Below are 281,813 nucleotides of genomic sequence, written 5' to 3' on the forward strand. Positions count from 1 at the left end.
ATGGTGAGCATGAGTATGTGAATTATTTTTATTTAGTTTTTGTTTGTGCCATATATAGAGGGGGGGGGCTTATCTTGACCAAAAACAAAATGGCGCCCAAGGCCATTATTTCCCTCCCTTTCGCAACTTTCCCTCACGGACCACGTCGCCTTCAATCCCCGCCCCCCGCCCGCCTGTTCCTTCTCTCCCGGGAGCGCGCGGGGGGACTCTTTTCCCTCTTCCTCTGATTTCCCCTCCGCCCGCTTCTCAATGCCGGCGGAGGGAGACAAGAAGACTTGCGCCTGCGCGATACGTCCTATAAGAGCGGCTGCACCGCGCGGAGGCTTCGGCAGTCGTAGCCGGACGCCGGCGGGGCAGGGAGGACTATCGGCGGCGGAAGACGCGAGTGGGGCGGCGGGCAGCGGCCTGAGGAGAAGACAGGATTTCTCTCTTCCCCGTCCCTTTATCCCTTTCACCCCCACCCGGAAATATCTGTGGCCCAGGACTAGAAAGAGCCCGACCCCTTTATTTCGACCCGTTTTAGGGTCTATTGCCTTGACTTTTATTTTTGTGGGGGTGGGAAAGAGGTTTAGGAAGACCTTCAGGCCGGTAACGAGGTGTGGGGGCACAATGTAAGAAGGCCGTGATGAGGGACCCCTGAGGGGGGGCCTAAGCCCTCTCCCCCCAATTCCCCATTCCCAGTTTACAGGCCTTCAGTATTTATCTCTATCCGCCGCCCCCCATTAAAAAGGGTTGGTATGCTTTCCACCATCCCCCCTTAAAAGGTTTATATATATATATATATAAAACCAAAACAACCAACAGCAGCAGAATTCACCTTTCTCCCGATCACCACTCAGGGATAGGCCTCTCCCCCTTCCCCTTTTTTAATTAGGGAAAGAAATAGGTATCTTAATTGCTCACCCATTTTTAAGGGGGGTCTCTGTATTCTATATAATTTACCCCAGGATACAATTCATTCTTCCCACCCTCATTTAGATTGTGACTGCCCTTTTAAAATTCCTTTATTATGTGGAACCCCATTTGGGCATGTTTTTAAATTGTGGTCCCCTTTCTTTTCAAGGGTCTTTGATTTTGTTTCTCCCTCCACCTTTTTAGGCTTTATTTCTCCCCTCCCCCCAAAAAAACCTTAGATAAGCCCTCTTCTCTTCATATTTAAACAAACCATTAAAGGTGCTAACACCCCCTTTTGTTTCTGAAGCCTTAAAACTCACCTGTGCCACCTTTACCCAGCGACCTGTGCTTGCACGTCTCTGGCCTTTATTATTACATTAGTAATTAGTAATAATAATTTATATAGGGCCCAAAGGAACCTAAATGCTTACTCTTCCCTTCTGTGGTCCCTCTTGCCTCTTCTCCCCTTCAGAGGAGGAGGATTGATCTCCCCGTCCTCCTTTCCTTCCTTTTCCCCATGCCAGAAAACGCTCATCGCCTTTGGGACGCCGGAGCAGCCAGCCAGTATCCCCCGACCCCCTTCGTCTGGGGACCCCCGGCCTGTGCCTCCCCAAGCAACATGCCCACAGCTGCCTCCCGTCCTTGGGGGCGGACAGGAGGAAGGGAGACGGACAGACCCACCCTAGTCAACCTGCTTGGTGCCTCATCTTTTTCTTGCTCCCCTCCACAGCCTGGGTTGCTGATGTGAGCTTAATATTTTTAAAAAGCCTTTGCTGTGGTGGCCCCTTCTCCCCAGCTGGTCTCTATCCTCCCTGCCCGTTGGGCTTCATGCCCCCTTGAAGGAGGATGGAGGTGGTGGGAGACTTTGAATATAGCAAGAAGGACCTCATAGGACATGGAGCGTTCGCTGTGGTCTTTAAAGGTCGCCACCGCAAGGTAAATCAAGCAGGGTAGGGTGGCGGACTCCCCCCCCTCCCTTTTCCTCTTATCCCATCTCTTGGCTGGTTATACAACCATCTCCTTCCCTTCCTCTCTCTCTGTGTATCTGTTTTTGTTTGTCTGCATGACTTGTTTGAGGAGGAGGTGATATTTGGAATAAGTCAAGGGCTCAGTCCGCAAGCAGCTCTGCTTCAGCATCTCCCTTTTTCTCTACCTTTTGATCTGTTTTGTTTCTCCTATGGCCATCCTCCTTGTTGACATCAGCTAGCCTGTTCTGGAGAGTCAGCTGAGGTCAGGTGTTTTCTAAAGCAGTGCTTTTTCGGGGTGGGGGTGGGGGGCGTGGAATGTGGATGTGGCTCCTCCGCCTTTTTATTCTAAAGTTCACCGCCTGTTTGTTTTTATTTCAAAGCAGAGCAGAGATGGTGGTTGTGGTGATGTCAGCCTGTTATTATGGGTTCCTTCTCGTTTCTCGCTTGTTTAGTTGCAATTGCATAGAAAGGTTTCAGCAAGGTAAACTGTTTAAAAATTCAGGGTGGAATGCCTCTTTCCTTTCTCTGCCCGCCCCCCTTTTCTCATACTTGTAAATCTCTCAGAGTGCAGGGGCAGCAGAGACCAGTCTTACTCCCTCCCCCCTCCCCCCATTCAGTAACTGCAGAGCTAATGGGAAACTGTCTCTCTTCAGATTGGTAAAGATTTCTTAAATGTCACCACTCACAGCCTCGCTGCCCTTTATAATGGGAAGCTTTGCTGGCCATCAGCCCCCCCCTTTACTTTATTCTCTTTACTTTATTTAATTCTGCTCGCACTGTGCCATGTCTAGTTGTGACCTCAGGACCTCAATAACCCCTTTACGTAACCCCAGTAACTTGACCTAAAGCTTATAATTCCCCCCCCCTTTGCTACAAGCTTATCTAGCTTTGGACCTTTGGCAAGTTGATGTTTCCCTTGCTTCAGTTCTGTAAAAAGAGCACATGGATTACCTACCTTGTCCTAACAAAAAGAGGGACATTTTCAGCAGGGGCATCTCAACTATGGAATATACTGTAGTGTCTGTCCAGAGGGGTTCATCTGCTACCTTCTCTGTGATTTTTCAGAGCCATGTGGAGGCATTATAATTCACCCAAGCTTTTCAGTTGTGTTCTAAATCTGGACTTTTTTTGGTGTCTCTTCTGGAAAAAATTTGTTTCTTCTATAACTTTTGTTTTTGTTGATTTAATTCAGATACAGTGTATGTTCAGTATTGTCTTAATTAGGAATTTTTATTAATATTAAAGGTAAAGGGACCCCTGACTGTCGTGACCAACTCTGGGGTTGCGGCGCTCATCTCACATTATTGGCCAAGGGAGCCGGCGTACAGCTTCCAGGTCACGTGGCCAGCATGACAAAGCTGCTTCTGGGGAACCAAAGCAGCTAACGGAAACTCCGTTTACCTTCCCGTTGTAGCGGTACCTATTTATCTACTTGCACTTTGACGTGCTTTTGAACTGCTAGGTTGGCGGGAGCTGGGACCGAGCAATGTGAATTCGAACCGCCGACCTTCTGATTGGCAAGCCCTAGGCCCTGTCATTTAACCCACAGTGCCACCCATGTCCCACATTTATTAATAGGTGGCTGCATAATTCAAGAAAAAAACACTAACAAATGAGAGCAAGAGGGTTCCTTGTTGCCCATCCTTCCCCACCTTTTGTCAAATTTCTCCCATTGAAAAGGAGATGGTGGTAAGCTCCTTAGGTCAGGAGTTCACTTATGTTTTGCAAAGCATTATGTAGATAAAAACAACAACAAAGCAACCATTTTCCAGGGCAAAAATGTCTTCTAGGCAGTTGTCAATAATTTGAGGGTACTGTACTTTTAAATTAACTTTACTCAAACTTGACACCTCCCCACAGAGCATGCATTATCTTTCTTGCCTTCTTAAGTGGTCTGTTTTTCCTATTTGGCACCTCCCAGAACAGTTTGTGACTCAAAAGATGACAGCATTGACTGACTGAAACACAACAAAAAGCTGTTGCATAACTGAAATGCAAAGTTTATAAGGGGGTGGGGAGATTTGAAAATTGAGTCAGGCACTTGTGTTGTGAGATGATCAGTTTACATTTGGGATTACCCTCAATCTTTTCAATATCTTTAGTCCATTGGAAACAGATTTCCACTTCTCTGTACTAAAGTATATGAAGAGCCTTGAAATTTATAGTCATTTGTGATTCAGAATATTCAATTTGCTTATGTAGTGACTGCTTTTGCACATGACTCTAAGCTGTGTCTAGCCTAGAGGTGGTTTCTTCAGACTGGTGAAACCACCCTGGCATGTTTCAACTATGGCTTGGCATTATGTCCACATTCAACAGTCTTGCTTAACCAGGGTTTATTAGGCCACCCCAGATGCTTGTCAAGCTTACAGAGGCACAATGCAAGAGCAGCTGAAAAAAAACCCCAAGGTTTGGAGAAACAAACCACTGCTTGTTTGCTTGTCTCTGAGAGGGCTTGTGGTTTGTTGGAAAACAACAGCAAGCAAGATAGGGCACAGCAGTTAAATGCAAATGCAACCATTGGAGGTGGAAACTGACAAAAGGGAATGGGAATCATTGAATTAGTGGAATTATAGGCACCCACAGGCCCTGTTTTAATCCAGAGTATGGTAGGAACTACTGTCAAGGGGAAGTTCTCATTGCCCACTACTTCCACTCTTGGAGGCAGAATGCTTGTGAATAGCAGTTGCTGTGAAACAAAGGGGTGAGTGCTGTTGTTAATTCCTGCTTGTGGACTTCACATATGTGTCTGTTTAGTCACTGTGAGAACAAGATGCTGGACGGGCCACTGGCTTGGTCCAGCAGGCTTTTATGTTCCTATGACTGGAAAATATTGATGCCCCAAATCTCGGGGTGGGGGTTGGGAAGTAGGCAGGACCAGGACCCCAGGTGTCCTCCTCATCCCAAGCAGTTTCCAGCCACCTTTGCCATGTCTCTGAGATGGCAACTGGGGGTTCAAGTTGGTGTTCCAAAGGGGACTGGATTTGTCCCTGGAGCCTCCAGTTGCTGGCCTGCTACTTGGAGTAAATAAGAGCTCATTGGCAAGGGCCAAGGTGCCAACTTCCTATTGCCCCATCATTCTCTTTAAACTACTTATGTTGACCACTCTTAAAGACAGGAAACCCCAACATAGCCATTGACAGGCTAGGGCTGATGGGAGTTAGTAATCCGAAACCTCTGGAGGGCATCAGGTTGAGGATGACTGGTCTAGAGAATTTTTTTTTTTAAAGAAGCACATCTTAGGGTCATTGGGCTGCTTAACACAAAAAAATCAGGATACTTGTTTGGATTTAAAACACTTTTTTTTGTTCTTTTCAGAAAACTGACTGGGAAGTGGCCATCAAAAGCATCAACAAGAAGAACTTGTCGAAATCTCAGCTCCTCCTCGGGAAAGAAATAAAAATTTTAAAGGTATGGTTTGTGATACTCTTCCAAACTTCAGCCTTCCTGCAAGGTTTCCTCAGAGGACAGGTGAGAAACTTAATCCACATATCTAGATAGTCATAGTTCCAGCATTTTATGTCTTCCTGCAAAGGCCGAGATTTGGAGGGTTTTCAAATAATGCATTGGGATTCTCCGTCTGTAGAAATTGACAAATCCACTAATAATAATAATAATTTATTATTTCTACCCCGCCCATCTGGCTGGGTTTCCCCAGCCACTCTGGGCGGCTTCCAACCGAATATTAAAACAGTACAGCATTAAACATTAAAACCTTCCCTAAACAGGGCCGCCTTCAGTTGTCTTCTAAAAGTAAAATAGTTACTTATTGCCTTGACATCTGCTGGGAGGGCGCTCCACAGGACGGGTGCCACTACCGAGAAGGCCCTCTGTCTGGTTCCCTGTAACCTCACTTCTCGCAATGAGGGAACCGCCAGAAGGCTCTCGGTGCTGGATCTCAGTGTCTGGGCTGAATGGTGGTGACTGGTGTGAAGTGCTTGAATATTGCCATGCCTCAGCTCTTTGATTTTTCTTTCTGTGTAAGAAAGATGCGGGGCTTGCCGATCGTAAGGTCGGCAGTTCGAATCCCTGCAACGGGGTGAGCTCCCGTTGCTCGGTCCCAGCTCCTGCCAACCTAGCAGTTCGAAAGCACATCAAAGTGCAAGTAGATAAATAGGTACCGCTTTGGCGGGAAGGTAAACGGTGTTTCAGTGTCCTGCTCTGGTTCGCCAGAAGCGGCTTTGTCATGCTGGCCACATGACCTGGAAGCTGTACGCCGGCTCCCTCGGCCAATAGAGCGAGATGACCACCGCAACCCTAGAGCTGGTCATGACTGGACCTAATGGTCAGGGGTCCCTTTACAGTAAAAGCACAAATTTCAGCATCTGTGTTTATGAATTACTAAAAAGAATGAAAATTTGTAGAGATAGGTGTTGCTTTTTTAGTACACAGGCAATGACATCAGCTTCCTAATAATTGTTTGTTTTATTAATATCTGCTAGTTCCTAGTCTTTCATAGTTTGCAAGGATACACTCAGAAGTTTGTCTGGGTGAATGGTACTTGATGCTGAAATCTCAGAAGCCCAAATGTTATCTGAGGATGCAGGCTCTAATGCTTTATTATTCTGCCATATCCCATGACAAACATAAGTATAATTATGCCAAATAAGCAAATATATACAAACTACCCTTGTTGTTGTTGTTATTATTTAAGAGAATTCAGGGTTTCTTGGTGCAGAATTCAAGTTTACTTGGGGCAGAAGACTTAGAGTTTCTCTACCAGGGGGCATTGTTTTAATTGTACTGATTTTTCTAAAGCTCCTCCCACAGTGGACTTGGAATGCTGTGGGTGGCAGCTTCTGGAGGGGTGTGTAATTTTCACACTTGCTTCTGCCATTTGGCTGACCTGGCCCTTTTTAGGGTAACTGATTCAAAAGGAACAATGTGTGATCTGTCTCATGGGGATTGCGAAATAGAGATGTTAGAGAGAGAGGTTATTCAGCAGCACAGAGGCCCCAACTTCTTACTTACTGGGGTACTTTTATTTGATTCCCAAATCAGAACTTGGAACATGGAAGGTTGCTTAATAGCGGATCAGACCGTTGTTCCATTTAGCTCTGTATTGTCTGCTGTCCAGGGCCTTGCCCATCATCACCTTCACCTGAACTCTTTTAACTTGTGATTTCAGGATTAAAACTGGAATCTCCTGTCTGCAGAGCAGGTGCTCTACCAGTTAACAGTAGCCCCTCAGCAGAGGTTATGCTCCCTCCACCCTTAAGGTCTTGTGCTGTTGCTTCCCCTCTTAACTTGATACCCCCTCCCCAAAGTCACACAATTTCCAGTGCAGTGAAATTTGGCACTGTTGTCTTTGCTGGTGCCAGACAGCACCTGCAGGATTTTTTTTCTTGTACCTAGCACTCTCCTGTTTTTTAACACACTTGTGTCTATTATCACCCACACAGGTTTTTCTGTTCACATTCAGCAATACTGCGACCTCTTGGAAATCTTTTCAGTGAAAAACTCATCCTTCCCCCAGCACGATGCTCTTCCAGATGTTTTAGACTACACTTCCTGTCAGCCCCAATTGGAGTTGTAGTCCCAAACATCTGGAGGGTTTGGTGTTGGAGGAAGACTGACCTAGCTAATTAGATCATTCCACATATGTCACCTTGTGTGCTCTCTTGATACCTCTTTTTGACACTACCAGGAATTCAAACATTTCAGCTATTCTGAGCATGTTGTCAAGCAACTCAGCTTCATTACCCCTTCTTTGGTAAACATGAGCAGTGCCTGGGCTATGGAGGACAGCACCTTTTTCATGAAGTGCAGCAGGGTTCTCCTACCACAAATATTTTAAATAATAAATGTGTTTCTTGTTTTACAATAAATTTGAGAAGTGTTTTCCTCCAAAATGTCCCCACATGGTTAGGAATCATTTTCCCTCGACCCCAAAAACAGCTGGAGACCCAAGTATGGGAAGCACTATTCTACAACAACTAGCAGCGACTCTCCAAGGTTTCAGGTGGGGAACATTCCCAGCCTACCTGGAGATGTTGGCAGTTGACCCTGAGATTCTTTGCATGTGAATTAGGTGATTATTGGCACTTCCCCGAAAAAACCCGCAGGATTCCAGTCCTTGTGGTTTAAAATTAAGAACTGGTTTTAGAAGGAACATAGGAATTAGACTTATGCTGAGTCAGACTCTTGGCCCACATAGCTCAGGATTGTTGATTGTGATAGGAAGCAGCTCTCCAGGATCTCAGACTGGAAGTCTTTCCTAGTCTTGCCTGGAGATGCTGAGTTATGGACTAGGCCCCCAATTGCACTCCAGAATAGGTGGGACTATCGTTTACAAGCCAGCCCATGTGCTCTGACCCATCATGCAATGCAGGTGCTCCAGAGCCGAGCTGCAGCCCTTCCCCACTGCAGAGGTAGCAGTGGCAGGCAGAACCTCCCCTGCCAAGTTGCCGAGGTTAGTGTTAACCATAACAGGAAAACAAAATCGCAGGTTAAGTAGACACATATCAGTAATTAGAATAAAAAGAAAACATTTAAAATGATCCCACCTCGTTCACCTTGAACCATAACTGCAGCTGCCTAATCTTAGAACCAACTAAACAGCACTTTAAAAAGGGGGGGAGGAAATCACTGAGAGGCAACAGCAGCTGAAAAAACAGTAGATAAAAAGTGCCTGGTAAAAAAAGGTGGTGATTATGAGAGCCAACCTTGGCGCCAGAATGGAGAGATGCTATCCGCTCACTAGGCAGGAGGAGCAAAAGTGCACATGGGACAGTAAACCATTAACTGTGACTTCCCAGGAGAAGCAAACACAGCCAGTCTGTTTGTCTTTCCCCTGTTACAGATTCAATACACAACAAATGTAAATGTACAACATAAGCTAACAGGGAGGCAGGTTACATTTCTTCCCCCCCTGTCACAGCTTGGCAGGAGAGGTCACATATCTTTTATAGTTTACAGGGAGGGGTTTGCTTGTACATTTCTTCCACATCACGATGCTATATTACTGACCTTCACATCACTTGTGATGCTGCCCTAACTGAACTGGGATGATCTCTTCAAGTGCCTCTCTTCTTTTTTCTAGGAACTTCAGCACGAGAACATTGTAGCTCTCTATGATGTCCAGGTGAGTTTGTTCTCCAGCCTGTTGGACCTGGCTGTATTTTTTTATGATAATAATTGTGCATGTAACAGCTTCCCAAGGAGTTGCTGTGTTTGGCTTCCTGAAGGAAACACAACACAACAGGGGGTCTTTTTGGTACCTTCTAATGACTGAATAACCTAGAAGCTGTCTGTGGACAAACACTGGCTCCCTCAGCCTATAGAGCGAGATGAGCGCCACAACCCCAGAGTCATCCAGGGGTACCTTTACCTAAAGACTGATAGGCTTATTATGGCAAAGGTGAGGAGTCTCAGTCCCCTTTCTCTGATTTTCGAGACTCTCTTCAGACCCCACTCCTCAGTGGCCCTGTCCTTGACTCTCCTTGATTGCCTTTTCCTGTAATGTGTCCTTGAGTTGTGAAAATGTCTCTTTAGAAGGCTCTGGACTTTATGGGGCTGAAATGCAGGCTACAGTATGTAAGTAACAGTCACATCTGTCCACTTCTGCCTCTGGCCCTGCCCACAACTTGCTTGCGGCCCCATGAAGGTTCCCTTGTGTGCGAATGCGGCCCTCAGGATGAAAAAGGTTCCCTTCCCCTGCATTACAGCATCGACTTCATTTGGACAAGAAACCTGACTGATGTGGAAGAAAATGTCCTGCCAGTTACAGGAAAAATCCCAGCATTATTTGGTTCTGCGCGGGAAGACTATCTTAGAGATGAGCACCTTCTAAAGTGCGTCTGATCCCACGGGCTGCAGCATTCTGGGAACAGGAGTGGGCTGTTTCCGATGGGGGTCACTAGGGAGCAGGAAGAGCTTCACTTTGTTCTCGCTGGTGTCTGGACTAGGTGTTGAGCTCATTGTGCCAGCAGCTCTCCTTTTTGTTTATAAATAAGGCTTCTGATGGATGGGTAGGATAGATGATTTAATTTTGGTTGCATCCTTTTTTCAGTGCACTCTTAGAGGCATGGATTTCACTAGGGTCTCCTGCCCTTCCTAAGGGGCAGCTGGAGTGAATGAACATGGCTATTAAATAGTGTCTTAGCTCATTTCTTCCCTCCTGTATGGCTTGCATGCCCAGAGTCTCTGTGTCTGCTTGTCAGAGTGAAAAGGTCATTAGTGCAAAGTACCCTGGACACTGCATGTGTGTCTGCCTCATGTTCCCTTAAGAGGAAATGTGTGCTGCCTCCTGAGGCTTGTGATGGTCAGATGCAACTATTGTTAAGACCTGTGGTTCCCAACAAGTGGTCCGCGGACCCCCAGGGGTCCGCGAGCTATGCCAGAGGGGTCCGCAAGATCACCTCCCCATGGCGGCGGGCACGCTGGCGCGGAGCTCCTAAAGTCAACCAACGTGCCAGCGCCGCCAAATCAGCCCGACTGAACTCTCGCTTGGCCGACTGAACTCTCGCGATGGGGGCTGAGATCTCAGCCCCCTCGCGAGGGGGGAGTTCCCGCCTCCGTCATAACCAGGCTGACCAATCGGGTCAGCCGGGAAGCGGGGCTTCCCCTCTTTTAAACTAGCTGGGAGGCGGAGGGTGTGCGCGTGCGGGCCAAGGCATCGGCGAAGGAGGCGGTTTAGGGCTCGAGGTTGCTGCAGCGCAGCAGATTGCACTCGCCCCAGTTCGTTACTTGGCTTGCCTGCTTTCTTTCCCTACAGGTCGGTGCTCCCGGGAGCAGTCTCAAGCTGCCGGGCGCCTTGCCGTGTTTCGCCTCTACATCGCGCGCGCCCCACTTCTTCCGGCAGGGAGTTCGGGCTGCAGCGGTAGCCCGAAGGACCCTACAGAAGGAGTCTATCAGGGTTCCTGGGGCGTCTGCAGCGTTGCCATCGTCTGCAGGACCGGGGCTTTGGGAGCCCGCATAGGTTGCAGGATCGAGGCGGCTGCCTCTCCCCAACGTACTACTGCCTCTCGATCCCAGTCCACGCTGGGGGCCAGCTGAGCCTGGAAACAGAAGAGTGGTTGGCCAGGACCATTCCCCAGTATACCGCGCTCCGCCGGGGATCTCCCTGGCTTCCACGTGAGTTTTGCCGTGGTTGCGAGCATCTGCCTCTCCCCCTTCCATCAGCTGAGAACGGTGTGGGGGTTTGTGTGTCCCTTGTTCTATCTGCCGGTGGCCCTGTGTTTTATCTACAAGCTAGGGTCTAATTGCTTGGTTGCCGGGAAAACGTGGGGGCCGCCATTTTAAATCTGCCCACGTGCTTGGCGCCGATTTGTGCGTGGCTTCGGCACAAAAAAGTTGTGTATAAGATGCTATAATGATCATTAGGCAAAAAGTGATCTGTTTTCCTTATCTGTACTTTAAAAGAAACTATGGCATTAATTACCGTATTTACTCGAGTCTAACACACCATCAAATCTAATGTGCACCTCAATTTTCAGAACCTTGAAACCCAAAAAAGTATTTGTGGTGAATGTAAATGTGCGATCAAATCTAACACTAACCTTAATTTTCGCAATGTAATTTGGCTGAAATGGTGAGCATTAGATTCGAGTAAACACAGTACATATTTTTGTCATATTTTCCTTCAGAAAATGCATTTCTAAATGTATTTTATATCAGAAGTGACATATATTTTCCTTCCATTTGCAACCACATATCGGTGTGAGCAAGCATTTTCTTCCATGTGTTTCATGAAAAACAAGTATAGGAATCGGCTCGACATGCAGTCAGATTTCAGAGTGAAAGTTTCAAGTTTGGAACCTAATATTTAAGAAATAATGGACTCAAAGGACAGATTTAACTCATCTCATTAAGAACTGAAAATTAAAACTAACTGTATACTGATTGAGTACTCTGTTGTAACTATAAAAAAACGTATTAAAAAGACTCTTAATTTGGCTCTCACTTTTAATTTTAGGATTAGGAATTAATGGGGGTCCTTGTCACAATAGCGGCTCGATGAGGGGTCCTCGAGAAAATTTTGTTGGGAACCCCTGGTTAAGACGATAAGTGTTTACTCAGAGGTTGATAGCTTCTGGTTCCTTGTGTGCTTCCTGGGCACTGTCTTGTTGGTACAGAAATGCAGAAATGATGTTCCTGTTCAAGAGGCAGGTGGAGGGAGCTTGTCCTGGAAACAGCAACATGTTCTAGGGCTCCCCTCTCCTGCAACATGCCAGCTGTGGCCTTTGTGTAAAACTGAGGTGTACCTGGTTTGCTAAGCCTTTTCAGCTTCACAAAAGGAAGCGGAATGAAGCTTCTAGCTGGGCTGGTCACCCAGCTCTGCCTCAGCATCTTTACTTCACATAGGACTTTGCCATTTGCTGGTGTGCTTTTCCCATCAGCCTCAGCTGGCATGGCCATATCATGCTGGGGCTGATGGGAGCATGAGCATGCTGGCTGGGGCTGCCAGCAGTTGTAGTCCAAAACATCTGAATAGCACCAGGCGAATGAAGGCTGCCTTAATTTTTATTTTTCCATGAATATAAGCAGGAGAAGATAACTCTGGGCTGCTTATATTGCCTGTTGTGTATGGGGTTAGCACCTGCTCCTGAAACCAAATGTAAAGAGATTGACTGAAGCTGCATGGCAGCAGAAAAAGACACTCAAGCTGGACTATCCCATTTTCTCTCCCCTCCTCCAAAAAAACCACTACAGGATCAGCTAGGGTCACATCTATCCCATACATTTAAAGCACATGGCTTCCCCCAGAGAATCCTGGGAACTGTAGTTTACCTTTCACAGAGCTATAATTCCCAGCACCCTTAACAAAACTTCCCAGGATTCTTTGAGAGAAGCCATGTGCTTTAAATGTATGGGGTAGATGTGATCTTACACCAATTGCCCTGTGGGGAGGATCCCGTCAGTAGTTATATTTCGATATTCCCCTGTTGCGATTTTTTTCATTATTATTACTGCATATTTTGACATTGGTTGTAAGCTGCCTGAAAATCTATCCTTAAAGGTTGGGTATAAATAATGATTTAAAAGGTTCTTTTTAATTGGTTAATAAAGCTCAACTCCAGGCTTGCTTTATCCCACAAGCTGCTTAATAAGTGCCTACTCTTGCTGCAAAGAATGCTGGCCTCAGCGTCTGCAAGCCTGCCCCACATCCCAGCCTTTACAGGTTCTATTCCATGCCTGACAAGTTCCTAAAGGGTCATAAACCCAAGTGGCAACCCAACTTAGCTTGATCATGTTTTCAGATCTCGTAGTTTAAATTTTGATTATTTATTTTTGAAATCTCATGTTCCGGATGAACAGGTGTGTTTTTCTGGAACATTGCAAGGTTGACTGTATCACCACCTTTCCTGGTCATGAACTGTTGGCTGGAAGAAACCCCTGGCACTGTGGAGACACGTCATACTTCCCAGCATGCCGGGAATTGTTTCCTGAAAATGAAATGTCACACAAGGCGGACAACTGAACAACTCATAACGGCTCTGCTTGGGGTGGGGTGAGGAGCATTGCTAATGGAAACAGACTTACCCTTTCACGAGGTGGCCAGTCAGCCATGGAAAAGCCAGTCCACATGTAATAGGTGGCAGTAGCAAACTTGCATATATATTTTTTAGCTTGGTTTCACTTGCCTCCCCAACTATCTGCCTTCTCTCACTCTCTCATACACACGTACAGTATCCTATTTCGTTTAAGGTTTCTTTAGCAGCTGCATCAGCTTAAAGCCAAAGCAGAAAACAAGAGTGTAATATGTAGCACGTAAGTGAAATGCTTCAGTGTCTTGGTTTAGGGTGCATTGAATTATGACAGCTGGCATTCGTCTCTTTGCCTGTTCAAATTTACATTTTGTCAGGAAAGAGGTTCTGCTGCCCTAGGAGCTAGGATCAGACTACCGTAGCCAGGTATTGTCTTCTCTGACTGGCTGCAGCTCTGCAAGGTCTTGGGTAGAGAAGGGTCTTTCCTAGCAGCCTCCTGCTTGGAGGCCCTTCAAAGTGGACATTCAAGGGATTGAACCTGTTATCTTCTGTGTGCCAAACAGGTGCTCTGCTCTTGTTCTGCGGTTCCTCCCACATGCACCACAGTGATTCTGTACACATACACATACATCTCCCTGCATGTAGAAAATTAGATAGGAAACTATTCTTCTCAGCATCTAATCTTCAGCTAGCATGAGTCCCAACAAGGAATCCCCCCACTTATGAATGAGCATCGTCTCAACTACTGTAATATATGGCTCAGAGTGTTCCTCCTCATCTCTTGCTTGTGGCAATTACGCCTTGGTGCAGCAGCCTACCAGAGCCTGGTGCCTTCTAGATGCTTTTAACAGCAGTTGCCAGTGAGAGCCCTGGGGCTGGTGAGCCACAAACCTTTGGCAGATGGCTGAAGAAGGCTGTTTCAGAAGGGAGCCTCGCATTTCTGGGAGCAGCTTCTCACATGGTGGAATTTAGCAGGTGTCATTTTTTTTTAAGATTTCCTCGCTATTCTGTGCTCCAGCTGTCGGTTCGACATAGGAGTGTGATAGCTGCTGATCCAATCAAGCATTTGCTGTTTAACAAAAGTGGTCCCTTCTGATCTCGCTTGTCCTCCTTGCATGGCCAGTTCTGCCCTTTCTGACTAATTCTTTGCACTTCAGTTTGAAAAATACAGCGAAGATCTGTTTCCATCTTCCGCTTGTAACAACTCTGCTTTTTCTTACATAAAGGTTGTTTGGGAGGCACCATCTTTTTTCCTGGGCTGAGCTGAACAGCTGCTAGCTTAGTAAAGTTTGCTCATGGTACCCATGAGTCTTAATGACAGGGCTGGACAAGGGAGGTGAGTGGGAAAGTAGTGTTTTCCTTCTAGCCTTGGACTTGATTTTGAAAAACTCCAGTTTGCTGGAGGAAAGGATATGTGAATGTCATACCTTTTTTAATATATTTCATGCACAGTTTTGTAAGGAAATGTAATACTTGGCAGGATGCTGCAGCTTGGCAGAGGAAATTGGTCTCTGTGAAATTTATGTGTGAGAAGAGCATTGCAGTCAACAAAAACAAGGCTTTGTGGTGCCAGACTTAAATGAAACAGCGCTTGTCACCAGCAGTAAGAAGTTTTTACAGCCTGCAAAGAATGATTATGACTCCATAGCTGGGCTTTGATTAGCTTTGTCATTATTCCCCCCCAGATCGTGCGCTTCCTGCATCCCCTTTGAGCAGCCTTTCAGGGGGAAAGCCAGGGCTAAGTGGAGAACCTCTGCTGTAGCTCCGCCCATGTTTCTCATTGTGAACCTGGGTGTGGTGGATGGAGATTCCCATGGTGCTCCTCCCCTCTTATTACCATAGGGCTCTGCCCACACTGCATTGATTCAGGTCACTTCACCACACAGTTTGGTAGAGTAAACCATACCACGTGGCTGCTTGTACCGTGTTTCTCCGAAAATAAGACACCGTCTTATATTTATTTTTCCTAAAATAAAAAAAAAAACACTATGGCTTATTTTCAGGGGATGTCTTATTATTTTCCTCCTCCTGCCGTGGACGACATTGCTGCTGCGCCTATCACTATGTCTTATTTTTGGGGTATGGCTTATATTCCTTGAATGCTTAAAAATCCTGCTGCGACTTATTTTATGGTTACGTCTTATTTTCGGAGAAACGGGGTAGATCTGCCCACCTTTTATTCTGGAAACAGGCAATTGCTAGGTCCTCCTTTGCTAAGTCCCCAATGATAGCCTGGAAATAATTCCTTTTCAACAAAATGCCTGTTCTTGTTAGAGTGATCAACTTCCACTGTCCCACACAGAATTACAGACAATGAAACAGTGATGTGTTCCGCACAGAAGAGGCAAATAGCCCCCTGCCTGGTTGCCTTGTTAAGGAAGTTTTGTATACAGGAAGAGCCCCCATATAACCCTCAATTAACAGATTGGTTTATTCTAAAATATAATAGGAGTGGCTGATACTAGTTGACCTAGGTACATCTGGTCAGGCTAGCTCAGGCATCCCCAAACTGCGGCCCTCCAGATGTTTTGGCCTACAACTCCCATGATCCCTAGCTAACAGGACCAGTGGTCGGGGAAGATGGGAATTGTAGTCCAAAACATCTGGAGGGCCGAAGTTTGGAGATGCCTGGGCTAGCTTATAACATTGGACTTAACTTCCCCTACATGGTCTAGAATCAAAGAGTGCAATGTAGAAAATAAGTATTGTCATCAGAGCTGATGTAATCAGTTGTTTGGAATAATGTAGCTTTCAGGATGCCACAGAGCAATCGCCTTCCGTTTTTGAGGACATGTCATTCATTTGTATTAACTTCAGGCAATCTAACAAAAACATGCTTCTGTTCTATAAATGTGTTCTTTTGACAGATCAGTTAACTTTGTGTTTGAAAGACTGTCCCTCTTGCAAAAGCTTCAGGTGGAAAAACTGATAACCAGATAAAACTGGAGGAGGGGAGTTGAATGTTGGCCAACACCCCCCCCCCGCACTTAATTCTCTCCCCCTCCCCACTTAATTCTCCCTTTCCCTTCAGTGCTGAAGCTGTTTTTCAATTGACTTCCCATAGGATAGATCCCACCCACGCCATTCTATTCAAACAGCCAGCATTCATGTTTTGGGCAACTTCAAATATAAAGTGCTTTGTAGAATGAATCATACAGCCGATCTGCCTGTAGGAAACCATTCAGTTGAGGGTCTTTTTCATTTTCATTTTTATTTTAATGAATGGACCGTACCACTTATCAAGTCCTTACTGGAAAAACTCCTTAGTGCATGCAGGATAAAACCAGAATCCCTGGTTTCCATTATTTCTAAACTTCAGCCTGTGGCTTGTTGCTCCTTAGCAAACCACAATCACTAGCCAGCCTGAAGCCATTGTTTGTTGTTGGCTTGCTGATTGTGGGTTGCTAGGGAGCAACCATTAGCAGTCTTTGGCCTGAATGCAATGGGAAGCTGAGGCTTCCTGGCTTGTGCCAGGAAGGAGAACAAAGCAGATAAACCACAATAAGACCAAGCCTAGCTTAGTGTTATTTGTGAACACTGTAATTGTCAAGCAACTGATGACCTCCAAGCCAGAACAAGCCTGCAGCATGCCCCTTAGTCCACTGACTGTCTCTTCCCCAGTCCCAGCTCTTTTTTTACCTCTTTCTAGAAAGATGGGAAGAGAAGAACAAATGCACAGCCTTGTTGCCTCGAAAATATTTGCTTAATTAGGCGACTCATGAATTAAATACAAATAAATACATAAACCTTTCCTATAATACCTGTTTTGTAAAATAATAATAATTTAGAGAGTGTCACTTGTTTGATGAGCATATGTTCCCCAGTTCTTACCTTCTGGATTCCACTTGTGGAGACAGATCCTGCTTACTGGCTTCCCATTGGGGCATCTAGTTAGCTACTTTGCCAGCAGAATGCTGGGCTTGGATGTACTTTTGGTCTGATCCAGCTGCCAAGCTCTTTTGATGAGAACATCAGAAGCAATTGGAAGGTCAAGTGTAGAGGTGAACCACAAGAACATAAGAGTCTGCTGTCCGCATCTAGTCTAGCATCCTGTTCTTGTAGTGGCAAACCAGATGTCACCAGTGGGAAACACTCACGTGGGACCTGAGTGAAATAGCACTCTCCCTTCCTGTAAGTGGTATTCAGTAGCATACAGCCTCTGATCTTGGAGGCAAGAGCATAGCCATCCACGACCAGTAAAAAACACAAGTTTGTTGTGCACAGTGCGTTGGAAGATGCGCTGAGAGATTTTACCTGCTGCTCAGTTTGGTGCCCTAGCATATTAAGCTGCTGACTGGTGTCCTCACTGATTGATAGTAATAAACATAGTCCCCTCCCTAAACTCCCAGAAGTTTTAAATGCTTGGAACAAAAAAGAAAGCCTGCTCCAGGTTGATCACATTCTCATTAAATGAGCTTGTATACTTCCCTTGCAATTTTTTGTTTCACGGGCCTTGATTTGTATTAGCTGAGCTGTCTGAGCCCACAGACACCTAGAAACCTGATATTTCGCTTTCAACCAAACTCAAGAGGGGTTGATTCATCCCTTAGCCTGGCTCAAGCCAGCACTGGTGGGGGGTGGAGGAGAAAATGCAAACAGTGTTCATTCATCTGGAAATGCACCCCGGTGAATTGGTGAGCCATTAATGTCTGTGCATCGCTTGACAGTTGGAGAGCATTGCACAAAAGCAGGGCTGATAATTGCTGTTGATTTTCATGTGGTCACTCTCTGCATCTTGAGCAGCTGGAGGCTGCAGTTAATTGCATTTTGCAAGGAGCGCCTGTCCCTGTCTCAGGAGTGCAAGCAACTGAAGAAAACCCAAGGCAGACTGGGGGATGGAAAGGTGGTGGAATTATTATTATTATTATTAAGGCTATATATCAGTTGAATAAAGCATAATTGCTATAGCCATAGGTGGTCACAATATAAATACAGTAAATATATATATGTAGAGAGAGAAAGAAACCGAAAAGCAATACTCCCCTCCCCCATTTAAATCACACCCCTTCACGCATTGTAAGCTATGCAGCTGTTAAAAAATGACGGGACAAACTTCTCCCCAGTGGTGCAGTGAGCCAGAAGGTTGGGGGTTTGAGCCCACCCAGGGTTGGCTGTGGGCAGGATTGGTTGGTCTAGATCAGTGTTTCTCGACCAGTGTGCCTCCAGATGTTTTGGGACTACAACTCCCATCATCCCTAGCTAGCAAGACCAGTGGTCAGGAATGATGGGAGTTGTAGTCCCAAAACATCTGGAGGCACACTGGTTGAGAAACACTGGTCTAGATGACTCTTGAGGTCCCTTACAACTCTACAGTTCTATGATTATATACCCACTGTACTAAGTTTTTTTGGAGCACGACTTGTATTTTCTTAATTTCAAGAGCAAATTTTGAATTTTGAATACATCTCTGCCCTACAAGCAGTGTACATCTTTGGTCCAGGAAGGGGCAGGGGGATCTGTTTGGCAGGGAGTGAAGGAGACAAGTAAGGAATGTTGTGCCTGAGTTGCTAATATAAGTGGCAACTTGGCAAGATAAAGATAATAGGAGACTTTCTTAGCCTCACCAGACTCACAGATAACCTCTTCATGAAACAATAAACCCTTCTTGGCATATGATCACCCAACAGGGATCAGACCTTATTGAACCCACTGGGATAGGGAGTTCCATAAACTGAGTGCCACAACCAGGAATGCCCCGTCCTGCATTCCATATAGCCATAGTATGGCCAGTGGTGGTGGTGGGACAGAAGGCAAGGCTTTTTCTGTGGGAGACCTGAGCGAGTCCATCCAACCCCAGCACTGTCTGATTCTTCAAAGAGAGACTCAAGCGAATGCCTTTGCCCACCTCAAACATCTTTGTAAATAGAGAGGTGCTCAGATCTTCTTCCTGCAGAGTGTGTGCTCAAGCTCTGAGCCAGGCTCCCTTGGAATCATTAGCAGGAAGGGGTCTGCAGAATGAAGATACAACCAGTGTATACTCCTCAGGCAGGTTTATAATTTTAACAAATATCTCAAGAATATTCTCCCTTGGGCAAAATGTGTCTAAATATAAATATTGGGTGGGAGGAATGAAATCTTTCCTAGTTGCAGTCTTTTTCTGATTTCTTGTTTAAATCGTTAGTGTACTCAGATTTCCCAAACCTAGTAAAACAGCCCTTGTTTACAGTGGATTATGAGGCGTGTCCTAAAACTTGTACTCATTTACTTTAAGACAACCAACCAACCAACCAGGCCAACTTAAATCTCCTCACCCAGCATAATGAACGATGTGTGCCCTAAATTCACCTCACATCCCCTTGTAATGTACAGGGTAGATTCTAGGGAAGCTGTCTATATACTGTAATATTGGAAGGCCCCAAGATTTAGACATAGACCGGAAACCTGCAGTCCCTTATCTTTGCCACTCGATAAACAGCTCCATCTGTCCTTAAGTACATAGGTAGTCTTAGGCGGTAAGCTTTGCCACCTGTAGATGTCTGCAGGCTCGGCAGATATCCCATGGAAATCATCTTCTTCGGTGATCACTCGTAGCCGAGTAAGAATGTATTCCATAAACACGGTTTTAACAGTGGGTCTGTAAGTGGCTGTGGAGGCCAATTCTGTTTCCACACGTCCTTCCACAGTGGGGACATTGATTTCCAGGCGGGAGTTGATCACAGTGTGGATTTGCCACGCATGCCTTCCACTTAGCACGTTTCTCCCTTGCGTCCTGAGATCGAGTTTCTTCAAAGCCCATGACACCTTTGGTAAAGGCTGTTCTCCAACTGGAGTGCTCGCAGGCCAGTGTTTCCCAGTTGTCAGTGTTTATACTACATTTTTTTAATGCTTGTGAAGCATGGACCACTTATAAACGCCATCTCCAACTCCTCGAAAGATTCCATCAATGGTGTCTCTGAAAATTTTTACACACCACTTGGGTAGTCAGGCGAACTAATATCAGTGTACTGGAAGAAGCAAAGATCAGTGTTGAAGCAATGATTCTTCAACATCAACTTTGTTGGACTGGTCATGTTGTGCGGATGCCTGATGATCGTCTTCCAAAGCAACTACTTTATTCCAAACTTTACAATGGAAAGTGTAATGCTGGTGGTCAACAAAAGAGGTTTAAAGACTGTCTCAAGGCAAATCCCATGGAAGTATTCATTATTTGACTGGCTCATTGTCTATGTTTTGCAGGGGATTGGACTAGATGACCCTTGGGATCCCATCCATCACTATAATTCTGTCTCCTCACATTGGGAATTGCCATATGCTAGGTTAGACTATTCATCCATCCCCAGTACTGTCTACTCTGACTGTCAGCAGCTCTGTGTATATGTGTGTTTTTCTAGCAGAGAGGGATTCTTCCCCATTGCTTGATCCCTCGCGCTCTTTCTAACTGGAGGCTGACTGGCAGCTTCTACATGCAATGCCATGTGTTCTACCCGCTGAGCTGCGATCGCATTCAATCCCAGTTGAATGTGCAGCCTCCGCTGTCCCCCTGTGAGCCCATATTCTGTGCAGGGATATGCCATGGCAACACATGTTTTGAGGGAGCGTTCCCATAACTGGCATGAATTTATGCCTTGGTACTGCATGTCAATCATCTTGGCACGTCAGCTGGAGCAGCCACAGCCGCAGTCGTTTTTTGGCGGGCAGTTAGGAGTCTTGAAACTGTCTGTGGCTGGCAGCCAGCTTGGTAGGAAAAACTGACGATGTGGATCGCTTTTTATCCCTGGTGAAGTGGACCAGAAGTGCCTGAGATGTTTCTCCTTTTGAGTACAGTGTGGTTTATGCCTTTTTTTTGTCAAGGCGGAGCATCCTGTTGGATGTGGAGGGGTTTTTTGTGTGTGTGAACAGTGCTGTATAAATAATGGTAAACAAAGAAGGCGCTGCACCCTTAGGAGTTCATAGAAATGCCACCCGTGAGGAACAGAAAGAGGGAAGGAACCAATACTGTCAGCTCAGCTTATGTATACTGGGACGGTCCTTTTGTTTAGATCACCCCTGTAGTTAAATTCAACAACTGTGTGCATCATTTTTCCTCATTGTAACAACACACTTTTTGTTTTGCAAGACGTACCCTAGGTTTGCCATGTGGGGCAAGCCGCCTTCTACCTGGTGCCCTCCAGATGTTTGGGGCTATAACCTTTTTTCAAATTATGCATAGCATGGAGAAAGTGGCTAGAGAAATGTTTTTGCTCCCTCTCTCATACTAGAACAATTGGGCATCCAGTGAAGTTCAGTGCTGGACAATTCAGGACAGATAAAAGAAAGTACTACTTCATGCAGAGCATAGTTAGACTATGTGGAACTTGCTTCCACAGCAGGGCCACCACTTTGGATGACTTTAAGAGGATTGAACAAATCCATAGAGGATAAGGCTATCGATGACTAGAGCTGGGCAATACCTGGTTTTCGACATTGTGATATATCACCAGCCAAACATACAGTATTACAATGTCTGAAATAAGGATGGAGATATGTAGAGCAGGCATTGGAAATCGCTTCTGCACCTGGACATGCACAGAAGTGATTTCTGGCGTCTGGGCATGCCCAGACACTGTTTTTGCTGAAGCATATCATTTGAGAACCAATTATGGGCCTTGCTTGTGTTCAGTCCTGGTGAGAACCCAGGCACATGGCTTTTACGCGAAGAGAATACTGCAACTTCTCTGTTGCAGGGAAGAACCATTGTTCGGTGGAGGAGCACATGCTGTGCATGCAGAAGATCCAGCACGTCCAGATAGGGCTGGGAATTCCACCTTGTTTGTTGCCAATCCATGCAGTCCTGACACAGAAGGGAGCATCTTCCTGTACTGGCAAAGCACACCTGCAGCCTTGCCCATTGTGTTTTGGTGAAGCTGCGTGCAATTCAACATTCTGATCTGGGTAATACTGAACAACTCTCCTGAAAACTGTTTCCAAGGCAGCTGTGAATGAGTTTAGTCAGAAAGAAGAAAAGAGGCTAAGAGAGTGTGCTGTTAAAAAGAAAAGTGAACCCCTTGTCCTAAATATTAGTTACTGGTATGAGTGAATGCATCTTCCTCTCAGATTTAATGGATTGGTCTCCTGATAAAAGTCCCATAAGTTTACTGCTGGGAAGATGTTTGGGCCAAGGGCAGTTTGGACAGGATGCATCTACTCCAAGCAAGCAAGCAGAGTAACTAGGAGGAATCCTTTCATTCAATCATCTACTGATTTCCGCCTCTATCCATATTCGTATGAGCCAGCCTTCCAATCCCCGAGGATATCTGCTTTCCTAGAAATTTCCCTTTCTTCGCAGGAAGTCTTGCGAAGTAAACAGCTTGAATCCTGGAACAACACTCTTCCATCGCTTCAGAGAGGTTGTTTGAAGGACTTGCCCAGCCCCTCTTCTGTCCAGCCAGTTCTTGCATGGCTCCTCTTTTCTTTCCAGGAAAACAGAATAATGTAAACTGGGTGCGGCACTACCCGAGGATGGGCGTGCGGCGACAGGGAATCTGTTGCTCCTTGGAGGCCATGCGAGGACAGAGAAAATTTGGCTCCCTCTCTGGTGCCTTCGGGCCTCTACCACCAGTGCTATTCAGTGAAAGCTTTGACTGGTTCAGCTGTGATAGCCAGCAGACAGGCTCCTCTCCCCTGATCTGATACTTCCCTTGGCTGTCTTCCCATGGAGAGGAGTGGTAGCTTGCCATTGTTCACACAGTCACAGCACCCTGGAGTAACAGCAAAAGTGTGTGCATTTGAGGGGGGGAGACACCCTCTGTGGTAACCGCTGGTGGCATAAGTGAATCAGACTGGCTGTATTGAGGAGGCACAGAGCTGCAATCCCAAAATTTGCCAGGAAAATAACCAACTGATACTGGCAGTTGACCCAAATGAACTGCGGGACAGGAAAAAGAATGGCACCTGGGTAAGATGCAAGGCATCCTGGGATGTAGTTTGAGTAAGACCATTCTATACATGTGGCTATTATTAGTCCCAAGTGCCACTCGCCCTGCTTGGCTAAATCCTGGCACAGTCTCAGGGATGTCTTTTCCCAGCCCTGTCTCCTTGCAGTCTGTGCCAGGGGTCACAGCTGGGACCACTTTCTGTGAAGCCTGTGTTTTCCATTTGAGCTGGGAATTCTTCCTAGCCATCAGAAGGAAGGGGAGAGTGTGGTCAGGCCTGGTCTAGGCCCTTGGGAGACCATAGCAGTCCCATTACATTGCTTTACCTCTTCTCAACCCTCTTGCTGTTCCAGCAGTATCCCCCCCTTTTTTTTTGTTGGGCCCCTCTAAGCTTTTTTAGCACCGTCTGAAATCTGTCCTCTCTTTTTAGCACGCTTGTTGCCATAATTATAACGTCCAGGTTCATAGATTTGATGGGTTTGGGGCTTTGATAGAATTGTAGGGTTGGAAAGGGAACCCACTGTTTATCTACTCCACCCCCCTGCAATGCGCAGTTCCTTGAAATATAGTGTCTTGCCGGTGAAAAGTTGCTAGTAAACAAAGAATGTTGCTGGGTCAGCCAGGCTGCCAGAAAAGTAGACTTTTAAGAACACAGGAAGGGCCCGGCTGCTGGATCAGGCCAAGGGCCCATCTAGTCCAACATCCTGTTTTTGCAACGGCTTATCAGAAGCCCCTGTGAATCCGACAAGAAGGACAAGAACGCAGTAGCCCTCTTCTTTGCCAAAGCTGCTGCATTTCCACATCCCACAGGTGAGCGCTCAAGTGAGTCTGCAACCATAGTCTCCCAACTATAGTCTTCCTTAGCCAAATGGTTCACTCCCCACAGTGCTTGCTGCTGCCTTCCCCCCCCCCCCACTGCAATACAGAAATGTCACATGCAGTGTTATAAGCTCACTCTGTGTAGAAGAACCAGTACCACTTCTGGTGGCAGTGGCAACTTTGTCGCTGTCCGCATGACCCTCCTAACTGCTGGGCTGTGGCATTACCACATAGTTTGGTTTGAAGAGCTGCTACTCCTTTTCCTAATTTATTTCCCTAAGTTGATCTGGCTGTGTTTGGACTGCCCAGGGTGGGAGATGGGGCTGGTGTTCATAGTGTTAGGCCTGGCTTGCTGACCTCCTAACTGCTGGGCTGTAGCTTTAGCTGGGTTGGGGTGGAGGGGAAGACATGGACTCTGTACATGCATGTTCATTGTGTGTGGGGGGGGGTTCTGTATGTCTGTCTGAGGAGACAATTGAGTGCGCCTTTGGTGGTGAAGTCAAATCTCTGCCTTAGCAGCACCGCAAGCCTAGGCAGTGTGTATCGAAGTCCTGGACTGCCCAGATGACAAGACCTGCCTCTTGGCCTCGCTGATGTGGTCCAAAGGAAAGTAGAGCAATATGTTGGATACCTGCTTGGCTGCCAGAGTTTCCAGAAGAAGGCGTACATGGCATCTTAGGGACTCCACCCCTGATTTGTCTAGGGTTTACCTGCTTAGCCTTGCCTTCTCCCAAAGATATCCCACAAGGCAGAGGAGGTTTAGGATCAGAGTTTTCCTTCTCGTACATGGACTACCTTACCCGGTTGACAAGCCTGGGGTAGAGAGTATGGAATGGGTTAAGTGACGCCATTGCAGTCATTGCTGCATATTGGTTGGTGTGTTCCATGCACTGTTAGCACCAAGTGTTGGTGGACACAATTGCGATTGGTGGACAACTGTCAATTCCAGGTGCCCCTTGATGAGTGGATGTTGCTTCCCCACACCCAATGTTACGTACCTGATGTTGCTGTCAGTGGGGCATAGGATGCCCACCATGTTAGACTGACAGAGGTGGTATTGTAGCAGTGGCCAACTTCACTACACCATTGGGTGTGTGCTGCCTGCTTTGAGGCATCTGCAGAAATGCATCTGCCTTTAATAAAGGAGCCAGGGAGCGCATTAGAAATAGACTCCAGGGTTTTGCATTCACTTACAGGCTCAGCTGTAACTAGAATTATCCAGATCACTTATGTAAGCTGTTTCTCCTCTTTATTTTAAAGCCTTGTCATTTAGATCAGGCACCCCCAAACTGCGGCCCTCCAGATGTTTTGGCCTACAACTCCCATGATCCCTAGCTAACAGGACCAATGGTTGGGGAACATGGGAATTGTAGTCCAAAACATCTGGAGGGCCGAAGTTTGGGGATGCCTAATTTAGATTATGCACAGTTATCAGGGCCTTTGTGCTTTTATTTCTATTCTTGAGAATAAATGGCTTATTTTCAGTTAATAATAATATGTCTACTGCGCCTACAAATGTGTGTATATTGTATATGTACTTACTTATACTGTGTATGGGCCATTCTTATCCCCCCTTCCGACTAAAAGAGCTATAGCAGCAAAATAAGCGAGATTCCTGCCCTGATGGAGGCAGAACGTTGAATAAAAAATGACAATCCCAGCTACTGTGGAGTGGTCCCGGGGTAGTTGTTGGGAAACCTTGCATAAGAACCCAAGTTCAATCCTTGGCATCTTGATGAAAGGATCAGGTAGTGGTGCTGCCAGAGTGGGCTGGGGTCACCAATCTTTATTATTTAGGTCCATGGGCGCATTTGGATTTTTGAGTGAGTGCCCTCTTTGGGCCCTCCGCTTCCCCAGATAAGCTCCTTCCTCTTCCTCTTCGTCTTCCCCACTCCACCCCTCCAAAAAAAAGAGAGAGAAAGATTGTGTGTGTGTGTGTGTGTGTGTGTAAGCAACACTTTGCTTTTCCAAGGAATTTTGGTAAAAGTCAGATCCAGTAGAATGAGTCTGAGTCTCTAAAAGCACATAGAGGTGAAAGAGGAATTGGGAAAGAGTGTCTATGTAATTTTCAAGGAACAAAAAAGCAGCCAACCTCACTAGTTCATGAGCAAGGGAGCAGTGGGTGGGTGGACTCAAGAGATGTCAGGGGCACCAGGGACCGAGAAGCAGATTGGCAACCCCTGAACTAGGCTGAGAGCTAGCTTAGCAATTTCCCTGGGGCTGCTGAAGTTGTGGCTGCTGCTCTTTCCTTTCTAATGAGAAGCTTGAGTTTGACAGAAGTAGTGCCAGCCCTGCGAACGTCACTCTGCCAGTTCATGACTGTGACAGGATCTGAGCCCTGGATTTGAATCCACTGCTGTACATGCTGGGTGTCCACAGAAGCTCTTGTTTGCAGCCCTATGTGGGTCCCAGCTGCCAAATGTGGTTTTTGCTGTTTGTTTGGGACCGAGAGAAAGGTTGATGCTGGTCCCCAGGAGGTTGTGAGCCAAATTTACAGTTGGGTTTTTTGTCCTTGGAGCAGTCCACTCCCACAGTCTGGATTCCAGATGAGTCAGGAGAGGTCAAGCCAGTAGGGAGGTATCTCAGCTCTGTTGCTGTATCAGATTTCTCCTGGGCCACAAGTGTGTTCTGTGCCCAGAGCTTGCTTCAGCAGCCAGCTTCCCAGAGCATGTGGGGAGCTTGAATTGAATGTTTGGGCAGTGCAACTTGCAACTCCTGAGTTTATTCCAGGCCTTGGCAGCCTCAACAGAAGGTGCCTTTGCTAACCTTGAGCTTTCTAAGGGGTGGGATCTGTTGTGGCTTCCTTCGCTGGAGGAAGCAAGCAGCCTTCCTCAAAAAGACCTGAAAGGTGACTATGTCTTCTGGTTCTGAACTCCCAGGTTTCCAAAGCTCCAGGCCTAACATCTGAAAACAGAATTGTGTTTTTTGTATGGTTCATTCCAGTCTCTCAGCTTCACTTTGCTCATCACAGTCAGGCTCTCTGGAAGTATTTCAAATAATTATCCTTTATGCTAGTGGTAAGAGAGAGAAAAAGCATTCCTAGAAAAAACACAAAGGAAATTGATTGATTCCTAGAGAGAGGGGCTAACGTTTCCTTCATTAACAACAAGATAAGCTGTCATGCATAAGCGGTTGGCAAATTTTATGGTATTTTTTTCTGTTCATGTGTAAAGTACCAGGCTGTTAGCCTGTAAAAAATAAAAATAAAGCTGCCTTGGGTTTGCAGATTAGTGGGGCAGCTCTCACCTTGTGCCACTTAGTATGTGAATTAAGCATCAGGAAAACATGGGCAGGGTCCCGCTGCCTCCATGTTGTGTCTCCTGCCCACATATGGCAGCTTCTACTCCACGATGGAACCTCTCTCTTTCTGGATAGCTCTCCATCTCTCACTCTGTTTCCACACACAAACACTCATACTCTTGCATTATACACCACCTTTAAAAGAGACGCCTCATATCATAGTCATAAAAATGTGAGAGCAACAGCCATGAAAACTAGGAAGGATTTCCCCAGCAGTTAAGGAAGAAGATCTTAATAGGCCTTCCCCTTACCCTCTGGACTTTCTGTACTACAACTCCCATCAACCCCAACCAAAATGGACAGTGGTCATGGATGATGGGAGTCGTATTCCAAAACATCTGGTTTGGCAGTTCATATGTTGTGCCAAAGTTTAAGCCTAAGCTTTCCTAACTATGGTTTGAGGCGAAGTCTTGAGTTGAGCACTTATGTGTGTATGACCTTGCTAGTGCTTCTTGAGACATCAGGTTAGAATTTGTTTAGAATAATGTAGAATAATGTCATCGTCTGCTTCCTTTGCGGAAGGGCCACAGCTAAGTGGCAGAGCAGTTGCTTTGCATGTGGAAGGACCTAAATCCAAAACCCAGAATCTTCAGGTAGGGACTCCCAGCCTGAAACCCTGGAGAGCCCACTGCCAGTTAGTATAGACCAGGGATGTCCAACTCCCAAGAGATTGCAATCTACTCCCGGGGGGGGGGGGGGACTGGCAGTGATCTACCCATGCCGGGGGGGGGGAGTTCAGAGTTGTTGAGCTTTTATTAGGGGGGGGGGCAGGTTGAAGTTGTTGACCGGTTGGACACCCCTGGTATAGACAATACTGAAGTAAATGGGCGAATGGTCTGACTCTTTAGTCCTTTGTTCCTATTATTAAATAAGAAATTTCTCTGCTTCTCTTTCAGGAGATGCCCAATTCTGTCTTTCTGGTAATGGAGGTGTGTATTGAATTTTCTAATTTCTCCTTTGCTGGATTTTAGTAGATTTTTTCTTTTTATATTGAAATGCCATACAAACAAACAAACTGCAGCCTGCCTTGTTTAGCTGTAAAATCAAACAAGAGAATGTGTGCTACTTTTCCATCCCAGCCACCCAAAGTGTGCAGTTAGAAAGACCTATGTTTATATTGCACATAGTCAAGTACTTTATTACCGTCATAGACCAGCATAAGCAAAACATCTACATAAATAGCATAACAGTATGAATGTAAGAGAATAATTATTAAATAAATAGGAGCAAGAACCAAACGTAGATTTAAACATATACATAGAATACTTAATTAAGCATAGATAATGGATGAGTAAAAATTTAGAGATCGGTTAACACAGTTATATGGGGTGGGCTTCAGAAGTGTGGATCTAACAATATGGGCCTTCAGTTTAGGATTGAATTGTAGCATAGACCATTCTTCGTCAAATATCTATCATGGCAGTCATGGGCGTAGGCTGCCCCCCCCCAGAAGCAAAAAAATTAATGTATTTTACAGACCATAACCAGCACTTTTCCCCTCCAAAAACTGAAGTCGAAAGGGCTTTGCTTTAGCGAGAGCAGCTCGGTCTCCGCTTGCTGGGGGCGGGGGCAGCGGGAACACAGCTGTAACAAAAACACCAAATAAATAAAGCGAAGTGGCTACCGGTAGTTAAGCAGTTAAGACAGGGTTCCCCAGACTACGGCCCGCGGGCCGGATGCGGCCCAATTGGCCTCCCAATCCGGCCCGCGAAAGGTCTGGGGATCGGCATGGCCATTCTGCACTTTACAATTTTTTTTTTACAGCGAGAGCCGTTCCCCCCCCCCCCTGCGTCGCCATTTCCTCCCTCACCGTGGCGGCGCCTCCTCCCTCCCTCCTCCTTGTACTAGCAAAGGCCAGTAGCAGCCAATCACAAAGTGTTTCAGGCCCCAGCCAATGGGCGGGCAGCACCTGCACGTGCATGCGTGACCACAGGAGGAAGGGGGCTGTGCTAAGCTGGCTGATCGCTATTTTCAGCAGCCGCTTCTTGCCAGAGCCAGCCCAAGAAACTTTTTTCCTGCCACTCCACCCTCCGCCGCCAGCAGCCCCTGCTGCAAGACACAGGTACCGTGTTTCCCACATTTTAAGACACCATTTTTTTTAATTACAGTACTTTTATTTTAGTACGGTACCTCCTTAGTGAGAAGATCAGTCTACATCCCAATTCCAAAGAAGGGCAGTGCCAAAGAATGCTCCAACTACCGCACAATTGCGCTCATTTCACACGCTAGCAAAGTTATGCTTAAAATTCTACAAGGCAGGCTTAGGCAGTATGTGGACCGAGAACTCCCAGAAGTGCAAGCTGGATTTCGAAGGGGCAGAGGAACCAGAGACCAAATAGCAAACGTGCAGGATTATGGAGAAAGCTAGAGAGTTCCAGAAAAACGTCTACTTCTGCTTCATTGACTATGCAAAAGCCTTTGACTGTGCCGACCACAGCAAACTATGGCAAGTTCTTAAAGAAATGGGAGTGCCTGATCACCTCATCTGTCTCCTGAGAAATCTATGTGGGACAAGAAACTACAGTTAGAACTGGATACGGAACAACTGATTGGTTCAAAATTGGGAAAGGAGTACGACAAGGTTGTATATTGTCTCCCTGCTTATTTAACTTATATGCAGAATTCATCATGCAAAAGGCTGGACTAGATGAATCCCAAGCCGGAATTAAGATTGCCGGAAGAAATATCAACAACCTCAGATATGCAGATGACACAACCTTGATGGCAGAAAGCGAGGAGGAATTAAAGAACCTTTTAATGAGGGTGAAAGAGGAGAGCGCAAAATATGGTCTGAAGCTCAACATCAAAAAAACCAAGATCATGGCCACTGATCCCATCACCTCCTGGCAAATAGAACGGGAAGAAATGGAGGCAGTGAGAGATTTTACTTTCTTGGGCTCCTTGATCACTGCAGATGGTGACAGCAGTCACGAAATTAAAAGACGCCTGCTTCTTGGGAGAAAAGCAATGACAAACCTAGACAGCATCTTAAAAAGCAGAGACATCACCTTGCCGACAAAGGTCCGTATAGTTAAAGCTATGGTTTTCCCAGTAGTGATGTATGGAAGTGAGAGCTGGACCATAAGGAAGGCTGATCGCCTAAGAATTGATGCTTTTGAATTATGGTGCTGGAGGAGACTCTTGAGAGTCCCATGGACTGCAAGAAGATCAAACCTATCCATTCTTAAGGAAATCAGCCCTGAGTGCTCCCTGGAAGGACAGATCGTGAAGCTGAGGCTCCAATACTTTGGCCACCTCATGAGAAGAGAAGACTCCCTGGAAAAGACCCTGATGTTGGGAAAGATTGAGGGCACTAGGAGAAGGGGACGACAGAGGACGAGATGGTTGGACAGTGTTCTCGAAGCTACGAACATGAGTTTGACCAAACTGTGGGAGGCAGTGCAAGACAGGAGTGCCTGGCGTGCTATGGTCCATGGGGTCACGAAGAGTCGGACACGACTAAACAACAATTACAAGGGCTGGAAACTCTGGTGGTGTGGCCTAGCCATGGTTTAGTGAAAATTGCCAGTCCAAATGTAGCTGCCCCATGGTTAGCTCAGGTATATCTATGTGCAGGAAGGGAATGGAAAGGATCACCCAAGCCTGGGGGAAGCTCCTGATACAGTTGATTGTGCCATGGTATGTTAGGTCTATTGAGGGCCTTGTGCGTAAGCAGGCTGAGAAGTGCAGACACCCGCAAATCTGATACTAACCCATTTCCTTTCTCTCTTTGGCAGTATTGCAACGGCGGAGACCTGGCAGATTACTTACAAGGTAATGGATTGCTTGTGGTTCTAAATTCATGGCTCAGAAGTCTCGGAGTGCTGTGATACTTCCCCATGGCTGTCCCTTTTCCTGCAGAGTATGACTGGCTGGAGGGAGTTCGTTTTCTGGCTGTGTATTTTAATACCCTTTTGTTTTCAAAGCTGCCAGTAAACTAGTACAAGCTAAAATTGGCACCCGCTTCCTGTCAGTCATGCATTCTCCATATACATTTTAAAAAAGGAATTGCACTGGGGAGGGTCAACATGCTGCAAGACATTGTGCTCTGTTGTAGAATTGAGTCTGCAAGATAGCAGGCCTTTGTTTAGATATCCTGCGATCTTGGGCCAACCATTTCCTGAAATATTTGGAGGAAGATGATAAGGCTTTGTGGGAAGAGGTGCTGGAAGCCAGGGGAAGATATTCCTCTTCCATTGAATATAAGTTGGAGGAGAGATGCTTCATTTACATCTGACCAGCATAATAAGCTGACAGACTGCATGGTGATTCAGAAATTTTGGGAATTGATCCCTGCCTCACAGCTGTTGCAGGGAAAACGCAGTGCTTTTCTTTCTCCAAAGACCAATGTGTTTTTCTTCCCTGTGTTCTCTCTCTCTTGGCCCTGTCTTAGCATATTTTTCTGTTGGTCACACTCAAGTGTGATGGAAAGTTGGGAGCTGCCTTTTGTATACAGGTGGTACATAGGAACCAAACAAAGCATGAGTGTCCTTTTTATCCTGTTGATTCCACTGGGGAGAGGTTTAAGCATGCTCTTAAAAGTATCACATTGAAAGAAAGTAACAGGACCCTTAAGTGTGCCCAACACTGACTACATCCATCTCTCAGTGTATTTTGTATCTGCTGGAGCAAAGCATTTTTAAAGCCCTCTTTGGATTCAGTGGGCCAGCTTCGGCACATGCTTAGTGCTTCCCAAAGATCTCTGTTCACGCTAGAAAGTTTCCAGGACTCTAAAAAAGTACTTTCCTTCCCTCAGCAAAAGGAACGCTCAGCGAAGACACCATCCGTATATTCCTGCAGCAGATTGCTGCTGCCATGCGTATCCTCCACAGCAAAGGGATAATTCACAGGGATCTCAAGCCACAAAACATCCTGCTGTCGTACGCCAACCGCAGGAAATCGAACATCAGCGGCATACGCATCAAGATAGGTAAGTCGGCCCTGGTGCGCTGCCTCAGCAGGGTGAGAAACCACCGTGAGAGATTACTGCTCATTTGCATGCCTTCTACATTTGCACAGAAGGGTAGAAGAGCATGGTGAGTGCTCAACTGGACCACTGTGCCCCCCTCTCCCCACCACCCAAGTCTTGATTGTTCTGGGTGGTCCCCCAGCAACATAAAAGACCAACCTATGCATTTGTTACTGAGGTGCTCATTGGAGAGCTGTGATTGGCTGTAGCACCCTCTTGAGTGCTTGTTTCCTGACCAGTCTGGCTTCACCCCTTAGTCTAATGCATCCCTGCTAGCTAGGGATTATGGGAGTTGTAGCCCCAAAACAGCTGGAGACTCAAGTTTGAGAAACCCTGGCTCTAATGTATGGGCCACCCCCACATTCCACAGGTGTGTTTCTTTTTACATTGATGACTTGGAACAAAGCAGACTGGGTGTGCTTTCGTTCATTGCTCTTGGATCCGTCATTTATGTATACAGCTGCTTACTGAGAACTGTTTCTGCTGACCCCAAAGCCGCTTGCGTTGTGACTGGGGGCGGAGATGGCAAAAGGGGCCCTTGCTTTGGAAGCCTTCATATTTGTGGTATTATGTAACATAAAAGGGCAGCGAGTTGGTCTATGATAAAACCTACCTCCCCCCCCCCCAAAAAAAAAACCCCACCAAAGGGTAGCTAAAGAGATGTATGCTTTCCTTTAAACAGCTGACTTTGGGTTTGCTCGTTATCTCCAGAGCAACATGATGGCTGCAACCCTCTGTGGTTCCCCTATGTATATGGTGAGTAACAGCACATTGAGTTTTCACTGCTGTCATCACACTTTGGACCCATCCACACTATATATTCAAAGCAGTATCATGCCATTTTAAACAGTCATGCCCCCCTCAAAAGAAACCTGGGAACTGCAGTTAAAAAAAAGGGGGGGGTGATGAGAGTTGTTAGGAAACCCCTGTTCTACTCCCAGAGCTACAATCCCCATGTTTCCCTGGGAAGGGGCATTAACTTTTAAACCTTTCTGGGAGTTGGCAGCTTTGTGAAAGGAAAAGGGGTCTCCTAACAACTCCCAGTGCCCTTAACTATCTACTGTTCCCAGGATTCTTTAAATATTTGGTAAAGGTGGGGCCTTAAACTGAGAATTTTCAGTAATACTACTCAAATTTATGTATTATTGTCTTTATTTAATTTGTTCATCCACTGTTTCTTGTCTGCAAGTGACCTAAAAAGCGGTTTACATTTTTTAAAAGTCAGTAAATCAAATCATTGCAAATCACAGTGCACCATTAAAATCAAGGGTAGAATAGCAAGAATAGAATATCAATAATCTAGCTTTCTGACCAGCCTCCAAAGCATTCTTTCTTATCAGTAAAAGCATTATCAGTAAATTTTCTCTTGTAAGTCAGTGCTGTTATCCTCATACTGCACACAAGGAACTGAGACTGTGGCTTGTCTAATGTCCCCTTAGTGCTGCATCTTTCAACCTTCATGGTTGGCTAAACTGGCTGAGGATGAGAAGAGCTGGAGTCACAACATCTGGGGTCCTTCAGGAGGAAGGAAAGGAAAAGAATACACCTCCCTAATCATCTCGGGGGGGGGGGAAACCCCCCCCCCAATATATTTTGGGACTGACATCCCTCTGACACTACATAGCATAGCAGGAGAAAGACTTTGGGCAAAGGGGATTAATTTGCTTCCCTCCTCCAAGTAAAAATTGGACTTGAAAATTGGTGTGTTTGGAGCAGGAAATAACACTTACCAGGAGATTGCAAAGGCAGCAGTAGATCAGCCATGATAGTGAAAATCTGTTCCAGGGAGGATGCTGGCACTCTCCCAGTCCGCAGATTTGATGTTTGGCACAGTGTCTGTTATCTCAGGGGAACTTGGTCTTGAAAGAGGAATGTGCTCCCCCACCCTGGTTTAGCCGGCCCAGAAGAGGAACTCTTATCAGAGGCCCCACTCAGGTTCTAATGCAAACAAAGCCAACTGTGATCCTGCAAAAAGAAGCTGGTGTGAAGGCAGCCCTTAGACACCTCTCTCATGGTGCCTCGCCCTTTGTGAAACTCCCAATCACTTCCTTTGCTTGGGGTACCTCTGGGGGGCCTGTTGATACAACCACATGCCTGCCTCGTGTTGAACACACACGTACACACATGCCTGACATTCAGGATGAGTAGATTGTCTGAGCAGCTTGACCACAATTCACAGCCTGCCGCTCAGACATAATTTTGCAGGTCTATGGTTGTGTGCACAGTGGTGGGTTGAAGAATGATTGTAAGTGGTTCATTTGTCCTGGGAACAATTCTGTTTAGGAGCAGGGCAAAGAAAGCAGGGAGAGGCTGTGTGAATTACCTCTCCAGAGTGTATCCTCTGTTGTAAAACATGGCAACTTCAAATACCTCTGCTGTGGGATTAAACTGAAATTGGATTAAAGGGATGCAGGTCATACCCCAAGCTCCTGTGTGGTCACCCACTCATTCCACTTGTCCCACAAGAAGTTATCAGCAATGTCATTAGGGCAACCCTTTCCCCAGGCTCTCCATAAACAATAATAATAATAATACTTTTATTATTTATACCCCACCCATCTCGCTGGGTTTCCCCAGCCACTGGGCAGCTCACAGCTGCCCTGGACACAAAATTGACCTGCGCCTCTATGGACAGCTGTGAGTTCAAAGTGACTCCCAGGCACCGCATCTGGTCCTTCAGGGGCACAGTTACCCCATTCAGGACCAGGGAGACCCTCACACCTGCCTGTCACCTGTCCCCCCAAAACAGTACTTCTGTATTGTCAGGATTCAACCTCAATTTGTTAACCGCCATCCATCCTCCAACCGCCTCCTGACATTCACACAGGTCCTTCACTGCCTTCACTGGTTCAGATTTGAAGGAGAGATAGAACTGGGTATCATCCGCATACTGGTGAACACCCAGCCCGAACCCCCCGATGATCTCTCCCAGCAGCTTCATATAGATGTTAAAAAGCATGGGGGAGAGGACAGAACCCTGAGGCACCACACAAATGAGAGCCCGGGGGTCTGAACACTCATCCCCCAACACCACTTTCTGGACACAGCCCAGGAGGAAGGAGCAGGACCACTGTATAACAGTGCCCCCAGCTTCCAACTCCTCTAGACGGTCCAGAAGAGATGTCATGGCTGATGGTATCAAAGGCCACTGAGAGATCCAGCAGGATCAGGAAACAGCTCTCACCTTTGTCCCTAGCCCACCGGAGATCGACCAAGGCCGTTTCAGTCCCATGTTGAGGCCTGAGGCATGCCTGGAGTTGTTCAGTGACCACCTGCTCAAATCACCTTGCCCAAGAATGGAAGATTTGAGACTGGGCGATAGTTGGCTGATTTGGCTGGGTCCAAAGATGTTATTCCCCTGCAAGGGGGAAGGGTCGCGGAGAAGTCCAGTTGCATCAGGAAGTGAGCTGACCATGGCACTTCTTTTGTTTCACTTTTACTTAGCGTCAGATCACCCATGTCCATAGAAGTGAACACCAGGTCTAAGGCATGTCTGCAACTATGAGTTGGGCCAAACTTATTCAGGGACAGCATGGATGTTAAAATCCCCTAGCACAACCAAACTAGGTGTCTCCAGGAGAACATCCGCCACAACCCGAAGCAGCTTGGGCAGGGAATCCTTGGTGCAGCAGGGAGGTCGGTACACTAAAAGGAATCCAGTACAGCCCCTATTGCCCAACTTCCAAAACATGCACTCAGAAAACTGGGTCTTCCCAATAGGACACCTGGTGCAGGCTAATGACTTCCTAAAGATCACTGCAACCCGCTCTCCCCACCCAAATGACCTGGGCTGCTGTGCATAAGAGAAACCTGCATCGAGAACAGGCCCATCTGCCTTGTCCAACCAAGTCTCTGTCACACGTGACTGGTCAATTCCTCCATCCACGATCACGTCATGGCTGGCAGTGGTCTTCTGGATCATTGCCCTGGCACTGCACAGCAGCACATTAAGGTCATGTGGTTCCACCCTTGATTTCTGGTCAGGACCAGTCCCGGAGGTAGGGATAGTCTTCAAACAAGGACTAAACCTACCTCCTCAGTAATGGCATGGTCTGGTGCTAGCATAACTCCTCCTACCCATGATCACACTCTTTGCATCTTTCAGGCTCCTGAAGTGATCATGTCGCAGCACTATGATGCGAAGGCCGACCTCTGGAGTATCGGAACAGTGATCTATCAGTGTCTGGTTGGAAAGCCGCCTTTTCAGGTATGGGCAGCTTAAACTGTGCCTGCCGGTCCACAATGGGCAGAGAATGGAACAGTTTGAGGGATGCTATCCTCCCCTCCATATCATGTCCTAAGGGTTGAGAGTGGGGCTCCCTGCTTGTGAAACGCTCTCCAAGAAGGCTCACCTGACCCCTTAGTTACATATCTTTAGTCGCCAGGTGAAAACATGTCTCTTTTCCCAGGTCTTTGACTAATTATATAATCTGTGGCCTTTTAACTGTGTGTGGCAGGGTATTGTTTTTTGTTTGTTACTAGGTTATGTATTTTTGTATTTCTGTTTTGTAACCAATATTTTAAATAAATGATGTCTAGCAAGTGTCAGCTGGGCCTGGCCAGTAAAAAAACAGCTGGGCCAGCCAAATTAGCCAGCCTAGCAGACTTCATTGAACCCATAGGTTGAGGTTCCTCACCCATGCTCTCCCAGTAGGTATCTGCTCTTCATTTTTAAATATACAGTACACATTTTCCCGTATATGTTCTGTGCTTGCGAGGGCATCAGTTGGGCCACTGTGAGAACAGAATTCTGGGCTTTGTAGGCCTTTGGCCTGATCCAGCAGCAGCCAGGCTCCCTTGGTGTCCTTTGTTCTCATACAGGTGTATGTTAAAGACATTAGGGGTTTGGGGTAAATACAACTTGGCAAATCACACTTATTCTCCCTTTCACAGGCTAACAGTCCTCAAGACCTAAGAATGTTTTATGAAAAGAACAGGAATCTGATCCCTAGGTATGTATGTCTACTCTTCTGGAGGGTTTTGATATCTGCTAGAATCTTAAGAATCTGAATACCTTTACCTCTGTTGCGGGTGGCGCTGTGGGTTAAACCACTGAGCCTAGGGCAGGGGTCCCCAAACTTTTTCAGCCGGGGGCCGGTCCACCGCCCCTCAGACCCTGTGCTGGGCCGGACTATTTTTTATTTTTTGGGGTGGCACAAGGACGCCTGCCGTGCCCCACCCCACCCCATGTTTCTCTCTGGGTGCGCAGCAGAGATAGAGAGTCCGGAGGGACAGAGACTCCATTTTCCATTTTCCAGAGTTGTTGAGAGGCGGCTCAGCCCCCCACGGGTGCACCTCTCCCTCGGGTGTGGGGTCATGGAGGGAAGACTGGGGGTGTTGGTTCAAGGAGGGAGATGCTGCCTTCATGGAGGGAAGACTGGGGGTGTGGGTTCAAGGAGGGAGATGCTGCCTTCAAGGAGGGAAGACTGGGGGTGTGGGTTCAAGGAGGGAGATGCTGCCTTCAAGGAGGGAAGACTGGGGGTGTGGGTTCAAGGAGGGAGATGCTGCCTTCAAGGAGGGAAGACTGGGGGTGTGGGTTCAAGGAGGGAGATGCTGCCTTCAAGGAGGGAAGACTGGGGGTGTGGGTTCAAGGAGGGAGATGCTGCCTTCAAGGAGGGAAGACTGGGGGTGTGGGTTCAAGGAGGGAGATGCTGCCTTCATGGAGGGAAGACTGGGGGTGTGGGTTCAAGGAGGGAGATGCTGCCTTCAAGGAGGGAAGACTGGGGGTGTGGGTTCAAGGAGGGAGATGCTGCCTTCATGGAGGGAAGACTGGGGGTGTGGGTTCAAGGAGGGAGATGCTGCCTTCAAGGTGGGAAGACTGGGGGTGTGGGTTCAAGGAGGGAGATGCTGCCTTCAAGGAGGGAAGACTGGGGGTGTGGGTTCAAGGAGGGAGATGCTGCCTTCAAGGGGGGAAGACTGGGGGTGTGGGTTCAAGGAGGGAGATGCTGCCTTCATGGAGGGAAGACTGGGGGTGTGGGTTCAAGGAGGGAGATGCTGCCTTCAAGGAGGGAAGACTGGGGGTGTGGGTTCAAGGAGGGAGATGCTGCCTTCACGGAGGGAAGACTGGGGGTGTGGGTTCAAGGAGGGAGATGCTGCCTTCAAGGAGGGAAGACTGGGGGTGTGGGTTCAAGGAGGGAGATGCTGCCTTCAAGGGGGGAAGACTGGGGGTGTGGGTTCAAGGAGGGAGATGCTGCCTTCACGGAGGGAAGACTGGGGGTGTGGGTTCAAGGAGGGAGATGCTGCCTTCAAGGAGGGAAGACTGGGGGTGTGGGTTCAAGGAGGGAGATGCTGCCTTCAAGGAGGGAAGACTGGGGGTGTGGGTTCAAGGAGGGAGATGCTGCCTTCAAGGAGGGAAGACTGGGGGTGTGGGTTCAAGGAGGGAGATGCTGCCTTCAAGGAGGGAAGACTGGGGGTGTGGGTTCAAGGAGGGAGATGCTGCCTTCACGGAGGGAAGACTGGGGGTGTGGGTTCAAGGAGGGAGATGCTGCCTTCAAGGAGGGAAGACTGGGGGTGTGGGTTCAAGGAGGGAGATGCTGCCTTCAAGGAGGGAAGACTGGGGGTGTGGGTTCAAGGAGGGAGATGCTGCCTTCAAGGGGGGAAGACTGGGGGTGTGGGTTCAAGGAGGGAGATGCTGCCTTCACGGAGGGAAGACTGGGGGTGTGGGTTCAAGGAGGGAGATGCTGCCACATTCATTCAAGGCAGTCCAAAGTGACACCATTAATTCTTTATAATACAGTATTGCTCTAAAAACAGATGGCAAAAAACTATAACTGTACAGTACTGGTCTTTGGCGTCTGGAGAGGGGAAGGGGGAACTTTGTATCTGAAAGTTTAAAACTGAATTTGATCATCATAAAAAACATTGGAAGAGACAAATGGCTTTAGCCATGTTTCATGGGGAGCCCTACCTGATTCCCGTTGAACTTACTGCAAAGTAAGTGAGCTCTTAGCCTGGCACTGAGAGAGTGGGGGAGACCCAGCTGCCTTAAGAGATGAATGAGGTAAACACCAGGATGAACACACACGCACACACACACACACACACACACACACACACACACACACACAGCGGGAGATTGATATTTTGGGGTCCTAGGGCAGATTAGGCAGGTCTCCTTTGTTGCTGCCCAGGGCTGTGGAGCCAGGAGGAGAAAAGTCAGCGGAGCTGCCTTTTGGACTGGGCTCTGGGCTCTGGGGCTGAGGAGCCGAGGCAGCTGAAGCAGCCCAGCGGAAGAAGCTGAGTGGAGGCAGGCGGGGCGAGCCAGGAGCTCCGTTCAGAGTCCCTTAAAGGCGCAGCGCTGCTTTTTCCCACCGCCTTCCTGGGCACTCCCTGGGCTCCTCTGCCTGCTCTTGAAAGCTCGAAAAGGCTCCTGTCCCGCTGCTGGCTCTCACAAGTGCAGGCACAGGAGCCGCAGTTGGGGGAGGCAGCAAAGGGGCGGGGAGGAACGAGCAGCCCGGCTCCTGCCCAGCTTCGCTGCTTTAAAGCGAGCTGTGGAGGAGGGAAGGTTTCTCCTCCGGGCTGAGAGGCTGCGCTGCGTCTCTCTTCTTCTTCGAGGACTCAGCGCTGCGCCTCCTCCTTTCCCCAGCCCTGGGTTCCGCTCAGTCAAGCTTCGCCACCAGCGCACGCACCGCAGGACCAGCAAGAGCTGTGCATGCACTGGTGGGTGAAGCTCGACTGAGCGGAACCCAGCGCAGGGGAAAGGAGAAGGAGGTGCGGCGCTGAGTCCTCGGAGGAGGAGAGAGACGTGATGCCACTAGCCTAGATGGGCCTGCGTGGAGGAGCAGCGTGAGGAGGAGCGGCCACAGGCGGCGCCCAGGAGGAGCCTGTGCCATGCTTCCCTTCCGTGGCGCTGCTGCTGCGCTCAGGACAAGCGCAGGCTCCTGGCGGCGAGGAAGAGGTGACGCAGGGGGGTAAAATGGCTCTCACTGGGATTTTTTTTTAAAAAGTGCATAATGGCCATGCCGATCCCCAGACCTTTCGCGGGCCGGATTGGGAGGCCAATTGGGCCGCATCCGGCCCCCGGGCCGTAGTTTGGGGACCGCTGGCCTAGGGCTTGCCGATCAGAAGGTCAGCGGTTCAAATCCCCGCAACGAGGTGAGCTCCCGTTGCTCGGTCCCTGCTCCTGCCCACCTAGCAGTTTGAAAGCACGTCAAAATGCAAGTAGATAAATAGGGACCGCTCCAGGCGGGAAGGTAAACAGTGTTTTTGTGTGCTGCTCTGGTTCGCCAGAAGCGGCTTTGTCATGCTGGCCACATGACCTGGAAGCTGTACGCCGGCTCCCTCGGCCAATAACGCGAGATGAGTGCCGCAACCCCAGAGTCGGTCACGACTGGATCTACTGGACAGGGGTCCCTTTACCTTTTTTTACCTCTGTTGAAGGGTGACAGATCGTCAATGTGTTTTGTTCAGTAGGACTCTATGATTTATATATTGAATACAAATCTCCCACTTAGTTCTCTTCTGTATTCAGTGTTCCCAGGGAAACATCTGCTTCCTTGGCTGACCTGCTGTTGGGTTTGCTTCAGAGAAACCAGAAAGATAGAATGGACTTCGGTGAGTAAACATTTTATGACTCCTTGCCTCCCCTGCCCAAGTAATTATTTTGCTTTCTTGTGTGAAACTGTGTGCATGAAAATTATCAGTTTGGTGGTTTTAATAGGCTTGAGGTGCAGTCTTGGTTTGGTGTTTGTCCATCGTAGAAAGTTAAGCGATGCCTTTTACAGAACTTGTTCAACGCACTGGATATGCTTGCTTTTGAATTACACAGAACACTTCTTCAGATGTTCAAAGTCTTAGTTAAGTTCATTTATTTTATTTCATAAAATTTATACACTGCATGATTGTAAAAAAAAGCAACACACCTCAAAGCTGTTTGAAGCAATAACATTATCAATATGAAGCATTAACAACAATAAACCTTTCAATAAATTTAAATCAACAATAAACTAAAAATAGATTAAAACTCTTACCAACTTTCTAAATACAGGCTTGTCTAAAGAAAAATATTTTTAGAAGGCACCAAAAAGAGCACAGTGGAAGTGCCTACTGCCCGATAGCAGTAAACAGGGTTCCAAAGTGTAGCTGTTGCCTCCATAAAATATTGAATGCTTACAAATGCAGAACAAGTACAATGTGGCACCTGCAACAGTCATTTGTTAAATGAGAAGTGGTAGTAAAATTGGGAGATTGGGGTGAGTCACCTCTATTAAGAAAATGGAAGAGAAGGCAGGAGAATGAGTGGGGAAGAGCAAGACATTGGCGCTACTTTGTGAGATCAGATGGTCAGGGCAACCCAAACCCTCCTTAATTGTGGGATTGCAAAGGGGTGGTTTGGATAGTGTGAGCAGACCACTTTTAGGTTCAGGGTACTGGATTAGCATCTTGGCCATTAGAATGAGACATGCTTGGCCCTTTAACCTTATTTTTGCACTGGCTTGTGAGTTTGAAGCTAGGCAACTTGGCTCTGTGTTGCAATAAAACAAGAGAGTTAACAGAATGAATGGGCTGAAAACATTCCATGAAACTCCACCCATTCAGCCCTCAAGTGATATTTCCTCTTGCCCAAAGCAGAACCCACCTATCGTGCAATCATGGTGTGGGTTGGGGCATACCTGTGCTGAAGGAATCCATGCCTTTCAGGGAACCAGGAACCAGCATGCAAACACTGTGTCTCTGAGGCAGGATTGTCATCTCGACCCCAATCCTGAAAGGGGAGTTTTAACAGATTGGTGTTGGTGGAAACCACTCCTGAAAGGAAACTGATTGGTACAGAGTAAGCCCTACCTACCCCCACTTCTAGAAAAGTGGAGAAAGCCCTTCCCCTTACAGGTTCTCTTATATGAGAGAATACCCTTAGAAAGGGGCAAACCTTGGCCACAGAGACACACTTTCTCTCGGCTGGACTCTTCACATGCCATCCTCTTTGCAAGGATCATCTGGTCAGAAAGCTTCAAGGTAAGGAATTGTGTTGCCCAGCTGCAAACCTAACTCAGAGCAGCTGCAGGTCAGAGTCCTACAGTTCTGGAAATCACACCCAAATTCTAAGGCAGGGGTTCCCAAACTACGGCCCCCGGGCCGGATGCGGCCCAATTGGCCTCCCAATCCGGCCCGCGACGACCCCCGCTGCCACCGCCTGCTCTTGCGGCGCGGCGGCGATCTTCAAAATTGGCAAAAAAACGCAGAAAATCCTTTGTGCGCATGCGTATGGGCCTCTCCCGACCCAGAAGAGGTCATTTCCAATGCACTTCCGGGTCGGGGGAGGCCCATACGCATGCGCACAGGCGATTTCCGGCGATTTTTTTCCGACCGTGTGCGCATGCGCACGGGCGCGCACCCCCCCTGCCCTCCGGCCCGCTGCGCGCACACTCCCCTGCCCTCCGGCCCGCCGCGCGGTGGGCACCGGCCCGAAGCCCGGTAAGTCTGGGGACCCCTGTTCTAAGGCATAGAGTTCCTGACCCAGCCTCCTTTTTGCAGCAGTAAAAGCTCCTCTGAGCACTGGATAGGTGAAATTTTCACCCCCTTTCTGTCTTCCAGAGTCCTGTGCCAAAATTGGCATGCTCCATGGTCTCACCTCTTTTCCTCCACCCTTTTTAGCATAGCTCTCCCTCTCCCGCTCTCCATCTCTCTGGTTGTGAATTCAGGGATTTGTGTCCTTAACTGTACCGTATATACAGTACCATATTGTTCAATGTGTCAATGAATTTTCCTTTGCCACTCCACTTCAGTAGATCTGGTGCTTCAGCATTCAATTCAGCTTTGTGAATTCCCAGGTCCTGAACATAATCCCAGGGTGGGGTGTATTAGACCCATGTAAAAGATGCTTCTCCTTTCACAAGCTTGTTCTAGGGTCATGTGTGCATTGCACTTACATGCAGGTTCCCAGAGGCACGTGTTGACAGTTGAGCAGAGACTGGTGGCTGAGTTGGCCTCTCCAGCTGACCACCAAATTCGGTCAATGGACGCTCCAAAAACCAGACAGCAGAAAGCCCTGAAAACAAGGTGTTCTGCGGGAGGAGAGGGGTTGAGCCAGCCCAGGATCCCTGGCTGGCCTCACTGCCATCATTGAGCCGACACAGGGATCAAGCCCAACCATCCTCCCACCTTCTGTGTAACCGACTCTACATGGTGGTTGCACAAGGATAAGGGTGTGTTGATTGAGAGTGTAAAGGGAGCCAGCATGCTCTGTTGGTTAGAGTGTTTGACTAAGACCTGGGAGATTGGGGTTCTAGTCCCCACTTTGCCATGGAGCTCACTCAGCTTCACCTACCTCACTGGGTCGTTGTAAGGAGAAAATGGGGAAAAGGGGTAATCATGTATGCCAGCTTGAGCTCCTTGGTGGAAAACAAGGTGGGGTATGAATGCAATTATAAACAAGTAAATCACCTAGTAAGATGGATACTTAATTTCTGGGATCGTTGGGTTCTTAAATCCATTTATTTAAATGCAGGTCGACTCTAGATAGGCTTTTCATTTTTACTTCATCTGTTTTGAATATGCAGCAATGTGATGAGAAGGGGCAGGTGATGGGAAGCGAGATACTGCAGAGTGGGCAGTTCTCCTCCTCCTCCTCCTCTTTGCTTTTTGCTCAGCTGTTCCTGTGGCACTTCCGGTTAGGGATGTTAGGTGGTAAATAAGAATGATCTGCTTACATAATCCTGGGTTTCTTGGAGGTATGAGGATTACGCCGATAGCACAAAAATTAAAAACCAAGCTTTAAAAGCATGAGCAAGTTTTCATACAACCTGTAAACGGCAATCAGTGTGTTAAAAGAAAAGAATGAACAGCCATAGAGGAATGACTCTGAAAATAGCTTGCTGGACTATTTATAGTGTTCTGCGTTGACTTGGCCTTCGTGATTGTTGTCTGGAAGGTTTCTGACGAAATCCTCTTTCTGCCAGCTCAGGCTTTGAACAGTCGCTGACCAGCTGATGCTTGGCAGCTGTTTGTGGTGTGGGAGGTGGGGAGAGGAAAATGCAATGTTTTGTGTTCCCTTTTCTACCTGTTGGGGACATAACTTTGCTTTCCTCTTGCTTTTGGGACTTAGTGTCTAAGAAGATGGCACCAGGTCAGAGAAGGCTGAACTGCAGCGTGCCAAACAATTAACCTTTTAAAAAAATAAAAATACCAGTGAAGGAGAGCCCACCTCATTCAAGGAGCTCACTGCTGCTGCTGCTGCTACTACTACTACTGTAACCCTTTTTATCTTCACAACAGACTTGCCAGGTAGGCTAGGTCAGGGGGTTGCCAGCGGAGAGGAAGTCCCTGGTGCTTGCAGGGTCATTTCCCTCCGTTGAAATGAGGCTTGAAAGAAGCACGCCATTGTAGCCAATATTCCTGCTTTTAAATTTATTCATTAATATGAGCAGGTCCAACATAGGTGTCCAAATGAAATTGAGATTAGTGAGATTTCCCAACCACTGGGTAATAGATGGTGCGTGTTTTTCCTTGCCGCATGAGTTTCTTGGCCACCACAAGGGCTCTCAGAACCCGCTTCCATTGCTCGTCTGTTAGTCCCCACACCACAGGGAAGTCCAATTTAGGAAATCAGTAACCTGGGAGGCGGTTGGAGCCCCCCTCAAGCAGCTGCCCCACAGTCTTTTGCAGGACAGCATGTGCCAACTCCAGGACAGCAAAGCCGCTTATCCCGGGTGTCTGGACTCTCCCTCCTGAGCTGCAGAACGCCCTGTTCTGACTCAGGATGTGAAAGCCTGTTGGACCTGCAGTGCTAGACCTGTTCCCCCTCCGCTTAATGGCGGAGGGAGGTGGCTGAGTTTGATAACGTGTTCTCCTGGGTTCACTGCTGTTTGCTCTGAGCCTTGAACAGGGACACTTGGGTCCAAGCTCTGTTAATCATCCCTACCACTGCTCTGAGCGATGTTTGGCTGAGTACAAAAACAAAGCTGCTGTTGTAAGCTCACCGGTTTTGGCCTGAGGGTGCAGTTACTTTTGCTTTGCAACAAGGGAGTTGTACACCAAATGAGCAATCTGTGTAGTGTAGCTGTTAGAGTGTTGGACCAGGGTTCAAATCCCCACTCCGCCATGAAGCTCACTGGGTGACTTTAGGGGTCAGTGCCTGCCTCTCAGCCTTACCTACCTCCCATTATTGTTGTGGGGATTAAATGAGGAGGGAGGGGAAACCATGTTACTCCACCTTGAGCTCCTTGGAAGGATAGATATAAATGCAATAAATAAATGACTGGGGAGGGGAAAATTTTGCACCCCCATCAGGGCACACTGGGCTCTACCAATTACAGTACATGTTATTAAAAATGAACATTTTTCATTTCCCCCACTTTTTGCTGCCACTGCCAAATATTGAAACCCAGCTCCACCTCTTCTCCCTGATCTGTAAAGGGTGTGTTTCAATTAATACAAGCAACGCTTCAGAAACTGAAAGTCAAGCCTGTGTCTGTGAGGAAATGAGCTCTTAAGTACCTGCCTTCGATCCCTCTGGCGAGCTGCATCTTTAAAGTGATGGACTGTCTTTCTTTTCGAAGTGTAATAGCACATACGCTGGGAAAGCTTTTAATATTTCATGAGCTCTGTTTGAGCCCTGAATGGAGAATGTGTGTGTGTGTGTGTGTGTGTGTGGAGGGAGACTCTTGGGTGTGTTGTGATCTCTCACCCTACAGCTCTGCAGCCCCCTTCTGAATTAGAGGCTAATGTGTCATGCAGCCAACTTTTTCCCTTTCTTGCAGAAGCCTTCTTCAGCCACCCTTTCCTTGACCAGGTTTCAACGGTCAGAAAGTGTAAGTCAGAATTCCCTTCTGCCTTATCTTTGCTCAACCCCCACCCCCATACTTATAGAATCACTAGCTGGCCCGGCCACGTGCTGCTGTGGCTCAGTCTGTGAAATGGACCCTCAGAGTCCCCCTTCAGACTCCCCTCACCTTCAGAGTCCCCCTTCATTTTTTTGAAATGTTTTACGCGTGTTCTGTTTGCACAGGCTCATCACTGTGACTCCCCCCACCCTGTACCGACCCATGACCTATCCCGCTCCCCCCATCCCCCACCCAGGTGATCCCTCACCTCCACTCGACCCAGTCTGCAAAGCCAAGCCGAGATGCTGTGGAGAGGGAAGCCGTCACTAGAGGGCGCTGTTTTGCAACCTCTCCTGTGCTCCCAGCATCCCCAGCTGTTTGAGTTTTGTGTTCAGGAACAGTGGGTTTTACCTGCTTTGCCTGCCATAGGTGTGACGGTCCAATCTAAGTGCATGCAAACACTCACGTATTCCCATGTGACGTTGTGGCCAAATTTGAATGTCATCGGGCAAGCAGTTTTGGAGAAAAGTGGGCTTTAACAAACAACAACAAGAACAACAATAATAAAAATTAATATCTATACAGTATATATAAAAATGTAGAAGGTGCATGTTTGTTATTCCACACCTTTCTCCACAACCGCTTGCCCAATCGCCCTCAAATTTGGCCACAGCATCAGTCACATGTGGGAGTGTAACCATCCATTTACATTGGCCAGATGACACACCCAGCACAGGTAAAAACCTGGATTTATGTAAAAAAAAAAAATTGCACCCTCCAGTGGACATCCAACAAACTAAGGACAAACATACTCCCACAATCCCTCACGCCCCAGAGACCATGCCTCCAGCAGGGTTTACATACTAGCTCTACTTTACAGCCTACAGACTAGGCCTCGGCTCTACTTTACAGACTATCCCGAGTGGAGCCCTGGGTGGGGGGAGGAGGGGCCCGAATAGGTCATGGGCTGACCCAGGGAGGGGGGGAGTCACAGCGATGACCCAGGGTGGGGGGAGGGGGGACAGGATACCTCATGGGTCACTACAGGATGGGAGTAATCACACGGATGAGACATAGCAACGGGGTGGTGGTGGGGAAAACACATAGTCCGGGGTGGTGGTGGAGGACACATCCTCCCCCTTTCCTGGGAAACAAGGACCCTGAGTCAGGCACAGCAACATGTGCCCGGGCCAGCTAGTATAATAATATATAAGTGGGCTTTAACAAACATGGACCTTCTACAATAGAATAGAATAGAATAGAATAGAATAGAATAGAATAGAATAATAGAATTGTAGAGCTGGAAGGGTCACTGCGGGTCATCTAGTCCAATCCCCTGCAATGCAGGAATCTCAACTACCCTTTTAAATGTGTTTGTGGGGATGGGGGTATTCCTTTTGAATAGTTTATACCCCTCATCCCAATAGGTTTCAGTAATGCCTATTAGGTCATATTTGCCATCCTGTATTAAGAGCTCAAATTTGTATTGCTTGTTTTCCATGCTCTGCATTAGTATAGAGACAACTGACAGGAGTCATTCCCTCCAGCTGCTTCCTTGTAGTTTCCTACCCTTTAACAGATTTATGGAGCACCACCACAGGTTCTTGTGTATCAATGATACTATTATCCCCAGTACTTTTTGTAGTAGTAGTAATAATAATAATAATAATAATAATAATAATAATAATAATAATAATTTATTTATATCCCGCCCATCTGGCTGGGTTTCCCCAGCCACTCTGGGTGGCTTCCAACAAAATATTAAAATACAATAGTCCTTCAGATATTAAAAGCTTCCCTAAACAGGGCTGCTTTCAGATGTCTCCTAAAAGTCTGATAGTTTTTTCCTTTGACATCTGGTGGGAGGGTGTTCCACAGGGCGGGTGCCACTACCGAGAAGGCCCTCTGCCTGGTTCCCTGTAACTTCGCTTCTTGCAGAGTGGGAACCGCCAGAAGGCCCTTGGCACTGGACCTCAGTGTCCGGGCAGAACGATGGGGGTGAAGACGCTCCTTCAGGTATACTGGACCGAGGCCATTTAGGGCTTTAAAGGTCAGCAGCAACACTTTGAACTGTGCTCGGAAACGTACTGGGAGCCAATATAGGTCTTTCAAGACCAGTGTTATGTGGTATCGGAGGCCACCCCCAGTCACCGGTCTAGCTCCCACATTCTGGGTTAATTGTAGTTTCCGGGTCACCTTCAAAGGTAGCTCCACATAGAGCGCATTGCAGTAGTCCAAGCAAGAGATAACTAGAGCATGCACCGCTCTGGCGAGACAGTCTGCAGGCAGGTAGGGTCTCAGCCTGCATAACAGATGGAGCTGATAAACAGCTGCCCTGGACAAAGAATTTACCTGCGCCTCCATGGACAGCTGCGAGTCCAAAATGACTCCCAGGCTGCGCACCTGGTCCTTCATGTTCCTATCTCATGCATCATACTCTGTTCCTTTGCAAGGTTCCTGCTTCTTTAGACTTTCTACCCCATCCAAGTCTGCGAGACTTGGGCTTTTCGATTGCAGTGTAGTGGAGGGGGATCCTCTTTCTATGTATTAGTGGCTTAAAATGTTGCCGAAAGCTTTTGTCTGCAGCACAGCAATTTTCATGCCGGGAGGGGGCTACTAAGGGAGATCTAGGTAGTTTCTCTTCATATCCTTCACCCCAAAGAAACACTGAAACTCCTCAGAACCTGCACTTTCCTTACGTTGTTCTCCTTTCCACAGCTTGCCCTGTGCCAGTGCCGACGTACACGGGCTCCGTCTCTGGCAGCTCCTGCGGCAGTTCCCCCTCCTGCCGGTTTGCTTCTCCCCCAGTAAGTTCTGTTCTCATTTGGGAGGCAACAGTCTTTGTGACTGGGGAGTCTCAGCTTTTGCCTTTAAAAAGCCAGGAAGGAAGGGGAAAGAAAGAAGAGTTTATAGCCCTTGTTAGATGCTGTACTGCCTGCAGCCATCAGGAGCAGCATCATGATGGGGCAGGAGAGAAGCGCAGCCAAGGGTCTAGGCAGCCTCAGGTTGCCCAGAGTCGCCCTCAGGTTGCCTGCTGAAGAGTAAGGATGTGCACAAAACTGGCCAGGGGGAAGACAGAGAGACCCTTTGTCATTGTTGAGAAACTATCTCCAAGCATTAAAAGGTGTCCCACTAATGTTTCTAGCCCCTGCTGAGATGAAACTTGAAAGTATGCAAGGAAGTAGTTATCGAATCTCTTGGTCAGTCAGTGGTGGGCGTGGCCTAGGGCTGGCAGAATCAACAAGGCCGTTAACTTAATCAAGCTGTTTCCAGACAGAAACTGGTGCATTATGGGCTCTTGTTACATTTCCCCTTCCGCCATCAAGTGCAGCAGCTCCCTAAATGTTGCTTGACTTCTTAAACATACAGAGAGTTAATTTTTAATTCTCAGTCTGGGCTGCGGTTCCACTTGAAGGGCCTTCCTCAATGACTCCTCTCTTCCGCTCTAGTGACCCTTATTATTTCTGCTTTTCCCTGGTCTCCGTTGACCCAGCAGCCATCTTCTCTAGGGCGAGCGAGGTGTTTCCTTGCAACACAGTTAGCAGACATTCAGGAGCACATTTTCTGCAGGCTCTTTCCTTCCACAACCATGTATTTTCTGCTGTTTTGGTGGATTTTGTTGTGTTTGCTTGGGGGACTTCTGTGCAAAATAGAGAACAGTGGCATCTTCTGTACTGGGCCAACTTTTGGGTGGTGCTGAGAGAAATTTATTTTAGAGCAGAGGTTTGGAAGCTTTTATCAGCCACATTCCCCTCTGGACAACCTTCTGAGGACCACATGCCAGTAGTGGGTGGAGCTAGAGCAGAGATAGAAAGGCCTGGGGAAAAATTGGGGGGAAACCAGTTTCCCCCCTGTTTTTCCCCAAAGCTGATTATTTTCAAACCTGGTTTCCCCTCCAATTTTTCTGGTTTTTTTGGAGGCCTTCTCATCTCTAGGCCAGAGTCAAAAGTGGGCGGAGCAAAGGATGAAACAGTAGGCGTTGTATAGTAGGCTAGTTTCTATACCCACATTTATACCGCTTTTGAGATTTTTCTTAAAAATATAAAGCGGTATAGAAATGAAATAAATAATAATATTAATAATATACAGTCCTCCCTCTATTCTCCATCCAAACAAGCAAGAGGCATTCAAGGACACATCCCAGCTAGGCAAAAAGCATTCAAAGAAGGTGTGAAAGAGGGCTGGGGAGCAGATATAGAATGGGGAGAGTCCTGAGGGCCACATTCGATCCCCTACCTGTTTTATTACCTGTTAAACATTTATTTCAACAACTTGGAAAGCACTTAATCACATCAGTCTCCAGGCAGTGTATGGGAGACCCAACACAATAAGACTAAAAATGAATTAAAAACAGAATTCAGGTAAAAAACCTGCTGGAATAATAATTCTTCAGAAAGCGCCAGAAGTTTGGAGATAACAGCCTATCTGACATCATCTGGAAGGGGATTCCACAAAATTGGCCCCACTATATTCCTGGTGGATGCAAGCTGTGTATCTGAGACATGGGGGCAGGGGGACTACTCACAGTGACCCCCCCCCCCAAATACCTCAAGGATCTAAAGCAGGCATGTTTTGGAACTACAATTCCCATGATTCCTGTTAGCTAGGGATCATGGGAGTTGTAGTTCCAGAACATCTGGAAAGCCAAGGTTGCCTATGCCTGATCTAAAAAGTTTCTATGCCTCTTTTGATTGAACAATTCTGAAGGTAGCTCACAGCAGGTGGTAGTCGTGCCCTCGCATGTGTACCTATACACTCCAACGGCCTTTTTTCCTCCAATCAATGCAAGTTATTGCATTTTATATAAATAAAACAAGATGGGCCTACGTGGGGCAGCAGAAGGATAACAGCTCATGCACAGCCCTCCTTGTGCAAGCCTCTTCCCCAGTGGAGGCCCTGCAAGGGATCCTGACGTCTCCTCTTTCCTCCCTTCAGTCCCTCCCAGACATGCAGCATATCCAGGAAGACAACCTCTCTTCTCCTCCCTTGGGGCCTCCGAATTACCTTCAGGTGTCTAAAGACTCCACCAGCACCAGTAGCAAGAACTCCTCTTGTGACACGGACGACTTTGTGCTGGTCCCACACAACATTTCCGACCAGTCATGTAAGGCTCTGGATTTGTTGTTGGCCCTTGGTCGTTTGTCGCTGCTATTTTTAATACTTAAAGAGAAAAGTGTGCTGCTAATTTTTTTTACTCCGGTGTCATCGTTGAGTAAGTTTCCTGTTTCGTTTTCTCCCCATCCCCATTCAGAGAGCTCTCCTTAACTCCTGCAGGCCTTCCTTCCAGTGTCTTGCAAATGAGCAAGGGCTTCATGAGACTGGAGTATTCCCAGGGCAAATTTGGGGCAGGAGCAAAAAAAAAAAATGTAAAAAGTTTTGAAAAGCTATACATTGTGTTCCCCCCACCATCTTGATCCCTTTCAATCTCATGATTGCATAGGTTAATGAAATCAAAACTTGAGAGGAATAAAAGCATGAAATAATTCCACGTTGAATTCCTTTCCTCGCTAGCAGGGTCCCAATGCAGGATCTACTTGCTGTCTCATAACTTGGCAGGTCTACCCACCAGAATGGTGGCTCATGGGGGTTGGAATATGCTCAGGACAGGGGTCCCTGTCCCTTCACTTTCCCTGCTGGAAATGAAAAATCAATTCCACCTTACTCAGGAAGCGTTGCTATTGTGTATAAGCAACTGCACATTTATGCACTTTCTGTTTGCACACAACACACACTGTGCCTGGTACCCGGGAATGGGAAGCACCTGGTCAACTGAAGCCCACTGTCCCTCTGGCTCCCACAAGCCAGAGAGAGTGTGGGGCTTGGTTGAGTAGAGTGTTCCCCATTTGATGCGATTTCACATAGGTGTGCAGGGGCTTGGAACAGAACCCCTATGTAAACGGGGAGTCGCCTGTACGTAACAGCCTTGGTGGCATTCCAGCCACTGTTTCATCTGTTCCCTGCCAGCTGTAACCTACTTTGCTGCTAAACTGCAACTTTTATGGAGGCCATATTGACGCATTGCCCTTGTGATTCAGCTTCTATGCTGAAGCAGGTTGCACCTCACTTCTGCCACACGCTGAGGAAACACCTCTTTCCCCTGGCCTCTTGAGGCCAGAGATTTGCCTTTTCAGGGACCACCCTGTTCCTGTGATTGTAATTTTTTTTAACTGTTTGCAGTGTTGAATTTTAAATTACTGTAACCCACCTTGGGACATGATGGTGCAGAGCAGATAATAGATTGAAATAATAATAATAATAATAGCCAGCTTCCCATCAGGGGCTATTCAGGAATGTGGTGTGTGTGTGAATATGCTGTGTTGTGCTCAACAGAGCCGCATTGTCTCCCTGCGCAGTGTCGCTTAGCGCAGCTTCAAATTAAAATATTGCCGAGTTTCTCTTTTTCTTTCGCTGTATCTCTGCCACTCCCTGGGCCCTAATGCCTGTTTCCTGGTGTCTTCTTTTCACTGTACAGATGACATGCCTCTGGCAGCAGTCGGCCGTCGGGCCTCAAGTGAATTCCTGATGTGCGGAGGGTAGGTGGTGACGGTCGTTCAGCTCTGTTGCTTTGACATTCATTGCCAGAGTGTAGGAGGAATGAAAAGTCGCTAGATCGGCTTCCTCCTACCTGATGCCCTCTGCATGTTTTGGACTACAATTCCCATCAGCCCCAGCCAGCAAAACTGTATGCCAACAAAACTGTATGCCCACTTAATAATTGGCTCTTTATTGGTTGAGGTCAATGCTGTGGTTGCACATGCACACTCTTAGGTTTGTCAATGACCCAGCGGTGGATCCCCACATGGCAGTTGTAGACCAATTCACAAGCCCCAGTGCTGTTTAAACAAGAACCAGTAATATCCCTACCCTGAACAAACCTGTTGCCTTCGCTGTGTCGCAAGATGTGCTACAAAAGTGGCCTGTAGTCTTGTAAACTTGAAATATAAGAACATAAGAAGAGCTTTGCTGGATCAGGCCAGTGGCCCATCTAGTCCAGCATCCTGTTCTCACATTGGTCAAGCAGATGCTTCTGTGGGAAGCCCACAAGCAGGATTCAAGCACAACGGCACTCTTTCCCCCTCCTGTGGTTTCCAGCAACTGGTATTTAGAAACATTGCTGCCTTTGTACCCCAGCAAATTAATCCTTCAGTTGGGAGCAAAGCTTTGCCAATGCAAGAAAGGAATCAAAGCCAGTGCTTGTGGCTCTCTTCTTGCTTTCTTTCTTCTTCCCTCTTGTGCCACAGGAGACTGTGTAGAGTCGGTTGTGCAATTGGCCGCTACGTTTAGGCATCAACCCCAAAGCCACTCTTTGATTCACTTTCACAGGCGCTTTCTTCATACAAGGCATAGCATTCGTACAATCAGTACAGCAGCAGCAAATCCCCGAAAATCTCCCCCAAACAAACCATTTTAAAGTCCTTTTTTTTAAAAAAAGCACTGTCTCTGCCAGAAAAGTGCTGATGTTGTGCTCAATGCAGCTTCTGAATTTGCACAGTGCAGAGTCACCCCGGCCAGACTTTTATCTAGATTCAGACAAAAGATGCTTATCTGTGCTGCAGGGGAAGCCCTGAGAGGACTTTGGCTGCTTTCTGATTGGTAAGATTTTTTTAAAATTCTGATTATTGGTGAAACTGAGCAGATTTCATTTTTTTCTGAAGCGTTTTTACCCTGTTCTTCATCAACTAAAAAACGATCCATCAATAATGAGACAGTCCCCTGCTCTCAGGCTTGTACTCTAAAAGACATGGCACAAAAAGGAGGCGAGATTGGAAGAGGAAAATGTCAAACCCAGGCACTAGATCTTAAGTTACTGAGTTTTTATGACTGCCAGCTGGAATGAGCTGGTTTCTCAGCAGAACTGTTAAGGTGGCTCTCACTTTCTCCTCTTATACTCATTTAAATTTAAGGTCTATTTGCAAAGGTGAGTGGGGGGTTCCACAACTGAAACTTCACATGCTTCCCCTCTTCCTAAAAAAAACCTGCTGGATTATGGGGGAGATTTGGATTGGGGAAAACTGTGGCCAAATGCTTTCAAGTTGCTGTGGGCTGCAGGGGGACAAGATTAACAGGCTACACACACACCCCTCCAAAAAAAGGTCCTGAATGTTTTCTTACTCTGGTTAACAGCAGTTTTGGAGGATCAGAGCTCGAGTGGGGGGGGGTGTTAGAGCCTTTATGCCAGGGATAGCCAACGTGGTGCCCTCCAGATTTTTTTGGACTATGACTTCCATCAGTCTGTGTAAACATGGCCAGTGATGGCGGAAGTTGAAGTCCAGTAGCATCTGGGTGGTGCCACGTCAGCTACATCATGGGCCTTAATTCAAATCTCTCGCCCTGTCAGCAGCTCCTTTTTTAACGGGGTAGGGGTGGGTTGGCAGGAGAGTTCAAACTCTGCCGCTTGCAAATTACATTGCATTTTGACTGTTTATGGAGTGAGGTAGTATTGTGCCCATTTTACAGATGGGAGAGCTGCAGTTGTGGGAAAACTCCTTGTCCTGCAGGCAAGTTCAGTTGAGAGTTGCCTTCACGGCTGGGTGACGCTGTGCCTGATGGGGTTTGCCATCTGCTCTATCTAATGTTTGGGGTGACAGTATTTCAACCTTCTCTTTTTGGGGTTGCTGAGAGAGTCCTGGAGCGATTTGTCTCACGTGTGTTTGTGTGTCAGTCACTGCTTGCTCCTGTGCATCCTTCTGTGTGCTAGAGCCCCTGCGGCAGTCTCCGGAGGGGCCAAGCCCAGCTTCCATTGGCCCAGACGCTGCAGAGCCTCCTTGTGGGGAAACCTCATTAGCAGCTTTGTTCTCTCTTTGAGCAGCATCAAGCTGCAGTGATTTCAGCCCTTTCCATTTCGGCAAGGTGTGAGGCAGGAGCTAGGCTCCATAGAGATGGGGAATTATATTGTCATGGCAACAAGGATGAAGCTGAAGTGGGCTCTCCAGGGCTTGGTGGTGGTGGTGGCGCTTAAACAGCTGAGCAAAACTTTTCCGCAGCCTGCCATCCAGTTTCCAGCTTCCTACAGGAGCAACCTTTTGTTTCACTGGGGAAGCCGTTGTGTGTTGAGGAAGGAGCAAAGTTTGTCGCTCCTCCCTGGATTGGATAAATCAGCCTCCATTGGTTGATTTATAAAAACGTTTGTGTCATTAAAAATCAAAGATGTTTCTAGCAATAAAAACCTAAAGCCGTGAAAAAGTTAAGATGGGGCCCCTGCGGATTTTGCTGCATCTGGATCCATCCATTGCCCTTTCATAAGCATCTAACAAGCATTGTGATGGTGCAAACTCACCTGTGTAGCTTGGAAAAGACTACGGAAATAAAAAAATGTTGTATGAGGAGGCAAGCCCCCCCCCCCCGGATTCTTGAGGGGGCAGAGACGAAAAGCAGCCAAATCTTTTGCAAAGTTCTCAAGTTGAAGCTGAGGGGCTTAGCTGAAATCTGCTTGAATGCCTGCTGTCCCTTTGGAGGAGGAGAGTTTGGGGACACATTTAGTATGGACTCTGCTCTTGGTGTCAAGCTCACGTTAGGGAAAAGATTGGAAATGAAGCTGCCAACATCCTAAAGACTCCCTGCAAATCTCTGGTGATGCCACACTTCAAATACTGTGTACAGCTTCTGGTTCCCCCACCACATTCCCCTGGCATGTGGCTGCTGTCACATGCTGACAACTTCCGGGAGCCGCAGGTGAGAGGTGTGTGCAGTGTGGGGACTAAAGATGCACAGACGACCCCAGAAGGAGGAGGATGTGTCCCTCACCTGCGGTACTACCCTTCCTCTAACAACCCATACACTACCACAGTTATAAGGCTAATAAAATTAACATAAGAAAAATGTTATGAGATAACATGCAAAAATGTAGGAGACTGCAAATGATGCATTATTCACTGAACATTTCGAGACTATGGACTCTCCCTCACAGAAAACAGATTTAGTTAACTGAACAGGTCTGAACAGATAGTTTGGGTTAACTGTCTCCCATAGTTTGAAGAACTAAGGCTGCAAGGGCAGACTAAATGGAGGATTTCTTCAAACAGTGCATAATTAAACTACTGTATGGTGTTTGCTCTCACAAAAGGTTGTGATGGCTATCAACTTGGAGGGCTTTAAAAGGAGGAGAAGACTACCAATGGCTAGTAATCACAATTGCTATGTTCTTCATCCATTATGCCTCTGAATACCAGTTCCTAGGAATCACAAGTGTGGAGATAGTGAACTGTTTCACTCAGGTCCTGTTTGTGGGCTGTTGACTGGGGGCTTCTGTTTGGCCACTGTGAGAACAGAGAGCTGGACTCGATGGGCCCCCTTTGGCCTGATCCAGTAACCAGGCTCTCTTCTGATATGCAGTTCGCCCCAGCGTGGGCTGCACAGTTTGGACCTGTAGGCCTTCCCCCACATATACCTTTCCCCAAAACGTTTTGGCACAAATCTAAGCTACTGAACTTCAGGCATCCACTTCAGAGCGTGGGCAGCGGCTGCCACTGTGTGGTTCATTCCCAAGCAAATCTTGGACTGTGTTTAGCTGAGCTGTTCTCAAGAGGCCAGCATCAACTCTGGCTGAGAAGTTTGCAGCAGGAGCGCATGAACCACGCATGAACCCACACAACAACATGCTTAGGTGATAATCTTTGGCTGGTTTATTGACTAGTTACATAAGCTGTTTTCTTGCTCCAAACCGTTCACCGTATCGCCTGCCTTTTTGAGCCTTGAACAAACACAACGCAACACAGGCCAGCCATCCTTGCTCCTGAACTTCCTGTTCTCTCCCCACAGTGGATTTTCCTAGAATGACTTTGTTTTGAAACATTAGAAGTGGGTGGGGAGAGAGCGTCCTCCAGCCTCTCTGCTCGCATGCCTGCCTGCGGGAAGGAGGGGAGGGGCCCAGTGTGCAGCTGACCTGCTTTCCTCCGAGTTAAATGATTGATTTTTCCAGTCAAGTCTCCAGTCCCTGCTGGTTTGCACTCCAGCTCATTAGCAGAGACTTGTTTGCCGCTGTCCACAAACCGCAACTATTTGGTGCACATGTAGACCCTGCCGGGAAACCCGGGCCCTTGTTCATTTGCCTCTCCCCCGAAGACCCACGTTAACTCTGGACAATGGTGCAGATTGAAAAGCGGCTCGTCTGCCACCCCTCATTCCCCCTCTCCTTCCCTCCCACCTTCAGGCAGTGCCAGCCGTCTGTCTCCCCTCGCAGTGAGACGGCACCCATCCCAGTTCCCACTCAGCTACGCAATTACCAGCGCATCGAGCAGAACCTGACCTCGGCTGCCAGCCCCGTGTCAAATCCCCATGGGTCGCCAAGGTAAGAGAACTTTATATTTTTTTCATATTTGCTTTGCCCACCCTCACCAAAGGAAGATGTCTTGCAGGTAATTTTTTAAAAAAATATACATTGTTTATTTATGTGATTTGGGTTACATGACTATAAGGCCATTGTAGCATACACAATGACACACAACCCTGCCCCCAACCCCGGGTGCTGGAGGTTGTCAGTCTGTGAGGGATACACTACAGTTATCAGTGGATTACATGTGCTCTAAATATGCTTTAAACATACGGTATGTTTACCTAACTTGATGGGCACATTGGAACTCTACAAGACCCAGCAGGATATTTGGTGGGAGCATCCTAACTGTTGATATGAAACGTATCTAAATAGTCAAATATCTTTGAAGTTGTTTAATGTTTGAAGAAGGGCTGGGGAGCCACTGTTGCCATTGTTCAAACAAAAGCTGAACATTCTGGGGTCGGGTTGGGAATGTATCTCGGTTAAAGATTGTTAGTGACAGGCTGGCTGCTGCTGCTGCTGCTGCTGCTGCTGCTGCTGCTGCTGCTGCTGCTGCTGCTGCTGCTGCTTTGATTTCTTGCCCGCTCATCACCAGGTTGGCAAAGGTTGCCTTAGGGCAGGCATGTCAAACCTGCGGCCCTCCAGATGTTTTGGACTACAATTCCCAACTTCCCCAACCACTGGTCCTGCTAGCTAGGGATCATGGGAGTTGTAGGCCAAAACATCTGGAGGGCCGCAGGTTTGACATGCCTGCCTTAGGGTGTCAAAAGACCCAGAGTAAAGAGGTGTACATATTGCAAACATATCTCCCTGAAACTGGACACAAGTCTCCTTTTGGGTTTTGTTTCCAGATCCGCTGTGGTGAGGCGGTCAAACACCAGCCCCATGGGCTTCCTGAAGACTGGCTCGTGTTCCCCAGTGCCAGCCGATTCTGCGCAGGGCGTTGGGCGCAGGCTGTCCACGGGATCTTCCCGTCCGTACTCCCCTTCACCGCTTGGTAAGCACATCAGCAGAGACTCTTGAAAGGTGCAGTTTAGCACAAAAAGAGGTGGTTGCTTAAATACATTCTGCCTTTAGGACTCTCAGAGACTGCTTTTGTCTGCACTTGATAGCCAGATCTTGTGCTCAGCAAATAGCTCACTACTGCTCAAGGGGGGAAGGGTCTGATCTCTGTAATAATCGGGGGCAAGCTTGAAATGCTTCAGGCCCCCACAGGCGCTATGCCAGGGATGAAACCCCATCTCCACACTGGGGTACAGGATGCAGCTAGTTTTGCACAGCACAAATTGATTTGTTGGTTGGAGGTCTTACCTGGCCTTCCCTGTAAACTCCATGGGCAGGTTACAAGGATATAACTATCTGGTTATAAGAGAAATAAGACCAGTTGTAATTACGAAATGAGTGTGTGTGAAAACAAAAGACAGTTCCATCTATAAAACAATTAGTTTCCTATATTAAAAACTGGGTTGTTGAAGTTTTGCTACAAGTAAACTTAATGTAACAGCATTAATGAATTTCAGTGGGTCCAGGTGCATACCCAGGATCAAAACGTAGGGGCAAGGGGCGGGGGGGCCACAAAGTGGGAACGTGGGCAGGGCTACGTGGGTCGTGCCTTTCGGCTGTTCAGAAGAGGCGGGCCCAGGAGCAGGAAGCTCCGGAGGCGCACAGGGAGCGTGAGCCTGTGGCTGCCTCCTCCGCGCCTCCCAGCGCATCCATCCATCCCGCTTTGATTTCTATTCTGATCCTTCCTTCCCAATCTATACCTCCCACCCCTGAGCGCCTCTAGCCACCCAACCCTCTTCAGCCACCCATCCCTGGATGTCTTCTGCTCCTCCATCTCTTCCCCGCACCCAGACACGCACACCTGGGCTCCCCGCTTCCTTCACCTGACTTCCCCATCCCTCCATCACCCTGCCCACTTTCCCTGCTCTCCACCAGCACCCTGTCCTTCCTTTCCTGTCTCTCTCCCTCTCTCCTCTCCACCATCCCAAATAGTTTCCATATCCCCTGTCCTCCACCCCTCTCTTCTCCATCGCCTCCCCTGCCTGTCTCCATCACCCCCTTCTTTTCCCACACCTCCTCCTGTGGCCCCCCTTCCCCTCTCCTTCCTCCACCACCTCCTCTGCCTCTACCTCCCTTGCCTAGCTGCTTGCCCTCGTCCCCATCCCCACTCCTTTGTGCCGGGACGTGGCGCCACGGTGGGTTCTCATTGCAACACCCCTCCCCAGCCCTGGACTAATGCCGGCTCCGCGCTGACATCAGCTCCCTCCCCCTCCCCTCCCCGCTCTCCCTCCTCCTCCCGTCCCCCCGCCTCAGCTGGCTCGCTCGCTCACTGCAGCACCGACGCCGGGCAGCGCCATGGATGAGCCAGCTCTGGTGCCCTCGCCGCCGCTGCCCCTGACCTCATGCCAGCCGCACACCATGGCCTGCCCAGCCCGTGCCCTGCCGGGGGCGCCCAGGCGGCCTTGTTGGTGCTCACGGGCTGGCTCTTGCTCTCTCCCCTGCTGGGTGCAGGCAAGAAGAGGCTGTACATCAGCGCGCTCTTCCCCATGACCGGCGGATGGCCCGGGGGCCAAGCCTGCCTGCCCTCAGCCCAGATGGCCCTCAACAATGTCAACAGCCGCAGTAACATCCTGCCCGACTACGAGCTGCGCCTCGACCACCGCACCTCCGGAGCTTCGCGCAGGGAGCGGGAGTCTGGGCCCACCTCCTCTGCGCCTCCCAGCTGTTCAGAGGAGGAGGCAGCCCCAGGCTCCCGCTCCCCACGCGGAGCTCCGGAGGAGCGCGGGGAGCGCGAGCCTGGGGCCGCCGCGCTGCGCCTCTCAGCTGTTTTTTTGCTTCGGGGGCAGCTGCCCCCCTCTGCCCCGCGCTGGGTACGCCCATGAGTGGGTCTGCTCTGAGTAGGAGTAACGGTGAGTACAGCCCAATGCAAACATTTAAAAATAATTCCATACATATACACAGTTAAATAGTTCTGATGCAGATGCAAGCCAGGGTAAAGACATTTGAAGTCTCCTGTGACTGCATTGACAACCTCCTCCTCCTCAGCACCCTTTCATTTTAGCTCTGAGCTGGGGAGTGTGAAACAGAGCAATGAGATTGTAGTGAAAACAATCACAGAGACTCCAACTAATAAAAATAAGTTTGCCGTCAGCTTTCATGGACCCGAGACTCAATGCGCGAAGCATCATCTTGGAAGTTGCAGCTCATGTGATTTTTGGGGTGGGGGGGAGGCAGTGGGGACCGTAAGCATTGGGGTCAGAGGGAAGGGGAACACAGAAAAGTCGAGACGGAAGCTACTGTCCAGAAAGCTGTGCCTCAGAGATCTTGTTTATAAATCACAATGAGGTGTTTTTAAAGGAGCAGCTGCTGATCAAGGGCACCTGTGGTGTATTTGTTTGATCAAATGCTGCCTTGTTTTATTTTTCTGGAAAATATTAATGGTACGTGCCCTTCCCTTCTCCAATAGTTGGCACCATCCCTGAGCAACTTGGGCACTGCTGTTGTGGGCAGCTGCAAGGGCACGACTCCCGGAGCCGGAACTCCTCAGGTGAGCAGCATCTCATCCCTGGTTCACTTGCTTATTTTATGTCATTTATATACACTGCTTCATATTTCAGAGAACAATCTCCCTAGCGCTTTACAGCAGCCTAAGAGCATCACAAAGCGCCGGAACGCAACCCCAGTCTTAAGGCACAGCCTTGCCTGCCGCCCGGACATGCACATCCTGGGCAACTGTTAGCCCCGTTCCAAGAACCCTACGTTGCAAAGGTTTCTGGGTAGCTTACCAAAGAAGCTCTTGGGCGCAAAGCAGTTGGTTGAAAGACTGGCGGAGATGAGCTCTCCTCTATAGATTTGGGAGCACTGTGTTCTGGTTATACAAACATCACAGATGAAGGAGTCTCTGTGCATGAGCCTGATGGTGCAGTTTAATAGGATTTCCCTTGTAAGGTGTTTTTTGCTTCTCTTCCTAGTAGCCCCATTTAGCTGGTCTCTCACGTTCCCATTTTACAGATGGGAGACGAGGTTGAGTCTCTCCACCAAGGCCTCTTGGGGACTGAAGCAGCTCTTGGTGATGCTTCCCTGGACTGTACCATTTGATGCTGCCATAGGGGGGCGCTCACATCTGCATGCTCTCTCACATGGGTTATTTATTTTATTTAAAACAAAATAAAAAATCCTTCCAATAGCACCTTAGAGACCAACTAAGTTTGTCATAGGTATGAGCTTTCGTGTGCATGCACACTTCTTCAGATGCACACGAAAGCTCATACCTATGACAAACTTAGTTGGTCTCTAAGGTACTACTGGAAGGATTTTTTTGTTTTGTTTTGACTGCAGCAGACCAACACGGCTACCTACCTGTAACTTATTTTATTTAATTAGGGGTCAGAGCGGCCAGGTAGGGGGTTCCTCCTCACTTGCCTTCTGAAGCTGAACAGTAGAAGAAGCAAAAACATCATGTGTATATGTGTGAATCAGACCCCGGTCTTGGTTAAAGCAAGACTAGCCCAGCCCTCCGAGAAGCAAGCCCCAACACCCTCTGGGGCTCACCTGATGCAGCAGGAAAACTCTGCCCTGGAGCTTTATGTTGAAAGTTCTGCTGCAGAGCCAACAAACTGAAGTTTAACCTATTAAGAACAGCAGGGTTGGTTTTAATCCTCTCCCAATTTAGCTTTGTGGATGGTCCTACACACAGGTCTTTGTTGGGTCAGCTTCCGTGGCTCTCTTTGTTCGGACGGGTGGGCACAATTGCACACGCGCAGAGCGATTGCCTGCCAAGCACTTGCCTTTTGTGTGGGGTGTGTGTGTGTGTGTAGCACTGTTCAAGTACAGCTCCCTCCCAAGATGGAGGACAAGCAGCCAGCCTGTGACCCCAGCCGACCTTCCCTGCGTCCTCAGTCGTCCTCCCCCCCCCCCAGCTTTGATGTTCTACTGTAGGCTCTGCTCCCTCTCTCTCCCCCCCTCTCTCTAGTGGATTATGAAAGCGCTGAATTGTAAGCTTCCTACTCCCCACCCCCTTTCCCAGGCTTTCAGTCCTTTGTGACTTCTGATGACAAAGGAAAAGCTTTCCATCCACTCAACCCAAGTGGATCTGCCCTGCTCTCCGCATGCGCAAAAGGCCTTCGGGTTGACAGACAGTGGTGAATCTTTGGTTGGGAGCCATGACTTTTTAAATAAATTTTGGACTCTGGGTACAACAAATAATGTGGTATCTGTCATTGTGAAAGGCCATAAAGAAGAAAGCAAAGGGTGGCATTCAACTAATTTCTGCTCAGTGTCGACCCCTTGAAATCAGTGGGTGTAGCTTAGTCATGTTCATTAATTTCAGTGGGTAGTTGAATACCACCCAAAGTGACATCTGCTCCATTCGTTGGAAGCACGTGGCTTCTCCCAAAAGATCTTGGAAGCTGTAGTTTGTTAAAGGTGCTGGCAATTGTACGCTTTGTGAGGAGGGAACCCATAGCAGTTAAAGTGGTGTAAATGTGCTTTAAATCGGAGGCAGTGGGCTCAACTTTACCTCTTTAGAATAGTGGTGACAGCCTGCCTCGTGGGAGTGTTCTGAGGGCGAACAATTTTCAGGGGTACAATATACTGGCACAGTGTTTTACTCAAAGTAGACCTGTTGAAGTTAATGGACCTAACTCAGTCCTGTTCATTAATTTCAGTGGGTCTATTCTGAGTAATGCCCAGTTGAACTCCATGCAAAATCACATTCAAACCATACATGTAGAACACACAGTTCCCAGGATCCTTTCAGGGAAGTACATTTTTTAAGGGTGCTGGGAATTGTAGCTATGTGGGTGGCAAACCTGGTTGACCCCTTAGTCTGGGGCTTTCTGTGTGCAAGGCAGATGTGCTCTTTGACTGAGCTATGCCCCCCCCCCAAAAATTGGTTACCTTTGTCTGAATGTCAGTTGCTGAGGATCACAAGTGGGGAGAAACTTTCTGCCTTGCTTATGGGCTTCCCACTGGGGCATCTGCTTTGCTGCCGTTAGAACAGGATGCTGGTGTAGATGGGCCCCTGGCTTGATCATGCATCCAGGGCTGGGTGAAGAAGTATTTCCTCTTGCCTTCATCTCTTCAGAGGGAGGACTCTGCTGGGAACTTTGAATCCCATCCAGATGGCCTTTTCCCACTTCCTCCTCTTCCCCCAGGCTCCCCGGCACCACAGTCCCAGTCTCCGCAGTCCCTCCTGATGGCAGGTGCCCGTCTTCAGAGCAGCCCAGCAACCCTGACGGACATTTACCAGAACAAGCAGAAGCTCCGGAAGCAGCACTCTGACCCTGTCTGCCCATCCTACGCGGGGTACAGCTACAGCCACTCTCCACAGCCAGCCCGGCCGGTCAGCCTGGGGACGTCACCCACGAAGCACGCAGGATCGTCACCCCGGAGCTCAGACTGGCTCTTCAAAACTCCCCTGCCGACAATCATTGGCTCTCCCACAAAGGTGGGCATTGGGACCTCTTCCACAGGGACAAGATTCATAGGCTCTGGACCAGTGTAGAAATCCTGGCTCCCTCAGAGAAATTGGGAGCAGGTTAAGGATCATGTGTTGTCTCCAAGGAATTTATCTCCCCCACCCCACCCAGGCATCTGCTTGCATGAGATTCCCTGGCACCATTGCTTAACTGTGCTTAAATTGACATCTGTTGTTGACTCATCAGTTTTTTAAGTCATAGCCAAACTCATTGTTGGACTCCCAAGGGCTGTATGCAATGCAGCTCTCCTCGCACAAGGGGCTTCGATTTGAACAATGGAACCTCCTCTCCAGGCACCTCAAAACCAGCTCCAGGGTTCTGGGGGACCCTCCAGAGCAGATTTGGGGGGAATGGTGGGAGTTGAGGAAACGGAAGTCCCGCTGCTATCAGCTAGCTGTCGTCATCACTGGCAGTTGGAATTAACGCCTGATGGGCCGCCATTTCCCCATCCCTGACTTGAAACCAGAGACTTGAATGGCATGTGGGGGTGGGGTGTGTGACTCCAGGAAGAGAGGGAGGCTGCTCCTGGTCTTCTTAAGCCTCAGCTGCCTCAAAATGATGAAGCCAGATGGGAACAAAACCCTGTGAGACTCACTTCTATTTTGTTTTATTTGCTCTTCTAGACAACTGCTCCTTTCAAGATCCCCAAAACTCAAGCCTCCTCCAACTTGGTGGGCCTGGTCAGCCGCCAGGGACCATTGGACACCCCACTACTGCAGCAGGCAAAGGATGTGGGCGAGGCGAGAACGTTCCCCCACTTCCATTCGACGCAGGGAAGCGACAGGCAGGCAGCTGAACAGCACCAGCAGCATCGTGGCAAGACTCTGTTTGGCAGGTAGCAGCTGCAGCCTCCACCCTCCCTCCCCAAACACTGTGCCCTAAACAATGTGGCCCCAGAGTGCCTTAACCTCTGTCCCCCACCCCCTTATGCTGCACCTCAGTCACTGAGGTGTTCTGAGGGGCCACTTTTGGTGGTCCCACTTGCCCCAAACTTTTGGCTGGCCTTTTCCACAGGTCGACCGTTCACTGTGGCAGGCCCTGAAATACTTGCTAATAGAAGAGGGTTGCCAGGAGCTGTCCCTGCTCCATTTTAGATGGGTAAAAAACAACATCCCTGCCTTATCCAGGCAGGCCTTTTCAAACTGGAGATTATTTGCCCAACCAACTTTTACTTAAGCCTTTGAGATTTTAAAATTGTTTCTATTGAAATGACTGTGGGTTTTTTTAATCCCATATACCTCCTTGTGCTATTTTTATACAACAGTGTGGGTTTCCAAGTAAATTAGGTTAATTTTAAAAATCCATTGCCTGCAGGAAAAAAGGTGGGGTGGCACTCTTCAAGTCCCTTCATGCCCCAAAACCCATGCCAAGGATCACTGTAGAGGCAGAGCTATGGAGCAGAAGAAAAAACCACCCATTTCACACCTTACCTTTACCAAGGAACGCAGCAGGCCCCTTTTACCTGTTCTTGCTCTCCTCTTGCCTGTTTGTGGCATATACAAATGATGCAGACTGGGTCCTATTTCCTTGGCTGACAAAACAGCTCTGGTTCTGCTGATGCTATAAGAGAGGCCTTAGCAAAGCACTGAATTTATGCCACCCCAGAGCACTAGGGTTAAGTTTTCAGTGCAGCTCTCTTCCTCCTTCAGAAGCCACTGTGGAAATGGAACGGAAGCACCTGGTTGTTTCATTGGGCTTGCCCAGGAAAAGGTCCCAGCGGAACACGATCTCTGCAGTGTGTGGTTTAGACCACAGCATGTGGATCTGGTTTGTCAGTGTGTGTAAATATAAGCCTCATTTCCTGGTGCGGCTTCTCCCTCTCCAGCACTCAAAAGTTGCCCCTTGTTTTGCATTTTGGACTTGCAAATCCATGTTTGTTTCTCCCTGCCTGCAAACACCTACTAGATGAAGATGGGTGTAAATTACAAACGACCCCAAGCCTCATTTTGATTTGTTGTACAGTTGGTTTTCTTTCTTTCCCCCTAGTTCTACTAGGTCTTCCCCGCCCCCTGAAGTGGATCTTTAAACAGCTCTTTTGAGAGCACTTTCCCCTGCTGTGCTCTGCTTGCCCCCTCCCAACCCCCCAGGCTGGATGTACACACTATCTGACTTAACCACAGCACTGCATTGTGGGGAATGGCTTCCTGAAACCAGCACACCCCACCCTCTGTTTTAGTTTACATCAGACCGGCACAAAGTGAAAGCGATCTGCAATGGGCTCCTCCCTATTATGGCCACAATGGGGCCAGGACTGGGCATTTGGCATGGTGGATCACAGCTCATGCAGGCCTGGCACACATTGAGGAAACTTGAACTCGCGCCACAGTCTTGAGGCCAGCCGCACACTAAAGCCAGGAGAAGCAAGTCACACACCTCCTTCCCCAGCCCAGGCATTGCCACTTCTCCCCTGCCCCACTGGATGTTGCCATTTCCCAAGCGCATTGTGTTCTCTTTCTGCTTAGGTCCGTGAGCACCGGCAAGCTGTCGGATCAGCAAGCAAAAGCAGCTCTCGGAGGCCAGCTCTGTCAGGGCAGCACAGACAGCCTTAACACTGAGCGGCCAATGGATACAGGTAAGGCAGCTGGTGGCTGGAGCTCTTGGTAGGTTGGAAGGCGGGGGAGAAATGGGGGAAGAATGCTGCATGCGTGAGAGAGAAAGAATAAGAAGCCTGTGAGGGTACATATTGAGTGTATGCATACATGCACTCCCTCCTGGAATGCAAGAGGCCCCCACCTGTGCTGGCATTCTGCTGGCTTCTGAAGGCACACCTGTTTACCTGGTCATTCCCTTGATCACTCTCCCCATGACTCCCGTTTTAATGGGGCTGTTTTCATTGTGTGTTTTTTTTATTATAGGTGCTCACATTTTAACATTTGTGTGATCGTTTTTCATATGTACATATGATATGTGTATTTACACACACACACACACACACACCCCTGCCAGATGAAGAGAGTGCCACAAATTCACCAGCCCACAAAAGCTTCATATTCAAATTGCCCCCAAACTTTATGGCCACTGCGTGACTGATAGCCAGGCAGAATCGAAAACATAAATAACATGAAGGCATGGATTATCCGTTGGCCTTTGTGCTTGCAAATGTTTTCCCTTTTCCCCCAAGAGTGAAAATCAAATTTTCATCAAATTTTAGTAGGGCTGCCCAGATCCAGATTAAAGTTGTTCCTCTCCCCGCCTCCTGACCAGATGGTCATTGGCCTTGCCTGGGTTAAGCCAAAAACCTCATAGGAAAAAGTGGGTTTTGAGGAGGGATCTGTAATGGGAGATAACCAGGGAGGTGGCAGGGAACTCAGGGATGCTTCTAGCCCCCGCCCTTCCAGTGGCCGTGTTTGGCTCCAGCTGTACTTGTACATGGTGCATGAGGCATGTCCTCATGAGGACTAACGTGCCGTCTCTTCCTCCCCCCAGCTCCACCGGGGGCCTGTGGTATCACAGCAGTTCCTCCCTCCATGGGAGCTGGCATGAGCTCGAGAGCCGTGATGTTTACCGTGGGGTCCCCTCCGAACAGCGCCACCCCTCCAACCTGCACCCACATGGTCCTCAGAGCTCGGACAACATCTGGTGAGTGGCATAGACGTTGCCTGTTGCTGGGGCCAGATTGTGCAGCAAGACAGGGAGGTGGGAGGTGAGGAGAAGTTGGTTGGGGATCTCGTGACTGTTACCCCAAAATAAGGTCGCCATATTTCAAAAGGTGAAAATCCGGACAAAAAAGTGGTTGTTGTTGTTTTGCCAAAGTTGTTGAGCTTTTTCTGGCAACCCTACCCCCTCACTTCTGCCCCAAACCCTCCCAAAAGATAGGGGAGCCTTCTTTCTGTCTGCAGAAGTGCTTCAGCCCTTTCAATACTCCTCCCTTGACTGAATCACAGGAAGACCCTCAAGCATCCTTACTTACACACTGATTTGCTCCAGGGCTTCTGAGAAAAAGTACACTCGTGGTTGGGTGGAGAGCGAAAATCGTTGCCACCACATGTCTGTTCCCTGAATAATGCTGAGCTTTGGCAGGGACCACAGCACCTCCTACTTTATTTGCAGCTGATTTTCACCTGGGGCAGGGAGCTTGGAACTCAGCCAAAGTCGTTGGGCTGAAACAAGTGTGTGTGTGTTTCTTTCTCCCCTCCCCACCTTTCCAGTCGGCTCCAACAGCTCTGGAGGGTCTCTGTGTTCTACCAGCGGCCGGGTCCTCATGGGCTCCCCTCCTGGTGTTTACATGGGATCCTCTCCCCCCGGAGCAGAGGCGGCTCCGTGCCTGAAGTACATGCCTTATGGCACTTCACCTCCCAGCTTAGAGGGGTTTATCACCTTTGAGGCGCCAGAACTGCCGGAAGAGACTTTGATGGAGGTAAGGAACAGCGGCAACTTAAGAATGAGTATATGTTACTATGTATTGGGGCTGGGGTTTCTCCAGGTGTTGCAGGGTCAACTGTCAGGGATGACTGGAGATGGGCTGCAGCTACAGCTGGAAGACCACAGGTGTCCCATCCCTGTTAAATAAATTAAACGTACGTTGTTAAAGCAGTTTAGGTTTTATAATATTGACAGATAAAATTCATTTATGCTTTTGAAGGAGGTTGTAACAGTGAGGATCCCTAAAGGCAAGGGCAGGGGGAGCCTGTGGCCCTCTAGACTTTGTTGGACTACATCTCCCATCAGCCCCAGCCAGCATGACCAGTGGCCAGGGATGAAGGACTGTAGATTCCCCATGCCTGGTGTGTGTGTGTGTGTGTGTGTGTGTGTGTGTGTGTGTGTGTGTGTGTTGTAACACTTCTCCCCAATACTTAACTATTGTCAGACAAGATCCAAAGCTTACAACCCTTGCCATTAAATGCCTTCTAAGATTTTTATTTTTACTTTTTTGCGGGGGGGGGGGCAGGAAGGTTTTCAGCACCCACCTTAAAACTTTGTAAAGAGAGAGGGACCTTGGCACTCCAGTGGGTGGCACTCTAGGGAAGGGGCTGTTTGGCGGTGGTGGCCTGCTAACTCTTGATGCTAAGCAGGGCTCTCTCTGCTTCTTCCCTCCTGGCAGAGGGAGCACACAGACACCCTGCGCCACCTAAACTTGATGCTGGCCTTCACGGAGTGTGTCCTGGACCTGACCGCTGTCCGAAGCGGGAACCCCGAGCTCTGCTCCTCGGCGGTGTCTGTCTATCAGATCCAGGAGAGTGTGGTAGTGGATCAGATCAGCCAGCTGAGCAAAGACTGGGGGTAAGTACCCACCCATCAGACCCCGGGAGGCTGGTCTTTGTTGAGCTGCCCAGCGCCAGTGTGCCCAAGTCTTTCCATGTTGCCAATGAGCAATGAAGGTTTTTTTGGGGGGGGGGTAGTCCTTCTGAGGGTGAGCTCACCTTCTGAGGGTGAGCTGCGCAAGGATGTCTCTTCACGCTCCACATGCAATGGGCCAGTGCCCAAGCTGCTTTTCTCTCTCTTCCTTGCTTTTTAATGCTTGCAAAGGGTATTGGGGAAGTGGCAGCTCCTCTCCTAACAAAATGCACCCATTTCTCTTTTCTCCAGGCAAGTTGAGCAGCTGGTCCTGTACATGAAAGCTGCCCAGTTGCTGGCATCCTCCTTGCACCTAGCCAAAGCGCAGATCAAGTCGGCGAAGCTGAACCTCTCCACCGCAGTGAAGCAAGGTGTGTGGGGCTGCCCCCAGGGCACGGAGCCCCAGACCCTTGATCCGTCTAGCTCAGTGGGGTTTGCAATCAACCAGCAGCAGGCACTCCAGGATCCCAGGTGGCAGGACATTCCCAGCCCTGCCAAGAGATGCTGCAAGGGACAGGACCTGAGACTTTTCACAGGTCGAGTATCTGCTGCCTTTCATGCAGAAAGTCCCAGGTTCCGTCCCCAGTGGCATCTCCAGGTACGGCTAGGAACGCATCCTTGCCTGAAACTCGGGAGAGCTGGTGCCAGTCAGAGCGGGCAGTTCTGAGCTCAATGGACCAGTGGTCTGGCTCGGTAGAAGGCAATCTGCTAGGACCCAGAAGTGGCGGTGGAAGCTTCCCAGACCCCATGAACAGGCCCAGGAGCTTGTCAAGGTCTGTAGGGCATCAGCCGCAAGAGGCTTTGAATGGCTGACAGCATATGCCCTTCCTGCTATTCCGGATGTGGCAGGAGCAGGCCAGTGCCCCCCTCCCTATTTCACAGCTGCTTTCTTCCCTGCAGTGGTAAAAAACCTGAACGAGAGGTACAAGTTCTGCATCGCCATGTGCAAGAAGCTGACGGGAAAGCTGAACCGGTTCTTTTCGGACAAGCAGAGGTTCGCCGACGAAATCAACAGCGTCACGGCCGAGAAGCTCATCTACAGCTGTGCTGTGGAAATGGTAAAGGGGGTGGGTGGGGAGAAGGCTATATAGAAGTGGTGGGCGGAGCCAGAGGCAAATGTGGGTGGAGCAGTGAACACATGTCACCTTTGTCCAGGAGGCTGGTTTCTGCATTTGCTGTCTCTCACACCCTTCTAGCCTCCACCCAGGCCAGTGAGAGGCATGATCAGACACTTTGCAGCCTTGCAAAAGCACTGAAGGAGGATGCAAAGCAGGGCTGGGACAAAAGGGCAGGTCCAGATAAAGAGTGTCTTGGAGGGCTGCATTTGGCTCCTGTATCTGATCCCCTTGTGGGTAAAAGATAAGGAGGACTTTCAGGAGGTTTTTTTGGGGGGGGGGGTTCCTGTCTGTCTCTGCCCCTCAGAGCTCCAGGGCTCAGCCTCCTTATTCACAAGCAAATCTCTCAGTGGATGTGGGATATAGAGAGAGGTCACCAACTATCATGGGAAACGGGATTCTGAATAAGTGAGCTTCTGGCACTCACTGAGAATCTTGCCACAGTCATGTTCAAAAGCCACATGTGGGCTCCCTCCTTGCCTTTGCCTTTCTGGGGAACATAAAAGCAGTGAGGGGCATTTCCATTGAAAGAGGCACGCAAACAAATTAGGTGGCACTCTCGGGATTAATTAAATTGGGCTTTCTTTTTTCCATTCGTTAATGCCTTCTTTGTATGTCTCAGAAGTTAACAGAAGGTGCCATTTCTGCATGTTGTCTGGCTAATATTTCGTCAGACTTAAACAGTCATTAGTTTTAATTCTCTGGGGTGTCGCACACAATACCAGTTGTGGGAGAGGGAAGCTTTTCTAGTAATGGTACCCTGGGTAACATGGTTGGAGGCTCAGGGAGAGACTCCCTGGTGGTCTTGGGCAAAATAGAAAGGTTCCGAGGTTTCCAAAAGATGCAGGAGCTTCAAACAAAGCGGAGGAGCGTTCACTCATTGCAAAATAAAAATTCACACAAGCTTTCCCAGTGTTCCAGTTCTTCCATTAAAAAAGAGCTCTCTCCCCTCACCCAGTTTTTTTTTCTTGCGGGCCAACATTTCTAATGTTCTTACTTTCTACCAATGATGTCAAGTGTGTGCTCTCCCCCCCCCCCCCCGGGCACAATTGTATCATCTCAGCAGCTACTGTGAGGAGAGAGGCTAAGCCGAGAGATTGAGAAAGGGGCACAAAGTTGCCCTTGACAGGAGTGGGATTAGAACCCAGGTCCTCAGTCATGTCCTTTACCACTCGACAGATGGCTTTCATTAAACAGCCATGAAGTAGGAATGAAACCAGGCTCTTTCCTGCAGTCCCTGCGGTGGGTGGAGGTTGCCTTCCGTGCAGGTCACTGCTTTGAGTGCCCCCTTTTTCTTAGCCCCTGGGCTTGATCAGTCTCTTCAACCCGTCTCAGGTACAGGCAGCTGCCCTGGACGAGATGTTTCAGCAGACAGAAGACATTGCATACCGATACCACAAAGCGGCTCTGTTGCTGGAAGGCCTGGCAAAGATAATACAAGACCCAGTTGATATAGAAAACATTAACAAATGTAAGTCGGTTTGGCGGTGTGGGGCGTCCCCCTCGCGATGTGGCTCCTTTCCGATAATCTGGAGCAAGCCATGTTGCTCTGAGCCTCAGCATCCCAAAGAATCCCCTGTTAAGGTTTCAATACAAGCGCTTCTTGCAGGTTCACCTGTGTCAACCTCTTTTTAACACGTTCTCCTTTGCTTTCAGATAAAGCGAGTATTGAACGCAGGCTCTCGGCCCTTTGCTGCAGCGCAGTGGCTGTTTACGAACAGTAGGCAAGTCGCCCGGGACCACTTGGCAGATGTTCCACTACAGCCAAATTACCACCTTTGCCCCTGTTGCAACAGGAGGACAGGTTTTTACATTTCTGTGGGTTTTCTACCAAAGAGAAAAGAGAAACATGGTTGATTCGCAGAGGGGAAGAAACCCTGAACTATCTCGGAGGAGACTTGCCTTATGACTTAAATCTTGCGCACCCCTCTCCATCTTTCACTGAGCAGCCAGGTTCAAAAGGCTCGTCTTTCCATTTCCAGCAGAACCTTTCCACAAAGCCTCGGTCGGGGACGGCGAATTGGCGTAATTATTATGATTTCTTATGAAAGGATGGAGCAAAGAATGGAACTTCCCGTCTTTGGGCAAGGTCCAAAATCGCAGGCTCTTCCTGCTCAGGGAGCAACAGGGCTGGAAGAGTTTTCTTTTTGGAACAAGACTCTGGGAGGAAGCTGAGAACAGTGTTAACTGCAAGCCTGTGTCTTGTGGAGCTTTTGAGGCTGATGCTAGATTTGGACCTGAGCTCATGTCTTGTAAATAGCACTTCTTCAAGCCCATCAGGCATAAGAAGAAACAGCACCTTTTGGAAAAAGACGAGGAGAAATGATGGACCTGGGCGAGGGGGGGGGGTCTTCTTTTTTATTTTACTTTGAGGGAGATCCATTTGGAATCCCTGAAACCAGTTTGAGAAGTTATCGTGGATATAAAAGCTTGGTGGTTTTGTCTTCTTCCTGAATATCCTGGCCCAAAATACTTTATATTGCACTAATTTACTCAAAACAAAACTATACTCTTCTTTTTGGGGGGGACGGGGACTTTTTTTTTTAAGCAGAAAAGGCACAACAACTAACTTTTGCTGGAGCAGGTTAGAGGAAACCATTCGATTTCACTGTATGCTTTTTGAGGGGGGGGGGAACCACCGCCCTTCCTGAAATCATCCAGAAAAGAAAAAACGCTTTCCAAAATTTCAAATGTAGCGTCTTAGGAAACTTTCAGGCAAAGTTGTACATACCTGTCTTCAGGAGGACTTTTTCCCTTTTTTTATATACCCGTTTGTCTAATACTTGAGTAACTTGGCCACAACTCCAGAGCATTTCGGTGGCGTTGCAAAGCCCCCGCTGGCTTGCTGTTCTTCCCCACTTCCCCCCATTTATACAAGTTTGGTTGCTTAGTTCTGTTGTAGCATGTGGAACTTGTGTGTTTACTGCCTGTATTTATCAGTAGGTATCCCCTTAATCCTGTCTCTCCTCCCCCCCCTTAATATCAGAAGAGACGTGCTGCAGTTTCAGTCTGCTCCTTTAAAACTGCATAAAGGGTTCTCTGACACACGCAGTGTTGGGACTCTGCGTGGTGTTGTGGTGTAGACTTTCCTCCCCTTACAGTAGCAGAAGAGCATTAAAAAAATCAGGGTGGTTTCTGAGTGACTTTTGAGGACACTTCGACACTTCCTACAGCTGCTCCCCCCCCCCCTTCAGACATGCCTTCAGGTGGCTTTTGTGAATTCATTATCTAGGCAACTTAGTTTCTCTGGAAATGACCCCTCTTCATTTTGAGAGTTGGCTTGTTGTTGTTTTAAAAAAATATGTAGATTATCATCACTTGGACACTTGAATACACCCCATTCTTCAAAACAAAATCATTTGGAACCTTAATTTTGTACTGGCCAGGCCTTCTTGGCAGGGAGGTCGTTGACATTCAGACACCATCTGTTTCCATGAACTGATGACCGCGTATGTGTGTGTATGGGTGGGTCTCCTTTCCCCCCACCCTTGTTTTTATTTTCTTTGGTTTGACAATGTAATGTACTGTTTACCTTATTTATCTGTATGAGAAATTCCAGCAGTTAATTTGAAAGTTTTTTTTTCTTTTTAATTTATACAACATTTGTATTTTTAGGTCTTTAATACTGTGTTTCTACTACCTCTTCTTTGTAACTGCATGCATTTATTCTTGACTCCCCGTAGCGTAATAACTGAAACAAAAACAAAATCCTGTTGCATAATTTTTATTATGGCCTGTATAAATGTATATTAAGGTTAAAAAAAACAAAAAATAAACTGATACTCAGAAGTGTTTTTATGGTACAGCTTGACACTTTTAAGACTTTGCAGTCACTAACATAATGAACCCAGTGCAGTGCTGTCAAGAACATAGGGTGCTGGTCAGGTTTTACTCAAGAGTAGACCCACTGGAATTAAGAAACTTAAAATATGTGCCGTTTAGCCAGGCCCATTTGATGGCTGAAGTTCTGTCCCTGGCAACCCTGAAATTAGTAGTTTGAGAACAAATTATTGTTATTTAGAAGGTTGTTTTCTTAGAAGTTATTACCGTTATTATTTATTGAATTTACATTCTCCCTTCCCAGGGAGGTGAACAGAGAAACAATTTAAAAGCAAAGTGAAAACAATTAAAACATTCTAAAAGCGATGACCGTTAAAACCATTATTCCGTCCAGTTAACATGTATTGCAGTATCAGACCATCTAGCTCGATATTGCTTACACTGGCTGGCAGCAGCGCTCCAGGGTTTCAGGGAGTGCATCTCTCCCAGGGATTGAACCTGGGACCTTCTGCATGCAAAGTAATTCGCCTTGCCACTACGCCACAGCTCTTTCCTGTCAGAGGAGGGAGCAAAGGTGCTGGAGTGAACTCCAGTTCCAGGAATACGCCTTCAGATTTGAATCCCATTGTGGACGGGTGAGTGGTCAGTCAGAACTATTGCTTATGGAGCGGAGAGGTGCTCGGTTGCAGATGATGATTTACTGACCCTTCGCCCTAAGGTCCCAGAGCCGGTTGCAACATCAAAACACACTATTAAAAACTTTAAAACACAGAATTAAGGTGGGGGTCCCGAGAATGTACATCTCTGCTGTCGGAAGCCAGCGTTTACACCATGCAGGACACGCCACAAGGAGCACCCTCTCCCAGGGCACACACACACAAACACACCCTGGGTCAATGTTAACACCCAGAAGGGTCCATGTAGGGAAGGAGGCAGTCTTTCGGGTATTTGGGGCCTGGGTCTTTTAATGCTTTAAGAACTGGCAAACAACGTCGCTTTTTAAAAATGAATTACTTGAGATCTGAAGGGAACTCCAGCAAGGAGACTGGCTGCTGCAAGTTGGCAGAGCTTGGGAGTACAGTGGCCAGGCCATCTACTGTTGACTCCTGGAACCACCCCCAAGCTGCAATTTTGCTCCTACTAGGGGAGTGCAATCCTGCCCAGGGCAGGTTGATTCCCCACCTCCCAGATTTTGAGTTGAGGCAGGGTGGTAAAAAAAAATTGGGGTGTGCGTGGCTCAGTTATAGAACAATTGCTTTAATTGCAGAGGGGTCCCAGGTTCATTTCTTGACTTCTCCAGTTTTAAAAGGATTGGGGAGAAAATATATCCCCTGCATCTCCCTTGTGATATGAATGAACTCTGACATCCTGCAAAGGGCGCCGTGCAGCTGCGTGCATGGAAGCATGCAGAGTTGCACCAGCACACCTCTCCAGCGAGGTGGACCCCTTGCAATATGCCTCTTGTTTTTCGGTGCACTGAGTGTTAATGGAAATTGGCCCTCTGGCGCTCCACAAGGTGGCGCCAGCAAGCCGCCTTCCTTTTGCTCCCTTGTTCCCTCCTATAGCTGGGCAAGCAAAATTGATGCCTGCCATCTCGAGGGTTGGTGGCGCATGTGCAGAGATGCGGAGCAGCCTTTATGTGCCAATGCCGCCTCTTGAGGCAGTAGAGCACGAGAATTTCCCTGCTGAATCAGGGGAGTGGTCCATTTAGCTTGAGCGCAGCAGATTCCAGCATTGTGCAGAGGCATACTTTCTCTGACGCGGCAGTGAGGCTGTGGCAGCACGGCTCACGGCTGGGACTGTTGCTGCGCATGCAGAAGGTGCCAGATTTGATCCCAGCTGCATCTCCAGGCAGGGCTTCTTGCCTGACCCCTGGAGAGCCACTGCTGGTCAGTGCAGCTGACACTGTGCTACACGGAACAATGTGTGTTTCTAACTAAATCACCCCTTCATTCCCAACCATGAGGACTAGAAGCTTGTATTTTTAGAGGACGAGCTGTAGGTTTGTGATAAAGGGCAGCTCCCAATGATTGTTGGTTTCAGGGAACCATGATCTATAATCTTGTCCCTGGAAGATTGCCCATTTAGGAGATCTGACCTTTGAGCTTGAGAAAGGATCTCTACTCCTAATGTAGAGTATTAAGAGCACTATCTTAATACCCAGCACAGTTGGCAATCCTGCCTGTGGGATTATTTGGCTGGAAACTATAAACGGTGGCAACTCGAGCTGGTTTTGAAATCACACCTTTGTGGGAAACGATTCTGGCAGTAGATGAATCCCAAAGCCTTAAAGGCACCTCCTGCCCAAAGGTGGGGGAGCATTTCTCAATGTTTGCTGGACCTGACTGGGAGAGTTGGTTTGCCTTACCGAAATCCCTCTGTACCTTAAGCCGGATCCAATATAGGTGGCAAAGGAATTTCATTGTGGCAGAGTCCTTTTAAGTGCTCGCCCTCCTTTGATCTGGTGAGAGCAGAAGAGTGTTAGGTGCCTTTGCTGCCCCTAGGAATTCTTGGCTCCAAAGTGCAGAGATAAGTTGCAGCTCAAGTTTGGCCAGAGGCAGCGCCCACAGTACAATGACTCCTTTTTGCCAGGCAAAAGCCCCACTGGTAAGGCTGATGTGGGGCAGGGCTTAACAGCAGGCTAGGGAAAAAACCGAGGGCCAGGCAAAGGAGTCTGAAGGGCCACATGAGAATTAAGGTGGCTTCCAGTCCCTTATTCAACACTTGTTCTTACAGTAACAAGCAATATGAAACAGCTTTGTCAGAATGGAGGGGGCAGATTCACAGCCATGAGTACGAATAATATGGAGTACCCAAAAACCTTATTTCGAGGTGCCAGGCGCTTGTGGATTTGAGTTCCTTTTACTCTGACTGAGCAAGCAACACTCACTTTAAGGAATCGGGCAAAGTCTGCTTTGGGCGGCTTCCAACAGAAAAATAAAACACAATAATCTATTAAACATTAAAAGCCTCCCTGAACAGGGCTGCCTTCAGATGTCTTCTAAATGTCTGGTAGTTATTTTCCTGTTTGACAGCTGTTGGGAGGGCGTTCCACAGGGCAGGCGCCACCACCGAGAAGGCCCTCTGCCTAGTTCGCTGCAACTTGGCTTCTCGCACCGAGGGAACTGCCAGAAGGCCCTCGGTGCTGGACCTCAGTGTCTGGGCAGAATGATGGAGGTGGAGACGCTCCTTCAGGTATACTGGACCAAGGCCATTTAGGGCTTTAAAGGTCAGCACCAACACTTTGAATTGTGCTCGGAAACAACTAGTACTGTATTCAAAAGCATCGCTGTGTCTGTTTCTGGAGGAAGAACATGACTAGTATCCATTGAAAGATAGGTCTTTATCCTCCACCAATCAGTCTAATTCTCTCTTAAAGCCATCTGGGGCTAGTGGCCATCGCTGCACCTTGTGGCAGTGAGTTCCGCAGTTTAACCGTGTGGAGAATGACTTTCTTTTCTCTGCCCTGAAATTCCGAACATGTTCTAGCGTTACGAGAGAGGAAGAAGAAACTTAATCCACTTCCTCCAAGGCTGGACATAATTTTATAAACACCTATCATGTCACTTCTCTTGAGGTGTGGGGATTTGCCTGCCCCCTTAACTTTAGGAGGAACATGGCAGAAACCTCCCTTCCTCACCTAACATACAAACCACTTGTACCCATTTCCCCCGTCAAACAGTGGAGGAGGCTCAAACCCTTTGGCACTGTGGGGAGAAAACAAGTTGCCCTCATTCTGTTTTTCTTTTTTCCCATGCATGCTGTTTTAATGAGAATACGGTACAGATGTCAGTCCTGGGCTCCCATCCAAATTTCCTGCAGTGGGCGGGCTAAGGTTTTTCTTCCAAGGCTGGTGTCAGGGGTGGAGAAATCTAGGTCTGTTTTCTACGGAGCTGAGCCCTTAAAAGTAGCTGCTGCGTGACAGGTAACCATCTCTCTCTGCAAACGTTAAATTAAGAGGTGTTTTTTTATGAAGCCTGGAAAAAGCAGGAAAAGTGTTTGTGTTTGTGTGGTTTGTGGGTAGTTTTGCAAGGGCGAGGAAGTGTGATTTAAGGGGGAATCGTCAGATTTATCTTTCTTGCAGCGGTTGCCTGGGTGGAAAATTCTTTCCACTTAGCAAAGCTGGGTTTTGGGTTTGTTTTTTGAAGAAGAAAAAAATCAAAATATAAAGGGAGGGCGGATTCGAGAGAGGAACCTTGGGTCGGAAGAGATTTCTGTTGACTTTGTTTTTGTTTAGAAGGCCAAAGCTCAGAGCCAAGAAAGAGAGAGAGAGATCTGCTATGTGAAGAAACAAGGATGTTTCTTATGCCAAGGTTGGGCCTTCCAGAAATGGCTGGGTCACAACTCCCATTGTCCCTTCCTATTGGGCATGCTGGCTGGTTCTGATGGGAGGTGTGAGTTGGGCAACATTGGAGAATGGGTCACAGCTCAGCAGAGCACCTGCTTTGCATGCAAAAGGCCCCGGGTTCAATTGGGTCAAGCTCGGCATGTGTCCCTGCCTGAAACCCTGGGCAGCTGCTGCCAGCCAGTGTGGGCAGTATGGAGCTAGATGGACCAATGATCCGACTCAGTTTAAGGCAGCTTCCTGTGTTCCTGTTTAATTCACCCATGAGGACTGGAATCTTGTTTTATTTGTAGAGGAAGGGCTGTAACGCAGTGGTTGAGCATCTGCCCTGGCCAGTTTCAATCCCTGGCATCTCCAGCTCGGACTGGAATGCTGGAAGAGCTGCTACCAGTCAGCGCAGGCAGTACTGAGCTGGAATTGTCTCAGTGGATGCCCAGTCTATTCTTTCTCGGAAGCAAGCACCCCACTGCCTTCGCTGGAAATGTGCTCCTGCACTTATTTGGCATTGAGCCCTATTGTACCCACTGACAGTTACTCTTGAGTAAACAGGCCCAGGAGTGTGCTAGTAAGTGGGCCTTTGGGGGGGGGAGAAGGCTGCATAGCCAAGGGGTGGGCAGGGGGCAGCTGCCCCCCTCTAAAGAAATATAAATAAAAATACATAGCAAATGGGGGTTCTGCTCCCCCAACAAAAATCCTGGCTAGGCCCATGGTAAGCCCCACAGAACTCCTCGAGATTTACTTGTGAGTAGGCTTGCTGTAACGCAAGGGACCCAGGTGGCGCTGTGGGTTAAACCACTGAGCCTAGGGCTTGTTGACCGGAAGGTTGGCGGTTCAAATCCCTGTGACGGGGTGAGCTCCCGTTGCTTGGTCCCAGCTCCTGCCAACCTAGCAGTTCGAAAGCACGTCAAAATGCAAGTAGATAAATAGGAACCGCTACAGCGGGAAGGTAAACGGCGTTTCCATGTGCTGCTCTGGTTTGCCAGAAGCGGCTTTGTCATGCTGGCCACATGACCTGGAAGCTATACGCCGGCTCCCTCGGCCAATAATGCGAGATGAGCGCCGCAACCCCAGAGTCGGTCACGACTGGACCTAATGGTCAGGGGTCCCTTTACCTTTAGGCTTGCAAAGATCGGCTGCTACACTTAGTTTTGCTGCATCCTCAGGATCTGAACTGGTTCTGTTTCTGGAGCAGAGGGTTTACACCCCAGATCTCGCCAGGCCCACCATCCCCAATTTGGGGGGGGGCGCTGGGTGGAAGCTGGATTCTAACAGCATCTGGAGGGCCACAGGCTCTTCCCATTGCTCTACTTCCAGCCAGCAGCAAAATGGCTAGCAACTTTGTCGAAGAACAGAGGTTTGCCTTCCTCCTGTGTGGCTTGGCTCACTTACGTGAGATGCTCGTATATCCCTGCAGCCTTTTGAGCATAGTATTTTGGTTGCTTTCTGTGGACCAGTGTAGTGGGTGGGTGACGTTTTATACAGTATTGTGCTGTTTCTTCCCTGCAGCTTTCGGTTTTACCTGTGAAGCTACATGGATAGTTTGCATTTCTTAAAATGGCTTTAAAAATAAATTTTCAGAATATTGTCCTGGGGTACTGAAAATTGCCACAAGTTCCGAAGCACTTGAAAGAGTAAAAGTGTGCGTCCTTCAGGGTGCTCCCCCCCCCTCCCCGCAATAAAGTGAATGATTTGTGAAGGATCAGGGCCCACACGGCTTCCCCAGACAGGCTGGTCTCCGGCAGAAGGCTGGCGCCAACCCCAGAAGGAAGGCAACAATGGATACATGGAGCCACAATGCTTCATAGAAGGCCCTTTGAGCGCTTCCATTAATACGAGAAATTCAAAGTGTTCAAGATAGGGAATATATAAATTGCAAAGTTTGGTAGAAAGAAGCAGCTAAACATATGTAGCTGTGATGATCCGGTGTGTGTTTTTTTCCTTGCTGCATACCAAAATTGGCACGTGCCAATCATGCGAGGAAAGGTTAGCGAGTCTAATCAGACAACCGATAATCATCTTGGCGTTCCCGATCTGCCAACCACCACTTTATCTGGCTGTTTGTTACCTTTGACCATGGATATTTACCACATTGGTCACCCATTAGTTGGGGGTGATTATATTTTTAATTTGGTGGGTGTGGGGCATAAAGTATTGATGCCTATACAGAGGTCACTTGCTTTTACACGTGAAGAGATGTACAAAAAGGGCGTTCAAACGGTATTGTCAGGAGAACCTGCTTACTCTGATTATGATCCGCCGATTCAGATGATTATTCTGCTTTCAGAATGCTTTAACTGTTTATTTCAACATCTAGCCCTGACAACACAGACCTGCGATTCCCCCTATGAGAACGTGACTTAATTTTTAACGCAATTGGTAAAGCAAAAGGGAGGGGGTGCTTCTAAGCCTGCGTAAATTACAGGCCTGTGAAGCCAACTTTTGTTTGTGCGGGTAAAAACTGCCCTGAACACCCACAACACAGGCCGCAGTTCAACAGGTGTGGCTTCTCCCCACAGCACCATTTCTGCAGGAGGAAAACCAACCCTGGTGGATTTTGCCCAGTCGGTGCACCGTCGTAAAGATATGCATTTGAACCCTAGACATTTTCCTGTTGGTTATATTCTCTCTCTTTTTGGGGGGGTGTTTAGGGTTCCCTCTGGGCTGTCCCCTCTTACAACTGACACCTTCTATTCCAATCTCTGCTCACCTACTTTTCACAGCCCTCAAAATTGGGTAAAACTTTGCCTGACATGGAATAGTGGGAAAGCTTAACCTGGTGGATATCTACCTGTCTGGTTGCTGTTGGAGCCCCAGGAGCAAAGTGGGAGAATAGAAGGTGGCAACTTTTACCTTTCATTTACCCAGGGAAGGTATATTTGACAATCGTAATCCCACTTACCTGGGATCTATCAACCCCTCCCCTGTTTAATTCAAGAGGATTTACACCCCGAGTAGACATAGCTAGGTTTACGCTGGCTTTTTTGCGGCGTGGGTGTGATTTGCCTCCTGAGCCTGAGGAGAGGTATGCAGTTCAACCCGATCCTAGGTCGCTTTACTGGGAAGTAAATCCCCCTCTGTCCAATGGGGCTTACTCCCAAGTAAATACGTTTTTAGGATTCATCTTGTACACGCTTATTTGGGCGTAAACTCCATTGAACACGGGCGAGATTTACTTCTGAGCAGACGTGACTACATTTGGGTTGCACGTAACTTCACCGTGCCTTTAATAAACTGTAGCTTTCTTAATAATAAGTGTATCTGAATAATGAGTGTATCTGAAGAAGTGTGCATGCACACGAAAGCTCATACATATTGTTGTAAATTTTAAGGTTATATACCAGGTGGCGCTGTGGGTTAATCCACAGAGTCTAGGGCTTGCTGATCAGAAGGTCGGCGGTTCGAATCCCTGCAACGGGGTGAGCTCCCGTTGCCCGGTCCCAGCTCCTGCCAACCTAGCAGTTCGAAAGCATGTCAAAGTGCAAGTAGATAAATAGGGACCGCTCCGGCGGGAAGGTAAACGGCGTTTCTGTGTGCTGCTCTGGTTCGCCAGAAGCAGTTTGTCATGCTGGCCACATGACCCGGAAGCTGTCTGCGGACAAACGCCGGCTCCCTCGGCCTATAGAGCGAGATGAGCGCCGCAACCCCAGAGTCGGACACGACTGGACCTGATGGTCAGGGGCCCCTTTACCTTTTACCTTTATATATATATATATATATATATATATAATTGTTCATAAACATGCACATGAATGTACAGGCACATGTCTGAAGCAGCACAGGAAGACAGGCCTGACTGACACCATTTTGACTCTCTCTGACCAGAATCACACACACATTTCCACATGACTTATCAACTTGGGAGCCATAATCCTGTAAACCGGAGGCTCTGCCTACTGGACATTTCCCCATAAATGGTGCCAGACTACTAGCCATCTCATTCACAATGGAAGACTCCTCCGAACAAAAGATAGTGATCAACTTTTAGGAAACTGTTAATTTCTCTTTGTGTTTAGGAATTCACACCTGGGAGGGGTAAGAGGAGGACTAGGAGAGGTGTCAAAGGTGCTCAGATTTCTACCTTGAACCCTCCCTTTTTGTGAGGTATTGATTATGTAGCTGTGATGTAGGAATGATGTATTTTGGGGGTGTTTCTTGGTGATGGGAAAACTGATAAAAGTGGAGGTTCTCTTTTGTTCTGGGTTCCTTCCTTGTTCTCCTGCGTGAGGGGAAGGACCCTCTTGCAACAGCAAAAGTAAAGGCTTTGCTTCTCAAACCTTTCTGGTTGGCCTCTTTTATATATTCTCCGACCGATGGAGAACCCCACAAGGGCAGATTTTTGCTTATTGTTGTTGTTTAGTCGTTTAGTCGTGTCCGACTCTTCGTGACCCCATGGACCATAGCACGCCAGGCACTCCTGTCTTGCACTGCCTCCCGCAGTTTGGTCAAACTCATGTTCGTAGCTTCGAGAACACTGTCCACCCATCTTGTCCTCTGACGTCCCCTTCTCCTAGTGCCCTCAATCTTTCCCAACATCAGGGTCTTTTCCAAGGATTCTTCTCTTCTCATGAGGTGGCCAAAGTATTGGAGCCTCAGCTTCACGATCTGTCCTTCCAGGGAGCACTCAGGGCTGATTTCCTTAAGAATGGATAGGTTTGATCTTCTTGCAGTCCATGGGACTCTCAAGAGTCTCCTCACAAACTTAGTTGGTCTCTAAGGTGCTGCTGGAAGGAATTTTTTTATTTTGTTAATAATAAGAATACTGTAATAATAATTCGACATTACTAATTAGTAAATACTAATTGATAAATGACTGTTGATTAAGCTTTTGTGGATTTTGAAATTATTTTGAATGCACTGTATGAGCTGCGGGGGCGGGGGCTGTTTCCGTGAGGTTTGTTTTTGTTTTGCGGAGGGGTGGAAATTCAACCCTGAGAATCAACACTCGCACGTGCTGGGGGAGGGGCTTGTCCCGGACCGGAAGTGGCTGGAGGTCGGCCTCAGGACCGGAAGGCGGAAGTCCGTGCCTCGTAGGGTTGGGAAAGATGTCACTGGGGAGCCGCGTCCAGACGGACACGGGAGGGGGGTAAGGGAGATGCGTGTTTTTTTGTGGGGGGGGCGGGGCTTGCAGTGGATGTGCGTTTAAACAGCTGCAGGAGAGGCAGGAATTCTCCAGGGACAGCTTCCCCTAGTTTACAGCACATTAAAGCACCCAGTCAAACAATGCCGGAATAAAACAAATTCAAGCTTCAAGGGGAATATTTCAGATCCTCCTCCAAGTGGCCGTTTGGTTTCCCCCCCCATATTTGTTTGCCTACTTAATTTATAGAGCTGCACCATAGGAGGAGGAGGAGGACTCCAGGAAGGCAGTGTGGTGCAGTGGTTGGAGTGCCGGACTAGGACCTGGGAGCAGGGTTCGAATCCTCCACTCCGTCAGGAAGCTCATCTGGGGGACCTTGAAGTCAGTCGCATCCTCTTCACCTGCCTCACAGGGTCGTCGTGGGGATTAACTGAGGAGGGGGGGGCGTGAATCACCAACTCCTGGGAGAGAAAGATGGGAGATAAGTGTAATGAATAAGCCCTCTTGCTGACCTGCGCCTGGTGAAATGTTTCAGATTCCTCCTGACATTCTAAACCCACAGGTTTGCTGGGAAACCAGTCTGGGCCAGCAGGTGACTGGAGGGGGAGGGTGTGCCACGTGCATTCAATTTATTAAGGAGTGGGTGTGAGCAGAAACCATGTGTGCCTCGTAAACCCAGGAGCAGGGCTTGGCTCTGGAGGGGGTCATGGGGCCAATGGAGAGCCCGCCCTTTTCACTTTTGCTTTCTGGTTAGGCTATCCAAAGTGTGTGTCAAGTTGGAACGGTCGGCAGATCCAAACCTTTCTTGTCTCCCCTGCAGGTGCCTCACAGGAGCCATGGAGAAAATCAAGCTAGCCGTGGAGCGGGCCAGGGCAGCTTTCAACACAGGGAAGACGCGGCCCTTGGAATTCAGGATCCAGCAGCTGTTGGCCCTCAAGAAGATGATAAAGGAGAAGGAGAAGGACATTGCGGCAGCCCTCATGGCAGACCTCCACAAGGTCTGTTGCACACTGGCCATGTCTTCCTATAGCGCCCGTTGGGGATTCTGTAGCTGTGGTTCCTGCATTGCAGGGGGTTGGGCTGGATGGCCTCTGGGGGTCCCTTCCAATTCTACCGTTCTATGAATTGTATGTGGGGGTGGGGGGAAATCTGAGGCCAGGGCTCTCTGGCAACAGGGCCCTGGGGGAAAATGTTTAGGGGACACCCCCCCTATTTTTTATGCTTGTACTTTTTAATCGTAAGTTTTGAAACTGTTCTGTGTTCCAATGTGTTGCTAACCTGCCCTAGCACCTTAAATTAAAATAATGATCATAATTTTGGACCAGTTGATGTTTCCAAGTTCTCTTTGAGGGCAGCCTTGCATGGGATTCATTGCAGCAATCCAGCCTGGAGGTTGTTGTGAAGGGTGAAGGCCACCCTGGAATGGTGAAGAGGGCAGGTAATAAATTATAACAAGAACAACCTCCAGATCGGGCTGCTGCATGGCTCTCCACGTGGGGCTGCCCTTGAAGACAAACTGGAAACTTTAACTGTTCCAAAATTACTATAATATTTGGGGATGCAGGGAGATGAGTATCATATCTCCTCCCAGTCTCCTCTTTTTCAGGCTTAACATCCCCAACTCCCTCATAAGGCTTAGTTTCCAGACCCTCAGTTTCCTTAGTCACCCTCCTCTGCACACCTTCCAGCTTGTCAACATCCTTCTTAAATTATGGCGCCCAGAACTGGACACAGTATTCCAGGTGTGGTCTAACCAAGGCAGAAGAGAGCGGAACCATTCCTTCCCTTGGTCTGGACAGTAGACTTCAGTTGATGCAGTCAGGAATAGCATTAGCCTTTTTTGCTGCTGCATCACACAGTGGACTCAGGTTCAGCTTGTGGTCCACTAAAACCCCTAGACCCTTTTCACATGCACTGCTCTGAAGCCAGGTGTCCCCCATCCCATGTTACTATTCTTATAATTATTATGAATACGGTGAAATCAAGTCAAGTCAATGTTTATTACGGCAAACAGCCAGCATATTAAACCAGAAATTCTGCATAATTCCCTACATGAACAATAAAAGCAACTGATATGGGGTTTTAACAGTCAATATACAATACTTAAAATACAGGTCCAGCGGAATAAAACACCATAAAAGAATAAAAAATTTAACCAAGAACTGTAGCCGCAATATCGTAATCAGAGGGCAGGACAAATTGTTATAATACGTTATTCAATAAAAGAGATTTACGTTTTTTAATAGCTAAGGTGCAGAATTTGGCCACAGCGTAGGATACTGAGCTCAAAGAGTCTTCCAGAAGGAATTTGCGTAACGTTTCGGGGGGGAAAATTCCAGATATTCCAGATATTCGGGGGGGGGGGGAATTGCAAGGGTGTGAATTTTGATAATAGGGGTAAAATGAGTCGCGATCGTTCTTCATTATAGAATTCACAGAATAGAAGAATGTGAATAATAGATTCCACCTTGTTAGACGTGCATGAATACGGTGAAATTTACGAGATTATTTTGGTCGCCGATCGTTCTTAATACATGCCACCTCCTCTTGGCTCCCGGACAGAACGAGCTCAACTCTTTTAGCTACGAGATTATGGGCGCTCTGGGGGAGATTGCTCTAATGGTGGACAAACTCCCCGAATGGGCTGCCCCTCAGTACGTGGAGAAGACCATTATGACGATAAGTGACGAGACCTACATCCACCGTGAGCCGCTGGGTGTGGTCCTGGTCATCGGGGCATGGAATTACCCTTTCATCCTCATCATGCAGCCGCTCATTGGGGCCATCGCCGCAGGTAAGTGGCCAATTTTTCCGTCGGTGCGTCGCAGGGGGGTAGAGAACCTTTTAAATCCCAGGCACGGGAGTAGGGGGAATGTTTCTAGTCCTCATGAGGACAGAGAGCTGTTGGGGGGCATGGGAACCACAGCGCTGGGGAAAGCTCAGTCCGAACGGGAGGCGAGAGAAGCCTTTGCAGGGATAAAGACTCGCTCAGTTCCATGGGGCCGACCCATGGGTAAGTGAGTTTACGACTGTGGCTGTCATTCTCTCTCCCGACTCCTGCGGTTCTGCTTGAGCTGTGGTCGTGCAAGCCTGCGTTGTTTGCAGCCCACAAAACTGCTTGTCCTGAAAACCCGGGTGGGGGCCCCCTTTTCTCAAGAGCCTGGCCACTGGATCACGCCAAAGGATCACCTTGTCCTGGCCCCCTTGCTTAGGGAGGGACGTAGGGCAGCGGCAGAGATCTTGTCTGGCATGCAGAAGGTCCCAGGTTCAATCTCTGGCATCACCAGTTGCAGCTGGGAATTGTCCTGTGTCTGGGAGCTGCTGCCGGCCAGTGTCGACAATACTGGGCTAGATAGGCCAGTGGTATGGCTCGGTATGAGGCAGCTTCCCATCCTGAGCTCAGCAGGCCCCCCCCAGGGGCCTCTGATCTTTGGGGTATAACACAGCCATCGCGACTAGCAGCCAACCGTTCCCCGTTTTCCTCTTCCTACACTTTTCAACAAATATCCCCTTCCTTGAATCTTCCAGGGAACGCTGTTGTGCTTAAGCCATCCGAGGTCAGCGAACACACGGCCAAGCTCTTCGAAGAAATCCTCCCTCAGTACCTGGACAAGGTAGGCCCAATCGCCTGGCTTGGCATCAGATTTGTGATCCAGAAGCGCTTAATTTCTCTACAGGTGGAACGGTGCGTGTTCTGTGCTTTGTTTCGTTAAGGCCTTAAATTCTCCATGTTGACCGTTGCAAATTCTTTGCCAGGGGAAAAGTGACGACGCCATAATGCTTCACATCTTCCAGATATTTTTCCATACTACAACTCCCAGCTGCCATTGCAGCCGTGCCTGATGGGAGTTGTAGTTCAGCAATATTTGGAGGGCGCCAGGTCGACAAAGGCTGCCACAGTCGGCGTCGGGAAACATTTCCACCTCTTCTCCAGCACAGTTTAAATTGGCTCCATCAGAGAGCCCTGAAGTCCATCAAATAGTATAATAATATTAGTTATTGCATATGTAATTATTACATTCTCTTCACCCTAAGGTCCCCCAAAAGCATACTTCTGTTTTATTTACTTATTGTTATTATTTTATTAACTTAAATGTCCTGCCTCCCCCCCCCCCGGAAAAAGGAACTCAGTGCGTTGACCCCAAAACGCAACATTGTGCAATGTTGTTGTTGTTGTTGTTGTTGTTTAGTCGTTTAGTCGTGTCCGACTCTTCGTGACCCCAACATTGTGCAATATATTTATTAAACTAATTTCCCCGTTCTTCCTCCCAAAGGCGGCAAACATGCCAATAGCAGAATCCCGTTAAAACCTCTGAAAAACTATTTTGGAAACAACCTTTTTTTATTAAAAAAAGAAGAGTAAGATAAGGTGGTGGGGGGGGGGGGGAGAGTTAAAAACTTCTAAAAGAAGCCTCTCCACGCCTGCTGTCGCGTGTAAAACCATCTGCTCCGTCTGATAGCAAAACGGTACATAAGATAGCAGCCTGTAGCAGCATTAGCAACATAAAACCAGGAAGAAACAATTAAATAGTGAAACGGCAGTTTCGATAACAACCGTAGAGGGAATAGCGTCAGGCTTAATGAGCCCCCAAACGCTCTGCTTGACAGCCTTTGTAAACAACCATTGTTTTAAACCAGGGGTGGGGGAGCCTAGGACTCAGGGGCCAAATCTGGCCCACGGGCCTCTCTGCCTGGCCCCCGGGATTTTCCCGAAGTCATGCTTGGCCCCCTCGTTCTGGCCCTGGCTGGGACGTGCCCCTGGGCTGCGAGAAAGCCTCTTGCTGTGTAGAAACCTCTGACCTTTTGCACAGTTGCAACACAGCCCCCTGAAGCAAAGAGGAGGATCGCTGCTGTTTCTCTTATTTCCCCTCTTTCTCCTGCCCACCTCTTTTGGCATGCGGCCCCTGGATTGTTGCCTGGGAGGGAAGGAGACCCTTCGGCTGAGAAGCAGTTTCCCAGCCCTGTCTTTAAATGGGTACTTAGGACTGTGAAGCCGAAGGCAGGTGCACTTTGGCGTCGGCTGCTAAAAAGCTGCAACCGGTTTGACTAGCCGATCTGGAAGCGTCTTACGCTGAGGTCAGGCTTCAAAATCCAACAGTCTCGTATTTAATTTTGTCTTTTGTTTGTGTCAACTGTACGGAGCTCCAAAAGCAGTTTCCAACATGCTGGAGTGTCAAAATACACAGCACTCTGCTTACCGCTGCTCTTGCTACAACAGTGTGAAATGGAAATTAATTACCAATTAGCATATTTAGTGCTGGTAGATGGATATTAACGAAGCACATTCAGTTCTCCACAAGTTTGTGCACGAAGATTCGTTAGCAATTTGACTCTATATTCTTCCCCCTGTGCACATTTATGGTATGCAATTTTTCCTGATACCCACGTTTTTGCAAAGCAGCTTTCCCAAATCTGATCCAAGTGTTTTGCATGTTATTCATACGCATGTTTCTGCATTCTTTGCCCCGGGACGTGGATTTCCAGGGACAATGCTCATTGCAAAATCTGGCGTCTTGCGCTTCTGTTTCTGGAAGTGCAAATCGTGTATGCCCTTTCAGCGCAAACGAAATCAAAAAACCCCACCCACCCACTCTGGCATTGTCCCTAAATTCCAGTTAAAAGCGACGTGAACTTTATTTCCCCACCCGCTCCCCTCGCTCTTAACGGGAGACGAGCTGGTTCTAAGCCACGCTTCTGCTCTGCGTTCCCCGCCAGGAGCTGTTCCCGGTCGTCAACGGAGGGGTTCCGGAGACCACAGAGCTTCTGAAGCAGCGCTTCGACCACATCCTCTACACAGGCAACAGCGCAGTGGGGAAAATCGTCATGGAGGCTGCCGCCAAGCACCTGACGCCTGTCACCCTCGAGCTGGGAGGGAAGAGCCCTTGTTACATCGACAAAAACTGCGACATCGACATGGCGTGCAGGTGAGCTCTGCAACGGGTCGCTCTGTGCTCGAGCCAGTGCTGCCATGGCTCTGCTGCTCAGGGTCCATTCGCAGCCCACCTGCATTATTATACTTTATTATTTCTAATGCTGTCGGCACCTGTCTGTCTCGAGAGACAATGGAGTGTGCCTCCGGGGTTGAGTTCAAATCACTGCATTAGTCTTCTTTGGTGATCACTGGTAGCCGAATAAGATTGTCTTCCATAAACACAGTTTTAACATAGAATCATAGAGTTGGAAGAGACCACAAGGGCCATCCAGTCCAACCCCCTGCCAAGCAGGAAACACCATCAAAGCATTCCTGACATATGCCTGTCAAGCCTTCGCTTAAAGACCTCCAAAGGAGGACTCTACCACACTTCTTGGCAGCAAATTCCACTGTCGAACAGCTCTTACTGTCAGGAAGTTCTTCCTAATGTTTAGGTGGAATCTTCTTTCTTGAAGCTGGAATCCATTGCTCCGTATCCGCTTCTCTGGAGCAGCAGAAAACAACCTTTCTCCCTCCTCCGTATGACATCCTTTCATATATTTGAACATGGCTATCATATCACCCCTTAACCTTCTCTTCTCCAGGCTAAACATACCCAGCTCCCTAATGAGTCCCTAAGTGACTGTGGAGGCCAGTTCTGGATCCGCACGTCCTTCCACAGTGGGGACATGGGTTCCCGGGCGGGAGTTGATCCCGGTGTGGATTTGCCAAGCGTGCCTTCCTCTTAGCACATTTCTCCCTTGCGTCCTGAGTTCGAGTGTCTTCAAAGCCCATGACACCTTTGGTAAAGGCTGTTCTCCAACTGGAGCATTTGCAGGCAAGCCATGAAGTGACCTCTCTGGCAGTGTGTATGGACACAAGGCATTAGTCTTTTTTTTTTTTAATGAAAAAAACACACACTATGTAAAACAGCTTGCAACCATAAGATATAAGGTGGGTCCTAAAATCAGGCACCTCAGGCGTCAAAAACCAGATTAAAGAGGAGTGTCTTCAGCATTTTCTGAAAGCTGTGTAATAAAGGTGTCGGGTATACCTCTGTGAAGAGGGGGGGTTCCACAGCTTAGGGGCCACTGCAAATAAGTCCCTGTCATGCTGAGCCACCACCCGTCAAGCCTCTGTGGGTGGAGGAGCTACCAAGATCTAGGGGTCTTAGTGGACCACAAGCTGAACATGAATCCACTGTGTGATGCAGCAGCAGCAGCAAAAAAAAAGGCTAATGCTATTCTAGGCTGCATCAACAGAAGAAGTCTAGTATCCAGATCAAGGGAAGTAAATGTTATCGCTCTCTTCTGCCTTGGTCATACCTGTGTTCAAATCTAGGCACCATGATTTAAGAAGGATATTGACAAGGTGGAACATGTGCAGAGGAGGGCAACCAAGGTGATCAAGGGAAACCACGCCTTGCTGTGTTTAGCCTGGAGAAGATGAAAGGAGATAGGATAGCCATCTTCCAATATCTAAAGCAGAGCTTTCCAAACTTCATGCTTTGACACACTTTATAGACACACATCATTTCGCCACACAGTAATTCAGTTTTACTAGCGAACCAGATATTAATCTCATCCCTCTCCAGCCCCGGGTAGAGCATTGGTTTCTAAGGTGCTGCTGGAAGGAATTTTTTTATTTTGTTTCGACTACGTCAGACCAACACGCCTACCTACCTGTAACTAGTGTTTGGAAAGCTTTGATCTCAAGGGTTGTCACATAGAAGGTGGCTCAAGCTTGTTTTGTCCTGCTGATGTCATTAAAAAAAAAATTCTTATAACTATCAATAATCAGCTAACATTCCATTCCGTCTCTTGTACGAGAGGATGGCTGTTAGGAATTTAGCAACCTGTAGAGTGATATAAGGGTCCACATCTTGAAGAACCCAGGCTAGCTGAAGGTCAACTGGATTATCAGCCATAGGCTGGATTATGGAGTTTAATATACTAGCACGAGCCGAACTGTACCTAGGGCAGATAAACATAACATGGTGTAAAGATTCAGTTGATTTCATTTCGCAAGCACACATTGAAGAGACTTGGCCCTTAGTAAATCTATGTCTCAGCACATTAGTTGGAAAAACATTGAACCTAGCTTTAAGGAAGGCATATCGTTGAGACGCGGCTGTAAGCGTTGTTAAGTAGGATGGAGTACGGTAAATAGGGGTTATGCCGATATTTAACGGTGAGCAGACTCCCCCGCCAGCTAGACAATTTTGGTATAGCTCCGCATCATCCAACCTTTGGTTTATACACCTTTTTGCTGCATTTAAATCCAGTTTGAGCAATTCAGAGGGAGAGATCTCATAGGACAACAATTTGGCATGGATTTTTCCGGTCCACAAATTTGTGAAGTCATCCCGCCACATGCATTGAATAAGATAGTGGTTCGGGAGTTTATGCCATAGGGATATCCAGTAAATCAAAACTCGCCTCCATAAGACTAACTCAACTGAAGGGATCTTCATTTCTAAACGAATAGCAGCATTACTTACGCATGTTGGTAATTTTAAGAGTCGACGTAAGAATTGGCTTTGAAGCGACTCTAAAGGTGAGAGATTTGCAAAAGCAGCCCATAAAGGGGCAGCATAGGCCATTGTAGCCAACACTTTAATGCTATACACTTTCAAGGCCGCAGGGATGAATAGGGCCCCCTCAGAAAAGAAAAAACGGAGGAGGGAGTGCGATAGGGCTTTTGTCTTGTTTTGAAGGTATTCAACATGCGCTTTCCACCCTAAATTATACTGAAAATAAATTCCTAAATATTTAAATTTATGTACTTGTTCGATTTTCGTACCCTCCAGTTTCCATGAATAAAGTTTACGACTCCTTGAAAATATCAGTACTTTGGACTTGGTGTGGTTGATAGACAGATGATTAAGAGAGCAATAAGTTGCAAAAATCTTTAGTGCCCTCCTTAAACCCACTCTGGAGTAAGAGAGTAGCACCGCATCATCTGCATAGAGAAGTAATGGACAACGATAATCAGCTATTCGAGGGGCATGGATAAATTTTTGTGAGTCGGCTAATGGGTTCCTCATATCACTGATAAATAAGTTAAAAAGAAGTGGCGCTAAGATACAGCCCTGGCGTACTCCCTTATTTACTGGCACTGGGTTTGTTAGGTCGCCAGCAGGGGTTAATCTCACCCTGGCCACAGACCCAGCATGAAGTTGGGAGATAAGCCACAGAAGTCTTCTATCTATACCCCAACGGGCAAGTTTATCCCATAGTAATTTCCTCGGGATACTATCAAACGCAGCTTTCAAATCTATGAAAGCTGCGCAAAGTTGGCCCCGTCGAAGTGACGAGTATTTCCGGGCTAAGTGATGAAGAATAATTGCCTGATCTGTTGTGGAACGGTTTAATCTAAATCCAGCTTGCTCGTGCTTAATCAGGTCAGCCTCAACTGACCACTTCATCAACCTTGCGAGCAAAAAACGGGCATATATTTTCCCAATGGATGATAGCAGACTAATATTCCGGTAGTTCCCTGGGTCACCGGGGGGGCCTTTTTTATAGATAGGAATTATAATGGCCTCCTTCCATGTTTCTGGTATTGAGCCCGTGGCATTTATGGCGTCGAAGGTTTTAGCTAAAATCCCTGCCCACCATGCAGAGTGTAGCTTTATAGCCTCAACAGGGACCAAATCCGACCCGGGAGCCTTACCAGTTTTCAGCTCAGCTATCAATTCTAAGATTTCAGCAGGGTCGGTGTTGGGCCAGACAGGAAGGGGATTAGAGGAAGGTCTCCAGTGAGTGGTCGGAGCTTCTGCCACTGAGCAATATTTTCTCAGGAACTGCTCCCACGTAGGGGCCGGGATCACCGTTAGGGGATAATTCCTCGTTCTTCCCTTTATTAAAGACCAAAATTTCCGGGAGTTATGAGATTTTGAGGCAGTAATTATAGTCTGCCAACGATTTAGTTGCCATTCCCTTTTGGCCGATTTCTGGGCCTGTTTGTATGCTTTTTTAGCCAGGGGATAAGATGGAGGTAAGGCAGGAGCACCGGAGAGTTTATAGTCATTATATATCGTGTGTAGATGGAGTCTGGCTTGTTTGCAAGAGGAGTTGAACCAAGGGGCGCCAAATTTAAAATAATGTTTTTTAACTCCATAGGCTGGAGAAGTAAAAAAGCGAGTTAAAACTACTATCAGGCAAGAAAAAAACCTCATACACTTAATTGGATCATGCGGGGCTATTCCTACGTCCGGCTGGTCGCCAGGAAACTTTTCTCGGATAAAATCCCTATATCTATGGGCAAGGGCAGGGGACCATTTAATCCCCTTTATTTTAGTAGTCGACTCCTCAATCACCGGGATTGGGTGGGAACGGTCGAGCAACTGCCAGTCAACACATAACTTGGTTGACAGGGGAAGATGGTCACTAAATTGAGCATTGTCAATTTTAAAAGAGGTGACATTCAAAAATAGATCCTGGGAGACCAATACATAGTCAAGGACACTGTTTGATTTTAACCCTAGATGGGTAAATTCTCCTGGAATATCTGGAGGACATCTACCATTTAATATAATTAAATTTAGGCGTAAAGTCATCTGATAAAGCATCACTCCCGCCTTATTGACTTTTACATCCTTTGATATTCTAGTGGGGATATATACTGGATCGTATGTTTGAGTGCCGGGGTCGACCCACCATTTAGACTTTATAAGAGCCTCCCGATTTGAAGCTATCCGAGCGTTAAAATCGCCTCCAATAAGGGAAGGGACATTTGGAAACTTAAGATAGCAGGAAAGTAAAAAATCCTCTAGGGATTCCCATCTAGAAGTCAGATCAGCTGCTAACCCTCCCGGGGGGAAATATACATTTGTAACCAATAAGGAGAAGTTTTCACCAGAGATCAGTCCGGTAATAGCATAAGGCGGTAATGCATGCACTAATGAAAGTTTAGCCCGAAGTTTAAGAGAGATACCAATTGTAAGGCCACCTTTAGGGCGGCCACCACTCGCTGACGGGCTAGCAGGCAGACATATAGACTCAAAGCCATTTATCTCAATTTCCTCCTCCACCCAGGTTTCTTGTAATAATATGATAAGAAAGGAATTAATATATCTGTCATGCATGATTTAGTTGAGATCCCTGCATTGCAGGGGGTTGGACTAGATGACCCTGGGGCGTCCCTTCCAACTCTGCAACTCTTATTATTCTAGAGAGCTTTCTCTGCTCATCTCTGCACCCAAGAGGGCCTGTAGGGAATGAGCTGGCCTTTTAGATATTTGGGGCCTGAGTTGATTTTAGCCAGAAGCATCCAAAGCAAGGGAATGATGGGAGAGATCCCCACTGGAGACTGGCCCACCTATCACAGCCTGCCCTCTGTTGGCTTCCCTTCCTGCCTGCCTGCCTCCTTGCTTCCAACCAGCCCCTTGGGGGCCCATGCCTATCATCTCCTCCCTCCTCCTCCGTCTCAGTGTTGCCCCTTGTAGACCTGAGCAGCGAGGAGGCGACAAAACTAGAATCAGTTGGCTCTGCTCTGTTGTGGGCTCTGGCGCCACCTGCTGTTGGGCTCCTGGCCTTTTACCCTATGAGTGGGGAAACGGCCCTCTTCTGTTTCCTCGCGGGGGTCTGAGAAATTGCCCTTCGTTCTAAGCCTTGAATCCGGGTCAGTAGAAAATTCCAAGTGTGGTTACACCACAATGATGGGTGTTAACAGTGTCATGACCTAGGCTGCCTCTTTCCCTGAACGTTTGTTTACTTCTAACCCACGTGGATGTTTTATTGCATCACGGGCTTGCGTAATTAAGCAATCGAGAGCAGGGGAACCAAAGTTCAAATTCTCCCTCCTCCTCCTCCTCCACCCCTTTTCAAATAAAATAACAGCTGATGCGTTCTGGAAATCGGAGTCCACTTTCGGGCTGGGGAAGGTTTTGTGGCCCCCGACATGCCAAAAGTGGGCAGTGCAGGAGGGAGAATTTGTACCTATGTGCATTTGGTTACAACACTTTCTCTCTGCATCGAAGGGAGCAGAAGGCGTGATCCAAATTCGAGGTTACACTCCAGCCAGGCAGAAACACTCCTGGAGGTTCCAGCAAGGGATGCTTGGCCCCGGGAGAGTTAGGAGGAATGGACAGGGGAGTCCTGAGGCCCACAATTGGCCTCTCAACCGGGGGTTCCCCGTCCCTGATATAAGAGCATGTTGGTTTTGCAGTTGTGCATCAGACCTGGCTGGCGTGCCGTTGTGGGTGGGTGAGGCCCTGGGGAACCCCAAAGGATGCAGTCTTCCAAACAGCAATTATTAGATGTCTTAGAAAGGCTGCACGTTGCCAATTTATTCTCTTTCAATACTGCAATGTCTTGGTACTGTAGCCCAGACCGGATTTAGTGGCGCAATCCTCTCCCCGCCGCCCTTTGAAAAGGTTTACCTCTCCCAAGACACTAGTCCATGGCGTTAGATCTCAGGTCTTTCTTTTCCTCCTTTTTCCCGGCAGGCGGATCACATGGGGGAAATACATGAATTGCGGCCAGACCTGCATCGCCCCCGACTACATTCTGTGCGACCCGTCCATCGAAAACCAAATAGTGGAGACTATTAAGAAGACGCTGAAGGTGAGGTGTTAGAATTGGGCAGATCGTGTTCACAGGCACCTCGTTCCATCGAGGAAACATGGCTTTACCTTGGAAGTTGAACGGAATCCGTTCCGGAAGTCCGTTTGACTTCCAAAACGTTCGGAAACCAAAGCACGGCTTCTGATTCGCTACAGGAAGCTCCTGCAGCCAATCGGAAGCCCCGTCGGATGTTCGGGTTCCAAAGAACATTCACAAACCGGAACACTCACTTCCAGGTTTGTGGCATTTGAGAGCCAAAACATCCGAGTACCAAGGCATTCGGGAGCCAAGGTCCGACTATTGTTCCATCACATTTCTAAGCCAATGACCTGGAACGGTAATCCCAGGGTGTTGGGAACCTCAAGGATGTGACGCTTTGCAGTTTAAAGTTTTTTTAAAAAAATAAAAAAATAATTTTTATTGATTTTTCCATTAGCATATATATGCAAAAAACATCAACAAATCTTAAAACAAAAATATCAAAAAAGAAAAAAAGAAAAAGACAAAAAAAAGGAAAAAAGGGAAAGAAAAAGAAAAACATCTTATTTATATCATTTATCATAACAATATAATTATGGACTTCCCCGACTCCCCCCACTCTGGGTCCCTTATATATACCCATTTAAGCAATGTTCACATTAATATATTAAACCTTATTAATACTTACACTTAACTTTTCTATTCTACTTTACACATAACAATTTTATCATTTTTAATAATCCACTTTCCAAATCTAATCATTTCCACTTTCCCATTATTTTATCTTATTTTTCTTCCCTTAGCTTGACATTTTTTTTACCAGAAATGTATTATAATTCAATTCTTAAATTTTCTATTCCCCTTTCTTCTATATTAGTATTTAAAAGCATCCCCCCCTTCTGCCGGAGCCAAATTTCCCAGACATTTCAGCGAGTTCCTTATGTCATAACAGTTTCAGACCGTTTAAATCCATCCATTATAATATCCCATAATTAATCACCCCATTCCCTCCCTTTCCCAACATAACCACCAAATTTGTTTCCACATCTTCTGCCGCCTCTTAAATACTGCGCCTGCTGCCCAACCCACTTCCACTATCTTTGCACTGTTTTTTTTTCTGTGGATCGAAACCATTCCTTTACATTGTCAAATTCCAGTCCAATCTCATTTCCCCCCCTTTTTCTGTCCAGTTCACAGTGCCTACCCTGGGCTCCCTCTCTCACTTGGAGTCCAGCAGTATACACTGTTTCTTTTTTTGAGGACTCCTTGTATCCAGCCTGAGTCCTGTTCCACATCTCTCACTTGTGGAACATTGTATCCTTCATCTTTTTCCTCTTCTTCCAATATTTGTGTTTGATCATCTTGCATTTCTTCTTTGTCCATTGGGGTCAATTCTTTCTCAAGTCCATTTTCTACACCATGACAGTCGCTCCTTTCTCTCCACAGTTTATTAGTCTCTCTCAGCTGCTTGTTATTCTCATCCAATTCCTGTTTAATTTCCAAGAGCACCGAGAAAATCTTTGGCCAAACCAAGTCTTGTGATGATATTGTTGTGGCTACAGCCATCTTGGGTGTCTCAAATTTTATACGAGTCCAGCAGATTGTACGGCCGGAAATGGCAGGGATCAAGTTCCAACTCCTCAATCGCCATTTTTAAGTACAAACTGGATATATTCTTCCTTTAAGAACATTTCCCCCTGCATAACTCCTAGACTAGAGTCTTAAATCAAAGTCTTTTCAGTACTTTTAAAGCAAATTCTTTGTTGTTACAGTATTCTCAAAACCATTCACTGACCCGTCCGGGGACCTGGGTCCGGCTTCCAGAGGAACTTGCTTTTAATACCATAGTTTTTGCAGGAACTTCCACTTAAATCAGACCTCTCCCCTGTGTCTGCTACAGAGGAGAGTTTTTAAGTCCACTTCCTAGTAAATTAAAAACTTCCCACTTTATCAGCTTAGGGTTAGCTCATTGCATCGCAGTCTCTCAAAGGGGGGTAATCAACTTCCTTTTTAAATCACCCACTGTGGCCAATTCTTTAATTTCCCAAAAAAAACGTTTTGCTGACAGGTTCCAATTTATAATCCTTACTTGAATGAATCCACTGCTCTCTGCTGTCAGCACGCAGCTTCACTTTGCGAGGGTAACGATTCCGCACAAAATGGCCCCCACAACTGCCACTCAACTCTCTCCGGGGCTCATAGGCTTACCGGGGAGTTGAGGAGTCGTGAAAACGGGGCGCTGCCGAGCACTTCGTCCCCAGAACGCACAATCTGGGGCTCTTTTGGGGTGGTGCGTCGCTATCGCGCCTCTCCCCCCCCCCTCGCGGAGCCGGGTTGCCTCGGAGTTCGAGGCAAACCCCGACGAACGGCGCTGGCAGTAGACTGGAAGTCCGCAGTTTAAAGTTTTTTAGTCTCTTATTTTTCTTGCGTCCACCCTTTTCTGTTTGTTTGCTTGCTTGTTAACAAGTCAATAAAATGAAAACAAATTTTTAAAAACCAGGAGGCTAGCCCTCCCAGCCACCCTGAGCCAACATGCCCTCGTTGACCCTCCCCTGGCAGGACTTTTATGGTGAGGATGTGAAGAAATCCCCGGACTACGAGAGGATTGTGAACAAACGGCATTTCAAGAGACTCATGGGCCTCCTGGAAGGGCAGAAGATTGCTTATGGCGGGGAAACGGATGAATCCACGTGCTTTATAGGTAAGGCCGGGAGGGATCTGAGTTTTGTTCTGAATCTCAGGCGGTGTTTTTGGGACACACGGAAAGAAGCAATCTGCTTCTGTGCGGAGGAGGAGGAAGAGTGAAGAATTAATCAGGTGGGTGGGAGGATAAAGAGCTTGTTTTGTCTGTGGAACATGTGATTAAGAACAGGGTGTTTACAGGAATGCTGCAGAAGGGGAAGCACCGAAGCTCTGCTTTTGCCTGCAGAAGGCTGTGGGTTCAATCCCCTGCTGTGACTCCGTAAAAGGCAGCTTCCTACATTCCTCTTTAAATCAGGCCATGAGGACTAGAATCTTGCTTTGTTTTCAAGAGCTGTGGCCGAGTGGTAAGAGTGTCTGCTTTTGCATGCAGAAGGTTCAACCCCCTGGCATCTCCAGCTGGAGCTGGGAATGCCCCCCCCCAAGTGTCTGGAACCCTGGAGAGCTGCTGCCAGTCAGTGTAGGCAGTACGGAGCTAGATAGAGCAACAGTCTGACCGTGTATATAAGGCAACATCCTTATATATCCTTATATATCCTCGTATTTAATGGATCAGTCATTCCTTTTAGCCAACTTTAAAAGTGCATATTATTTTAAACAACCTAATACAGGGACCTAGGTGGCGCTGTGGGTTAAACCACAGAGTCTAGGGCTTGCCGAGAAGAAGGTCAGCGGTTCGAATCCCCGCAACGGGGTGAGCTCCCGTTGCTCGGTCCCTGCTCCTGCCCACCTAGCAGTTCGAAAGCATGTCAAAGTGCAAGTAGATAAATAGGAACCGCTCCGGCGGGAAGGTAAAAGGCGTTTCCGTGCGCTGCTCTGGTTCACCAGAAGCAGCTTTGTCATGCTGGCCACATGACCCGGAAGCTGTCTGCGGACAAACGCCGGCTCCCTCGGCCTATAGAGCGAGATGAGCGCCGCAACCCCAGAGTCGGACACGACTGGACCTGATGGTCAAGGGCCCCTTTACCTTTACTAATTTTTAATACAAAGATGTGCAACAATTGCAAACAGCAAACAGCTCCCCCCCCCAAAAAAAATCATTTCTCACACTGGAAGGAAGCCCCCTTCCCCTTTTTTAAGACATAGGTGTTGTCTGAGTCGGCAGAGCATGAGACTCTTAATCTCAGGGCCGTGGTTTTGAGCCCCGCGTTGGGCAAAAGATTCCTGCCTTGCAGTGGGTTGAACTAGATAACCCTCGTGGTCCCGTCCAACTCTGCAATTTTGTGAAGTCTAAAAGCAAAGCAGGTGTGCTGTTCCGAACCTCGGCATCAGAAGGTGGGGGGGGGGACACTTGAGCAACAAATAGGCAGCAAGGTGGCGCCCCCACCTGGCCGGAGTTGGTACTGAAGAGGCTCCCTTAGAAGACACCTGTGGCATCAGGCTCACTCAGCCACTTGGGTACAACGCCCTTGCCATGTACGATCCTCAGGCTGAGTATTGCCAGGCGGAAACGTCGGGGTGATACTATTATTCTTATTATCATGATCACCTTTCAGCTCTTCCCCCAAATCACAGGTGAATTGCAGGGGGGGGGATGGTTGCGGGGAGAGGTGGAGAGTTTTCAGAACTGAGGGCTAGCAGCTTGAGAAGTTCATATGGAAGCTAGTGTGGAATTTGGAGCCCAATCCTTTTGCAGCTCTACTCAGAAGCAAACTCCCTTTTGGTGCCTCTTGAAATGTAGAAGTTGACAGGCCTCTTAATCCCCTTTTAATTAGGGGATTAATTAATCCCCTTTTAAATAGGGAGCGGCTCCTATTTATCTACTTGCACTTTGACATGCTTTCGAGCTGCTAGGTGGGCAGGAGCTGGGACCGAGCAACGGGAGCTCACCCCTTCGTGGGGATTCGAACCACCAACCTTCTGATCGGCAAGCCCTAGGCTCAGTGGTTTAACCCACAGCGCCACCCGCATCCCAGTGCACAACATAATACAATATAAAATGAGAAGCAGAGACTGGAGGGTGGGTCAAGGCAGGTGGAAAGAGGCCTTGCCTGATGGAGTCTCTCCCGTCACCATTCTTCCTCCAGGCAAGGCAGGTGGTAGTGTGGATTGCATCACTTCATTTAATCCCCACAACAACCCTGCGAGGTAGGTTAGGCTCAGAAGTAATGGCTGACCCAAGGTCACCAGGTGAGCTTCCTGGCCAAGTAGGGATTCGAACTCTAGCCTCCCAGGTCTAGATCCAACTCTCCAACCACTACACCACACTGTCTCTTTCCTCCGACATGCACATATGAGCAGGTTACCCTGCCCTTTCCCCTCCCACCCTGGATTCACCTCTTTTCTCCCAGCACCAACGATTCTCACGGACGTCAACCGGGAGTCCAAGGTCATGCAGGAGGAGATCTTCGGCCCCATCCTGCCCATCGTCACCGTGAAGGGCCTGGACGACGCCATCCAGTTCATCAACCAGCGGGAGAAGCCCCTGGCCCTTTACGTCTTCGCCGACAACAAGAAGGTAAGAGTTAAGAGGTCGGGTTTCGCACTCGGGTGACGGAGCTTGGCGGGTCAAGTCTCTCGGGACACAAACCCCAGTCTGTCTCTGCATTGGACTTGAAGCTTTTCACATATGGAATTGTTTGTGTATCTGTATAGGATCGTTTCATGGTGACGTCGCATTGAGATGGTTTATGGGAAGCAGTTCACAAACAGCATCAAATCCACAATTTCTTACACTTTATTTTGTCCATGAATCGCTTCCTAGGACGCCTCTGCAAGCGATTGTAACAATGCAGTGGAAGCATTTATAAGAACGGTTTTAAAACACACACACACACAAAAATACAAATATAACCACAGTTCGAGCAATTGCATTTGTATACCACACACAAAACTTCAAATCTAGTGCAGATGCCCTATAAAGATGTCAATTAGAAGACTGTTGGATGACGAAAAGTCTTCAGCAGGGACCAAGAAGGTGATAGAAAAGGCTGCTTTCTGATTTTTAACGGGAGGGAGTTCCAGAAGACAGGAGCTATAGGCCGAATTCTAACCTTGTTTGGAACAGACTTCCTGGTAAGATCATATCTGTAAAAGGCTGTCTCCTGCAGAGTGGTTTTGAGCTGTGTAGGACTCTGCACACCAGGAACTTGGCCCCAAATCCGTTTCAGGGTCTCGTTCGTTGACCCATTCCGGTAACACAGCGGAACCGAACCTGCCTCCCATAAATATTGAGATGTTATTTATTCCATTGCGCCAGTTAATCAGCCCAAGAGCGAGTTGATGGACCTGCTGGTTGAGCTGGTTATAGCTTGCGGTCTCATTTTCCCACTTTTTTTCCCCCTCCCTCCCAGATAATCAAAAGGATGATTGCAGAGACTTCCAGCGGTGGAGTGACAGCCAACGATGTTTTGATGCACTTCACTCTTCCGTGCTTCCCGTTTGGAGGCGTTGGTGAGTCAGTCGCCCCTCAGGGACATGGGCGGGGGTGTGGGGGGTGTGCCAAGATGGCAGGGGAGGACATGGGATTGGATGGGCTCTTCCTTGGCAGACTTTCCTAACCAGGAGGAGTTTTGCCTTCTGCCTCATCCCTTGGGGCGAGCTGCTCTGCCTCAGCCCCCTCTCTGTCCTGAGGTTACCTATGGCAGCCTACCTTACAGGGCTGTTGTGAACTCGGAGTGCCCTCCCTAAAGCCTGGCACCCGCTTGATCCTGGTTTGCCCAGGCGTTTTAGATTCACATGCTTTCCCTCGGTATGCTTTGTGATTTTTATCTGTAGTCCTTCCTCTGGTTGGCCAACATCAGGATTTTACCGCATTGTACAGTACCCACATTGCGCACTGCCCTGAAATCCATTCAACAAATAAACGAATGAACAGATCAACACACTTTGAACACACAGTGCTATATTAATTATGTTTGTTTATAATTTATTATACACTTAGCTTAATATAACCAAATGTTGTTTTTATTTATGCTAATTGAGCACAACATTATTTATACCAGTTTAGGTTTAATAACAGTTTATCATAACCATAATTATTACTAAATAATGATGGGTTGTATCTGGCTATGTCTTACTCAGAGTAGGCTCATTGAAATGAAGGAATATACTTTAAGTCTCAGTCTGACTTAGTTGGATTATTTTCTTGCAGAGCTATATATTGTTTGATGGTTTGGGGTTTCCCCCTTTTTTTGGCAGCTTGAGGACTAGTGACTTTTCTGACAGAACTATTGCTTGAGGACTTGAGACTTTTTTGGCATCGCTATACATCATTGGTTGAGGATTTGGTTACCTTTTTGGACAGATCTGTAGGCTAATTGCTTTGAGGGCTAGTGACTTGTGGGTTTTTGGCAGATCGATTTACCCAGCTTCCTCCTCCCACTTGATAGGTTTTTGTGGACCAGCTCTTTCCCCCATGCTTAGCCCTGGCTTGCCATTGTTCCCCCCACCCTCCAGGTAACAGCGGGATAGGGGCCTACCACGGCCGGTACAGCTTTGAGAACTTCTCCCACCAACGCCCCTGCCTTGTCCGGGCCCTCAAGATGGAAGCGGTCAACAGCCTCCGCTACCCGCCCAACAGTCGCAAGAAGGTAGACTGGGCCAAGTTCTTTGTCCTGACGAAGTTCAACAAACGCAAGATTGGGCTCGCCATCCTCGCAGTCTTGGGCATCCTGGCGGCCGTCGTGGTCAAGGTGAGCCATTGGCATGGGCTGGCTGGACTTATTATTATTATTATTATTAATACCCCGCCCATCTGGCTGGGTTTCCCCACCCACTCTGGGCGGCTCCCAACAGAATATTAAAATCACAACAAAACATCAAACCTTAAAAACTTCCCTATACAGGGCTGCCTTCAGACGTCTTCTACAAGTCGTTGTTTATTTCCTTGACATCTGACGGGAGGGCGTTCCACAGGGTGGGTGCCATCACTGAGAAGGCCCTCTGCCTGGTTCCCTGTAACCTCACATCTCACAGAGAGGGAACCGTCAGAAGGCCCTCCTTGGAGCTGGACCTCAGTGTCCGGGCTGAACAATGGGGGTGGAGACGCTCCTTCATGTATACTGGACTGAGGCCATTTAGGGCTTTAATGGTCAGCACCAACACTTTTGAGTTGTGCTCAGAAACGTACTGGGAGCCAATGTAGGTCTTTCAAGACTGGTGTTATGTGGTCTCGGCGGCCGCTCCCAGTCACCACTCTAGCTGCCGCATTCTGAATTAGTTGTAGTTTCTGGGTCACCTTCAAAGGTAGCCCCACATAGAGCGCATTGCAGTAGTCCAAGCGGGAGATAACCAGAGCATGCACCACTCTGGCGAGACAGTCTGCAGGCAGGTAGGGTCTCAGCCTGCATACCAGAGGGAGCTGGTACATAGCAGAAGAATGGTGGGAGGCACCAGCAGAGAAACCCCCAAAGGAAGAAGGCTTAGAGCCTGGGGAGTGGAGGGACGACGAGATGTCAGAGGGAAAAGAGGGAACAGACTGGGAAGAGAAGTCGGAAGCTTGAAGAGCTAACTGGGCTTAGTGAGAAGGAAGAGGTGGTCACAGAGAGCAGTCCAGAATCCAGAGTCCAGTCCAGAGGCGGAAGCTGGAGCAGAAGAGGAGTGAAGAGGGGAACAGGGGTCTCCCCTTTCTGCTGCAAGAAGCTGCTCTTCCCCTCCCAGAACCAGGAGAGGCATGAAAGGAGCGGAGAAGAAATCAGCGTCAACGCAGGCGTAGTCTCAGATTGTGTAGGAAAAACCCTGGAGAGGAGGGGACTCAGGCAGCTGTGAGAAGGCAGGGGTTTTCAGTCTCCGCAACAGCTTCATGGGGCAAGGCCTCCCAGAGATGAGTTGCTGCGCTCATTAGGCCTGACGCTCCTGTGCAAATCGTGGGTTTTTCGTGTGATTTACTGCTCGCTCCTGTCAGCCTATATAAATTATCTAAATAATTATGCGAGGGGCAGAGAAGGAGTGAGTGGTGGGCTGGCCCCAGAAAGAGATGGAGTGGGAACGGTTTCTAAGGCCCATGGCTGTTTGGGGCGGTCGACTGCCCTGTTCTCTTTACCTAGGAATTTGGTTAAATTGGGGGAAATGTTAATTGTTGTCCTCGCTACACTTTTGCTGTGCTTGCTTTAGGACGGTGCAGTTTATTTCTTCGTTATCTTTACAGATTCTGTCATTTACTTCTGTACATTTTTTAAATCATTATTTCATCCCCATTGCTCACCACTTTGGGATTGGAAATATTCGGTGAAGAGCAGGTTATAGACACACAGAAATAAAAAATGAAAATGGATAGGCACGGGAAGGCCCCACCCGATTCTCTAAATTCTGCTCTTCCAGCCCCCATTGTTGCCTTCAACCGGATTCTCTTCTCTGACATCATTGCCTGCCCAGAGGGAAACCTTTGGCTCTCCAGACATTGCTGGACTCCAACTCCCATAATTCCACTGGCCGGTGGCCCTGCAGCCTGCTGGGAGTTGAAGTCCAACAACAGCTGCAGCCTCTATACAGGTTCCCCAAGGCCTGGCACTCCTCTGTATGGGCGTGTTCCTGCCCAACAAGAACTCGGCCCACGAGCCCAACGCATGTTAAGTCTGACAAAAGCAGGGCTTGCCGCCCCGCCCCCCCAATATATTTCTCATTTTCTTCTGGTTCTCCCCAGAACGGCCGGGTTAGGCTAGGGATTAAGACCTTGCTCGCTGCAGTGGCCACACAGAGAATGTGGAGCCTCGGTAGGAACTGATGAAACCCATATTCAAGGCCGGCGCAGTTCAGGGGAGGTAGGACCCTCCTTTCTTGCTATTCCGTGGCCGTCTCCTGTGTGGCCCCTGCATGTGGCTTGCACAGATGTGGGGGGGGGGCATGATTTTTAAATGGCATGCACTCGGTTGTGGCTTTCTGTAACTGAGCAGCATCGGGGAAAGAGTTTTGTCGGTCTTCCAGGCACGGTGGGTGTACAAAACTCATCATTCCAGCTAAATTATCAAGGGCATTAAAATGACTCCTCTACTGGGAAAAAGTGGCAGCCTTTGGGGCTTTTCATTTCGGAGAAAAGGCAAGCCAGAGTTGAGAGGATAGACTTTTATACAATTATGCGTGGCACAGAGGAATCAGACAGAAGTTTTTTCCCTCATAACACGAGAACTCGTGGGCATCTTCAGAGGTTGGAAGATTCAGGACAGAGGGAAGGAATTGTTTCTTCACGCAGCGCATAGTTGAGCTGTGGAACTCCCTCCCACAAGAGTGGGGTTGGCCACCCACCCAGGCGGCTTTAAAAGGGGCTTCAAATGCTATCATGCCCTGTTCAGGGAGGCTTTTAATGTTTAATAGATTATTGTTTTTTATTTTTCTGTTGGAAGCCGCCCAGAGTGGCTGGGGAAACCCAGCCAGATGGGCGGGGTATAAATATTATTATTATTATTATATCAGTGGCTCTGCTCTGCCTCCACAGTTGGAACATAATAATAAAAAAATTCCTTCCAGCAGCACCTTAGAGACCAACTAAGTTTGTCATTGGTGTGAGCTTTCGTGTGCATGCACAGGTGGCGCTGTGGTTAAACCACTGAGCCTAGGGCTTGCCGATCAGAAGGTCGGCGGTTCGAATCCCTGTGACGGGGTGAGCTCCCGTTGCTCGGTCCCAGCTCCTGCCAACCTAGCAGTTCGAAAGCACGTCAAAATGCAAGTAGATAAATAGGAACCGCTACAGCGGGAAGGTAAATGGTGTTTCCATGTGCTGCTCTGGTTCGCCACATGACCTGGAAGCTGTACGCTGGCTCCCTCGGCCAATAATGAGAGATGAGCGCGCAACCCCAGAGTCTGTCACGACTGGACCTAATGGTCAGGGGTCCCTTTACCTTTAAGGTGCTGCTGGAAGGAATTTTTTTTATTTTGTTTCGACTACATCAGACCAACACTGCTACCTACCTGTAACTAGATCCACAGTTGGGAGTGTGATGCTTCTGATTACCGGTTGTTGGGAACCGCAGAAGGGGATGGCGCTCTTGTGCTCAGATCCTGCTTGCAGGTTCCCTGTGACGGGCAACTGGTTGGCCCTGGGAGAACTGGACTGGATGGGCCATTGGCCTGAACCTGCAGGCTCTTCTCATGTAACACGTGGCCATGCTCCTTGCTGAGGGCGTTGGGAGTCCAGCAACACGGAATCATAGACTTGTAAAGTTGGCATCTAGTCCAGCCCCCTGCAATGCAGGAATCTCAATACATGACAGATGGCTAGCCAATCTTTTCTTAAAAACCTCCAACGAAGGAAGGAGAGCCCGCCACCTCTTGTGGGAGTCTCTGTTCCGCTGTCAAATGGCCTTTATTGGGAGAAAGGTCTTCCTCGGGCTCCCCATTCCTGATCTAGCAGCGCCTCGGACGCAAGACCTCTCCTAGTTTTTGTGGCTAACTCTTCTGGTATGTATCCTGGGGTTAATGAGATGCTTGTGTTTGTGTGTGGCTTGCAATGGTCTGCTGACGAGTTTAGAATCATAGAGTTGGAAGGGACCCGAAGAGTCATCTAGTCCAACCCCTTGCAACGCTTGCTCCATTTGCGGTGGCCGCTCGCTATATCTGACATGTGTCCATCACGATCGCCCCCGCAAAGTTGCCGCTGATCAGATTCTAAGAGCAGATGAGCAAATGGCCTGCCTCAATTTAAGGCAGCATTGGACATTCTTCTATGCATAGCTTCAAATTTCTATATTTATTTCCTTTAAAAAAAAACACACAGAGAGAGATAGTAGAATCAAAGAGCTAATAGCATTCAATTCTCTCTTTCTTCCAGGTCGCGTTTTTCTGAGTCCAGGGTTCACCGACACCATTGACGGAACAAGTCGTGTTATACAAGCTGTTCTCACCAGGTTAAGGGGGCTGGTTGCTAAAGCACACTTCTGTAAGGAATTTTGCCATTTCTTTTTAATCATTAAACACACTAAAAAGTCACGTGACCCTTCCTCGAGAGGAGGATCTGAGCGACAGTCTGCGCCCACAGCCTCCCGCTGTAAACGAGGGGTTTCAGGCAGCGAAACCGAAAAGCGCTGTCAATATTCTTGCTGCTGTTCCTGAAGGGTTCTTAACACCCAAAAAATGTGAGGGTTTTTAAAAAGAAAGAAAGAAGTGGCCTTGCTCTGTGCCAGATGGGCCGATACATCAGCCCCCATCTCGCCTCTGGCTTAGGTTATCTTTGAAATAATAATCAATCATTAGAAACGAGGAATGTGAAATGCTCCAAAAGGAGGCTGAAATCAGAATGGGGTTGTGGTTTTTTGGGGGGAGTGCAATTGTACAGGAAATAAACAAATGGAAGCCTTCGATAGATGGAGTGCTGGTCCCAAATTAAATAATTAAACAAATTAAATAATAAAGGGATACGGGGTGTATATTCCAAAAGGCCTACTTGCCCATATAATGATGTTAGTCCTCATCCACCTTCACTCCCCTCCAGAAAGGGAAATTTTCTCGTGAAAATTTGGACCCTTAAACCGCTTCTGTACCAGAGTTGTCCATGCAGAAACAAGTCACAAATTTCTGCTCCTGCTTAGGATTACAGAGAGGGTTAGGGTATCGCCTGCCAGAAGCTGATTGGCAGTCGTGGTGTAGTGGTTAAGAGCCAGTGTGGTGTAGTGGTTAAGAGCGGTAGACTCGTAATCTGGGGAGCCGGGTTCGCGTCTCCGCTCCTCCACATGCAGCTGCTGGGTGACCTTGGGCTAGTCACACTTCTTTGAAGTCTCTCAGCCTCACTCACCTCACAGAGTGTTTGTTGTGGAGGAGGAAGCGAAAGGAGAATGTTAGCCGCTTTGAGGCTCCTTCTGGTAGTGATAAAGCGGGATATCAAATCCAAACTCTTCTTCTTCATTGCAAAATGAAAGGGCGCTGTGCAAGACAGCAGGCTGGTTTCTCACCTGACTCTGTGCCAAATACCTTATTTTATATGGTGGCGGTGGAGAACCTCTGGGCGATGCAGGACTCCCCAACTTCCAGCATCCCTGACCAGACTGCCTGGGGCTGATCTGGAGCTGGGGGGGGGGGGTCCTGCAAAATCCAGACGGGCTGCAGGCCAGCTGCCCAGTCTGATTTGGCTTGCAAAGTGTCACGAGCCCAGCGAAGCGGCCTTAGGGTGTGACTGATTTCAGGCCGCAGTCATCGACATCCAGAGGTGGGGGACCTGTGGCCTTTCAGATGTCAACCCCGCCCGCGCCTCACATTTAAAGCACTATGATGCCATTTTCAAGTCATGGCTTCACCCCCACCCCAAAAAATTATGGCAGCTGTAGTTGGATAAAGGTGCTGGGACTTGTTAGGAGATTCCAAGTTCCCCTCCCAGAGCTACAGTTCCCAGAGTTCACTGCAAAGAGGCAGAAGAGAAAGTGTTTCGTTTTTTAAGAGAGAGGTTTCCGAGATGGGCGTTTTAATACAACCTCCCCTGGCACCTTCCAATATGTTTTTGGACTACAAAATCCATCAGGTTGGCTGAGGCCGATGGGACTTGTAGTCCCGACCCTCTGGAAGGCACCAGTGGAGGCCGGTCTGATTCACTGCAACTGACTCATCCCATTTCTATGCTAGCAGGTGGATTAAATTCAACTAGAGCGACCTATAGATTTGTTTCCAACTGACCTTTTCTTTTCCAAGCACTTGTCTTACTTTCGTTCTCTCCCCTTCAAAACAAACCCTTCTTACATAAAGTATTTTAGATGCAGAGAATGAAAGAACTGACATGAGTTTAGAATTATCATCAAAATATTTTTTATGGGAAGATGGATATATATATATATCTCTGTATGTAAGAAATGTGGGTGTATCCTTGTAACTTACGCAAGCTGCAAATATAACATGATTAAAACTCAAGAGTGGGTTGAAGCTTTTTAATGATTGCGCGAATCTAAAGAGTTTTTCCTGATTTGACTTTGGGCCTTGAGCGCTTTATAGACGTTATCGTTCCGTGCTTGCGTCCTACTCAGAGTAGACCCATTGGCATTAATGGGCACAGCTGACGGAGGCCCATTCATTTCAGTTTCGGTCAACTCCTGAGCAGAACATAGCAAGAGGCAGCCCTTCCCTCTCCGCCGCATGGTTTCTGCCCTGCCAGAGGTTGGCAGCACTGTGGACTCCAACTCCCATCAGCCCCAGCCAACATGGCCCCCAACTGCAAGGGATGATGGGAGTGTTAGCACAGTGACACCTGGCAGGCAGCAGCGTGGCTATCCCTCTCTGAACCGGAGCTGGGTCTCTTGCGCCACCAAGTCCTGGGTTCAAGTCCGGCCCGCACTCACTGATGACATCAAAACACAGCCCTACGCCCAGCTATTCTGGGGTCCAGTTTCTTGCGTCTAAGTCAAACAGGACCCCCCCGTCCCCGTCTCCTTCCTGGACCAACCAAAATGGTGTGTGTGTGTGTGAATATATCCCTAATCTTTAACGGTGAAGAACCGAATCATGACGCCGATGGCCAGGATGATGACGGCAGCTGCAACGGCCAGTCCCCTGTGGATAATCAGCTGCCTTGTAGTCAGGACTTTGCCCACAGTGGAGAATCCTGTCACCGTCTCATCCTGCACCTGGAGCTGGAAGGTTGGCCCGTTGGTCTTGGTGAAGCTAAGGAGGACAGCTCCGTTCTGAGCGTCTGTCTGGCCTGCAGCAGGCGGAGAGGGAGAAGGAGACCGTCAGCTTGGCTGTGGTGCTTTCCTAGATAGGCCTCTGGCATCCATTTCCCGCACTCTGCCCTCTCTCCCCCTTGGACTTCTTCGCTCGCTGTCAAGGAGGGCCAGCATGCGGTCAAATATCCTACCTTTTCTTCATGGCGGCATACAAGGTTCCAGCCACAATTTACTTTAAGAAACCATTTCTGTGTATGGTTTCTGAAGCATTGCGCCTCAGTGGCTATAGAATATGAGACTCTTCAATCTCAGGGTTCGAGCCCCACGTTGGATGAAACAACCAAACACTGGATTTACGTATAAACTAAACAAGCTATAGCTTAGGGCCCCACTCTCTTGGGGCACCCAACAAAAATTAAAGGGGGAAAAACCTGGATGTACATTTCCAAAATATAAGATCAAAAACAAATAAAATAGAACCTAAATACAGCAACAGTGTTTTGTGTTGTGTAGGCTCCTAATGGGCCCCGCCTGCTAGCCTTTTGTTAAGTGCAAATGGCTTTAGATACCTATTAGGTCTATAAATTACCATATAGCACAAAAAACAGCAATTTGTTGATGACAAAGGACAGCTGGACATATAAAGGGCCCCATTACCTTCAGTAGCTTCAAGGTAAAGGTAAAGGGGCCCCTGACCATCAGGTCCAGTCGTGTCCGACTCTGGGGTTGCGGCGCTCATCTCGCTCTATAGGCCGAGGGAGCCAGCATTTGTCCGCAGACAGCTTCCGGGTCATGTGGCCAACATGACAAAGCTGCTTCTGGCAAACCAGAGCAGCGCACGGAAACGCCGTTTACCTTCCCGCTGTAGCGGTTCCTATTTATCTACTTGCACTTTGATGTGCTTTCGAACTGCTAGGTGGGCAGGAGCAGGGACCGAGCAACGGGAGCTCACCCCATTGCAGGGATTCGAACCACCGACCTTCTGATCAGCAAGCCCTAGACTCTGTGGTTTAACCCACAGCGCCACCTGGGTCCTCATCAATTCTAAATCTGGCCCTGGCACTGACCCCTTTGTGCTATAGAGCAGCAGGTGGCTAAAACAAGTTTGTGGGGGCAGGTGGACATGACTTTCCCCATTCTGTTTTTTAAAATCAACTAAGCAGTCCCAACAGCATAGACCCCTCCCTTTGCACATGTAGGGTTGGTGTTAATGGCCATTTCGATGCTACCCTTGGGCTTTGAAGGAGGGCCGCCGGTGGTTCCCCTGTTCCTAAGCCTTGCAGTCGAAAAGCAGCCACGCTTCTGATGGTGACAGACACCGGACCTCCTTTGAGGATCAAACAAGCAAAAAACAAACCCGTGTTCCATACCGGAAGACGGAGCAATCTTGGTTGGGACGGGAGCCGAGTTCCAACCCTCCGGGGGCAGCCTCTGGGTCAATCCTGCACGGTGCTGAGCCTAGAGGGCAGATCCAGACAGGGTGTTGATGAGGCACTTTGTGCAGCCAGGGTTTTGGGTGGTTTTTTAAAAAAAGGTTTCTAGGACCCTTGCGCAGGGAGAAGGGCTGCTGCTCAGTGACCGGAGCCCCTGCTTGGCATGCAGAATGTCCCAGGTTCAGTCCCCAGCAGCATCTCCAGGAAGGGCTGGTGTGTGTGTGTGGGAGACCCCCTGCCCCAAACTCTGGAGAGCGGCTGCCAGCCAGTGTCCATAATGCTGAGCTGGATGGACCAATTAAGGTAAGGTAAGGCAGCTTCTATGTTTGGCGCTTGCAATAATTTTCCAGTTTCACACTGGAGTGACTCACAAGATAAAAACAGGGAAAAGAAACAATAGAAAACCAAACTCTCCTTGGCCATCTTATTGTTCCCTACTCCAACATAGCTCCTGCTGTCCAGGTGGGCCTCATGTGGCCCCCAACATTGTATGTGGCCCTCCCAAAGCTGGCCCTTTCTTCCTTCGCCTTTGTTCCTTTTTCACCTGGGCACACCTGTTGGTTCTGATCTGAGCGGCTTCAAAAGAGAATTTGACAAATTCACAGAGGTGTCCATCGGCAGCTATGAGCCAAGGTGGCCATGTTCTCCACCAGGGAATCGGAAGAATTGTAGAGTTGGGAGGGGTCCCGAGGGTCATCTAGTCCAACCCCCTGCAGTGCAGGAAACTTTCACCCAACATGGGGTCGTGAGTGGGGAGAGCTTCGCTGCTGTGCTTGGGCCCTGCTTGTGGGCTTCTGACTGGGCTAGATGGGCTCCCTTTGCCCCGATCCAGCTGGGAAATTATTACATGGAAAATGGAAGCAGAGTGGTCTTCCCTCCAGATCAGTTAATCCGGGACACTTTTGCCTATGGCTCCGCTTGCTGCCAACACACGGCCCCCGACACTGGGAATGCGGCCCCCAAAGAAAAGGAAAAAGCCCCACCCTTTAAGCAAATCTCCCTACCTCCTCAGCCGCCTGCTTCCAGTTCATCCGGCCGATGTAGGTTATAGAGCATATGCAAGGGATAAGGGCGCATATCAACATGCCCAGCCAGAGGCCTGAGGGAGAAGATGGAGAGAGACCACACAGAAGGGTCAACGGGCTATAGGTCAGGGGCAGAGCGTCTGGCCTGCATGCGGAAGGTCCCAGGTTCGATCCCCGCAGGCATCTCCAGGTAGAAGAATAGGAACTCCTTCCTGAAGCGCCAGAAAGCCACAGCCAATCAGTGTGGGCAATACTGAGCTAGACAGACCAATGAGCGAACTTGGTATTAAGGCGGTACCTATGAGTCCCATTTTGGCCACGAAAACCAGCACGATGGCCACCGGCAATCCCACGGCGTAGTACCCGACGGCGTTGAAGATGGCGCCAAGCTTCTGCTTCCCGGTGCCACGCAGGACCCCACTGGTGGTACACTGTGAAGAGGGGAAGAAGGGGTTACAATACGATTGCATCTTACACAGGGGTTAGCTTCTGGGGGTGGCCGGTATGATATATCCAGCCTCATAGAACTACAGTACTCTAAATGCATGGAGAGGGGTTAAGACCATAGAGTAAGCTGTCCTGTCAGGCTTAGCTAGGTTACACACCCTCCGCTTGGGAGGAAGGGTTACCAAACTCTTTGGTCTTTCTCTTCTACCTGACCAGTAAGGAGGTCTAAGCTGGCTGCTCCAAGCTTAGGCCGCATGGCTTTAGCAAGCCATCTTTGTGTTTCCATACAAATAGTTTAGGAACAGTGTAACATTTTGAAACTATACCGCCTGTGTTTTCTTGCTGCTGTATGGAAAAGCACATTAATCTGACTTTGGAAAAGTTTGTAAAGCATTTTAACTTACCGACCATGTGGTCTCTTTCTATGCAAAGGCAAGTGGGGAACGTTGGAAGCCTATATTTCCACACTTTGCTGCATGCTTTGTGGTTTTAAATCTATGCTGGGGGTTTTCTCACCAAAGAGTACTTGCCCCAAACCCGGATCTAGGCATCTGGGGAATTCTTGTTTTATTCTACCATCTACTGTATATCCATTGTTCCCTTTAACCAAATACAAAATACAACAAAAAGTGTATAACAAAAACTGTCCCCATGAGCACACCTGTATCCTTCTGGAGCCAGTGTGCCAAGAAGGCCTTGCCCCCCCAAAAGCAAGGCAGAGAGCTTTAAGGCTCTTTTCTCCTGCTCTCTTACTATTAGTGACTTTCCAGTGTCAAGCCCGGATTCATTTTAAAAAAAAATTACTGTCATTTTAACATTTAAAAACTTGACTTCCTTCCCCCTCTTTCCGCAGTTCCTTAAATTTATTTTAAATATTTTCTGCAAATCCAAATTAATTTGTTCATTTATTCATCTACTTTAAATATATGCTCTTATGAAACTACTGTACAGGCTATTACAATAATCCTGCCAATGTTCTTATCTGTTTATAATTTGTTTGTAAATATTCAACAAACCATTTCCATTCGTTTATAAAAAGTTTGTTATCTTGATGTCTTATTTTTCTGGTAAGTTTTGCCATTTCTGCATATTCCATAAGTTTTAGCATCCATTCTTCTTTTGTTGGGACTGGATTAAACAAGATGAGAGACCACCCCCACCCTATTTCCCTTAGAAGTGGATATACTCACGCAAAGGGCTTCAAAGAGGTGGAAAGCAACGTAGACGGGAATGACCTTTGCCACGAGTTCAACTACCTCCCTATTTGCAGAGAGACAGAAAACAAAAAGGGATACCTCAGTGAGTAGAACATGAGACTCTTAATCTCAGGGTTGTGGGTTCGAGTCCCACACTGCACAAAAGCCTTGCACGGGGCTGGACTAAATGACCCTTGGGATCTCTTCCAACTCTACAATCCTATGATTCTATGAAAGGTTGCCATTTAATTCCAATGAACAACCTGCCTTTCTAGGAGGCTGTTCTGGCCACATCAATGTGCCCGAAATACCAGACTAGAACTGCCCTTCTGCCCCCTAAATGCCTCTGACTCTGCATTCTGCCCCAACTGAGCTCCCAGAAACATTTGCCTTGCTTTATTTTTGTCCATAAGCCAATTTGTCAACTCAAATAAATTCCTCCATTTAATAATAATGATTATAATAATGGTGCAGCTTGTTGCCAATTGTGCATGACAAGAAATTACAGAATTTCATGACTCTCTGCACACACAAATCCTGCATTTTGCCCGTGAAGTTCTCCTTTTACGGCTAATAGTATGAGCAGGGGGATGGGGGATCTCAGACTTAATGGAGTCCCAGTTTCCCACTCCTGAACCCCTCAGCTTATCCCAGACAAGCACACACTCCCTCTGCAGGATGAGGTAAACAACAGCGGCCTTCTTCACAGGGTCGTCGGGATGTCCGGGGTAAAGGAACCTCTTCCACCTCGAGGGCCGCATCCCCTTCCAAGGGCCGCATACCCTCGGTCTTTTATCTCTTTGTTTCATGGGTTCCTAACCTTTCTTGAGCCAGGAACACCTTTGGAAATCTCACAGAACTGTTGCAGTCACCGCAAATATACCCATTTCACAGAAGAAAAATGGGCATCGCTCAGAACACGCCTCCGCCACCAAACCAGGCGAGATGCGTACGCATACCAAAACTGTTGAAGGTGGCGTGAAACTGCTTTAAATATATATTGCGGATGAGGCCTTGATTTTGGACAGTAGTCTGAGAGTTGTTAGGAGACCCCCCTATTCCCCTCATAGGGCTATAATCCCCAGAGTGGCTTAGCATTCAACCCCTCTTCCCAGAGAACCTGGGGAATTGTAGTTCCGTGAGCGGAATAAGGGGTCACCTAACCACCCTCAACAAACTACACTTCCCAGGATTCTTTGGGGGAAGCCATGACTGTTTACAGTGATGTCGTAGCAGTTTTAAAAGCAAAGTGTGGACTTAGCCCCATATTGATGCTAAGTATTACCGGTATTGTCAGCCTAAAAAACATGGTTTGTGACTTACTCATCACTGGTAAATATATAAGCTAGGACGTCCTTCGTGGATGCTGTCAGGGTGCCCATCAGCAGGAAAAAAAACACTGAGGAAGATAAAAGAGAGTTTAGAAGTTTAAGTTTTTCCCACTGAAATTAACAGACCCCGAAGTTAGTCATACCCACTATTTTGAATGGGTCTGCTCTAAGTAGGACTAGCATCAGACACGACCCAGAGAGTGCAAATAGAAGTGGAGATCACTGTAACTGTTGCTTTCAAAAAGGGTTAATATTTAACCCCCATGGTTGGCGCCCAGCTGTCCTGCAATGCCCTGAGGGGAGAAGTTATGGCTTTTGCCTTCTTTGTCCCAAGATGGGTTAAAACAGGGGTTGGCAACCGTTTGGGGGGCCGTTTTGAATGTCGAGAAAGCGATGTGGGAGCCAGTCACAAAATGGCTGCAAAGGGGAACATGGGATACGATGAAATAACTGCGGTCCATTGCGGGGGGTTGGACTAGATGACAGCTCCCTTCCAACTCTGCAATTCTATTTCTGCAAAATTCCACGTACCTGTGCACAAAATGGAGACCACGAAGGATTTGCGGGCTTCCTCGAAGTTCCCAGCCCCTAAGGCGTTCCCCACCAGGACGCTAACTGATGCACTGATCCCAAATGGAATCTGGAAAGGACAGCGTTGCTTTTGACACCTTAACTAAAGCTTTTGGGATCATAGATTGTGTGTGTGTGTGTTCACAGATGCGGCCCTTGAGAAACCGCCGCCGCCCCGAAAAATACCGCGCTGGCATTCTTCAAAACATACCCATCTATCTTAAATAATATCATGGGTTACTTATGCAATGGGCAGTTTCTGCAACTTTCGCCCCACCCATCTATAAAAGATATATGATATATAGCAGGCATGTCCAACAGGTAGATCGTGATCTACCGGTAGATCACTGGACGTCTGTGGTAGATCACCGGTAGATCAGTGGCTCCCCCACAGAAGCTAAAAAACTTTGGCTTCCCTAAAAAAAGCTCAACATCTTTGCCCTGCACCCCTAAAATGACCTGAACCACCCAAAACAGGGCTTTCCTTCCTAAAAAAAGAGCTCAATGTCGCTTTCCTCTTCCCTAAAGGTTCAACAACTTTTACGTGAACCCCCCAAAACAAGGCTTTCCTTCCTAAAAAAACTCAACAACTTTGACCTGAACCCCCAAAAAGGGGGTAGATCACTGCCAGTTTTTAACTCTGTGAGTAGATCGTAGTCTCTTGGAAGTTGGCCACCCCTGATATATAGCACAACCCTGATCTCCGAGCAGCGAGAGATTGTAAGGTCTCTAAGTTTCGGTTTCCTTGGAATGAAGGTCGCTGGAGACTTCATGGTATATGGTTTTATTTACACATCTAGACAACCTGGGCATCGAATGCATAGCTCACAGCACCAACACATAATGTTATAGCTCTGGGTCCAGCACAGAGCAAGACAAGCTCCTGTCTCTCCTCTTTCTACCGTCATTATTCTAATTATATATCTATTTATACCCCCACGGGGACTCAAGCCAGCTTACAGATACAAACAAGAACCACTAAAAACAAAGAGAGGGGTCATTAAAAAGCAATTAAACACCGATAGGATTTAAACTATATACATATATGGAAACTATTAAAACAATACAAAGTAATTGCAATAAAACGACATCCATCCTTCCCCAAAGTTTGTTGGAACAAAAAAGTATTCACCTGCAACTGAACCTATTGTTCTCCCTCCTAGGATGACTCGGTGTCTAATGATAATAAATAAATACATATTTATACCCCGCCCTTCCCGGTTTAAAAACCTGGCTCAGGGCGGCTAACAGCAAATATAAAACATTGATTAAAATGTGACTTTAAAACAGCGTAAAATACAACATAAAATGCAGCATCAATACCAATAAAATTCTAAAATTCAGGGGACATTTTTTTGGGGGGTCAATAGAAATCAAATGATCACCAGGGCTAACTGGCCAAGTTGGTCCTACTAGGGCCAGCAAGGAGACCAGGGAAGAATTTAAATGTGGGGTCCCATAAAGGATTTCTTCATAGAAAAGGAAAGGGGAAAGGGAATAGAGCAGAGGTCAGCACACTTTTTCAGCAGGGGGCCAGTCCACTGTCCCTCAGACCTTGTGGGGGGCCGGTCTATATTTTGGAAAAAAAAAATCGAACAAATTCCTATGCCCCACAAATAACCCGGAGATGCATTTTAAATAAAAGGACACATTCTACTCATGTAAAAACATGCTGATTTCCGGACCATCCGCGGGCCGGATCGAGAAGATGATTGGGCCGCATCCGGCCCCCGGGCCTTAGTTTGGTGACCCCTGGAATAGAGGATCAGGCTAATCCAAATTGAAGGTCAGGCGGAATAGCTCTGTCTTACAGGCCCTGCATAAGGAAATCAAGTCCTGCAGGGCCCTAGTCTCTAGCCATGTGAGATGGGGAAAGGCTCCCCCATGTTGTCTCTATGGCAACACAGCCCACTCTTTTGAGATGCTGATGAGGGCACTTTGTTGGCCATTACCTTGCAAAGAAACTCTTCTCAACAGTTCAGCATCCTCTTCTGCTCAGACCTAACCTGCACTGAGGTACAGGATCACAGCGACTCAAGGGTATCGTCCGACGAGCCCCACCCTCCCACCCCAAAATGTAACACTGTAATAATTTGTACATGATGCAGCACAGGAAAAGGTCTCACCATGTAGGCGATTGTGGCCACTTCGTAAATGATGGATTGGCACGACAGCTCTAGGACACCGAGGAGACCTAGGTTGGGGGAGATTGAGGGAGGAGAGAAGGCAGGACGTGGGAATCATTGACGGATAACTGTGCTGGGCTTTACACATTCAAAGATTCAAAACATTGCGGCCCTTAAGGCATCCAGCTCTCAGGAGTCTCCCCAAGAATGTGAGCTGCTGCTGAGACAAACTCCTTTATAACCAGGTAGCAGGAAGTTTAAAAAGTAAAAAGTATTAGCCGTAACTTTATTTTCTTGCTCTCCTGTTGTTTGGAAATAGTTGAATGCTGTATACAGGCTGTTAGATATGTGAGGTGATATTTATTTGTCAAACTAATAGTTCCATAACTTCAAATGTTTGTTATGGTTAGTGTCATTTTTTTATTTTTCAGAATCTGTACTGGTACAGTGGAACCTCCTCGGTTGTCAAACGCAATCCATTCTAGAAGACCATTCGACTTCCAAAACGTTCGGCTTCTGAGGCGCTTTCAAAAACGGAAGCAAATTACTTCCATTTTTTTGGCGTTTGAAAACCCAAACGTTTGGCTTCCAAGACGCTTGAGAACCGAGGTTCCACTGTATGTATTACTTTTTCTGTTTGGAGGTGTTGTGTATTATTAACTACATGCATGGTAAAATTCATTATAATTTTGTTTTTTTAAGTCAAAATGGATATATAAAATGTTAGCCAAATTTTACGTTTCACATTTTGAGCTGCAGATTATATGACTAAATACAGTGTGTTTGTGCTATATATATGAATAAAAAGTTCATAAAAAGTTCATAAAAAGTTCACCTCAGATCCTGAGCTGCAATTGGCGCCTGTGCAATAATGTCACCAGCCTAGCCGTGCAGATAGTTGGATCTGGGCATAGTATTGTAATTGCCATGCTCCAATGCGATTGGCTTGGTCATCTGGCCCCACCCACTGCCCATGACACCTCCCCTCCCACTGACCTATCATAAAACTTCCGATTTCGAAGGTCCACCATTCAATGCAGGTCATGAGCATGCTGGGAACAGCTAAGGCCATAAACACGTCCCATTCCTGGAGGCATTCGGTGGACCATCCTAGGATTTGGAGAGAGCGGGGAACAAAGGGAGAAAGAAAACAGGGCAGATTTCCGTTCTATTTTCTGATGAGGCAACATTTGTTACGTACGTAAAGCTGGCAAAGTCACTTAAATAACAGAGTCCCAAGAAAAAAGTCCTGATAATGCTTCACTGAGGGAACTGGACAAAAGCAGCATATAAATTTGAAGAGAACCGAACAGAGAGGTTTTGTCTTTTTAAAGCAGGTCTTGTATACAGCAGAGAGACTTTCAACCAAACAGAGGGGAGAAAATGTCCTCAAAGCTACACCTCCAATCAGGGAGGATCATGCCCTTCCGCGTGGTTGCTAAGCAACACCTCCCCCCTCCTCCCTCTGGGGCTAGCTGCCTTTAACAGAACTAACCCTTGAGTTACAAACTGAATGATCCCTGCGGTCGCACTTCCAACATGTAACTGGGAAAGGAAACTCAGAAGAGACGGGGGCGTTGGAAAACAAGCAGGTTACCTCCCCAAGTTTCAACATGAAGCTTTTTCCATTTGATGTACAGGAAGAGGGCAATGGCTTGCGAATACTGTGCGATGGTGTTGGCCCAGGCAGAGCCCCTGGAATGAGGAAACAGGGGGGGGGGTAACAAATAAGCAAGGGTCAGGTTGGAAACGTTACATGGTAAAGGTAAAGGGACCCCTGACCATTAGGTCCAGTCGTGACCGACTCTGGGGTTGCGCGCTCATCTCGCATTATTGGCCGAGGGAGCCGGCGTACAGCTTCCAGGTCATGTGGCCAGCATGACAAAGCCGCTTCTGGTGAACCAGAGCAGCTCACGGAAACGCCGTTTACCTTCCCGCTGTAGCGGTCCCTATTTATCTACTTGCACTTTGACGTGCTTTTGAACTGCTAGGTTGGCAGGAGCTGGGACCGAACAACAGGAGCTCACCCCGTCGCAGGGATTCGAACCGCCGACCTTCTGATCAGCAAGCCCATGGCTCTGTGGTTTAACCCACAGCGCCACCTGTGTAGAGCTTTGTAAAACGGTTGGCAATGAAGTAGGGGGCTAGAGACCGATTTTTCTCCCATGATACTAGAACAGGGGTCCTTCCCTGGCACCCACAAGTCCTCTGAGCCCACCCACCCACCCACTCCTCCCTTGGCCATGAAGTAGGGAAGGTGGGGTTACTTCCCCCCACCCTCACTTGAAAAATGAGTAGCGCCGAGGGAGGAAGTTGAGAGAGTGATGCTCTTTCCCTCTTTCTGCTCTGTGGTGCTTTTCAAGTCTCAGGTGAATTTGGCTGGATTTGAGTTAGACCCAAATCCTCTCTTTCGGTGATGTGTGTGTGTGTGTGTGTGTGTTGATCTAGGGAAGGAGGGAAGAGAAGTAATAGAGAATGCCTTCCATAGCATTCACACAGACATCCAAATAAATGTCCCCACATGCCTACAAAGGTTGGCAAACCCCATAATTAGGCCTTAAAGGGGTCACCCTCACTTTCTTTGTTTGGCAGGAAGTGCCAACCCCATTGCATCGTTCGAGTCCATTCCCGAAGATCGCAATAATCGTCTGTGTGAGTGCCTGGAGGCGGTTGGAGGATGGATGGCGGCTAACAGATTGAGATTGAATCCTGACAAGACAGAAGTACTGTTCGTGGGGGACAGGAGGCGGGCAGGTGTGGAGGATTCCCTGGTTCTGAATGGGGTAACTGTGCCCCTGAAGGACCAGGTACGCAGCCTGGGAGTCATTTTGGACTCACAGCTGTCCATGGAGGTGCAGGTTAATTCTATATCCAGGGCAGCTGTCTATCAGCTCCATCTGGTACGCAGGCTGAGACCCTACCTGCCCGCAGACTGTCTAGCCAGAGTGGTGCATGCTCTAGTTATCTCCCACTTGGACTACTCCAATGTGCTCTATGTGGGGCTACCTTTGAAGGTGACTCGGAAACTACAACTAATCCAGAATGCGGCAGCCAGACTGGTGACTGGGAGTGGCCACTGAGACTACATAACACCGGTCTTGAAAGATCTACATTGGCTCCCAGTACGTTTCCGAGCACAATTCAAAGTGTTGGTGCTGACCTTGAAAGCCCTAAATGGCCTCGGTCCAGTATACCTGAAGGAGCGTCTCCACCTCCATCATTCTGCCCAGACACTGAGGTCCAGCACCGAGGGCCTTCTGGCGGTTCCCTCATTGCGAGAAGCCAAGTTACAGGGAACCAGGCAGAGGGCCTTCTCGGTAGTGGCACCCACCCTGTGGAACGCCCTCCCAACAGATGTCAAAAAGGAAAACAACTACCAGACTTTTAGAAGACATCTGAAGGCAGCCCTGTTCAGGGAGGCTTTTAATGTTTAGTAGATTATTGTGCTTTATTCTTCTGTTGGAAGCCGCCCAGAGTGGCTGGGGAGACCCGGCCAGATGGGCGGGGTATAAATAATAAATTAATAATAATAATAATAATAATAATAATAATAATAATAATAATAATAACTGAGGGAATGAACAAAAGCAGCACACACTTCGTTAAAGGACCAAAGATCACAATGGATGTATTGGAAGTGATATAATTACCATATTTCTCTGTGCATTAGACGCCCCCATGTATAAGGCAATGCCTCTTTATTATTATTATTATTATTATTAACCCAAACTTAAGAAAGCAATATTTTAAACATCAAATTGAACAACTTTGTTGAGCTTTTTTTGGAGTAGATTGCCGAAAATTATTGTGGTGCAGCTTTCAACGCTACTGGTGAGTCGTGTTTCTTTTCACCACCCGGGTATAAGACAATCCACATTTTTTTTACTGATTATTTTTTAAAGCAAAAAAACCATCGTCTTATACATGGAAATATACGGTATATCTCCTTCAATTTTTTTTAAAGCTAACCAGGAAAATTGAAGGGGACATGCATTTTAAAATGTGGTTAAACATAGGAAACAGGGACAAGGAGGAATAGTTGTTACTTCCACAGACATGATGGAGGCAGATAAGGAGCAAGTAAGACTGTCGTCGTCCCCCACCCCCCAAAAAAACTGTCTTTCAAAGAGAGGCTCGTTCTGGTTGTAGATCTGGGCTTGCTGTTCAAACAACAGCCCTGCAGAGATCTTGATCGTCCAAGAATGTTCCCACCCAAAACCCTTGACTTGATATATACAAACAAAGGATTTTGCAACACATTCCTAGCGTTCCACCGACGAAAGAGAGAAAAAGGTGGGCAGGCGCTGCGCTCAAAATGCAGGCTGGTCCTGCCACGCGTTGCTCATTTACCTAACCCCCATGTGAAGCTGGTAGAGGAAGACATAATTTGCGATCAGGTTGACGATGTTCCCAGCAATGCCGCACAGAACCTCAGGCCAGATGATCCTCTGAAACAAGATATTATTTCAGCAACGAGATGGACCAGGTGTGCTACCACTGAGCTACCAACCCCTTTCCCTAAAATTAAAGCAAGATTCCGAGTCCTCACGGTTCGGAATGGTTGCTGATATTGTTGGCAACAGAGTGCGGCTACAGGGGTGAAGTCAAACCAGCATCGAAGCAGCCTCCCTGGCAAGCAAGACTGGGCAGTGTGTCTGGGGGTGCTGGGCTGCCCAGATGACAAGACCCCCCCCTCAGCCTGGCTGATATGGTCCAAAGGAAAGCAGAGCAAGAGGTTTGGCACCAGCTTAGCTGCAGGAGTTGCCAGAAGGAGGCATGCAAGATGCCATCCTACTATCTCAGGGACCAACATTTCTCTGATGGAAATAGGGATGTCCTAAGGAAAAGCAGGACAGCCTGAGATCAAATCAGAAACCATTATTGCTTCTGTAAATCCAGGACTACCTACCTACCTACCTACCTACTCCTTAGCCTTTTCTTCTCCTGAAGATATCCTGCAAGGCAGCGGAGGTTTAGGACCAGAGTTTTCCTTCTCCTTGATGGGCTCCCTTCCCAGGCGGACGAGCCCCACCTGGCCCTCACTTCCCTCCACAGCAGGGGCAGAAACCGCCACCTTGACCATTGGAACCACTCGGCGCCCTCCACGGATGGTTCTGAATTAAGGGCTGGTTTTAAGAGCTGCCTTAAACTGAGTCCAGCCCATCTTGCTCCAGTATTGTCTGCACTGACTGGCAGCAGTGGCTCCTCAAGGGCTTCCGTCGGGGCGGAGATATTCCCAGACCTCCCTGGAGATGCTAGGGATTGAAACTGGGACCTTCTGCATGCTCAGCTGCCTTTCTTGCCTTTGTCTCCCCAACAAGAGAAAGAGCATCTTACCTGATTCTGCAGGTACCTCATCTGGATCTGGTAAATAAACGTCGCCTGTGGAGCAAGGAGGCATGAATACAATCTGTGATCCAAAGCACATTAATGCTCTTCCCCCAGCGACACATCTATCTTCTTTAAACCTCCTTTTCTCAGAGTTGCCCCGTTTTGGAAAACAAATGGGGCTTTCGACAGGTGGCAGTCCAACCAGTGTAGCACCTGCGCTGCCTCGTAGAAGCAGGGGCAGCGGAAAGTTTGACCAGTTGGGTCACAGCCTGCTTTGCGGCTATCTAGAGCAGGCACCCCCAAACTTCGGCCCTCCAGATGTTTTGGACTACAATCCCCATCTTCCCCGACCACTGGTCCTGTTAGCTAGGGATCATGGGAGTTGTAGGCCAAAACATCTGGAGGGCTGCAGTTTGGGGATGCCTGATCTAGAGGGACAAGAGGCCGGGAAGTGACCCTCTAGGGTTTCAGGCAGGGGCCACTTCCAAACCTACCTGGAGAGAGGACTGAACCTGGGACCTTCTGCAAGCAAAGCAGGTATTCCCAGCACTGAACTGCCGCCCGTTCCACTTAAAGACCCCACTGAGAAAACGAAAGAAAGCAGGATGCAACAGGAGACTTACGGGAAGCGCTGGGATGAAGATCATGACGTAAACCTGTGTGAGCCTGGAGCAAGGAAAACAAACGAGCAAACAAACGAAACCCCCAAATTAGCAGTTTATCCTGCAGCTGGTATTTGTTCCCCAAGTTCTATTACCATCCCTGGGAGGGCATCCCATCGTAACAGCGAAGAAGCTTCCCCACCCCGTGCCCTAGTATAACTCAGCAGAGAGCAAGGTGGTGGCAAAGCAAGAATTAGTTGGCTCTACCTTTCATTGAAAGGGACGTGGGTGGCGCTGTGGGTTAAACCACTGAGCCAAGGGCTTGCCGATCAGAAGGTCGGCGGTTTGAATCCCCGCAACGGGGTGAGCTCCCGTTGCTCGGTCTCAGCTCCTGCCAACCTAGCAGTTTGAAAGCATGTCAAAGTGCAAGTAGATAAATAGGTACTGCTACAGCAGAAAGGTAAACGGCGTTTCCGTGCGCTGCTCTGGTTCGTTAGAAGCGGCTTTGTCATGCTGACCACATGACCTGGAAGCTGTACGCCGGCTCCCTCGGCCAATAAAGCGAGATGAGCGCCGCAACCCCAGAGTCGGTCACAACTGGACCTAATGGTCAGGGGTCCCTTTACCTTTACCTTTCATTGACTCTGTCTCTTCCTATCATTGGTTTTGGCGCCACCTGCTGTTCGGCTCCCTGTCTTCCACCCAACCAGCCCCAGTGGGCACCAGCCACCTCTGGAAATATGGGATGGCATTTTGATGAGGGCAATATTGTGTGTGGACATGGGAATGGGGGGGGCAGGGACTCGCATGCACGGCGATCAGCCTCAAGTCCAATAAACTGCTGGGTGGAGACGCGCTTCCGGGGGATTTCCCTTTTCTTTCTCCCCACCTGGAGACATCTGGGTCCTGTCGGATGAGTAAGAGGAGCTGCTCTGTGTTGACGAAGACGGCCCAGCAGGGGAAGCAGCAGAGGAGCAGAATGAGGATCCCCCGTTGCAAGATGGTGCCCACTCTCTTCATATTCTTGCCTCCATACGTCTGGGGGGTGGAGGTGGGCATGGGGGTGGGCGTGGGGGTGAAGGTACCAAAAAAAAAAAACATCATTGAAACTCTCCAGCCTTTGGACACAAAGGTAACTCACAACAGGAGTTTTATTCACAATATTTCACTGCTCTGGAATAGAAAGAGAAGTCATTGTTTCTCTAGGCAAGGAGAGGAGGGGAGCCTGTGGCCCTCCAGATATTACTAGATTCTGACTCGCATCAGTGTTGGTGCACTGGGGGGGAAATAGATATAAGAGGATAATTCCCTGGATGCCAGGATCCAGGTTTGGGGCAAGTACTCTTTGGTGAGAAGAAGAGTTTGGATTTGATATCCCGCTTTATCACTACCCGAAGGAGTCTCAAAGCGGCTAACAATCTCCTTTCCCTTCCTCCCCCACAACAAACACTCGGGGAGGTGAGTGAGGCTGAGAGACTTCAGAGAAGTGTGACTAGCCCCAGGTCACCCAGCAGCTGCATGTGGAGGAGCAGGGAAGCGAACCCGGTTCACCAGATTACAAGTCTACCGCTCTTAACCACTACACCATATTGGCTCTCTGTTGTGCTGAGAGAACCACAGCACAACATCACAAAACATGCAGCAAATTAAAGCATTGAAATATAGGCTGTTTGGCCTTTAAAATATGCCCTTGTGATTTCCAAAATTTCCCCTAGCGTAGAAAAAGACTGGTAACTTTAAAATGTTTTACTTATAAACTCTCCAAAGGTCAAATTCATGTGCTTTTCAGGGGGGGGGGGAATGCACAGGCAGTAAAACTTTGTTACAGTGCTTTGTTACAGTGCTGAAAGTTCCTAAATTATTGGTATAGAAACTCAAGAATGGCTTGTGAGAGCTCTGCAGCTAAGCTGTTGCTCCAGCTTAGCCTCTTCACATGCTGAGCTTCTGAGCTAGACTGGGGAAGGAACAAAGACTTGATTACCTAGTTATTCCCAAGGTGAAGGGGAGTGACCTAGTTAAGCCTAGCAGGACAGCTTACTCTATGGTCTTAACCCCTTCACGCATTGATTAGATTTAAGCATACAGGTCTTGGCTGGTGAGGGCAGGATACAAATAAAAGATTTGTTGTTGTTGTCGTTGTTGTCGTTGTTGTTGCTGCTGCTGCTGCTGCTGCTGCTGTTGCTGCTGCTGCTAGAGGCTGGTTATCAGCCCTAGTCAGCCCTAGCTGGGGAATTATGGGAGTTGTAGTCTAGCAACATCTGAAGGGCCACAGGTTCTTATAGCATTTTGCAAGGTTACAAATCATCTACAGAGACTGGATTATAAGGAACAAACTTTACTTAGCCATTTGCAGCTACCAAACTATACACAAAATTAAAACTAGTCCCATCTTCAGAGCTTCCTTTCCCCGCTGGTCTTACCCAGCACTGATTCCCTCCCATCAACCAGATATTCAAGCAAGACATGCCTTGTCTCAGACTAAGTTTCATACACCAGAATTCGAACACACAGCCCCAGCCAGCCATTTACTCACCTGTGATATTAATGTGTCACAAGCTGAAGACAACCCAAATCCAACAGAGATGCCTGTTACATTTATAACCTAGGGACCATCAGAGAGGGAGAAATTAACAAAGAAAAATCAAGGGGATATAATGTTGAATGCTGGAAAGAATCTTATGGTCTGAACCAGGGGTCAGCAAACATTTTCAGCAGGGGGCTGGTCCACCGTCCCTCAGACCTTGTGGGGGGCCGGACTATATTGGGGGGGGGGGAGAACGAATTCCTATGCCCCACAAATAACCCAGAGATGCATTTTAAATAAAAGGACACATTCTACTCATGTAAAAACACACTGATTCCCGGACTGTCCGCGGGCCGGATTTAGAAGGCGATTGGGCCAGATCTGGCCCCCGGCCCTTAGTTTGCCTACCCATGGTCTGGAGTCCAGGAGGTTGTCTGCCTTATAGCAGGATAAATTATTTGTTCATCAAGCCCACTATTAGAACATAAGGAGAGCCTGCTGGATCAGGCCAATGGCCCATCTAGTCCAGCATCCTGTTCTCACAGGGGCCAACAAGATGCCTGTGGGAAACCAGCAAGCAGGATCCGAGCACAAGAGCAACTCTCTCCTCCTGTGGTTCCCAAGCACTGGAATTCAGAAGCATCACAGCCTCCAATGGTGGTGGCAGGACACAGCCATCCTGGCTAGTAGCCATCATTAGCCCTCTCTTCCTCCATTAATTTGTCTAATCCTCGTTTCAAGCCATTCAAGTGGTTGGCCATCCCATAGTTTCACTACACACTGTGTGAAGAAGGGCTTTCTTTTATCTACTTACAGGTAGGTAGCCGTGTTGGTCTGAGTCGAAACAAAATAAAAAAATTCCTTCAGTAGCACCTTAAAGACCAACTAAGTTTTTATTTTGGTATGAGCTTTCGTGTGCATGCAACTATCTGATGAAGTGTGCATGCACACGAAAGCTCATACCAAAATAAAAACTTAGTTGGTCTTTAAGGTGCTACTGAAGGAATTTTTTTATTTTGTTTCTTTTATCTGTTCTAGCGTTATGAGAGAGGGAGAAAAACGTTTCTCTATGCCGTGAATACTTCTACAAACTTCTCCTCTCACTCGCCTTTTCTCTAAACTGGTAAGTCCTTTCCTCACAGGGAAGACACTCCACCCCTTAAACTTTCCAGCTGCCATGCTTTTTTCAGGCTTTCTCATGCTTCTTACAGCTGAGCCACCTGTTTTCTAAACCAAAAAACTCCAGATAAAATAGGAACATGGGAAGCTTGCCCTATGTTGAATCAGACCATTGGCCTGGTTTGGTTGTCTACACTGACCGGCAGCAGCTCTGCAGGGCTTCAGGCAGGGGGCATTTCCCAGACCCACCTGGGCTCTGAATTTGGGACCTTCTGCACTCAAACCAGACATGCTACCGCTGAGCTAGAACCCATCCCATAAGAATAAGACCGAATCCCAGTCCTCGTAGTTCTAAAGCAAACCGATGGATGATTTAAACAGGAGCATAGGAAACTCCCTTAAACTGAGTCAGACCATTGATTAATGCCCATCGAGCTCAATATTGTCAACACTGACTCACAGCAGATCTCCAGGAGATGCTGGAGATTGAACCCGGGTCCTTCTGCATGCAGAGCAGGTGCTCTACTTTTGAGCTACAGCCCTTTCCCAAATTCAAGGCATGCTTTACTAATCCAGCCAAAGTGTGTGAAAGGCCAACAAAGACCCTCTCTGGAAGGAGTCTTCTGCTCCATTGTCTGGCTCTGAATGAGTCACCGTTCTGGGCACACATCCTGATTGGACGTTGACTCATTCAGAGATGCAACAAGGAAACTCTGCAGAGGTCCAGGGACATTTTAAAACACATATGCGCACACGCGCGCACACACACATTTAAAAACACTCACCGCAATGGCGAGAGTGACAGAAGCCAGCTCAACCTTGCCAAGGTGGCCACAGAATATTGTGCTGACGACATGGATCATAAATACGAGTAGCTGGATGAGTGTCTGTTGGGGGAAAACAATTAAAGGAAATTTGAAGACATATAATCCTAGAAACTGTCATATTGTGCTGGGAAGTATTTATGGTGTGGATTGTGGAAAATGGAATGACATAGTTGTAAATTAATTTAGCGGTGATTAAAATCCCGCTGCCCACCCTTTAATATGGGCACCTCCAGCTTGGCAGCCAAACAGGCCTACATTTGGAAAACCAGAGCAGCTAGATAGCTCAGGTCTAAGGTATTGAAATCAGACTTTAGATGGGAGCTATGCAGCAGAGTTCGTCTCCATCAACGTAGCTCTCAGTCAATTTGACCGTGAGCAGCAAGGTCTATAGAATCATAGAACTGTAAAGTTGGAAGGGACCGTGAATGGCTCGAACCCACAACCCCTCAGTGTACTGACTGAGCTATCCCAGGCTGAACAGAGCGGAGACAAAAGCTGGCAGATATCAGCTTTAAGAGTGGGAAAGGTAGTCTTCTTGCCAGCACTGAGAACCGGCGTATTAACCACAGGTTTGGGGGGTCTTACCAGCGGCCCTGCCAACACCAAGATTTTCTTTGCTTCTTGCCAGAAGTTGGAAGGAGTAAGTTGGCATAATTCCCTGCAGCAACTTGGGGCGGAAGCCTGTGGCTCAGAGGCTGAATCCTCAAGAGATGTCTTCTTAGGGATGGACGATGCTCCGAGATCCATAAGCAGAAAGGGACCCTCTTCTCCCGGGTGGGTTCCTTACAAAAACAACAACAGACCGTGATTATGCCTGATTTGTCTGATCCAAGAGGGCACACTTGTCTAACAGTTGCAGAACGGACTTCACTCAGAAGTCGGATACTCGGACCTCCTTGTCCTCATGCCCCTACGATTTTGGGCTAAAGGGTGATGATTAAAGTCTCTCTGGAGCCAATAAAAGATGAAGGAGGGGCAGGCTGTTTGGGCCGGTCTGCCGTGAACAGAGATCTGCAGGAGGCTGGCTCCGAGGACCTGGGACATGTCCAAAGTAACCGTCACAAGACCAGGACATTTGAGAAGCTTTCCTCCACGCAAGGGAGAGCCAGCGAAACAGGATACATATATATCTAAGACTTTAATGCCAAGTCAGGCCCCACCGTCCGTCAAGAATAATAGCGCTCCCTGGTGGCATTGCCCTAGAGTGCTGGAACTCAGAGCCTAATTCGGAGCAAGTGGCTAGCCCTCATGGTTGGGAAAAATCGGGACAAGGCTCAGTGAAATGTCAGAAGCAGGGCAGGTGGGGAGGAGGGAGCGTGTCCAGAGGAGGGCAACCAAAATGGTCAAAGGCCTGGAAACAATGCCTTATGAGGAACGGCTTAGGGAGCTGGGTATGTTTAGCCTGGAGAAGAGAAGGTTAAGGGGTGATATGATAGCCATGTTCAAAAAATAAAAGGATGTCATATAGAGGAGGGAGAAAGGTTGTTTTCTGCTGCTCCAGAGAAGCGGACACGGAGCAATGGATTCAAACTACAAGAAAGAAGTTTCCACCTAAACATTAGGAAGAACTTCCTGACAGTAAGAGCTGTTCGGCAGTGGAATTTGCTGCCAAGAAGTGTGGGGGAGTCTCCTTCTTTGGAGGTCTTTAAGCAGAGGCTTGACAGCCATATGTCAAGAATGCTTTGATGGTGTTTCCTGCTTGGCAGGGGGTTGGACTGGATGGCCCTTGTGGTCTCTTCCAACTCTACGATTCTATGATTCTAGGGAGGGAGGGAGGACCTCCAGCCAAGAGGAGATGAGGACCCTGAGCCCCTCTCGGTACTTAACGAGGCTGAAAGCAAATATATAGATATTTGCCTTTTTTTATAGATAGCAAGCAGACCTTAGACGGGAGCTGTCAAGCAGAGTTCGATTGCAGCTGCTTAGCTCTCGGGAACAAGGTTTGCAGGAGCCCAGAACAAAGATTAAAAAGCGAAGAGTAGGTGCAGCTGGAAATAATGGGCGCGACTAACTTGGTTCCATTTATTTCAGTGGGTCTACGCCCAAGGAAAACATGGTTGGATATAATCCACTGTGTGCATGTGTGTAGGCAGACTGTGTGTGTGTGTTTGTGTGTGTGAGAGAGACTCATACAGAGGGTCAGCAACAAAAATTTGCAGCTTCTGTTCAGTGGGCCAGCCAGCCAGCCAGCCAGCCAGCCATGCCCTCTCTTCGGATGCGCCATTCCATTTAGCCTCCCCACACAAAACTGGATTCTGTGACCACAGAGGATGCTCAGTTTCTTCGCCTGCCTGCTCTCCGGTTCTTCCCCTCTTAGGGTCCTCCAACACCCCTGACACCCATTTGTCTCCTACTCCTGGGTACCTTGTGGTACCCAGCACCCTTCTACGTAGGTGACCAGGCCCAGATCGAAGCAACTGGACTGGGCCCTGGACTGGGAGACCTTGGGAGGTCCAAACTTAGCAGGATCTGATCAGGAGAAACAAAACCACGTTCTCTTCTTTACTTTTACCAAGCAATTTGTCCCAGGTCGTAAAATCTGCCTGTTTTTAAAATTGTTTTTTTTTTTTTGCAAGAGGCCAAGGCCTCCCTAGATTAGGAGGCCCTGGGCTGCGGCCTGCTCAGCCTGCATGCAAATCCGGCACTGGATGTGACTCCGTTTTAGCTACGTAAGGAGGGGGAAATAGCTCACTTTTTCAATACGTAAAGATGGGGAAGGAGTGGCCCTTGGGATCTTGCTGGACTCCAACTCCCATCAGCCCCAGCCAGGAAGATCAAAGCTCAGATGTGATGGGAGTTGGAGTCCAGAAGCCATTGGAGGAGTCAAAATAGCCAGCGGTCCACAAAGAAGAGCTGGACTGCTTGGGAATGATTTGTGACAGGAACAGAGGAAATGGACTTGGATTGCTCCATCTGGCTCAGTATTGTCTACACTGACTGGCAGCAGCTCACCAGTATTTCCAGGCAGGGAGCCTTTCCCAGCTCTGCTTGGAAAAGCAGGGGATTGAACCTGGGACCTTCTCATGCGCACTCCCCCCGGTTCCAACTTTCCTCTTAGAAGTAAAATCAAGGTGCCAGTCCTCATGGTATCAGCATCGTCAAAAGTAGGGAGTCCATGGCTTGGCTTTGGAAAATCAGAAGGTCTGCAGTACTTAGTTAATTGGGGTTTTAGATAGTTGTCTGTGTAAATGCCAGCAAGGGCCAATCCGTATCAATGTGCTCTTTCACCTGGGTGTGTTAATGAATGGCCAAGTTCACTGGATTAAGGGAGGGCAAAGGCCGCATTTGGACACCTGCCTCCCCGTTCGGTGAACAATCTGAAGTCTTGCAAGGGAATCCAGATTCCAAGGCCTGTAGGAATTGCCATTCCAAAGCCTTGAGGTGGTTTGCATTCCCTCCTCATAAATCGGCTTCAAGCGCCCCCGCTCAGTTAATTATTTTTAAAAATCTCTGCGCTGGCTGGCCATCCATGGACATCTCAAAGACCGGCTCCTTTTTGTCATTTATAAAATGTGCATCCTCCGTCTCATGTCTCCTGTGACTGGCGATTCAATTGGTTGCTCTCCTGATGGGTTGGACTACAACTCCCATCAGGGCCAGGGACGAGGATGGGATTTGTAGTTCAAACCATCCGGAGGGCACCAGGATTTAGTTGGAGGTCGCCAACAGGACGCCTTCTGGGTGTTGTTGTACTACAACTCCCATCCCTGCCTGACCATTGGCCCTGCTGGCTGGGGCTGAAGGGAGTTTGTAGTTCAGATGTTGGCTCCTTTGGGGCTGTTTTCTTGCAACTAATCTGGGTGCTTTATTTAGTTACTGCGTTTACATCCCATCTTTTACCTCCAAGGAGCTCAAGGTGATGTTTGTGGTGAGGTGTCCCCCCCCTTCATTTAATCCTCACAACAACCCTGTGAGGTAGGTTAGGCTGAGAGGCAGTAGCCCAGGCTTCTTAATGGCCAAGTTGGGATTCGAACCCTGGTTTCCCAGGCTCTAGTCCAATGCTCTAACTCAGGCACCCCCAAACTTCGGCCCTCCAGATGTTTTGGACTACAATTCCGATCTTCCCCGACCACTGATCCTGTTAGCTAGGGATCATGGAGTTGTAGGCCAAAACATCTGGAGGGCCGCAATTTGGGGATGCCTGCTCTAACTCGTAGGTAGGCAAACCTATTAGTAGAGGAGGGAGAAAGGTTGTTTTCTGCTGCTCCAGAGAAGCGGACACGGAGCAATGAATTCAAACTACAAGAAAGAAGATTCCACCTAAACATTAGGAAGAACTTCCTGACAGTAAGAGCTGTTCGGCAGTGGAATTTGCTACCAAGGAGTGTGGTGGAGTCTCCTTCTTTGGAGGTCTTTAAGCAGGGGCTTGACAGCCATATGTCAAGAATGCTTTGATGGTGTTTCCTGCTCGGCAGGGGGTTGGACTGGATGGCCCTTGTGGTCTCTTCCAACTCTATGATTCTATGAAACTAAGGCCCGGTGGCCGGATCCGGCCCAATCGCCTTCTAAATCCAGCCCGCAGATCATCTGGGAATCAGTGTGTTTTTACATGAGTAGAATGTGTGCTTTTATTTAAAATGCATCTCTGGGTTATTTGTGGGGCGTAGGAATTCGTTCATTCCCCACCCACCCCAAATACTGTAGTCCGCCCATCGCCCCCCCCAAAAAAGATCTGAGGGAGAGTGGACTGGCCCTCTGCTGAAAAAGTTTGCTGACCCCTGCTCTAACTGCTTCTAACTGCTATACTATACTGGATCTCAGTGGGTGCTGGACTAGATGGGCCTTTGGTCTGATCCAGCAAGGGCTCTCCATCAATCCTTACAACCCTCTACCATGTCCTGCCTCATCAGGCTGTTGTACAAAAAAAAGGTGTGTGTTCTATGGACCTATTTCCAGCAGGCTGCCTCAGTGGAAGAAATGGGAAGCAGGACCTGTTCCATGAACTCCGTCAAAAAATTCAACTCCATTAGAAGCCTCTGGCAACCCTGAACTGTCTGGCCTGGACATTATGAGAACTACAATTTAAGAATTGATGCCTGGGTTTGCTTTTTTTCCCTCTGCCCTCCCTGCCCCTTTTCCTTGTGTGCCATTTTTTGTTGTTGTTGATGCTTATAAGCCTGTGGGGACAGTCTTTGCTTTTACTGTATTGATTTCAAGGCACTCTGGGAGCCTTCTTGGCTGAAGGACCAAGCCACAAATCCTCTAAATAAATAAACGATCAGTTAATCTTAAACAAGAATTGAGGAAATAACGTCTCAAAATTGATATTTTGGCTCTAAAGGTTCCAAATACCTGTCTCTGTGGACAGAAGTTAGCAGCAAAGCAAAGAGCGAGGAGCTGTCTCAGCAGGGGAAAGAGGAGGAAGAATCTGCGTTCTTTAATTGGCTGCAGAATAATGAGGGCAAATATTTGCAAGAGATTTGCAACTGGCAAACTGATAAAAGAAAAGAAAAATCCCCCAGTCGTACAACCCTGACCTTTTGAGGGCAGGTTTTCGCAGACATATTGCATCTGTCTTACGTTGTCTTGCGTTGTTTGACGGGGAAAGGTCTTAGAGAGGACCGAGAGAGGCAACTATTAACGTTTGTCTGCTTTAAGAGAGAGAGAGAGTGTATATATATTGCCAATGTATTAGGGTGCAATATAGCATATCAAGAGCTGCTTTTAAATGAGTAGATAGAGTCAAGCCTATTGAAATCGACAGAGCTCAAAATGACTCAAGAAGAAATTAAACTAGGTCGAACAGTCAGGGATTGAACTGGGTACGGGTTTTAATGGATGAGTGTGCCACTTATTGAACCTGGATTTTATTCCCGATATCTGATTCCCAGCCTTTTAGTAATGTTTCCATAGGAAGTTTGTCTGATTCTTACCCAGATGTGATGTGATCCAATGAAATAGACTAGAGAGGGTTGGCTCCAGACTAACTCTGAGACTCTGATGGTGCTTACTAGGGATTCAGCCTCGTGCAACTGAGCGGAATGTCCTTTGGAGTAAACCCAGTATGACTTACTTCTGAAATCAAAACCGGAATCACTTTTGTAGCACTGCTTTATAATCTGTTCAGCTTTCGCGGTTTTGTATTGCATCACTTTGCATGTTGAGGGTATATAAGCTGCTGCGTGTGGGCTATGCTCATAGCAGTAATAAGAAAAATATAAAGAATGAAGTCAATATGACATAATGGTGAAAATATTGACCTTAGGCAGGGTTCAAACCCCCCACTCCCAATGCACTCTCACTAAGTGATCCTGGGCCAGTCATACATTTAAACACTCACCTTTCTCTGAGCTTAACCTACCTCACAGGGTTGTTGTGAAGATTTAAAAAAAATAGCGGTGGGGTAACTGATGCTGCCTCAAGCTCCTTGGAGGAAAGGTCAGGGAATATGAATATGAATAATAAATTTAATAATCATTTCTATTAATACATTTAATAATGATTATTTAATATTGCATTTTGATTGTTGTGACCTGCCCTTGGGCTTTATGGTGAAGAGCAGTAAATTAATATGGATAATAATAAAAATAAAACCAATTATAATAAACTTCATTCATTGCTTTGATAATCATTTTTAAATATCGCATTTTAATTGTTGTCACCTGCCCTGGGGCTTTAGGGTGAAGGGCAGGTAATTAATACGAATAATATAGTAAAAAAATTTTAATCAGAATTTTCTATTTACTAATTGAAACTCCAGCGGGTGCAGAATGCCGCGGCGAGGCTCCTTACGGGGTCCCGGCTGCGGGATCATATTCATCCAGTGCTTTACCAACTGCACTGGCTCCCGGTGGAGTACAGGATCAGGTTCAAGGTGCTGGTTTTGACCTTTAAAGCCTTATGCGGCTTAGGACCCTCGTACCTACGGGACCGCCTCTCCCGGTATGACCCACAGAGGACATTACGGTCCACAAATAATAACATATTGGAGATCCCGAGTCACAAGGTGGCTAGGCTGGCCTCGACCAGGACCAGGGCCTTCTCAGTACTGGCCCCGACCTGGTGGAACGCTCTGTCCCAGGAGACTAGGGCCCTGCGGGATTTGTCATCTTTTCGTAGGGCCTGCAAGACAGAGCTGTTTCGTTTGGCCTTCGGACTGACACAGTCTGACCCCACGGTTACCCTCCCCTAAGGTTTTATTTATAATGGTTTTATCTTATTCGTAGATTTTTAATTTTAAAATTGAATTTTAACATTGTATTATTCTGTTGTTTTAACTGAAATGTTTCTTTTATATTTGTGTTGATATTATTTGTTGTTAGCCGCCCTGAGCCCGGTCTTGACTGGGAAGGGCGGGGTATAAATAAAAATTATTATTATTATTATTATTATTATTATTATTATTAATTGCTGTTTAATATTTTGTTTGAATTGTTGTGACCTGCCCTGGGACCTTAGGATGAAGGTCTGGGCAAGTAATACTAATAATATAGTAAATCAATTTTAATCAGAATTTTCTATTTACTAATGGATATTTAATATATATTTTTTTAATGGTTGTGACCTGCCCTGGGTGAAGGGCTGGGCAAGTAATTAATTAATTAACAAAAACAACAACAAAAATGTGAAATGAATCATAAAAAGACGGATAGAGCCCCCCACCCCACCCGCACATCCGACTTGGGGGTCAGGGGGGCGACCGGGGTCTTCCCCCTCCCGTGGCGCGCGCGTCACCGCCGGCTCCGCCCAATCGGGAAGGGGATTCCCCCCGCCGCGCGCCCGCCCCCCTCGCCCGCCTGCGCTGCACGTGGCCGCCGGCGGGGAGCGATGCTTCGGCTGGGCTGGACGGCGCGGCCGTTGGCGCTGCCGGTCGGAGTTGCTGCTGCTGCTGCTGCTGGTCCCTCGCCCCGCCGGGGAGGAGGACGATGCGGAGGCTGGAGGAGAACCGAGGCGCGGAGGAGGACGAGCCCGAGGAGATCCAGCCGCTGCCTTCGGGCCCCACCGGCCGGCCGCCGCCGCCCTCGCCCTCCTGCTGCGGGCGCTGCGGCCGGAGCCTCCGCCGCCTCGTCCCCGTCGGCGCCTGGCGAGAGGCCCGCGAGCTGGTCCAGATCGGCGGCCCCGTGGTGAGGAAGGAGGGCAGGCGGGGAGGGGAACCCAGAGGAGAAGGGGACCGCGATCTCTTTCGCGGGGAAAGGGCAGCGGTGGCGCAGTGGTTAGAGCGCCCTTGGCCCGCCTCCCAGGGTTGTTGTGCGGGCGGAATGGGCAGAGGGAGAGAAGCACCAGGATAAATGAAGAGAGGCGGAGAGACTGAGAAAGGAAAGGGAGATCAGAGAGAGATCTGGGGAGAATTACAAGATAGGAAGAATAAAATGGGAGGGAAGGAGAGAGAAATGGGAGGAATAAAAATGTGGAGAGTTGAAATGGCTTTTAATCTAATGTTTCGTTTACCGCCAATTCTATTTTAAAAAAATAATTGTTTAAACAAACAAACAAACAAAGATGTTTATTTGGCTTTACGCCCATCATAAATCACAACGCAACAAAACAAATCAAATAAAACAGCGGACTCTTACAAGCCACAAATAATATAACACAATTCACAGCTCACAAGGACAAATATTAACAATTCAAAAAGAAAAGTTTAAGATTATGATTAAAAATTTAGGCACTACGCTAAAATAAATATCTGATGTCATTATAGAAAATTCTTATAACTATCAATAATCAGTTAACATTCCATTCCGTCTCTTGTACGAGAGGGCGGCTGTTTTTCACTGATAAATCTCACTGTTCCGTTGTTTTTGCAAATTGCTCTGAGTTTCTCCCTCTCACAATCAAGCAGTGTGTAATTTTTATTTGAAAGACTAAACGAAATAATTATGGGGTTGTCCCCGACCAAGCTTAACCCAGAAGTATCGCTGCCCCATCAGAATGGATGAGTTAGCCGTGCCCCTTCATTTCCATGGGTCTACTCTGAGTGAATAGAGCTAGCACTGGATGCAACCTGCAGGAGATGAAATGGGAGGCGTGGGATGAAGGATGAGAAAATGGGAGGGAGAAGGGCAGAGAAAAAGAAAAGAATGAAATGAGAGGTGAATAGAGGAAAGGCAGGAGGAAGGGAAGAGGAAAGAAGAGGAGGGGAAGGAGGAAGTTGAGAGACAGAACTACACTACGTCCTCTGAAAATAGAACAAGGTTCCAGTCCTCATGATTCTGAACGAAGGGCTGATTTCAGTTGAACTGCCTTAAAATGAGTCAGTTCATTGGCCCATTTAACCCAGTGTTGTCTGCACTGACTGGCAGCAGCTCTCCAGCGTTTCAGGCTAGGAGACATTCCCTACCAGGAGATGCCACTGGGGGTTGAACCCGGGACCTTCTGCATGCAAAGCAGGTGCTCTACCCTGAACTGCAGACATCCTCATTCACAGCTGTGGTCTCAAGAGACCCGCCCTATCTTGTCCTTGCCCAAAGGTGGACTCACCCCTAGTTGATAAGGGAAGGAGGTGTGTGTGTGTGGGGGGGGTCAAAGTCTGAGCTTATTGGGACCCAGAGACCCCACCCTGAGCCCCTTTTACCACCCGCTAAAAACTAAAGTACACATTTCATTTTCCAGCTCAGCCTTGTGACCTCTTGCACGAAACCTGGCTGTTTTTTAAAATCTTTATTTTTGCATGGAAATTGGCTCATGATGGAATCGAAAGTGCTTTTGTTTTTCTTTTAGAGATTTTCTAGCTTGCCTTTCAGGGCAGGCCCTTGCCAAGACCTCTCGCGCCAGAACAATACAATATAGACAAGACCCACCCCGATAAAACCATGAGGCAAAGCTGAAAACATTGTTTTATTCTGCATTCTAGATACTGCACCGGATTGAAGGGGGAGGGTTAGACTAGAGTAGTGGCAGTGGGACATCAGGCCTGAGGTCTGGATGTGGCCCTCTGGCTCTCTCTTTCTGGCCCTTGATGTTCTCCTCGGGTCACGCCCCATACTTCCTGCCTTTCTTGAGTTCTTTAACTTTTTGGAATGTGTCCTTGAACTGTAAAATAAAAATAAAAAATCCGCTTGTTTGCTTGGATGGCGAGATGTTCGTGAAAATCTCTGGCTTCTGCACGGCTGAAATGTACATCCTATAGTACAAAAGCAATGCCCCTATCTTCACAGTGTTTTTAAAGCTGTATCAGACCACTTTCATAGAATCATAGAGTTGGAAGGGACCCCCGAGGGTCATCTAGTCCAACCCCCTGCAATGCAGGAATCTCAACTGTCAAACTGCTCTTACTGTCGGAAAGTTCTTCCTGGTGTTTAGTCACAATCTCCTTTCTTGTCACTTGAAGCCATGGGTTCGGGTCCTACCCCCCCCCCCAGAGCAGGAGAAAACAAGCTTGCTCCATCATCCATGTGATAGGCCTTAAGATATTGGAAGATGGCTATCGTATCTCCTCTCAGTCTCCTCTTTTCCAGGCTAAACATATCCAACTCCTTCAACCACTCCTCATAGGGCTTGGTTTCCAGACCCTTGATCATCTTGGTCACACTCCTTGGTTGCACATGTTCCAGCTAGTCAACATCCTTCTTAAATTGTGGTCCCCAGAATTGGACACAGTATTCCAGGTGTGGTCTGACCAAGGCAGAATAGAGAGGGACTATTCCTTCCCTTGATCCGCACACTAGACTTCTTCTGTTGATGCAGGCAAGAATAGCATTCGCTTTTTTTTGCTGCTGCATCACACTGTTGGCTCATGTTAAGCTTTTAAACAGTCACGACTTCCCCCAAAGGACCCTGGGAACTGTAGTTTGTTAAGAGGGCTGGGAATTATTAGGAGTTTGCCCAGTTTCCCTCACGACAATTAATCCTTCCCAAGGAACTACTTCCTGAAATTTATATGCTGCTAGATTGGGGGGGGGGGAAACCCCACCTCAAAACAGCTAAACTGCTAATGTTATCAATAAAAAAGAACTAACAACAATAATTTAAAACATTTTTAAAAAATACGTTTGGTGGGCCACACAATGATGTCTCACTTTTTCTTTTCTTATCTTTTCTTCTAAAATAAAAACACTGGAACTCCCATATTTTATTATTCTGCTCTTAATCTAATATTGGCGTTGGCTGTTCTGAAGCTTGATTTCCGCTCCCCTTGGCTCTTGCAACTTTTACAAGGGGGACCTAGAACTGAGTTATCCACCAAGGGGCTGAGGTTTTGCAGAGAGCTGCTTGTTGGCCTGACTCTTCAGATCCTGGAAGGCTTGTGTGCTTCTCTCCGTGCCCACCCCCCTACCCCCACCCCGCTTGCAAAGGACCCTAAAGCTGACGCTTGCTCAGATCCTGGGATGCCTGCTTATTTTAGTTATCTTGCAAAGTGCTCTGGGCTGTAGATTCGGATTTGTTTGTTTGCTTGTGGTCCAGCACGGCGAATATATCCGCAAGAAATTAACTCGGCTAAAAAGATGTACGACAAACGCAAACTTAAAATCTTGAATTTGCTCGGCAGATCACAACATTTCTCTTTAAAAAAGGAAGGAAGGAAGGAAGAACCTGGGGAATTGCGCATGCTGAACTTTGAAGTGCTTGTGTGTGTGATCTTATGTTTCGATCAGCTGTTCTGTCCCTCTAGAGCAGAGGGAGAGGGATCCATTCATTCATTCCTTCAATCCCAAATTGCCTTTTGTTCATTGACCATTCTGCAAGCATCTGACTTTGAGTCGGAAGTTCTTTGCTTCCAGATAATGGCACCTCTTGAAACTTTCATGCCCTGAGGTTGAGGGGTTTTGTGTGTGTGTGTGGCTGTCTGTCTGAGCACATGCTTTGCATAAAAGGTCCCAAGTTTAATCCTGGGGGGGGGGGGAGGGAACAGGACACATGTGCACTGCAATAAAATGTTGCGGCGTGAACTGCTGCTCTTCCAGATTCTAGCCCCTCCCCCCCATGAGAACTTAGGAAGCTGCCTTGTGATGAGTTGACCCTTTGGTCCATCCAGCACAGTACTGTCCACACTGACCGGCAGGGTTTTATAGAGTCTTTCCCCAGTCCTACCTGATGATGCCGGGGATTTGAACCCAGGACTGAGTTCAAACAGATGCTCTATCACTGAGCTCCACTCCCTTTTCCCCTTCTCCCAACAGTTTATCAGCATTCCAGGATCACCAAGCACATTCAGTCTTCACTGAGATGTTTCTGGGTCACTTACCCCCCCCCACTAAAATTGGGGGGGGAGTATTTTGCAACTCCGCACAATGCCTGAACTTTGGAAATAGCAGGGACATTTATCCTTCGGATATAGGAGCCAAGGACCTGACTTTTTAATATTGTTTTTCTTGTCCTCTGCTGGGTCTCTCTATTGACATGTTCCGGATTGGGCCATTCAGCTAACAGTATATTGCCTCTTCTCTTCTTCCCCCACCCTCCAAAAAAATCCACATATTTGTGTCAGGGCACGTCCAGAATTAGAGGACTGCTGTCATAAACCTCTCCTCGCCATCGCACGGGCAGGAAACAAAATGCTTATTTTCTCCTTCCCCTCCCAGATCCTTGTCAGGGTGAACGATTGGTGCCCTGGGGTAGTGCTGAGCTTCGCGTAAGCTGTGCTTGTTGGGACCTGTTCAGCTTCTCTTGGCGCCGTTCCCCAAGTACAAGAAAACACCGCTTTGGATCGGGCCCCAGGTCCTGGAACCAAAAGCCAGTTCAAACTCCGCAGGGCCAAGACACACGGGAGAGGTCCTGCGAGCCGCGAGGGGGGAATGGAAATGTTTTGAACCATTTTTTGAGCAACGTTGCAGGCTCCCTGCAGGTAGAAAGCTAGCTCCTGCATGACAAAATACCCAGGGGTGTTCCCTGTACCGAGACCTTGCGTTTGGGAATAAGGAGACAGCCTGCTCTCATGGTGATGTCGAGCAGATGCCCCAATAGGACGCCCTCGAGCAGGATGCGGGTGCGAGAGGCTGTGGCTTGTACATATTCGGAAGCACAGAGAGACTTAGAATCATAGAATCATAGAGTTGGAAGAGACCACAAGGGCCATCCAGTCCAACCCCCTGCCAAGCAGGAAACACCATCAAAGCATTCTTGACATATGCCTGTCAAGCCTCTGCTTGTTGTTGTTGTTTAGTCGTGTCCGACTCTTCGTGACCCCATGGACCATAGCACGCCAGGCACTCCTGTCTTGCACTGCCTCCCGCAGTTTGGTCAAACTCATGTTCGTAGCTTCGAGAACACTGTCCAAAGCCTCTGCTTAAAGACCTCCAAAGAAGGAGACTCCACCACACTCCTTGGTAGCAAATTCCACTGCCGAACAGCTCTTACTGTCAGGAAGTTCTTCCTAATGTTTAGGTGGAATCTTCTTTCTTGTAGTTTGAATCCATTGCTCCGTGTCCGCTTCTCTGGAGCAGCAGAAAACAACCTTTCTCCCTCCTCTATATGACATCCTTTTATATATTTGAACATGGCTATCATATCACCCCTTAACCTTCTCTTCTCCAGGCTAAACATACCCAGCGCCCTAAGCCATTCCTCATAAGGCATCGTTTCCAGGCCTTTGACCATTTTGGTTGCCCTCTTCTGGACACATTCCAGCTTGTCCGTATCCTTCTTGAACTGCGGTGCCCAGAACTGGACACAGTACTCCAGGTGAGGTCTGACCAGAGCAGAATACAGTGGTACTATTACTTCCCTTGATCTAGACGCTGTATGCAGAAAGAGAAGAAGGGAAGGGACTGGTATTTTAAGGTTGTTTAAATGAATATTTTAAATGCTCGAACATAAAATTTAATAAAAATTACAAAAAGAAGAAGAATTTTGCGCCCCGGGCCACTGCCCCATGCTACACCACTGCCGCCACCGCCTCCTGCAGGAGTGAGTTCCACAGTTTAATTGTGTGCTTGGGATCGCGGCGATAGGAGGTCCTCACCCCTTACCCTTCCTCCTTAGTTCGTGGCGCAGCTTCTGGGCTTCCTGATCAGCGTGGTGAGCTCCATCTTCTGCGGCCACCTGGGCAAAGTCGAGCTGGATGCCGTCACCCTCGCTGTATCGGTACGTAGGGACCTGCCCCACCTGTGGAGGGTGGAGGAAGTGCAAGAGCTGCCTTGCACCCAGCCAGACCCCTGGGCTGCCCCGCTCCCTGAGAGCTGGCGATCGGAGCTGGGGCAAGTGCTCCACCCTCGAGATGCAGCCCTCTCGCTAAAAGCAGAGCCAAGACCCCAGTCCTCATGGTTCTGGTTTCACGAGGAACGTAGGAAGCTGCTGGTGCCGCGTCGGGCCAAGGGTGTGCCTGCCTCAGCGCTGCCTGCACTGACTGGCAGCAGCGGCTCAGTCCCACCTAGAAATGCCGAACGTGGAACTCTTATCTTTCCCTTAAGAGTCAAGTGGCAGCTCCCCGTGGTTCTGAATAATGGGGGCTGGTTTCGTTAGGAACCCAGGAAGCTGCCCTATATACTGAGCTGGGGCAATGGGCTATCTAGTGTTGTCTGCACTGACTGGCAGCAGCACTTCAGAATTTCGAGTAGGGGACGTTCCCAACTGTAGATGCCGCTGGGGGACTCTCTGCATGCCAAGCAGTTGTTCTTCCACTGACCTTGACACCCTTTCTCTCATTACTCCTGCCTCCCAGGTCATCAATGTGATTGGCATTTCCGTGGGCACTGGATTGGCATCTGTGTGTGACACTCTCATGTCCCAGGTATGTCCGGACACTGCATAGGGAGCTCCTCAGTACCACTCCTGACTTCTTATACCCACCTCTCCCAGTATTCCCTGCTCTGACTGGCAGCAGCTCCCCAGGCTCTTTTCCCCATCACCTGGCTAGCTGATCCTTTTAAAAATCCCGGAGATGCCAGGGATTATACAGGGAAGTTTTAAATGTTGGGTGTATGTCTTCCTGTGTTTTTATATTTTGTTGGAAGCCGCCCAGAGGGGCTGGGACAACCTAGTCAGATGGGTGGGGAACAAATAATAAAATTATTATCATTGAACCTGGGGGGTTTCTGCTTGCAAAGCAAGGACTCTAACCACTATGCCACATGGCACGCCCGGAGAGGGGTGCAATATGTCCCCGAGGAGGCCGCCTCGCCTCTTACCAGGGATGCCAGGAGGGTTTCATCCTAATCCCCAAGTTTCTCCCCTTCCCCTGAGTGAATAACAGCCAAAATTGGGCAAAGCTTTGCAGCGGTACAAGGAGCAGCAGCCGATTTAATTCTTGCTTTCCTGCTATTTTTTTTAAATCAGACATACGGGAGCAAGAATGTGAAGCGTGTGGGGACCATCCTGCAACGAGGGATCCTCATCCTGCTCCTCTTCTGCTTCCCCTGCTGGGCCTTCTTCATCAACACAGAGCAGATCCTGCTTCTCTGCAGGCAGGACCCAGAAGTCTCCAGGTTAGGGCATCAGCAAGGCAGATGGTTCCGCTCCCCGCAAGCATGCAAATGCACACACCCCTTTACAGCAAATATCTCAGGATGGGGTTGGGAGCTGTGATCCATCCCTCACAGTGTTTCCTCAAACTAGCCCTCTTCCTGTCTCCTGACACTGTTTTCCAAATCGGTTCCAAGCTCCGCGTCCTTCACGTTTTCGAGCCTTTACGCAGAGTGGCGAGCAATGCCAGAGAACTCCCCTGCCGAGGCTCCTTTGCTCTGGTTATCTCCCGCTTGGACTACTGCAACACACTCTGCGTGGGGCTACCTTTGAAGGTGACTCGGAAACTGCAGTTAATCCAGAATGCGGCAGCTAGACTGGTGACTGGGAGCGGCTGCCAAGACCGCATAACACTGGTCTTGAAAGACCTACATTTGGCTTCCAGTATGTTTCCGAGCACAATTCAAAGTGTTGGTGCTGACCTTTAAAGCCCTAAATGGCCTCGGTCCAGTATACCTGAAGGAACGTCTCCACCTCCGTCATTCTGCCCGGACACTGAGGTCCAGTGCCGAGGGCCTTCTGGCGGTTCCCTCCGATGCAGCCAATCAACCCGTTAACTTCCTATCCACTGCGCCTGGGAAGAAGAATAAAATTTCTGTTGTTGTCTTTCATTGCAGGTTAACTCAGGTTTACGTGATGATATTTATTCCAGCACTCCCAGTAAGTGTTGTTGTTTTTTAAAATACCTCCCCTTCTTTCCTCTCTGCTCTCCGCACCCCAGATGCCTTGTTCCCGTTTACACTTGCAATTAAAGCAATTGCAATTTCAGAAGCGCCTTAAATTCGCTTCGGGGAACTGATCTGTGTCTCAGAGGTGGGGCTCGGGTGTTAGTCCTTCATTTGGAAACAGATTCGCACCCCGGCCTTTTCCCATATAGTTCTGGGCAGCTTCCAAATGCCAAGTCAAAATGCCAAGGCAGGGTTTTGAGGTTTGCGGGTCATGGCTACTTCAATGGGCACTAGCCACAGCTGCTGGCAATTGCGAGGGGGGAAGAGTTCAAATGCTGCTTACGGGCTCCCATTGGGGCATAGGGTTGCCAGACTCAATAGAGGACAGGACTTCTGTGCCTTTAATTGCCCTGCTCTCTTTTGAGTCTGGAAACCTTAAAGAGAAACCAGCAGACCCTTTGTTTAATTTCCAAGCAAAGGGTCTGCTGGTTTCTCTTTAAGGTTTCCAGACTCAAAAGAGAGCAGGGCAATTAAAGGCACAGAAGTCCTGTCCTCTATTGAGTCTGGCAACCCTATTGGGGCACCTGTTTAGCCTCCGAGAGAACAGGAGGCAGGAGGGGAGAGAGGTCCCCTTGGGGGTCTTCTGATGATCTCACGACTCGCTAATCCGCCGACATGCTCTGTGGCATCCCAGTCCAAACCGGGAATTAACTGGGAATGCTGGGAATCACCTGGGGCAAGGGCAAAGGACTCTCCGGGGCGGGCCCAGTTGCTCAAGGGAAGCTGCCGCCGAAAGAAATCTTAACCCAACACGGTTCTGTGGTTTATTTCCTCCCGCCTCCAGGCAGCTTTCATCTACCAGCTACAAACCCGCTACTTGCAAAGCCAGGTATGGAGCCATTCACCTGCTTAGGGGGAGGTTGGGGGTCACTGCTGCTGGGTCAAGGGGGTTGTGCAAATATTTCCTTTGGCATTTTTTGGAGCGGGGTGGGGCAGGGTAGGGCTGGGGGAGGCCAGGCGCCAGCATAGCTGTCAAGTTTTCCCTTTTCTCGCGAGGAAGCCTATTCAGCATAATGGAATTTCCCTTAAAAAAAGGGATAACTTGGCAGCTATGGGCGCCAGCCGGCTCACAGGCCCTTTTCCAGCTTCTCGTTAGATTTATATTCTCAGCAGCCTAACACAGTCGAGCACATTTTGAACCGTTAAAGACTGCTGGGGGGGGGGTCAGAAAGAGATGCTGGAGAGACTTTCCAAATCTTTATCAACCTTTCCCCAAAGGGATCCATGCCTGAGGGCAATTCCTCTGGGGTTTGGTGGTTGAGGGAGGTGGGGAGATGCAAACAGGGAAGCCTTACATGGGTGCAGGAGGGGGCTGGCTGGGTGGGGAGGTGTGCTTAATTTTCTCTGTTTCTCTCCCACCCACCACCCACCCCGATCCCAGGCTATTCTCCTGCCCCAGGTGATCACGGGCGTCGTGGCCAATATCCTGAACGTGATCATGAACACCGCCTTCCTTTACTCCTTTGGGCTGGGAGTGGTGTAAGTTCTGGGTTCAGGGTAAGGTCTTGTTGCTAACACAGAAATTCCTGGACAGCTTCGGATCTGGTTTTCCAAAAGGCCAACCTCTCCCTGCGTAAACCTGTAAGATCACTGGGGAACGTTTTGCTCGTGGTGACCCCGCGCCCTCCAGGATATCACGGGGCTGCGACCCCCAGAACGGGAATTTCACACCGTTGCCTCTGCAACAGGGGAAGCAACAGGCTGTTGACACCCTCCTCCTTTGATATCCAGTCTGTGTGTCGTTTTGGTGTGGACAGGGTTGGACTAGATGCCCTTTGGGGTGCCTCCCCATGCTACAATTCTATGACACGCTGTCTTATTTCAATGCTAGGCAACCCAGGGGCAGTGGGAGTGTTTTATCTGCTGCGTTACGGCCCGGGCACACATATCTGTGTGCATTTAAGGTCCCCATCCCTAATTTGCGGGTTGCCATCTGATTGAATTTCACTTTGATTCTTATTTGATTTTAGGATGTATTTTAATTGATTGCTCGATTTTGTGGTAATATTGGTTTTGGCTGGGGAGGGCGGGGTATAAATAAATTTTATTATTATTATTATTATTATTATTATTATTATTATTATTATTTCTCCGCAATTTTTTTTTTAAAAAATGAAAGCTACGTTTCTAGTTCTCATGATTAAAAAGAAATCCACCGCCAGCCCCGCCACGACTCATAAAACTACATGGCAACGTGTTAATAGGACCACTAGCCTAAAGCAAAACTGAACCTGACATTCCTTCCATTATTCCTTCCTCTCACCTTGCTCCAATTTTTCCTCGCTGTTTCACAGGGGCTCTGCCTGGGCCAACACGCTTTCTCAGAATTTGCAGGCCATCCTTCTCTTCCTGTATGTGTGGTGGAAGAAGATACACAAGGAGACCTGGGGAGGTATTATTATTATTATTATTATTATTATTATTAATTGGTTTTTATTAAAAAAATTATACCACCATTCCTCCAAGGAGCTCAAGGGGGCGTGTGGCATTCTGCCTTCCCCCTGTTTTATTTCCTCTCAACAACCCTGCGAGGTAGGCTAGGCTAAGACACAGCGGCCAGCCCAAGGAACACCCAATGGAGTTTGAACTGTGGCCTCCGACGTCCCTAGTCCAGCACTATAACTATGACACACACCCTTGGACTCTCTGCGAGGTGTTAACCTGGGGATTATTTTTTTATTCTTGGCTTCGAGAAGGCGGGCGTGGAAGGGAGGGGAGAGCGAAACCCCCCTGGCACCCCCATGCCCTTTGCAGTTTGCGGGCGACTGCGGGTGGAAAAAACTTTTTAGGGAGCCCCTTTGCAGTGATAGGTCAGGGTGGGTCATGTGACGCATGCCCAATCCAAGCTTCTGGAATTTGGAAGCCTCTTTCTGCCGGTTCTTGCAGGCTGGACGCTCGACTGCTTGCAGGAGTGGGGCTCTTTCATCCGCCTGGCCCTCCCCAGCATGCTGATGATCTGCATCGAGTGGTGGACCTTTGAAATCGGCAGCTTCCTGGCGGGTGAGGCTTCCGAGAAGGCTGCGTCTCTGTCTGCTTCCCTGTCCTGCATCTGCATTCCCTTTGCTTCGTACCGTTCCAAGCCGTCCCGCCAACAAACCGCAGTACCCCCTATCAAAAACCTCACTCTTGTGGTTTATCACTACAACAGCTACTCACTTTGGGTTTTAGTAAAGCAAGCGGTCTAATTTGTCATGGCCTAAATGATATCGAGCGTCAGAACAACTTGGCCGCAATAAGGAAATTTTGCCCATGGTGTGGCTATTTTCCACCTTCCCATTTCGACTCTCTGGCACCCTATCTGCCATAACCTAGCAATTCTAAAATATAGACACGCTTTGACTCTCGCAAGATTGAATGTATTGCCCTCGGCTGGACTTGAGGGACGATTCCAACAGATTCCACATGAAAAACACTTATGCCCCTGTGGAGATGGCAGTACCGAATCGGTGGCGCATGCCCTTCTGGCTTGCACTCCTTATAGAGACTTGAGGAATGAGATTATCACCCCTCTTTTATTGTCCATTCCGGGTCGCCCAACCACTGCGACCTTTCTCTTGGCAGATCAAGATGAGCAGGTGACAGCAAAGGTGACAAGGTTTTTAGCTGGGGCAATCAGAATAAGATCCACTATTTGACTACTGATTCGAAACCCATAAATGTATTTTATAGAATTAGCTTTTTATTTCTATGCTTTGTATATCGTATTGTTGTTTTACTGCTATGGCCGATGGCTGACGCAAATAAAGATTCATTCGTTCATTCATTCTTGCTGGTGCAGAGAGTGAGATGTGTCCAATTGGACCAGGCCAGCACCTCCTACCCATTCACACGTCTGCCATTAAGTCTAAAGACCAGCATCTTCTGCCTCCTCCTTTTCGGCCTCTGATGAGTCACCTGCTCATGGGCATACCCAGCGAGGGGCAGGGGGGGCAGTTGCTCCCCCCCTAGAAGCAAAAATAAATAAATTACCGCATTTTACGGACCATAACCCGCACTTTTTCCCTCCGACAACTGAAGGGGAAAAGTCACCGGGTTATGGAAATAATAATAATAATAATAATAATAATAATAATAATAATAATAATAATAATAATATATTATTTATACCCCGCCCATCTGGCCGGGTTCCCCCAGCCACTCTGGGCGCCTTCCAACAAAATTCTAAAATGCAGAAATCTAATATTCAGAAATTCTAATATTCAGAAATCTAAAATTGGGCTGTTTTCACCCCCTCCGCGGCTGTAGCGACAGGAATGTGGGAGGGGGGAGGAGAAGCCTGAGCTGGAGGGGGGGCGGCGGACGGGAGCTCCTTCCTTCCTTCCTTCCTTCCTTCCTTCCTTCCTTCCTTCCTTCCTTCCTTCCTTCCTTCCTTCCTTCCCCCTCTTTCTTTCTTCCTTTTTCTCCCTCCCTCCCCCCCTTCTCTCTCTCTCTCACCCCTTCCTTCCTTCCTTCCTTCCTTCCTTCCTTCCTTCCTTCCTTCCTTCCTTCCTTCCTTCCTTCCTTCCTTCCTTCCCCCCTCTTTCTTTCTTCCTTTTTCTCCCTCCCTCCCCCCTTCTCTCTCTCTCTCACCCCTTCCTTCCTTCCTTCCTTCCTTCCTTCCTTCCTTCCTTCCTTCCTTCCTTCCTTCCTTCCTTCCTTCCTTCTCTTTTTCTTTCCCTTCCTTCCTTCCTTCCTTCCTTCCTTCCTTCCTTCCTTCCTTCCTTCCTTCCTTCCTTCCCTCCCTCTCTCTTGCCCCCCCCCCCAGTTTTGATCCTGGGTACGCCCCTGCACCTGCTTTCAGGTCGCCTTCATAATTCCTCTGTGTCTCCTTTTCTTCCTCTGTCCTCCCCAAGGCATGATCAGCGTGGTCGAACTGGGTGCTCAGTCCATCATCTACGAACTGGCTACAGTCGCATATCTGGTGAGGTCTTGAATTTCCTTGTCCTGATTGAGCGCCATTTTCGGCTAGAACTCGCCGTGCCGTTATCTCTTCACTTGAGTCTCTCGTTTTTATAAAAATTGCCGCTGTTGTTCCAGTGAAACCCTTTTATTTTGAATTCTCATTGCAGGTATTTGTTATACCTTAGCGGTTTACACAACTTGGGCTTTTATACTTTGCGACACTATTTTGCAGTCTTTTTGGGGGGGGGCATGATTCACCCCAATCAGAGATCTGCGCCGATTCATTACCAGGCCAAATTCAAGTGGTGGTGGTTGTTAATTAAATTTGTATACCGCCTGATACCCGTAGATCTCAGGGTGGTTCACAAAATGAAATTACAATATAAAAAGCACAAAATACATAATAAAAATTAAAACAAATACTATTGGTATATAAAACCCTTAACAGCTTGGGACCAGTTTACTTGTGGGGACGCTTAATAATAATAATAATAATAATAATAATAATAATTTATTATTTATACCCCACCCATCTGGCCGGGCCACCCCAGCCACTCTGGGTGGCTTCCAACAGAAATATTAAAACACAATATATTTACTCAATATATGCCCTTTGATCTGTAGAACGGGCACAACTACACTCATTTCACACTTTTAAGAGATCGTTCTTTTAGTGTGGCATCACCTATCCTTTGGAACTCCCTGCCTATTGACACCAGACAGGTTCTTTCACCATACACATTTTGGTGCCTCCTCTAAACATCATTTTAGGCAAGCCTGTCCAGTCCTGTAGAATATTGACATGTGTTTTAATCTGGTTGTTTTTTTAAAAAAGTTTTTTAAAAAAATATTTTTAAAGGTTTTAAATAGTTGTTTTTAACTGGGTGTGTGTGTGTGTGTGTTTCAGTTGCTGAAAATTTCATTGCTTCAATATTTTTGTAAACCGCCTTGCGGTGGTGTATGTGTGGTTTTGTGTTCCGTTTCACAATTAAGCAGAATATAAATTTTTACGAAACAAAGTAAACAAATGTGCTTACTGAATAAGCACCAGCGCATTGAATGCAGCGGGACACACTTTTGAGTAAGCATCCCTAGAATTGCACTGTTGGGACCATCTTCTCTCCTCCCTCCTCCCCGAAAAAACACACAACTTCAAAAAAGAAACTCTCCAAATACTTTTTTTTTTAGCCTTAAAGGCTAAAGACCACATAACACCACCGAGACCACATAACACCGGTCTTGAAAGACCTGCATTGGCTCCCAGTACGTTTCCGAGCACAATTCAAAGTGTTGGTGCTGACCTTTAAAGCCCTAAACGGCCTCGGTCCAGTATACCTGAAGGAGCGTCTCCACCCCCATCGTTCTGCCCGGACACTGAGGTCCAGCTCCAAGGAGGGCCTTCTGGTGGTTCCCTTGTTGCGAGAAGCCATGTTGCAGGGAACCAGGCAGAGGGCCTTCTCGGTGGTGGCTCCCGCCCTGTGGAACGCCCTCCCATCAGATGTCAAAGAGAAAAACAGCTACCAGATTTTTAGAAGACATCTGAGGGCAGCCCTGTTTAGGGAGGCTTTTAATGTTTAATCGATTATTATATTTCATTTTCCTGTTGGAAGCCGCCCAGAGTGGCTGGGGAAACCCAGCCACATGGGCGGGGTATAAATAAATTATTATTATTATTATTATTATTATTATTATTATTATTATTAAGGGGCTATTGCTTTCACTCCTCACTCCCTTTGACTGCAGAGTATTTTGCTCCCTTGCTTACTCCCCTCTCCTGTCCCCCCACCAGTTACCTCAAGGCATGAGCGTTGCCTCCAGCGTCCGAGTGGGGAATGCCCTGGGGGCCGGTGACATCCAGCAAGCCAAACTGTCCTGCATCACAGGGCTCCTCTGCACGGGTGTGTATGTCTCTTTAAGGCTGCCGCAGTCACTCTGGTAGTGGGCGGAGCTCTCTTTTCCAAGACGGGTTGATCCTTAAAGGGTCAGAGTCCCCTAAGCTCAGGGGCAGAGAACCCTCTTTTTTTTTTTTCCTGTCTGAAAGCTGCATACAGGTGAAACTCGGAAAATTAGAATATCGTCGAAAAGTGCATTTATTTCAGTAATGCAACTTATTATTTTTTATTTTAATTTTAATTTTTACAAATGCTTTCTTTTGGAAATTCCACAGTAATAAAACAAATAGTTACAATACTACAAAAATAAACATCACTATTACATTTCATTAATTACATTCCATTTATAATTGACCCGCCTAACGACAAATAATTACAGTTACAACAAATAAAGGCTTGACATATCTTGCTTTGTATGTCATGCATCTGTCTCATATATTGGTTTCACCTTTTAAGTTGCATTACTGAAATAAATGCACTTTTCGACGATATTCTAATTTTCCGAGTTTCACCTGTATTCTCACAAGCGACCTTCTGGGGGCCGTGTGATAGTGATGGGAAGGGCCAGAGGCAAAGAGAGAGAGAGAGAGAATGAAACAACAGGTGGAAAGGGTTTTTAAACACCCATTCCTATCTGACATCCTGCAGAACCATCTTGGGAAAGGGGGCGGGGCTTGGGGGAGGCGGGGCCTGGAGAGTGTCCCAAGGGCCGGACAGAGAATCACGGAGGGCCGCATTCAGACCTGAGGTTCCCTCACCCCAGCATGAGAGATGTGCTACCTCTGAGGCAAGGTTCCCCCCCCCCCATTGCCAGAGGGGCTCTTTAAATACTGTCACATTTAACAACGCTTCTGGTCTCCTCTCTCCCAGGTGTGTTTGCTATGGTGTTTGCTGGCCTCCTGGCAGCCGTGAAGGATGTGGTAGCTTACGTCTTTACCAGCGACAGGTAGGTCATTCAAACTCGGAGCAGGAAATTCTTTAGGCATTGATCTGGGCAAATCGGCGGACTGCTCAGCGGTCCACGAGAGAACTTTAAAAATTCCAAACTTAAAAATGGAAAGCGTGATGCTGGTGGTCAACAAAAGAGGTTTAAAGACTCTCTCAAAAGAATGCAGTATAAACACCGACAACTGAGAAACACTGGCCTGCGAGCGCTCCAGCCTTTATCAAAGATGTCATGGGCTTTGAAGACACTCCAACTCAGGACACAAGGGAGAAACGTGCTAAGAGGAAGGCACGCCTGGCAAATCCACACCGGGATCAACTCCTGCCTGGTAACCCATGTCCCCACTGTGGAAGGATGTGTGGATCCAGATTTGGCCTCCACAGTCACTTACGGGTCAATTCTGTGTCCAGGGCAGCTGTCTATCAGCTCCATCTGGTACGCAGGCTGAGACCCTACCTGCCTGCAGACTGTCTCGCCAGAGTGGTGCATGCTCTGGTTATCTCCCGCTTGGACTACTGCAATGCGCTCTACGTGGGGCTACCTTTGAAGGTGACTCGGAAACTACAACTAATCCAGAATACGGCAGCTAGACTGGTGACTGGGAGCAGCCGCCGAGACCACATAACACCGGTCTTGAAAGATCTACATTGGCTCCCAGTACATTTCCGAGCACAATTCAAAGTGTTGGTGCTGACCTTTAAAGCCCTGAACGGCCTTGGTCCAGTATACCTGACGAAGCGTCTCCACCTCCATCGTTCTGCCCGGACACTGAGGTCCAGTGCCGAGGGACTTCTGACGGTTCCCTCGTTGTGAGAAGCCAAGTTGCAGGGAACTAGGTAGAGGGTCTTCTCGGTAGTGGCACCCGCCCTGTGGAACGCCCTCCCAACAGATGTCAAAGAGGAAAACAACTACCAGACTTTTAGAAGACGTCTGAAGGCAGCCCTGTTCAGGGAGGCTTTTAATGCTTAATAGATTACTGTGTTTTATTTTTCTTTTGGAAGCCGCCCAGAGTGGCTGGGGAGGCCCAGCCAGATGGGTGGGGTATAAATAAAAAATTATTATTATTATTATAATTATATTATACGGACCCATTGTTAAAACCGTGTTTATAGAAGACAATCTTACTCGGCTACAAGTGGTCACGAAAGAAGAAGAAGATGACAAGCGACCACAGATGATAAAACGGCTTCTCTGATACCAGAATGCCCACCACTGGAGAGAGGCCTTCCTGGTGTGCCTCTGCATGATTTCCTCCTTCCTGCCTTCGTGTTTCTGCTGAGGGCGGGTAATCTTTGCTCTCCCCTGTCTCTGACCAGCTCCTGCATCCTCTCCTGGCACAGAGATGCAGCCGAGAGTGAGTGCTAGGGTTGGGTGATAACCTGATTTTCTAATAATAATAATAATAATAATAATAATAATAATTTATTGAGTTTATATACCCGGAGGTCTCAGGGCGGTTCACAGAAAAGATCACAACACATAGAATCAGAATAAAAACAACAACCCAATAGCACCCCCCAAGAAAAGAGCCACATTTTAAAAGGGAATATAGGATGTCAACCAAGATCAAAGGCCTAGTTAAAAAGGAACGTCTTTGCCTGGCGCCCAAAGGTGTGTAATGTGAGCTTCCCTGGGGAGAGCATTCCAAAGATTTGGGAGCCACTGCAGAGAAGGCCCTGTTCTTGTGTTGCCACCTTCTGCACCTCTCGAGGAGGAGGCACACGAAGGAGGGCCTTGGAAGATGATCTCAGGGTCCGAGTAGGTACAACATTGTGATATATCAGCAGCCCAATATACATCGCCCAGCCCCAAACTGCTCTGGCTCCTGCTGAGGGGCGGGCTCTCCTCTTGGGGAGGTCGATGGCTCCAGGAGGCAAGAAGCAGCAGTCGACCCACTTGGGCAAAGGCTTTTTGCCATAGCATAAAAATACAAGTTTAAACACAAAATGCATTAAAAGAACAAAACAGCAACCAATAACACATATAATTATAGTGGAGAAAATTGCACAAAATTTGAGGTTGTGACAGGGACTAGAACCTCCAAACACATTTTTATATGATTTGGCATTCTTTTATTACCTATACAACAGAGACATCTTTTTCAAAGCAACACTTTTGTAAGCCTGGCAAATGCGAAACAAATACTTGATGATCTGATAACATTGATATTCTTTACTGGGACTTGGTTATTTTAACCCGTGTTAAACTGGACTCATCCTGCGTGCCTATTTTCTAGCTTTGTTTTTCATCTCTTATTTTTTGTCTGTTATAATTGCTATCTCTGTTTTATATACATTATAAAATGAAATGCTTTTTTAAAAAACCTCTATAAAAAACCCCCACCTTCTTACCTAGCCCATTCTCAGTCTTGTCTTTCCTCCCTGACAGAGAGATCATTGCCCTGGTTGCCAAAGTGATGATGATTTTCGCCCCTTTCCATCTGCTGGATGCAATAGCGGTGAGTTCCATACAGTATGAATTGGTACCCAGGGTTCTGTGTGGCTGCAAACTCTGTAGTTCCACTAGGGGGCAGCACAAGCACAGAATGTGGTGCCAAGGACAGGAAGAGCTTCTATGTTCTTCCTTTTCCTTTTCTCACATTTCATAGAATCATAGAATCATAGAGTTGGAAGAGACCACAAGGGCCATCCAGTCCAACCCCCTGCCAAGCAGGAAACACCATCAAAGCATTCTTGACATATGGCTGTCAAGCCTCTGCTTAAAGACCTCCAAAGAAGGAGACTCCACCACACTCCTTGGTAGCAAATTCCACTGCCGAACAGCTCTTACTGTCAGGAAGTTCTTCCTAATGTTTAGGTGGAATCTTCTTTCTTGAAGTTTGAATCCATTGCTCCGTGTCCGCTTCTCTGGAGTAGCAGAAAACAACCTTTCTCCCTCCTCTATAGGACATCCTTTTATATATTTGAACATGGCTATCATATCACCCCTTAACCTTCTCTTCTCCAGGCTAAACATACCCAGCTCCCTAAGCCGTTCCTCATAAGGCATCGTTTCCAGGCCTTTGACCATTTTGGTTGCCCTCTTCTGGACACATTCCAGCTTGTCAGTATCCTTCTTGAACTGTGGTGCCCAGAACTGGACACAGTACTCCAGGTGAGGTCTGACCAGAGCAGAATACAGTGGTACTATTACTTCCCTAGATCTAGATGCTATACTCCTATTGATGCAGCCCAGAATTGCATTGGCTTTTTTAGCTGCTGCATCACACTGCTGACTCGTGTCAAGTCTGTGGTCTACCAAGACTCCTAGATACTTTTCACATGTACTGCTCTCAAGCCAGGTGTCACCCATCCTGTATTTGTGCTTTTCATTTTTTTTGCCCAAGTGTAGTACCTTACATTTCTCCTTGTTAAAATTCATCTTGTTTGCTTTGGCCCAGTTGTCTAATCTGTTAAGGTAATTTTGAAGTGTGATCCTGTCCTCTGGGGTATTAGCCACCGCTCCCAATTTGGTGTCATCTGCAAACTTGCTCAGGATGCCCTCAAGCCCATCATCCAAGTCATTGATAAAGATGTTGAACAAGACTGGGCCCAAGACAGAACCCTGTGGCACCCCACTAGTCACTACTCTCCAGGATGAGAAGGAGCCATTGATGAGCACCCTTTGGGTTCGGTCAGTCAGCCAGTTACAAATCCACTGAATGGTAGCATTGTCTAGCCCGCATTTTACCAGCTTCTTTACAAGAATATCATGGGGCACCTTGTCAAAGGCCTTGCTGAAATCAAGATATGCTACATCCACAGCGTTCCCTTCATCTAACAGGCTTGTAATTTTGTCAAAAAATGAGATCGGATTAGTCTGACATGACTTATTTTTCAGAAACCCATGCTGACTTTTAGTGATCACAGAGTTTCTTTCTAGGTGCTCACAGACTGTTTGCTTGATGATCTGCTCTAGAATCTTTCCTGGTATTGATGTCAGGCTTACTGGGCGGTAATTGTTTGGGTCCTCTCTTTTCCCCTTTTTGAAAATAGGGACAACATTTGCCCTCCTCCAGTCTGCTGGAACTTCGCCTGTTCTCCAGGAATTATCAAAGATTATTGCCCGTGGTTCTGAAATCACCTCTGCCAGTTCTTTTAATACTCTTGGATGTTGTTCATCTGGCCCTGGAGACTTGAATACATCTAAACTAGCCAAGTATTCTTGTACTACCTCCTTACTTGTTCTGGGCTGTGTTTCCCCTGCTGAATCATCTGCTCCATATTCTTCAGGTCGGGCATTGTTTTCTTTTTTGGAGAAGACTGAGGCAAAGAAGGCATTGAGGAGTTCTGCCCTTTCTCTGTCCCCTGTTTGCATTTCACCATCTTCTCCTCTAAGTGACCCCACTGTTTCCTTGTTCTTCCTTTTGCTACGGACCTACCCATAAAAGCCCTTTTTGTTGCTTTTAACCTCTCTGGCGAGCCTGAGTTCATTCTGTGCTTTAGCTTTTCTGACTTTGTCTCTACACGTGCTGGCTATATGTTTGAATTCCTCTCTGGTGATTTCCCCCCTTTTCCATTTTTTGTACATATCCCTTTTAAATCTTAACTCAGTTAAAAGTTCTCTAGATAGCCACCCTGGCTTCTTTAGGCACCTTCCATGTTTCCGTCTCATTGGTATTGCCTGAAGTTGTGCTTTTAATATCTCTCTTTTAACAAACTCCCAACCATCATGAACTCCCTTCCCTTTTAGTAGTATTTCTGTCCATGGGATCTCACCCAGCGTTTCCCTAAGTTTTCTGAAGTCGGCTTTCTTAAAGTCTAGGATTTGAGTCTTAGTATGCTTGGTTGCTCCTTTCCGCTGAACAATAAACTCCAGAAGAGCATGATCACTCCCACCTAATGATCCTGCCACTTCTACCCCACTAACCAAGTCATCACTATTGGTTAGGACCAGATCTAAAATGGCTGATCCTCTTGTTGCTTCTCCCACTTTCTGGACAATGAAGTTGTCTGCAAGGCCAGTGAGGAATCTGTTCGACCTTATGCTCTTGGCTGAGTTTGACATCCAACAAATATCAGGATAGTTGAAATCCCCCATTACTACTATCTCACCTCCTTTTGAATGCCTGGTCATCTGTTCCAGGAAGGCTTCATCTGTGTCCTCAGTTTGGCTTGGGGGGTCTATAGTAAACTCCCACAATGAGATCACTGTTATTTTTCTCTCCCTTAATTTTGACCCAGATACTCTCAACTTGGCTTTGAAGTTTTAAATCCTGGATCTCTTCACAGGTATACACATCCCTGACATATAACGCTACTCCTCCTCCTCTCCTGTTTGGTCTATTTCTCTGAAATAGATTGTATCCCTCTATTTGTACATTCCAATCATGAGACTCATCCCACCAGGTTTCAGTAATGCCTATTATGTCATATTTAGTTTGCTGTACCAAGAGCTCAAGTTCATCTTGTTTATTTCCCATGCTCTGTGCATTAGTATACAGACATTGAAGACCATTTATCATTCCCCCATGCCTCTTATTTAAGGATATTTTCCTTCCACCACTAGGTCTGTGTGCTTTTTGCTCCATTTGGTCCTTGACATTTGGATGAACATCTTCAGAACTTGATAGACTCCTACCTTCAGGACCACTGTCTCCCTCCCCCATATAAGTCAGTTTAAAGCCCTCCTGATGAGGTTTTTGAGTTTCATGGCAAAAACATTCCTCCCAACTTTTGTGAGGTGCAGCCCATCACCTGCCAGAAGTCCATCTTCAAGAAACTGCAGACCGTGATCTAAGAATCCAAACCATTCCTGTTTGCACCATTTGCGAAGCCAGTTGTTCACTTCCCCTATTTTTCTCTCTCTCCCTGGGCCATGTCGTTCAACTGGGAGGACAGATGAGATGACAATTTGTGCATTTAATTGTTTCAACTTCCTGCCCAGAGCCTCATAATCACTTTTGATCTTCTGTTGGCTATGGCTTGCAGTGTCATTGGTTCCCACATGCACCATAAGGAAGGGGTATTTGTCGGTGGGTTTTATGATTCCTTGCAGCATTTAAAACTTAGCAAGCTTCTAGACCTCATGTTCATAAACATATTTTTGAAGACATTAACCCAGACAATCTCAGCTGCCAAATAAACCTTTCCAGTGTTTGGAGATCTGGTTTTTTCCTGCCCTCTGGATATTCTCCCAACATTGCCCCCGGTGACTTTGACAGTGCAGTCATAATCCTGTCTACTCAGAAGTATTTCCTACTAAATTCAGTGGGATTTGCTGTCAGCTAAGTGGGGCTAGGACTGGGTCTTAATTTATGGTTTTTTTAAAAATTATTATTATTATTATTTATTATTTAAAATTACAAAATTACAATTTTATGAACACAAACAAACAAACACAAAAATAAACAATGGCGATATGAATAGACCATAGCGAGTACAGTGGTGCCTCGACTTATGAATTTAATCCGTTCCGAAGGCACCTTCGTAAGTCGAAAAATTCGCAAGTCAAAAAACGCCATTGGAAATGCAATTTCCCATAGGAATGCATTGGAAACTGAAAAATTCGTAAGTCGAAGCAACCTATCTAAAAGTTTGTAAGTCGAAAAATCCCTGTCTAAAACCGCCACGGTTTTCCCCCCGATGTCGAGACATTACCCCCATTCGTGAGTCGAAAAATTCAGTTGTCGAGTCATTCGTAAGTCGAGGTACCACTGCACATAATTTATGTTATTATCTTAAGTGCACACAACCCTGGTTTATTTACATTAGCGTTTCCCCCACTTGAGGGACTTTGATGTGCGTTCTTAAGCCTGTTCTGAGCTTGCCTCTTGGACAGAAGCGAGAACTCATACAGGGTGGCAACAGGCAGCTCTCTCCTCTGAGCGTGAATCTTCCTGCAGCGGAATCTATTGGAACGCCTCCGTTTCACTGTTGACACACAGGAACTGTTGCCCAGTGCCTGCTGATTGGAAGGGCAGAGTTGGGCATCATCCAGAGACACAGTAGGGCAGCCTCCTCCGTAGCTGGCTGACTGTGCCCAAATTTTTTCTTTTGCCACCTCTGAAAATTACTTCTCCATGGAGCAAAAGTGTTCCCCTCCCACCCATCCCCATTTTTACAAAAAAAATTCCTCAGAACAGCCCTGTGAGGCAGCAGTGAGACTTTCCTATGCATTAAGATGGAAAGATTTATCATTCCTCCCTACCGTGGAGGAATGGTGGTTGAAATTATTAGACTTAGCTGAGGTGGCAAAGAGAAAAATATTTTTCAATATTTACGAAAGATTGGAAACCCCTTTTAGTTGCTATGTGAAAAAGAAAATGAAACTGTTGGTATCTGGGTTTGAATAAAGCATTGGTTTATAGAACCATTGAGTGTTATCTTGGAGTGGATGTTTTAAATAATTTTCTCTATATAGCTGACAGGTGAAGAATCGGAAGTTCTTTCTTTCTTTCTTTCTTTCTTTCTTTCTTTCTTTCTTTCTTTCTTTCTTTCCCCCTTCTCTTTTCTTGATCTTGGTTTGTGTTTTATTTGGATTAGGGTTTTTTTAAAATCTTTGATAAAAAGATATTGGATATTAATCTCTGTATTTTTTTCAAACTTTAATATTTATTTTTAAGGAAAACAACAACCCTTTGAGGTAGGCCAGGGTCTTGACGCTCTACCACGCTGACACTGTTGCTGAACTGGTATAATGATTTTAGCCCTCTCTCCTTTTCATCCCCTCTCCAGGCCACATGCGGTGGAATACTGAGAGGGGCTGGGAAGCAGAAGATTGGTGCCATCGCCAATGCCATCGGCTACTACATCATTGGGCTCCCCATCGGCATCACACTTATGTTTAGGTACAAGCTTGGAGTGATGGGTATGTATCTCAGCAGGCCAACGCAAGCTGATGTCACCTGCTTTAAAAAGAAAAGAAAAAGAATTTTAATTTAATACCTGCTGGTCATTTTTTTCTAAGACACATCAAGGATTGTGTGTGCTTGCTTCCCTCTTCCCTCCTCATCCTGTTTTCCTTTTGTGCCGTGCCTTTTTAAAAATTCTAAGCCTGAGGGCAGGGACTATGTGTGTGTGTGCCTTTACTCACTCCAGGAGCCGTGCTGACCGAAGAGCAGGATATGAATGCTTTCAACAAATGGGGGGGGGAGCAAGGCCTTTGTTGGGGACTTACCACTAGGCAAACCTGCCAAGTTGCTGTCAGAGAAATAAGGGACTGGGCCGGAAATAGCAGACCGGAAGTAGCGCTGCCGCCATTTTGGAACTGGGCGGGGCATGCTCAGAAGTGACTTTTGATGCTGCTTTGCCCAGTTCCAAAATGGCCGCCGTGCCAGAAGTCGCACTGCAGCCATTTTGGAACTGGGCAGAGCAGCATCAAAAGTCGCTTCTGAGCATGCTCCGCCCAGTTCCAAAATGGCCACCGCGCCAGAATAAACTGTGAAAAAACAAAAAAAATACGTTTTTTCAGCTAGGAACAGCTGGAAAAACGGGGATTTCCCGGGGAAAACGGGAGACTTGGCAGCTATGCCACTAGGCCCCTTTGCTCGGCTGTCTCAAAGATCCAGCCAGACCAGGTGGCGGGAACCTGTGGCTCCTCCAGATGTTGCTGAACTACAACTCCCGTCAGCCCTGGCAAGCATGGCTAATGGCCAGAGATGATGGGAGTTGTAGCTCAGCAGCGTTTGGAGGGCCAAAGTTTCCCCCCACACCTGTGTATTTATTAGGCTGCTGCCTTATGCCAAGTCAAGTTGGACTAGCCCGATAGTAACTGCTCTGACTGGCAGAGCACCACTCACTTGGGGAACTGTTGATTTAACATTTGTTATAGTTCCAAAAACCTCTGAGGCGAGGTGCACCGGGTTTTGTCTTTGTTTTTAAATGGTTTTTATTGGTTTTACATATAATCACATTATGTAACATCAGATCCTCTTATTTTATCTCTTTGGCTCAACTGAGCCTGACGACTTCCCTCCCTCCCGTCTGATGATTTACAACAGGCACCCCCAAACCTCGGCCCTCCAGATGTTTTGGACTACAATTCCCATCACCCCTGACCACTGGTCCTGTTAGCTAGGGATCATGGGAGTTGTAGGCCAAAATATCTGGAGGGCCGCAGGTTGGGGATGCCTGGTTTACAAAATTAAACTTGGCATCTTTCCATTTCCCTTCGTTTCCTATCCCTGTTATAGCATTACCTAAAATATTAAGTTGGGACGCAGGTGGCGCTGTGGGTTAAGCCTCAGAGCCTAGGGATTGCTGATCAGAAGGTTGGCGGTTCAAATCCCCGCGACGAGGTGAGCTCCCGTTGCTCGGTCCCAGCTCTTGCCAACCTAGCAGTTCAAAAGCACGTCCAAGTGAAAGTAGATAAATAGGGACCGCTCTGGCGGGAAGGTAAACGGTGTTTCTGTGTGCTGCTCTGGTTCGCCAGAAGCGGCTTTGTCATGCTGGCCACATGACCAGGAAGCAGTCTGCGGACAAACCTGACCATTAGGTCCAGTCATGACCGACTCTGGGGCTGCGCGCTCATCTCGCATTATTGGCCGAGGGAGCCGGCGTACAGCTTCCAGGTCATGTGGCCAGCATGACAAAGCCGCTTCTGGCAAACCAGAGCAGCACATGGAAACGCCGTTTACCTTCCCGCTGTAGCGGTTCCTATTTATCTACTTGCATTTTGATGTGCTTTCGAACTGCTAGGTTGGCAGGAGCTGGGACCGAGCAACGGGAGCTCACCCCGTCACAGGGATTCGAACCGCCGACCTTCTGATCAGCAAGCCCTAGGCTCAGTGGTTTAACCACAGCAACACAGAAAAAATAAATACTCTAACCCTACTGGACGGTTCATCTGAGAGATCTTCCCTTGTTCTCTCTCTTTCTCTCTCTCTCCAGGCCTGTGGACGGGGCTGATTGTCTGTATCTCCCTCCAAGCTGCCTCTTTCCTGGTCCTCGTCCTGCGAGCGGACTGGGCAAAGGCCTCGGAAGAGGTGAGGCTCGAGAGCACCGGTTCCTTTGGTTTCCATAAGTGGGCGGGTCCCAGCACCCCCGAGGGGAAAGGAGGCACCTCATGGAATCATAGAGCGGTAGAGCTGGAAAGGGACCCCTAAGGGACATCTAGCCCAACCCCTTGCAATGCAAGAAACACAGGGGAAGAGTCCTCGACGGCTGGCCACCCAACCTCTGCTTAAAAGCCAGAGGAGATCGTCTGCCAGGTTCTGAGGTTGTCCGTTCCCCTGTTGAATGGCTCTTATCATCCTTCCTGGTGTTGAGTGAGAATCTCCTTTCTCGCAACTTGAATCTGTTGCTTTGAGTCCTATCGTCCGGAGCAGCAGAATAATAATAATACAGTCAAACCCCAGTTGTTGAACGTAATCAACGTTCGGTTTCTGAAATGCTAGTCCAAGGCACGGCTTCCGATTGGTTGTAGGAGCTTCCAACACTCAAGTGGAAGCCGCGTCGGACGTTCTGCTTCTGAAAAACGTTCAAAAACCGGAGCATTTACTTCCGGGTTTTCTGCATTCGGCAGCCAAAACGTTCCACAACGGAGGCATTCGGGATCCAAGGTTTGCCTGTAATAACAATAACATCATCAGTAGTAATTTTATTATTTATATGCTGCCTATCTAACTGGGTTGCCCCAGCTGGATTTATGCAAAACACATAAAGGACAAATATCCTCTTCTGCCATGGGGGGGTGCAGAACTTTTGCCCTCACAAGAGCTGTTCCTTCCTCAGTTCTCTGAAAGAGACACAAAAGGGTTTTTTTTTGTGTGAGAGTGTTTCTTGGGCTCTGCTTTCCCTGAGAAATTCCACACCTCGGTTCGTTGTTTTAAGGCAAAGGTGTTTTGTCGAGGTGGGAAAAGTGCCGTTCTGAAAAGAGCAGAAACACCACGATCCAAATTAAACGTTGGGAGCCCCGCGATTCTGCTTCCAGCTGAGAGGCAACGAGTTGCGGCAAACGACCTTTGCTCAGAAGTTGGAAATCGAGACCCCCAAGCTAGCCGTACCCATTATTCCCAGTGGGACTGTTTTGAGCAGGAATAGCACGGGAGGCAGCCGTCAGAGGAGACATCTTGAAATTAGCTGGCCCTAATTAGGCGCACCCATTAACTTCAAGGGGTCTACTCTAGGTAAGGTGAGAGTTGGATGGTACCCAGTACTTTTCGGAGAGATGGGCAGTTGTGAAAGTATCCAGGTATCTGACGAAGGGCGACTTTAATGAGCCTTGATTGGGACGTCATGGGAAATGTGTGCTCTGGGTGTTAACCCTGAGATATCTTCTCTCTCTCTCTCTCTCTCTCTTCCCACATCCCAAAATTTTCATCTCCTAGGCTCAGAGCCGAGCTGGGCTGACAGCCAGACTACAGACCAGCAGTTCTGAGGACATTTCTGCTAATAAACCAGTGCCCCTAGGTAATTTTTTTATGTGGGGGCGGGAATGAATGGGGTTGAGAGTATGATATATATATTTTTTTTGGGGGGGGAGAAGAAGAGTTTGGATTTGATATCCCCCTTTATCACTACTTGGAGTCTCAAAGCGGCTAACATTCTCCTTTCCCTTCCTCCCCCACAACAAACACTCTGTGAGGTGAGTGGGGCTGAAAGACTTCAAAGAAATGTGACTAGCCCAAGGTCACTCAGCAGCTGCATGTGGAGGAGCGAAGACGTGGACCCGGTTCCCCAGATTACGAGTCTACCATTACACCACGCTGGCTCTCAAGAGATGAATGGGAGGGATTCCTTTTCCTGCTTGTCCCCGATTATATAAAGGTCGGGGGGGGGGGACAGTGAGGAGAGCGGAGCCTGCTAAAGTTTCGCTTTAAAAACTCAGTTCCTCGCAAGACAGCTTGATCACCATGACTGCTCTTCCCTGTGCAATACATGGCCTGGGGCAGGTTTCCAAGGGTTAAGTTCCTAGAATTGTGGGGTTGGAAGGGACCCCCAAGGGTCATCTGGCCTGACCCCCCTGGCCATGCCGGTATCGCAGCTCAGGAATTGCCGACAGGTGGCTCACTCTACCTCTGTTTAAATGCCTCCCAACGAAGGAAAGTCCGTCACCTTCCGAGGTCGCCTGCTCCACTGATGGGAAGAGCTGAGAATCACTGCCAAGGAAAGGGGGTCACCACCAAGGAAGGGGTGCTGGGGAGTATCTGAGGAGGGAGCGGTTGCCTTTTGCTTATGCCCTGGGGGCTGGTCGGTAGTTGGAACGAATTCTGCCCTGATCAGACCCTTGGATTATGTGCAAGCTCCCTTTCACAGCACCACACCAGTTTCGCCAATGGGTTAGCAAAGAAAGTGGTTCTCTAGGAACTTGGAACAAAAAACAAGTGGATTTTTATTCATTCATTCATTCACATTGAAACGGGCTATTGCACCCCAGGCTAAACCGGAGTGTGATTAGTCAGCATCTTTTTCTCCGTTGCACTTCTGGCTTTTTGCCTAATTTCGGAAGCCCCCTGCAATTGATCCAGACCTCTGGTGGGAGGGATCCTCGCTTCATCTCGCGGCAGCCCCGGTGGGAGGGCAGGGGGCAAGAAGGGGGAGATGGCAGAGTGGGGAAAAAGAGGAAAGGGGTGAGAAGCAGGCGAAAAAGAGTTGGAGAGAGAGAGAGAGAGTGTGTCAGGAGCCAGTCTGGGGCAGGTCAGCAATAAAACACCAGGTGTCAGTGAAGTTAACTCATCACTCAAAGAAGCCAAGACAGCACAGGCCTAGTGGTTGGAGCAGCTCTTCCCAGTAGATCTTCCCCAGTGAGGACTGAAGAGGGCCTTCCCACTGCCCTCTTTTTTTGCCAATTTATTTTATTGATTTTCCATCATTTTAAACAAATTGTCACCAAATTAATAAAATTCAATACAAATTTAGAAGCCAGCTCCCCACCCCCCATCCCAGGTGTCCCCTCTATTTTCCTCCCTCCTTTTCTGCTCCCAATAACACAACTTTCCCAACGATCATTTCAAAATGCGTCCATCCCTTCTCCCTAATTGAACATCACCTGTTCAATTACCAATTTCTGCTGTGGCTTTTATACATTGTTATAACCTGTCCTCAAAATAGTCAAGTCATTCCTCTTTCATCTATCTATAATACCGTAGTCATTCATCAGTTTGGAAACATTTCCTCCCGACACCTCTTGAGTAACGCTTTGCCTGGGGAAAAGCAGATCTTGCTTCCTCCCAGACAAAATACATTCCTCCCACCGCCCTCCTAAGAGTCCTCCCTTGGGTCCTTCGCCAGCCGCCTAAGACTTCTTCGTTTTGTGTCTCTTTGCTCTGCTCTCTTCAGACCTCTTCTGGTTCTGCAAGACCAGTGGGTAGGGGAGCTACGTAGTCACAGCAAGAGGGGGAGACACCCCTGGCTTCTTCAACAGCCTGCCTCCACCAGAGTGGATTTGATTTAAACCATTTTTTTTTTTACAGAAAGACTCATTCTTGCTGGTATAATCTTAATATTTACAACCAGATGAAGGTTTCATTTTAATTTTCAGAGTAGTTTTTTACAGTTACATCAAAAATTACTGATTCGGTATACTGTTAAGAAATACATAGGCAGATAATTATGAAATTATTGGGAGGTTTAATATGGGAGGTTTAATAAGCTAACTATTTATATTTGGACAACTTTTCTGCTGTACTTTACCAGGAGAAAAAAAACAATCATTTCCTTAATAACAATGCAAACAATTCATTTAACTAAAGCAATAACATTAGGGCATATGTATCCCTAATGTTCGTTAACTGATGTGCTTAAACAATTTTAAAAAACCTCATAAGTCTAAGAGTTTTAGCACACATGAAAAATTTAAACAAATCCTTATTTCCTGATGAATAGCCTTTGGACTATAAGGTAACTTAAACAGAAAGCTATCTTTAGATTTTTCCTCCAAAAGCATTTTATTTTAAAAACCCGATTTAATTTTTTTTAAAAAAACCCCAATTTATTTAAAAAACAAACAAACATTGATTTTTATCCACCCTGGCTTCCACTTTGCCTTCTGACCCCCTCTGCTTCTACCTGTTTTTCTGGACTGCTCTCTGCCACAGCCTCTTCCTGCTCACGAAGCCCTATTTGGACACCTCCTCCTCCCCATCTTCTCCCTCTACGGGCTCTGAGCCCTCTTCACTTAGGGGGTTCCCCAGCTTGCCCCCCCACCTCTGCACCCAGCCAATGACATATGGCAAGAAAAGGGATGAGTAAGATTGGAAAAGGGGGGATGGAGAGAGAAAAGGGGGCGAGAAGCCCTCGCCCGTTTGGCACTGCGGCCAGCATGCGGCCCGCAACCGATTCCCGCTTCCTGGATTGCGGAAAAGGCCCCCCCCCACCCTGAACTAACGATGAGGTTTTCTAAACCTTCAGCCTACCTCACGATGGAAACGGAGGTCCCCAACGGGGACGCTCTCGGCGCCATGGACCACGTGATCGAGCACCCGCCGCAAGACCAGCTGATTCCCCCAGAAGAATTCACTTCGTCTCGTGTGGAAGTCTTGTCCGGGAGGCAGCTCCTTTTGCACCGGGGACTGGCTCTGGCGTTGGCGATCGCCGTTTTGGTCGCAGGCGTCCTGATCCGCCTCCTGTTGCAGAACGGGTAAGGCGCTGCCGAGGGGCGGCAGGTGGACCCTGTCGAGGACAGAAGACGGCTGGGCACTCTGTTCCGTACAGGAGGAACCCCTTTCCCTCCTGGGGCTCAGCCGGATGTGTGTGTGTGTGTTGCACAACTCAAAGAGAACCCCTTAACCAGTCGCCCTTGGCATGACGGATGGGGGGGTATTTCCTGGGCTGGCCTGAGCCGCTCTGCTTTGGTTGGGAAGAGTTGGCCAACTCAAGAAAAGGATAATCGGATACGGCTATGAGAATGTTCAAGCGATGGGTCACCGTTACTCAGTTCTTCTTTTCCTGGAAGTTTATTTTTGACCAGACTTGCCCCTTGGCAGCTCAAATCTTTTTTTAGTCTCCCCCTACACCACCCATTTTTTATATTTCAATAACCAGCCTGCGGTTGTTGGACCCAGAGGAGCGAGATCAAGGACTCAGTTCATGGCGCAGTCTTGAGCTGTGGACCCTGCCGGCTTTTTATGCGTCACAAGCTCAGTGCTCATTAAGTTTCCTTTGGCAAACTCTAGTAAAAAACGCACCTTTTATGTGTCCCCTTACCCCCCAGTAATTCTGCATTTTGGTATGGTTCAGGGTTTTTATGAATAAACCAAGTTTTCCTGAGTTATTTTAATAGATTGCCAGGTCGAGTGCCTCATTGATTACGCCGGCAGAAGTTCCGATCCAGGTGTGTGGGAAACGTCGGCCCAAGCTGAACTGCAACTTCTCCTCCGCTGCAGCAAAGGGTGTTGGGAGTTGTAGTTCAGCAACATCCGGGGGGGGGGACAAAGGCTCCCCACACCTGTTCTACCCCCAACAGGCATTGCTAAATAACAAGTGGGAATTGTAACAAAGTCCTGCCAGCTGTTGACGCCGCTAGCCAGTCTGCCGTAAACTCCCTTCCTTTTCCCCCCAAAGACACTTGGTGCTCCAAGGCCACTAACTGGCTGTGCTCAGGCCTCATTGGGGGGGGGCTGAGGCTCTGCTCTCTTGCTTGAGGTTATTTTCATTGGATGATTGAGGGCAGATTAAAGAATGCAACTTGCTCCCATTCTTACATTCTGCACAGATAGTATTTTGCGTTTCTGCAAATGCCTCCCGCTGTTGCATGGACCCGGTGCAAGGATCCTGTGGCCCTCCAGTTGCTGCTGAGCTACAACTCCCATCATCCTAAGCCATTAGCCTTGTTGGCTAGGTGCTGGTGGGAGTTATAGTTTAGTGACACCTATAGGGGCCAGACCATCCCTGCTCCTGGCATAGATAGCGTTTTGCCTGCAGTGTTTGCTATTAGTATGTAGCAGAAACAGAACGGGGAGACGGGGACCCTCGAACATCCAGATGTTGTCCAACTCTCATCAGCCCCAGCCAACATGCTCTGTCACTGAGCTACGACCCTAAAAGCTTGAAAATAAAAACAAGATTCCAGTCCTCATGGTCCCATTTTTGAATTAGGGCCCTTCCCCAGCAAGGAACCACCAAGTCATAGGAAAGCAAAAAAATGATTTGAAATATAAAAGCACAGAAATAGCTGGTGTAAAACCCAGATAAAGGCCAGGTTGATAAATATGAATGGCAGGTTGAATGAAAGGGATAAAAAGTCGCTGGATAGAGCTGCAACCATTCCTGCAGCCACTAGGTGTCGCTTCAGCCCCATTTAATCGCTTTTTGTCTTTTGGGCAATTTGAATTTGAAAGCAAAGAAGGCCTGCCAAATTTGGGGTCCTTTCTACACTCACACAAGTCAGAGAGGTGCTGGGGTTTGCCCCTCCTCATGTGTGTGAAAAGTCTGCCCCATGCCACTCATTTCTCAGTCTGCAGGGGGATTTTTTTGTTCCATTATTCCTTCTAACAGCGAACTTCGTTTTTTGAGCACCCATCACTTTGGAAGCGAAAGTGATAGGCAGCAAGTTTCTGTATTCCAAGAAGGACTCGTTGATATATGCCAAACCACACAAAGGAAACAACAACTCTTAAATCATATTGAGCTGTCAGTGGTCAGAAACACCTTAGGGATGAGGTTGCGCTGCAACATTGCGTTGCAGTTCCCAGGGATATCACATTAATAATAATTTAAAGCTTTATTCCGGCTCCCAGCCACCCGCAAGGAGTTCTAGGCTCCATAACTCTAGCCCCGCACCTGCTTTATCCTAGCAAAAACCCCACAAGGTACATTAGGCTGGGGTGCTCTGCACATGCTCAGAGGTGCATTTATCCGGCAACCGCAAACTCAGGCTGTGATCCAGCAGAGAAATTTATTCTAGGGGCCCCTCCCCTGCAAAAACCCTCCAGCTCTGGAAGGGGTTTACTGTGCTACTGTTAGGAATAATATTGCACTCACTCTTAAAATGTGGGTCCTTATGTACTCAAAATGATACAAGGGAGAGACGTCAGTGGGGGGGGAGGTTTGCAGAGGTGCAGTGTGTGTTTGTGAAGTATTTAGGAGGGGAAATCTTAAAGCAGGGAGCCCCCAAAATAGGCCAACGCAGACTGAGCACGCTCTGTGGGCACGGAATGTTGCATGGTGGTGGAATGGAGTAATAATAATAATAATAATAATAATAATAATAATAATAATAATAATTTATTACTTATACCCCGCCCATCTGGCCGGGTCTCCCCAGCCACTCTGGGCGGCTTCCAACAGAAGAATAAAACACAATAATCTATTAAAAATTAAAAGCCTCCCTGAACAGGGCTGCCTTCAGATGTCTTCTAAAAGTCTGGTAGTTGTTTTCCTCTTTGACATCTGTTGGGAGGGCGTTCCACAGGGCAGGCGCCACCACCGAGAAGGCCCTCTGCCTAGTTCCTGCAACTTGGCTTCTCGCAACGAGGGAACCGCCAGAAGGCCCTCGGTGCTGGACCTCAGTGTCCGGGCAGAATGATGGAGGTGGAGACTCTCCTTCAGGTATACTGGACCGAGGCCATTTAGGGCTTTAAAGGTCAGCACCAACACTTTGAACTGTGCTCGGAAACATACTGGGAGCCAATGTAGGTCTTTCAGGACCGGTGTTATGTGTTCTCGGCAGCCGCTCCCAGTCACCAGTCTAGCTGCCGCATTCTGGATTAGTTGTAGTTTTCGAGTTACCTTCAAAGGTAGCCCCACGTGGAACGCATTGCAGTAGTCCAAGCGGGAGTGCCCTGTGTAAGGGCACGGTTGGCTGGTGGAATACTCCACGCTGCAATATTTTGTCGCAGTTTCTGCCTACGAATTATAAGAACTGTGGGGATGTTTAAAGCTTGGGCTCTGGGTGAAGTTTTGATGCTGGTTTGAAGAAAGCACATAAGCTTGGGCCTGCAGTACTGGCTTTTTTTAAAGGACCTTCCCCACCCCACCCCGAAAAAAACAAATGAGCATGCAGAAGGCAAATTCCCTTTTGAACTGCTCCTGGGGCCTTGGCAGAGGAAGACAAAGGAGTTTAATAAGCGTGAGGCATCTTCCCAGAGGGGCGGTGGTGATTATCTGGGTATTTATGGGGTAAACTCAAAGGCCTCCTGGCGGCAGGTTGCAGAGAACTTTCCAGAGGCAGCCCTTATATTGGGGAATGAAAACTGAAGCCAAAAGCAACCCTTCTTTGGCCTATGGGTCACCCCTCAAAAGCCACACCCCAGTTTCCACCCAAAATGTTTCTGCCTGGCTGGAAATGTGTCCTGGAAAGGCCTATTGCATGCCTGGGGCCGGGGGGGGGGGGAGGTGGTAGTGGTGGTGGTGTGGTGGAGAGACCTGAGAAACTATACTTCCAGGGCTCCACCGCTTTTTGCCTGTGGCCCCCAGAAAGTTGCTCAGAAGGTAATGTGGCCCTTGGGTCAAAGGATCCCCCTCCCATCTTCTCCTTTGTAAAAGTGTGATGCGCACTCTTGTCAAAACACCACGTGTGCTGGTGGCACTGTAGAGATAATGTACTTTGGACATGCTCAAGGGCACACAGTTCCCAAGTAAAACCTTCCAAGATGTTGCAGGTCTGAGGCCTCCCTCTAATAAAGGTCCAGAGAAAGCGAGGGGGAACTCAATCTGTACATGCTCAGGAGCACTATTGTTAGGTCTGAGTCAAGCAGCAACACCATAAAATTGGCCTTGCTTTATAGCACCATTCATGGGAGTGGCTCTGGCAGGCCTCTGCCCCTAACACCTTACAGATCTACATTTGGATACATACAATGAGTGTTTTCAAATGGTTTTCAGGCGTTTCAAAAATTCTGGCCCTTCTTTTTTTTACAAGTGAGTTTCAAAAGCCTGAAATAAATATTACCACGCTCACTTTCCTGAGAGGAAGTCCCCTTGGCCACAGTAGGACTTATCTCCCGAGTAGACCTGCAAAAGAGGCTCGGCCTCTAAGGGGGGCTACAATCCCCGGCGCGTGCTTTCCTCTGGAGTAAGTCCTGAGCTGCTCCCGAGTAGACATGTAAACAGACATGCAACAATCCCGCGGCACGCTTTCCCCGGGAGTAAGTCCAATGGAACATCAGACCATTTGCTCTCGAGAAAACAAGCAGAGAGTAGATCGCGCCCTACAACCCTCAAGTGCGCCTTCCCGGGAGTTTTAGTCCCATAACCACCACACCATTTGCTCCCGCGTAGGCACTAGGAAAGTGGGGGAGCATCGCGCCCTACAACCCCACGGCGCGCTTTCCCGAGGGTACACCCAACACGCGCAAACACGCGAAAGAGAGAGAATCGCGCCCAACAAACCCACTGCCGCGCTTTACCAGCGAAGGCGGGAAAGCAAATTCCCAAAGGAGCATCCTGCCATTTACTCCCGAGTAGACACACACAAAGAGAGCGAGCGAGCGAGCGAGCGCCAGCCTCGCGCGCTACTCTAACCATCCCCAGGGCGCGCGATCTCATTCGGGAGGTGCCCAGGCGCGCTTACTCCCAAGCAGACCGAGGATCGGGACCGGTCCCAGAAAAGCGGGGCAGCCAGCGGGAAGAGGGAGACAGGAGAGGAGAGGAGAACAGCACAGAGGGAGACGGAGAGGGTCTCTCCCGCGCGCAGCCCGGGGCTGCTGGGGGCGGCGTCTGCGCGGCGTCTGGGGGCGGGTCGCGGGCCGGCGAGCGCCACGCGGGGAAGGCGAGGCGGGCCGGGCCGGGAGCGCCCGCTGGCGGCCGCGGCTGCCTGGCTCGGTGTGGCTGAGCTCGGCCGGCTGGCTGGCGGCGGCGGCGGGAGCTGCGTGGGGCTCGGCGGGGATGTCTTCGTCGCCGTGCGCTGCTGCCGCCGCGGCGCCACTGGCCGAGCTGCTGGGCGAGGCGCTAGCGGCGCCCGACGGCTCGGCGGTGCCCGTGGCCTCGCTGCTGGCGCGGGGCGTCTCTCTCGTGGGGCTCTACTTCGGATACTGTGGCGCCGGCAGCAGCGCAGCCGGAGCAGCCGCCGCCGGAGTGGCAGGAGCCGGAGCCGGGCCGGGCGCGCAGCTGGCCGCTAGCTTGGCCGCCTTCTACGCGCGCTTCCAGCCGGCCCGAGGCGAAGCCGGAGCCGGAGCCGGAGCCGGAGCGGCGCCCGAGCAGCAGCGGCAGCAGCGCCTGGAGATCGTCTTCGTGTCGGCCGAGCAGGATCAGCAGCGCTGGCAAGAAGCCACGCGGGCCATGCCGTGGCTGGCGCTCCCCTTCGCCGACAAGCGCCGGAAGGTGGGCGCTGCGCGGGTCGGCGGGGAACGTGGGAAGCGGGAGACACGCGTCTTGGGGAAGAGAGGGGGGTGGGTGGCAGCAGGCCACGTCTCTCTCTCTCTCTCTCTCTCTCTCTCTCTCTCTCTCTCTCTCTCTCTCTCTCTCTCTCTCTCTCTCTCTCTCTCTCTGGGAAGCGTCCATGATGGCCCGGACCCTCCTTCCCAACCGCACACCCGTGCGCCCCTCTCCAAAAAACGGTGTTTGGAGAGGCCGACTTGGGGGACCATCGCCGTGGCCTCTGGGCGCCGAGAACCACTGTCCCGATATTTCGTAGGCAGAGAGAACTCCGCTTAAGCGCTTTTTCTGTACGTAACACAATGCTGCCTGTGCGTGTTCACTCCGAAGTAAGCCCCGTGGAGTTGGGAGGAGCTTTGCTCCGAAGTAAGCGCAGCGTAGCCCGAAAAGGGAGCGCGTAACGGGCATTACTTTTCTACCAAAACTAGTCCTTCACCGCCCCCCGCCCCGCCACTTTGCAACAAAAATTTTTGCAGCCTCGTCTGTAAGCATGCGTTTACTTCTGAAACAAATCCTGTTGCTTTGAACGCGGTTTACTCTCGGGTAGATGCGAGGCTGGGGTGGGGTTGCTGCCGTAAAAGGAATCCATGGTAAAGCAGGCGGTGGGGAGAAGAATCCAAAAATCAAAGCAGAGAAATACCGCAATCCTATCCATGTGTCTCTTTATCTGTTGAACTTGCAGTGTTTGGCACACATCTTTTTATTTTAGCAGGAGTTTTAAGTTTTCTTATTTGTTTTGTGGCTCATTTTAAACTGGCTTTGTTTTTACTGTATCTTGTGGCAACCTTAGCTTAGACATCACCTCTTGGAGAAGAAGCACAGAAAGGGTCAAAAGGTAGCTATTAATTACATCTACTTGTACTCAGAAGTAAACCCCATGAGTTCAGTGGGGTTTACTACCAGGCAATTGGGTGTAGTAACTTGGGTGTAGTTGAAATAAATGGGGTTTTCTGTGCGGGGTGAATGGGTTGTAAATCACCATTTCGGATCTGCTGTAATTCAGGGACCCCCAAATCTTAGCCTTGGTATTGCAAAGAGACCCAGAAAAAAATCCCCCACCCCAAATTTCCTCCTCTGACCAAAAATCCTGTCTTTAAATAATTTGCTGAAGGCTCCACCGTCCCCGAAATCTTCTATTCCTATTCCAGCTGTGTTAATCCAGATTTAATTCCGGTTTTTTATTCCGGTTTTAGTGAAACGGATAAGGATGTTTGGCTGTTGCAAGGAGCTGGCGTAAACCGCCCAACCCTGCCTTGCTCCATAATTTTTCAATTCTTTAAGCATCTTATTTTGGGTGGGAGAGATCTACTGGTTGGCCCTCTCCTGTTCTGTTGGGGATGCTCCACATCAAATTCAGAAGACTGGATTTGGGTCCCCGTGCCCTGCAGCGAGAGCAGGAAATCTTTACATTTTGCAATAATTTCCAGAGAATCCTCTGAAAGAATATTTATTGGGTTGTATATGGACTGTCTGTCCCCGTATTGTAGGGGGCCGGGGGAAGACTTCCTTAAAATAAAATCTATGCAACGCCACACACAGATAATTTTGTTCCACAGATGGAAGGAAAATATTTCATTTTTTAAAAACCTGTTAAAAATGCATGTAATTCATTCCAATTCTCCACTCACCCCCTTTTTTTAAAAAAAAACCCTAGGCCTTCTCTTTGATGCAAGGCCTTTGGGTGACATTACAGCAGCTAGCTGTTTTCTACCTGGGAAATTTGGACCAGCTTTTGATTCTGATTTTAAAAATTAGTTGCGCACACCCTTTTTGGGGTGGTGGTGTTTGATTATGTGCATTTAAAAGAAAATTACCATTCATGGTGGAATTGCACCAGCGGGAACTGGCAGTCCTTAATCTGGAAGTAAAATCCACTGCAAAGGTGACACCTCCACCCTGGGTGCTTGCTGACCTCCTAAGCCTTTTGGACTGCGACTCCCATGATCCCCAGCTGATCCCCTGGGGGATGATGGGAGTTGTGGTCCAAAAGGTCTGGAGGGTACCAGTTGGGCATTGCTTTCGGATTGAGGAACTTGGCTTTGTAAGGCACAGTTTAAAGTGGCGAAAGGATTGTTCCTTGCTTGCTAGAACAAAAGACCTTTTAAGTTTACAGCAGTGTCTAAAATATTTATGAATGATGCCAAATAATATAAAAAAATTCAAAAGTTACATAAGAAATTAATAATAATAATAATAATAATAATTTATTATTTATTCCCCAGCCACTCTGGGTGGCTTCCAACAGAATATTAAAAATATAATCGAACATTAAAAATTTGCCTTCAGATGTCTTTTAAAAGTCAGAGAGTTGTTTGTTTCCTTGACATCTGATGGGAGGGCATTCCACAGGGCGAGTGCTGCAACCGAGAAGGCCCTCTGCCTGGTTCCCTGTAACCTCACTTCTCGCAGGGAGGGAACTGCCAGAAGGCCCTCAGCGCTGGAGCTCAGTGTCCGGGCAGAACGATGGGGGAGGAGACGCTCCTTCAGGTATACAGGACCGAGGCCGTTTAGGGCTTCAAAGGTCAGCACCAACACTTTGAATTGTGCTCAGAAATGTACAGGTGTTATGTTGTCTCGGCGGCCGCTCCCAGTCACCAGTCTGGCTGCCGCATTCTGGATTAGTTGCAGTTTCTGGGTCACCTTCAAAGGTAGCCCCAGGAAGAGCGCGTTGCAGTAGTCCAAGCTGGAGATGACTAGAGCATGAACCACAATATACATCACCGATTTTAAAACACTTCTTTCTCATTAAACCAGCCTTTGATTTTGAACCATGAGGACTAGATCCTTGGCTTTCTTTTTAGGTGAGGCGTTGTAGCTGAGTGGTTTGCAGAAGGTCTCTGCTTCGATTCCCATCTGAAACCCTGGACAGCCATTGCCGGCCAGTGTACCAGGCATGTCCAAAGTCCGTTTCTGTGGCCTAATCTGGCCCGCCGGTCAGTTTAATCTGGCCCCTGTGGCAGTTTATTTCCTGGGGGTAAAATACTAAAAAAAAAACACTCAACAACTTCAACCCTAAAAAAAGCTCAAGACTTCTTTGGTAAGCCCAGGCATCCCCAAACTTTGGCCCTCCAGATGTTTTAGACTACAATCCCCATCATCCCTGACCACTGGTCCTGTTAGCTAGGGATCATGGGAGTTGTAGGCCAAAACATCTGGAGGGCTGCAGTTTGGGGATGCCTGGGTTGGCCCTTTGGTCAGCCCTCACGGCCCTTCACTTCATCCAATCTGGCCCTCTTTGAAAAAAGTTTGGACACCACTGGTAGACGATACTGAGCTGGTCTGGCCCTGTAAAAGGCAGCTCCGTGTCTTCCTAGGATTGCATCCTTAAGGCAGCCACAGAGTTTGCAAGCGCCCTGACTCGGGGGCCTGGCATACTTGCAGATCTGTGCAAATGAATGCAACATCATCTGTAAATGTTAATACATAGATTGTGGAGTAAGTCAAGATGCACAAAGCGGTTTTCTAATTTGCATGGGTACCCTGGCTTGGGACGAAAAAAAACCTAAATATTGGGTCTGTGCAGTGTAAGGAGGAGTAACAGCTAGTGAGCCATATTTCTCTGCTGGCTTCCTATGTAAATAGCAAGCAGTGGGGAACCTGTGGCATTGGACTCCAGCTCCCATCAGCCCCAGCCAGCATGCCCAACGGTCATGGATAATGGGTGTTGTAGTCCAGCAACATTTGGAAGCCCACAGGTTCCCTGGCATGCAGGGTCAGTGGTGAGAAAACGATATGTGACGAAAAGTACCTAAACCAGAAGGGAGTGATTCACATCTGCAGTGGGAAGGATGTTCCCAAGTCCTGGTCACACCTGGGCCTGGATTTTCACTCTGGCCTGGGTGGCAAGGAAGTTTGCTGCTTCCGGGCAGCCAGGAATCATTACGGGAATGAATTCCCTTCGTTTCTCTGTCCTGATGACTGACGCAGGAATGCTTAGCAGGCAGGCGATGAAAATCCAGCAGATTTCTCTGTAAGGCTGCTAGATCTTCATTTTACTTCATTTTATGTAACTTGCATCACTCAAGGTGGTACCAAAACAGTATTTTAGGTAAAAAAAATGGCCCCTCGTTTGCAGTGCTTTCCCCCCCTGGAAAAATAGGTGGAAGAACTCACCACGAAGTATGTTTGCTTCTTTATTGCGGGCCCAGTCGCAGCGCTGCCACACACCCTCCCCCCTCCAGGGCAGTGGCTGAATGTAAAATGTGATTAATAAATAGGGTTGCCAGACTCAATAGAGGGCAGGACTTCTGTGCCTTTAATTGCCCTGCTCTCTTTTGAGTCTGGAAACCTTAAAGAGAAACCAGCAGACCCTTTGCTTGGAAATTAAACAAAGGGTCTGCTGGTTTCTCCTGAAGGTTTCCAGACTTGGAAGAGAGCAGGGCAATTAAAGGCACAGAAGTCCTGTCTATTGAGTCTGGCAACCCTAATAATAAACTCAAGCAGACAATGATGTTGATCAGAAATGGCCACAGCTTTATTGATTACAGATACAGGTGGATTTTTGGCTCAGGCATTGGGTATATATCCGTTCCAGCCCCCCGAGACAAAAAAGAAAAAATTAAAAGGTAAGGGAACTTAGTCCGCCTGAGTTTGTATTTGTTTGTGAATCTCTAGCTTGGCCGATCCGAAAGACGTGAGCGGATTTGATGCAGCTGAGTTTGGGCATGATCTTGAAAAGGGAGCGGCTGTGTCGGACTAAGAATTATCACACCTTTCTTTATATTGCATAACCCACTGCAGAGTTTATTCAAGTCGCTCCCCTGGCTTCCCAGACTATCAAGCATTGACGGCTCTCCTCGTTGCACCATGAGGCCTAGGTCCTTGCCTTTTTCTTTACAAATAGAAGCTCAGATTCTCAGGGTCCCACATCCTGTATCCCGTGCCGTATGTTGGTCTGTTAATGTGAAGAAAACAGGTGTGTTACACCTGGCCCGGTCTGCTTGCAACCCAGCCATCTTTGGAAACGGGCATACAGATCCCAAATTCTTACCTAACTGATGCTTTTTATAGCAGGACCTCCTTGTAAGGTGAAGCTTTATGAAGGCCAAGGGCCGCATTCCCTTCTGGGCAAGTTCCTGGGGGCCACATGCCCATGGTCGGCAGGGCCAGAGGGAAAAGGGGGCAGAGTAACAATTTTTTGTCCACTTGGCTAGTTTTTACACTCAAACACTCCCCCCCCCAAAAAAAATCCTCTTTGCAGGCTAGCAAAAGGCAAGATCAGAGTTCAAGGAGATTTTTCAGCCCGGCAAAAACACGCAGTGAGGCTGCGAATGAGAGGCAGTGAGCGAATCAGAGGAGGGTTCGAAGGGCCAGATAGAAAAGTCTAGGGGGGCCGCATTGATTAAGCATTGATACCATTGTGCGGTAAGTAGTTCACTGTGCAACAAAGTGCTTCAGGTGGTCCCTGCCAGTCACTGAGTGGCTTCTTATAAATGGCAAATATGTCAGAAATGCGTTTTGGGATTGGAAGGAATTGAGCGGTGTGTGGGATTTCGAAGGGTTTGATGTCCGCCAGAAATCTCTTTTCTGGATGTTAGTTGGTTCACGGGGAGGGAACAAAACTGTGTTTGAAACAGGGACTCGGGTCTCCTAAAACACTGGCACGACTCAGAAGTGACCTGAGCATGTTTGAGATCAATGTGGAGCGTCCCAAATTTTATTTTTTCAAACAGGAGGGATATATTTTTCTCTTCCACCCCGACATTGAAGGGGGCGGGGCGCTTTTGGGTGGAAGGATGATGAGATTCTAAAAATGAACTGCCCCCCCCCCGCCCTCAAAAGGTGTTTGGATGCCACAGTCTCAATTTTGAAGCGAAAGTTCTGCCAGAGCTTAGAAATGGGGAAATCAGTGGCGTGTGATGCTGGGCGTGAACCCCAGAGGACAAAAGAAGACGTGCGGGGAAATTGCCCAATTTTCAGGTGTGTGCAGGTGTGTGCTGCAGAGCTGTGGTATTGCAGGTCTAAGACGTGTGCTTTGATTGCAGAAGGTTCAAGCCACAGCATTGGGAGATTTGTTTATTTTCAATAAATTTCATTAGAAATTAGAAATCCACAACTAAAACGTTAATCTAGATAAAGACACAGATCCAGAGGAAAGGAAGAAGGAGAGAAAGAAAAAAGAAGGGGGAAAGAGAGAGAAAGAGGTAGAGACAGGTGAAACTCGGTGGAATATCGTCGAAAAGTGCATTTATTTCAGTAACGCAACTTTTTATTTTTTATTTTTCTTTTAATTTTTACAAATGCTTTCTTTTGGAAATTCCACAGTAATAAAACAAATAGTTACTATAATACAAAAATAAACATTGCTATTACATTCCATTTATAATAGGCCTGCCTAACGACAAATAATTACAATTACAACAAATCAAGGCTTGACATATCTTGCTTTGCATGTCATGCATCTATCTCACATATTGGTTTCACCTTTTCAGTTGCATTACTGAAATAAATGCACTTTTCGACGATATTGTAATTTTCCGAGTTTCACCTGTAAATAGATAAAGGATTAAGCGAGGAAAAAGGGAATAAAACGGGGGGGGGGGGGTTAATTTAAGAAACTAAAGAATTTCTGATTCTTTAGTCTGTCCTAGACAGGCTACTTTCTGGAAACCAACATTATCTTCAGCCTTCAAACCCAAGTGTCATTCATTCATTTTTTTTCCCCCACGTAAAAATTCATCAGGAGGTTTAAGACAGGCAGAAGAGAGCCCTTCTTCCCCACCGCTTGTAGTAAGACTGTGGAACTCACTCCCACAGGATACAGTGATGTCCAACTTAAAAGTGGATATTAGACAGATCAGGGGGAAATGGCTATTAATGGCTACCAGCCGGGATGGCTATGTTCTGCCTCCATAGTTACAGGCAGCAACACATCTGCATTCCAGTTGCTGAAAACTGCAGGCGGGGAGAGGGCTGCTGTGCTCAGGTCCTGATGGAGCGTTTCCTGCAGGCATCTGGGTGGTCACTGAGAACAGGATGCTGGGCTGGATGGACCCTGGCAGACTCCGCTTATATATTATACTAGCTGGCCCGGCCACGCGTTGCTGTGGGTCATCCCTGTGATTCCCCCCACCCTGTCCCGATCCATGACGTATTTCCACCTTACCTTTTCCACCAAGTTGCTCCGTACTGGCTGTCAGCTTGGAGGGCTTTAAAAGAGGGTGAGATTCACGGAGAAGAATACTATTGGTGGCCCCTCGCCATGATGGCTGCTCTCAGAGGCAGACTTGGGATTAGCTCAGTTGGTCGAGCATGAGACTCTTAATCTCAGGTTCATGGGTTCGAGCCCCACATGGGGCAAAAGATTCCTGTTTTGCAGGGCGTTGGCCTAGATGACCCTCGAGGTCCCTTCCAACTTTGGAATCCTATGATCTATGATCTTGTTCTGTGTCAATGCATTCCAGTAGCTGGGAATCACAAGTGAAGCGAGACTCTACATGCAGTTTCTCCAAGGATCTTGTCCTGTTCCCAAAAGGCCAGGGCTGCGGAAGAGCTCTGTGTCGCTCTGTGGGATTGCTAGCTTCCCTCGATCCAAGCCGAGGTTGGGAGTGTCGACAGTGTTGACCGATGTGCTTCCAACATGCTCCATGATGTCTTCGGAGGGTGCCTGCGTGGCGAGATCCCTGCTGGAGGAGTGTGTGTGCCGGCGTGCGGCTGGTTTTTTGCGACGGCAAAGAACAATTTTCTCCTTTTCCGATTCAGTTTGCAGCTAATCTGCTCTGAAAGCTGTCGGGCGGCTCAAAGCGGCGTCCTGCCGTGTTGTTCTATATTTTGCTTTTATTTCCTTTCCTCCCCACGGCACCTCCATGCGCTTGAGCGTCAAGAGAGGGCTGGACTCTGCATGTGGAATGGCAAGGAGCGTCTTCAGAAGAAGACGGGACTCGCACCAATCCGATGGGAGGATATGCTTGCTGGTTGGCTGCTTTGCGTCCGGCGGGAGTCTTGTATTTCTTCTTCTTCCCCAGAATGCGGGCGAGACTTGTGCAGGCCGGCAGGGCTGTGTTGGACGGTGCCCTTGCCAAATGGCCCAAAGCTCCGTGATGGGACACCTGCTTTGTCCCTATTCCATCTGCCCTTAATTCAGAACCACGAGGACTGGAAACCTGTTTTATCTTTATGGGGAAGAGCCATTGCTCAGTGGGAGAGCATTAGCATGCAGAAAGTCCCAGGATCAATTCCAGGTAGGGCTGGGAAACACTCCTTTCTTGAAACCCTGGAGAGACCCTGCCAGTCAGTGTAGACAATACAAAGGTAGGTAGGCCCTATGGGCTTACTCAGCAGGAGGCAGCTTCTTATGTCCCTATGTATATCTTCCTTTTCCTCTTCCTGGATGCAAGTGGAAGGTTAGGGGAAAGGTCCTGTAAGTCTGTAGGAAAAAGCTGGTTGGTGGAAGGCAGCAACTGGCTAGCGCCTGTGACGTCTCCAAGACCCCTTTCCGCCCCAGATTGTTGGAGCAGTTTTGCAATTCTTGGATGATCTCCCCACCCCCCTTTTCCCCTTTATAAATCTTTATAAATCTGTGCTCCTTTAGATAAATAAACTCCAATGAAAGTTAAAGTCACAAACCAGTAAATGTATGGATGGTGTTTGCTTAAAACAAAACAAATAAATTTAAACAACAATAGGGCAACCCACCGAGGCATGTAAGGAATTGCTAGAATGCGAAGGAGGCTGAAGGCGGGAGCGAAAAATCTGTTGCACGTTCTCTTCAAAGCTCAGGCTTTCGCCCTGAGCGCTGAATTCCTGGAAGCTTTGAGGGGCATGTTGTTGGTTGGCATCCTTGTGGGGCCAAACGGAGAAAATTTGGAGGGCCGCATTCAGCAGCCTGCCTGAAATCCACTGCCCTTCATTTCTGCTCTTTACCGGTAGTTAACACTGTTAAATATTTCCTGGTTGGCTCGGTTTCCCGAGCAATCGCTCCGTTAAGCCTTTTGCAACAAAACCCACATTGTCTTGTGGCCCCTTAAAGACTTGACAAATTTATTCTGGTGTAACGCAGGAAGGCTGCCTTACGCTGAGTCAGACCAATGGTCCACCTAGCTCAGTATTGTCTACACTGGCAGGCAGCAGCTCCTTAGGGTTTCAGGCAGGGGGACGTTCCCAGCCTGAGCTGGCAATGCCACTGGGGGTAGAGCCTGGGACCTTCTGTCGGTAAGGCAAGCGCTCTACCATAGAGCTGTGCCCCTTCTACTAAAAGTGAAGTTAGATTCTAGTCCTCATGATCCAACATCCTGTTCTCGCAGTGGCCAACCCGGGTGCCTCTTCTGGGAAGCCCAGTAGCAGGACCTGAGTGCCCTCCCTTTCTGTGGTTACCAGCAACATTCATTTTGCACCAGCAGCATTAATCTGTCCCGGCCAATTCCTTGCTACGAAGATGCTGCTGGTTCTAATATACCTGAAACCTCAATTTTTGTTGAAACCGTCTCAACCAGCTCTTGATGGGGAGGATATCCTGGCCTTGGAAATTGCAATTAAGCCACGTGGCATGCTAAAAAAAACAACAACCTTTGTCGCTGTTTGATCCACAAGCGACAGCAATGAAATCTTTTATGTCAGCTCACCTGTTTTAAAAGCCTTTCCAGTGAACTCTGTTCAGGCCCTGGAGAGCCTAATAAGTTTCCTTTATGAGGAATATCGAAAATTGAATCCTGGCCTGCCTTTGCTCCACGCGCCCCCTGAGTATTTTTAGGGAAGCGTTAGGAGTGGCTGCAAATTTTATATTTTGGTTCTGCTTTTTTCTATGAGAACATAGCACTTTTTTTAAATAAAAAAGTAAATAAATGATGGTGTCTTTAAGAAGGGGGAAAAGGGGTTGGGCAGGGGCTGGCATTCCCCAAAAGTTCAGTATTGTGGTTTGGATTTGTGTTCCTGCAGAGTGCTGAGTAATTTTGGAGGCGTGTGGGGATGTGGTTGTGCTTTGTAAGGACCTCTTAATCTGGGGATAACAGAGCTTCGCTTGTAAGCTTATAACTGGCAATTAACGTTGGGTGGATCAGGTTTCGAAACAGAAGGTTTATAAAAACCTGAAGGTTTGGCGCGCTCAGAGTTTGGGGAGGCAGGCTTGAAGTGTGCATCTGAGATCTGGATGGGGGAAATTAGGTGTGGTTTTTTTTAAAGAACCCAGATATCTGTTGTATGGATCTGCAATTTGAGGCCTCAGGACCAAATCCATCCCTCCTAACCGATAGCTTCCCAGTAGCATGACTGGGGGTCTCTGATTTTCTGCCTGCTTGACTTGCAGCTGAACTCTTGCGAAGCTCATGCTACTTGCCTGAATAAACCTGAGTGCTTGCAAAGAGTGCTGTTGTCTCGGCTGAGTGGCGCAGTCTGTGTACGTTCTATAAAGTACCTACCAAACCCAGGCATACAGTTGGTTTTTTAAAATATATTTGTTTCTGGATTGTCTTGCAGCTGACCCCTTGCAAAGCTCTCCTGGAATTAGTCTACGGAGGAGATGAGCTCTTGCAAGGAGTTCTGCTGCGCCGGCTTTTAATTCTTGATTTTAAAGTTGCAACTGAACTCTTGTAGGGGAGCTGCACTTTAGCAGAGGTGTCCCAGTTTGATTTGGTGGTTTGCCAGAACAAGACCTGAGCCCACAGGAAGCGATTTCTCATAGCCTTCAGTGAGTCAGACCATATATACTGAGTCAGACCATTGGTTCATTTTACTCCATGTTGCTTACACTGACAGGCAGTCTCTCGCCAGGATTTCAGGCAGGGGACATTCATGGCCTAATCTGAAAATTTGTCAGGATTGGACCCAAACTTTCTGCATGCGAAGCAGAACCACAAGCCTCCCCCATAGATCTGGGGGGGGGGGCTGGACTGGCACTACCCCTCCTCTACAGAAGGTTGCTAGGTGCTGATGCCCAACCTGGCGCAAGTTTCTAGGCAACTGCAGCATCTCTCCCCTGTCCTGTCAAACTGGCTGCCCCAGGCTGGTTATCTGAGCGGACTTTTAACGGTGGGAGGTAGTAGCTCCTCCCCTCCCCTTCAAATTAACTCATCTAATACCAGCTGTTGGACCCAGAGACACGACTTTTCTGGGCGATCTAGGAAAACCAGGAGCCAGGCCTAGTCGCTTTCCTCCAGATGTTGCACAGATGTTGTTCTGCTTAGTCAGAGAGAGAGAAGGCGATTATGATATTGCTGGCATATGGGGCCTGTTTATGGTTCCCTTAATACTCAGAAAGTGCTGGGTTGAAGCTGCCTCAAGCTTGCAAAATGAGTCCAGCTGAACTGCCCTGCCTCTTTCTAAAAGGTGCAAAGGGGTGGGGTGTGGGGGTAGACACTCAGGGTTATAGCCGGTGCTAGAAATTCACCAGGTGGACTTTGTGACTGGCGCGGGTCCAACTGCGACCATGTGGAGATCTCTGGATGCCGGGTTGGCGATGGACGTCTCCACCTGGCCCTCCAGCTTTCTTAACCAGGTAAGCAGATGGGCTTATTTATTGCATTTACAGTACCTATATCCCACCTTTCCCCTCAGGAGTTCATGGTTAATCCCTACAATGTCCCTGTGACTGACTCCAAGGTCACCCAGTGATTTTCCTGACCAAGTGGGGATTTAAACCCTGATAATTCCAACACTCTTAACCACTGAATCACACGGGCTTCCTAGAGTTCTTCTGCTCTATAAATTAAGTACAATTAATATGGGGAAAGCAAAATGCCCCTTAGAGAAGGATCTGAAATATATCCTTTGGCCCCTGTGAGAACAGGAGGCAGGACTAGATGGGCCGCTGGCCTGATCCAGCAGGGCTTTCGTGATATTCTTATTGATTGGTTTGAATTTTGTGCATCTCTTTTCACATTGCCGAGTTGCTTTTTATAAATGTGTTTTTAAAACATTGCTTTTGCATGTGGACGAGGGCCTTAAATTCAAATCTCTTCTCTCTTCCCCGTCCCCCCCCTTGCCACATGCTTTAGCCTGTTAGTTTTAGGTTGACACATGCACATGCACACACACACACACACACACACACACACACACACACACACACACACCCTTTGTGGTGTTGTGTTGTAAGCATCTGTGGTGGAAAGGAATGCCAATCCTCCTTCCTGCCTGCGAAGGGAACAGATTCCAAATGTGTTTAGCACTAACGTGAGGCAGGGGATTAAAATTCTCCTGCGGCTCAGCAGAAATGCAGCCTCCTTTATTTTGCACTGAGCTTTTGCACTGGAGAAAAACACAGCTGATCGTAGAATTGTGGCGTTGGGAGGAAACGAGGTGCGTGCTTGTTCGCAAATGGGGGAATATGGCCCTCCGTACCTCTCTGCCTGGCCCTTGGGCCTCTCTCCAGGCCACACCTTCTGCCCCCAAAGGCACAGGCCTTGCCCTGGCCCCTGCTGGAGTGTTTCTGCCTGGCTGGAAATGTATCCCTGAGCTCTGATAGTGCCTCTTGCTTGAGAGTCGTGTGTGTGTGTGTGTGTGTGTGGTCACTAGCCTACTGCAAAATGATAAAATTAAACATTTGTTGCTCCATCCACTTTTGTCTCTGGCCCTGCCCACTCCTGACATGTGGCCCTGGAGAGGTTTCCCAGAAGGCAATGTGGCCCTTGGACTGAAAATGGTTCCCTACTTCTGATAGATACATACAACCCCCCCCAAAAAAGATCAGAGATTAGGGATGTTGTTTGCATCAGTTGAAGGAAATTTTAAAGGATGAAATTTGATGGGTTCTTAGCAGTGCAGTTCTCGACAGGCCTACTTGGAGATCATAGGGACTTGCTCCCAGGCAGCACCTTTGTTGATCAAGCTGTCGATTCAACTGGTAGATGGATTTAAAAATAATAATGATCCCAGCACAGTCAAGCCTCGGTTCTTGGACAGCTCCGTTTTCGAACGATTCAGCTCCCGATCACCATTTTTGAACGTTTTTCAGAAGTTGAACAGCTTCTAGGGAGGTTTTTTCTTTTTTCTCCACTGACTTTGCCGACCGCCGTTTGATCCTCATTTGCCGAACGTTTCGGACAACTGAGGTTTGACTGTATTTATTCTGAAACCTGAAGAGGCAGAGCTTTCTTAAAAGTTCAGATGCCACAGCGATGGGTCTAAGCAGGCATCTAAGGAAGGATTTTCTGTTCTTGTTCGGTGGGCAAAGGCATGTCTCGTGCTTATCAAAAGCTTTTGGAAACAGGCATAAAGGCATGCAGGGCAGCTTGGGTTATTTGATCCGTTAGGATGGGCAGAGTTGGAAGGGACCCCCAAGGGTCATCTAGGCCAACCCCCTGCGATGCAGGAATCCCAGCTAAAGAACCCCTGACAGGCCTCTGCCTAAAAGCCTCCAGTGAGAGAGAGCCCGCTACCTTCCGACGTAGCCTGTGCCACGGTGGAACAGCTAGCATCAGAAAGTTATTCCTGGTGTTTATTCAGAATCTCCTTTCTTGCCATTTGGATTCGTTGTTTCAGGCCTTGTCATCTGGAGTAGCAGGAAGCAAACTCTCTCCATCTTCCATGTGGCAGCCCTTGAGGTATTTGAAGATGGCTACCCTATCTCCGCTTAATCTCTTCTCTTCCAGGCTAAACATCCCCAACTCCTTCAACCGTTCCTCACCAGGCTTGGTTTCTGGACCCTTGATCCCCCTGGTCGTCCTTCTCTGCTCACCTTCCAGTTGGCTGTCTCCTCCATCTCTATCTTACTGGTTACGACGATGGGGTGGCTCAAGGGGATCTAACAATCCTCTGCTGTGTTTTCCTCATAATCTCTCTCCCCACCCCACTGTCTTCCAGGAAGGCTACACACACACACACACACACACACACACACACACACACACACACACACACACTTATCTGGCCTTGTGCTTTCACATCTGGCTGAAATCTGGACTGCTGGCAGTCAGGCCAGATGTGGCGGCTCGACTTGAGCATGAGGGATTATTTCATAAGGCGGCTTTCTTGTGGCAATGTCAAGGCTTGAAAGGATAAAAAGATATATGTCTGATCACTTCCTTGCTGCCATTATTATTATTATTAAAGAAAAAGGCTGACTGACACCCACAGGAGCTCAACGTATACAGAGCCCTCCCTGTTCTCCTTTGCCATGTGTTTACCTAATTCCCTTTTGGAGCCATCCCAAATTGGTGGCAGTCACCAGTACACATCTATTGGCAGAGAATTGTAGTCGTGTGCTTTGTGAAGATACACCTCTCTCTTCTCTGTCCTGAATCTTTTACCGACCCTGGGATGACTCCCATTGGCCCAGCTGCTGTGATGTCACAGAGAGTCGGCAGCCTGATGCTGGGCTACAGAGCAATTCTAAAATATCATTTAGGCTATGAAATCCCAGATCAGTAAGGAACTCCTGGCAAACTGTACCACATATTAATAATTCCTGCTTTGCCAGGGGGTTGGACTAGATGATCGTTTGGGTGCCTTCCAGCTCTACAGTTCTGTGATTTTTGGAGACCTTGTATAAAAGGGTTGTCGTGTATTGTTTACACCGCTTTTTAGCATACCTCATCCCTAAAGCTCACAGTAGTTCACGGGTGTGTGTGTGTGTGTGTGTGTGTGTGTGTGTGTGTGAAGCTTGTATGTAACTAGTCGCCTGGGGCGAGTAATAATCTCCTCCAGTCAATCAGCCGAGAAGGGCAGGCGGCTGAACAGCTTTGGAAAATCTTTAAGACTTTCTGCAGTAAGGTGTAGACAATATTGGAGTAGAGCTGAATATAGGACCACTTTGGGGTCAGGTTTGTGTAGCCTCTCCACAAAAGGATGGCTCATTGGGTGACAATGTGACAGCCACAACCCACTGGGTAGTGTGTGTGTTGTCACTAGGCTGTTTTGGCGACTGCAGAGTAGCCTAGGAGATGACAGGCTCTGCATCTTCTGGGTCGATTCCCCCATTGTGGCATTTTGATCTCGCTGTTGAGATGAAAGGAAATCCTCCTTATTTTTCATTCTTCCGGGGCAAGGATCTGAACAACGGTTTCGTGTTTTATATATATCTATATGTGTGTGTGTTTGTGTGATCCTTGAGAAATCTCAGCAACGTGTTCGTATCAGCTGGCAGCAACAGAGAGGAGAATATCTTAGGAAATGAGGTTTCAACATCCAGCGTGAATTTAGGCCAAGTGGGTCTTGGGGAAGAGGCTTCCTGAGGCGTTTGCAAGCAGCAGAAAAGCTGTTAACTCCCCTCCCCTCGCATCCCCAGGAAGCCGCTAGAAAGCCCAAACATTTTCCTTATAGCTTCCTCATCTTGCATTTTTCAAAATTTGAATGGGAGCCAAACGGATATGATGATGAACGTCTATGTCTATTTTGCCCTCTCGGTGACACCGCCAGAGAGGTGGCGTTTCCTTCCCTTCGGTAACATAGGAACAATGTGAGCCGTCTTTTCCTTTGTCCATCCAGCTCAGTATTGTCTGCACTGACTGGCAGCAGCTCTCCAGCATATCTTGCAAGAGGTGTCTCTCCCAGGCCTGCCTGGAGATGTTGGTGATTGACCCATCAGGTGTTGAGTGCATAAAGTAGGTGCTGTCTCACTGAGCTACATCTCTTCCCCTGAAAAAAACCCAAGATTCCAGTCCTGATGGGAATGGTACGGTTTGAACCCAGATCTCGCTCAGCTAATTTTGCTTCCCCCATTAGATTGTGAGTTGTCCTTTGGAGAGGTCCTTGCTGAAAGGATTTTATGGTTGTAAAATCCATGGCTGTTAATAGGTTTCCTGGGGTGTGTGGAAACTATTTGAGATAATTTGCACGGGATAATTTACATAAGAAAAAATGAAGTTTGCATCTTTTCTTCTGTTGCCCTGGGTCAGGTATAGCCATGATGGTTCTCTCTGGATGTTGCTAGACTATAGCCACATTCGCACCATGCATTTAAAGGGCTATGGTACCCCTTTAAACAGTCTTTGCTTCTCCCCCCCCCAAAAAAATATATATTATGGGAGTTGTAGTTTGTTAAGGCTGTTAGGAGACCCCATATCCACCTCCCTGAACTACAATTCTCAGAGTTCCCTGTGAAGAGCAATTGATAGCTAAACCACTCAGTATTAAAAAGTTAAAACAAACCACAGTCGTACCTTGGTTCTCAAATGTAATCTGTTCCGGAAGTCCATTCGACTTCTGAAAACGTTCAGAAACCAAGGTGCAGCTTCCGATTGGCTGCAGGAGCTTCTTGCACTCAGTCGGAAACTGTGGAAGCCGCGTCAGATGTTCGGGTTCCAAAGAATGTTCAAAAAACGGAACACTTCCTTCCAGGTTTTCGGCGTTCGGGAGCCAAAACTTACAACTACCAAGGCGTTCAAGAACCAAGGTACGACTGTACAGACGCAGGAATAGGGTGGCTAACACATGCAGAAATGGGAATGCATGTACCTGTCTTGTACTGTTCAGTTATGTACACAGGTATGCAGCCTATACACTCGTTGGAAAGTTACATGTGAATACCTGTGCGAGGGCACAGCTTAGCTGTTTGTATACATAGGTTGTACACTGGTTGAATGTAATGAGCGGACATCCCTACTGTAACCTAGGGAACAGGGAATCCTGCGGCCCTCCTGGATGTTGCGAGACTACGGTACAAGTCCACTATACTTGACAATTGGCCACATCGGCAGGGGCTGATGGAGTCCAGTGGCACGCAGAGGCCCCATCTTTGGCTTGGGGTTCAAGATCTGGAGAGAGCGAGACGCTTAGCAACTTGACAAACAAACCAAAGCACATCCCTTTGGCTCTGTAACCTACACAAAGGAACGGAAGTGTTAAGGCTCTCTGCAGCCCACAACCTGATCGCTCGACAGCACTTTGTGGCTTCTGTGGTCTGTGAGATGACGTCTGGATTCCCTTCTGCTGATGCTTTTGTGTGTGTCTTAAGTTACGTAAGCAGCTTTTTAAAGGTGGCAGCAGACTGGTTCGTTTCCCCCCCCCTCCCCCAAGTCTGGCTTTAGAAAGCTGAAGACGAGCCTTCACAATTTTGTACCACTAGTTATTGAGGATCAACCAGGGATTTTTTTATTTTTTAAAAAAGTTGCTTCACGAACTCTTAGCTACATTTGGGACTGGTGCCAAATCGCAGCTACCTCCTGGTGCACAGAGCAAGAGGGTGTGTGGCCTTTTTCAGACCAGGGGCCACATTCCCTTCTGGGCAAGCTCTCCAGGGGCTACATGCTATTTGAGGGCGGGAGCAGAAGGAAAAGTGAGCAGAGCCACAACTGTAAATGTAAGCTTTAAATGTAAATGTAGGCTTGCTCACGCTTGCACACCCTGCTCTCTGTCCTCCATGCAGGCATGCAAAGAAAGGCACAATCGAGAGTTTGAAGCCACATTCCCAGCCAGGCAAAAACCCTCGAGGGTGTGGATCAGGACCACTAAGGGGCCTGGGGGACAGTAGGCTTGGAGTAGGGGGGGGCACATTTGCAGAAGTTCTCCAACCCTGGTTTGAAGGGTAAGAAGGCATCTGAGATACAACAAAATTATGAGCACCGTTTAAGAGAGAGGCTGAATAGCACATACAGGCAGGCAAGAAGGTAGAGAGACCCAGACCCACACCGTACTGCGGTGGGCAGAAGATTTGAAAACTGGCAAAAGGGGACCTTTCTGTGTAGGAACATCATTAACATATGGAGTTGGTTATTGCAGGATGTAAATGGTGCTCAGCTCCCCCCAGCCACTGCCCAGATTACATGGCTTTGTTGGGGTGGTGGTGGTACAAAGTCTTAGAAAGGTATGTGAAAGACTCAAGTACATCAACCCGATATGTTCAGGGAAGACCCCATGTTTAGAGGCAGGGCATCTGAGTTCCAGATGGCGAGGGTGGGCTGGGGGGGAGTTTGGCAGGCAACAACTTAGGGGGGACCTGCTTGAAGGTTTTGCCCAGATGCAAGATCCTGGCGCAGTTTGATTCAGCAGGGAAATGCCAACATCTTTTATCCATTGTGGTATAAACCTCTGGAAAAACCGTTTGGGAAGGGGAAGTGCCGGTGAACCAGCAAATACAACAGTCCATGTCCCCCTCCCTGTTTCTTTTTAATTTTTAACCATGTCATCGTCTTAGAATCATGGCATTGGGTCAGCCCCCTCCAGTGCAGGAATCTTGGTTCAACCTGATCTTTCTGTTGGGGCCACACTGTGGTGGTGGGGGGGGCAGTTGTGTCTTCAGTTGCGGGGGCAAATGCTGCCAGCTGAAAGAAAGGGCTTGAAACTGCAGCTTTTAGGCCACATTCATTATATACTACTCATTACATCTCTGGTAATTAAGCTTGAGGGCAGATTAGAAGCAGCGGGTGGGAATCTGCAGACAAGCAGATTTCGGCTAACAACGGCCTCTGTATTTGTGCCAAGGAACACCCTGCAAGGCCACACCTCTCTCAACTGCCCTATACCCTTGAACTCTGAGCATGCCTCTTGGTCGCCTGGATGGAGAAGAGAAACACTCTTGTCTTGTGAGCGAGTGTAAAAAAAGCAGCCTATTGTACAAAGGTAAAATAAATAAAAATGTGCGTTTCTTGCTTCACCCACTTCTGCCTCTGGCATGTGGCCCCCAGTAGGTTACCTCCAAGCAATTGTGGCCCTTGGGCTGGAAAACATTACCCAACCCCTGGTGCAAGTGAAATCGGAGAGTCTACCCCTGCTTCGTTTTTTTCTCACTGTCCTCCGTTGTCTAATTTGTTTCTGTCTCTAGGGCATGGGTAGGCAAACTAAGGGGGGCTGGATCCAGCCCAATTGCCTTCTAAATTTGGCCTGCGGACGGTCCAGGAATCAGCGTGTTTTTACATGATACAATGATACAATGTGTGCTTTTATTTAAAATGCATCTCTGGGTTATTTGTGGGGCATAGGAATTCGTTCATTTTTCCCCTTCAAAATATAGTCCAGCCCCCCGCAAGGTCTAAGGGACAGTGGAAAAAGTTTGCTGACCCCTGCTCTAGGGGGTTAAGGCTATCGGGAGAAGGGAGTCTGTCCAGAGTCATTCTTTTTTTGGGGGGGGGACATGGATGGAGATGCATTTATTTTAACCTACCGTACCTTTTGGGTAGGTTAGGCTGAGAGAGACAGTGGCTTGAGCAAGGTCACCCATTGAACTTTGAGGCCAAGTAGGGATTTGAACTCTGGTCTCCCAGATCCTAACACTCTAACCACTACACCACACCAGCTTATTATTATTTATATAAAACCATAGTCATTTCCTAGCCCTGAAAGATATTTTTGGAACTCTTCAGTAACCTGGGTACCAATTTTCACGCCCAGGTTTCGCCCACAGCATCTGGGCAAATGACTTGGTGGGTTTTTAAATTTTATTTTAAAGCAACCTCTATTGAGCTTTCGTGGCCAATGCAGCGCTGCCACCAAACCAGCTGCCTCCGGCATTGCTTCAATGGCCTTGAGAAAGTGCATTGTGGGAGATTTTCCAGGAAAGAAATTGTCTTGCGGGGGGGAGGCGGATTGCCTCTGAGGCCAGTTGTATCTGCTGCGATTCAAGGCCATCTCCCAAAGACATACGGGGTGGTGGTGCTGGGGTGATTTATTGCTCCTTTGTCCCCACAGAACATGATGCCCGCCTGGAAAATTGCTGTATGTCCCTGCTTTCCTGGAGGCTGATATACCGTGTTTCTCATATTTTAAGGCATCCCCAAAAAATAAGCCATGACAGGATTTCTAAGGGTTAGTGAAAAATAAGACATACCCCGAAAATAAGCCATGTCGTGTAGCCCCGACCGAGCGAGAGGCGAAGGCGCGGGACCCAGCAGGAGCTCCCTGCCTGCTTCCCCGAGCCGTCGCGCATCGGGGGACAGAGCCGAAGATCGGCGGGCGCTCCTTGCTGGGCTTGACAAGCCCGGGAAACAGCGCCCGCCGATCTTCGGACCTGTCCTGTGTGACAGGCGGGGGTGGGGGGGGAAGCGGAGATCATGCTCCGCTCTCCCCCCACCCCCGCCTGTCACCGAAGATCGGCGGGCGCTGTTTGCTGGGCTTGACAAGCCCGGCAAACAGCGCCCGCCGATCTTCGGACCTGTCCTGTGTGACAGGCGGGGGTGGGGGGAAGCGGAGATCGTTCTCCGCTCTCCCCCCACCCCCGCCTGTCACCAAAGATCGGCGGGCGCTGTTTGCTGGGCTTGACAAGCCCGGCAAACAGCGCCCGCCGATCTTCGGACCTGTCCTGTGTGACAGGCGGGGGGGGAAGCGGAGATCGTTCTCCGCTCTCCCCCCACCCCCGCCTGTCACCAAAGATCGGCGGGCGCTCCTTGCTGGGCTTGACAAGCCCGGCAAACAGCGCCCGCCGATCTTCGGACCTGTCCTGTGTGACAGGCGGGGGTGGGTGGGGAAGCGGAGATCGTGCTCCGCTCTCCCCCCACCCCCGCCTGTCACCAAAGATCGGCGGGCGCTCCTTGCTGGGCTTGACAAGCCCGGCAAACAGCGCCCGCCGATCTTCGGCCCTGTGCTGTATGACGGGCGGGGGTGGGGGGAAGCGGAGATCGTGCTCCGCTCTCCCCCCACCCCCGCCTGTCACCAAAGATCGGCGGGCGCTCCTTGCTGGGCTTGACAAGCCCGGCAAACAGCGCCCGCCGATCTTCGGCCCTGTGCTGTATGACGGGCGGGGGTGGGGGGAAGCGGAGATCGTGCTCCGCTCTCCCCCCACCCCCGCCTGTCACCGAAGATCGGCGGGCGCTCCTTGCTGGGCTTGACAAGCCCGGCAAACAGCGCCCGCCGATCTTCGGACCTGTCCTGTGTGACAGGCGGGGGTGGGGGGGGAAGCGGAGATCGTGCTCCGCTCTCCCCCCACCCCCGCCTGTCACCAAAGATCGGCGGGCGCTCCTTGCTGGGCTTGACAAGCCCGGCAAACAGCGCCCGCCGATCTTCGGCCCTGTGCTGTATGACGGGCGGGGGTGGGGGGAAGCGGAGATCGTGCTCCGCTCTCCCCCCACCCCCGCCTGTCACCGAAGATCGGCGGGCGCTCCTTGCTGGGCTTGACAAGCCCGGCAAACAGCGCCCGCCGATCTTCGGACCTGTCCTGTGTGACAGGCGGGGGTGGGGGGGAAGCGGAGATCGTTCTCCGCTCTCCCCCCACCCCCGCCTGTCACCAAAGATCGGCGGGCGCTGTTTGCTGGGCTTGACAAGCCCGGCAAACAGCGCCCGCCGATCTTCGGCCCTGTGCTGTGTGACAGGCGGGGGTGGGGGAGAAGCGGAGATCGTGCTCCGCTCTCCCCCCACCCCCGCCTGTCACCGAAGATCGGCGGGCGCTCCTAGCTGGGCTTGACAAGCCCGGCAAACAGCGCCCGCCGACCTGTGCTGTGTGACAGGCGGGGGTGGGGGGGAAGCGGAGATCGTTCTCCGCTCTCCCCCCACCCCCGCCTGTCACCGAAGATCGGCGGGCGCTCCTTGCTGGGCTTGACAAGCCCGGCAAACAGCGCCCGCCGATCTTCCGACCTGTCCTGTGTGACAGGCGGGGGTGGGGGGGGGAAGCGGAGATCGTGCTCCGCTCTCCCCCCACCCCCGCCTGTCACCAAAGATCGGCGGGCGCTCCTTGCTGGGCTTGACAAGCCCGGCAAACAGCGCCCGCCGATCTTCGGCCCTGTGCTGTGTGACAGGCGGGGGTGGGGGAGAAGCGGAGATCGTTCTCCGCTCTCCCCCCATCCCCGCCTGTCACCGAAGATCGGCGGGCGCTCCTAGCTGGGCTTGACAAGCCCGGCAAACAGCGCCCGCCGACCTGTGCTGTGTGACAGGCGGGGGTGGGGGGGAAGCGGAGATCGTTCTCCGCTCTCCGCCCACCCCCGCCTGTCACCGAAGATCGGCGGGCGCTGTTTGCTGGGCTTGACAAGCCCGGCAAACAGCGCCCGCCGATCTTCGGCCCTGTGCTGTATGATGGGCGGGGTGGGGGGAAGTGGAGATCGTGCTCCGCTCTCCCCCCACCCCCGCCTGTCACCAAAGATCGGCGGGCGCTGTTTGCTGGGCTTGACAAGCCCGGCAAACAGCGCCCGCCGATCTTCGGCCCTGTGCTGTGTGACAGGCGGGGGTGGGGGAGAAGCGGAGATCGTTCTCCGCTCTCCCCCCACCCCCGCCTGTCACCAAAGATCGGCGGGCGCTCCTTGCTGGGCTTGACAAGCCCGGCAAACAGCGCCCGCCGATCTTCGGCCCTGTGCTGTGTGACAGGCGGGGGTGGGGGAGAAGCGGAGATCGTTCTCCGCTCTCCCCCCATCCCCGCCTGTCACCGAAGATCGGCGGGCGCTCCTAGCTGGGCTTGACAAGCCCGGCAAACAGCGCCCGCCGACCTTTGCTGTGTGACAGGCGGGGGTGGGGGGAAGCGGAGATCGTTCTCCGCTCTCCCCCCATCCCCGCCTGTCACCGAAGATCGGCGGGCGCTCCTAGCTGGGCTTGACAAGCCCGGCAAACAGCGCCCGCCGACCTGTGCTGTGTGACAGGCGGGGGTGGGGGGGAAGCGGAGATCGTTCTCCGCTCTCCGCCCACCCCCGCCTGTCACCGAAGATCGGCGGGCGCTGTTTGCTGGGCTTGACAAGCCCGGCAAACAGCGCCCGCGTGCACTTTATTAAAAAATAAGACATCCCTCAAAAATAAGCCATGTCGTGTTTTTTTGAAGAAAAAATTAATATAAGACATGACTTATAATATGAGAAACACGGTATAGCCTTGTTAAAAATGATTGCTCCATTGCAATGCGAGGTGGGTGGAAGGAGCAGGGAGATGGTATTGATGCAATGGAAAAATAGACATCAACATATTAAATCTGTTAATGGCAGCAGTGCGGGGGGGGGGGAATGAATAACGCGTGTGGTTGCGTTTTATGGCTGCGGCAAGGCTTCCTTGCGCCTTTGTCCCGTAACTGGTACATGTAGCCAGTGTTTTGTAGGGAAATACGATGGTTTGAAAAGATGTAGGACCAGCCAGCTGTTGTTGTTATTTTAAATGAAAAAGGATATCTTGCATCTGAACAAGAACGGGGGAAGAAAGCGCGATGGAAAAATGGTTCAAGAAGGTAGATGCATTGCAAGGGGTTGGACTAAATGACTGTTCTAACTCTACAATTCTATTAGGAAGGAAGACTTAAATGAGTGTTTTGCCCTCCCAATTCCCAGTTCCTTGTTCCCTTCTAGGCAGTTAACTTGGCTGCGTCTTTTTTGCACCACCCTCCAAGAAGGTGCTGCCCTCCGCATTTACCTTCACAATAACCCAGCAAGGCAGGCTTGGCTGTGGAAGAACGACTGTGCCAAGCGAATGAGAATTTGAACCCAAGAGGGTGGAGAACATTTTCAACCCAAGGGCTGCATTCTCTCCTAGGTGATCTTCCGAGGGCCACATGCCAGTGGGCAGGACCAGAACCAAAAGTGGGTGGAGCAACAATTGATAAATTTTACTGGCCACACCCCCCTCCATTCTGGCCAAGCAAGGGGCATTACCAGAGTTCACATTCATCTTTTGGCCGCAAATCAGGGTTCATGAGTGATGTGGCCTGGCAGAGAGTGCCTCCACTACGTAGATGTGCCATTGGCCTAATCCAAAGGACTCTTCCTAAACTCTTCTGCATGGGGAGAAAAAGGGAAGATCTTGGTGACGGGAGCCTCGCTGGGGTGGTTTTTGTCTTATATTTTTGCCCCCAAATGTTTTGTGTTGAAGACTGACTGAACGCACTTCTCTCCACGAGGCTCTCCTCTCTCTCTCTCTCTTTGCCCTTCGATGGAGCTCATCCCTCCGGCTGGGATTTCCATACATGGAAGCGCCAGGGCTGCAGCCAGAGGGAGCGGCCGTGGTTGCCAGTCCATCTGGGCCTCGGTTTCCCCCGCAGCTGACGCAGCGCTCAGGCAGATGGCTTTGGTTTCTCTGCAGTAATCCCGCACGAAAAGGCAAATAAGACAGGATCCCACTGCTCAGGGAGGGAGAGGGAGAGCGAGGGTATCGTTTTACGGGCCATTCAGGCTAGCCAGGAGGTTTTTAACCTGTTCTTGCTGAGCTTTGGAAAATAAGGCACTATTCTTGAGGTTTGCAACCACCGCTTCTGAGAGAAGTCACATTCTCATGTTGTGGGTTCACTCTGTCGCACTCTAGAATAAAATCATAGAATCATAGAGTTGGAAGAGACCACAAGGGCCATCCAGTCCAACCCCCTGCCGAGCAGGAAACACCATCAAAGCATTCTTGACATATGCCTGTCAAGCCTCTGCTTAAAGACCTCCAAAGAAGGAGACTCCACCACACTCCTTGGTAGCAAATTCCACTGCTCTTACTGTCAGGAAGTTCTTTCTAATGTTCAGGTGGAATCTTCTTTCTTGTAGTTTGAATCCATTGCTCCGTGTCCGCTTCTTTGGAGCAGCAGAAAACAACCTTTCTCCCTCCTCTATAGGACATCATTTGATATATTTGAACATGGCTATCATATCACCCCTTAACCTTCTCTTCTCCAGGCTAAACATACCCAGCTCCCTAAGCCGTTCCTCATAAGGCATCGTTTCTAGGCCTTTGACCATTTTGGTTGCCCTCTTCTGGACACGTTCCAGCTTGTCAGTATCCTTCTTGAACTGTGGTGCCCAGAACTGGACACAGTACTCCAGGTGAGGTCTGACCTTGTTCGCTGCTTCTAGGAACTGTAGTTTGCTAGGGGTGTCTGGGAGTTGTTAAGGGACCCCATTCCTCTAGCAGAACTACAGTTCCCATAGTGGTTTAACAATCAATTCCTATTGCCAGGGTATTCTGAGAGTTGTAGCTCCCTGAGAGAAATGAGGGTTCCCTAACAACGCTCAGCACCTTTAACAAACTACCGTTCCCAAGCTTCTTCAAAGTGGTATGATAGTGCTTTTATTGCAAAGTGCGGACATGGCCTCAGGTTACGGTGGGACACAGGAGATCTTCCCACAAAGATTTCATGCAAAGGCAGTATTGTGTGGGAGCAATGGTCTTTGAGATCCCCTCATTAAAGGGATCAGGCCCAGAAATGGATAGGAAGTCTGTATAGTGCAAGTCGTATGCTCCAGGTAAGCTCAGTCCCCAGCATCTCCAGGTAGGGCTTTGTCTACTGCCAATCAGTGTAGACAGCACTGAGATAGATAGTTCCAGTGGTCTGGTTCCAGAATAAGGCTGTTTTCTCTCTGCTGTCTGGAAGTTCACCTGAAACCCACCGGGGCCTAAGGAGACCCCTCTGATTCTTCTCACACTCTGATCAACAGGAAAGCAAACCCTTTCTGCTGTCCTTGTGAAATATTAACAGCAAGAACTGGAGAAATATGGATTATCCGGAACAAATTCCTTTATCGAGGCTTAGAGCCTATTAAAGGCATCAGCACCCTGTTGGCGTGAGTTTCCTCCGAGAGCATCCCAGCCAAAGCAAACATCTGGTGCCAAAATGATGGCAAGATCTTATTACACTTGCTTTAACAAGATGAGGCCCCTTTTGTGAGATAAAGACTCTGCATCCCCCTTCAACTTTAGAGCTCTCCTCCATACAAACTTTGCCTGCTTTCATTTAGCAAACGGGAGTTGCCTTCATCGCAGGGCTGACCCAGCAGGCCTCCTCTTAACATCCTTAACCGAGAATACACCAATTCAGGATCGCTTAGTACAGTTTCCGTTGTGCCTGGACACTGTTCTCTAGTGGTTAGAGCAGGGAGGCGAACCCTGCACACAGCCAGTGGTGAGGGATGATGGGAGTTGTAGTCCAGCAATGCAGCCGGAGGGCCATAGGTTCTCCACCTTTAGTTATCGGGCAGGATTGAGGGAGACCCGAGTTCAAATCCCCACTGGAGCCATGAAGAAGCTCACTGAGTGGCCTTAACGTCGTTCACTTTGCTCTCAGCTGGGTCAATGTGAAGTTAAAATGGAGTGAGACCATGCGTACCACTCACTCTTAGCTTCTGGGGAGAAGAAGGGCGATGGAAAAGGAAGGAAGGAAGAGTTATGAGATTTTGAGTTAACGCTTCCAACGTGTAAATTAAGACAAGAAAATGAAGAGATGCAGAGATGTTGTTAAGAGATCATTTATAAGCTAGTTCTGTTGTTGTTTGTTTGTTTTGTTGCTTATTCCTGGTGAAAAATGAGGTGCACAGTACTCATAACTGTTTTGGGGTGTCAGCACAAAATGGCTGCCATTGGCAAGGATACCCTGTGCTGGTGAGTTCCATTACAAAAACGAAGCAAAACAAGTTATTAGTGTACTTAAATAAAACTGGAGCATGCTCTACATTTTGGAAAGTTGCTTTTCTGTCTGTTCTCTGTGCATTTGGACACCTTTTGAAATACCGAAAATGAATTTTGCATGGTGGTTCCTGAGGCCAAGGAGCACGTTTTCATCTGTGTTTGGATGCGATAGGACACCATTTTGAATTTAAAAATGGCAGCCTGAAAGTATTTAAAAGCCTCTAAAAACATTTAAAACGTCAAAATAATTTCTTGTTAGAAATGTGCTGCTGTCACAAGAAAACCTGCCTTGTTCTGCTCAGAGGTAAGTCCTTGTGAGCTCAATGAGAGCTACTCACAGGGCCAGCATGTATCAGATTGCAGCCTAACTATTTCTTCAGGAAACCATAGAAGGAGTTGGGCTCATCTTTCGTTTATTATTTCGCTTAATTGAATTTTAAGCCCCTGCGCTTTTCAACCTGGTGTCTTCACCCTGGGCCCTGCAAGAGTCAGGTTTTTCTCTTTTTTTCTTTTTTAAGGGAGTGAGGGAGAGAAATTTATTTATTTATGCCCTGACAGGCTGTGTCAGGGAGGAAATTGAGTGAAGCTTCGTTGTGAGGAGAAAATTCTTGACATGGCCATATTTTTTTTGGATGGCGTTCATATTTCAGCCGGACAAAGGCGACGGCGTTTCCTGAAGAGGCAGTTAAAATATCTGTGGTTGTGTCTGTCGTGGTGGTGTGTGTGTGTGTGTGTGTGTGTGTGTGTGTGTGTGTGTGTATATATATATATATATATATATATATGCCAGAAAACATGGATTTCGGTGAGGGAACAGATTGGTTTTGTGGCGACTGTGTGCTTAAGGGCTGGTTTGGGCTCTTTTCCTTGACAAATTAAGGGCAGAAGCTGGTTGAGGTTTGAGGAGGGTTTCTCCTCAAAATGGCACCCCCTGCGCCAAGTTTTCCTCAGAGAGAGAAAAAGGGGTTGATGGAGAGAAAAAGGTGTGGGGAGAAGTGGGTAACTGGGGAGAGAAACAGGTGACTTCTCTCTAAGGGGTGACATTCAAAAGTGGTTGATGGAAAGAAGTGTGAGAGAAAAAGGATGGGGGGGCGAAGAAGGGGTGATGGTGAAAGGGAAAAGAGAGAAGGGGTGAGAGAGAGAGAAAGGGTTGATGGAGAGAGGAGGACAGAGAAAAGGGATAACAAAGGGAGAGAGAGAGAGAGAAAGAAAGAAAGAAGGGGTGACAGAAAAGAGTGAATAGAAAGAAAAAGGGATGATGGAAGAGGAGAAAAAAGGGAGTGACGGAAAGAAGGGGTGATGCGGAGGGAGGGAAAAAAAGGGGGTGACCAAGAGACAGAAAATGAGATGGTGGAATAATAGAAAGAGGTGTCCCTGCCCTGTGATATTGCGCACTCCTGCCTTTGGCCCTCCTCGCTATCGGCATGTGGCCCTCAACAGAACAATAAAGGCGGAGGGGGTTGTCCACCTCTGGTACAAGAGGTGCCATTACGTGTCAAGTTTCCTTCCCGCCCGTCCCCTTGGGAGCAACGCGCAGGATGAGCCATTGTTTTGCCTCCGTGTTAACTGCGGTGGTCCGGGTGGCTGAGGGGAGGGCGAAGGGAGGCCGTTTCCTGAGGTGGTTTCTTTCATGTCAGACTCGGAGCTGCTGCTTTTTACGAGCGAGCCGGAAGCATGCGAAGTGGTTTTTATGGCCCTTCAGATCCTCCAGGGAGTGGGGAGGGAATGGCTCTCTGGGCACACCTTAGCCCTCCGGCAGAAAAAACAAACAAAAACACATCCGTTAGCATCTCCCAGCACCGCGGCTGAGGAAATTCCTTCTCTGATCCTCAAATTTGGCACGGGAGAGAGAAAGGGTGAAGCTTTCCTAAGCCAGCGAACCCGTTTTCAAGTCAGGTTTGCTGACAGGTGACGGCGGGACCAGGTTTTGTCTTGAGTCTGGATGTGGGCCAACCCCGGTTCAAAACCCCTCTTGGCCACTTATTGATGGCATCCGTATCCCGCCATTTTCTCCAAGGAGCTCGAGGTGACCGTACATAGTTATCCCCCTCCTCGTTTAATTCGCACAACAACCCTGTGAAGTAGGCCGGGCCGGGAGAGGACATGACTGGCCACAGCCAGTGAGATTCATGGCTGAGAGGAGATTTGAACCCTGGGACTCTAACCGCTACACCACACTGTGCTGGCCATGATGCTGGCTGTGTGACTGTCAGCCATCTTTCAGCCTAGCCTGCCTTGCAGGGTTGTTGAGAGGACAAAATACAGGGTAACCCATGCACCGTGCCAAGCTTTCCTTGGGGTGGAAATGTAGTGCGTAAAACGTAGGTGAAAATGGTACATGAAAAGGACGGGTTGCAGGCTGCTTATTGGGGTAGAAAGTGCAGGTTGGGAACGTCATGGCAAAATATGACTCGCTAATTTTCCAGTTTCCCTTCCCAGTTAGCAGCAACATAATTAATTTCGTAGTGTGAAAGAGTGAGAATTATCCACCTTCAAAGGGCCCTAACTAATTCTTCTTCTTCGTTACTTATATCCCACCCTACCGACTGGGTTGCCCCATCCACTCTGGCCGCATCCAACATAATATAAAAACACAGTGAGACATTAAACATAAAAAACTTCCCGATTCAGGGCTGCATTCAGATGTCTTTTAAAAGTCAAATAGATGTTTATTTCCTTGACATTTGATAGGAGGGCGTTCCCCAATATGGGCACCACTACTGAGAAGGCCCTGTGCCCGGTTCACTGTAACTTCATATCCCGCAGTGAGGGAACTGCCAGAAGGTCCTCAGAGCTGGACCTCAATGTCCAGACTGAGTGATGGGGCTGGAGACACTCCTTCAGGTATACAGGGCCAAAGCCGTTTAGGACTTTAAAGGTCAGCACCAACACTTTGAACTGCGCCCAGAAAAGTACTGAGAGCCAGTGTAGATATTTTAGGGCCTACAGCAGCAACTCACGCAGAGACACAAGGGGCAACCTCTGCTGCTGCGCCTGTCCATTGAGAGTGGTTACATGATCCAACGGCACTTGATGCATAAGATAAAGATCCATTACCTGCCTTGCTCCCAGCAGACACTGACTGAAAGAAGGTAAGCCCAGAGTAGTAGATCATACAGAGACACAGTGGGCAACCTGCACCTGGATAGATTCTTTCGGCTTTTTTATTTAAAAAAACCACAACTTTTGTTTGGTTCACGTTCATGCACTTCTTGTGGTGGTGGTGCCAGTTAAAGGGGTGACTGAGTTAAAGGGGAGAGCACATCTATAGGCAAAGTTGTAGCCCATATATTTGTGGTAGGGTGGATCTCTGGCATTTTTTTTTTTTTTTGCAACAGGACCTCTTTTTTTCCCCCTTTTCCTTTTTTCAAACAGACGTCTCGCTCTGTTGCTGGCTTGCTGGGAGCCTCTGCCAAGAATGCAAATAATTAGAGCAAATTAAACCCAAACTTCTTTTTTCTGCCTGAGCATGTCCTAACTTAACATCTGCTGAATGTACAAGAAATCCTGTAAGCCTGGACAGGAGCAGAGATGGCTGAGGGAGGTGTGGGGGGGGGTGAAAAGTGGGAAGGGCGGGTGGCAAACATCAAAAGGCCTGCAGGCATCTCAGGAACTTGCTCTGAGACTCCGTGCCTGAGATGGTAGAATCCTGAGGTGTGAGAGTAGGACTGAACCACGAGTGTGTGATGTGCGTTATTGTTGAACTGCCCTCTGCTTTAATGGAACATCCTGCAAATTAAAAATGAACTATACCCCTTGAAAAAAGAGTACTTCCTGCATTTTTTTTAAGCAACAGAAAGCTGGTGTGGAGTGGTGTTAAAGAGTGTTGAACCTAGGGCCTCTGAGACCTGAGTTTCATATCCCCATTCGGCCAAGATGCTGACTTTAGCCAGTCACTTTCTCTCGCCCTCTCCTACCTCGCAGGGTTGTTGTGAGGATTGAATGGGAGAGGGGGGAACCCTCACAGCTGTGTCATGGAACAGCAGTGTACAAACGCCTAAATAAGTGATACAGAGCATTATTGGATCAGTAAAGGCGAAATGAGAGGTCTTGATGGGGGAATGGTGACCTCTTGAAATATTGTTTTCCTCCCCCTCCCCTACTCCTCACAACTCACAGAGCTGATTTTACCCTTCTTTGATCTTAGCTGTGTCCTGTGTAATGTATACTAGTCATGAGGTGTAAATGGAACCTCCAGCTTCAGAAGCAGTTTATCCCCGAGTCCCGGTTGCTGGGAAACAACAGCTGAAGATGGCTATTGCCTTCATGTCCTACAGTGATCCAGGATGTTGAAAACTCTTGATTCTATTTCTGCAGCAGGGTCTCCATCTTCAGCATCTTAGAGCTGCCCAGACAGCATGAAACGGGAGCTTTTTAGCCTCTGAGAAGTCAGTCTCCTTTTCCTTTGTATTGATTGGAATCAATCAGAGTGAAAAGAGGTGAACCAGTCACTGAGGATGAGCTCCTAGGGTCACTCTGGAGATGGTGCAGGGGAAGAACACTGAGAAGGAGTTGTTCCGTACTCTCCAAACCTAAGCATTTAGGAGCACTGAAAACACAAGGGGCTTCCGTTTCAAGGGAATGGTGAGTGCAAGTTCTGTTCCCTACAAGGGAATTTCATGGAAAACACAACTTGAGTCCCACCAAAAGAAGATATTAGATCACTTCAATAGTGATGCAATAGAAGATATTAGATCATTTCCCCGTGTGACTGCACAGAAAACAGTAGATCTAGCTGAAAGGCAACAAACATATGGAGATCTGCACCAAGCATTGCAATGCACCCCTAATTATTATAATTATTAGAGATTTTTATAAACTTAGAAGGGGCAAGGCTGTGACTATCATGAACGGACCCTGCACTACTGAATTTGCCACTACACTACTGATGTCCTGATTGTGAGCTTCCCGAGACTGGGGGATCTGCCTGTCCAGTCTGGGAATAGAATAGAAAGCTGAATTTTTATCTGATTCAGCCAGGCTCTCTGTAATGTCCTTTTTATTGCCTCATTCTCTCCGGCCACTGCTGAGTTTGAGTTCCTCCCTGTTCCGGTAAGCGGGAGATTTCTTCTCCTTCCTTTTTAGAACAGAGGCTGACAGCTTTGTTTTGAAAAGCGCTAGCAGGGTTTTCTGTGGGCTTTGGACTCATGTCAGCTCGTTTCCTTCTCGGCCCGCCAACCCAGGGATCTCCATAGCCAACAACTACTGTATCACGGTGCATTGTTCCTCCTTGGCAAATGAGGTTGGTTTTTTTAAATCATGGTTGGGAATCAAGAAAGGGTGGAACTTTCCCACCTTTTTCAGGCCCTGCTGATATATTTTGATTGGCTAGATTCCAGCAAGGAATCCTGATTGGCTGGTTTCTAGCTTGGCTCCCTGATTGGCTGGTTCCTAGTTTGGCTCCCTGATTGGCTAGGAGGCTTATATAAGTGTTCTTAACTCTGGAGAAATTTCTAGGCTTGAACAGGTGACGATTACCTCTTTCTTAAATCCAATGTGAGGTAGGATCTCAACGTCTTATTGATGATGACACACTTGTAATGTACTTTTGTCTTTCCCTTTCCCAGTTTGCAACACCCTTGTGAAGTAGGCTGGTTTGTTCTCCATTTTACAGGTTGAAAATGGAGAAGGAAGGATAGCCAGTGCATTAAATGGTACAGTCCTTCTTTGGAATTGTACCACTTCAGAATTTAAGTAGGAGATGCAGATTCCTGTTGTGTTGTTCGTCTGGTGTCCTTGGGTACATTTTATTTTATTGTTGGGAACACTCAGCTAGGCTCAAGGTAAAGCAAACAAACAAACAAAAACAGCTGTTCTAGTTTAAATAGTGAAAAGAGAGGAAACTTACAAAATCTTTGCTATTCTGGTCACATTTCTGTGACCCAGGAGGACCAGAAGTTACCTAGAAGCACTTGGATTTCCTGATAAAATTATGTTCTGGGAATAATTAATGTCTTAATGATCCCCAAATAGCTGTGGTCAGGGTAGCAAAAACATAAACAAAACAACTGTGGTTCTTTCCCCCACGGAACAGAAGAGACTCCCTTATACAAAGTCAGACCAGGGTTGTCTGCACTGACTGGCAGCAGCTCTCCAGGTTTTCAGATGGGGGGACATACCCAGCCCTATGTGGAGATACAAAGGTTTGAACCTGGGACCTTCTCTGTGCTGCATCCCTGAGCTACAGCTGTTCCCCTGAAATGAACCATGGTTCTTTGTTAAAGACTGATTGATTGGGAATATAGGAAGCTGCCTTATAGTCAGTCAGACCTGTGACCTTCTGTACACAAGGCAAATGCTTTTCCACTGAGCTATGTCCCTTTCCCTCAATATTCCAGTTACAGAGCCAAATCAAACTCTGAAATCCTGTGTGTGTGTGTGTGTTCCCCCCCCCAATAAATTTCGATGCTCTGAGTGTAGCCTGTGGGTGTTACCGGTCAGTTTCTGCCGCGGGGCTGCAGTTTCCCCCCACTCTTCTTCTCGGTGGTAGGCCTGTCTCTTTTTGCTAGCAGGTGAGTTTAGAGCCAGCTGCGGATCCTGCCTTTTCAGAGGCCCTTTTGAGCTTGAAAGGAGGGAATGGGGATAAAGAGAAACGAAGCACAGCGGGGATGAATGAACTTGCCCTACTTTGAACAAAAGCCTCCCTCGCTTACTCCCACTGTTGCATTTGAGGGGAAAGATGTTCGTTGCACAAAACGCCTCCTTTGCTACGCAGTGAATTCTGATGCAGGAAGATGGTGGTCGGGAACTGCTTTGGCAAGCTCTGAGGGTCCAGTTCTTTTATATAATGTATATAAAAAAATTGCATTCATAACCCCACTGTGTTCTCCAGGGTGGTGGATGTGGTTCTCTTCCTTCCCATTTTATTCTCACAACAACCCCGTGAGAAGGTGAGGCTGTGAGGTTGGTGAGGCTGAGGGACAGCGAGGGGCCCAAGGTCACCCAGCAAGTTGCGTGGCCGAGTGGGCATTTGAACTCTGGCCTCCCAGATCTTTGAGTGCAGGGGACTCCCATAGATTGTACTGTTCCTCCCAGACACTTTTCATGCGCTTCTAAACCAGACCTCTGGTAAATGTCCTTCTTGTTTAGAGAAGGATTTGTCAGGAAACGTCACCCTGTCCTGATAAAAGCCAAGGGTGGGTGGGGATTAGACCAGAATCCCCTTCTGATGACAGACTGCCTTTGAAAAACCCACCATAATATAATCTCTCTCTTTCAATTAACTTAAATGAAGCTTCCTCATCTTGATTCCCTTTGGAGAGGCTCTAGACCAGGCATCCTCAAACTTCGGCCCTCCAGATGTTTTGGACTACAATTCCCATCTTCCCGGACCATTGGTCCTGTTAGCTAGGGATGATGGGAGTTGTAGGCCAAAACATCTGGAGGGCCGCAGTTTGGGGGTGCCTGCTCTAGACTCGAGCTAAGTTGTTCCCCAGATTTTTCCTCTGCAGAATCAGGTGGGTGCTTGCACCACAAAGTGGGGTGTTCACCTGGGGGGTCCAAAATGAGTTTGATCTAAATCTTGACCATCACCTGTTTGCTTCCATGAGAAGGGGGAACAGAATATTTTACTGGTTTTGAGAGAAGGAAATTTTGCTTTAAAGTGGGTGAGTACATGAGAATCACTGAGTTTGTTTATATATATATAACCACCTTTTAATAAGCCTCCTTATACAGGAGGCGCTAACTGCTGTTATTCTTTTAAACCCATAGCTGTTCTGACAAATCCAGATCTTGGATCCTGGGGGCCTCTGGAGTCAAGGGAATGGGCTGGGATCCAGCACGCCAGACAGTGTCTGGATGCATTCAATAGACCTTCTGGCTCCAACTGTTGCCTGCCTGCTTTTCTGCTATAGGTTGGGATTGTCAGAGCTTGCAATAGCCTCTTAGAATCCGGAATGTACTGACTTTAATTATCTTTGGGGGGAGGGGAGGGGAACGGGGAGAGAGACAGAGAGAGAGAATTGTAGCTTCTCCCCGGTTCCTCCAGACCTGGGTATTTTATATCTGAAAATTTAAGGGGTTAGCTGTCAGTTCACCCTTGGATCTTGGGGAGTTTTGCTTCCCTGTGCTCAATCAGACCTTGGAGGCTGGCTATATTTTAAAAAGTGGCCTGTGCTTGCCTGTGACAAGTACCAATTGCCTCCCAAGTAACCAGGCTAGGAATATGTTTGTAATATCTGAATGTGGGGACTTTCTCGCTAGATCAGGGGAAAAATGTCAATCTGAATGTTCTGGCAAAATAAAAAGATTCCTTCAGTAGCACCTTAAAGACCAACTAAGTTTTTATTTTGGTATGAGCTTTCGTGTGCATGCACACTTCTTCAGATACACTGAAACAGAAGAGCCAGACCCTTATGTATATTCAGAGGGTGGTGGTGGTGGGTGGGAATGGGTGATGGGCTGATAGGAGTGGTAAACCTGTTGATGGCTGTTAACGACTGCTGATGACTGCAATATGTCCTGGGGGGGGGGGAAGCAAGGGCTGAGGCGCTAAAGAAAGCTTGATCATGCATTCTGGAACCTTCAATCTGAGGACCACATTTCTATCTGGGAAACCTTCCAAGGGTCATATGCCAGTGGTGGGCAGGGTCAGAGGGGAAAGTGGGTGCAGCAGTGAAGGTAAACATCTACCTTTGTGCATTGGGCTACTTTCTATACACGCTCCTTCTAGGTCTGCTCCATGGCGTTTCTTTTCTTATGTAGTTAACATCCTGGGTCAGCACCTCCACGCATCAGCATTGGTGACCACACACTTGAGGTGGTAGATGATTTTGTCTACCTGGGCTCCACCATAACCAGCAACTTCTCTGTTGATGGTGAGCTGGACAAGTGTATTGGCAAGACAGCTACGGCAACAGGTCGCTTCTCCAAAAGGGTATGGGAGAATGTGATGCTGGTGATGACCAATAGCAAGATGAAGCTCTACTAGGCTTGCGTTTTGAGCATGCTGCTTTATGGAGATGAGTTGTGGGCAACTTACACCCACCAGGAGCGATGCCTCAAGTCCTTTCACATCAGGAAGATTTTGAGCATCACAGGGCAGGGCAGAGTCTCAGACAAAGATGTGCTCTCCCAAGCCCACATTCCCAGCATGTTTGCAGTCCTGTCTCAGCGACGTCTACGCTGGCTTGGTCATGTTCACAGAATGGAAGATGGCAGGGTCCCCAAGGACATGCTTCAGGCACCAGGCCCGTTGGCAGACCAACTCTGCGCTGCAGAAATGTCTGCAAACGTGACACGAAGGCTGGCAACATCAACCCTGCCCTGTGGGATTCCCTTGCAGACAACCACAGTGCCTGGAGACAGGCAGTCAGGTCATGTATCTGTAGCAGTGACCGGAGGAGAAATGACTGCAGGGAGGAGCGCAAAGAGAAGAAACGGCGTGGTGCATCTGCAGCAGCACAACTGGACGCCTTCCTCTGCCCCAGCTGCAACAAAACATGTCTCTCCTATATCAGTCTCTTCAGCCACAACCTGCCAACACTTTGACTTCTACTTTTTATACGACTTGTGGAAAATGGTGTGGAAATCTTGTTTTTCAGATTAATAGGGAGGGGGGAAGAGAGGAAACTTCATTTCTTCTGTAATACTTTCCAACTTAGGAGTCAATCCAGAGAAACTCAAGGCTTTTCAGGACACACAACCCAACACACTTGTGGAACTCATTGCTGCAACATGTGGGGAACATTGCCAGGTTTAGATGGCTTTCAGAGGCAAAGATGGAGGAGGAGAAGCCTCATCAACGGCTACTAGTCACAATGGCTATGTGGAACCTCCCAGTTCAGGAGCAGTCTATCCCTGAATTTACCCGTCGAATCACAAATGGGGAAAGGGCTATTGTTGCGCTCATGTCACTCTGTGAGAACAGGATGTTGGAGTTCAACAGCCTTTGGGTCTGATCCAGCAATGTTATTCTTTCATTATTGTGGGGGTCCACAAAAGTTTTCAAGATGCATCTGCAGTTTCTTTTCTGCCTTTGAGGCCATCAGTGTGCTGCTCTGTGATGATATTGACCTTGAGTGTAGGCCAAGTGCATTTCTTATGGACTAGAAACATTTCTACCTCCTCTGGAGGATTTTGTGAAGGTTGTGAAGTCTAGGAAGATTCAGGGGATTGGCCTGCAGTGCTGCGGCTTGGCTTGCTGAGTCTCCAAAAAGAATTATCCACGGTACTTTTGATTCGCCTTTCCCAGCCCTCCATAAATCTCCCCTTGTATCCTACCCTGGAGAGGATGCCGAAAGCCTCTGTTAAATCAGACACAAGTGGAAAGGCCCCATTCAGCCACCTGGCCTGGCCTGGCCTTCTCTCTCTCTCTCTCTGGACTGGCTTTGGGCTTACTAGGCATCCCTCCAAGTTGTAAAGCCAAGGTCCCCAGGGAGGGCATCTGTCAGCCCCCTGCCCTCCCCGTCTAGGCCTTCCCAACTCTGCAGCAGGTGGCATTAAACCCTCGCAAAGAGTCCCGCTGCAAACGGCTCATTGGGGCCAGTGAGACTCCCCTCTTTGCTTCCCAGGGACGTTTTCCTCTGCCCACCAACCCCGCTATTGTGTCCTTCCCTCCCGAGAAGCGACCCTGGTTGGCAACGAGCAGCCGCCGCCACCTCCCTGTCCTAAGACGCCACATTCCTGCTTAATTGGCTAATGCTTTTCTGTTTACCTTTGGTTTGTTATGACAAATCGGACAGATTTTTCCTGGCGCTTGCTGCAGTGGTATCCAAACAAATCAAAAGAAAACGGTGTGTGGAGCCAAGTTCACTGTGATACATGGAGGGGGTGTGTTTGTGCACACGTGCAGAGGAGAGGGGGGGCTAAGTCTGTTTCTTATTTTCTTCTTGTTGTTGTTTACACACCACCGTGGGTGTTTGTGATTCATGTTGTGGCTACGATCTCCAGAGCCATTTCCTGGGGAAAGGCCCCTTGGCTTACTTTCTCTCTGTGTTTTCTACCCGACATGGGCAGCTTACATGCTCTGCTATGCACTTTTTATTTGCTTACTACATTCCCTCCAAGGAGCTCAAGGTGGCATACAGGGTTCTCCCCGTCCTCGTTTAATCCCCAGAATGACCCTGTGAGGCAGGTTAGGCTGAGAGAGACAGTGACTGTGCCCCAAGGTCATACCCAGGGAGCTTCGTGGCCGAGTGGGGGATTTGAACCCTGATCTCCGAGGTCCTAGTCCAGCACTCTAACCATTACACCACACTTGCAACCAGCCCAGAATCTGCCGTCATCCTCCTCCTCCTTAATCTGATTGCCCCCTCCCATAGAACTCAGCTGGAAGCAGTATGGGGGCAAAACCAGACTGAGTTGGCTCTGCCTATCATTGTCACTGACTCCGCCTACTGTTGGGCTGGTGCAGCAATATAACAAGGGTTGAATTTCCCAGGCATATTGGCCATCGGAAACAGCGGGAAGTGGAAAGATTTCGCTTGCAAAAGAAAAAGGTCAGCAATTGTGTTGTGTCCCAGATTTTCACTTTTTGAAATATGGCAACCCTAATACACTGCTAGCACATTTGCCAAACTAAGCAGGGTTTGGTATGGTTTCAGATTGGATGGGGAACTGTGTCCTGAGATTCCTGGGAGCCGTAGTTTGTAAAGGGTGCAGAGAGTGGGTAAAGGTAAAGGGACCCCTGACTGTTAGGTCCAGTTGCGAACGACTCTGGGGTTGCGGCACTCATCTTGCTTTACTGGCCGAGGGAGCCGGCATACAGCTTCTGGGTCATGTGGCCAGCATGACTAAGCCGCTTCTGGCAAACCAGAGCAGCGCACGGAAATGCCGTTTACCTTCCCGCCGGAGCGGTACCTATTTATCTACTTGCACTTTGACGTGCTTTTCAACTGCTAGGTGGGCAGGAGAGAGAGTGGGTAGGAGACGTCAATTTACCTCCCAGAGCTACAGTTCCCAGCGTTTCGTGTGATGAGGGATTGATCTTTAAATCGTTCTGGGAATTGTGTCTCTGCGAGGAGAGTTGGGGTGCCTCCTCACAACTCCCAGCACCCTTAGCAAACTGCAGCTCCCAGAATCATTTGGGGGGGGGGAGCCATGCGTGTTTAAAGTGGCACCATTTAAAACGTGGTGTGAATGTGGGCCAAGACGCCAATCCTAACCTCTCTTGCCTGGCATGTTTAAAGGGAACGCTAGCTTGTTAAGGAGACCTGCACTCACCTTGTGAATGTGGCCTTTGTTGGACAGAACCCTTCTCCGAAATTCCTCCCCTACCCCTCTCTCCATTTGATTCTCCTGGCCTCTCCTTCCACACCCAAGTGTCCCTTCACCCTTTTTTCTTTTCTGGAGTTGTGTTTTTCTTTCCTCATTGAAGCTGGCTGGCTCTTCCTAAGCTCCCCACCCCGTTTGCCCTATCTGGGTTTTGTCAGCAGGCAAGATCTCTGGCCATCTCCTCGGAGGTCTCTGGACATCTTGATGAGACCAAATCCTCTTTCTCCCGCATGGCCAGTGATGATTGCTGCAAAGAGAATTAACAGAAGAAAAGATCTGTTACCATTATGGTTAAGCTCTGCCCCCACCCCCACCGGCACACAAAAAAAGCCTCTTGTGAAGCTTGAAAACAGCTGAGCTTTCATTCCAAAGCAGCAAGGCACCTCTGTGCTTTCTCTCTTCCCCCCACCCCCAAAAATGTTTCTTTAAATGTTTATTTCAAAGAAAATTAGAAGCAGAAAAATCTCTTGCATCTGGGATAGTTCTGGAAATGGCTTTCTTGGTGGTTTTTTTTAAAAAGGGGGGGGGGCTCAAGGGACATGTTGGGAGAGGTAATTGCCCCTCCCTGGTACCATTTTTAAAACTTTTTTTAAAAAAATTTATACATCTACAAAAAAACACAACTTCAGTATGGACGCAAAGTCAACAATAGATATATAAAACAAAGGCTTAACGTATTTGAACGAGGAAAGGGAGAGGAGGAGGGAGGAGGAAAAATAAATAAGAGCAGATGGTTTAGGACTACAGTGTTCCTGATGATATCTGCTGGCTTAGCATACTCTTGCATTTTGTTACTGAATACCCATTTTGTGAACTACCAACGCGTCCAGCACTGGCCAACCAGATGGGGTACCTCATCTGGCCTGCGGGTGAGATTCTTAATTGTACCACCGCCCTATGGTCAAACTTTTGAGGAGTGCCTGCCCGTCAAAGTTCAGAGGGGCTCTCTGCCATTGGCACTTAGAGTGATCCCCCCACCATAGTGTAGCCGATCCCAGCTGTTTTGAGAGCCCAGCTTGTAAAGGAGTTATGTTTTACCTGCATCCCATATGATGTCAGGTGTGGGGCAGGTGAGTGTGGTTTGGGGAAATCAGCTTATTTGCTTATTTAGGGCTGGAGGTTCCATGGTCTGTCTGATTGCCCAAACTCTATATAATAAATATAGAACCACATGCTATATATTTATTAATTGCATTTATGTCCCACCTGTTTGTCCAAGGAACTCATTTCATCCCCACAACAAACCTGCTCTTGTCCCAAGGTCACCCAGTGAGCTTCATAGCCGAATGGGGATTTGAACTCTGGTCTCCCAGAGCCTAGCCCGGCACTCTAACCACTGCACCACACTGGCTCTCTTTAACTACGATCCGAGGCCATGGTTTCTTTACTACGGTTCAAGCTCTTGTCGGCCCCATTGCTTGTCAGGGCTGCTGGGAGTTGTAGTCCAAAAAATCCAATGCTTTCCAGGTTGTGGAAAGCTGATATCAGTCACCAGTCACACACACACACACACCCCTCTTTTCCCCTGTGAGACTGATACCGTCAGGATTGCACCAGCTATGAGCCTGTGGTGCTTTCAGACCATCGAGTGAGCAAGCTACAAGAGTGTTTAGCTGTTGAAGCGATTATTGTAGCTTAGCAACGGAAAGAGTTGGAAGTGGGGAGGGAGAAACACACCCTGTTCTCTGAGTTTTTAAAGCAATATTGGATGAGACCTTTTTTTCCTTTTTAACGGGAACAGCTAATTTTTTAAAAAAGTGCAGGAATCCCTCCAGCCTCCAGAAAAGACGGAGCGAGAGGGATCTTGGCATCCGTCTAGTATGCTCAGGGAACAATGACGGAATAAGCCACTGGAGTTTAGGTTTTGCTGGAGGAATTCCTGCTGTGTTGTTTCCCCTCCCCCCCCCAAAAAAAAGTCTCTGGGGGGATTATAGTGAAAATGGCTCACCTTTAGGAATTTCAGCATGCCTTGTTTGGATTTTCCATTTTTTCATATCTTAAGAGACCAAGCTAGGGTCGCTGCTAGAGACTGACAATTTGATTTACTCTTTCCACCTTCAAAGGTAGCCCCATATGCATTGCACAGCAGTAGTCTAGCCTGGAGGTTTCCAGTGCCGTGGGTTGCTGTGGTCTGGTGGCACTGGGTGGAGGGTTGGATGGCAGTCCACCTTCCAGGGTTGCTATAAGAACTGCTGGGAGAATTCACCCTGGAAGGCTGAGAGGAAATAACCACTGCTCGTGTATTCTCTGCCATATTAATCACGACTAGAAAGTTGGACCATTTATCGAAAGCATTTATATGCCACTGCTTAGCCCAGTGATGAGCAACCTTTTGAGCCTGGTGTGTCAAAATTCGCCAAAAAACCGGGCATAACTCGGGTGGTGTGTCACTTCGAGAAAAAAACCATAATTTTGCGATATTTATAGTTTAAATATCAAAAATGTATAATTGTTTCCCCTTTAAAAAAAGGAAAAGGGGGAGGGAAAAAGTATTTAATTTTTTTTTTAAGGGAAAAAAATAAGGCAAAACCCAGAGGTCTTTCCCAGTGGGCGTCTGGGCTCAGGCCTTCCTCCAATGGGTCTGCTGCTGGGGAGGTGGGCTCGGGTTGGGCCTGTGCCGGGGCTTCCTTTTTCCTCCTCCGGCCTCCAGAGTGCCTCGAGGCTGTCCGTCAGGTTCGCGGGGTGGGGGTGGGGTCCGGCAGCTCCCCGGCTGCTGCACTGGTGGCCCCCAGTGTCTGGGCGGTGGCGGTTTTGGTGGCTCAGGAGCCCGTCCAGTGGCTTCTGCACCGCTGGTCACTTTCAGGAGCTCCACGGCTCTGTGCCAACCGCCATCTTGCCTCGCCGGAAGTCCACAAGGCCCCCAGAGATGCGTCGCCTGTGGCATTCTGCCGCCGGCCGGAAATGAGGTCTCGGCATGCAGACGCGTGTCACCGAAAATGGCTATGCGTGGCTATGCTGCAAAGCCCGGCCAAATACGACATGCTGACACGCATGTCGTAGGTTCGCCATCACTGGTTTAGCCAGAAAAGCTTACAGAGCTGCTTACAGATCAGTCTAAATAACACCAGCTTGCATTCTAAAAGGATGTGACACAAAAGGAAAAAGGGATAAGGTGGGGAGAGGAAAAGGCAAGAAAGTTTATCCTTTGCTTACCCCTGCAGTAGTCGAAATGACACATACTTATTTTCATCAAGGCATCAATTCCCTTAACTTCCCCTGCCCCATGGACCATTGGAATTTTTTTTGTTCTGCGTGTTAATAACAATTGTCCTACCCTGTGCTAGATGTTGTGTGTTTGGTTTTTTTATAAAACAAAATAAAAATATTGCTGCTTTTATTTCTCGTATTTTAGTGTGTTACAATTTGAATTCCATACAATTCAGATTGTAAGTGTTATTGGCTGGCACAATGCTTTGTGGCCCGCAAGCTTCACCACGCACCAAGAGACACTGAATTGCATTGTTTGGTTGCAGCAGAGCACTTGTTTTCAGAAAGACAGCAGCTGCAGCCTCCCAGCCTAGTAAGAACTTGGGTTTGATGCAATCTCAGCATCAATCCTTTTAGTGAACGGAGCAAATGTGAAACTTATTTTCCCCACTTGATCTTCTTGGCTGCCTGGTTCCCCTTCCTTCTCCACCCTCCTCCGTCTCTTCTCTCTCCCTCTCTCTGGCAAAACTGACCTTTTTTTCCCTCTTGACCCTCCTGAGATCCAGCTGCGCAGGCCCTCTCCAGCTCACTTAAGCATCTGAGCTGCTGCCACATCGCTTGACTTGCAACGGGAGGAGAAACCCGCTCGCCTGTCTCCAAGCCAAGGAAAGCTGATGCAACCCCAGCCGCCCTTCCTCTGGGTCTCAAGGGCTGCAAAGCCCGGCCAAATAAACAGAAGGCTTTAGCCGCCTTTAAGTGGACACTCCATCCAGAGCCTTTGCAAACACATTCCGAAGCTCCTCTAAAGACTGCGGAAACTCCATTAAAAAAACCCCTTTTGGCTCTGGAAATGTTTTAAAGTGCAGGCCTGCTGTTGTCAGGGTGAGCGATTGGTCGAGTGAGGGCTGCGTTTTCAGTTTTTCAGCTTTTACGAGGTTGAACTGACCACCTGGCAGGGTTGTTGTCTTTGCTCATGAATCAATTCTGAATGAATCTGCACATGGCTCATACAATCATTTTGGAGGAGGGTTGGTGGAAGGCCAACGTTTTAAAATGGTGCGTTTTTAAGTATCACCGCCGTCCGACATGATAGAATCTTATTATGCATGGCAAAGGGAGAGTGGCCAGAGAAAAGCTTGCACATAGTTAAACAATGGAGCTTGCTGCCAGACAAGGCAGCGATGGCCGCCGGCTTGGATGGCTTTGAAAGAGGATTGAACAAATTCATGGAGGATAGGCTCTTGATGGCTACTGGCTGCAAGAGCTATGCTCCACTCCCATTGCTGGAGGCAGTTAGTACATGCCTCTGAATACCAGTTGCTGCCAATAATGAGTGGGGGGAGTTGTTGTTGTGTTCAGGTTCTGCTTGTGGGCTTTCCCATTGAGGCATCTGGTTGGCCACTGTGAGAAGAGTAGGTGCGCCACTGGCCTGATCCAGCAGTTCTCTTCATTTGTTCTTTTTACCTTATTTTTTTAGAAATTAATTTATCATAACCTGGCGCCACTTGGGACATCCAAGAAGCCCAAAAGAACCCGTGTGGTTTTGAAATCATTTATTAAAATCAGCTCTGCCTTGAACAGTTCCATCTTGATTCAAAATGGCCTCTGGTTGTAACCGGAAAACCCAGTTAGGTCCCTGCCACAAGGAGCTTACAGTTTTTGAACCATGAGACAGCAACTGGGAGGAGGGAGAGTGGAAGGGGCATGACGATTCTAAATATAACTTCACTTCTTGCTTTTGCAGTTCATTACCACATCTCTCTCTCTCTTTCTTTCTCTCTCTCTTTCCCCCTCCCTCCAGTTGAAACTCTGGAACAAGTTCCGAGTGTCCAACATTCCCTCGCTGATATTTATAGATGCCACTACGGGAAAGGTTGTGTGCCGGAACGGCCTCTTGGTAATTCGAGATGACCCAGAAGGTAAGGCTGTGTGTTTAATGCTCTCGCTTGTCACGCCAAAGGAAATCTTTGCATCATTGCCTCTCGTGGGTCATGGTTGCCCTTTTCTGAGAGCATGGCAGAGATTGAGGCAAGCCGATGCACTCAGGCGAACCTCACCGAAGACTTCTCCTAAGAACAAAGCAAGATTCCAGTCCTCATTGTTCGGAATTACAGGCAGATTTAATTAGAATCTCAATATACTGCTTTATAATGAGTGGTTTATCTAGCTCAGTTTTGTCTACACTGACTGGCAGCAGCTCTCCAGGGTTTGGGGCAGCCCCACGTGGAGATGCCATTGAGGATTAAGTGTGGGCCAATTGCCTTCTCCATCTCCTGGGCCATTGTGAGGGTTTAAGCAGTGCTTGGCAACTGAACCTAGCTGCCATATTTATTTCCCACAATGCACTTTCCTGCAATGACACCAGTCTTGGGCCTGCATGATGGCAGACACCGTTTTGGATTCTCTTTTGGGGGGGATGCAGGTCGAGACAGATGGGGTGTTGCTGTGATGTTGTTAGTCGTTTCTCTGCTTTATGCTGTGTTCCTTCTCCTGTTCCTGCTCCTACTCCTACTCCTATTCCTGCTCCCGTTTTTGCTCCAGGTTTGGAGTTCCCTTGGGGGGCCCGGCCATTCGGTGAAGTGGTTGCTGGGCCTGTCCTCCGAAATAACGGCCAGACCCAGGAGAGCAGCGCCCTTGAGGGCTCCTACGTTGGCGTTTACTTCTCTGCACACTGGGTGAGCTATGCTCTTAACTTTACCACTTTGGGGGTGTGGGTGGCGAATGGAGCTCGAGGGTGCACACGAGCATGTGCAGAGCGCCTTCCCCTTACAACGAGTCATCAGAAGCAGAGCCATGTATTGATCATCTGAAGAAGTGTGCATGCACACAAAAGCTCATACCAAAATAAAAACTTAGTTGGTCTTTAAGGTGTTACTGAAGGATTTTTTTTATTTTGCTTCGACTCAGACCAACACGGCTACCTACCTGTAAATAGTGATGAATTGTAAGTAAGGAAAAATCAGTGATTGTAATGGGAAGAATTCTATTTTTAATTAACAGCGGGAATTTTTCGCACGGTTTGTGACTCAGAACATTTTATTATGATTCAGACTCCTTTTGTAGAGCAGCTATGACTGCCAGCATCCCCCAACAATGTGTATGAAATGCATTTGGAGTGATTTCATACAATCCTAGCATTGTAGAGTTCGAAGGGACCACAAGGGCCATCTAGTCCAACCCCCTGCAATTCAGGAATCTTTTGCCCAACATTTGTTAAACTCTTTATTTGCATTGCACCGGCTTTACCTGTGCCGAAGGTTGTAGTCCACAGTGTTTCTTGTTTTGCAGCCTGCCTGCCTACACATACCTACGTAAGTCATTTTTGACATGTAGAGAGCCTGAAAGGGAGAAAAGTCCTTGCTCCCAGTTGACCAAACCCTTTCCGCGTAGGCAATTCCTACTCGCCATGAGGCTGCCTGTGTAATAGTAATGTACCACCTTTCCCATGTTATTTCATTTGCAGTGCCCACCCTGCAGAAGCCTCACCCGGGTACTAGTGGAATCCTATCGTAAGATCAAGGAATCCGGTCATAAGTTCGAGATCGTCTTTGTCAGCGCAGACAGGTAAGAGCTGCCTCTCTGCCATTGGAACCAGCTCCAGCTACGCTTGGTGGGGAAGGGACAGGACGTGGGGATGAAAGGCGATGATCGGCTATTGGCCAGTCAGAATGGATTGGCAGGTGGTCCATGGCACTGGGGAAGCGGGTGTCAGAAGCAGACGGGACGGTAGCAGGGGCTGTATGTCATTAGCGGAGCTCTGAGTGTGGAATCAAGCATTCTGAGAGCCTCAGCTTTTGGTTTCCTTAAAGCAAAGTTTCTAGTCCCTAAGATACGGTTCAAAGGTGCATGTGACCCGTTGCCTGGTGAAATGTTAAGTTACAGAGCTCTGGACCTTGACACATAAGCACTTGTGTAAGTATTTTCCCAGGGTTGTCACCTATTGGAGAGGTTCTGTGTCCTCACTACAGAGGTGCCAAAGTTTAGTTCCTAGGAGGTAAACCGGGGTTTGGTAAGGCAGGCATAGATAGAGAGAGAGAGAGATGGGTATTAGCAAAACCCATCCACAGTAAAAGGAATTCAAAGACCGATATCAGTAAAATTGGGTGTCATTTGCCAAAGAGTTGCAGTGTGGCTTTGAGATCAGGGGTCCTGCTCAGCTCCTGGCATTCGAATCCAAACTCAGCAGACAACCTTAGCACCACATTTCCATTGTGCAAGGCTATTCTCTGGTGGCCTCTTCCTGTGGCTTTTAGAATCCCTGTGGCACCTCCTAGGCAGCATTTTTATATATTCCACAATTTTACAGACGTTGGTGGGTGTTTTTTTTAAAGAAACTCTGCATCCCATTCACCCCTGCTTTATTTATACAGTATATATACAGTATATGAAGAAGAGCAAGTTTCTAGTCCTCATTACAGTGGTGAAAGTACGCTTCAGGGCGGGGAACCATGTGGGCAATGCCATTGCTGGAGTGTCTGGCCCCAGAGTGATGGATGGATAAGTTTCCTTAGTATCAACCTTCGTATGGTTGTAACGCTTTTATAAATCATAGGGTGCACACAGTCTCCCTGCCCTACCGCCTGGCCACCCCCCCAGCACCGATCAGCTTCATCCCCCTTCCCAAAGAGCAGATTTCACAACAGCATCCCTGTGAAGGCTACTGCAACCAGACTGCTTTTGTCCACTGCAGTCCAGACCTCGTTCCGCACTGCAGGGTTGGTGTTCCACCTGGAAAGGGTAATAGGCTGCCTCCTTTTGCTTCACCCCCTCCAGGTCGGAGGATTCGTTCAAGCAGTATTTCAGCGAGATGCCCTGGCTAGCTGTCCCATACGATGATGATGCCCGGCGCTCACGTCTCAACCGGCTCTACGGCATCCAAGGTGGGACAAAAACGCTCTTCGAAAAGTAACGTTCCTAGGATTGCATGTGTCGTGCATAACATACTTGTGGCCCTTGCTAGAAAAGGTGGTGCCAAAATAAAAAGGTCATTGATTAGATTTAGTATTGACGTGTAATGTTCATGTTTTCTTATATCCCAGTTATTGGGATATTTGTATAAAACTCTTATAAAATGTTTATTTGCATGAAATTCTTATAAACGTCTTGAAGTCCAAAAAAAAACCCCTCCAACTTTGCTTGCAGAAGGTCCCAGATTTGATCCCCCACATTTCCTGGAAGGGCTGGGAAGGTGTCCCAGTCTGGAATCCTTGAGAGCTGCTGCCAGTTAGTGTCAACATTATTGAGAATAGATGGACTGATGGTTTGACTCAGCAGAAGGCAGCATCTTACATTCTGTGCATTCCTCGCCTCCTCCTCCTCCTTCTTTTAAGAGGGAGGTTTTCTTGATCTGCCCAAGAGGGAGGTTTTCTCCATCTACCTTCTGCCTGGCTTTTGTCATTTGCTTGTTTCCTTTTGTCATTTTCACCGCTGCGCCCTGCTGATGACCTTAGGGGCTTTCTAAGGAAGCACGAAATAGTTAATGATAAACACTCAAAACCAATACACCCCTGCCAAGAACCAAAAGACAGTGAACAATGATTTAACCATTTTAAAAAAATGCTACATGGGCTACGAAATTTTTGAATTCAGATTAAAGAACCTTTGATCTTGGGGGTGGGTGGATTTTAACGGTTCAAAGAATATGCAAAAGTCCCTAACCGTTACAACAACAACAACAACAACAACAACAACAACAACAACAACAACAACAACAACAACAGCATGCTGCTCTTCTGACTGGGTTGCCCTAGCCACTCTAGTCGGTTCCCAATAAAATATTAAAAACATAATAAAACATCAATCATTAAAAACTTCCCTTCAGATGTCTTCTATTAAATAACAGTACGGTATTAATGATGTATTTATACTTGTCAAATCTCTGGGCTCAATGTCGTTGTCACTCCCTAGAGGTGGAGTGGGGCACTTCGGGTTTGGGTTTGAGATGTGGCCCTTGAGGCCTCTCCATCTGGCCCTCGGGACACTCCTCAGGCCACACCCTTCACCCAGCCTTGCTTCACACCCTCCTTGAATATTTTTGCCTGCCCTGGGAAAATGTCGTTGAACTGATTCATGCTTCTTTCTTCATTGGATGAATGAAAGAGCAAACGTTTGCATTCACATTTGTTGCTCCGCCCACTTTGTCTCTGGCCCCACCCACTATTGGCAGGTGACCTATGGAAGAGAAAGCAGAAAAAAGCTCCTTCACTTTTCTTCTTGAGTGATCAAGAAAGGGAAAGGAAGGGGTGGGGCTATGCAGATTAGGGCAATCTTTTCACTCTACGGCTCCCATTAAGGGACAAAAGAACGGGCTGTGGCTTTGCATGGCTAGGGAGCCACAAACATCCCCTTTTTCTCAGCCCCCACAAGTAAACTGGAGCTATTTGGAGTAGATTTGGGGCCGTGTTGGACGAGGCTGGTGGGAGCTGTACAGGCGACTCCCCACTTAACGCAGAGGTAACGTTCTGGGGCCCTGCGTGCATAAGTGGAATTGTGTAAAGTGGGGAGCACCCTACAAACACCTTCTTTGCCGCTCTCCCTTCAATCCATGGTAGTGCAAGCTGGTGCTGATGGTTGCTGGAGTCCAAAACACCTGGCAGGGGCTGAGGAAAGCTATGCTAGAGATGTTCCAAGCTGGCTGCGTGTGTCTGGTTCTGTTTTCCGATGACAGGCTTTCTTGTTCCTCTGGCCTTGTGCCCTGGAGGTGGTTTTTTTTCTTTAGCTTTATTTTTTTTCTGCCGAAAGAAAAAAGAAAATCAAATCTGCAGGAGGAAATTGTACACAGACTCCGAGAGCTTAATTTGGGGTGTGTCTGAAAGCTTCCATTCACAGCGCTGGGGAAGGGAGGGCTCCACCCTCATCCCCACAAGCCCCTGATCTTGAGAGGGGCTGTAGCTCACCGATAGAGCATGTGGTTGTCCAGGCTGAAAGCCACCAGTTCTGCATCTGACATGATCTCCCTTTAAAAGAATCAGATGGCAGGTGGTGGGTTAAAGACCCTTCTCTCTTTGAGACCCTGGGGAGCCATTGCTAGTTGCTGTAGAGTTTTTTTGGGGGGGATAGACCATCATGTTGGAACTACAACGCCTAGCATTCCTCTCTGTTGGCCAAGGTGCCAGGGGCTGATGGGAGTTGAAGTCTTATAACATCTGGAGAGAATCTTGAGCTAGATCAGGCATCCCCAAACTGCGGCCCTCCAGATGTTTTGGCCTACAACTCCCATGATCCCTAGCTACCAGGACCAGTGGTCGGGGAAGATGGGAACTGTAGTCCAAAACATCTGGAGGGCCGAAGTTTGGGGATGCCTGAGCTAGATGGACCTGTGATTTGACCCTGTAGAAGGTCACTTTCTAGAATCCTATGTTCAGGGTTCCCTGTTGCCAAAATAATTGCAAAAATGGAAACCTTTTCAGCCTGAGGGCCACTTTGCTTTCTGGACAAGCTTCTGGGGGCCGTGTTCCAGTGGTGGGCAGAGCCATAAGGGGTGGAGCAACAAATATATTTTTTTGTACAGTGGGCTAGTTTCTACTAACAGACACCCACCCCTCTTATTCTCCATCCAAGCAAGCAAAGAAGAATGTTCAGAGTTCAATGGCACATTCTCAGCACAGCAAAAATACTGAATCAGGGACAGTGAGGGCTCTGACCTGTGAGGGAGACTCAAGGGCCAGGTTTGGAGGGCCACATTCATTCTCTAAAAATAAGATTAGTCAGAGTTGTTTTGCCTTTTGCTAGAATGCAAACATCTACCAACCTGAATCCAGGTGTGAAGTTGTTGTTGTTGTTGTTTAGTAGTTTAATCGTGTCCGACTCTTCGTGACCCCATGGACCATAGCACGCCAGGCACTCCTGTCTTGCACTGCCTCCCGCAGTTTGGTCAAACGCATGTTCGTAGCTTCGAGAACACTGTCCAACCATCTCGTCCTCTGTCGTCCCCTTCTCCTTGTGCCCTCCATCTTTCCCAACATCAGGGTCTTTTCCAGGGAGTCTTCTCTTCTCATGAGGTGGCCAAAGTATTGGAGCCTCAGCTTCACGATCTGTCATTCCAGTGAGCGCTCAGTGTGAAGTAGATGAAATGAATGACTTCTGCTTGCCTCCAGCTACGTTTTACTTTGAGTAGGCCCAGTGAGATTAATGGGCCCAAGTGTATGATGTCCATTATCTTCAGTGGGTCGGCTCTAAGTAAAACATAGCTGGCTTTGTGCCAAGTGGTACTGAATGCTTCATGTTCCCTAGGCCTTTCTCATCTCTAATGGAGCTGAAATTATCACTATTATTTATTATTATTACATGGTTCTCCCCATTTAATCCTCACAATGACCCTACGAGGTCAGCTTGCCTGAGAGACTGCACAGTGCGCATGGCCCACTTTCACCCGGTAAAAGTTTCAAGGCTGAGCAGGGATTGGAGATCCAGTTTCCCCCAGGGTCCTAGTCCATGACACCGTCATTTGCTTCCTCCTCCTTCCAGATCAGAGTATCGTGCAGAGCAGCAGCACTTAGGCTCCTCAGTAGAACTGAGCTTTGCTGTGCTCCTGTGTGCCTTTAACTCTCTCTTTTTTCAATTTGCTTTTCCTCTCAGCACACAGTTTGGGGTTTTATTTTCCCCTCCCTGCGTGTCGAATCATCACTTGGTTTTTTTTTGGCGGAGGTCACTACACAAAAGCAGCTGTCGCAGGAAGAATGCAAACAATGTGGGGAATGAGCTGAAAGCTCTGAAGGCAGCCAGCTTGTGGGGCAAATTCCTGGCAAAGACTTGGCTGGCAACAGCCGGCTGTGAACCCTGACCCATATTCTTTGGCCAGGGGTGAGGACATTATATTGAAATTTGAAACAGAACCAGAGGAACCATAGAACTGAGGAGCTGGAAGGGATCACAAGGGTCATCTAGGCCAACCCGCTACAATGCAAGAATCTTTTGCCCAATGTGGGGCTCGAACCCTTGACCCTGAGATTAAGAGAGTCATGGTCTGCTGACTGAGAGAGCTTGATTGCAACATCTGTGCCTATAATACACCACACAAAAAAAACAATGACTGTGGTATTGCTCACCAATTTCAGCACCCCCCAAAAAAATTCCACCTCGGATTTATTTTTTATTTTTTATTCATTCATTCTTAATGCACTGGTATATACCGCATTTCATCATATAACTTACAGCTTACTTTTTTTTCTTTTTTAAGAAGCAAGTTTCTAGTCCTTATGAAAACTTAAGACTTCGCTTTTTGCAAAGGTGGTCTGTTTGTCAGTGTAAGGTAGCTTCCTGTGATCCTGTGGCTCACCTGACTCCTTGGTTGGTGAGGTGGGGTGTGAGTCCGCCCTCGAAACCAGCCAACGTGGCAGGGGCTCAGTAAGCAAGGAAGCAGCTCCTGGCCTGGTGAGCTGCCGGTTTGAGCCCTGCGGCACCCATCGCTCTTGAATTGTTACTTCCATCCTTCTGGCTTAGTGCTACATAGAGCTTGCTGATGAATGAATTTCTCCTACCTCACCCCCCCCCCCAAAAAAACCCCCTCAGTTTTATTAACTGTCCTACATGAAACCAGTTTCACGCTGCCTACTAGAGAAGGAAGCAGGCTCATCACTGTTTAGCCACAATTTAGGGAAACCTGATTCCTGGACAGCTGAGGGGCGGGTGGTGGCTGCAGGCAGGACATTGCTTGACACCTGTCAGATTCCCCCCCCCCCAAGGCAGCAGGGGGATCAGGGCAGTAGGGGTTCTGAAGAGAAGCAAAAGCAACCCAGGGATCCAAGATGGCTGGCAAGGAGGGTTGGGAGATGCCCAACTGACTGAACATTAGGTGAAAGTTGCCATCAGAAGAGTCCAGCTGTGGAATCAGGCCAAAGGCTGGATTTGCCTATGTGCTGCCATCACTGAGGGCAAGCGAAGTCAAATGGTGAGTGAGGGCAGTGTAGGAAGAGGCTGGCCACTGGATCAGGCCAGAGGCCCGTTTAGTCCAGCAGCTTGTTCTCACAGTGACCAGCCAGAAGCCAGATTGGGCTATATGCTGCTATCACTGAGGGCAAATGAAGTAAGATCGCAGTCTTTATGGTTCCAAGTAAAGTGCTTTGCAACTAAGTTGTGGTTTTCCTTCCCACAGAGCAGAAGAGACTTCCTTATACCAAATCAGACCATTGGTCCATCTAGTTCAGTATTACCTGCACTGACTGGCAGTGCAGGATTTCAGACAGGGGTCCTGCCCAGCCACTGGGGATTGAAGCTGGGACCGTCTGCATGCGAATGCTCTGTTACTGAGGATCACCATCTCTCTCTCTTTGTATGTGTCTTGCCCACACAGAGGCTCACCTTGCTGTTTATCTTTGTCCCCTCCCTATTCCAGGCATCCCGACCCTCATAATCCTGGACCCCAAGGGGGACGTGATCACGCGACAAGGCCGGGCGGAGGTGCTGAATGACATCGAGTGCCGGGAGTTCCCCTGGCACCCCAAACCCGTCCTGGAGCTGAACGACTCCAACGCCGTCCAGCTGAACGAGGGCCCTTGCCTCGTCCTCTTCGTAGGTAAGGGATTCTTCCTCTCCTGCCTCCTCTTCTCGCCCCTCGGAAAGTTGCAGAGATCAGAAACAGCACCTCTCTTCCTGAGAATTTTAGAAGTGGCTTTGGAAATTCTCCAGTCCTCAAGATTGCAACACACGCCTTGTTTCTAGCCAGAAGCAACATACCAGGCGGAACCTCAAGCCTGGGGGGGGGTCAGGTGTGGCCCTCCATATGCCTCTGTCTGGCCCTTGGGACTCTCTCCAAGCCATGACCCTCATGGGCCAGTTTCAAACCCTCCTTGTTTTTTTGTTTTTGTTTTTAAATGTGCCTGGCTGGAAATGTGCCCTTGAACTCTGAGTATGCCTCTTTGCTTGCTTGGATGGAGAATAGAGGAGAGAGAGAGAGAGAGAGAGAATGTGAATGTGTTAGAGATTAGCATACCATACAAAGGCAAAATCTGCATTTCTTGCTCTGCCCACTTTCCCCTCTGACCCCGCCTACTTCTAATATGTGGCCCTTGGGAGATTGTCCAGAAGGGAATGCAGCTCTCAGCCTGCAAAGGGTTCCCCATCCCTGGCTGTTAGGCTTTCGCCTCCGTGACCACAACCTGCAGCCATAGGACAAGACTTGGGTGATGGTTAAGGAGGAGAGACTGTGACTCCTTTCCCAGGCATGCAGAAGCAGTGGCTCTTTGGGCATCACTGGGCTATAACTCCCATCATTCCTGGTTGCTAGCCACGCCGGCTGGAGCTGATGGGAGTTGTAGTCCAACACCTGGAGGCCCACCCTGCTCTGGAAATCCCAGGAAAGAGCAAAGCAGCTGCGATCTTCTCTTCCCCAGTGTGTTCCCACTAGCAGCACAACTGTTGTTCCCGGTTCTGAATCTGGGTTAGGGCTTCCAGCCCAGTGGAAGTCTTCACTCCCGTTCAGCATGAGGCCACACACACACCCTGCAAGCTACACCCCACCCACCCACGGAGATGTGGTACCTTAATCGGATGAGCTGTTCCCCTGTTGCAGCCATGCTGTGCCAGATCAGTTCCCTTTCAATGGCGGCACTCCAAGCCTCACATTCATCCGTTTCCTGTTTCTGCCCCTGGAGTCTTCTCCCCCTCCACCCAACCGAGAACTCAAGCTGTGTCTGAATGTGGTTGTCTGTAACCCCCCTGGAGTGCGGGGCCAATTGCGCTTCTTTCACGGCCCGTACATCTAAGCCCCCCCCCACCAACCCCAACAGTTCTCGGTTTGTATCAGCAGCCATGGGGGGGAAACGGGGGCGGCGAGCGTAACACCTCCCCACGTAATTAATTCTTTTGCTTTAGGTTTGATCTCACGCTTAACCTTTTGTAAAGCGCTGTTTTGTCTGCAAAGTGCTTGGAAATACACAATTGCTTTTTCGCACGAGCGCACACTTGAGACCGTTTAGGGCTTGGAGCGGCTCATCTTTTGCAACGCCACTTGTGTAAGCTGTACATCTCCTGCCTTTATCGCAATTGTGTCCTTCCCTTGCGAGGTGCTTAGGCACACACACACACACACACAGGAAGGCAGGCAGACCCATGGACACGTGGATATTCAAACTAGACTCTCGCCATTTTGTTCGTGTTTTCTGGTTGTAACAGTACCAAATCTGGGTTTAAATGCGCTCAGATTGCACCGTTGAGGTTTGTTTTGCTCTGAAATATTACCTCCTCCCAGCCTCCAAAAACGTGTTTGGGGAAAGGCAAAAATGGTTTCTCATACAGTGAATTGGATCAGGAAGATACGGTAGATAGATAGATAGATAGATAGATAGATAGATAGATAGATAGATAGATAGATAATTAAGACTTGCTGCTGCTTAAAATGCTACAATGAAATAATCATACAATTTTTCATAATGCTGTAGGTGAAATGTATTCTGAATGGGAATGACTATACATGCTTAAATGCAAAAAACAAAACAAAATGATAACGTCCAACGAAATCAATGTGACAGGCAGTAAATTGTGCTTAATGGAGGCTATGTTGCAATCAAGCAGTATATGGATTTCATTACAGAAATAAATAGCACTGAGACAGGAAGTTTGTTTTTTAAAAAACAAGAAAACCCAAAATGATATATCCAAATAGATGCCTGATCAACAGAATTCATGTCAGTTGATCCGGTATCTCTTTGGATATATCATTTTATTTATTACGGCTTTAAGCTTGTACATATAGCAGTTCCCTTCGTTTTAGTGGAACCTGTTTTTATCTACAGTATGTCATCACCAGTTCTCGAGGTGTGTTACGTGTGAAACAACCACGATAGTCTCCGGTCTTAGACGAAGCTGTCTTTTTTTGTCCTACTGGGATGGGGCAGCTCTGCTCATCAGCCTAGTTCTCCCCCTCAACGCTGCCCCCTAGTAATTCACTCTCCTCTCCGCTTTCTAACTCTCTGTTCAAGCTGAGCTCACGGTGACCCTTCTTATTTATTCAGCCAAGCGCTGCTGCGTGAGGGTCCTCCAACCCACCGGGAACCCGACTCTTGTAGCCGGGGGTGGGAATAGATTGTTGCGCTCCCTGCGGGTGAGTGGGGAATGATTGATAGGGTGGCCCCGTCTGGCTAATGATGGACCACTTTGGAAGAGAGTTATCCCAGCAGCATAATAACATCCTCCCCCCTTCCATGCTTGCCTGTGGGGCAGAAATTCAGCGGGGGAACAAATAATCCAGGAATCGTTTCCAGGGGTTCAGTTAGAGGGTGGGTCGTGCTGTGTCCTTGGGGGGTGAAAACGACCTAGAATTCTTATCTGTTGCCATGATGACAAATGTCAAGCCCTCTGCTAATGAGTACCTGTCATTACTCTGCCTAGCGAAAACCTTGTCCTTTTTTCCCCTTTTCTTTTTCCCCCTGGTTTAGGGCTGTTGTTGTTTTTGTATTTCTTTTAAAAAAATAAATTTATATAGACACGTATACTAAAAGCTTTACTGATGCTCCATCTCTGTATATATATAATCAAGCCGATCAATAATTCAATTAATCCAGCCATCTCATATCAAAAGGAACCTATGCTAATGGTGCAATTAATTCAGCCGAATATTTGAAAACCTTCCAGTTTACCCAATTTCATTCCACTTTCTTATATTGTCCTTTCCCCCCCCCCCAGATTGATTCTAGACCAGTGCATATTAAAATACCAGACAATGGCCCCTTAATACAATAAAAGTGCGCTGAAATGATAATGTAAACATAATAAAACTGCAAGGCAGTCCAGAATTTTAAATGCAGTCGTTGGCTACAACAGCACATGGCTCACAAATGCTGTTTTAAATTAGCCTGAATGAATGACAGCAGTTAATATTTCATCTGTAGCTCTTCTTCATAGTTTATACATAACACCCAGTTATTAGAAAAACGATTTCTTTCTTTGAATTGTTGGAATGCTTTGTCAGTCTTGTTTACTACACGTGTAACAAGTAATGAAATAAAATAATAAAATAACATATTTAAAATATATAAAAGAAAGATAGTAAGATTTTTTTGTCTTCCTTAAATGGTTTATTTTATGTTATTTTTGTTTATACCCTGCTCTCTGAAAAAAAGAATAAGTAGATGATGTGGGAGTTAACACATAGCTACGGTTGATGAGGCTGTTTCACCTTTTTTGCCTTACCCTAGTATATTGTTGTTGTTGTTTAGTCGTTTAGTCGTGTCCGACTGTTATTGCCTCAATCTGTGGAACTGGCACCATTACAGGTGCGACATAATACTTGTTCCGCCTTTGTAAGAAATCCAGCATTTAATGTGGGGAAACCCACCCTTTGGAACTCCCTGCCTCTTGACATCAGGCAGGCACCTTCATTGTACTCTTTTTGGCACCTGCTAAAAACCTTTTCGTTTAGGCCATGGGTAGGCAAACTAAGGCCCGGGGGCCGGATCTGACCCAGTCGCCTTCTAAATCCGGCCCGCGGACAGTCCGGGAATTAGTGTGTTTTTACATGAGTAGAATGTGTCCTTTTATTTAAAATGCGTCTCTGAGTTATTTGTGGGGCATAGGAATTCGTTCATTTCCCCCCTCCCCTTGCCAATATAGTCCGGCCCCCCACAAAGTCTGAGGGACAGTGGACCAGCCCCCTGCTGAAAAAGTTTGCTGACATGAAATGTAGAATGCTGGCATGTGTTTTAATCTGTTTCTAGCTTATTGTTGATTTTAGTTCTTTTTCAAATGCTTTTCAGAGTACGGTTTTTACTGATAATTCTATTGGTTATTTGTCTATTTATTTAGCCACCCTTCACCCTAAGGTCTCAGGGTGGGTCATTGCATTATTGTATTATTATTTTTGTAAACTGTTTTGAGGTTTGTGCTTTAAAAAAAACATTAAGTAGTATATAATTTTTTTTTTTACGAAGTATGGTAAATAAATAAAGTTATATTGGGGTAGCCACTGTTGCTCCCTCCAGATTTCATCGGCTGCAAACCCCTTCATCCCCTGACCGTTGGTCGATAGGATTTGTCGCCTGACCACATCTATACCTCTATAGAGATCTTGCTGTTCTACAGCTGCCCCCCCCTCACCTCTGCGCCACTGTGGCTCCTGAAATTCCACTTCAGGTGCTGCTGTTGCTATCATTATCATTATCATCATTATCATTATTATTTTCATTTCTATGCCAGTTTCTGTTTTTAAGGGGGGAAATCTCAAAGCTGTTTACAGCACATTTAAACACCAAATAAAACAATCCAGAATGAAACGTGATTGAAGAAAGTCAAATATGAAGAATACATTCAAAGCAACATAATTAAATCGAAATTAAACATGGCAAGGGAGGTCAGCTGCAGAATGCACATTTAACGCAGCAAAGTTAACAACAACGGATAGGGACAAGGGACTTTTGAAACAGTTGTCGTGAAAATCAACGGGCAAGTTACAGGTGCCTCCTGACACTTGAATTGCTGCTGCGAATACGACACCCTCCCTCCCTGTGGCTTCTGAGTTTCCAGCAGGCATTGATCCCATGTTTTCCAAACATCTTTGCACCCATATGGACTAGAAACTTATTTCTTTTTTTAAAGAAGCTTTTGGTTCTCTGGAATTAAAATTTTGGTGCCAGGACCACATCATGTATCCTTGCCAATATTTTCATGGGGTTGTGATGAGATGCGGGATCTGACCCCTATGAGACACACACTTAAAACTGCTCTGAAAGTTCCCCAGATAATTCAGCTGCCCTTTCAGCTCCAGGACACCCTCCCCTATCGATCCAGCCTGACAGCAAAGCCCCATTTTACAGTCCACCATCTCTCTCTCTCCTCATGACCCCCCCCTTTAAGTTAAACAGCAGGAGCTGCAGAGCAGCTTGGAGGGGTGTGTGTGTGTGTCTTTACACAGAGCTGCATCTGTGACTATTATTAATCAGCTTTGTGCCGTATATATTTGCCACCTACTTGGGAGGTCAGCCTGGAGGCACAGGAGCTGGAGCGCAGCCAATTAGCTTTGTTGGTGGGGGGAGAAGGGGAGAGAAAAAAAATTAATCCCATTATTAATCTTTCTCCCCGAATGCAAACACGGAGGGTGGGTGGGATTCTCCGTGTCTCCAGCCTCTCTTGTTCTCTGTTTAAATTTTTAAAAAGCGAGAGGAACAGGGAGCTCATCTCATGGGTCTTTGCAGGCTGACATCCCATGGTTGAAATTACACAGCCAATCCAGACACAAGCTCCGCAAGATTCAAAACGTTCCCAATCGAGTCAGCAGTGTGGCTTTGGCCTTCGGGGTTCTTGCGGGTGAGGCCTGCACATTCCAGCCGGCTTCAGACAAAGAGACTGTCAAAGCCCCAAACCGCTGCCCTTAACTCGGAGCAGGTCGGAAAAGGGGACTGTTTTTAGAAAGCCCCAAAGCAGTGATCTATTGTACAACTTTTAGGAACGCGGAAAGCAATAACTTTATATCAGACCCTGTTATACAGATTTCCCTGTTAGGTCTTTATTTGTATTTAAAAATTACCTGGAATTGGCTTGTTTTGTTTTCAGAGATTGCTTTAAATTCAGTGCCCTTCAGTGCAAGAGGCAGTAGGCCTGTGAATAATAATAATAATAATAATAATAATAATAATAATAATAATAATTTATTATTTGTACCCTGCCCATCCGGCTGGGTTTCCCGAGCCATTCTGGGCAGCTTCCAACAAAGATTAAAATGTCACACATTAAAAACTTCCCTAAACAGGGCTGCCTTCAGATGTTTTCTAAATGTCAGGGAGTTGTTTATCTCTTTGACATCTGGTGGGAGGGCATTCCACAGGGCGGGCGCCACCACCAAGAAGGCCCTCTGCCTGGTAGGTTCTTTGTAGCTTTGCTTTGCTCCCCACCAGGAGGAGGGGATCATGAGTGAGGGGGGGGCTGTCACCATTGCACCCCGCTTCTCATGTGGGCTTCCCTGGCCCCTATGAGAACAGGATGCTGGATTAAGATGGGGCTCTGGTCTGACCCCATGGGACCCAGGTGGCGCTGTGGTTAAACCACTGAGCCTTGGGCTTGCTGATCAGAAGGTCGGCAGTTCGAATCCCTGTGACGGGGTGAGCTCCCGTTGCTTGGTCCCAGCTCCTGCCAACCTAGCAGTTCGAAAGCACGTCGAAATGCAAGTAGATATATAGGAACCGCTACAGCGGGAAGGTAAACAGCGTTTCCATGTGCTGCTCTGGTTTGCCAGAAGCGGCTTTGTCATGCTGGCCACATGACCTGGAAGCTGTACGCCGGCTCCCTCGGCCAATAATGCGAGATGAGCGCGCAACCCCAGAGTCGGTCACGACTGGACCTAATGGTCAGGGGTCCCTTTACCTTTACCTTTACCTGGTCTGACCCAGCAGGGCTCCTATTAATAATGTTCTTGGCTGATTGAAGAAGTGTGTGGGTGTGTATTTGATGCTTTCCAGTAACAGGTGCATGCCACAGTTTCACATAAGTGTAGAAAGCACCCGTTTGTGTGTGTGTGTGTGTGTGTGTGTGTGTTGTCTTTGCTGTACCATTCAGCTCCCATGTGGCTGAAACTGCACCATACACAAAAGCCCTCCTGGGATATACGGACAGGAGTTGCTTTTAAAAAGTGAGGACTGGAACCTTGAAACTGATGTGGATCATTTTCCTCCACATCTCTTGCCGCCCTGCAGATTCCGACGACGATGGGGAGTCGGAGGCCGCCAAGCAGCTGATCCAGCCCATTGCCGAGAAAATAATTGCCAAATACAAAGCCAAAGACGAAGAGGCTCCTCTGCTGTTTTTCGTTGCCGGAGAGGTATGGCCAGGGGAGGGGGAGCCGTGGCAGTGGGGGAAAGGGGTGGGTCTTGCATGGGCACGCAACATAGTTGACTGCTAATGCTTGTGGGCTGCTGATTCATAGAATCATAGAATCATAGAGTTGGAAGAGACCACAAGGGCCATCCAGTCCAACCCCCTGCCAAGCAGGAAACACCATCAAAGCATTCTTGACATATGGCTGTCAAGCCTCTGCTTAAAGACCTCCAAAGAAGGAGACTCCACCACACTTCTTGGCAGCAAATTCCACTGCCGAACAGCTCTTACTGGCAGGAAGTTCTTCCTAATGTTGAGGTGGAATCTTCTTTCTTGTAGTTTGAATCCATTGTTCCGTGTCCGCTTCTCTGGAGCAGCAGAAAACAACCTTTCACCCTCCTCTATATGACATCCTTTTATATATTTGAACATGGCTATCATATCACCCCTTAACCACCTCTTCTCCAGGCTAAACATACCCAGCTCCCTAAGCCGTTCCTCATAAGGCATCGTTTCCAGGCCTTTGACCAGGAATCAGACTAAACTAAAAATACTGTATGTAGTTTGGTTTGGGAGTTAAGAAGTTAGTTTGTTTCCTGCTGCCAAAGACTTGTCTGTCCTGATAAACAAATTAAGAAGTGGCTCAGTTAAGTCCATTGTGCTTCTTTGATGATTTGACCATTTGTGGATAGATTCTAGAGGAGATAACATATAACCTAAGGGTATAACTAGAGAGTGACTTAGGGGGTGCATCTGTGTTAAAAGCTGAAAGCCACTAGGCCGTCTGCCCCTTTCCCCAGTGCACCCTGGGAACTGTTGTGATGGGAAAGGGGCAAGGGTTCTTTAACAGAACTCAGCATCCTCACCAGCCTACAAGACCCAGAATTCCTCAGGGGAGAGGCGAGAGAAGTGTCATCAGCCAAGAGCCACATTCTCTTGTCGGTGATCTTCTAAGGGCCGTAGGCTTGGGCTTGGGGCGAGGCCAGAGTGAGCAGAGCAAAGGATGCAGCGTAAATTTGTAGAGGAAGTTACTCTCCAGCTGCACCAAAGTCAGAGGTGTCTCAGTCTCAGGACACTCACAGAGGGGAGGGGGTGTGGCCTAGGGAGAGGACCGAGGGCCAGATTCGAACTGCCAACCTTCTGATCAGCAAGCCCTAGACTCTGTGGTTTAATTGTTTGAGAAGCACACAGTCCAAACAGTGTCCCAGGCACAGGGTTAGGGTGAAGGCTTTTGGGAACAAGATGAGGTTGTGTCTGTTGAGATTTAACTTGGAAACCTGACCCAGTTGCTCAGAGCCTTACTTACATTCAGAAGTTGCAAGTTTGTGTGTGTGTGTGTGTGTGTGTGTGTGTGTGTGCATGAGAGAGAGAGAGAGAGGGAGGGAGGGAGGGAGGGAGGGAGGGAGGGAGGGCATTTGTTTCCCAAAGAGTTGCAAGGGATCATTAAAAGAATTTTCAGCACCCTGGACCAAACTCAAATCTGGTTCTTTGCACATTCTCAGGTGTCCTGTTGTCTCCTTATCTGTGGGTTGCTGGCAGTCAAAAGAGGTTTGTGTGTAACCCCCCATGTGCCAGGACATTTCCAGACTGCTGACTGCCATCTTCCTTCCAACCTGGCTCCCCCGGTAGCTTTTGCTGACTGGCTTCTATTTGGATCGGAGCCATCAGGGCTTCTCATGTACAGCCGTACCTCGGAAGTCAAACATTCCTAAACGTTCGGAAACCAGTTGGAATATGCAGAAGCCCCATTGGACGTTCGGCTTCCAAAACAACATTCGAAAACTGGAACACTCACTTCCGGTTTTCGATCGTTCATTTGACTCCCAAGGCGTTCGGGAGCCGAGGTACGGCTGTACTCATTTGCCACAATTAGTTTGGAACAGAGCCTCCCTCCTCCCTGTCCACAGAAAGTCTACCTCTGTATATCAGATTCCGAGGACACTGCAATAAATGGGCCTTTGGCCTGATCTAGCAATGTGATTCTTATGTTCTCTCACCCCACTCCTTTTTATTTTAAGGAGTTTTGGGGGCTGAGTATGTAAATTAGGGGGCCTTGACCAAGACAGGGCTCAGCTTTTCCACTGGGGGGGGGGAATGGGAGATGTGGCCATTCCCCTTGTTTCCCAAGCGAGCCAAACGAACACGGCATTCCCTTCCTGCCAGAGACCACCCCTCGTTTTCCAGACCTTTGTTGCTCCTCCGTCCATACGCTTCCCCCTGCCCTGCGACCCCCTAACATGTTTGAGATGCCTGCCTGCCACCCACCCCCTGGGAGTTCTGAATGCGCTCCTTGTTGTAAAAAATGCCTTCTAAAACAAAGGTTTCCTGCACCCTATTCCCTCCCTCCCAGATAGCCCCGGGAAATTCCCTTCTCCCCCCCTTCCTCCTGCTTTTCTCCCTCTCGTTCTCCCCCCAAAGCCCCTCCGCGGACCAGCCCCACATTGACAAACACAGCCCTTCATTCATTTCCAACGCCATCTGCTTGCAGGCTCCCTGACAGCCGCCTGAATGACCCATTCATCACCCACGCCGTCGCTCCTGGATGACGCCCCCGGGGTTGTTTTGCGCTAACCCTGCGAGCGAAAGGGGGCTGCGGTAACGTGCACATACGCGGGGGGGGGGAGGGCGGAGAGGAAAGGCGGCTCCCACCACATCCACCGCATTGATTTACGGGCACTGCGCTTTTTTGCGGTGGGCGGAGCTTCCCTGCGCCGTCTCCCCCCCCTTTAAAAGCAAATAATAAACGAACAAGGGAGGGGTGAAATAAATAGGGGATAGTGAAAGGGGGGGCTCCCTAGTCTTGCACCTGTTGTGCACCGATAATAGGGGGTTGGCGGGACCCACCCTCGCCAGCTGTCCTTGGCCCCCGTAGGTGCTGGGAACGCCCTCTCGCCTCTGGGGACCCGACACGGCGACCCCGGGGGGCTTCTCGGGGCACGGAGGGTCCTTTGTGGAAGATGGAACAAATGTCAAGCCTTTTTTTGAGGCCCTCCGAGCTGGTCGGAGAGTGGGAATCGACGGCGCAGGAGATTTCGGAGAACTCTGATCCCGGCATCTGGCAACAATGCTGCCTCGCCCCCTTCATCCAGAAAGCCTCTCCAAAATACGGTTTCCATCCTCTCTAATGCGCCCATCACCGTTGAGTCGGCCTGAGGAGGATTGGTTGAGACAATACTGGGGAAGGGGCAGCGTCTCTGAGCACCCCTGGACTCGGCTGACAATTCCTGCGTTTCCCCCTGGTCCTGCGCCTGCGTGCTCCAGACATTGATGGGATTTTGGGCGTGGAGGGATGGGCGCCCGCCATTTTGTCGAGGCAGAGAGGCAGACCAAGATGGATGGGTGGAGGCAGGCAGTGGGGGTGGGGGAGAGCTGCGCTCGAAGAAGGAAGGGGGTGCTCAGGGTTGGATAAGAGTGGCCAAGTAATACATAATATTTGCCTATTTAGCAGAGGAGCAGTTCAAGATCCACTATGTCGTGATGGTTAGCTGATGAACCTGCTGCCCTCCCAAGGCACGCTGGAATCCAGCTCCCATCAGCCCTGGCGGCTAGCATGGCCACCAGTCAAGGATGATGGAAGTTGGAGCCCGGGGCTCTCTGGAAGGCCCTGGGGTCGCCATCTCTGGGCTCAGAGAGCAGCATCAGGGAGATGCGGCTTCAAATCCCCACTCGGCCATGAAGTTGACACTTTCCCTCGGCCTAGCCCACCTTCCAGGGGTGTCGTGAGGTAAAACGAGGAACTGTACTCTGCCTTGTACTTGTCGGAAAGGTGGGATAAGTGGCTAAGCCCTTCACAATATCCCCAAAAGGTAGGCCGTGGCCATGTTGCAGACAGGGCTGGGGGTGAAAAGCAGAGAGAGTTTGTGCTCCCTTTGGGTTTTGCATTGCTTTTCATCTTTGCTGTCGCGTCTCCCTGCATCTCCTGCCAAGAAACCCGGGGGAAAGAGGAATAAATCTCACCAGGGCCTTCATGGCTCAGAATCCTGTCTCTAAGCCCACGCTGGCTGCAGTCACTGTGCCAAAGCAAAAACTGCCTTCAGCAACACACAGACGTTACACACAAACAGATCCTTTGCATCCATCTGCTTCTTTATTTAGGTATTTATTGCCCATTTGGGGGGCACTCCACCTTTTATCAGGCCGGGTGGGCTGATCTGCCCAGGATATCGATGTTCAGGCCGCCTGTTTTGTGTGGGTGCTTGGGAAATACCTCTTTGGCATGTGTGGATGCCTTCAGGGATCTCTAACCAAGCCTTATGAGGGAGTTGGGGGATGGATTCGCATTACAGCAAAAGAGATTCTGACTCAAAAACAGGAAGAGCTTTCTGCCATTTGACAGGGGAGCGGATTCGCTTGGATGATGGCGGACTCTCCTTCCGTGGAGGTTTTTAAACAGGTTGGATGGCCGTCTGTCCGGTATTCTTTAGCTGAGATTCCTGCATTGCAGGGGGTTCCCCTGGATTAACCTTTGGGTCCTCTCATGTGATTCTGTCTCCTGCACCATTCTAAGCCTGTCTTTTTTCCCTCTTTTTCTAATTCAGCCATGAGGACTAGATCCTTGACTTGCTTTTACAAAAAATGCAAGTGGGGCCTCTCAAGCTGCTAAAGAGCAACCTGTTACACCATTTAACCTAACCACAATTTGCAGCGCTCTCTGTTCACAGCCTCCCCCCCCAATAGTCAGGTGTGTGTGTGTGTGTGTGTGTGTGAGAGAGAGAGAGAGAGAGAGAGAGAGAGAGAGAGAGAGAGAGAGAAAGAGAGAAAGAGAGAAAGAGAGAGAAAGGGAGGAGGCCTTAACCTTTGGCCTGGCTTTCACCCTTTCTAAGCAGAGAGGGGAGGCAGGGGCACTATGCCGCAAACCCCCCCCTTTGTACTGCCCCCCCTTTTCATTGTGTCTTGACTGACAGGCAGGGCGAGAGGGTGCTGCAAGCACAGACAAAAGGCAGCTTCTTTTTTCCTCTGATTACACCAGGCCACAATGAACACAAGACCCTCCTGCCTAGTTGATGACAGTATTTATTTTACATGGTACCAGCAGTTCCTGAGATGCTCTACACTGTTTCATAAGCAAAAAATGTGAGGGGTTGTTTTGGGGTATTTTTTTAATGTCCCACACCAAAAAGGGTTTACAATTGGATCAAAGGCCCCTCTAGTCTGGAGCTCCTAGCCGCAATGGCTGTGTTCCCCTTCTGCATTCAATGGCCCACTGCCCCTGAATAACAATGGGTTGGGGGTCGCAATGACTCCTGCCTGAAGCCATGCAGAGCTGCTGCCGGTCAGTGTAGACAATAGTGAGCTAAATGGACCATTGTTTTGACCAGGCGTAGGCAAGCTTGGCTCTCCAGATGTTTTGGAACTCCAACTCCCATGATCCTTGACCACTGGCCCTGTTAGCTAGAGATCATGGGAGTTGGAGTTCCAAAACATCTGGAGGGCCATGCTTGCCTATGCCTGGTTTTGACTCTGTATAAACTGGCTTCCCATACTTAAAGCATCCCTTTGTTCAGAACCATGAGGACTGGAATCTTTTAGGGGGACACAGGGAGCTGCTGCTACTCCACCTAGCCCAGAATTGTCTTTTCTGACGGCCAGGGGCTCTCCAGGGTTTGGGTCAGGGGGGTCTCTCCTAGCCCTGCCTAGAGATGCCACTGGGGATTGGACCTGGGACATTCTGCATGCAAAGCAGGGGCTCTCTGCTGCTGTGCTACAGCCTCTTCTTCCCCTTTGCAGGCAGAAGGTCCCAGACTCAGGCCCCATTGGCATTTCCAACTAGGGCTGGAAATATCCCGTCTAGAGAGCGGGTGCCAGTCAGCGCAAGCCATACTGAACTAGAAGGAGGAAGGGGATACGGAAACTTCATGTGTTCCTGCCTCTTAGATTTTGGGATAACGGGTCTCTCTCGGCCATCTTTTGCAGGATGACATGACCGACTCCCTTCGGGACTTCACCAACCTCCCAGAGGCTGCTCCTCTTCTCACCATCCTGGACATGTCTGCCCGTGCCAAGTACGTCATGGACGTCGAGGAGATCACACCCGACATCGTGGAAGCTTTTGTGAATGACTTTCTTATGGACAAGCTTAAACCGGAGCCCATCTGAAGAGAAGCAGAGGCAGGGTTGAAAAGGGGAGGGGGGGCCTCTTTTTTTCCCCGCCCCCACTCCCAGCTTGGACCTTATTTAAAAAATTGCAGGATTTTTCTCTCTCTCCAGCTCTGTGCACAACGTTAACTCTTGACGTTCTTGTGGTGCCTTGTCTTTTTCCAAACACAGCAGTTTCTCTCTTCTTGATTTCTCCTCCTAACCAAACTCTTTTTAAAAAGGTGCTGCATTTCAGCTGGGAGACGCTGGCCAGAGGAGGCTTGGCTTGTAGTTTCCGGGGTTGTGAGGGGAAGCGGGAGATTTCTCAAGAGCCCAGGTGAAGGGGAAATGATGGATTTCCCATGGTACCAGGCAGAGCTGTGGCTGCATTCTGTTTTTTTTTTTAATTAAAAAAATCTCTGCTGGTCACTCATGAAACCTAACAAATCAGTAATCGGATCTGTCACAGTGGCCGGAGTGGACTACTTCAGAGTAACGACGCTACGCAGCTCTGCATTTTATTCTTTTATTGGTGCTGCGTATTTACAGTGCTCAAGTCATTGCTATTTACACGGAGCGATGTTGTCAGTCGGTTTCAGAACCTCCTAATGGCTTTTGGCGCGTCTTTCTCCAACACAAAAGCTTTGGCAGACCCATCCTCTTGCCCCTCCTCTTCCTGCGTAATTCTGGAGTTGGAGGGATGGGTCTTCCCCCCTTGCTTGCCCCTTCCTGTCCCACCTGGGACCCTGGCTCCTCTACCTTGCCTGAGCCTCGGACACGACTTCCTGCTTCCCCACTGGAATCGGAACTCTCCCTGCTTTCCCCTTTGCTCGGGGACGGGCTTGAACTCAGGAGGGGAGGGACTTCGCGATATCCCCTGTCCCTCACATCCACCCCCCTCCCAAGCTCTCCTTCACCCCTCCCCAGGCCCCCCCCATGTGTCGGTGACGACTGGAAGCCTAAGAACTCAGTGCTCTCCGAGCCCGTTGGTGTGAATACCTCCCCCCAGTCCTGCGAGCCCCCCCCTTCCGCCTGGGCGGACGGGAATCCCAAAAAGTCCGTGGCGTCAGAGCTGGTGGGGGTAAAAACGTTCTGCCAATCTGCTCCTTCCTCTGACTGGGTGGATCTCGGTGACACCCATACCTCATCCTCTGGTTCCTCAAACTCCGCTTCCCAGCGCCATGGTGAGCTGCTCTCCCGTGCCTCCTCCTCCTCCCCCTCCCTTTCCATGTGCCAGGGCTTGGGTCTGTGGGGAAAGAGGGCGTGAAATTCTTCCACCAAGAATTCCTCCTGTATCTGAGTGGCTGGGACCCATTCATTCTGGGACGGTGGAGCATCCTCCCATGCCATGAGGTACTCCAGTCCCCCCACCCCCCACCTTGAATCCAGGATGGCCGTGGCCTCATTGAGTTGCTCCCTGCCTTCCCTCTCCCCCCCTCCCTCGGGGGTTTGTTCGCTGTCTCGGAGCCTGCTGCTTTCCCTGTACGGCGACAGCAGCGATCTATGAAACACTGGATGCACCCTCATGTCCTCTGGCAGTGCCAGCCTGTATGCCACCGGGTTTACCTGTTGCGTGACCGTGAAGGGGCCCAGCCTTTTGGGTGCCAGCTTTTTGCACCTCCCTCTGGTGGGAAGGCCCTCCGAGGACAACCACACCTTGTCCCCCACCCTGATGACCTCCCCTTGTCGCCTGTGGCGATCTGCCCCCTTTTTGTACGCTTCCTTGGCCCTCTCCAAGTGTTCTCTGAGCTGCTGGTGCACCGTCTCCAGTTCCTCTGCCCAATCCTCAGCCTGTGGGCCCTCCTCCTCCTCCTCCTCCCTCTCCCTCTCTGGGAAAGATCTGAGGTCGCGCCCGTAATTGGCCTTAAAGGGCGACACCCCTGTGGAGACGTGCACTGCATTGTTGTAGGCAAATTCTGCTAGTGGCAAGCGATCCACCCAGTCCGTTTGCCGCTGGCTGACGTAGCATCTCAGGTACTGCTGCAGAATGGCGTTGACCCTCTCCGCTTGTCCGTTGGTCTGCGGGTGTCTAGCCGTCGACAAGCTGACCTCCACCTGCAGGAGGTTCATGAGCCGCCGCCAGAACCCGGAAACAAATTGGCGGCCACGATCCGAAATAACCCTTAAAGGTAATCCATGCAGTCTGAAAATGTGATCAACAAACAGTTTGGCTGTCTCTTCTGCCGAGACTGCCCTGGCACACGGTATAAAGTGACACATTTTGGACATAAGGTCCACCACCACCAACACTGCAGTCTTACCCCTGGACGAAGGCAGATCTGTGATGAAGTCCATGGACACCACTTCCCACGGCCTGTGTGGTGTGGCTAAGGGCTCCAGCAACCCTGGTGGCGCTGCTCTGACCACCTTCGCCCGCTGGCAGGTGGTACAGCCCCTTACATAGTCTCGAACATCTTCCCGCACCCCTGGCCACCAGAAGTGTCTCATGACTAGGTGAGCGGTTTTGTCCCTTCCAAAATGCCCCGCTGTAGGGTTGTCGTGCATCTGCTTGAGGACCGTACGTCGAAGCTGGGTGGTGGGTAGGTACAGCGCACCCTTGTAGAAAAGCAGCCCTCTGCGTTCTGCAAAGTCTTTTGCCTGCTCCCTCCCCCCTCTCAGTTCTCTGAAGATGCGGTTGGCAAATTCATCCGCTGCCGTCAGTGCTGTGAGTTCTGCCTCGCTCACCACAGCTGCTCCGCAGGACCATGCCGACGGGGGGAAAATGTGCCTTGGGGCTGGTGGCGCCTCCTCCTCCATGTACTCTGGCTTGCGGGAGAGGGCATCCGCCCTGACATTCTGCTCCCCCGGGATGTAGTGGATGGAGAAGTTGAAGTTCGAGAAGAACTCTGCCCACCGTATCTGCCGCTGGTTGAGCACCCTGGCAGTTCTCCAGAACTCCAGGTTCTTGTGGTCTGTGCACACCTGGATGGGGTGCTTCGCGCCCACCAGGAAGTGTCGCCAGTGCTGGAACGCAGCGTAGATCGCAAGAAGTTCCCTATCAAACACTGTGTAGTTGCGTTCAGGCTGTGTCAGCTTCCTGGAGAAGAAGGCACAGGGTCTCCACTCCCTGTTGGCGTCCAGTTGCAACAAAATTGCGCCCACAGCTTTTTCAGAAGCATCTGTCTCAATGCGTAGGGGCGCGTCCTGCACCACATGGAACAGGTTTTGGTCTGAGGCGAACACTCTCTTGAGGCTTTCGAACGCTGCTTGCGCCTCTGGTGTCCACTTGAACTTCTGCTTGCCTCTCAGGCAGTCCGTGATGGGAGCCGTAACGCGAGAGAAGTTCTTGATGAACTTCCTGTAGAAGTTAGCGAAGCCTAGTAGGCGTTGGGCATCTTTGCGCGTCCTGGGGCTGTGCCAGTCCAGGATGGCCTGCACCTTGTCCTTGTCCATCGCCAGCCCCTTGTCTGACAGCTTGTAGCCCAGGAAGTCCACCTCTTTGGTGTGAAACTTGCACTTCTCCAGCTTCACATACAGGTGGTGCTCCTTCAGGCGTTGCAACACCTCTCTGACATCTTTCACATGCTGCACTGGGTCATTCGAGTAGATAAGGATGTCATCTAGGAAGACCAAGCATTTCCTGAAGAGGAGGGACCCCAGGACGTGGTGCATGAAGGCCTGGAAGCATGCTGAGCCCCCTTGCAAACCGAAGGGCATCACCAGATATTCAAAAGAGCCCAGAGGCGTGAACATCGTGGTTTTCCATTCATCTCCTTCCCGGATCCTGATCAAGTTGTACGCCCCCCTTAGGTCCAGCTTGGTGAAAATCTTGCCCCTGCGTGCCGCTGTCAGGAGATCATCCACTCTGGGCATGGGGAAAGCCACGGGCTCTGTCACCGAATTCAGCCGTCTAAAGTCCACCACAAGACGGCGCTGTTGCGTGTCTTTCTTGTCCACCCAGAAGACCGGGCTGCCCCCTGCTGCCTTGCTTTCCCTTATGAACCCCCGCTTGAGGTTCTTGTCGATGAAAGCGCGCAGATCCTCCAGCTCCTGGTCTGACATGGCGTACAGCTTGGCTGGGGGTATCGTCGCCCCTGGCACCAGGTTGATCTGGCAGTCAAAAGGCCTGTGCGGGGGTAGGTGGTCGGACTCCGCTTCGCTGAAGACCTCCTGCAGGTCCCAGTACTGCTTGGGTATTGCCTCACCCCCTTTGATATGCATGGTGGCCACCGTGGCTATCGGAGGCCCCTCCCCTGGTTGGTGCTGCATGCAATGTTCCAGACAAAAGTCTGACCCAAACGTGATGCACCTCTGGTGCCAACTGATGGAGGGGTCGTGGCGCGCCAGCCAGCTCATGCCCAAGACGATGGGGGGGTCTGAGATGGTGGTGACGTTGAACGCCAGTGTCTCTGAGTGCCTTCCCACCGTCATTCTCATGGGGGGGGTTTGATGTGTGATGGCCCCTCCCAGCAGCTCCCTGCCGTCAATGGTTGCTACGTGCAGAGGAAAATCCAACTGCAAAAGCTGGATTTGGTGCTCTTCTGCAAAGCTTCTCGAGAAGAAGTTGGCGGACGCCCCACTGTCAATTAAGGCGAGGACCGTCAGGGGATAGCCATTTGGGAGCGTTAGCGTCACTTCTAGAACCACTCCTGCTCTGGGAGGGGTGGGCTGGCTCTGCACCTCTCTGTGCGGGTGGGCGGGCTGGGGCTGTTGTCTGCTGACTGTGCCTGGCTGCTGCCCCTTGTCTCCTGCAGCCAGGCTTTCCCGTTTCCCTGCTGTGGTGCTGCGTCAGTGGGGGAGGGCACCACCGTTCCCGCCTTTCCTTGCCACTCCCTGCGATGTGGGCAGTCTCTGACGAGATGCTGGGGTGAGTTGCAGAGAAAGCAATTCCCGCCCCTTCCCTCCTTGCGTCTTGGCGCCGCTGGGGTTTGAAAAGCCCGCGCGCGCGCGCTATCAATCTGCATGGGCTCCTGGTCCTGGCTGGCTCCAGGCGTGGCCTGAAAGGGTTGTTGAGGGAGTGGCTTCTCCTGCGACCGTGGGAACCAAGCCCGCTTTGCGCGCGTCGCTTGCTTGTCGTTCCACCGGGATTCCTGCCTCACCCCCACCGCCAGAGCTGCTTTGCTCAGCTGATCCATAGTACTGGGCTTTGGACCTCTCGAGAGTTCATCCTTCACCTCCTCGCTCAAACCCAAGTAAAACGCAGCTTGCATGGGAGGCGAATCCAAAACCCACCCCAGTCTGTGCACCAGCATGGTGAATTTCGCCCAATATGCGCGAACTGTCATATTTCCTTGGCGTAAATTATGCAGTTCCTCCTTAGTCTGGTCCAAATGACTATCGGACGAATACATCGTCCTCAAACCTTCTAGAAATTGTTGGACATTTTTCATGCAAGGATTCTTGGTTGCGATTAATGGTCTTAGCCACTCCCTGGCTGCTCCGGTGAGATGTTCCACAATAAACGCTACTCTGTGCTCATCATCGGGGAACTCATTCTGGTGCAGCTCAAGAGCATACACGATCTCAGTCTCAAAGCCCTGAAACTCCTTCGGGTCTCCATTGAACTTGCTTACAAGGGTCCCTGCTCTCCTTCCTGGCAGCACTTGGACTTGGGGAGCCCCTCCCGCCTTGTTTTTCTCTGCATCCAGCTTGTTTTGGAGGTCTACCGCCACCGCCCTTAAATGCTGCTCTTTTTCCTGGAGCTCTCTCACCTGTTCCGCAAGTTGTAGCCGGTCGTCCTGGACCTTCTTAGTCTCCTCTTTAGCTGCCTTCAATTCTCCCTGCGCCTGCAGCGACAGCTGTTGCAGTTCTAGCTGGGCTTGCTCAGCGATCTGCCGCCACTTCTCCGCCTCGGACACGCTCATCCCGGCAACTCCGAAGTAGCCCAAAAATGATTAGGAGGTTGCTGTCACAGTGGCCGGAGTGGACTACTTCAGAGTAACGACGCTACGCAGCTCTGCATTTTATTCTTTTATTGGTGCTGCGTATTTACAGTGCTCAAGTCATTGCTATTTACACGGAGCGATGTTGTCAGTCGGTTTCAGAACCTCCTAATGGCTTTTGGCGCGTCTTTCTCCAACACAAAAGCTTTGGCAGACCCATCCTCTTGCCCCTCCTCTTCCTGCGTAATTCTGGAGTTGGAGGGATGGGTCTTCCCCCCTTGCTTGCCCCTTCCTGTCCCACCTGGGACCCTGGCTCCTCTACCTTGCCTGAGCCTCGGACACGACTTCCTGCTTCCCCACTGGAATCGGAACTCTCCCTGCTTTCCCCTTTGCTCGGGGACGGGCTTGAACTCAGGAGGGGAGGGACTTCGCGATATCCCCTGTCCCTCACAGGATCCTTTATCAAAGCTCAGTTTTCCCATCTTTCCAAGATGACAAGTGACATACAAGCACCACACCTAAACCCAGCCTATGTAATATTTTGGGAGAAGGGTAGGGTAGTTAACCTATCGAAACTGCTTGCCTTTCGAGGCTGAAGAAAAATAAAAGCTTGCAGAGTGGCCACTGCCCTCCTGGCTATGTTCTTTTGAGGGGTAGGGGGGGGGTGAAGCTAGCATCCTCTAACACAGTGTTTCCCAACCTCCAGCTGTTTTCAGACTACAATTCCCATCATTCCTGACCACTGGTCTTGCTAGCTAGGGATGATGGGAATTGTAGTCTCAAAACATCTGGAGGCACAAGTTTGGGAAACACTGCTCTAACAAATACTCTGCATCTTCTTCCAGCCGCACTCCCTTAGGGTGTCTTGCAGCAGGGAAACAGCATCAGGTTTTCCTAGGTGAGGGTCACCTCTCCAGCTTTGCTGGAATGCTCCTGGCTCAAAATGCAAAAGCATTTAATGCTCACCTGTATTGCGAATCGAATTTTCTCTCTCTTCCCCTTGAACCTTCCTACAACTTGGGTCGTAATCCAGTCGTCCATGCCTTTCTCTCTTTGCAATTTGTACACAACAGTTGCATCTTGGGAGCCTGTAGTTGCCAAGCCATCTTAAAGGTTGATATTGAAGACTCGGAAGCCCTGGGATAATGAGATTTCCTCAGGCCCCATATCTGCCATGCAGGGCTTAAAGCACACGGGGAGTAATGGGGTGTGCCCATGGTGTCTCTGTGTGAGATCTTGCTGTTGCTGCCATTGGACCGTATAAATTGAGATGGGGCAGTGTAGGAGGACAAATTAGGGGCTTGGGAAATGTTAGCATCCTCTTGCACTTTCTTTTCCCTGGGGGAGAAGGGGATGTCCTTGCATTTTTTAGCCTAGCTTTGAAAATCAGCAATTTGGCTTCTTTTAGGAATGACCAGCCGCAATTCTAAATCTAGTGGAAGGTTGTTCGCCCACTGTTTAAAACTTTCGACCGCGGGTTGGTGGGGTGTTTTGGTAGTTGCCTGTTTTTGCTAAAATTAGCACCATTTTGCTGCCCCTCAGTCAGGCAAGTCAAAACTTCAACTGGCTCAGTTAAGTGGGGTGTCGTCTGAGGTGTAGTCAGCCATTTGCCCAAACTTTCAAGGGCTCAGAGCTGGCACCCCCAAACTTCGGCCCTCCAGATGTTTTGGACTACAATTCCCATCATCCCTGACCACTGGTCCTGTTAGCTAGGGATCATGGGAGTTGTAGGCCAAAACATCTGGAGGGCCGCAGTTTGGGGATTCCTGGCTCAGAGTAAGGAGAGGAGGGGCACACATGACTCTGCCCCAACTTCCCCACCCTACTGCATTGTGGCTAAAGATATGCAAAACTTTTCTAAGTCACATTTGCTTGAGTGTAAGCAGAAGCTTCTGCCTGGTCAGGGACCCCAGTAAAACGAGCTCCTTCCCTGTGGGAGGGGTCTATAGCTGCCATCCTAACCTTCAGACCACTAGCAAGTAGGGAACTTTCCTGTCGCTCTGAATTGTTGAATTCCACTTTCTGCTTTGCAACCAACTTTCCGCAGAGTGCTTTCTTCCAATGACTTTGAAAAACCCAGGGCTCTCTTATTTTCCTCCTCCCCTTGCCTTTTTTCTTCCTTAATCCCATGTTAAATACATCCCCCCTAAAACATGCAGCTGATAAAATCTTGAGCAATTCTCGATAGAGGTGAGACTGATGTTTTTAGCCGTTTTGGCAAGCAAGGTGGGGTGGTGTGGGATTACGCTGGGATAGCACAGCCAGATCCTCTCTCCCCAACCCCATCGTGTCTCTCTGTCTCTCTCTCTCTCTCTGGCAAAGTTGGACGTTGTAAAAAACAAACAAACTTGTACATGGTGACTGGAACTTTGTAATAAAACCCGTTCTAGTAACGTCAGCTCGCCCAGTGTGGTTTTGCTGTCAAGGCTGCAGAGGCAGGTTGCAAGAATGTGAGGACGTGTTTGGGCAGGATAGCGTGGGAGAAAGCTCCAAGAGAAACTCATGGCAAGGGGCCTTCAGGACAGATTCCCCCCCCCCATGTTTTCTTGCAACATCGAGGTGATTTGTTGTGTTACTCCAGATGTTTCGGGACTACAAGTCCCATGATCCTTGGCTGGGGTCGCTGGGAGTTGAGTCCCATTCGCAGGGGTTTCTGATTTGCTTGCCCCGTTAAGTTGTCATATGCAAGAGGCCTTGTTTTCCAGGACCTCTGCTTGGAGGTAATACCCAGGAGCCTGGAGTTTATAAAAAGGCCTTGATCAAGTAGAGTGATGCTCAGTTTAACCCATAGATCCAACAGCTAGAACAGGCATCCCCAAACTTTGGCCCTCCAGATGTTTTGTACTACAATTCCCATCTTCCCCGACCACTGGTCCTGTTAGCTAGGGATCATGGGAGTTGTAGGCCAAAACATCTGGAGGGCTGCAGTTTGGGGATGCCTGAGCTAGAAGGTCCTGCTTCCTCCAGACGTCCCTCTTTCTGCAGGATGCAAACCGGGAAGGGGTGGCAAAGCTGATTTCGACTCTGCCTAGAGCAGGGGTGGGGGAAGGGACTCTGTGGCCCTCTAGCTGGAACCCCAACTCTATGATCCTTAGCCACCCCATGGCTGATGGGAATTGAAGTCCAACAACATCCAGAGCAGGGGGCCCTGGCAGTTCTGGCCTTCCAGATCTTGGAGGAGTGCCGCTCTCATCTCTGACCATTTGACCAAACTGCCCAGAACTGATAGACCAGCCTATGACTGGGGACGGGGGGGACGGGGACGGGACGCAGGTGCACCGATCCCATCCAGGAGTAAAGGAGGGTAAAGAAGTCTGGCAATGCTACACTATTTCATGTAGAGTCCCCACCCTTTTGCCATCAAGTGCTTCTGTGAGTGTTCTGCCACCTTCTGGTAAAAAAGAAGCTTAGCAGTTTGAGAAACACACATATACTAAGGATTTCCGTAAAGCTCCTTTTGGAGTGGCCAGAGTGACACGGGTCAGAGCTGGAGGTTCAAAAGGAGGGGGGAAATTTAAAAGGCATTTCTGGCAGATGGCAGCATTCAGGCTTCCTTTAAGGGTGGGCAGTGCAGAGAAGAGAAGCCACGTGTCAGTCCAAACTGGCTTTAACAGAATGTTTAAACCTTGCTGGCAATCTGAAATGAGGAGAAGCCTCACTGCTTCAATGGCTTGTTAGAAATATACTCAACAAAGAGAAAGGGGAGCAAATGCAAAATTTATTCTGTACAACTCTGGTAAACAACGGGGGGGGGAATCTTTTCCCCGCAGAAAGAGATTTAAAAGCTTGATCTTTAACCAGGGTGACCGTTTAGCAGATTTATCTTTTAACTTATTGGCTTAATGCACTAAAATGCTATCTGGGTAAGAAACCTGAGCATCTGATTTGGACAAAAGAAGAGACTGGGAGGGCTAGGAAGGAAATAGATGGAGATCCCGCCCGCCCGCCCCCCCCAAACAGGAGTTTACAGGCTCAGCTAGAAGAAAGAGTTTACAGGCCTCAGCAGAAGAAAGAGACACCAACCGGAAAGAGGCCTGAACAAACACATTGCAGTGTGAGGAGGGACTACAGCATGGGAGCCTGTGGCAGCTTGCGGTCGCCTGACAGAGGTGGCAAGCCGCACTGTGCCCTTGGCAAGGGATCAAAGAGGACCCGGTGAGGTCACCCTAGAGGCTGTGCCAGAGGCTGAGTCACACACCCAGCAATGCACCTTCGCTGCCAGAAAAGGGAGGAGGAAAATAAGATTGGGGGGGGGGGATGAAGCTGGCTTTTTAAAAAGTACATGCTGGCAGATGCCACAGCCCTGGGGCGCTTGGCTACATTGATTTTGTGCCAGCTTCACAGGGTGAGGGGCCTTGGGGCCAAGGCAAAGCTTTCTTTGTTAGCTCTGAGTTTCAGAATTCAAAATGCATACAAGATCTTGTGCCACTTTAGCCAGCCAGGTGTGCGCGATGGGCCAGGGTCCTATTCTGGAATGTAGGTCCCCCCCCCAATCGAAGTATCTCTGCATGGAGTTAGCTAGAACCTCAATGAAAGATCAGAACATTTCCCCCTGAAGTGCTGGTTTTCTAGATGCAGGGACCTGTGTTTTTTGTGTTTGTTTGTTTCCCCACCATAGCTGCCAAGTTTTCCCTTTTCTCATGAGGAAGCCTATTCAGCATAAGGGAAAATCCCTTTAAAAAAGGGATAACTTGGCAGCTATGTTTCCCACCCAGGGATGGAAGGAATTCAAATGTGCAGGCAACTCCACGGACATATGCCCCCATAAGCCCCACAGTGATGCAATGTGGGAAAACAACCAACTGAAGCAGAAAAAGTGTAAAAATGGGGTTGAACGCTTCTGCGTGGAGCTTTCTTGCAATCACACTTGCCTCCCCCAGAGAGCCATTCTTGGCAAACAGCCTTTTGTAAACTACAGTCTCTTAACAGACACATGCCCCCTCCCTTCCTGTTCACTTCAGTTCTCTTCGGCAACAGGGCTGCACTGCGAGAGTGTGGTGCCACCGAGTCAGAGAGAAGCTGGAGTGGTCCTGAAGGGACTCTCCAAGACGCAGGGGCCAAAACCAAAAGGGCAAGACTCGGGCATCTATTCCTCAACAGTTTCCCCCTGCCTCTGACAGGTTCATCTGCCTCTTTCCCTCGAAGAGGAGGATGCTGGCCGCCATGGCACAGTTCAAGCTGTCCACGCCAGGGGCCACCGGGATGACTAGCCGCTTCCCCCCGGTGCTCTGGGCCAGCTGCCTGGCTTCCATGCTCACGCCGTGGGTCTCCCCACCGATCACCACCGCCGTCGCGGGACCCTCCATCCAGGGCTCGGAGTAAGGCTGGACTTCCAGCTGGCCCGGTTCTTGCCCCTCATCTCCGCTGCCGTCCAAATCAGGGTCCCAGTCCTGCACAGCCGCTTTTGCCTTCAGGTTGTAGGGCCGGGAGACCCAGCCATGGCTCTTGGCATTCTCTGCCACTGCTGGTGTGGCCTGTGCCTGGGAGCAGTCGGCCACGTGCACACAGCTGTCGGGGAGGAGGTAGCTTGGCAGGACCCCCCACTCCAGGTCGGAAAGGATGGCCAGGTGGAAGTGGGCTCCCATCCCTGCCCGGAGGACTTTGGGCTCCCAGGCGTCGACGCAGCCTGGAGTGCGGGGAGAAGGAGAAATGTTAGAAGAGTCTGGAGCAGTCTTGCGGAGAATGGCACACTGCTGACCTACAAATATTTTAAGCCGCCAGCTAATGACAGGTCTGTTGCCTGTGTTAGCATTTCATTTCACTTTTGATTTTTTTTTATTTGTATACTTCCTTTCTATATTGCTATACGCAAGGTGGTTTACAAGCTGAAGAAACAGCAAAGATTGCATACCTTATAACAATCTGATCCAATACACACACAAAAATGTAACTCAGGATTCAAGCGCCAGAGCATTCTCCCTGTGGCCCTCCAGGAATGCCTTACTGCCTTTGACAGTGGAGCCAAGCCTTGCTAGCAATAGCAGCAGCCATGGATGGCTAGCAGCCCTGCTGGCAGATGAAAAAGGCACAGCCCACCTAAGCACTCCTCATTCAAGGAGCCTCTTCAGATGCCACTCAGCAGCTGCCAGCGAGGGAGAGGAGAGAAACTGGACCACTAGAGTTTCCTAAGAGACTGACTCAGGTTCAGTTGGTCCTAAAAGAACTCTGAAATTTTAAGAACCAGGGCCTGGATTTACTTCCTCCCTCTACCCTCCCCATCCCTTCTTCCTTTTATGTTGTGACTTTTAGATTGCAAAGCCCAAAGGCATGTGTTGTTGTTTTTTAATTGTAACAAATGCTTCAAAAATATGAATAGAAAAGTAAACTTCCTTTGGGGAGTGGGTGGGTGGGGATTCTCATTTTATGAAAGTGGTCACAATCCCAATTCCACGGATTTCTTTAAAAGATTAAAGGAGGAAGCTTTCCAGAAGCAAAGCCTGCCCCTTTTGCATATCTGAAACCTTATCAAGTCCCTGAGTCAGGTCAGCTTTGGAGATGCCCTGCATATCTTTACAGCCATAGGTTTGGAAATGCGTCATAACAAAACCTGCTTTGTTAAAGGGTTAACGGCAACAGGCATGTTGATTAAGAAAACTCAGTTACCCATCAGTCTTACCTCCTTGGAGCCAAACCGCCCCCAAACCCATCAGGTTCTATTCTATATAAACCTTTCTGAGCCTGATGCCTTCAAGTTTGGGACAATTAATTCCCATCAGGCCACAGAATGCAAAGAGAATGGTGGGGGGTTTCGGGTTCTCTGGATCTGCTTTTTTTAGCTCCCCACCTTTCTCCCTCCCAGCCCCCTCCCCTTTCCTTTTGTGCCAAGTCTTCTTAGATGGCAAGCCTGAGAGCAGGGGACATTTCTGAGCGCTCTCCCCATCTGCAATTCCCAGCAACTATTATTCAAAGGCATGCTGCAGTTTCTGCCTCGCCCTCTCTTAAAGCTGTCCACTAGGTTGGTGACAGTCGCTGCCTTTTGTGGGACCAACCAGCTGCCTCTGGGAAGACGGCAACAGGTCCTGCCCCAAGGAGCAGAAGCGGAATTGGAACCCAGCTCTGATACATCCATAGAGTGACGCTCCCCACCTTTAAGAAGCAGCACCCTGCTGCAGCCTGCTCCAGCTGCTGATCTCAGGAGGGTGCCCATGTTCCCTGGGTCACGGATGTTGTCACAGATGAGAGAGAGGGGCAGCCCATGTTCTTGCTGGACTTCCGGGTATACCGTGTTTGCATGGTCTGGTCTGGAGAAGATTCCTGGGGGAAATGGAGGCGGGGAGGATTCCTTTAGAACAGGCATGTCCAACAGGTAGATCGTGATCTACCGGTAGATTACTGGACGTCTGTGGTAAATCACTGGCTCCCCACCATAGAAGCTTCACAACTTTGGCTCAGCTAAAAAAACGCTCAACATTTTCTCCCTGCACCTACCCAAAATGGGGCTTTCCTCTCCCTAAAAAAAAGAGCTCAATAACTCTTTCACCTGAAACCCAAAAAGCAGGATTTTCGTTCCTGAAGAAAAGCTCAACAACTTTGACCTGAACCCCCCCTCCAAAAAAAGGGGGGTAGATGACTGCCAGTTTTTAACTCTGTGAGTAGATCGCAGTCACTTGGGAGTCGGCCACCCCTGCTTTAGAACAAGGGTGGAGGCTCCTCAGACCCATAGCCTCAAATGGGCCCCTCGAGACTCTCCCAAAGCCTATCCCCAGGCCACACCCCCTACTGGCCCTGCTTCACATACACCATGAGTGCCTGGAATTCTGGAGTGCCACTTCCAGTCAGTGCAGACACTACTGAGCTAGATGGGTCAATACGGTCTGACTCAGTATAAGGCAGCTTCCCATGTTCCTCTTTAAACCAGCCCCTTATAAGGACTAGAATCTTGTTTTAATTTCAAGAAAAGAGCTGTGACTCGGAGACAACGTATCAGCCTCGCCCAGGCTCAATTTCCACCACTTCCAGGTTGGGCTGGGAATATCCTCTTGTCTGAGACTCTGCAGAGCTTCTGCCAGTCAGTGTGGACATTACTGAGCTCAGAGGGACCAATGGCCTGCCCGTGTATAAGGCAGCCTCCCTGCGTCCCTGATGAACTTACCAATCACACCCTGAGATGTGATGACATCAGACCAGGTCTTGAGGTCTTCAAACTTCACCTTGACGAGGCTGGCGCCTTTCAGCTTGTCCACCGGCAGCTCCTTCAGTTGCTCTATGGTGCTGAAGAAGAGCGTCTGGGGAACGGCACCAGCTGCCAGCGCGTCAGTTATTAGTCGCCTGCCCTCCAGCAGGATCTTCCCGTGTTTCTCGCGAAACGACCTAGACTTGGCAAGCGTCACCGCTTTGCTGCAGAGAAACAGATCCATCAAGCCCACAAGCTTTTCCTCCTCTTTCTCCCCTCTCCCCCATGCTGGTTGACAAATGTTATCTGTAGCCCCAAAGGAGGACACCCACCAAAGGCGATAGAGAGCACACCAGCCAGCTCAATCAGAGGTGGTTCTTCCAAAAGGAACAAATCCAAAATGTGCACAACTGTTTCCATTTATAACAATCCCCCCCCATAACAGGAGAATGGTTTTAGTTCCATGGTACAGCCTCAGCGTCCCATTCACAAAGCCCCAGGTTCAATCCCTGGCATCTCCTGAGAGTGTTGCTTTCCTGAAATAATGGAAACCCACTGCAATTCTGAGCTAGATGGGCGGGTTGCTCTGACTTGCTATAAGGCAGCTTTCGATATCAACCCATCCAATCTCCATCACATCCTTCTGCAGCCTTTTTCTGCCAATAAAACCTAGGGAGAATGTGTATCTATGGTGAAGGAGGGAAGCAAACCTTGCCCTGCTTTCAGAGCCACATGGAAGACTGACTAAATGAAAGCCACGTGGACTTAGGGACATTGGGAAGTTGCACTGCCTTGCTTCCCAGAAAGCATCCTTGCAAGGGGGAGAATAACCCAGCTCGTTTGCTTTCCTCTACCCTTCCCTTCTGTTTTTCCTTTCATGCTGCAAATACTCAAGACTGCGAATCAGCAGACAGAGAAGACTGCCTTATCTTTTAATATACAGTTGGCACTTTTGTTTTTTCAGCTAGTTTAAAATAGCTTCTTATTAATTTTTTATATTATTATAGTAAACCAGGGTGGTGCAGCGGCTGGACTGTTGGATTAGGCCACAGGCACCCCCCAAACTTTGGCCCCCCAGATGTTTTGGACTATAGTTCCCATCATCCCTGACCACTGGTCCTGTTAGCTAGGGATCATGGGAGTTGTAGGCCAAAACATCTGGAGGGCTGCAGTTTTGGGGGTGCCTGGATCATAGCTGTCAACCCTCCCTTTTTGTGGGAAACTCTCTTATTCCAAGCTGTCAGCCTTCCCTTTTTTTGCTGGAAATTCCCTTATTCCAGTGCTGTTTCCTGCTGCTATCCTGGATTGTTAGATATACCAGACTGTCCCCGGGACAGGTGAAAATCCCTTATTTTCAAATCCAAAAGTTGACAGCTATGGCCTGGATTAGGCACTGGCAGACCAGAGTTCAAATCCTCTCAGCCGTGAAACAGTCATGGGGAACGAACCCTGCTCCTTGGAGGAAGGGTGGACTTTAAATACAACAAACAAACATTTCCATCCTTCTGTCTCCCATCCACCCAGAACTGCAACTCCCAGAGGCCCTTGCGCGCGACCTTTCTCGCTTGCCCTGGTGGTTCTTGGGAGTTGTAGTCCCTTTCCCCGTTCGTCGTTTCCCGGACTCCGACCGAGCCCAACAACCCCCAGAATGCCTTGCGCGCGCGCGCGGCCTTGCCTAAGTCTCTTGTCTCCGGACTGCGCCTTCTGGAAGCATAGTTCCGCTTCTTTGCGTTCCGGCACCTTCTCGGCCGCTGCCTTTGGGGCCTTGCTCTCCGAGCCGGCCTGGTCTCGAGGCTTCTTCGAAGGTCCGGCCTTGTGCTGAGGAGGGCCGGGGACGACCCGTCGCTGCTCCTCCCGCGCCTGCGCGACGGAGGGCAGCACGCGGACGGGGCTCCTCTTCAGCGCGCGGACCCCTCGCCGTCCGGCCGCGCTGCCCAGGGCCGGCCTGAGCAGCAAGAAGGGGGCTCGCGCTCTCCTCACGAAGGCCGCCATATTGGTTACTGGCGCGGGCGTCGATCGGGATTTCCGCTTCTCAAACTATCGCGAGATCTCCGTTACTAATGGCAACCTAAATACCGGCCTTAAAAAGCCATAGAGATGGAAGAGGGGCGTCAAAACGTTTTGCCGCAACTTCCGGGCTACGTTCGGAAACGGCCATTGGCTGCGAGTCCCTTGTAGAGATATGGCATAGTAGATTCATCGTTGCGATTTCATCTCACACTTTTAAGACGAACCCGATATGGTGTTCACCATAGATATATAAAGCTATAGAGACACCACTCAACGTTCGTGGAAAATCATGAATTACAGAAGCTTTCAAAAATAAGTTTTATCTGTTTCAAGAGCGCTGTCGCCTCAAATATGAATATGTCTATATTTTAAAAGTTGCCTCAGGTTTAGGCTGCGTGACGTCATTCATACGCGCCAGAAAGGGGAGAGGATAAATACAAAACGAACCGCACCCCCTGAATCAGGCGACCGCGCTTGCTCGCGAATCACTTCTGTGTGGGCGGAGTTTGGGAAGAAAGACGACCCTGAAGATGAAGGCTCGGCGGGCGCTGCATTTCGTGTTCAAAGTGGGCGACCGATCCGAGACCGTGCACTTCTACCGGGATGTACTGGGCATGCGCGTAAGTAGGGGCGCGAGATGGTGGGCGGTTGGGAAGCGGCCTTGGCTGTTTGGGGGGAGGGCTTTTTTAGGCAGGGATGACGTCACGGCTACGGGTGCCTCAGGGTCCCAAGCAACGCGGGAACGAGTTTGTTTGGTTTTTGAGCGTCGTCCCCTAGAGCGGCTAGTTAATTACGGCGGCCTCTTTGGCCCAATCTTCCTACAGAGGCGGCGTTTGCTTTCCTGAACGTTTCGTTTGTCGCTCCTGATTAGGCCGCAGAGCGGCGCACTTGGTTTTTCAGGAAATCAGGAATGCATTCATTTTTTATAAGTAACACATTTCAGAAAACATTCTGTGTGTGTCTCCATATATCTATATGCAAATATTCACATGTTGCGCTTAAGATCACTTTGGAATAATAGTGTTAAAACGCAATATACTTGTATATGCCTGAATGTTAACTTTTTTTTTTTTATAACAAACAGGTTCTAAGGCATGAGGAATTTGAAGAAGGCTGCAAGGCCACTTGTAACGGGTACATTGTCTTCATTTTGGTTGTTTCTCATCAAAGCGGACGTTTCCCTCGACACTCAAGAGCAGGCATAGGCAAACTCGGCCCTCCAGATGTTTTGGGACTACAACTCCCATCATCCCTAGCTAACAGGACCAGTGGTCAGGGATGATGGGAGTTGTAGTCCCAAAACATCTGGAGGGCCGAGTTTGCCTACGCCTGCTCTTGAGTGTTCGGAGGCGGTAGCCCCAAAGGGGTGGAGAGCTCTGAGGCATTTGCTGCTGCCTGGCAACGCAAGCTTCTTCTACCAATTGTGCCTGCGAAATAAATGCTCCCTTGCTTCCCATTGGCTGACCTTCTGTGACATCATGGGACATTCGCAACAATTCTACCTGTGTATAGTGCCAGTGTCTGGGTAGAATGCTGCCCTTCAAATGAGTCCAGTGTTGGGTGGAGAGGAGATGTGCACCATTGATAAGAGCAGAAAGCTGGGAAGATAGGTGGGAGACTAATCAGAATAGAAAAAACTGCCTTAAAAAACTGACCTGGTATGTCTTCCCATCAAGCCCTCTATTGCCCTCTCTGACTGGCAGTGGCTTTCCAGAGTTTTAGGCAAGAGCCCTACCCAGAGATGCCAGAGATTGAACCTGGGACCTTCTCATGCGAGGCATAATCTCTGCCATTGCATTGGCATCTGAGTGAGCTGAAGAACCCCAGGGAAGAGGGAGATGTAGGGATCCTCCCCGTGTTACTGCAATACAAATAAAAGGCAGCTGTGTTTCTAGCCCCTATGACGGCAAGTGGAGTAAAACGATGGTGGGCTACGGTCCAGAAGACAACCACTTCGTCGCGGAGCTAACCTATAATTATGGAATCGGAGATTACCGCCTTGGCATCGATTTCCTGGTAGGCACCGCTTCATTCAGTTGATAAGTGAGAAGGTTTGCAAAGTATGTTGGTTCTGGGATCGCCAAGGCTTAGTTTCTGCTCAAAAGAACAGGTGAAATGAACAAAGCACTGAGTAGGCCCTGGGAGTGCGGTGGGCTACATTTCTCATTATAGAAAAGGTAAAAAGCTCTGCAGTTGCTGTTGGGGGCCTTTGGCGTTTGCATAGCAAAGGGACTAGATCAGTAAGCTTTTGTGGACTGTGTGTTCTGAGCATAGCTGCCAAGTTATCCCTTTTTTAAGGGATTTTCCCTTATGCTGAATAGGCTTCCTCGTGAGAAAAGGGAAAACTTGGCAGCTATGGTTCTGAGTCTTCTTCAATTGTGGTAGGGTTAGGTGTACTGCAGGTGTTAGGAAACCTTTGGCCCTCCTGATGCTGCTAAACTACACGTCCCATCAGCACCAGCAAGCATGGCCAATGGGCACAGAGGATGGGAGCTGTAGTTCAGCAAGATCTTGCTCAATGCACTCCATCAAAATATTCCAGGACGGTTTTAATCTGTTCTTAGTCAATTTTTATTTTAACTTTTTGAAAGTCTTAAATTAATTGTCATTTTTTCTTATTGATGACTTTATCTTTATTGTAAAAGAGCTTTGAGGGGTTTTCTTTTACAATCAAGCAGTGTATAGATTTTGTGATTTGGGGAGGGGGAGGTAAATAAAAATGGTCTTGTCAATGGAGGCCAGTCAGAAAGCGAGACCTCTGAAGCCTATCCAACTGTTTGGGCAGGTTGAGATCAGGGGTCAAATGTGGCAGACGGGTGCTATTTTTTATACTGCTACTACTCCAATGCTACTACTACATTTATATCCCGGATTTACTCCAAGGAGCTCAAGGTGGTGAGCATGCTTTCCCCCTCCTCTTGCCATTTTATTCCAAACACAACCCTGTGAGGCAGGTTAGGCTGAGAAAGAGCAATTGGCCCCGGGTCATCCAGGGCTGTGATTCTGGGATTATTTTTTTCTCTTCTTCTTGCCATGCCAGGGGATGACTATTGTGTCCAGCCAGGCTGTGAGCAATGCCAAAAGGCTGCAGTGGCCGCTCAAAGAGCTCTCAGCAGGCGTCTACGAAACGGAAGCCCCAGGAGGATACAAGTTCTGCCTGGAAGACAAAACGTCAGCAAAGGAAGGTAAAGAGCCTGCAGGGCCCCCATTTGCATATGATACTCTGTAGTTAGGGTGACAGTCGATTCATCTGCCCGTGGAGATTCAGCCTTCTGGGAAAAAAATTATTTTCCTTCAAGCTTATGCAGGCAGTAAAGAATACCCCTTTCCACAATTGCTAACTGATTTCTGATTTTAATTTTTTGATATGGCTTTCATCATATTGTTTTTATGCGCAATTGCTGCAAACTGCTCAGATTTTTTTAAAATAATGAATCAGCGTTACAGGCAACCCCCTATTGACGCGTGTTCAATATGTGTGCGACTCTGCATAATAATAATAATAATTTATTATTTATACCCCACCCATCTGGCTGGGTTTCCCCAGCCACTCTGGGCAGCTTCCAACAGAAAAATAAAATACGGTAATCTATTAAACCAGGCATCCCCAAACTGCGGCCCTCCAGATGTTTTGGCCTACAACTCCCATGATCCCCAGCTAAGAGGACCAGTGGTCAGGGATGATGGGAATTGTAGTCCAAAACATCTGGAGGGCCGAAGTTTGGGGACGCCTGTATTAAACATTAAAAGCCTCCCTAAACAGGGCTGCCTTCAGGTGTCTTCTAATGTCTTCTACGCTCATTGTGCTAACCCCCCGGAAAGTGACCTAAAAAGGTCACAAAAAAGGAGCAGAACTCAGCTGGGTGGGGGTGGAACTGGGTCGGAATAGGGTGTTTGCAGACTTTTTAAAAGGTGTTTCAAATATATGCAGTTTCACTGATGCGTGCGAACATAACCCCTGCGTAAATGGGGGAGGGAGAGGTGTTGCCTGTATATAACCAGTTTTTATAAAGCATAACAATAGAGTTGGGGAGAGGAACTACCAGCCACCAGCCCCAAATTTATTGGAATCCTCAATCCTGTACCTAAAGCCCATCCATCCCTAAAGCTCTTCCGTTCTTCCAGATCCTGTGCTGAAGGTTACTTTGGCCGTGTCCAGCCTGCAGAAATCTCTGGTCTACTGGTCCAAGTTCCTGGGCATGAAGCTATACGAGGAGGACAAAGACAAGCAGAAGGCTCTGCTCGGCTATGGAGATAACCAGGTGAGGCTGAAGGGAACCTCAGGGCATCTTCCAGGTATGTGTGGCAGAGACGGGGGCCGCTATTCCGACTTCTGCAGTTAACAAACTATACAGTTCCCAGGATTCCGTTGGGGAAGTCATGTGCTTTAACTGGATGGCATGGATATCTCCGCTCTCTTCGCAAGCCCCACTTCTTCTGCTGTTGCTGCTGCTGAGGCATCAGTCTTCGCTGCAGACCCGGTGGCCTGATTTCCTTTCCTTTTATTTTCCCCTTCCAGTGTAAGCTGGAGTTGCAGGGCATCGGCCAAGCCGTGGACCACGGGTCAGCCTTTGGGAGGATCGCCTTCTCCTGCCCCAAGGAAGAGGTCAGTGGGGATTGCTTACAGGATTTGTCAGGAAAGGGGCTGCCGCTCAAGTGGGAGATGAAAGGTCCCGGGTTCGGTTCCTGGCGGCATCTCCAGGTCGGGCTGGGAGAGACTCCTGCACGAAATCTTGCAGAGCCACTGCCAGCCAGAGTAGAGAATACTGAGGTAGACCCAGTAGCCTGGACTTTGTCTCAGGTTCCTAATGTTCCCAACAAGACAAAGGCAACTTTACCTTGAAATAAATGCCTAGTGGGGATATATCAAAAGCATGCAACACCTGTTCATAAATAGAAATGTTGAATAACACAAAGTAGCTACCAATCTGTTCATTAAAGTCCTTCTTCACGCAGCACATAGTTAAGCTACGGAGCTCACTCTTGCAGTGGCAGGTATGGCTTCAAAAGAGGATTGGACAGTGTCAGGGGGTTGTTGCGACTACTCTAGAGTAACGACACTCCGCATTCTTGTCTTTAGACAGTTTTATTTAGTGCAGTCTATTTACAGTGAAACTGGTGTGTAGAACATGTCTGCTCAGTCCGATGCAGAATCCGGCAATGGACCGCCCCTCGACTTCTTCCAGCATAAGAGTCTCGGGACGGCAAACCTTCTTCCCCTCCTTCTCCTGCGTAATTCCGGAACGGGGGGGGGGGGAAGGGTCTACGCTCCATGTTTTCCTTCTCCCCCCTTTCCCCCCCTCTCTCTTCCTCCTGTGTAGCAGGGGCTCTTTTGTGTTGCCGGAGCCCTGCATCCCTCTTCCCCCTTCCTCACTGGACTCCTCCCCCTCCTCACTGGCATTGCTGCTATTGGAGGAGCTGCTCTTGATGAGGGGAGGAGGATCCCTGTATTCTCTTCCCCTGACAGACAGGAAAGCGCTGCCAATGTTTACTAGCCACAATGGCTGTGCTCTGCCCTCCACGGCTGGAGGCAGCAATGCTTCTGAAGCAATGCTCCCCACAGGAGGGGAGAGTTGCTCTTGTGCTCAGGCCCCACTTGCAGAATCCCCACTGGGGCCTCTGGGAGGCCAAACTAAGAACAGGATGCTGGGCTGGAGGGTCCCACTGCGCCCTCTTCTTACAGTCTTAATTCAACTAGTTCTTGGACTACTGTAAATGGATTAGTTGGTTGTTGTTGTTGTTTTTACAAAAGCTGTAAATGGATTGGTTTGGCTTGTTTATTTATTTGATGACATTGGGATCCCAACTTTCCTCGTAAGAAGCACAAGGTGGATGCATCCATACTTCTCCCCATTTTATCCCCACAACAACCTTGCCAGGTAGGTTAGGCTGAGAGACAGGGACTGTCCCAAGGTCGCCCAAGGAGCTTCGTGGCCTATTTGGCACCCGAGTTTTAGATTTCATTCATTAAAGGCGCTCAAAGATTTTGTGAAACGAGAAATGAGCTCCCTCTTCTGTTCCCTTCCCTCGTTCAAAACGGACGCATTCGCACACTGATGATTTCCCCTGCCCCGTTTCATTTTTCCTCCCAAGTTGCCTGGCATCGAAGCCTTGATGAAGAAGGAAGGCCAGAAGATCTTGACCCCCCTTGTGAGCCTGGACACGCCTGGGAAAGCGACGGTTCAGGTGGTCATCCTGGCGGATCCTGTGAGTGCAGCCTCAAAACAGCTTTCGTGCCTCCAGTGTTAGGTCAGGAATGAGGGCTCTGTGGCCAGGTGTCTTTGGACTCTCAACTCCCTTCAGGCCCCGGCTGCAGCAGGGCCAGTGGTCAGGGGTGATGGGAGTTGTAGTCCATCAGCATCTGGAGGGCCACAGGGTCCCCTGCCCCGGATCCCAAGAAGCAGCATTCCCTACTTGTGTGCGAGAGATGAAGGAATGCCTCTGTTTAGCAGAGGGAGTCCTTCCTGAGAGAGGGGAATGCCTCTTCTTGGAGCAACAATTGACACAGCTCCAAATATAGGACTCTTAACTCCTACCAGCCTTGCTAGCAACATCTCTATGGGTTCCTGTATATGTAGTGCATGTGGAGGGAGAATTTTAACACATCGCAGTTCCCAAAAAATAAACCAGAGGCAATTTCATCCAGCAGAGCTGTACTGCTACCGAAGGCAAATGAGCATAATGGTCACAAATCCAATACATTCAGGATTGGCACTGTCCCCAAGAAATCCAGTTACAGCAGTCTTGTCTTAAACTTAACAATAACTTATAATAAGACTAAACCAGGGGTCAGCAAACTTTTTCAGCAAGGGGCCGGTCCACTGTCCCTCAGACCTTGTGGGGGGCCAGACTATATTTTGGGGGGAAATATGAACGAATTCCTATGCCCCACAAATAACCCAGAGATGCATTTTAAATAAAAGGACACATTCTACTCATGTAAAAACATGCTGATTCCAGGACCATCCGCGGGCCAGATTTAGAAGGCAATTGGGCCGCATCCGGCCCCCGGGCCTTAGTTTGGGAACCCCTGGACTAAACCTTGACACTATAGCATACAGAACAGAACACCACACCCAGAACAAAGAGAGAAAAGACAAATGTGAAACCCAGGCTCCTCCTGGCCTGACCTTGACAGAAAGGATAAGGAACCAGTTTAAAGCAGCTTCCCAGAAGGCATGGGCGTAGGCGGGGGGGGGGAGGAGGGGGCAATTGCCCCCCCTAGAAGCAGGGCCACTGGCCAGCCTGCCCCACTGCCCACCCGGTGCCGTCTCCCTTCTCCCTGGCTGGCTGTGGGGCGGGCGGCGGGAAAGCACCAGAGCTGCGCAAAGCGTTTGGCTGGCTTTCCCTCGCTCCGCCCCACAGCCAGCAAGGGAGAAGGGAGACGTCCCTTCTAGCCGGCTGGCTGTGGGGCGGGCGGAGGGAAAGCCAGGCAACCGCTTTGCGCGGCTCTGGGGCTTTCCCTCCACCTGCCCCAGGGATTGCAGAGGGGGAGGAGGGGATCGGAGCAGCCCGATTTCGGGCTGATCCTGGCTCCCCCTCGTCCCTTCCGATCGCGGAGGGGGAGGAGGGAGTCGGAGCAGCCCGATTTCGGGCTGATCCTGGCTCCCCCTCGTCCCTTCCTATCGCGGAGGGGGAGTCGGGAGTCGGAGCAGCCCGATTTCGGGCTGATCCTGGCTCCCCCTCGTCCCTTCCGATCGCGGAGGGGGAGGAGGGAGTCGGAGCAGCCCGATTTCGGGCTGATCCTGGCTCCCCCTCGTCCCTTCCGATCGTGGAGGGGGAGGAGGGAGTCGGAGCAGCCCGATTTCGGGCTGATCCTGGCTCCCCCTCGTCCCTTCCGATCGCGGAGGGGGAGGAGGGAGTCGGAGCAGCCCGATTTCGGGCTGATCCTGGCTCCCCCTCGTCCCTTCCGATCGCGGAGGGGGAGGAGGGAGTCGGAGCAGCCCGATTTCGGGCTGATCCTGGCTCCCCCTCGTCCCTTCCGATCGCGGAGGGGGAGTCGGGAGTCGGAGCAGCCCGATTTCGGGCTGATCCTGGCTCCCCCTCGTCCCTTCCGATCGCGGAGGGGGAGTCGGGAGTCGGAGCAGCCCGATTTCGGGCTGATCCTGGCTCCCCCTCGTCCCTTCCGATCGCGGAGGGGGAGTCGGGAGTCGGAGCAGCCCGATTTCGGGCTGATCCTGGCTCCCCCTCGTCCCTTCCGATCGCGGAGGGGGAGGAGGGAGTCGGAGCAGCCCGATTTCGGGCTGATCCTGGCTCCCCCTCGTCCCTTCCTATCGCGGAGGGGGAGTCGGGAGTCGGAGCAGCCCGATTTCGGGCTGATCCTGGCTCCCCCTCGTCCCTTCCTATCGCGGAGGGGGAGTCGGGAGTCGGAGCAGCCCGATTTCGGGCTGATCCTGGCTCCCCCTCGTCCCTTCCGATCGCGGAGGGGGAGTCGGGAGTCGGAGCAGCCCGATTTCGGGCTGATCCTGGCTCCCCCTCGTCCCTTCCGATCGCGGAGGGGGAGGAGGGAGTCGGAGCAGCCCGATTTCGGGCTGATCCTGGCTCCCCCTCGTCCCTTCCGATCGCGGAGGGGGAGGAGGGAGTCGGAGCAGCCCGATTTCGGGCTGATCCTGGCTCCCCCTCGTCCCTTCCGATCGTGGAGGGGGAGGAGGGAGTCGGAGCAGCCCGATTTCGGGCTGATCCTGGCTCCCCCTCGTCCCTTCCGATCGCGGAGGGGGAGGAGGGAGTCGGAGCAGCCCGATTTCGGGCTGATCCTGGCTCCCCCTCGTCCCTTCCGATCGCGGAGGGGGAGTCGGGAGTCGGAGCAGCCCGATTTCGGGCTGATCCTGGCTCCCCCTCGTCCCTTCCGATCGCGGAGGGGGAGTCGGGAGTCGGAGCAGCCCGATTTCGGGCTGATCCTGGCTCCCCCTCGTCCCTTCCGATCGCGGAGGGGGAGGAGGGAGTCGGAGCAGCCCGATTTCGGGCTGCTCCGATGTGGCCCCGCCCCTTGGCCCCGCCCCTTGCTCCCCGCCCCCTGCCAGAAGGAATGACCCAAAGACTAGAAACCTTCTGCCTGTTTCTTTCACGTAGAAAGAAAGCTTCCAGAACACTCTTGAGCTAAGCAGAACAGGAAAGATCTCTACGCATCAGATCAATACCTTCTGTACTAAGAAATGCAAACTGACAGTATATCCCCAAAATAATTGCCAGCTCCCTTGAGTTGTGACCGCGAGCCCCGTGACAAATGTCGCTTCCCTTTGGGTGACCCCCTTGCTGTTCCTCCTCTTCAACCTGCTTTAGGACGGCCACGAAATCTGCTTTGTCGGGGATGAGGCCTTCAGAGAGCTTTCCAAGGTGGACCCAAACGGTGGGAAACTCTTAGATGAGGTGAGGCTCCTGCTTTCAACGTTTATTCTGAATTAAAAGGCAATTCAAGGGCTCGGCTTCTCTCTGTTACGATGTGGCTCACGGCTTTTCTCTTCTCTCCTGCAGGCGATGGCGGCCGACAAGAGCCATGAATGGTTTGCCAAACGTAACACCCCAAAGCCTTCCGCTTAGCATGGGGGGGGGGGGGAATCATCTGGTTGGCAGTGTCTTTTGTGGGGACCTAGGAAAGGAGGCCATTGGCCATATACTTTCTCCGCACGTGGAGGAGTATTGCTGCTATTGCTTGGAACTCCTTCTCTTTTAATTAAATTAATTGCAGTTTCCTTCCCTCCCCTCTTGAATCTGTTCCTTTCTTGTGTGTGCATGGAGCGGGGAGACCTCTTGGCTGCGACGGATGCAGCCTGCAAAGGTGTGATGATTCACCAAACCAAAATGCCGCTGCATGTCATTGTCCTGTCCATTGTTTCAAATGCACACACCCCTTTGAGAACTTTTCTGTCCGAACTTTATAAATAAATAAATATAAATAGCTTATCCTACTGTACATTCCTGCCGTCTAAAAGGACAGGCCCCCCCCTTCCCCCAAATAGTCGGGACGGTACCACTCCATCTTGCAAAATGTGTGTGTGTGTGTTTTTAAGTGCCGCACTCTTACTAAATCCTCTGCACCTAGAAATTCTAGCAGGCCGTTGCCGGCAAACAAATGGCAGAGCCCCTGCTTTGCATGCAGAAGCCCCCACAATTTGATCCTCAGCATCTCCAGGTTAAAAGGATTAGATAGCGGGAGGCGATGAGGAAAGAGCTGCCTGAAACATGGGTGGCAGCTGCCAGTCAGAGCAGGCAGTAGTGGTCTTGATGGAGAAAGCATCTGACCTACATAAGGCTGCTCCCTAAGCTGCTTAAGCACATCAGGAAAAGGTTCAAGGAGCAGGTTTGGTGCTCCTTTTCAGGCAAGGCATTTGGCGCCGCCAACCCCACGGCGGTACAGTCCTCCAACCCTAGCAGGGCTGTACCACAAAACGAAGCCCAACACACTGCTCCCAATTTGAAACAAGAGAGAGGCAGCTACAAAATACTGCAAGGTGACACCGGAGAGCTTATCAAGGGACCCTTTATTGCCTTAACCGCCAGAGATCGTCAGGGCGGAAGGTGGTCCTCTCCGCAGTCATCTGCTGTTCTTTTTCTCCAGCTCCTCCACCCTGGTGATGTGGACCTTCCCGGTGGCTTCCTCCTCCAAAAGGTCTCGGTGGTCTCTCCCTGCCTCCCATTTTGCTTCGGATTTTAGGTCGTGGTTGGCCAGGCAGGGGGCAGCGCTCTTGTGCACCACCAAATCCATGATGGAGACGGACCCTTTCACTTGCGAGACCAGGGGAGTGGTTTTCTCAAGCTCAGCCTGTGACATGTCGTCATGAGCGCCCCTTCCTTCTGACCTGTACACAGGGCCCTTCTCGAGATCAGGCGCGAGTCATGCTTGAAAGGGCTGTCCCTGGTGTTCCAAACAGAGGGCAGGAAAAGGAGCACTTCTTAAATCTGCTGCCTATTATTATTATTATTAATTAGTATTAAGGCGAACATCACCTTACCCCATATATGCCCTCTCGGCTGTTTGGATCTGCAGAACTGGCCACATAACGGCCGTTTGTAAGAACTCAAGCTTTTGGTGTGGCAGCAGCTACACTTTGGAACTCCCTGCCTATTGATATGAGGCGGGCGTTTTCACCGTACTCTTTCCCGCACTTGCTAAAAACGTTTTTGTTTAGACAAGCCTAACCAGATATTCGGAATGGTGGTGTTTTTTGCAGTTTGTTGCTAAATGTTTGGAATGTTTTAAATTTTTTTACTTATAATCTTATTATTCTTTTTGTAAACTGCTTTGAGTACTGTATTTCTACAACCAAGCGGGATATACATTCTATGGAATAATAATAATAATAATAATAATAATAATAATAATAATAATAATAAACCTGCCCTTCACTCTAATGGCCCAGGGTTCCAGTAATTAAAACTCAGTATTAAAGACAGTTTAAGATGACTTAAAAATCACAGCAATAAGGTGGGTTCTAATAATATCATGGGGACCCAGGTGGCGCTGTGGGTTAAACCACAGAGTCTAGGGCTTGCTGATCAGAAGGTCGGCGGTTCGAATCCCTGCAATGGGGTGAGCTCCCGTTGTTCGGTCCCAGCTCCTGCCCACCTAGCAGTTTGAAAGCACCTCAAAGTGCAAGTAGATAAATAGGTACCGCTCAGGCAGGAAGATAAATGGTGTTTCCATGCACTGCTCTGGTTCGCCAGAAGCGGCTTAGTCATGCTGGCCACATGACCTGGAAGCTGTCTGCAGACAAACGCCGGCTCCCTCGGCCTATAGAGCGAGATGAGCGCCGCAACCCCAGAGTCGGACACGACTGGACCTGATGATGGTCAGGGGCCCCTTTACCTTTACCTAATAATATAATGATGACAATAACTGTCTGTTTTGCTCAGAGCAATATTACAGAGCAGTAATGAATTGCTGGAGGACCTTTCATGGTTTTAAAAATGCATCGCCTGTAATTATCTTCTGACACAACACCCTTGTGTTATATCACTTGTAAGGTGGCTGAGTTCCAGAGCAGCAAAAGCCCCCCCCCCCCCCGCGCTTCAGATTCCCAAAGCTGCAATTCTAGTGTTGCCATATTTCAAAAAGTGAAAACCTGGACAGAAAAGTTGTTGAGCAATGCCTCGAAGAAATTGGTAGCCTACAAAGAGATACGCTTGTCTGGATGGTGTCGGGCTCAGACTCGCATCAGCCCTAACCAGCGTGGCCCATGGTAGTACAGTAGACTGCACAGGTGGAGGGGGAACCCCTGTGGCCTTCCAGCTGTGCCACCACAACTCCCATGAGCCCCAACTAAAATGGCCAGTAGTGAGGGATGATGGGCGTTGTAGTCTATCAGCATCCGGAGACTCCCCACTCCTTTAGTTTCGGATCGGGAACAGGGAGGCCTGGGATTAAATCTCCACTCACCCCAAAATACAGCCAGCCAGACTGGGCGCCATAAAGATAGAAATGCAAGAAAGCACTCTGCACATGCCCAGAGACGCGTCCCTCAAGCTATCCCCTGCACAAACCCAGGAGGCGATTTAAAAGATGGCAGGTTGCGAAACGTCGAGAGCTTGAGGAGAATGTCTCCTGCCCCAATATTTCCAAACCCCGGCGCCCTTCTCGCTTTGCAGTCGGGAGGGAGCCCCGACACCTGCTGCTCTTCGTGAGGAAGGAGGAATAGAAAGAGCCCCCCCCCCTCCATCCAGGGGCTTTTTTTTACCAGCCGGTGTAGGCGGGCAGCAGGATGGCTCGGCGGCCCCCGCGCCGTGCAGTGTTGCGCAGGAGCCTGCAGAGGTAGCTGTTCCGACGTCGCTTCTGCTTGCGCAGCCCCGTCTCGCTGGCTGGACGGGATCCGCCCAGGGACCGGGAGATCCGGGAGGAGGAGCCGGGATCTAGCGCGCCCGCGCGGTTGGAAAGTGACTGCGGCGGCGGCAGCGGTGGTGTGGCGCACCTTGGCCAAGCCTGCCCGTGCGCCCCTCTCCAAAGCTTTGTGCCGTGCGCCCTGAGCGCACAATGGACGGGGCCGCCGCCGTCTCCAACTGCGGAGCCCTGCAGGGTGCCGTCGCCCGAGCCGCTGCCGCCGTCGAGGATCCCGGCGCGGGCAGGCGGCGGAAAAGCCCCGGTCTCGGCCATGCCGCCTTCCCCTCGCCTGCCGGAGCCGGGCTAGGAGGCAGCCCCGAAGCCATGGAGCTAGGTAGTTGCGTGGCTGCTGGCCTTTCTCTCTCGCTTCCAGCTACTCGGAGTAGACCCCTTTGGAATGAACGGAGGGGCCCAGTTGGTCGCGGCTGTTCATTTTGGGGGGTTCTGCACTGGTTTTCTTAAGCCTCCTTTCCTGCCAAGGAGCGCATTTGTAAGAAATCAATCTTTTAGCGAGGGCAACACGCACACTTTTGAACTCGCCTCCTACTTCTCTCTTTTCAGAGCCTGGAAAAAAAAGTCTTTAAGGAAGCCCACCCAGATGTGTAGTCAGTGGACGCATGTTTTAAGTTTATCGTCTATTTTAACTCTCTTCTGGGTATTTTAAATAGCTCCTTTTAACTGTACAATGTTATTGTTCTTTTTGTGTGTGTGAACCGTTTTGAGGTGTGTGTGGTGTACACACACACATACACACACACCATCAAGCAGTTTTATGAAATTAATAAAAATGAATAGAGAAGGTTCTGGTTTGAACCCTGTGCCCACTTAGTGGCCTTCCAGGCATGGCCAAACTTGGCCCTCCAGCTGTTTTGGGACTACAATTCCCATCATCCCTGACCACTGGCCCTGTTAGCTAGGGATCATGGGAGTTGTAGTCCCAAAACACTTGGAGGGCCAAGTTTGGCCATGCCTGCAGGCTTAAGCAAAGGCAGGTGTCTCTCTCGCTCAGTCTCTCCATCCCTGGAATATGGGCTCGAACCTCCACGCTTCCAGCTTAAAGGATCATGGGTGGGAAAGTCTAGGACTCAGCAGCAGAGCATCTTTCTGGAAAGTAAAAGGACCCAGGTTCATTTTCCAGCATCTCCAGATAGGGCTGGGAATTCGCCTCTCCCTGTAGCCCCGGAGAGCAGCTGCCAATCAGTGTGGGCAGTATTGAGCTAGTTGGGCCCAATGGTGTGACCCTATATAAGGCAGCTTCCAGTGTGTGTCTGCCCAGGACCGAAGAATGCTGCTGCCAGTCAGAGTGGGCCGTATAGGGCTGGATGGATACATACAGGTCTTTGCCTTCTCAGTATTGCCTCTCTTTGCTTAAACAGGGCCGGTGACCATCTGCGGAGAACTGAGTGTGTTGCACGGGGGGTTCCTGCTAGCTTCCAGCATATGCCACCCCAAACCCCTGTCGGAGTTGACCAAGTCCGACTGGCCCCAAGTGGGGAAGCCCATCATCGATGCCCTGGAAGAAATCTGCACGTCCCATTCGTCCTACCCTCCCGAGCCCGGCGCCTGGAAGAGGAAAGCCGCCGTGGTCCTCTGGTCTAAGATCCTCCTCTCGTCACCGTCCGTCTCCGCCAACCAGAGGTGGAAGGAAGATGTCTTCTTCTCGGCCAGCAGCATGATCCCAGAGATCAACCACACTGTCCTCTTTGAGCTCTTCAAGGCTGTCAACGCCCCACGGCTGTTTGCCCAGCTGCTGCTGGTGTTGCCGGAACACGTCTGCCGGAAGGAGCTGGAGACCTTTGTGGGGTATGTGGCCAGCGAGACTTCCCTGGCCGACGTCTCGTTCTTCTTGGACGTCTGGTGGGAAATTCTGAAGCATAAGGAGGGGCAGGAGGACAGGCTGGTGCTGCTCTTCCGCTCGGTGTCCCACCAGTACCTCTCGGAGCCTGACGAGGCGGGGCAGCCCCCCAAGAGATTCAAGAGTGATGCCCCTTCTTTGCTAGGTTCCTCTGTGGCCGCTGGCGTCCTCCCGATCTTGACTGAAGGGTTGAAGCTCATCAAGGAGCGCGTTGACCCGGCCAGGATGAAATGCTACGCTCTCGCCAACCTGGCAGATGTGCTGTCTGGGTCGCTCGCGGCGCAGCGCGAGGCGGACTCACTGCCAGTCCAGGCTTATTTGGAGAAGATCTCCTCTGTGGTAACTCTCTGGAGCAGCGACCGCGATAGTCCATACGGCAAGCAGGAACTGGGCGAGCAGGTGAAGGAGGCAGAGAGGAGCACCAGCTTGCTGAATGCCGTGAGGCCGCCGGGTGAAGCGCTGCCCGTCGATGTGGGCTTCCTCCGGGCCTTGCTGGAGGAGTGGTCCCCTGCTCTGCAGGAGCTGCTCAACGACCCCCAGCAGATCTGCTACGAGAGCTACCGGCTCCTGGAGGCCCTGGCCTCTCTCGAGAAGAAGCTGGCAGGCTGCTCCAAGCAGGAAGACCACAACAGAGACGCCGCGCAGGAGATGTCGGCGCTCGGTGACCTTATCGCAGGCTTCTTGAAGAAAGTGAGCCCTGAGTTGTGGGGCAAGAGCTCCGGTGGTGACCTCCTGCCTTCGGTGGCCATGGTGGTCATCGAGAAGAAGATGGACAGGCACCAAGAGATGTGCTCCCTTTTTGCTTCGGAGAAAAGCTGGGCGTTCACAGACGACTGGGTCGCTTGCCTCGTTCGGAACAAAGACCTGTTCAAGGAACCAGAGCTGGTCTCGAAATTGCTGGAGACGGTGGCATCTGCCGACTCCTCCGGGAAGCAGGAGCAACAAGCCACGGTGGCGAGGGTCCTGCTTGAGTGCTACACGGACCTTTCCTTGCCGGATAAGAACAAAGTGATTTCGGGCGTCTTGGCTGCTTGGGGAAGACAGGGCCTCTCCAGGGTGTCGCAGGCTTTCTCCGAGGGGTTCCAGGAGGACCTCAACGTGGCCTTCAACCAGATCATCCAGAGCGCTTCCGGAGAAGGCTTGAAGAAGGCTGTGGCTTCCGTTTCCCGGCTGGTCGTCCTCAACCCGGAGGCGACCATCAAGAAAATGAGCAACTTAGCTGTGGCCAATCTGGGGACGCACCAGTTCTTGGCGGAGATCCTGTGTTCCTTCCCGGCTCTGAGCTTCCGAGAGACTCCGGACTCGGAGGAAGCACCCATCAGCCTGCTGCTGGGGTGCCTGAAAGAAGCCGTCTGGGACCGCCTCTCGTCGCCCAAGGAGAAGGAGCAATTCCTGGAGTTCTTGGTTTATCTCTTACAGCCAAGCGGAGCGAGCCCTCTCCTCTCCCCGGCAGAGGTGACGCAGGCCCTCGTCCTCCCTTTCCTGAAGGCGGGCTCCCCTTGCGTCGAGCTGTGCTTGCAGATCCTCAACAAAGTCTTGAAAGTGCCGCTGCCCCCCAAGGAGGGCAGCTGGCTCCACACCTGCCACCCCTTCCCGCTCCTCTTCTGCCTCTGCAAGCTCCTCAACGGCTTTGCCCAGTACTGGCACGAGCCGCAAGACCAGCACAGCTGCCCCTTGGAAGCCAAGGACTTGGTGGCCGCCAACCTAGCTCAGCTCTGCGACGCCCTCTTGGCGCAGAAGGACTCCCTCTCGCCCGAGCTGTGGGCGCAGTCGGTGGCTTGGCTCCACAAGAAGGTGGCGGCATTAGACTGGACTGTCGGCCTCCGGCTGAAGAGCATCTACGGGGAGCACTTCAAGAACGAGGTGCCGGCCACGCTCTTTGAGGTTTGCAAGCTCCCAGAGGGCGAGTGGACGTCCTGCCCGCTCCCGAATTACGGCGCGGGCAGCGGCCTGCTGGCATGGATGGAGTGCTGCTGCGTCTCTGCCGCCATGCGGGAGCAGATGCTGGCGCTGCTGACGGTCAACGTGGACAACCCCGAGGAGGTCAACCTCTTCAGCAAAGGCTTCCTGGTGGCCCTCGTCCAGGTCTTCCCTTGGTGCAGCCACAGCGAGTGGCGGGGGCTGGTAGGCGTGGTGCAGAGCCTCCTAGATCGGGAAGTGCTGTACGTGCCTTATTCGCTGGAGTACGTCCAGTTCCTGCCCTTGCTGAACTTCCGCCCGTTTGCCTACCACCTCCAGTTCTCGGTGCTTCTCTTGAGGGCCTTCCAGTTCCTCTGCGGCGCCAGTGGTTCCACCTGGCTTCCAGCGGAGGCGTGGAAGCACGTGGCCCGGCTGTACTGCCTCGCCGTCTCCGACCTGCTGGGCTTGGTCAAGGGCATCGCCCGGAATCAGTGCCACCCGGCCCAGGAGAAGACCAGCGTGACGCGAGAGCTGTCCTTCGTCTACGTCCAGCTCTTCTGCCACGCCCTCCACGTGGCCGCCATGCTGCCGGATGACAGCACGGGCGAGCCCCTCCTCCTCCTCTCCCTGGAGATCCTCTCGCAGTACGAGATGCTCTACGACGCCGACGAGTCCCTTGGCAGCGCCCTGAGGAAAGCCAACGAGAGGCACTTCCTGGAGTCCATCGCGGAGAACGTCACCAACAAGGAGCTGCGGACGATGCTCATGCAGAAGCTCCGCAAGCTGTGAAGCCGGCTGCGGCTCGAGAACTGGGGAGCAGGCCGCGGGATCTGTGCGGAGTTAAAAAGGTGCCTTCTGAACCTCAGGACCGTGGTTCGTTTTGCAGGTGTCTCCCCAAAGGAGGAGGGTGGGAGATTTGGAACCTCTATAATAAACCCTTTTATCAATTTCCTTGTCGGTGGTTTTCGCAACCAGCTAACCGGTATTTACTTATTTGTGGAAATAGTTTTATGCTGCCATTTCATAAATACACATATCAAAGTGGTTTACAGCAAGGAAAACGTAAAACGTGTATTGTGAAAGCACAAAAAAAGCTTTAAAACGAGCACCAGCAAACCGTTGTGGAACGGCGCACTCTTACCTGCATTTTGTTGTTTAGTCGTTTAGTCGTGTCCGACTCTTCGTGACCCCATGGACCAGAGCACGCCAGGCACTCCTGTCTTGCACTGCCTCCCGCAGTTTGGTCAAACTCATGTTCGTAGCTTCGAGAACACTGTCCAACCATCTCGTCCTCTGTCGTCCCCTTCTCCTTGTGCCCTCCATCTTTCCCAGCATCAGGGTCTTTTCCAGGGAGTCTTCTCTTCTCATGAGGTGGCCAAAGTATTGGAGCCTCAGCTTCACGATCTGTCCTTCCAGGGAGCACTCAGGGCTGATTTCCTTAAGAATGGATAGGTTTGATCTTCTTGCAGTCCATGGGACTCTCAAGAGTCTCCTCCAGCACCATAAATCAAAAGCATCAATTCTTCTCTTACCTGCATAGTCCTGGTGGAATTGAAAAAATTTCAGCAGGTGCTTAAAAGTTGGCAGAGAAGGTACCTGCTGAGTCTCCAGTGGCAGAGAGTTCCACAGGACTGGGCCCATGGCACTGAAAGCTGCTGCTGTCAAATGAGACTCGCCGACTTGGGGGATGACCCACAACACTCCTGCAGATGACCTCTGTGGTCGAGATGGGATATAAGCATTTTGGCAATCCCTGTTTGTTGTTATTTTGTGCTTACTAGAGTGTATCTCCTACTAAATTCAACTCAGACTCCTGAAACTGAAGCACTTTAGTCACATCCTTTAATTTCAGTGGGTTTACTCAGAGTAGGGCAAATGTTGGATGCAGCTTGTTGTTACCACTTCATTTATCAATCGCCTTTTACATAGGTCTCAAGGTGATTTTATAGACTTAACACTGAAAGAGCTCAAAAAGTTTTGAAATCTGTGGCTAGTATGCAGCATTAACCATGCGCAGAGCAAACCCAGTGAAATTAACGGACGTGGCTTGACGTGGGCCCATTAATTTATCTGTTCCGCAACCCACTGCAAACCCTGCTGAGAGATTTTGCAGAGTGAGCTATCTCTGGAGCCTGGAGGAGAAACTTTCTAGCAGAACGCAGTGACCTGTTGGTGGTCTCTCTTGTAACAGCAAAATAATGATTATCCTAAAATGGTTAGGCCCCCAGTATTCCCCTCTGCACCACATCATTTAACAGCAAAAGCCCCTGCAAGGAGCACAAAGGGTTTTAACAGATGAGTTGTCCAGGCATTCTTTGCAAAAGTTGAGGGAGCGCTGAACCAAAGCATTGCCACAAAAAGTGGTCAAAAAGGAAATGCCAGTCTCTTAATGCCCTTTTGCCAATCGGTGGCACCTGGGCACTAAATTTGAAGGGTTCCTTGTATTTGCACTCTCTTATTTGGGCCGGATCTTTAAGGCTTGTCCTTCACCTCCCTAGTTCTGCTTTTAGGTTTTTAATCAGTTGTCTGTTACACTTGATTTTAGTGTTTTACTAAATCCTTAACCTGCAGAGCTCCGTGGTTCAAAAGAAGGAGTCTTTGAACAGAGACCAGGGTGATCTCCCGATTCCCTGATTGGTCCAAGGCAAACATGGGGCCAGAAAGGAGGAGGAGCTAATCAAGCTCTGTTATCAGGCGTGGGGGAACGTTTGGCCCTCCATGTGTTGCTGAACTACAAATCCCATCAGGCCTTTTGGAAGTTGCAATTCAGCAAGATCCGGGAGGGCCATGCAGGCTCCTAACCACTTTAGTTCATATTAATGCTTGGAATTGCTACAGAGCAAGGTGGTGCCCCCCTCCCCTTAACAGTGATGTCACTAGTGTGTCTCATGGCCAGGGGCATGATGGGAACTGTAGTCCAGAAACTTCTGTCTGGCACCCGGTTCTGGGAGGCCGTGCTAACATCACTCCTTCCTACAGAACAGCCTAATAAATCAAAGGGAAACAAATGGGAGAGAAACAAAAGCAGTGTTTGAAATTCAGGTATATGAGCTAGGCCCCAAATGGCTCCTTGAATGTCACCAAAATGGTTGCCATTTTAGGGCAAGACGGCTCTAAAGTTTTAATTTTTATTGACCGATTGCAATTATCATTTAAACATCTGGCTAGTTCCATGACTGCAAGAAGATCAAACCTATCCATTCTTAAGGAAATCCGCCCTGAGTGCTCACTGGAAGGACAGATCGTGAAGCTGAGGCTCCAATACTTTGGCCACCTCATGAGAAGAGAAGACTCCCTGGAAAAGACCCTGATGTTGGGAAAGATGGAGGGCACTAGGAGAAGGGGACGACAGAGGACGAGATGGTTGGACAGTGTTCTCGAAGCTACGAACATGAGTTTGACCAAACTGCGGGAGGCAGTGCAAGACAGGAGTGCCTGGCGTGCTATGGTCCATGGGTTCACAAAGAGTCGGACACGACTAAACAACAATAACAACAAAGTTCAGATGACAACACTGAGCTAGGTTAAGAGCGTTGAGAACTTAAGATATGTCACCTTATCCAGGGACAATCCACATACATATCGGCCGATTCAGACCTCTTTTTCTTAATGGACCATTCATAACATAGGGATATTCTTCACAGCTGTGAACAGGGCGGTGGGGTGGGGTCAGTGAAGACAAGCGACAATCCTATATAATAAAGTCCCTGTGTCTCTGCATCCAGATTCCCTGTGTCCCGTTTTCCGCGCTACTGAGCATGTGCCCCAGGGACACAGGGATTGGACGCAAAGACTGCACGCACACGCACACACACGCTCTCCCCACCCCACCCCTCTGCCCTGCACTGGCTCAATAAGCAGTTAAAACAGGCCACCAGGTGGAAGGCAGGAGCAGGCAGCAAGGCCCCTAAGCAGGGCAGGCCCTCTTTCAACGTGCCCAAGGGCCTGAGGAGGAAGCCGGGGCGACCAAAAAATTGAGGCCCCGGCTTCTCCTCACTAACAGGCCCGAAATTGAGGCCCAAACAGTGCAAGCAACCGGGAGACCCCCGCTGGGCCGGAACGGCCAGGAAAGGCGCGGGGAGGCCACCGAATGCTCAGCGCCAACCGCGGGACCCTCAGAAAGCGCCGGGGTGGGCGCAAGCCCCCCGGACGGCAAAGCTCCCTCCCAGACGCAGCAGGCAACTGAAAAACAGCCGCGGAGGCCAACAAAAGTAGCGGGAGCCACCCCCACCCCCTCCGAAAAACTGGGCGTATATCCCGGAGCAGCCGCCCAGGCCATCCAGGAGCCAGAATTCGGCCACTGGGCCCTGGCAGCAGCAGCGCTATTGACGGGGAAAAATTAGGAACCAAACGGCAGGCGCAAAAAGCGCGCGAAAACAGGGTGGGGAGGGATCCGCACCCCAAACAAGCTTCGGAGGGGGTAAAGGAAGAAATACCCCCCGCACCCCCCAGCCGAGCCCGGGCTGTAAAGGTAAAAAAAGGGGGGGGACTTTGACTTGGGGTTTGGGAAAGGGGGGGGAATTAGGGATAAATTAAGGATCAAAGGGAGGGGGGAGGAACAATCAATTAGACAAGGAATAAAAGCCCCCCACGCGCCGGTGCCACCGAAAAAGATCGAATGTTCTAGCGCCCGTTTATTAAACGGGCTGAATGGCACTAGTTGACTATAATGTCATTCACTGCTTCCGCTCAAGCTGCACAGAAGGAGCATTTGGGTTCCTGAAATTTGTTCAGCTAAAATATAACGGATAGAATTCTACAGGATGGGGTACCAGTGTGTGAAAACACAGGAGTCAGCAAACTTTTTTCAGCAGGGGGCCAGTCCACTGTCCCTCAGACCTTGTGGGGACTGGACTATATTTTGAAGGGGAAAAGTGGACAAATTCTTGTGCCCCACAAATAACCCAGAGATGCGTTTTAAATAAAAGCACACATTCTACTCATATAAAAACACGCTGATTCCCGGACCATGCACGGGACGGATTGAGAAGGCGATTGGGCCGGATCCGGCCCCCGGGCCTTAGTCTGCCTACCCATGGTCAAGATCCAGTGATCCCCAGGCATGCATCTCCAGGCTGTGGAGACATCGGGCACCATCCTGGCACCTAGGTATCTTCACTCGGTCACAAAATACACCTGGCTTATTTCAAGCACTGAACAAGAGCCGTCAATTCAAATTTCTCAACAGGTTATCTTTTATTTGTCTGCTTTCAAATATATATATATATATGATATATATATATATATACACACACACCAGGCCTGTAGTCTTGCAGGAGAAAACGGTGAATCCAGTGACGTAAAACCATTTAATATGGAGTCTCTCTTTCTTCCTTCCTCACCCATTTCTGCAGGGTTGTGTCACAGTGAGAGGAGACTTGTCCTCGAGAGTTGCTTGACGCTTGTCCCCCCAAAGAGTAGTGTGTAAACGCTGAAAGTGGTTATAAGGTTTTGGGCAGCTCCTAGGCACTTGTTTGTGATCTTTTGGGGAGCCCAAAACCCGTAGAATCCTCTGGTTATGAGGGACGCAGTGAATACTTATTTACAGTACATTCCTTTCTGGTTTTGGCAATATAACATTGAACGTTCCCCAGGGAGGAAAATAGGCTTCCGTCAGTCTCGCTGCTGCCAATTCCACCGGGCAACTTCAAAAGCCATTCTTAAGATGTTTGGCACATCTAACCCCGGCTCGTAGCATCATTCGGAAGTCAAAAGACAGCATTTAAATATTGTAGAACAGGGATGGAGTGTAGAACAGGGATGGAGTCTGCTGTTCTCTCAACCTCTTATCGTATCCCTGGCATAATGATTTTCCTTTCAAAGAAAAATAACACTCAAGAATGTGTTCCGCTGCAGGAGACATACCGTAAAAGTACAGCAAAACTTGTGTGTCTCCTCTGGAGCAGATATTGTAAACCAGTGAGTTGGCTTCTTGAAGGAGGGGAAAGAAAAATCTCTCTTAGGATTTGTGCAATTTCAGAGACATTTGAGGGCTGTTCCCCATCCTGTTTTACACAAGGCACCTTATTGGTCTCCAGAAAAAGAAAAATAATAAAGGAAAGTCTGGGAAATAAAGGCACAGTCAGAGATTCTGGCAGGGGTGGGCTACATGGGGGCTCTCTGGATGTCAGACAATAGTTCCCTTCATCCATGAAAAGGACTGAGATTTGAGGTTTCGGAGTGACCCTACAGTGAGGAAAAGCGACAGCATTTGGGGACGAGGGTTTAGTTTAGGAAGTAAAAAAGGAGGGTTGAATGAGGTAGAGGGGGAAATAACCTCCCTATCTTCTGTTCTCCACAATGCATATAGTGTGGAGAACGGTAGATACGAGAGGAAGAATACCTCCCAAATACAGTGGTACCTCGGTTTTCGAGCGTCTTGGAGGCTGAACATTGCGGTTTTCGAACGCCGAAAACCCAAAAGTAATTGCTTCTGTTTTTGAATGCTTTTCGGGAGTTGAATGGCTTCTGGGGACTCCCCCCCCCTCCAATATTCTCCATTGACGTTGCAGACCACCCTTTGTGCCTCGGGTTGTCAAACGTTTCGGAAGTCGAACGGTCTTCTGGAATGGATTACGTTCTACAACCGGGGTATCACTTTACTAGAATCCCATGGGGACATCTAATGAAGCTGAGAGCTGGAAAACTGAGCGGAAGGAACTTCACCCAACACTGCTACGGAATTCGCCCCCCCTAAGTTGTCGCGAGGGCGGCCATCTTGGTTGTCTTTGAAAGGGAATGAGGCAGTTGTGGAGGATAAAGTTTATCGCTGGCTGCTAGGCAGGGCTGGTGCCCCAACACTGTCGAGGGTAGTAAGAAGTCACTGAATTTGTCAGTTCCTAGGAATTGCAAGTGGGGAAGAGTGTTTCTGTTGCGCTCGGGCCCCGTTTGGGGGCACCTGTTGGCCACTGCGAGAACAGGAGATTGGGCTAGGTGGGCCCGATCCTGCAGGGCGCTTCTGATGACGTTTAGGGAAGAGGAGACACCGGTTTGTTAAGAAGTTGTAGCCGCATCAATCCGAAGGCTGTTCCAATGTGGTACTTGCAAAGGAGTTCCGGAAAGATCAGACATAAACAAGGAGGTAGAAAAAAAATACCAGCTGCTTCTTGGCTAAGCTGAGCAGGGTCTAGAGCATGCATCCCCAAACTTTGGCCCTCCAGATGTTTTAGACTACAATTCCCATCTTCCCCGACCACTGGTCCTGTTAGCTAGGGATCATGGGAGTTGTAGGCCAAAACATCTGGAGGGCCGCAGTTTGGGGATGCCTGGTCTAGAGACACACACACACCAGCTTGTGATTTCATTGCCCCTCTGTCCCCCCACCCCCAGCTTGACCAGAAAGAAAATGGGTACAAGAAGTGATGGGGGGGGAAACACCCCCGTAGGAAAATGGATTGCACTAGTGATGGGGACATCAAACACTGCTGGATTCCAACTCCCAGAAGCCAGTGTGGCCAATGGCCAGGGGAATGATGGGAGTTGTAGTCCAGCCCCGTCTGGCAGGCCACACTTTTCATAGAATTGTAGAGCTGGAAGGGACGACGGGTCATCTAGTCGAACCCCCTGCAATGCAGGGTGTTTTTTTTTTGCTTGAACCCCCGACTCTGAGATTAAGAGTCTCATGCTCTACCACCCGAACTACCCCTGGGTTAGAACCAAGCCCCACCTGTGGCAGACTTCTTGTATTCCAAACAGAGAGCCGCCGTCGATGTGGAGCCAGGTGCGAATTGCGTGCGGAAGCTTCACCCCTGTGTGATGCTGGCACGGGGATTTTAGGCCGACCCCTGCAGGGTCTCGACAAAAATACTCGTTTTACAGACAGGACAAGCTTGCCCTAAAGAAACAGCAACACATTTGATTTGGCCCCGAGACCGGGTCACAAGAGGGGGCAATCCCCGCACCAACCTCCAGCTGCCTGGTCACACACACCCCACACACACCAAATATGATGACCAGACTGCCCAATGCCCCGCTTTCTTTCCCAGCATAGAATCCATACCCTCCACCCCATTTTTACAGCTCAGGGAGTGGGTGGAAAGACAGCTTGATTTTGCCAAACCAGCACTTGGGTCCCAAGCCCACGATTCGAGTCCTGGGGCGAAACAGTTCACAGTCCTCCCATGCGGAAAATGTACTCTGGGTTATCTGCCCCACCCAGCCTTCTTCACTTCAGCAGTATAATTTGGAGGGGGGGGTTGGAATCATTTTCTTGCTCCTATTCAGAGCATGACTTGGGAAGAAATGAACCCTTGATTTCACAGAAGCCACCAAGAAACCGACAGTCGGCATATCCAGTGCCCCTTTCTGCCCACCCTTTTGTCCCAAGAGAGGCCAGCGCTGGCAGGGGGCCGGATCCTGGCACTCTGCCCCCCCACGCTGCAAACTGGAAGCAGCTTCCAGGAGTCCCAGCCCGTTTTGAGCACCTTGGGTGGCCGGATCCAGCAGCACTCTTCTGGCGGTAGACTCCTCAGAACAGGACAAAACAAAAAGCAACAACCCCGCCTTGCTCGCAACCGGATTTCGCCCAGGGGCCACCGGCAGAAGTCGTTGCCTGTCACTCCTGGGCATGAGAGGTCTCTCCCCGAGAGGCTGGTGCAGAAAGTCGGGGGGCAGGCAGGACCCAGCCGACAGGGAGCAGGTCTCAGGCCGCCATTATCTGGCTCGGTCCGGGGCAGGCGGGGCGCTGTACAGCCTCAGGGCCTTGCGGCAAATGAGGGCGAACCAGTAGAGCTGAGGGGCGATGAGTAGGGCGTTGGCCACGTTGCAGTGGAAGGGGATGTGGAAAGGCACTTTGTAGATGGGGAGACCCGCCTGGCGGCCGTAGGCCCAGTACATGAAGGGGAAGAGGACAATGCGGCACAGGAAGAAGGTCACCAGGACGAGGACGCCGTTCACCTTGTGCAAGGTCGAATCCTGCATTTTCAGCTGGGGGAGAGAAAGCCGAATAAAGCGGGAGGTGAAAACAGTTATATACAGCTATTTAAACAACAACATCCAGAAAACCCTAGAGCTGTGGAAATTATTTATTATTAATAATCCTAATCAGACTGGGTCGTCCCAGCCACTCTGGGTGGCTTCCAACAAATTATAAAACCATACACCATATTTCCTTGCCTACAAAGGTCCGTATAGTTAAAGCTATGGTTTTCCCAGTAGTGATGTATGGAAGTGAGAGCTGGACCATAAAGAAGGCTGATCGCCGAAAAATTGATGCTTTTGAATTATGGTGCTGGAGGAGACTCTTGAGAGTCCCATGGACTGCAAGAAGATCAAACCTATCCATTCTTAAGGAAATCAGCCGTGAGTGCTCACTGGAAGGACAGATCCTGAAGCTGAGGCTCCAATACTTTGGCCACCTCATGAGAAGAGAAGAATCCTTGGAAAAGACCCTGATGTTGGGAAAGATTGAGGGCACTAGGAGAAGGGGACGACAGGGGACGAGATGGTTGGACAGTGTTCTCAAAGCTACGAACATGAGTTTGACCAAACTGCGGGAGGCAGTGCAAGACAGGAATGCCTGGCGTGCTATGGTCCATGGGGTCACGAAGAGTCGGACACGACTAAACGACTAAACAACAACAAAAAGAAAAAGGTATGGGACCCCCGAGTGTCTGAGGAAGCCTGGGGTTTTGGTTTTACCTGCAACAGGATCTTGCCCAACGATACAAAGGGGGTGCTCAGCTCAGCCGTGTAGATACAGCCGACGAAGAAGTCTCCCAGCTCACCTCTAAAGTGCTGTGGACAAAAGCAGTGGAGAGAATTTTAGGGATTGGTGTGTGTGTGTGTGTGTGTGTGTGCAAGCGGCTTGCAACCCGTCAACCCTAAGCGGCTCTTTCCGGCGTTGGTGAGGAGCAGTAGGGAATGCTTCCCAGTCTGAGGGCCGCATTCCCTTCTGGGCAGCCTCCCGGGGGCCTGCACGGACAGCTCTTAAGATATCACAGCCATATTTTGCCATTCTTCGGGTGCTGTTTCAAACAGAATTTTGCACGATGGTTCCCAAATCAAGGAGCCCTTCTATGCTTGGATATAATCCAAGCAAAGGCTCCTCATGAGGCCGGAGGAACATTGCCCGGCCGTGAAGCATGAAGGCCGCTCCTTGCAAGGCCCTTTCCACCTGGCCTAGCGCACCTGCCCTACTATGTTAAATATGTATTCTGTAGTTGACCTCCTTTGTAATGTTTTATTTTGAAATCTTTAAGATAATATTTTAGTTTTCTGTTATGTTGCTTTGACTGTATATTCTATACAGTGGCACCTCTGTTTATTAATGCTTCATGTGCCAGAGGCATGCACGGAGGCGCCATTAGCGAAATTGCGCCACAGGATAAGAACGGTTTCTGGTTACAAACAGACCTCCGGAATGGATCCAGTTCTTAACCAGAGGTAGCACTGCATTTTACTTTCTTCAGATTGTTTTATTTATGTTTTATTGATTGAATGTGCTGTAAACTGCTTTGAGAGGGATGCGGGTGGCGCTGTGGGTTAAACCACAGAGCCTAGGGCTTGCCGATCAAAAGGTCGGCGGTTCGAATCCCCGCAACGAGGCGAGTTCCCATTGCTTGGTCCCAGCTCCTGCCAACCTAGCAGTTCGAAAGCACGTCAAAGTGTAAGTAGATAAATAGGTACCACTCCGGCGGGAAGGTAAACGGCGTTTCCGTGCGCTGCTCTGGTTCGCCAGAAGCGGCTTAGTCATGCTGGCCACATGACCTGGAAGCTATACGCCAGCTCCTTCGGCCAATAACGCGAGATGAGCGCCGCAACCCCAGAGTCGGTCACGACTGGACCTAATGGTCAGGGGTCCCTTTACCTTTACCTAAACTGCTTTGTTTTTTTTCTTTAAAATATAAAGCTGTATAGAAATTTTGAAAATAACCGGGCACCGTTGCGAATCAAGATGGCAGGCTGGACCTTTCAAGGCGGCACTGATTTTAACCAAATTTTTCACGTGGGCCCCAAGATCAAGGAGCAGGCTTTCGACTGCCTTTGGATACCTCTGGTCGCCATTTTGAATCAAGATGGCGGGCCAAAACCTCCGATTTTGTATCATAGATACAAGGCTGCTCGTTAATCATGGCAATTCCAGACACATCCCGGGAAGTTTCCACACTTGCGCCTGCACGGGTGGGCATCTCCCAGCGAGCATGGCGGAGCACCCACAGGTAACACCCAGAATGTGCCAAACTCCTTGAGAAAACCGAAGTGCTCTCACCGTAGCCACCGGCGTGAGGACGATGAGAATGAAAAGGTGGTGTGTGACCATCAGCCTCTCCCTCTGCAGGAAGCTGTGGACGCTGGCCAGAGAATACTTTGGGTGGGCCTCCCCTTTCTCCTCGCCTTTGTGCCAGTGGCAGAGGTACATGACATAGATGTCATAGGCCATGTAGGAGACCACGACCCACATGTACTCACGCGCAATCCAGTGCCTGTTTGGGGAGGAGAAGGAAAGGTGGGTTAAGGGTGGACCTGGAAATCCCTAATTTCGCATGCCTCGTTTCGAATGTGAAGCCTGCATTCCGAGA

At 48.9% G+C, this 281,813-nt stretch overlaps 9 protein-coding genes across 14 annotated transcripts in view; 6 read left to right on the top strand and 3 right to left on the bottom strand.

The window, feature by feature from the left end:
• The first annotated feature begins 314 nt into the window (after positions 1-314).
• On the top strand, positions 315-73,935 carry ULK2 (unc-51 like autophagy activating kinase 2). Of its 4 annotated transcripts, none has more exons than XM_035138909.2 (27): positions 315-1,830; positions 5,181-5,273; positions 8,905-8,946; positions 28,158-28,190; positions 30,999-31,035; positions 32,018-32,191; positions 32,913-32,986; positions 36,336-36,437; positions 37,124-37,182; positions 40,701-40,783; positions 45,928-45,978; positions 48,709-48,797; positions 50,926-51,094; positions 52,463-52,523; positions 57,140-57,277; positions 58,114-58,259; positions 60,732-60,812; positions 63,421-63,713; positions 64,368-64,579; positions 66,207-66,316; positions 67,171-67,323; positions 67,893-68,101; positions 68,786-68,964; positions 69,271-69,389; positions 69,919-70,076; positions 71,469-71,604; positions 71,790-73,935. In XM_035138909.2, the coding sequence occupies exons 1-27, from the start codon at positions 1,741-1,743 to the stop codon at positions 71,855-71,857; spliced, it is 3,159 nt and encodes a 1,052-aa protein (XP_034994800.2). In that variant the 5' UTR covers positions 315-1,740; the 3' UTR covers positions 71,858-73,935. The 4 variants fall into 4 exon arrangements, with proteins under 4 accessions (XP_034994800.2, XP_034994802.2, XP_034994801.2 ...); XM_035138911.2 differs by lacking the exon at positions 315-1,830 and adding an exon at positions 1,847-2,124; XM_035138910.2 differs by lacking the exon at positions 315-1,830 and adding an exon at positions 2,150-4,566.
• A 3,806-nt stretch (positions 73,936-77,741) lies between these two features.
• On the top strand, positions 77,742-109,286 carry ALDH3A2 (aldehyde dehydrogenase 3 family member A2). 3 transcript variants are annotated; one of them, XM_035138916.2, is made up of 12 exons: positions 77,742-77,838; positions 84,156-84,333; positions 85,898-86,129; positions 86,864-86,949; positions 89,051-89,259; positions 95,698-95,815; positions 98,354-98,495; positions 100,786-100,952; positions 101,788-101,887; positions 102,893-103,128; positions 105,078-105,195; positions 107,199-109,286. In XM_035138916.2, the coding sequence occupies exons 2-11, from the start codon at positions 84,172-84,174 to the stop codon at positions 105,156-105,158; spliced, it is 1,533 nt and encodes a 510-aa protein (XP_034994807.1). In that variant the 5' UTR covers positions 77,742-77,838; positions 84,156-84,171; the 3' UTR covers positions 105,159-105,195; positions 107,199-109,286. The 3 variants fall into 3 exon arrangements, with proteins under 3 accessions (XP_034994807.1, XP_034994805.1, XP_034994808.1); XM_035138914.2 differs by lacking the exon at positions 77,742-77,838 and adding an exon at positions 83,242-83,341; XM_035138917.2 differs by lacking the exons at positions 77,742-77,838; positions 105,078-105,195 and adding an exon at positions 83,244-83,341.
• An 89-nt stretch (positions 109,287-109,375) lies between these two features.
• On the bottom strand, positions 109,376-129,534 carry LOC118096766 (multidrug and toxin extrusion protein 1). Its single transcript, XM_035138913.2, has 17 exons — positions 129,127-129,534; positions 128,500-128,601; positions 126,605-126,673; positions 124,961-125,109; positions 124,093-124,135; positions 123,476-123,520; positions 122,489-122,586; positions 119,736-119,833; positions 119,135-119,248; positions 118,139-118,206; positions 115,974-116,082; positions 115,435-115,510; positions 114,106-114,175; positions 112,767-112,899; positions 112,448-112,542; positions 111,381-111,468; positions 109,376-110,045 (listed from the first exon to the last, which is right to left on the bottom strand). Exons 1-17 carry the CDS (start codon positions 129,286-129,288, stop codon positions 109,822-109,824), a joined length of 1,743 nt encoding a protein of 580 aa, XP_034994804.2. The 5' UTR covers positions 129,289-129,534; the 3' UTR covers positions 109,376-109,821.
• Positions 129,535-136,406: 6,872 nt separating this feature from the next.
• Positions 136,407-167,486, top strand: LOC118096768 (multidrug and toxin extrusion protein 2). Its single transcript, XM_035138918.2, has 17 exons — positions 136,407-136,604; positions 142,402-142,503; positions 143,081-143,149; positions 143,695-143,843; positions 144,498-144,540; positions 145,393-145,437; positions 145,990-146,087; positions 146,903-147,000; positions 147,495-147,608; positions 149,441-149,508; positions 151,279-151,387; positions 152,252-152,327; positions 154,716-154,785; positions 160,004-160,136; positions 162,158-162,252; positions 163,597-163,678; positions 166,619-167,486. The coding sequence occupies exons 1-17, from the start codon at positions 136,407-136,409 to the stop codon at positions 166,849-166,851; spliced, it is 1,782 nt and encodes a 593-aa protein (XP_034994809.2). The 3' UTR covers positions 166,852-167,486.
• Positions 167,487-171,933: 4,447 nt separating this feature from the next.
• NXN (nucleoredoxin) lies at positions 171,934-238,239 on the top strand. The gene is made up of 8 exons (XM_035139959.2): positions 171,934-172,468; positions 215,772-215,889; positions 216,512-216,645; positions 217,434-217,534; positions 218,744-218,850; positions 224,304-224,483; positions 231,589-231,713; positions 237,623-238,239. The coding sequence occupies exons 1-8, from the start codon at positions 172,034-172,036 to the stop codon at positions 237,803-237,805; spliced, it is 1,383 nt and encodes a 460-aa protein (XP_034995850.1). The 5' UTR covers positions 171,934-172,033; the 3' UTR covers positions 237,806-238,239.
• Positions 238,240-247,582: 9,343 nt separating this feature from the next.
• MRM3 (mitochondrial rRNA methyltransferase 3) lies at positions 247,583-253,810 on the bottom strand. The gene is made up of 4 exons (XM_035139960.2): positions 253,395-253,810; positions 251,699-251,943; positions 250,693-250,860; positions 247,583-249,232 (listed from the first exon to the last, which is right to left on the bottom strand). The coding sequence occupies exons 1-4, from the start codon at positions 253,709-253,711 to the stop codon at positions 248,700-248,702; spliced, it is 1,263 nt and encodes a 420-aa protein (XP_034995851.2). The 5' UTR covers positions 253,712-253,810; the 3' UTR covers positions 247,583-248,699.
• Positions 253,811-254,128: 318 nt separating this feature from the next.
• On the top strand, positions 254,129-263,418 carry GLOD4 (glyoxalase domain containing 4). The gene is made up of 9 exons (XM_035138919.2): positions 254,129-254,349; positions 254,814-254,863; positions 255,625-255,745; positions 256,770-256,914; positions 257,855-257,991; positions 258,249-258,335; positions 259,823-259,936; positions 263,009-263,095; positions 263,201-263,418. The coding sequence occupies exons 1-9, from the start codon at positions 254,260-254,262 to the stop codon at positions 263,264-263,266; spliced, it is 897 nt and encodes a 298-aa protein (XP_034994810.2). The 5' UTR covers positions 254,129-254,259; the 3' UTR covers positions 263,267-263,418.
• A 3,149-nt stretch (positions 263,419-266,567) lies between these two features.
• Positions 266,568-271,239, top strand: GEMIN4 (gem nuclear organelle associated protein 4). The gene is made up of 2 exons (XM_035139935.2): positions 266,568-266,874; positions 267,917-271,239. Exons 1-2 carry the CDS (start codon positions 266,694-266,696, stop codon positions 271,081-271,083), a joined length of 3,348 nt encoding a protein of 1,115 aa, XP_034995826.2. The 5' UTR covers positions 266,568-266,693; the 3' UTR covers positions 271,084-271,239.
• A 6,563-nt stretch (positions 271,240-277,802) lies between these two features.
• TLCD3A (TLC domain containing 3A) overlaps positions 277,803-281,813 on the bottom strand; it is a 13,419-nt gene continuing 9,408 nt past the window's right edge. Inside the window, 3 exon segments of the mRNA XM_035139769.2 lie at positions 277,803-279,219; positions 279,934-280,029; positions 281,504-281,717. Coding sequence (XP_034995660.2) covers positions 278,947-279,219; positions 279,934-280,029; positions 281,504-281,717 — 583 coding nt within the window. The 3' untranslated portion in view covers positions 277,803-278,946.

Source organism: Zootoca vivipara, chromosome 15, assembly GCF_963506605.1.
Source record: "Zootoca vivipara chromosome 15, rZooViv1.1, whole genome shotgun sequence".
Lineage (NCBI taxonomy): Eukaryota > Metazoa > Chordata > Lepidosauria > Squamata > Lacertidae > Zootoca > Zootoca vivipara.

Excerpts from the sequence above, each read along its gene's own strand:
- NXN (XM_035139959.2), top strand. The coding sequence starts at position 172,034 with ATGTCTTCGTCGCCGTGCGCTGCTGCCGCCGCGGCGCCACTGGCCGAG. Across the intron at positions 172,469-215,771 it reads TCGCCGACAAGCGCCGGAAG|TTGAAACTCTGGAACAAGTT; the intron begins GTGGGCGCTGCG and ends CCCTCCCTCCAG. Across the intron at positions 218,851-224,303 it reads CCGGCTCTACGGCATCCAAG|GCATCCCGACCCTCATAATC; the intron begins GTGGGACAAAAA and ends TCCCTATTCCAG.
- GEMIN4 (XM_035139935.2), top strand. The coding sequence starts at position 266,694 with ATGGACGGGGCCGCCGCCGTCTCCAACTGCGGAGCCCTGCAGGGTGCC. Across the intron at positions 266,875-267,916 it reads CCCCGAAGCCATGGAGCTAG|GGCCGGTGACCATCTGCGGA; the intron begins GTAGTTGCGTGG and ends TTGCTTAAACAG.
- ALDH3A2 (XM_035138914.2), top strand. The coding sequence starts at position 83,301 with ATGTCACTGGGGAGCCGCGTCCAGACGGACACGGGAGGGGG. Across the intron at positions 86,130-86,863 it reads CATTGGGGCCATCGCCGCAG|GGAACGCTGTTGTGCTTAAG; the intron begins GTAAGTGGCCAA and ends TGAATCTTCCAG. Across the intron at positions 103,129-105,077 it reads TGGCGGCCGTCGTGGTCAAG|AACGGCCGGGTTAGGCTAGG; the intron begins GTGAGCCATTGG and ends GGTTCTCCCCAG.
- LOC118096768 (XM_035138918.2), top strand. The coding sequence starts at position 136,407 with ATGCGGAGGCTGGAGGAGAACCGAGGCGCGGAGGAGGACGAGCCCGAG. Across the intron at positions 147,001-147,494 it reads ACACAAGGAGACCTGGGGAG|GCTGGACGCTCGACTGCTTG; the intron begins GTATTATTATTA and ends CGGTTCTTGCAG. Across the intron at positions 154,786-160,003 it reads ATCTGCTGGATGCAATAGCG|GCCACATGCGGTGGAATACT; the intron begins GTGAGTTCCATA and ends TCCCCTCTCCAG.
- ULK2 (XM_035138909.2), top strand. The coding sequence starts at position 1,741 with ATGGAGGTGGTGGGAGACTTTGAATATAGCAAGAAGGACCTCATAGGA. Across the intron at positions 36,438-37,123 it reads TTGGAAAGCCGCCTTTTCAG|GCTAACAGTCCTCAAGACCT; the intron begins GTATGGGCAGCT and ends TCCCTTTCACAG. Across the intron at positions 58,260-60,731 it reads GTACTCCCCTTCACCGCTTG|TTGGCACCATCCCTGAGCAA; the intron begins GTAAGCACATCA and ends CTTCTCCAATAG.
- MRM3 (XM_035139960.2), bottom strand. The coding sequence starts at position 253,711 with ATGGCGGCCTTCGTGAGGAGAGCGCGAGCCCCCTTCTTGCTGCTCAGG. Across the intron at positions 250,861-251,698 it reads CACATCTCAGGGTGTGATTG|GAATCTTCTCCAGACCAGAC; the intron begins GTAAGTTCATCA and ends CATTTCCCCCAG. Across the intron at positions 249,233-250,692 it reads CAGGGTGCTGCTTCTTAAAG|GCTGCGTCGACGCCTGGGAG; the intron begins GTGGGGAGCGTC and ends CCCGCACTCCAG.
- GLOD4 (XM_035138919.2), top strand. The coding sequence starts at position 254,260 with ATGAAGGCTCGGCGGGCGCTGCATTTCGTGTTCAAAGTGGGCGACCGA. Across the intron at positions 254,864-255,624 it reads TGCAAGGCCACTTGTAACGG|CCCCTATGACGGCAAGTGGA; the intron begins GTACATTGTCTT and ends CTGTGTTTCTAG. Across the intron at positions 256,915-257,854 it reads CAAAACGTCAGCAAAGGAAG|ATCCTGTGCTGAAGGTTACT; the intron begins GTAAAGAGCCTG and ends CCGTTCTTCCAG.
- LOC118096766 (XM_035138913.2), bottom strand. The coding sequence starts at position 129,288 with ATGGATCTCGGAGCATCGTCCATCCCTAAGAAGACATCTCTTGAGGAT. Across the intron at positions 124,136-124,960 it reads CAGGACCCAGATGTCTCCAG|GCTCACACAGGTTTACGTCA; the intron begins GTGGGGAGAAAG and ends TCCTTGCTCCAG. Across the intron at positions 112,900-114,105 it reads ACCTCTTTGAAGCCCTTTGC|TGTACCACCAGTGGGGTCCT; the intron begins GTGAGTATATCC and ends CCCTCTTCACAG.